General features: G+C 33.5%; 29 protein-coding genes, 6 long non-coding RNA genes, 2 other non-coding genes and 5 pseudogenes across 70 annotated transcripts; 18 read left to right on the top strand and 24 right to left on the bottom strand.

Annotated features, from left to right (window-relative positions):
* Positions 1-608: 608 nt before the first annotated feature.
* Positions 609-1,713, bottom strand: LOC103853741 (protein HAIKU1). The gene is made up of 2 exons (XM_009130648.3): positions 1,577-1,713; positions 609-1,454 (listed from the first exon to the last, which is right to left on the bottom strand). Exon 2 carries the CDS (start codon positions 1,444-1,446, stop codon positions 754-756), a length of 693 nt encoding a protein of 230 aa, XP_009128896.2. The 5' UTR covers positions 1,447-1,454; positions 1,577-1,713; the 3' UTR covers positions 609-753.
* Positions 1,714-9,125: 7,412 nt separating this feature from the next.
* On the bottom strand, positions 9,126-12,702 carry LOC103853740. The gene has a single exon (XM_033285560.1). The coding sequence runs from the start codon at positions 12,201-12,203 to the stop codon at positions 11,796-11,798; it is 408 nt and encodes a 135-aa protein (XP_033141451.1). The 5' UTR covers positions 12,204-12,702; the 3' UTR covers positions 9,126-11,795.
* Positions 12,703-15,422: 2,720 nt separating this feature from the next.
* Positions 15,423-20,564, top strand: LOC103853739 (ubiquitin carboxyl-terminal hydrolase 21). The gene is made up of 9 exons (XM_009130645.3): positions 15,423-17,991; positions 18,071-18,191; positions 18,260-18,370; positions 18,461-18,642; positions 18,732-19,061; positions 19,143-19,265; positions 19,358-19,823; positions 19,933-20,016; positions 20,147-20,564. The coding sequence occupies exons 1-9, from the start codon at positions 17,425-17,427 to the stop codon at positions 20,407-20,409; spliced, it is 2,247 nt and encodes a 748-aa protein (XP_009128893.2). The 5' UTR covers positions 15,423-17,424; the 3' UTR covers positions 20,410-20,564.
* A 10,016-nt stretch (positions 20,565-30,580) lies between these two features.
* On the top strand, positions 30,581-39,371 carry LOC103853858. The gene has a single exon (XM_033285538.1). It carries the CDS (start codon positions 32,496-32,498, stop codon positions 34,212-34,214), a length of 1,719 nt encoding a protein of 572 aa, XP_033141429.1. The 5' UTR covers positions 30,581-32,495; the 3' UTR covers positions 34,215-39,371.
* A 933-nt stretch (positions 39,372-40,304) lies between these two features.
* LOC103853738 lies at positions 40,305-42,866 on the bottom strand. Its single transcript, XM_009130644.3, has 4 exons — positions 41,877-42,866; positions 41,342-41,542; positions 41,064-41,288; positions 40,305-40,874 (listed from the first exon to the last, which is right to left on the bottom strand). The coding sequence occupies exons 1-4, from the start codon at positions 41,937-41,939 to the stop codon at positions 40,674-40,676; spliced, it is 690 nt and encodes a 229-aa protein (XP_009128892.1). The 5' UTR covers positions 41,940-42,866; the 3' UTR covers positions 40,305-40,673.
* A 6,336-nt stretch (positions 42,867-49,202) lies between these two features.
* On the top strand, positions 49,203-55,406 carry LOC103853737 (protein argonaute 6). Of its 7 annotated transcripts, XR_004455543.1 has the most exons (8): positions 51,358-52,148; positions 52,228-52,365; positions 52,466-52,557; positions 52,673-52,738; positions 52,828-52,891; positions 52,991-53,102; positions 53,193-53,266; positions 53,345-55,406. XR_004455543.1 is itself a non-coding variant. In XM_033285561.1 (5 exons), exons 1-5 carry the CDS (start codon positions 52,553-52,555, stop codon positions 53,231-53,233), a joined length of 288 nt encoding a protein of 95 aa, XP_033141452.1. In that variant the 5' UTR covers positions 51,447-52,552; the 3' UTR covers positions 53,234-53,344. The 7 variants fall into 7 exon arrangements, 1 of the variants encoding a protein (XP_033141452.1); XR_004455544.1 differs by having other exon boundaries at positions 49,203-52,152; positions 52,228-52,557; XR_004455542.1 differs by having other exon boundaries at positions 50,878-52,148; positions 52,228-52,557.
* On the bottom strand, positions 54,329-56,410 carry LOC117132069. The gene is made up of 2 exons (XR_004455551.1): positions 55,948-56,410; positions 54,329-55,093 (listed from the first exon to the last, which is right to left on the bottom strand). It is a non-coding gene; the product is annotated as an uncharacterized LOC117132069 (long non-coding RNA).
* Positions 56,411-58,474: 2,064 nt separating this feature from the next.
* LOC117125610 (probable LRR receptor-like serine/threonine-protein kinase At5g10290) lies at positions 58,475-61,490 on the bottom strand. 4 transcript variants are annotated; one of them, XM_033285871.1, is made up of 5 exons: positions 60,272-61,490; positions 60,020-60,091; positions 59,868-59,933; positions 59,725-59,795; positions 58,475-59,477 (listed from the first exon to the last, which is right to left on the bottom strand). In XM_033285871.1, exons 1-5 carry the CDS (start codon positions 60,295-60,297, stop codon positions 59,407-59,409), a joined length of 306 nt encoding a protein of 101 aa, XP_033141762.1. In that variant the 5' UTR covers positions 60,298-61,490; the 3' UTR covers positions 58,475-59,406. The 4 variants fall into 4 exon arrangements, with proteins under 4 accessions (XP_033141762.1, XP_033141759.1, XP_033141761.1 ...); XM_033285869.1 differs by having other exon boundaries at positions 58,626-59,606; positions 60,272-61,479; XM_033285868.1 differs by having other exon boundaries at positions 58,475-59,524; positions 60,020-61,490.
* A 275-nt stretch (positions 61,491-61,765) lies between these two features.
* Positions 61,766-63,937, top strand: LOC103853735. Its single transcript, XM_009130642.3, has 4 exons — positions 61,766-62,484; positions 62,773-62,973; positions 63,071-63,295; positions 63,480-63,937. The coding sequence occupies exons 1-4, from the start codon at positions 62,440-62,442 to the stop codon at positions 63,678-63,680; spliced, it is 672 nt and encodes a 223-aa protein (XP_009128890.1). The 5' UTR covers positions 61,766-62,439; the 3' UTR covers positions 63,681-63,937.
* A 58-nt stretch (positions 63,938-63,995) lies between these two features.
* On the bottom strand, positions 63,996-66,532 carry LOC103853734 (annotated as a pseudogene).
* Positions 66,533-68,290: 1,758 nt separating this feature from the next.
* Positions 68,291-70,388, bottom strand: LOC103853732 (pentatricopeptide repeat-containing protein At5g46680). Its single transcript, XM_009130641.3, has one exon. The coding sequence runs from the start codon at positions 69,900-69,902 to the stop codon at positions 68,505-68,507; it is 1,398 nt and encodes a 465-aa protein (XP_009128889.1). The 5' UTR covers positions 69,903-70,388; the 3' UTR covers positions 68,291-68,504.
* Positions 70,389-76,278: 5,890 nt separating this feature from the next.
* On the bottom strand, positions 76,279-79,153 carry LOC103853730 (AP-2 complex subunit mu). The gene is made up of 13 exons (XM_009130640.3): positions 78,838-79,153; positions 78,592-78,769; positions 78,430-78,520; positions 78,232-78,326; positions 78,031-78,120; positions 77,895-77,943; positions 77,679-77,817; positions 77,482-77,598; positions 77,323-77,413; positions 77,090-77,232; positions 76,886-77,000; positions 76,746-76,790; positions 76,279-76,596 (listed from the first exon to the last, which is right to left on the bottom strand). The coding sequence occupies exons 1-13, from the start codon at positions 78,918-78,920 to the stop codon at positions 76,516-76,518; spliced, it is 1,317 nt and encodes a 438-aa protein (XP_009128888.1). The 5' UTR covers positions 78,921-79,153; the 3' UTR covers positions 76,279-76,515.
* A 62-nt stretch (positions 79,154-79,215) lies between these two features.
* On the top strand, positions 79,216-80,726 carry LOC103853731 (annotated as a pseudogene).
* A 216-nt stretch (positions 80,727-80,942) lies between these two features.
* Positions 80,943-83,992, bottom strand: LOC103853729 (pectinesterase inhibitor 12). Its single transcript, XM_033285119.1, has one exon. It carries the CDS (start codon positions 81,692-81,694, stop codon positions 81,167-81,169), a length of 528 nt encoding a protein of 175 aa, XP_033141010.1. The 5' UTR covers positions 81,695-83,992; the 3' UTR covers positions 80,943-81,166.
* A 520-nt stretch (positions 83,993-84,512) lies between these two features.
* On the top strand, positions 84,513-86,305 carry LOC103853728. The gene is made up of 2 exons (XM_009130638.3): positions 84,513-85,062; positions 85,927-86,305. Exons 1-2 carry the CDS (start codon positions 84,793-84,795, stop codon positions 86,098-86,100), a joined length of 444 nt encoding a protein of 147 aa, XP_009128886.1. The 5' UTR covers positions 84,513-84,792; the 3' UTR covers positions 86,101-86,305.
* A 228-nt stretch (positions 86,306-86,533) lies between these two features.
* On the top strand, positions 86,534-89,463 carry LOC117131772. The gene is made up of 9 exons (XM_033284282.1): positions 86,534-87,217; positions 87,311-87,584; positions 87,680-87,794; positions 87,880-88,004; positions 88,162-88,243; positions 88,327-88,438; positions 88,515-88,672; positions 88,740-88,860; positions 88,928-89,463. Exons 1-9 carry the CDS (start codon positions 86,675-86,677, stop codon positions 89,222-89,224), a joined length of 1,827 nt encoding a protein of 608 aa, XP_033140173.1. The 5' UTR covers positions 86,534-86,674; the 3' UTR covers positions 89,225-89,463.
* A 15,504-nt stretch (positions 89,464-104,967) lies between these two features.
* On the top strand, positions 104,968-109,037 carry LOC103853727 (aluminum-activated malate transporter 13). 2 transcript variants are annotated; one of them, XM_009130637.3, is made up of 6 exons: positions 104,968-105,403; positions 105,881-106,021; positions 106,618-106,890; positions 106,976-107,106; positions 107,975-108,118; positions 108,205-109,037. In XM_009130637.3, the coding sequence occupies exons 1-6, from the start codon at positions 105,130-105,132 to the stop codon at positions 108,862-108,864; spliced, it is 1,623 nt and encodes a 540-aa protein (XP_009128885.1). In that variant the 5' UTR covers positions 104,968-105,129; the 3' UTR covers positions 108,865-109,037. The 2 variants fall into 2 exon arrangements, with proteins under 2 accessions (XP_009128885.1, XP_033140174.1); XM_033284283.1 differs by lacking the exon at positions 104,968-105,403 and adding an exon at positions 105,775-105,796 and having other exon boundaries at positions 108,205-109,035.
* On the bottom strand, positions 107,311-107,459 carry MIR9562 (microRNA MIR9562). The gene has a single exon (NR_128621.1). It is a non-coding gene; the product is annotated as a microRNA MIR9562 (primary transcript).
* A 67-nt stretch (positions 109,038-109,104) lies between the features above and the next one.
* Positions 109,105-109,176, bottom strand: TRNAC-GCA. The gene has a single exon. It is a non-coding gene; the product is annotated as a tRNA-Cys (tRNA).
* A 209-nt stretch (positions 109,177-109,385) lies between these two features.
* Positions 109,386-139,226, bottom strand: LOC103853722 (NAC domain-containing protein 96). Of its 2 annotated transcripts, XR_004455111.1 has the most exons (5): positions 137,596-138,486; positions 137,216-137,502; positions 136,909-137,148; positions 136,521-136,820; positions 109,386-109,521 (listed from the first exon to the last, which is right to left on the bottom strand). XR_004455111.1 is itself a non-coding variant. In XM_009130633.2 (4 exons), the coding sequence occupies exons 1-4, from the start codon at positions 137,768-137,770 to the stop codon at positions 136,620-136,622; spliced, it is 903 nt and encodes a 300-aa protein (XP_009128881.1). In that variant the 5' UTR covers positions 137,771-139,226; the 3' UTR covers positions 132,466-136,619. The 2 variants fall into 2 exon arrangements, 1 of the variants encoding a protein (XP_009128881.1); XM_009130633.2 differs by lacking the exon at positions 109,386-109,521 and having other exon boundaries at positions 132,466-136,820; positions 137,596-139,226.
* LOC103853723 lies at positions 127,876-136,391 on the top strand. The gene is made up of 5 exons (XR_630332.3): positions 127,876-128,455; positions 128,562-128,680; positions 128,987-129,248; positions 129,334-132,250; positions 132,794-136,391. It is a non-coding gene; the product is annotated as an uncharacterized LOC103853723 (long non-coding RNA).
* Positions 139,227-139,747: 521 nt separating the features above from the next.
* Positions 139,748-145,553, top strand: LOC117131773. Its single transcript, XR_004455112.1, has 2 exons — positions 139,748-139,787; positions 139,903-145,553. It is a non-coding gene; the product is annotated as an uncharacterized LOC117131773 (long non-coding RNA).
* Positions 145,554-160,266: 14,713 nt separating this feature from the next.
* On the bottom strand, positions 160,267-168,977 carry LOC117132000. The gene is made up of 3 exons (XM_033285282.1): positions 168,910-168,977; positions 167,890-168,570; positions 160,267-160,752 (listed from the first exon to the last, which is right to left on the bottom strand). Exons 1-3 carry the CDS (start codon positions 168,975-168,977, stop codon positions 160,722-160,724), a joined length of 780 nt encoding a protein of 259 aa, XP_033141173.1. The 3' UTR covers positions 160,267-160,721.
* Positions 160,744-163,748, top strand: LOC117132185 (annotated as a pseudogene).
* On the top strand, positions 164,124-167,245 carry LOC103853719 (transcription factor GTE12). 2 transcript variants are annotated; one of them, XM_009130631.3, is made up of 10 exons: positions 164,124-164,437; positions 164,770-165,533; positions 165,626-165,683; positions 165,768-165,871; positions 165,974-166,034; positions 166,141-166,200; positions 166,278-166,402; positions 166,492-166,558; positions 166,635-166,744; positions 166,845-167,245. In XM_009130631.3, the coding sequence occupies exons 2-10, from the start codon at positions 164,775-164,777 to the stop codon at positions 167,052-167,054; spliced, it is 1,554 nt and encodes a 517-aa protein (XP_009128879.1). In that variant the 5' UTR covers positions 164,124-164,437; positions 164,770-164,774; the 3' UTR covers positions 167,055-167,245. The 2 variants fall into 2 exon arrangements, with proteins under 2 accessions (XP_009128879.1, XP_009128880.1); XM_009130632.2 differs by having other exon boundaries at positions 164,128-164,437; positions 164,773-165,533.
* On the top strand, positions 168,815-172,159 carry LOC117125746. The gene is made up of 5 exons (XM_033285971.1): positions 168,815-169,191; positions 169,336-169,423; positions 169,522-171,175; positions 171,253-171,526; positions 171,629-172,159. The coding sequence occupies exons 3-5, from the start codon at positions 171,011-171,013 to the stop codon at positions 171,760-171,762; spliced, it is 573 nt and encodes a 190-aa protein (XP_033141862.1). The 5' UTR covers positions 168,815-169,191; positions 169,336-169,423; positions 169,522-171,010; the 3' UTR covers positions 171,763-172,159.
* An 885-nt stretch (positions 172,160-173,044) lies between these two features.
* Positions 173,045-177,994, top strand: LOC103853717. Of its 13 annotated transcripts, none has more exons than XM_033285965.1 (14): positions 173,045-173,367; positions 173,445-173,718; positions 173,821-173,947; positions 174,031-174,155; positions 174,252-174,333; positions 174,403-174,520; positions 174,595-174,758; positions 175,761-176,052; positions 176,265-176,421; positions 176,576-176,703; positions 176,889-177,062; positions 177,155-177,235; positions 177,344-177,424; positions 177,530-177,994. In XM_033285965.1, the coding sequence occupies exons 1-8, from the start codon at positions 173,203-173,205 to the stop codon at positions 175,831-175,833; spliced, it is 1,128 nt and encodes a 375-aa protein (XP_033141856.1). In that variant the 5' UTR covers positions 173,045-173,202; the 3' UTR covers positions 175,834-176,052; positions 176,265-176,421; positions 176,576-176,703; positions 176,889-177,062; positions 177,155-177,235; positions 177,344-177,424; positions 177,530-177,994. The 13 variants fall into 13 exon arrangements, with proteins under 13 accessions (XP_033141856.1, XP_033141850.1, XP_033141855.1 ...); XM_033285959.1 differs by having other exon boundaries at positions 177,303-177,424; XM_033285964.1 differs by having other exon boundaries at positions 177,140-177,235; positions 177,303-177,424.
* A 3,010-nt stretch (positions 177,995-181,004) lies between these two features.
* LOC103853715 (accelerated cell death 11) lies at positions 181,005-185,693 on the bottom strand. The gene is made up of 4 exons (XM_009130619.3): positions 183,755-185,693; positions 183,311-183,483; positions 181,478-181,626; positions 181,005-181,259 (listed from the first exon to the last, which is right to left on the bottom strand). Exons 1-4 carry the CDS (start codon positions 183,929-183,931, stop codon positions 181,153-181,155), a joined length of 606 nt encoding a protein of 201 aa, XP_009128867.1. The 5' UTR covers positions 183,932-185,693; the 3' UTR covers positions 181,005-181,152.
* A 6,537-nt stretch (positions 185,694-192,230) lies between these two features.
* LOC103853714 (membrane protein PM19L) lies at positions 192,231-193,670 on the bottom strand. The gene is made up of 4 exons (XM_009130618.3): positions 193,306-193,670; positions 192,851-193,070; positions 192,679-192,724; positions 192,231-192,500 (listed from the first exon to the last, which is right to left on the bottom strand). The coding sequence occupies exons 1-4, from the start codon at positions 193,430-193,432 to the stop codon at positions 192,420-192,422; spliced, it is 474 nt and encodes a 157-aa protein (XP_009128866.1). The 5' UTR covers positions 193,433-193,670; the 3' UTR covers positions 192,231-192,419.
* Positions 193,671-193,800: 130 nt separating this feature from the next.
* LOC103853713 (disease resistance protein RPS6) lies at positions 193,801-198,623 on the bottom strand. 5 transcript variants are annotated; one of them, XM_009130615.3, is made up of 6 exons: positions 197,922-198,434; positions 196,596-197,727; positions 196,208-196,513; positions 195,688-196,095; positions 194,107-195,221; positions 193,801-194,057 (listed from the first exon to the last, which is right to left on the bottom strand). In XM_009130615.3, exons 1-6 carry the CDS (start codon positions 198,377-198,379, stop codon positions 194,033-194,035), a joined length of 3,444 nt encoding a protein of 1,147 aa, XP_009128863.1. In that variant the 5' UTR covers positions 198,380-198,434; the 3' UTR covers positions 193,801-194,032. The 5 variants fall into 5 exon arrangements, 3 of the variants coding, with proteins under 3 accessions (XP_009128863.1, XP_009128864.1, XP_009128865.1); XM_009130616.3 differs by having other exon boundaries at positions 193,825-194,036; positions 197,922-198,623; XM_009130617.3 differs by having other exon boundaries at positions 193,829-194,036; positions 194,121-195,221; positions 197,922-198,623.
* Positions 198,624-198,737: 114 nt separating this feature from the next.
* On the top strand, positions 198,738-205,570 carry LOC117132187. Its single transcript, XR_004455726.1, has 2 exons — positions 198,738-198,823; positions 199,314-205,570. It is a non-coding gene; the product is annotated as an uncharacterized LOC117132187 (long non-coding RNA).
* A 958-nt stretch (positions 205,571-206,528) lies between these two features.
* On the bottom strand, positions 206,529-207,821 carry LOC103853853. The gene is made up of 2 exons (XM_033285281.1): positions 207,221-207,821; positions 206,529-207,082 (listed from the first exon to the last, which is right to left on the bottom strand). Exons 1-2 carry the CDS (start codon positions 207,819-207,821, stop codon positions 206,529-206,531), a joined length of 1,155 nt encoding a protein of 384 aa, XP_033141172.1.
* Positions 207,822-208,287: 466 nt separating this feature from the next.
* LOC103853710 (disease resistance protein RPS6) lies at positions 208,288-217,177 on the bottom strand. The gene is made up of 5 exons (XM_009130611.3): positions 216,711-217,177; positions 215,498-216,629; positions 215,106-215,411; positions 214,572-214,979; positions 208,288-214,178 (listed from the first exon to the last, which is right to left on the bottom strand). Exons 1-5 carry the CDS (start codon positions 217,175-217,177, stop codon positions 212,952-212,954), a joined length of 3,540 nt encoding a protein of 1,179 aa, XP_009128859.1. The 3' UTR covers positions 208,288-212,951.
* On the bottom strand, positions 208,484-210,497 carry LOC117131999 (glutathione S-transferase T3-like). The gene is made up of 4 exons (XM_033285280.1): positions 210,319-210,497; positions 209,161-209,277; positions 208,929-209,115; positions 208,484-208,837 (listed from the first exon to the last, which is right to left on the bottom strand). Exons 1-4 carry the CDS (start codon positions 210,495-210,497, stop codon positions 208,484-208,486), a joined length of 837 nt encoding a protein of 278 aa, XP_033141171.1.
* A 1,781-nt stretch (positions 217,178-218,958) lies between the features above and the next one.
* LOC103853709 lies at positions 218,959-236,229 on the bottom strand (annotated as a pseudogene).
* A 77-nt stretch (positions 236,230-236,306) lies between these two features.
* On the top strand, positions 236,307-238,307 carry LOC103853704. Its single transcript, XR_630326.3, has 3 exons — positions 236,307-236,727; positions 236,837-236,964; positions 237,315-238,307. It is a non-coding gene; the product is annotated as an uncharacterized LOC103853704 (long non-coding RNA).
* Positions 238,308-239,958: 1,651 nt separating this feature from the next.
* LOC103853703 lies at positions 239,959-245,308 on the bottom strand (annotated as a pseudogene).
* An 8,704-nt stretch (positions 245,309-254,012) lies between these two features.
* LOC117132186 lies at positions 254,013-259,593 on the bottom strand. Its single transcript, XR_004455725.1, has 2 exons — positions 254,911-259,593; positions 254,013-254,585 (listed from the first exon to the last, which is right to left on the bottom strand). It is a non-coding gene; the product is annotated as an uncharacterized LOC117132186 (long non-coding RNA).
* A 255-nt stretch (positions 259,594-259,848) lies between these two features.
* On the top strand, positions 259,849-269,147 carry LOC103853852 (deoxycytidine kinase-like). 3 transcript variants are annotated; one of them, XM_033285463.1, is made up of 5 exons: positions 259,849-261,964; positions 262,038-262,815; positions 262,884-263,261; positions 263,350-263,417; positions 263,489-264,540. In XM_033285463.1, exons 2-5 carry the CDS (start codon positions 262,723-262,725, stop codon positions 263,526-263,528), a joined length of 579 nt encoding a protein of 192 aa, XP_033141354.1. In that variant the 5' UTR covers positions 259,849-261,964; positions 262,038-262,722; the 3' UTR covers positions 263,529-264,540. The 3 variants fall into 3 exon arrangements, with proteins under 3 accessions (XP_033141354.1, XP_033141353.1, XP_033141352.1); XM_033285462.1 differs by lacking the exons at positions 259,849-261,964; positions 262,038-262,815 and having other exon boundaries at positions 263,033-263,417; positions 263,489-269,147; XM_033285461.1 differs by lacking the exons at positions 259,849-261,964; positions 262,038-262,815 and having other exon boundaries at positions 263,082-263,261; positions 263,350-269,147.
* A 213-nt stretch (positions 269,148-269,360) lies between these two features.
* Positions 269,361-277,755, bottom strand: LOC103853702. 3 transcript variants are annotated; one of them, XR_004455480.1, is made up of 8 exons: positions 277,514-277,755; positions 272,196-277,351; positions 271,976-272,089; positions 271,178-271,398; positions 271,020-271,081; positions 270,807-270,931; positions 270,648-270,729; positions 270,517-270,550 (listed from the first exon to the last, which is right to left on the bottom strand). XR_004455480.1 is itself a non-coding variant. In XM_033285466.1 (7 exons), exons 1-5 carry the CDS (start codon positions 271,172-271,174, stop codon positions 270,146-270,148), a joined length of 693 nt encoding a protein of 230 aa, XP_033141357.1. In that variant the 5' UTR covers positions 271,175-271,292; the 3' UTR covers positions 269,361-269,688; positions 269,754-269,939; positions 270,013-270,145. The 3 variants fall into 3 exon arrangements, 1 of the variants encoding a protein (XP_033141357.1); XM_033285466.1 differs by lacking the exons at positions 271,976-272,089; positions 272,196-277,351; positions 277,514-277,755 and adding exons at positions 269,361-269,688; positions 269,754-269,939; positions 270,013-270,358 and having other exon boundaries at positions 270,433-270,550; positions 271,020-271,292; XR_004455479.1 differs by having other exon boundaries at positions 271,020-271,398.
* A 1,023-nt stretch (positions 277,756-278,778) lies between these two features.
* LOC103853701 (WRKY transcription factor 8) lies at positions 278,779-285,837 on the top strand. 2 transcript variants are annotated; one of them, XM_033285464.1, is made up of 4 exons: positions 278,779-278,887; positions 279,585-279,877; positions 280,657-280,800; positions 285,024-285,630. In XM_033285464.1, the coding sequence occupies exons 1-4, from the start codon at positions 278,885-278,887 to the stop codon at positions 285,376-285,378; spliced, it is 795 nt and encodes a 264-aa protein (XP_033141355.1). In that variant the 5' UTR covers positions 278,779-278,884; the 3' UTR covers positions 285,379-285,630. The 2 variants fall into 2 exon arrangements, with proteins under 2 accessions (XP_033141355.1, XP_009128857.1); XM_009130609.3 differs by lacking the exon at positions 278,779-278,887 and having other exon boundaries at positions 278,948-279,877; positions 285,024-285,837.
* On the bottom strand, positions 281,580-285,028 carry LOC117132054. The gene is made up of 2 exons (XM_033285465.1): positions 284,003-285,028; positions 281,580-283,479 (listed from the first exon to the last, which is right to left on the bottom strand). Exon 2 carries the CDS (start codon positions 283,475-283,477, stop codon positions 282,779-282,781), a length of 699 nt encoding a protein of 232 aa, XP_033141356.1. The 5' UTR covers positions 283,478-283,479; positions 284,003-285,028; the 3' UTR covers positions 281,580-282,778.
* Positions 285,838-286,156: the final 319 nt, after the last annotated feature.

Raw genomic sequence — 286,156 nt, 5'->3', positions numbered from 1 at the left:
ATTCCGCAAACCGCATGAACCGCTGTTGAATCGTACCGCACTTCAAATCTCTCCGCTTATGTTACCAAATCCGCCGTTACCATTCGGACCCAAAGTGTTTCATGATTTTGAGATATCCATGTTTAATTATTACTCTACATACACTTTAATTTAGGTCGAGAACTCCATTATGAATACTTCTTGAATCAAAAGTGAGAATCAAAGGATGCTTCTTGAATTACTCCGTTAAGGAATATAGGGACAAATCTAATAGGCACTGCAAGTTGCCAACTTGGTTAATTGAAGAAAGTCAGAAAGTGAAAATTGAATTTTATGTGATTGGACAATAATAATGAAAACTGAAAAGATGAAAATTAAAGGGTCCAGACTTTAATGATGGTGAACCAATTAGAAGACTATTTTTCTAGCAACCACGACTTTAGTGATTTAACAGTTTGAAAATCCATTTATAATTAATTATCTTCAATATGTTTTATTTTATTAGTTTTGTTTAATATAAGTTGTTGATATTTAATAATAAAATTCATAACATTCTACTAAACACATTTGTCGCCCCTTTGGTTCAGAACTAGAAGTTCATCAACAATCACAACTTAAATACAGAAACATTTAGGGACAATAATGAAGGCGGATTAAACACGCTGATACATAAAACGAAATGAGGAAATGTCTTCACATAACATGTTAAATTATACTTACAAGTTGCACGTTTTATCCATTAACTATAAGATAATCAATACACTAACTATAAAGCTATTGATTTTTCCATAATGGACTGAGCAACGGGAAGAAAAAGCCCGGTGACGGCGGAGGTAGCGGTTCGTTACCGCCGGCTATAAACCGCGGTGAAAACGCAAAGAAATTGGGTGATAATATCGGAAACGGTGATCTAGGCGGCGGCGACAAAACAAACTGTGACGCTGGAGACTGGAATAACATTGGACTTGGACCGGGTTGATGTGAAGGAAACAAACCGGGTGATGGCTGAACCGGATTTTGGTTTTGTAGCTGAGGTCGGTTTCCAACAGGGCTTGATTCGATTAGGTAACGCATATAAGCGGAGATTGGAGATTCGGCCGGGTTAACCGATAATTGGTTATTACGCTGAACCGTTTCAGCGGCTATTGGATCGGATTGAACCGGAGGTGGAGGTGGATGGTGGTTGACTTGAGTCAAAGGAGCCGGTCTAACTTTGACCAACCTTGAATTTGGAGGTTTTGGTGGGTTTGTTGACTGTGGAGGATTTACTGAAGAAGCTGAACCGAGTCCGGTTAACTGTTGAACAATGGATCTAAAATCGGTTTTGTTGATGTTAAAAAACAAAGCTTGAGGATTCTGTTGTTGATTTTGCTGGTTTGATGAATCTTTACGGATGTTTTTCCCAATCTTATTCACACCAAGATGATGATGCTGATGATGATTATCACTATTTCTCTGGTCATCCATCACTAAGCCTGAAACAAACAAACAAAAACAGATGCAAAGTATTCTTTGGAAGAAATCAGCCAAGACACCACAAAGCAAGCTAAAATCAAACGGTTTTAAACTCTTTTAACGAGAAAGAGAACGAGCTTACACGTTTTCTGATGTTGACCAGAGTAATTAAGACTTGGAAAAAAGAAGAGGAAGAGGAGAAGAACAAAACAAGAAGATGCTTTAAAGATAAAACAAAGGAAAGTATAATTTTGTTGACTCTCTTGCTCTCATCCCTTTATATATTTCTTGTAGAAATTTGAATAGTGGTAGTTTAATTGTGTTGGAAAAAAATATAGTAATAGTTTAACACAAGTTTCTTATTCAATAACCAGCAAGTTGATCAAGTATATACAAGTCAAGGGCTAATGTTAAGATAATAGCAAAGTTGTCTATATATTTATTCATAATTTATTATGAATTTTTTTTATTCTTTTTTTTGGAAAAATGCAAAAATCTATACTATACTAAAAGCCCTATATACTCAATGGTGAGGCTGCCACGTCACCAAAAATAATCAGCCAATGAGAGATAACATTTTTGCCATGTCACTACTGCTTCCGAAGAATAAAGCTCGAAACTGGACTTCCTTTTGGGCTGTCCCTACATTTACGTACGGCTCATATCAAGTCCAATCTTGCCTAGCTCTAACTTTGTCTGAAGCATCCAGAGTTCATCTTCCCGTCTCTTCCACTTCGTCTTCAACCCCGTTACTGCAAGCTCCTATCAATCATTTATGCTCTTTAAATGTCTTCTTTATTGTAAATACCAATTTATCCATTAATCTAAGCATTTACGAGTTCTCCATCACTACTTCTACTCTCTCGCATTAAAGTGGAATTAGCATCCTCCACCGTAGCTCCGCTTATAAATGGGTTCGTTGCCTGCGTTGAACAGCCACACCACTGCGAAATCTCGAAGATCACTCTCTGTCAAGCATCAACTCTATTTATGGCTGATTCGTTCACTCTTCGTCCCGGCCCCATACTATTGGATCGACTTCTATTGATTCCGTATGATGTTATTTATTGCAATTAATCATACCTTTGGTTGTCGACATTTTTTTGGTTGATGAGATTCAGATTTGTGTTTAAATTTTGAAACCAGCATTGAAGAATGCGGCCGGATCTAAATCGAGTGGGAGCTCTTTGGACGATGATGATGAGGATGAGGACGATGACGTCTGTGATTGGGGGTTTGTGGTGAGGAAGAAGAGTGGAGTGGATGAGGTATATCCGACTGGAGGTGAAGGGTCGTCGTGTAGGGAGCTTGCGAGAGTGATTCTGAAGTTGGGAGAGGTGTACGAGAGGATCGAAGGTGCGAAGCAGAGGATGATGGTTGAGTTGGAGAAACAGAGGATGGAAGCTGCTAAGGAGATTGAGTTGCAACGAATGAACATGTTGATGGATATGCAGATGGAGCTTGAAAGATCCAAGCTTGCCAAACGTAGAACTGCTGCTTCAGGTAAAAAAAAACTTAAACTGGATTGGTCTCTGTTTCTACTAAGCAATTGTGAGTATATGGTAAAACTTACATTTATTAATGTACTTATAAAGATTGAAACTTTAAGCTTTTGAGGTTTCAGATTGTTGATTTGGAACCATATCTATGAGCATCTACTCAATCGAGTTACTGAAAACTTGAATTGTGCATTGTTGTTGTTGTTGTACAGTTAAGAAGTTGTAGGATTAAAATTGTGGAGAAGCTATACTGTGGTAGAGCAAGGGAGCAATGGTTGGATCTGAGAGCTCATTTTGAATTGGAGAAACTGTTATTATTCTTACTCACTAGGTTTCATGTTAGAGCAATGCTTTTTTTTTTTCTTCTTCTTATTTTGTTTCCTTCTCTTAAAGCAGGTTGGTGAAAGAAACTCTGGTAGTATCCCACAGACATATCAACGTGTATTTGACACTGTCAAGTGTTAATATATTATGGTTTCTGTATCAATACCTGCGGAGTGCTCTTTGCTCTTTTTGTGTAATCATGTCTCAGAGTTGCCTACAGATTTCAGAGCCATTCATGTTCTTCCATAATTAACATTTGGAACAGATCAAAACACACCAAGCTATTGATAGAGCACAAGTAGTGTATTATTATTGAATTGGAAGGAGTTATAATCTCAGGAGCACTAATGAGACCTTATCTCAGGATCCCATACACATGAGATTTCTCTCAGTTCATCAACCGGCCTTAGTCACCCGAATAAATATCAAGCTAATCGTCTCATTACTTATTGGTATTATACGGTTTCTTTGAACACTCAGACTCCCATTTCTTAAATAAAAATCATGACGACAAATCAGCGATTATAGTGACTAAATGCCAGGTAGAAAAATGGTTTTCAGAAAATTACTACATTTTCATGTGAAGCTTAAGATACCAGAATTGATGAAAGTTAGGACAAAGATTATGTCAAGACATACAAAATCATATATATAAAGATAAATAGAGAATTAATATCAATATATCGACCCTCATAATAATTAAAAGAAAATTAATTTCAAATTTAATGTATATTTTTATTTATAAAATATTGGTATTAACTATAAATAATTTTATACATTTAGAGTATTTCCACCCCTACCTATTTTTTATTATAAATTAGCAAAATAACAAATAAAATTTAAAATTAGATAAAATACATAATAAAGGCCAATACCATAATATAACCTAAAATGTATAAATTTCAAGAATAAACAATGCAATATTAATGAATTACAGTAGTTAAAATGAGATAATTTGAGAACAAATTGTTGCAGAAAGTTTAAAACAAACCAAATAAATATAGAAATAATTGTAACACATCAAAACTAAAAATGAAATTTAAAAAACACAATATCAGCAAAACGAAATACAATGTGAATAGGAAAATTGTCAAATACACCACATTCATAATGCCACTTTTCATATTTACACTAATTATTTTTACCTTCATTTTTAAAAGGAAAAAAAGACATTTATAACCATAGAGTTAACTAATCTAGACTTGGAGTTTATAGTTGACGGATGGGGTAGAGTTTTTGGAGTGTGAATTTTAGGATTCTAATAAATATATAAATAAATACTTAAATAATATAAAAAACTTTTAGAAAATAGTTTCAAAAATCATTTCAGTTTTCAAAAATTCAAAAAAATAAGTTCGAATTTCAAAAGTATAATTTGAAACATAAATTTATTTATTTATTTATTATATATAGAGAAAATAAATGTACAAGAGTCTTTTGACTCTTAATAAAGAACATATTTTTCAAGATGTATCTTTAGTAGTGGTAAACATGAATAATTATATCAAAAAAATGGTAAACATGAAAATTTTCCATGTGAATAACACAAATATCAAAGTCATACAACATAATCACAAAACAAACACATCCTCTTTAACATATTTCAAAACAAACTAATACACTACTATCACTAATCAATTATCATATGAATCAAAAAAAAATTTAAATTCATTAGAAACTAAAACATACGAACCCGGCGCTGAACCCGGCGCGTAGCGCCGGAATGCCACTAGTATTATTAACAAATTTTAGATTTTTGACAGAAATACAATGACGACAAGAAAAAGAGAAAAAAAAAACTAAGCTAATCGAACTAGTCAAAGCAAGGACAAAACAAACAATAATCGGTAAACAGAGGCCTCGACTAAACCACACAGCTGCTCGACATAAAAGGAAGGACCACAATTAAATTGAAAGAGAAAACCCGATAATTTTGACCTCCCTAAGGATCTGCTCTTAAAGATCTGGCCTGACCAAGAATAGCTTGCTGAAGATGACGTTAGCATCTACCAACACGAACAGCCAGCCACGCCCGATGTCAAGCACCCGCCTCAACGAACCAAACATTTATTCGGGAGAGAAAAAAGATTACAAGGCACATGTCAAAATCAATTGAAAACCGATTCCGAGCCCATTGTTTACAAAACCGTCACGACCACACACATAGTAGCTCGTAATACTACCTTTCACCGTAGATTAACCACGAGTCCATCGGAGCCTTGATGGTCACGTCCTTAAAATCAAGCAAGAAATCAGAACCTTGCAAAAGTCTACTCACCGATTTCAGGAAGAGCATAAAAAAAGCAAAGAAGATAAACCCCTATCAAAACCAACCCGAGTGGATTGGTGTCGGAGCTGCGCATAGTCCGCTCCACACACCCCACCAACTGGGAGAGAGTGAGATGTTGACCAGACTACCCCACCAGCCTTCCGGACACGCTCACCCGTCAAGAACCAAAGGATGTTGTTTCAACCTCTAGACAATCTGAAATCCCACTGGTTAAGGAACCGCAAGAGACAATGAAGAAGAGCTCAAAAGCCGCATACTCGCCGGAGGAAGCCGGAGAAGACGAGGGCGGAGAGGACAAATTCATCCACTATGAAGCCCAAAACCGTAATATCTGGAAAATCAACCTCCAAAACGGATCCACGCGACTTCACTGCTGACAAGCTGACCGGAGTGAAGAAAAAATCACCGGTTGAAGTCCGCAAGCTCCTAAACGACGACTCCACTGCAAACACCCGGCCTATAAACCTCACCCTCCTTCCAGATCTAGAGGCCTCAACTGACTTCAAGAACAACCACCTGCGGATCTGAACAGAGGTTTTGCCGTAAAGATTCAGAACTAAGACATATGGGTCCAAAATAACCCGAAAAGCAAAGGAGCAAACAGAAAAAAAAAAGATAAAAGGGAAGAGAGGCTCTGCCCACTAGCGAAGGCGCACGGTGGCAGAGGAGACACACTTACTAGAGAGATGCAAGAGCTAGAGAGAGAACGCAAATAATTGTAGAGTAGGGATTGTAAACATGGTAGGGAATATTCAAAATAAATTGTCACAATTATTATGAAGTTATTATACAATCAGTTAAAAATTCGTAAATTTATTATTATTGCTATTTGACGATAAAATTTATTATTATCTAAAAATACAACATTAATAGCACACATGAATCCTACTATATAAAAGGGGCTAAATCCCTAGTTCCTAAGCCCTGCCACATAGGCAAAAAAATTGTGAGCCAATGAAACTGTCATGTCATCCCAGATTAGGCTTGGAAAAAAAATTAAGTTAACTGTCCAGCCCATTTAAACCATTTCGCAGCCCAATATGTTAATATGATAAGAGACGGTTCGGGCTATACAAAATAAGGTATATTAATATCTCTATATTATAACGCCATAGTTTCCTCTTTCCGTCATATGTTATTTTTTCTGTGGGCCCTACTCATGTAATAAAGCAACGATTAAATACATGTCCCATAAACAAACAATTCATCTCGAAGTTCACTGTGAAGCCCTACTCATTAATGATGCTCTGATGTGAAGTCCAAAATTAACAAAACAATCGGTTAGACATGGTGAGGTCGTATGTATTCTTATCCGACGATTCGACCCTTCAAGTCTCCACTGTTGTTATGTAAAATAATGTTATTCCTCCTGTATCTCTTCATCTCCTTCTCTTTCTCACACCCTTCGTCGGTCTCTCTTAGTCCCAGCAATGAATTTCAGTTTTCATTAATACCATTAACTCCAAAGAGCTCTCCGTCTCCCTTGCTTTACTATTAAAGCTTCATGCCTATCAAACCGATTAACACCCCAAACCCTGCAATCAAGCTTCACAACAAAAGGGACCCTCAACAAAGCTCTGTTTATCTTCGTTCGACTTAGAAACCTCCTTCGAAAATGTCTTCCCCTGAAGCTGATGTTGCCCAATCAGCCGTTCTCCATTCAAACTTTGATGCTCTCCGATTTGGTCGCACTTCCCAGTGGCCGCCTCCTACGCTTTTGGGATTCACGTTACTTAATAAAACGGTGAAGCCAACAGTTACGGGTCGCAATAATGTTAAGCAATGAAGTTCATTCACCACGACCATCATATTTACTCTTCCTCAGTAGAGGTATCGTTTTAGCTTTTCCACTTCGTTGCTCTCATGAATATATATATAGCCAACCTGAAAGCGAAAGCTCAATACTTTTTCTCTGTTCCGATTTCAGAAAGGCCAAGGTGGTGAACTCTAAGGCGTTGATATGCTCCTCCTTGATGCAAAGGTGATAAAAACTCATTATATTCAAATTTCTTGAAAAGCCAAGTTTAGATGATTTTGGTTTTGTATATTGATTTAGAAATTTTGCGTTTATATGATTTTTTTTAGGTTTACTGATTTTGTTTACCTTTGTTGATGTAAGATGATTTAGGCTTTGTTTATTGATTTAGAAATCCAGAGTTTAGGTGGTCTTGATTTTATCTTTGTTTGCTGATGTAATATGATGCAAAGGTAACTTGAATACTTACTTTGTGCTGTTAGAGACGATTAATAGATTTGATATTTGTTGTTTGTTGTAATTTGTGAACAAACCAAGATGCCATGTCATCCGGACTGGGTTTGAGTTAAAAAAAAAACTATTTTCGGAGCCCATTTGACCCATTTCGAAGCCCATTCCCGAGTCATTCTCTCATAAGCATAATCCCGTGTTCTAAACATTCTGTGTTAAATTTTTTAAAACACTCATATCTTAGAAATAGTTTAGAAAATATCTTTATATAAATTTTGTTTCTTGAATAATATTTAATTATAATTTTTTGTATCTTTTTAACTTTTATAATAAAAATATTGTTTTCAGATAGCAATAAAATATATATAAGAATTATCTTATTTTAAATTTTTTTCATAATTTTATTATATTATTTTAGAATGAACTATTTAATATTAATATAACATATAAATTTTATATGATTAAAATAAATTTCGTTTTTAATTATATATAAAATTCATTAAGGGTATTGTTTTAATTAACACATTAGGGAATCAGTTAGAAATTAATAATAAATCAATAACCTATCTAAAGTCTAAAACCTAATAAAATATGACAAATAAGAAAAACTAACTAAATTTTAATATACAATAGAAATTTAATATTACTAAAATAAAATTCATTTTTAGTATATATATAATATTAATTAAGGGTATTTTTTAAATTAATAAATTAGTGACTTAGCTAAAAATAAATAATAAATCAATGATTTAGCTTAAACCTAATAAAAACATGACAAATAAGTAAATTTACTAAAATTATGGATAATATAAAATATGATTGATTCGTTAATACAAAATTAAAATAATAGTTTTGTTAAATAAAACATAAGTTTACAAAAAAAACAATCATTAATAGTGTCGTAGGAATTATGTCTTTCCCATTAGCGAATAAAATTGAAGTAGAGTGTTGGAAGATAGCTCAACGTATAGACGAGATTATGGAGATTGATATGGGGGTTGAGGTAACGGACACAATTGTTCCTCTGCAAAGAAACGCTCCTGCTAGACATCCTGGATAAATGAAAGGGACATATCTGGACTTGACTTTGTGTTAATGGATGGTGACTTTCCAATGCTGTTTGGAGTAAGGGCCGATGTACATGCAGCAAATCACCACTGCAAGCGGAAGCTGAAAGTTTGCTATGAGCAATGCAAGTGATACTGAAGTTTCCGCTTGAAAGTTTGCTATGAGCAATGCAAGTGATACTAAAGTTTGGACACAGAGAGATGGTCTTTCAATCAACTGTGAACAACTGGTTATATTCATTCAAACGGAGGAAGATTGGCATGCGTTGGACTCGAAGCTCGACGAAATACAGTCTGTATCCAAAGAATTTTCTGAACTTTCTATTGCTTATATTCCTAGATCTTTAAAATTCCGTACGAATAGCCTAGCAAAAGGTGTCCGATCACGCGCATCTCGATTAGCTTTTTTAAACCCTTTTGCACCAAGTTGGCTAGCCCCACAAGCTAGCATGAGAGTGCCAAAAAAGAGAATAAAGTTGAAAGTGAAACTAAATATCCCAATGAACAAATATATCAGAAGTCCATATTTATGTGGATGTCTATATGTGACAAACAATTTTTTTTAGACAATTATAGAATATTGTCACGAAATCAATCCTAAAATATATAATTAAAAAAAAACCATTTAAACAAACCATCAAAATTTTCAATATTACACCAAATAAGAATATAAAGACCAACTATATTCTCTTATGGTATAATGTGTTGTGGTAAGATTAAAAAAAAAAACTTACTTTTACAGTAAGGGAAAATTAGATTTTTAATTCCAAATTTACAGTAAAAACATAACATTTTATAAAACTAAACAATTGACATAATAGTACAAAAATATGAAAAAAATCAAAAATACTATATGCGCGTAGCGCGGACAAGGACCTAGTCACTACTATATAAAAGCAACTAATTTCAAGCATTCTTAGGCATGCCACATATGATAAAATATTTAGAACCAATCATTTAGCCATGTCATCATGAATTTTTTAATGAAAAATTGATGGGCCTCGAAAACCTTTACACTAATTCCATGTATCATTCCAGCCAATAGCATATCATATTCCTCCCTCTTCGTTAACCCTAACCTACACAATTCATATACGCTTAAAATAGTTAAGGCAAATCACATTACACCATTAAATAATTCATACGACCGTCTTTCAAAATTTCGACTAGATAGAGACACTTCCTCCACCGTTCAGAGCCATTAACACCTTAATCAGATCAAAAACCCCAACCTGACGACTCTCTTCAACTTCCCCATCTCCATCTATATAACCTTTTGGCCACTTACAAAGCGCAAGTATTCTCCAAACCTATATGAAAATACCCACCGCAACTATGTTTGGACAAACTCCAACTCAACTGCACGAAACCCAGTCGAGGCGTGTTGAAGAAGAGTTAAAGTTTGTATTATTATCAGAGTACGCAAATCTCTTTACATTTGTAAATGAGTTTTTATCAAAATAGTATTTTTGATGGATTTATTTTCTAAATATATGGCCTACCGATTCTTATTAACAGCTAAAAGAAATAAAAAATTCTTAATTGGCTAAAATATTTTTATAAAAATAATTTAATAACTTATTTTCTAACAAGAAAATCTTTCTAGGTAAGATAATTACTTAATGAATATGAGTTGCAAGAAACATATTAAAATTACAATAACTGTACATAAATTGGCTAATAAAAACTTTGTTACAAAAAATTGGCTAATATGAACTAAAAATAAAACTAAGAGTTAAAAAAATATGATAAACAAATTAATGAACACTGATTTGGCAACAGCCCCGAACCATAAAAAAATCTAATAAATCTATTCTACTAAAACAGAATTGATGACTTTAATTCATGTGTGATTTTTTAATTTGGACCATTTTTTAAAAAGTTGTTAAAATTACTTTTTTATGAATATTTAAATTATTTGAATTATTCTAAAACAAAAAATCAAGTAGATATTCATATATTTACTCTGAAATTATATCTGAATAAAATATTTTCATATCTTTTTTTACTATAAAATATATATATTTCATTTTTCATTAAAATAAATATTTTAAATATTTTAAGTAACTTCAAATTTATTTAAAATAAATTTATATTTCATTTTTCACTTAAACAAAACTTTTAAATATTTAGTTAATGTCGTGTTTATTTTAAAATTAAATTAATATTTCATTTTCACTAAAATAAACTTTTAAAATATCTAACTAATTTTGTAATTACAACTTAACACATGTATAGTTTTGTATTAATCTGTGATTTAATTTAATATAATATCTTTAAAAATTGATTTTTCACCAATAAAATTTTTCAATTTAGAATTTTGTATCACATGATTTAAAATATGCTTTCACTAAAAATTTAAAACAAATAAAATAAATTATTGCAGGTGAACTATAAAATTATTGTGTTTTAAAATGTTATATAAACAATTAATAATATTGTAAATATAGTGGAAAATTTAGTAAATTAACAAATTTGAACCATGTAATCCGCGCGTAGCGCGGAAAAAGAATCTAGTTATTTGTAATAAACGTTATACGTAAGGCAAATAGAGATTTATAAATTGTTTCGTAACGACAAAGATTTTTATGTTTGTTCATATATGTCAATTATCAAGTATATTTTTTGTCAATAATGTGGAACATGCAGATTTATATCTGGACTGTGACATACTAGTATCTAACACAATCAGTAACATACATACACATCGTGATCATATGTAATAGATTGAACATACACACACACGCAGTAAAATGGAAAACGATTTTTTATTCAAAAATATATTACAACAAAATAATATAATATTGAAAGAGAACATAAATAATAAACAAACACATGATTTTCATCAAAATAATACTATTTTATATCTCACATATTCTATCATGATTTATATAACCATGAATCTGGATTCAAAACTACATATAACCAGTTTTTATCTTCCATAAAATCTCAGAATCATAATAAATCATTGATGATCATATGTTAGCCTTGCTCTTCTCTTCTATCAACCCTTGATCTCTCAGATTCTCAAAACTCCAATTCCTTCTCATTCCACTACTTCTCACAAGCGTTGGCTGTTCGGTTCTAAGCAGTCCATTGCCAGAGTTAGAACCAACCGGACCACTTAGCCTAATATGAGGAGTCTTTTTCACCTTCTTCATTCTCTGCGCTAAAGACGATCCTGATCTTCCAATTTTCTCAGAGATCCTAGCATTCAAATTACCTGACCAATTTCTCCCACCAACCTGATCAGCACAATAAGTTTTACTTTTACCTAAGACAGGGTTACTTTCGACCGTTGATGGTCCGCGACCAGAGAGATCAAATTCTTTGTTTGAATCGGTTCGTGAAAGAGCTTGACATGATAGGCAATTTAGACTCATAGCTTTTTCTTGATCTCCTTACGTCAATGGAGACCAAAATGAGAGAAAGAGAGATGTGGAAGATGAAAGAGAGTTGGTTTTATTTGGTTAGTACGTAGTTTTTATTTTAGTAAAGACTAACAAAAGACTAATCTAAATTTGGCCAAGAATGTATATTTGTAAATTTGAATTTTCGGTAACGTAAATTGAACATAGTTACATCATCTCACTCACACATTAATTAACAACTTAAATTGTAGTTTTGAGAAAGTTGGTCGTTGGGTTCATTAAAGACAAACTAAGTTAATTTCCGCTCTAACCAACTGGTTATTGTCCTATTAAACTTTTATTTTATTAAATTATAATTTTATTAATTTACCAAACAAGTTTAGGGAAATTATAATATATATATATATATTCCAAAATTAATGTTTATATATTATTAGATACAAAATGAATCTTTTTATAACAAATATTTCTACATTTTTGAGAAGATATCATTTCAAAATTTGTAACTAGGATTTGAAATTTAATCAAATAATAAACATTTACTCAAAAAAATGAATCTAATCTATTAATTTAGAGTCATGTTTTTTTAATCTACTGTATAAAGGTTGTCATTAATTTTTCGACCTATTCTAATTAAGTTTTGTAAATCTAAATATTATATACTCAATTCTATTAATTTGGTTAATTATTTTTTTATTAAACTTGCCAATATGTCGGTTCGCATCAAAATCGTTCCTAAAATTAACCAAATTACAAATATAATAGATATTGTATGCAAAATAATAAGTAGAGGTATTATCAGAATTGCAAGATTATAGGGATAATGTAATTTTTAAAATTCGTTTTGGTGGGCACTAAAATATGTTAAAACTGGTAGGTTTTAATTTGAGTCGCCAACTGGATTTAAATTTTTTTTCCTTTTCGTAAGTTTGCTCTTTGAGATATGCAATGTTGAACATTTAATATTTACTTTTCTGAACTTGTGTACACGTGAGATCAACTATTACAATCAAATGAAACATCAATTAATATTCCACTTGGCTATAAAATCAATCCAATTGAAATACTATGATACGTGATATTATAGTTAAATGATACAAAGAAACATATATTTTATCTTTTTATATTTTCTATATTATAATTACAAGTTTTCAGTTTTATATATTTTCCACATTCAAGAAAACCTAAAGAATTAACTACTTATAGCATCTCCAATAGCAATTTTAAACCTTCAAATATAAAGTTTTATGAACTTCAAAACCTAAAATTATAAGGTTTTCTACAATGAAATCTTAGAGCATCTTCAAAAGACATTCTATAACTTCAATCTTCAAATATGAAATCTTTTACTCTCCAAAAAGAAATTTTAAAACTTCAAATTTGAAGTTTTGAAGAGTGAAACTCTATATTTGAAGTTTCACTATTCAAAACTTCAAATTTGAAGTTTCATATTTTTATTTGCATTTTGGTCCATACAATCAAATATCACCTTTATGATTCATAAATATTTTCTCGTTTACTGTTTTAATATTTAAAAAAATTATATCTCATAAATATTTTAAATTTTGTTTACAGATTTTAAATTTTACACATAAAATTAAATAAAACTTTAAAATAAGATTTAAAATATTTTAAGCTAGATTTAGAAAATAATAATATACAAAAAAACTTAACAAAAATATTTTAAAAAATTACATGAAGATATAAATATTATACAAATTTAAATATTACAACAACACTAATAGTCAGGTAAGTTTGATCTGGAACTATCAAAATTTTCAAATAACTGAAGATGGTTGTTGTTGTTTTTGATTTCTTTTTTGTACAATTCTTTTTTGTTTATATCGGATATATTCACGAGTATTAATATCATCAAAAAGAAATTAGTCTTTTAGCAATATTTTATGTTTCTCTTTTACTTTTTTGTTCCAATCTAATGTATTTACAAGTATCAATATTACCCAATTTCAATAATTTTTAGCTCGTAATCTACAAAGTAAAAATGAGGAGAGCCATTTTTTACTCCGCACTAATAGATCATATATGCATTACGAAAATCATTTTATGAAATAATATGGTATTTTGCTTGAAGTTTAATATTAATTAAGGTATTTTCATTTAAATTTTTATATTTTAATATAATACTTTATTAATTAATATTGTTGTAATATGTTTATATATGTGCTACTTATTTATAAAATTTTATGAATTCAAATTAGTTATGACAAATATAAGGACCATATTATAAAATATAAATAGTTTTGAAGTTGAGTTTGAAGTTTTACTTTTAGAGAATAACACCTTTAAACTATAGAGTTTTAGAAACTTCAAAATGGAGTTCATTTTTGGAGGTACTCTTATATTTGAGGTTTCACTATACAAAATCTTATATTTGAGGTTTCAGATTTTTTCAGTCTCTATACTTATACATCTTTTTAAAAGTCTTGATAACTTTCTTATTTATCATTTTAGTCCATACAGTTTTATATCTTTTATATATTTTTATATGTTCTTATAAATTTAACTTTTACATATAAATTTAAATAAATATATAAATGTCTAAATAAAAAATAAAAGCATAATCTTTTAATAATATTAAACAAATATTATACAAGACAATATTACATCAACAAGTTAATACAAAATACAACAAGGTAAAAATGCATAAATAAAATTCTATAAAAAAAAAATTACAATTATATTTATAATTATACTAATAATCCGATAAACTTGATCCCGAACCTCCAATATCACTAAAATATATCCATAAAAGGTTGGTGCATTCGAAGGTTGTTGTTGTTCTTGAGTTCTTTTCTTTATAATTCTTTCTTGCTCAAATCGGATAAACTCACGAGTAGTGATCACATACATTCTAGGTTTGTTAACAACATTTTATTCTCTTTATTCATTTCCTTTAAGGGATAGTTTTTTTTTTGCTTAGTTTTGCATACGTAACTGAACTATTTCATAATTCTTCTCCCTAGCTAATGCACTTTCTCCCTAGCTAATATTTTTGCTGTATGATTCTAGGTTCATTTGATTGTAATAGTTGATCTCAAATTTCAAATCCTAATTTCCGCGTGTTTCTTCGGTATATGCTTGTGACGACGACGTTGATCTGGCATAGTGCTTTTTACTGTTACTCAATCGACGATCGAGCCTTTGTTGGTATGTTTCCTAGTCAAGAGGATCTACATACGTCTTCCCTGCATCCACATTTTCTATGGTTAACATTATAACACCATAAAGTAAAGTTGCACTGATTGACAAACTGCCCGCTGGTTTCTTTAGGTGGAAGAGGCCATAAATAGGGTAGTTGTAATGGAAAAAGTGCATGATTTCTTCTATGTAGTGTGGATGTCATTCGAAAGGCTTTTTCATTACATTGCAGTATATATGTCTTGTTTGGAGTGGATCTCTGGCAAAGAAGGTGAGTTTGAGTGTTTATAGGTCTGTTGGGTGTCATCTTCAGTTTCACTGTCTGCAACTTGGAAAATATAGCTACACGGTTATGGCTGGGAAAGGGAGGGGTAGTTGTGTAGACATTTTGCTGTTGTAATACAAATATTAACATCTAACTATGTTACATATATTCACATCTAAATCAGAGCGTACCCTGTTGTGTCTTGCTCACCATGTCTCTGAAGTTAATCAAAGTATAGTTAAGTAAATCCCAGTAAAGTAACCTTGAACCATAAGTGAGACTTATATTGTAATGATGCCACAAACCATTGTGTTAGCAACCTATGCGGCCCGGACATTAGTGAGCTTAGTCATGGCTGCATCGAAGGCAACAAAAACAACGGAAGCGTCTCGCATTGCCATTAGCATCTCCATACCATACCTTAATAAGTATCATTGTTTTATTTTCAAAAACTGGTCACTGGTCAGTTAAAATAAACTTAATGTTGATTCAAAAGGATTGGTCAATATACTTTAGAAGACAACCTGACAACACCAACATCATTTGCGTTAAAGAATGTAGTGCATGTGAAGGAGGACTCCACGCTGGATTTTTTCTGGAAGATCTGACACATGAGATGTAACACCAACCATTTCTTGTTTCAGTCTAAACAACTTTGGCATAGCATATGAACTCAATAGTTTGCATTTGAATGAGTTACATGGATTAAATAGACCGGGTATGAGAATGAATGAGAAGGTGTTATTGCGGATAAGCATACTTACGGGTAGGTCAGAACGTAAGCGTTCAACTCTGCAACTGAAACAGTCTCCAGCTTTTTCACACCACTGTATTGTGTACCTGGTGGAGTTACTAGCGTCCTCTTCAGCTGGGAAGTTGCCATTGTTTTCAAGGTTCGTCTATGTATGTTGGATGGAAAAGCGATATGATTTTGTGAAAAACATGGCGTCGGAGATGACTTTTTATAGGTAAGAGGTTGCGAAGAAGCTGAAGAGGACGGTGATGGATAACCAATGAACCATAAACATAATGGGTTTTCGCCTTTACTGAGAATGAATGACAAGGTTAATGATAATTTCTCAAAGCGAGTTGCAAACTTTACAAAGCTCTTAGCTCTGCCGAAGAAGATGGGATTAAGGTTATGGAAATGATCACTTTCAAGAAAGCTTGTTTTCTTTAACTGACCAAAACTGTAACAATTAGAAGAGCAATATTGTTTGTGTAAACCTCACTTTAGAAGTGTATATAAACTGTGGGTTAAGAACATAAATAAATTATATCCCCTGATAAAAAAAGTATCATATCCAATAGGCAATAACGGATGAAAACACTAACAAAACAAACGCTTACGTGTAGATTTATAGTTTCACATGTGATGAGGTGGCATCATGTAATATACTTTGTTCTTCTTTATTAATATAGATATAGATAGATATATATTATGTAATTTTTATTTAAGGAAGGAAAAAATATTTTTCTTAATTTATGATTATAAATCTTCTAACTAAAAATATAGTATCAATAATATATGTCATAGTTCAAAGGTTGTAATGTTTTAGAAATGAGGATTTACCAATGATAAATAATAGTAGTATTTTGTAAAAAAGGAAAATAAAGGTTGACCTTCCCGAAAAAGGCCGAAAGAGTCTTCAATGCGAACCATGCATGCTTAACTCAGAAAAATATATAAATCACAAACGTAGAAAGTAAACAAATCAAAAGAGTATAATTCGAGTTTACAGTAAAAATAATAATCCCTGAAAAAAATGGCGGCATAAATTTCCCTCCAAATTCAAAGCATTTTTCATTATGGACTCAATCCCACCTTCTTCCCTCCAAATCCTTTCCCAAATCCTCCCCCTTTTTGGAATATTCCTCCTAAATTTCGAAACTTTCACCAATTTTTGGAGCCAATTTCAAAAATTTCTCCTTCAATTACCTTCGATTCGATCTCGAGCCCAACGACTTCCCCCAAAACTAAACCCTAGCTTCCTCTTCTACTTCTCCTCCTCCGTTTCCCTCGCTTTCCTCCGACAATTCGATCCGGGTTCGTTGCTAATGGCGTCGAGCGATCCACCGCCGTCTCCTAAAATCGAAAACCCAGTCAAAACCCTAGACGACGAGTCTTCCCCCACAGCGCCAATTCGAGCCCTTGTTACTCACTCGCTAGCCCTCTCCTCGCCAATTCGCCAGATCCAAAACCCAGTTGAATCTTCATCTTCGCCCTCTAATAACGAGTGCAGAGATTCTCAAATCACGCCAGCAGGGAGTTACATGCCTAGTTTTGAGTATCTCAGCGACGACGACGACGATCACAAGATCGAACCTGCAGAGCCCTTCTCGTGGTCGTATCTGAAGAATGAACCCACTGGTGTTGTATGTATCCCTTCTTTATAATCTAATTTTAGTTTCAATTCCCAAAACGGTTAACTCAATTTTAACTGTTTTCTTTCAGGGTGCTGGATTGTATAACTCAGGCAACACTTGTTTCATAGCTTCTGTGTTGCAGTGCTTCACTCATACTGTGCCTCTCCTCGACGCGCTTCGTTATTACAAGTATCAAGATACTTGCAACTGTAAGACTATTGTGTTTATGATTTGGTTTTAGTTAATGTCTTGATTGCTCTTTTTTTTTTGTTTTCAGGTGGGAATGAGAGTTTCTGTGTTCTGAAGTCTCTCAGAGATCATATCGAGCTTGCTCTGAGGTCTTCAGGATATGATCTACAGATCCATCGGTTTCGTGATAACCTTAATTGTAACTTTCTCAACTCCAAATTTGCATATAGCTTTGTGTTTTGAGGTTTCTTTATTTGAACGAACGGTTTTAATCCTGAAACCACTATAGATTTCTCGTCTGACTTCCAGATAAACAACCAAGAAGACGCTCATGAGTTTCTGCAGTCGTTTTTGGATAAGTTAGAGAGATGTTCTTTGGATCTTACTAGTAGAAACACGCCTGGAACTGTTGTCTCTTCTCAAGGTGTTAACATTGTTGACAATGTCTTTGGTGGGCGTCTCGTTAGTAAGGTAACCAAAGTTTAACTCATTAACATACTGATTATCTACTGTTGAAAGCAGAGTTTCATTTATATGTTTTATTGTCTTTTCTTTTCCAGCTTCATTGCTGCAACTGCAACTCCATTTCAGAGATTTTTGAACCGTCTGTAGGATGGAGTCTTGAAATTGACGATGTGGAAGATCTTTCTAGCGCTCTAGAGTCTTTTACTTGCGTTGAAAAACTCGAGGACCAGCTTACGTGTGATGAATGTAAAGAGAAAGTCTCAAAGGAGAAGCAACTTAAGTTCGATAAGTTGCCTCTTGTTGCTACGTTCCATTTGAAGAGGTTTAAGAATGATGGAGTCTATATGGAGAAGATTTTTAAAGATGTCAGGTTCCCTTTGGAGTTGGATATGCTTCCTTACATGAGCAGTAACGAAAATCCTGAAGTATGTGAAACTTAACTGACACCCTGAGATTATCATGTCTTCGTCTTAACATCTGATTGTGTTCTTGTTTTGTTTATTCAGGTTTCAACAAAATACTATCTCTATGCCATGGTGGAGCATCAAGGGAGTGGAGTACATTATGGTCATTACTCATCTTATGTGAGGTCAGCTCCTGGGACATGGCACCATTTTGATGACGCAAAGGTAATATAAGATGATCAGTGATTTCATTTGATTTAGTTCTTTGTAGATTTCTCTAGAGGGGTTTCAATGAATGCAACTTTTACCTTTGGCAGGTCAGGAGAATCAGCGAAGAATGTGTTCTATCAAAGAATGCTTATATGTTGTTTTATGCAAGAGAAGGAACTTCTTGGTTCTCTAGTGCTTTTGAAGAGCTGAAGACATTATATGAAGCTACTCCGATAAGTTTCTCGCCCACTTCAGTGCTTGAGACCACCTGCAGAGAGGAGTGTAATGCCAACAAAGCTTGTAATGGCTCGGTGGGAGTATCGGTTCCGGGTGGAGATTACCGTTGTGACGAGCCACAAGATGAAGTGTTTTATTCAGCAGAGCCTATCAGTTATGACGTATCTTTCGCCTTTGACTCACCACCTAAGGCTGATGAATCTGGGAAACCGTTTGCTGAGACCTTTCACCAAAAAGAGGCTACTATGTATCCAGCTTGCAACAGAGCTACTACCGTTGACGCTTCTGTGCCTGAGATCAAGATTCAAGAAAAAGACCCATCTCCAAAACGAAAAGGTAGCATCTTTTACTATTTTGTGTGTTTAGTAATTCCATCTGTGGAGGATAGGTAAATTACAGTTGAGATGTAGCTCTTATGCTGTGTTTTGTGTGATTCGATGTGCAGCTGCTGAGAGAGCTACCATTGGTGAAGATGCTTATCTGCCTAAGCCCAAGATTCAAAAACCAAACTCTTTTGCAAAACGACAAGGTACTATAGTCTTACTATGTGGTTTTGTTAGCTTTACTCTCATGTAAAATATGTGGAAAAGAGATACTAAGTTAAGATAGGAGAAATATTGAAAGATCATGAGTCTGAGTGTGTGCATTTCTGTAAGCAGGACCATTTCAGATTCAACGAGAGCATTTGCAAAATAAGAAGGAAGAAACTCATGAAACAAAGCCGATTAGAAGCACCGTTGCTGCTGCTTCTGTAGCAGATCTTAAGGAGAAAGAACATGCTATTCAATATCTCAGGAACATGCCTTCGTCTCGCTCTCGAATGCTTGCTGCAGCTATAGGTGTTGAGGTCAAAAAGAAGAATATCTCTAACATCAGAAGATCGAACCTTCACAGGAATCTCTCTGGACGGCCATCAAACTGAAGTTTGGGATAAAAGCTACTCTGTTCATCTTTCTTTATTTGATATGAAGAGTTTTTCTTTAGTTTTGTTTGGGGTTTTCTTGTGTATATCACTTTCATCAAATTTTGTAAAGCTCCAACCAAAATTCTATATAAAGTTTAATGTTTTTTTTCCCAGTTGCAAAATCATTAAAAATATTCAATTATTAGGAAATACAACGTTTAATGATGAAAACACAATGTTTCAAGGCATGTAAATTTGTATACCTTTTTGCCTCCACAAATCATCTTTTATTTCCAGCTTTCTTTTTAGGTTATATCTTCATTTTGTTTCTTCATGGGACATCAAGATCAGAGCTAAACATAATAACAACTATCGAAAACAATCAATCAATTACACTATAGAGAGATCTTCAATTTGGAGCTACATCATTTTTGGAAGTGTAATGACCATTGAATTGTAGAAGATGCAAAAGTTTTAATGTGATCAAGAACAAAGCTAAATATTCCGCATAAAACTTACAACTATGTTGAATCCACCTAGATAAATTATAACAATCTTATTACAAGGTATTCACAGTTGAAATCAAATTTCGACACTCTCATTGTGGGTGGTCTTACGAGCTGGTAACACTTTTTACCGACAGCCGCCGGTTTTCTTAACGGGCTGGTTTGAGTTTGATAACAAGTTCCGTAAACCAGGAATTTTCATATATAAGACTGCATCACCAAAACATCTGCAGCCATATAATTACATTAAACTTGAAAATACAAGCTTCATTCAATTGATATTCATTTAGTTTGCGTACTATTTTATTTTACAGATCTTTGTTACATTGGTTGTTTGGAGGTCATATTAAGGTTTCAAATAATAACAGAAAAAATTGCATCATACTGCAGTTAATAATAACAAAAATTTTAAATCCTTTAGATATAAAACAAAATCATAAAAAAAATTTGAGGATCGATTTGTAAATAAAAAAGATCACTAAAATGAATAATGTTCTCTTAAATTTGAAGGAATACTATTTATAAATTCATTTCCTCTCAAAATGATATGCTATTGGAGAATGTTCATTTTTTCATTTTTTTGATGTTTTCTTTTAAAATAAAGTACTATAGAAAATGGTTTAAAAAAGAATTTCAACTCAAAGTTTCATGATATTTTTCGTTTAGCTTTATCATCGGATACAAAAAAAATCTTATAAGAATATGAAGTATCCAGGGGAAGTTCGAAATACTCTTCAGCCTTTCTAAAAATTATAAAATATAAATATATAAACTTTTCATATAGATATTTATTGGGATTATGTAAAGATTATTAGGTTATGGACATTAAACTCTTAAGAGTGTATGAAAATGTAAACTTTAACATGAGACATTTTGATGAGACGTGACTAATGTATAAAGGATTTGAGTCAATTTAATTACCGTCAATAACCTAATCTATTGAAACAGAGTCCTATTTTTATCTACCTAAAAAAGTTCATTTTAAATTTTGGACTCTTTCAGTTTCCTTACTAGCCTACCTTATATATTGGACTTGTACAAGTTTGTTATCATAGTAACTATATACACGCTAGCTAAATAATATAACCTGTTCACTTTAACTAAACCAACATCTAATATACTAAAACCATCCGAAATCAACTGATATGTTAACAGGTTGACTTAAATTAAACCAAACTCTAATATACTAAAACCATCGGAACTTAGCGATATATTATTTGCTATTATAAAATCAATATAATAACTCTAATTGAACATCATGTTACAATATATTATCGTAACAGGTTCTCTTCAGCTCACTACACATGCAATAGAAAATGTCAAATTATGTGTTATTTGGTTCATCTTTCACCATACAGAACATTCCAATAGGTGAAAAAATAAATTTTAAACCACAATACCACAATATTATCTGCATACAAGCTACTCTCATATAGAGTTTTGATCCTGTTCACCATTTACATTACACTAGGTTAAGACCCGCGCCTTGCGCGGAATGAACATTATATATATAAATTATTTATTTATTATATGTTTATAACATATTTTAATTATAAATATATATTGAATAATTAAAAAGGTCATTATCTACTACTTATATAATTAAATTGGTGCGAATATATAAATAAATTTAATAAATCGAAAAAAATATTTTTTTATTTGATATGATAAATAATTAAATTTAAATGATAGTAACATATATATGGTATATGTTAATGTTAATATTTATTAGATGATGTTTTTTGCTCATATTTTTTTTATCATTTTTATCTGTTATAGCAAAAAATCTAAATTAGTGATAACAAAATTTTCACTTTAGGAATAATGGTTTAAGTAATTTATAATATTTTAAAAAATTAAGTTGTCAATATTTTTTCAAATATTCAAAGTAAATTTCAAAATTACGATATTTATGTATTTTTATATGGCATATAGTTTAATTTAAAATGATACATATATTTATATATATTTTATTTTTGATACTTATTAAATGAGACTTTCAACTTATATTATTTTTCAATTATTTGCATCATGTCATAACAAAAGTTTTAAATCATAGATCACAAAATTTGAATGTAAAACTTTTAATAGTTTTAGTAATTTATACTCGTTTTTAAAAATTCAAAATATAATATATAAATATTTTTTTTAATTTTTATTATATGGTTACTATGATTGTTTAATTTATTCCAATAGCTTAAAATTAAACAAATATAATTATAATACACACTTATTTTTATCAAATCTTTATTATTCAAAACATTAATTGTAATATATACTTTAGCCACATTAGGCAATTCTGTAATCTTATTTAAGGAAATAATGAATCACATTAATAATGTATTTATTGTGGTTTAATAAAAAGCTTATTATATATTTAAATGGACCAACATATTTCTCTAAGGATTCTAAGAATCATTATAGTGATGCCACGTGGCTACAAAAAAATGTTGCAATGCTTCTCAAATAATATATAGGGGATATGTTTAGTTTGAGCTATTAAACCCAAAGATTTAATTAAACATTTCCATTCATATCAATGGTCTAATTCCAATTTTAAAATAGATTACATTAATTATCTATAATAAATCGTAGACTAAAATATTCTAAGCACATCAAGAGGAGATTTTAGCAAATCTAAACTAACGTGTGTTGCAAACAAAATCTTTTATATATTAGTTAAGTCTCATTTAAAAAATTGTAACTTTAAGTTTGTACTTGAATATGCTAATTTTGAAATTTGCATTGAAAGAGTATTGAGACTTTAATATATTAATTTTAAAATTTGCCTAGAACCGATATGAACCATCATCATTTTCTTAAATGGGCATAGAACAATTTTTAATGATTAACTAAATCACTACAAGAAAACATTGGCATACTGAGGGAAAAAATCGTCGGTATATCATCGGAATAACGCTATTACGAGGAAATACCGACAAAAAAAGTCCTCGGAAATATCTCCTCGGAAATTCATATTTCCTCGGAATTCCGTCGGAAATTTCCGACGGAATTCTGAGGAAACTAAATTCCGAGGAAACTCCGAGGACTTCAAGTTCGTCGGAAGATTCCTCGGAATATACCGAGGGACGCCTTCCTCGGAATATTTCGCTGGAATTCCGATGGTCCAGTCCTCGGAAGTTTCGACGAAACATTCCTCGGAATGTGCATCGGGAATTTCCGAGGAACCTGGCCCTCGAAAAATTCCGAGGAACATCTTTCCCTCAGAAAATTCCGAGGAACTTCTGTCCCTCGGAAAATTCCGAGGAACTTCTTTCCCTCGGAAAATTCCGAGGAACTTCCTTCCCTCGGAAAATTCCGAGGAACTTTTGTCCCTCGGAAAATTCCGAGGAACTTCTTTCCCTCGGAATTTCGGAAAAAAATAATTTTTGAAAATTTAAAATTAAAATTAAAATTGAAAATATAGTAGATAATATTCAAAGTTAAATAAAACATTCCGAGTTTTTGGTAAAAAAAAAAAAAAAACTACGGGTCTTGAATGTTCGGGAACACCTCGTTCGGGTACATCCTCCTCATCATCTCCATCATCTGCTCGTTCAGCCTCTTCTGTGTCTCATAGCCCGCCTGTTGAGCTGCCATCTGGGTCTCCAACGCAGATATCCGATCATCCTTGTCCTTCAGCTGAGCCGTAAGAACTTTTGGATCAACATATGGCGGTGGTGCAGAAGAAGGAGCAGCCGACCGAGAGCGACGACCCAAACGACCAAACGTCCCTTCTTCTTTGGAACCGACTGAAATATAAATAACCAAATTTAAATAATATAAATTGATGATAAAATAAAAATCAAGAAATAAAAATCAAGAAATTGAACTTTAAAAAAAAAGAACTTACCGATTCAACGATTTCGTTGATTCGAACCCGGGACAAGTTGGTCGAAGCCGTTGAATCGTCATCATCGGTTTGAAGCTGAGACACTTCGTCATACATCTGAGTTTGGACCAGGTCGACCACGTCCCTCACAAGACCATCATCAATCTGGCCGGTCTTCTTGTTGGTATACGCCCTTTTCATTAGGGCGAGATCATCAACCGGCTCGCCCTCATTTTCTTCCGCCTTGAAAAAACATAAAATAAGCAAACATTAGAAATTTGAAGAAATGCACAAAAAATAAAATTCTGAAACTTAAATAATTGAAGAAAAAGCGGTTGAACTTACCATGCGATCCCCCAGAGTGGCAATAGATTGAGCACCCAAGTTATGCTTGTAGATGCCCTTCCCTTTACGGTCGTTCCTGCGGTTGTTGGAGTTGGTGGAAGAAGTTTCTTTCGTCTCTTCCTTATCCTAATGCGCACACAACTCCTTCCAGACCGTGTCGTTCATCGACTTTGGGACCTTTTAATTTAAAAAATAGTTTAATAAATTAAAAATTGTTAATAAATTAAAAACTACTTTGTTTGCTTCCCACTTCTTCTTCCACTCGTACATCTGTTTCCCATAGTTGTCCATAACTTTATGGACAAAATGGTTATAGATAGAGAGCGTATCATCGGAATTCCAGTTGAATTCTTGCTGAAATAGTTTAAAAATAGTTTTTAAACACAAAAAATATAAATAGTTTAATAATTACAAAAAAAGTTTTAATAAATAAAAATTAGTTTAATAATTAAAAAAATAGTTTTAATAAATCCCAAAAATAGTTTAATAATTACAAAAAATAGTTTTAATAATATTTAAAATGTTTAATAAATATAGAAAATAGTTTAATAATTACAAAAAATAGTTTTAATAAATAAAAAATATAAGTAAAAAATTTGAATACTTACCGCAAACTCACGAAACCACAGATGCTGCTTCTCGAGAGGGAAGTCAGTGAAAGTCGGATGTCCCTTGTCGAGGGCCGAGTACATCATACGGTTGATCCATGTGATGATCCCGTTCCCGGATCGGTTGAACCTAATAAAAAGAACAAATTATTAATAATGAATCAAATTTTAAGGAAAAAAATAAAAGTTTAATTACCATGGTTGACCATGTCCATGTGGATACTCAGTGAGATAGGGAAGATGGTCACGACCGGGCTGTCGAACCAACTCCGCAACACTCATCACTCCCGGAGGACCCGGAGGAGCAGGAGCGGGTGCAGCAGCGGGAGCGGGAGCAGCAGGAGCGGGTAATGGAGAGGGAGATGTATGGTAGGAGCTGTGAGGCGAAACGGAATCCTGAACATGGCTGGACGAACCCCGAGACTGGCTCCCCATACCACCCCGGCTACGACGCTGGCGAGGCCGGATCTGATCATCATTAAACATGTAAATTAAAAAAAAACATATTTAAAAATTAGTTCTAATAATTTTAATAAAAAAAAACAGCTTAAATAAAAAATAGTGAAAAAATAGTTTTGAATCACAAAAATATAAATAGTTTAATAATTAACAAAAAAAGTTTTAATAAATAAAAAATAGTTTAAAAATTAAAAAATAGTTTTAATAAATCCCAAAAACAGTTTAATAATTACAAAAATAGTTTTAAAAATATTTAAAATGTTTAATAATTACAAAAAAATAGTTTTAATAATATTAAAAATGTTTAATAAATATAGAAATTTATATTTTATATTTCTTATTAATTGAAATATTATATATATGATTTTTAATCACAAAAAAAGTTTTATAGATTTTAAAAATGTTTAATAAATATATAAATGATTTTAAAATGCAAAAAATAGATTTTATATACAAAAAACGTTTTCAATATATATATATATAATTACAAATTCGATTTTTATAACCACAAATTAATAAAAACCAAAAAAAAAATCCAAATCAAGTGAAATACATGATCAAACTCGATTTTACACAATCCTACCATTCAACCTAACAAAAATCTATAAATCTCATTCCAAAATCATCAAATCTACTTAAAAACCATACAAATCTACCCTAAGAGAGTGGGATAGGGTTCATACATGATTATGAGGGAGGATTAGGGCAGATTCGCCGGAAATCGCGAGAGAGAAGGGTGGAGTCGCCGGAAATCGCGAGAGGGAGAGAGAGTTCGGCACGGAGAGGAAGAGGGAAATGGGGAAAAGATCTGGTTCGACCTAATAAAATGACGCGTCCGACGGAAACTATCCGTCGGAATTTCGTCGGAAATATTTTACATTTCCGTCGGAATTTCTTCGGAAATCATTAATTCAATTTTCGCGAAATATTTGGCGGCTTGGTTTACCCGGTTAAATGAAAATATTCCGAGGAACCAGGTTTCCTCGGAATACCCTCGGTAATTACCGAGGAAATTCTGAGGAACCAGGGTTTGGGGTTTCAAAACATCGATTTTTTTCGCCTTATTTCATTTCTTATACAATTATAATGCATACCATTGAGGATTCTTCGTATAGATGATCACAAACCTTGATATAACAAACCTGATCGGCCTGAGAAGCAAGAATGAAAGGATCATAATATTGCAGCTTCCGTCTCGAATTTACTGATGTAACACCAAATGCATCTGTTCTCACACCTCGATCTGGAGTGTTGTCGTGCCAATCACAATAGAAAACAGTACAGCGCAATCCAACCATGCCCAAATACTTGATTTCCAAAATCTCATGTATGTGTCCGTAGTATACATCATCTCCTGATGCAGAACAAACGCCAGCATCATAAGTCGTACTCGAACGTCTCCTCTTCTGAGTTGTGAATGCATATCCTCGAGTACAAAATCTCGGATATGACTTCACAACAAAGTTTGGTCCAACGACCATCTCGCATATCCAATCGTCAAATGTTTCACCTCTGGCCAAACCAGCACTCACATAAGTAAACATCCATCCACCAAATTCTCTCTGCTTCATTTCTTCTAGTTCGTCCTCTGTGGCGTATCTATATTCGAACCGCTTTTCTGCCATGAAAATCCTCTCATATTGAAGAACATCTTCGCAGTTGGTGAGTAAATATGTTTGCAAATGACTGCGCTCCCGATCAGTAAGTCGACGGTCCTTTGGTTTTCCGCTAAGTCGTCCAACGTCTGTGAAAATGTCTGGAACCTTCCAATGATATGTTGCCCGTTCGCCTCTATCATCATGCCGAGCAGGTCTTCTGTTTTTGGTCTGAACTTCTGCTGGAAAGTAGTACTCGGCAAAGTTTGAAGTTTCTTCATTGATCATCTGTGCGACTATAGAACCTTCCACCCTACTTAAATTTTTCACCATCTTCTTCAAATGGAACATATACCGCTCATACAGATACATCCATCTATACTGCACAGGACCACCAAGTTCCAATTCTCTTACCAGGTGAATAACAAGATGCTCCATAACATCAAAAAATGAGGGAGGAAATATCTTCTCAAGGTTGCACTGAATCACGGCTATGTTAGTCTTCAAATTTTCAATACCTTCAAGAGTCACTGATCTCGTGCATAAATCGCGGAAGAAACCACTTATCCCTGCAATTGCTTCATGAACATTTCGTGGTAATAGTTCCTTGAAGGCAAACGGAAGGAGGCGCTGCATCATTACATGGCAATCGTGGCTTTTAAAGCCAGTAAACTTTCCTTCCTTTCTGTCGATACAGTTACGCAAATTAGATGCGTAACCGTCTGGAAATTCCACATCGTTTGAAATCCAATCATAGAACGCATCCTTTCCCGCTGCATCAAGTCGGTATATGGGAAAAGGAGCCCTACCATTCTCATCAACATGAAGTTCTGAACGAGCACATATATCGACTAAATCCAGTCTTGACTTCAAATTATCCTTTGTTTTACCTTGAACATTAAGGATCGTGTTCATGAGATTGTCAAAAAAGTTCTTCTCAATATGCATGACATCTAAATTATGCCTTAGTAGATGATCCTCCCAGTATGGCAGATCCCAGAAAATACTTTTTTTGTGCCAGTTATGTAGGTCTCCAACACCATCTACCGGAAAACGCTCATGTCCACCGACGTTTGGCATCCTTTCTGCACCGAAATCTCTAAGTTGTGTCTTCAAATCTTTCTCATGAATTTCTGGAGGAGGACTGTAAAACACCCTCTTGTTCTTCGTAAACAAATTCCTACTTCTACGATATGGATGATCTGGTGGTAGAAATCTCATGTGACAGTCAAACCAACACGTTTTCCTTCCGTGTTTTAGTTGGAAAGCATCAGTGTTATCTTGACAATATGGACATGATAGCCTTCCATGCGTTGTCCATCTAGATAACATACCATATGCTGAAAAATCACTTACTGTCCACATTAGTACTGCCCGCATTTGAAAGTTTTCTTTATACAAAACATCGTATGTTTCAGCACCTTGAGCCCATAGTTGTTGCAACTCATATATTAGTGGCTGAAAATACACATCAAGTGATCTCTTAGGATGCTCTGGTCCGGGAACGAGAATCGAGAGAAACAAAAACTCTCGTCGCAAGCACAAGTTTGGGGGTAGGTTGTATGGTGTAAGAATGACTGGCCATAGAGAATACTGTCTTCCACTCTTGCCAAACGGGCTGAAACCATCAGTACATAATCCAAGGTAGACATTTCTTCTCTCATACGCAAAGTCGGGATACTTTGATTGGAAATGCTTCCACGCTTTTGCATCTGAAGGATGTCTGATCTCACCATCTGTTGAGTGCTCCGCATGCCATCTCATTGGTTGCGCTGTGCGTTCAGACAGATACAACCTCTGCAACCTTTCCGTCAAAGGCAAATACCACATCCTTTTATATGGCACTGGAACTCTTCCACTCGTATCTTTATAACGAGGCTTCCCACAAAATTTGCATGAAACCCGCTGTTCATCCGCCCTCCAATAAATCATGCAGTTGTCTCTGCATACATCTATTACCTGATACGATAAACCAAGACCAGCTACGAGTTTCTGAACCTCGTAGTATGAGCCAGGAGCTACATTATCTTCGGGTAGAATACCTTTTACATAATCAGCAATCGCATCCACACAGTCTTCAGCCAAATTATAATCCGTCTTAATGCCCATCAATCTTGTAGCAGATGATAAAGCTGAATGACCATCTCTGCAACCTTCGTACAATGGTTGCTTTCCAGCATCCAACATATCATAAAATCTCATAGCTTCGGCACTGGGTAAATCTTCCCCTCTAAAATGATCATTTACCATCTGCTCAGTACCTACACCATAATCTACATCCGTTCTAATTAGTTCTTCTAATCTAACCGCTGGCTGAGGTTCGCTAGTACTACCATGTTCATAATCAGTTTCCCCATGATGATGCCAAATTTTGTAACTTCGTGTAAACCCACTCAAATATAGATGAGTCCAAACATCCCACTCTTTAATAACCTTTTTATTTTTACAATTAGAGCAAGGACATCTTAACATACCTGTTTTTGCTTCCGGTTGTCGGTGAACTAACTCCATGAATTTGGTTATACCTCGTTGGTATTCTTCCGTAAGCAATCTCGTGTTCGGATCCAAATGAGGTCGATCGATCCAAGAACGAAAATAATTTGAAGAAGACATGTTTTTTATGAATCAAATTCGTGTGTAAAGAGAGTGAGAGGGAGGATGAAGATATGGAGTGAATGAAGAGGAAGAGGGGTGCTTGTATTTATAGTTGAAATCCTGCCTACAGACCGAGGAAATTCCGACGGAATTCCGATGCCAACGGCTAGTTCGTCGGAATTTCCTCGGAATTTTTAAAATCCCCCAACGGCTCTCCAACGGCTCTCTAACGTCTATAATATTTCCTCGGAATTCATCTGTTTTTTCCGAGGAATACAATTTTCCTCGGTATTCCATAAGAATATTCCGACGGAATGATATTTCCTCGGAATTCCGTCGGTATATTCCGAAGAAATTCTGAGGAAACCAAATTTTGTGTTTCCGAAGATTTCATTTTCCGTCGGAACGTCCGTCAGAATACCGCTGTTTTCTTGTAGTGAATGAACCACATACATATCAAATGTGTTTTGGCTTAAAAATTGTTGCATAACCAAAATCAATATGAACCATCATCATTTTAGTTTATTTTTTTCACAATATAAATATAGGATTGGACAAAAAATCCGAATCCATAAAAATCGAACCAAGGTGGATCCAAAGAATAATACTGAACTTTAACAAAAAATGGTTAGATATATGAATGGATTCAAAATTTTGGTATCTAGAGAACAAGAACCGAACCTGATCCAAACCGTAATATTTTAGGTATCTGAATATATCCTAACAAGATTTATATACTTAAATATATTTATTATTTTTAAATTTAATATCTAAAAGAATATACAAAATATATATGACGTTTTTAAGTTGTCCAAAATACTTGAAAATATATACAAATATTTATAAGTACATGTTTAAAATAACTAAACGACACTTATAATACCTAAAATACTTAAAATATCTATTGATTTCCTAACCAAATATTTAAGCTTAAACCAATTTTTATGTTAAGTTAAAGTATTTTGACATACATTATTCAAATTTATATGTTATATATTATTTTATTTTTAGATTTTGAAAACCTTAAAGTATATATGAACTTTAGTTTTTGAAAAAATGTAAATAGGTTATCCGAAACCAAACCCAAACCAAATCCGCAAAGATCCAAACCAAACCAAACCCTCAAGGATTCGAATCGAGCCAAATGCTACTTATTGTCCACCTCTAATCAAATGTAAAAAAAGTTATTGATAACAAAATGTATATTGTTTATAATATTTAGTTACTATATTTTTTTTTGAAAAATTATTCCGTGCAGAAGGCAGATTATCATCTAGTTAATTCTTAAGTTGGAAAATTTAAAAAGTTGTCATGATACTAAACCTAACTACAAAAAATTTAGTATATCGGTCCGCACTCTTATAGACTGGTCCAAAATGTGGCACGTGATCTCCATCCAAAAATGCTGTTACGCGGAGATTAATGGCTAACACTATTTATTTTAAAATATAATATAAAATTATGTAGAAATTATTAGATTATGGGCCTTAATCTCTAAAGTCTAAAGAGATTATCGTATGATTTATTTTTCTATTATATTCATTGTCAGATCGAGGCCGGCTAAAATAAACAAGGGTAAACATTTTTATAATTATTACTCTCTATATGATTAATAATCATCGTGATAGCTGTTGGCAGATCTGAAAGCTGTCATATTGTTCTCAGATGCAATATGTAGAACTTGCAACATTTTATTTTATGAACTTGCAAATATGGGTTTATCATTCATCTTGAAACGATTTTTTGATGGTTTAAACAATTTTATTTCGTATTTTTACTGTTAAGCTCAAAACTTAATACAATGTTATTTATTTCGAAAACAGTGGATTTTTAGTGTTAAATTGTCGGTAAAGTCAAATTTTACTTTATAACAATGTAACTCGAATGACTATTTAGATTTCTTGTGTACGGTTTTGACTTTGAGTGTTCGATTATTTATTGTACAATCTCGATACAACCTGATAGAAAAAAATCTCGATACAACCATACAGATCATAGTGGAGCTGGATACAGCTAAGCCACTGTATAATTTAGAACATCAATTAGTTTTTTTTTGTTGCTAAGATAGAACATTAATTAGTTGCTTCTTATATTTATCAACTTCATGCAGGAATGTGACTTGAGAGCCTCATAACACATTAATCATAACCAAAGCTGCCAAGAAATGGATGCTAAAAATAATCTAAGCCCTATATGTCGTCTCTCTCATCCGACTAACCCTCACACCCTCTCTTCTCGAACCATTGAAGACAAACCTAAGTCTGTTTGTTTTGTGTGTTGCAGAAAATTGTTTACGTGGAGAGATGATTTTTATTTCTGCTGCACCACCTGTGATGTGGAGTTTCACATAAATTGTTACATGCAACCAAAGAAGCTCATACACCCGTATCATCTTCAACACCCTCTCGTTTTCATAGATAAAAATAATAAAACCCAAACTGATAAATGCTCTTGGTGTGGTTCAAACATCACCAGCTTTTACTATCGTTGTCCCATTTGTAGCTTTTGTCTGGATCTTTCTTGCTCCTCAAACTTCCCCTCTCTTACTATGTCAGATCCTAAAAGCCATCACCATTCTCTCTCTCTTTTTCCACGTCCCCTATTAGTCCCATGTGATGCTTGTGGGTTGATCAATCAATCGGATCCAAGCTACGTTTGTTTTCAGTGCAGTTACATTGTCCATGAATCTTGTATCAACTTACCACGAGTTATTAAGATCACACGTCATCAGCATCGTCTTTCATATACTCCGTTCCTCTCCCATGCAATTTGGTCATGCCGGATATGCCACAAGACTGTTGACAACAAGTATGCTCAGTATTCATGCAACCATGAAGGTTGTTCTTATGTAGCTCACTCGAAATGTGCGACTCATTTAGAAGTGTGGAACGAGAAAGAACTTGAATGGGAGCCTGAAGAACCAGACGATAGTGAAAACGTTGCACCATTCAAGAAGATCGGTGTTGGTTTGATAGAACATTTTTGTCATGAACATCATCTAAGACTAGAGAAGTACAAAGATCATGCGGACAAGACATGTCAGGCGTGTGTTCTTCCTATTGACTCACGTGACTTCTACAATTGTATGCAATGTGATTTTTCTCTCCACGAGGTATGTGCCAACCTTCCTCGAAAATTGGACCATGCTTTGCATAAACATTCGCTTATCTTAGACACGTCTCAAGAAATTTATGATGACGTGATATGTTCAGTTTGTCTTCGAAAGTTCAGTGGTTTCTGGTACAAGTGCATAGAAAACGATTGCGTTTGTATGTTTAGCGGTGTATATCGAATAGATGTTCGATGTATTTCTCTTCCTGATTATTTCACCCATAAAAGTCACAAACATCCCTTATGTTTGCCCATATGTGAGCTCCGTCGCAACAAGGTCAAATGCAACGCTTGTAAGAAAGGTGGTTGGCCATCTCATCTGCATTGTACCACATGCGACTTCGATTTGTGTTATCAATGCGCTACATATCCTAGCGAGGTACGCTACAAACACGATGAGCATCCTCTCACTCTTTGCTATGGTGAAACCGTGGATGCCAAGTATTGGTGTGAGATTTGTGAGAAAGAACTAGATTCAACAAAATGGTTCTACACATGCAACAAATGTTGTGTCACTGTACACCTCGATTGCATGTTTGGGTTCTTTGTTCGTATGAAGCCTGGTTTCACATTCGGTTACAATGGTCTAATGGTGAGAGTTCTTGGAAACACTAGCAGCACTCGGCCTATTTGTGATGGATGTGAGCAGCGTTGCCCGGCTCATGTGTACTACAAAGTCTACTGGCGCAGGTATAAGCTTGCTTCATGTTCTTTAGATTGTCTAAATCAAGTACTTAAAGGAAGGATTGGCAAACAAGAGCTTTTTCCTTAACATGATCAAAGTCTTTGGCGCAGATTTGGATTCCTTTGTTTTACATTTGCCCCCTTTTAGTCTTTCTTTATTTATATTACCAGTTAGTAGAACAATGGTTTTTCATTACGAGTTGTGATTGTAGATCTTGAAATGTTAATATAGATCTTGCAATCTTGTACTCCTCTTCTCTTTTGATGATATTGCTTTTGAAGACTCTTCTCCTTTTTGTTGGACTTTAATTAATTAAAGGAAGCAAAGTTTCAGATAAAACGTTTCGGTTATGAGTCAACATATGTGTTGATTAAAAAGCACCGCTTGGGTTAAAGTATACGTTGATTAAAGGTACCATTTGAGTCATTATATAAAGTGATCAAGTGCAATACGAGAAAGAAAGAGAAGAAGAAAAGAAGAAAGAAGATTGCTGAAAATCAATTGGATTTAATCTTCTTCTTTCCCATAACAAATTTCTGAAAGAAAACTCAAAGTAAAGTTTGGTAGAGTTTCAGTACGGGTGTGTTGTACGGAGATCGGTAGTTGTATCCTCAAGATATATGCCTACGTAACTACACACACCATTGTAGGGGATAAATTCTGTCTTAGGAGATTGATTAGGCAAGCCTCTATCAAACCACAAACGGTTAAGTTGTGAGAAGAAGAAACATAATCATCTCGTAGCTTTTTATAAGGGTTTTTAAAATCAAGTAAGATTTATAAGAGTTTATAAACTCAAACATATTGAGTATATAAAATTAATTTGCATCTGTATTTTAAATAACAATCTAAGACATAAATTTCCTTTGTTCTTTTAAAAGAATCAAGATGGATCAATCTACTGCAATTGTGAAATGTCACATAGAGAAGCCTTTTGTTTTCCGAGGAGTGGATTTCAAAATATGGCAACAAAAGATGTTGTTTTATTTCATGACACTGAATCTGGCACAGTGTTTGACTTCCAAAGGACCAGAGTTACCTGTAGAAGGTGATATTCCTGATGAAATCGTTAAAGCTTCAGAGGCATGGACGCAAAACGAGTTTTTGTGCAATAAATATATATTCTTAACGCTTTGGACGATTCTCTCTACGATGTTTATCATATATTCCAAACTTCAAAACATTTGTGGGAATCATTAGAGAAGAAATACAAGTCTGAAGTTGCAAGCGGTAAGACGTTCATTGTGAGAAAATTCTTAAACTTTAAGCTGAGTGACACTGTTTCTGTGGTGAAACAAGTGGAAGAAATTCTAATAAGTCATTGTTCATGAAAGATATGGGATTGGCTGTTATAATTCTTGAAATTAGAGTTAAACAAGAGTCAGATGGTACATTATTCACTTACTCAATCTCATTATGGGTAAAAGAAAAAACAATTACAATGGCAAGTCAAGACGTATAGACGTGGACATGCATGACAATTGCTTTCCAATGGGGTGATAGCATTGGATTACATTAGATCAAAGAATAACTTGGTTGATACTTTGACCAAAAGCCTATCTAAAACCAAGTTGTTTTCATTTCGAGGGGAATGAGTCTCAAGCCAACATAATGAATCATCACTTGATGGAAACCTAACCTAGCAACATTGGAGATTACATGCTCTAGGTTCAATAGGCAAACTAGTTGGGGAAGACTCAAGACGTTTTACACATTTCTCATTCCTATGAAATAATAATGTGTATCTATTGATGATTAAGGGTTGAATAATTTATTCTTAAAAATGTTAGTATCTTTTGTAGAAGAGAGATAGAATGGACTATCTTTAACTAACGTTACCTATATGGGAGTGGTTTCGGGTCGCACCTATGAGAATTGATATGGCTAAATTCTCTAGAGCTCTCACGAAGTCAGGATATGTTCAGGAGCAAAATGAACACAACTGTATAAACTAGAAATTTGCTGATGAGATATGTGTTTCAATTATTGTCTTGGTTTACTATAAAATGTGGTTAATTTAAGACTGTAGTTCATTACCCACAAAGTAAATCCGATAAGTTGTTACTAGTAAATGTTCAAGTCCAAAAGACACATTTTCTATGCATCTTTGAATTTTGATTTATTTTCTATTCAAATGTAGGGGTATTGTTGAGTTTGAATAGAAAATGTGGGGGTATTGTTGGACTTTACCTAATTAAAGGAAGCAACGTTTCAGACAAAACGTTTCGGTTATGAGTCAACATATGTGTTGATTAAAAGGCACCGCTTGAGTTAACATATGCGTTGGCTGAAGGCACCACTTGAGTCATTATATAAAGTGATCAAGTGCAATACAAGAAAGAAAGAGAAGAAGGAGAAAAGATATAAGATGACTGAGAATAATTTGAGTTAATCTTCTTCTTTCCCATAACAAGTTTCTGAAGGAAAACTCAAAGTAAAGTTTTCTAGGGTTTTGATACGGGTGTGTTGTACGGAGATCGATAGTTGTATCCTCAAGATAGACGCCAACGCCAACGTAACTACACACACCATTGTAGGGGCAAAATTCTGTTTTAGGAGATTGCTTAGGCAAACCTCTATCAAACCACAAACCGTTAAGTTGTGAGAAGAAGAAACATAATTATCTCGTAACTTTTTATAAGGGTTAATAAATCAAGTAAGATTTATAAGAGTTTATAAACTCAAAATATTGAGTACATAAGATTGATTTACATATGTACTTTGGATTAATACTCTTTTAAAAACTCATACGACATTGCTGTCGGAGACTCCTCTAACATTTCTCTTGGTTTCTTATATTCATCACAACTCCAAATGTGAGATCGACCATAGACAAAATGTAGTAGTATAAAGAAATGGAACTTGAAAGCACCCAAAAACTATATGTCATTTTTCTCATCTGTTTATCCTCCCCTAGGGATGTTAAAATGGGGCAACCTAACAGGGTTAGCCCTAACCATGTATCAAATTTTTTAGTCATAACCATTCCTTTTGAGACAAAGCTCAAATATGGTTAAACATAATTAGCTCAGGAGCTTTATAGATTTGAGTTTTTAACTCATTGATTTTGCTTCACACCAATAATATTTAAATAAATATTAATAAATTACGATAATACAAAACCAATTTTTTCACTGAAACAGCAAAATGTTTTTTTCCCCGACAAAACAAGTTTTCCCATCAAAACTGAAAAAATTAAGTTTTTTCTGCTAAAACCATAAAATTGATTTTCTCGCCAGATTCAAGTTTTCTGGTTAAAACGATTTTTTTCACGAGTGTTGAATGAGAGAACTTGAAGGGGATTTCGAAAAACGAGATGATAGTGAAAGTGTTGCGCCAGTATGATCTGATTTTATCAAACATTTTTGTCATGAAAATCACTTGACGCGTGAATTACAAAATGCTGCAGATGTATACAAGCAATGTCACTTGGTAGGAGTATGTGCAGTGCATCACTTAAGCGCGTGATGTCTACTTTGTATACAATGTTATTTTCTCTCCACAAGGGATGTGTTAATCTTCCTTATAAACCTAGATCGTGTTTTGCATAATCACAAACTTGTTCAAGATCTCTCTCCGCTAAACGACTGTGATGACATAAGTTGGTTGAATTGTCTTCAAAAGTTCAGTGGCATCATGTACAAGCGCACATAAAAAGGTTGCTCAAAATGAATATATATCTGCTGGAACTCATTTTTAAGACATAATGTGCCGATATTTTTTCAGGCATCTTTATCGGGCAACTTTATGATAAATTAGAGTTTGTTTGAATGAGAAATGCTTGTTCTATGTTTGTTGTGTGACATACACAAAATGGAAATGGCGAATTGTTGAGTTGTCCGAAGAAGTAGAAACCTTGGGACAATTGTAAAAAGGACTGAACCCAAACTAAACTATGCGCGCGCCAAGCCGAGCTGATATGGACTCTGGCTTAGGTTCAGTTTTGAGTGTGGATTCGGGTATATGGACATCGGTCCAATAATCTTTTTTTTTGGGTTATGTTTAAATATCTGATCAATATTAATTCAAAGTCAAAGATATTCTTATTCAGTTCAAAAATTGATGAGAAATTTTGTAACTCCTTTCTCTCCTTAATATTCAAATTAAATTGAGAAATAAGACTTCACAATATCTTTGACTATATTCTATTCTCTCATTTAAAAAACACAACCAAGAAACAATAATCTCGACATAATCTTCTTTCTTTTTTTTAATTTTCTATATTTTTTTTGTCATGTTCTTTAGCTTATATTATGAGTAACGTGGAATAGTAGATGTGCAATTATATCTTGCGAATCTGAGCATTACAAAACCGTCATACTATACTATGGAGTGTAAATATTAAAAAAAAATGAGAGATTTGTCATCTCTGCATCTTTATCAGTTTATTTTAGTAGTAATTTTGATTTATGTTTTTATTATTATTCCAAATATCATTTGTTGGTATTGTAATAAAGTAAAGTTCCTACAAAATCTACTAGATGTTCTCTGTATTTCTTTTTCTGATTATTTCATCCATAAAGTCATTTAATCCCTTATTTTTTCCATATTGGAACTCCGATTCAAAGCGAACATCTGCAAAGGTTACAAGAATCATTGTTAGGGATCCCACCTACAGTGTGCTACCATGCAAATTCAATTTGTTATTGATGTGCTACATTTTCTTTCTAATCAGGTATGCTGCAAACACGATGAGCATCATTTCTTCCTTTGCTACTGAGAAAACGTGGATATAAAACATTGGTGTGACATATGTGAGAAACAAGTTGATTCAACAAAATGGCTCTACACATGCAACAAAAGTTGTATTACTATCCACGTTGATTACATATTCCATCATTTACATGAAACCCGCTTTCACATTTGATCACATCTATTACAAGGTGAAAGTTCTTTTTGCAACAATAGAAGGACTCGGCATATTTGTGATGGATGTGGCCACAGCGTTATAAGGTATGCCAACGAGAAGAATACGCTGGTTAATTATTCTTTAGACTGTCTAGAAAATTGGTTTATTAAATTGTTAGGAGAATTCGTGAAAGGTTTGTATATATCCTCTATATATTAAAAGAGAAGCATTACAACATATTTTTGTAGCCACATGTCATCACCACAATCATTCTTAGAATCCTAAGAAAACTATGTTGGTCTATATAAATATATAATAAGTTTTTTATTAACCTAACCATAAATTAATCATAAATATTTTTCATTGCTTCCTTAAATAAAAATCACGGAATTACCTAATATGGCTAAAGTATATATGACAATTAATGATTTTGAATAATAAAAATTTGATAAAAATCAGTCTATTCTCTATCATTTTAATTTATTTTAAAATAAATTAAATAACCACATTAACTATATAATAAAAATTTAATTTTTTCGTATATGTTATATTTTAAATTTTAAAAAACAAATATAAATGACTAAAGTTGTTAAAAATCTTACAGTGAAATATTTGTGATCCATGGTTTAAAATTTATGTTATAACAAGATACAAATGATTACAAAATTACATAAATAGAAAGTCTCATTTAATAAATATTATATATATGCATATTAATATTTTTTTAAATAAATTATATACCATATAAAATATATAAGTATTTTAATTTTGAATTTGATTTGAAAATTTTTGATAAACATTTTGAAAAATTATTGACAACTTAATATTTAGATTTTAAGGTTTGCATTGAATGTTTTTAAAATTATAAATTACTAAAACTATTAAACATCCCATAAATGTTTTATTATTATCATTGATTTAAAATTTTTGTTATAAAGAAATACAAACGATCAAAAATAATATGAGTATAAAATATTTTTTAACAGATGTCAATATTAAAAATGTACTATATGTCTATGTTAATATTATTTAAACTTAATTTTATAACATATAAAATAAAAAAATACTGTTTGTCTGGATAAATAAAATTTATTTAAGTGTTTGTATCAATTTAATTATATACATAATAGTTACTAAATTTTATTTATTCAATATATATTTATTATGTTATAATATGTAAAAAAATATATAATCCTTAAAAATAATTTATATATAATATTCATCCCGCGCACGGCGCGAGTCTTAACCTAGTGTCTGGCATTGTCCAAGACTTTACAAAGATATTTATACAAGAGTTTAAGTAATCTAGGATGGAAATATTCTATATATACAAATGTGAAATCTCCATAACATAACTTCGGATTTCTACAATACATAAAAAAAAAAGAGAATGTAAAAGGTATATGTCATTGTTATATAATTCATCAAAGCCAAATTTACACACAAGGACTTTGTGAAAAATCCAACTAGGTAAAAAACCTCAGTATCTTGTCTTAATTCTCACTTTTAACCCCTGTCTATCCTCATTATATACAAGAATATATCATATATTTACAGTTACTAGTTATCAAACAAAGTTAAAACCTTTTATGTTGTGTCTTGTATTGAGCTATTTACCTACTCTTTTGAGGATGTCTAATATATAACCATTAACCTTGAAATGTAACACAACCTCCTTCTTCATTGCCGATCTAACCTCATTGCAGTGGAGATCGGTAAGGTATTCCCTTTCTAGGTCTTTTTCTCAAAGAAGTAGAAGTAGGAAGTACTGTTGTTGATGCGTTTACACTCTGTGGATTTGGAATGTTATTCTCTACTCCTGAAATGTTGCTCGAATTCTCTGATTCCATTACTGTATGCTCCCCTCCCTTCTCAAAGCTTCTAGAAGTTCCTGCTACCTTTTAATTGAATATCCCAAAAACATAGAGAAAATTAACGTTTATAATGTCTCATACTTTTTCTCTGTAAATAAACAGAGGAATTCAACTAATAAATTAGCTATTTTAACCCAACTTAACACCAAAGATTCGTCCTTTTTATCACAAAAAGAAAAACAGAACAAGAAAGATGATTGGGTAATGTTGTACCTTGCAGCCAAGAGAGCAGAAGCAAAAGCAATCGTCAGCAAGGCCACGAGAACAGACATCGCAGGCATTAGTAACTCTAACTCCTCTAACGCGCTCAAGCTGAGGCCTTTCATTCAAAAACACAACCTTTGCGCCGTCGATCACATACGTCTGAACGCTCAAGATATCTAAATGCATCTGAATCTCGTTGACCCTTATAACATTGTGATACGACAATCTCCTTATCTGTAACATTCAATATAAGTTTCTTCCAAATGCAATATATATATATAGCGCACCTGGATGGTACGATGATCCTTGTGATGTTCAAGACAGAGAGGGCAAAAGGAGCCATTAGTGCAGTCCAAACAATACATATTGCATTTGTTTTTAGGTGAGTCTCCATGAGAGTCGCATTGAACAAAGAAGTGTTCTTCTTTCAGTAATGGTTTCAGCCATGGAGGCCATTGATTCTCTTCTTCCTCTGGTCCACCTACACCCTGAGATAAACAAGATCGCTCGTTCATCTAACAGTAACAGAAACACCATTGCTTCCACATATCCTTTATGGAGTTAAAGAGACTCTTGAGTGGCTCCTTCACGTTATTTATACACAAAAACAGAGCATTTTCAGCAGAAACTGAAATTTGAAAATTTTGACAATATGAAAAGAAATTAGAGAAAGACCAAAACTTTTCTTGGTTTCCCGTAGAAACTTCAGTGATCAATAGTAAGAAGCCAAATATTAGAATCGATAATGCATTGCGAGTAGACATTGAAAAACAGAGTGAACAATGGAAAACAGAGTCAAGAATGTCATGATCTTGAACGTACCATGCTTCTTATGCTCTTAGGCTTGATTTCTTGATTTGGGTTCTCGTGGTTTTCGATCGCCATTTTTGAGAATGCAGTAAGTTAAGCGACGTGGCTTTTCAGAGTCAGCCCCAGAACTTTTGTAGGAAATAGGTTAAAGGGTTGTAGAGAGAGAGAATGTGAGAAATAGTGAAAAAGGGTTTAAGAAAGCGAGAGAGATGAGTTTCTTGCAGAGAAGAAGTTGAGAAGAGCAGAGAGAGAGAGTCGTTCTTATCCTCAGTTTCGACTAAACCAACATATATTCCAAGCCTAAGATTGCGTTTGTTATGAAACCGAACCTAGCTCCAAACCTCAAGTCCATACCTAAGAATGCGTTGGGTTCAAGGAAATATCTATTTCTTTTCCTTTATAACATGCATAAAATTATATTTTGTTATTAAAGTTTCTGATTTTTTTTTACAAATATGTTAAATTTAATACACGTGTACAAAGCTTTTATATATATATATTTTTTTGAAAAATTAGATTTTTGGTGTCTTGCGAACCAAATTGTTGGCAATCGTTTGTGTCGTCAGCATGTACACTAAAATTTGATTTTGGAAGAAAAAAATGTTTCTGTGTTTTAGAACGGGACAATTTTGTTTTATTTTTTGGATTATTAATTTTTATTTAATTTTATAACTGCAGTATGTGATTTCTATAATATTATTTCTGAAGTCAAAATTTTATATGTCGCATTCACGTTCACTTTCACATAATTTATTACATTGATACCCTTAAAGAAATCGATAAATGATTTTAATTTTATTATTGATATTATATATATTTTATATGATAAATTGATAATTTACTTAATAAATTAAATAATTAAACAATAAATAAATTAATCAACTGTTTAATTAGTATAATTATTAAGTAAACAAAATAATTATAATATCAATGTTCTCAGCTGTTATTTGATTTCCCTTTTCTATTTATTTTGTTTGTTTGCCTTTTTTTTATAAAATTTAATTAAATTTTGAATTTAATATTTTTTATTTTGAAATCTCATATATAATAAAAAGGAAATAATTAAAAAAACGTTACTATAATGCATAAAAGTGATTTTATAAAAAAATAAAGTTCACAAAAAATATTCTTGATATCAAAAAAATATTTTCCTTTTCTAATTAAATCACATATATAATAAAAGGAAATAATTTTAAAAATTAAAAAATCAGATATTAATATTAAAAAATTAATCTAATAAAAGGAAAGTTCACAAAACGTATTCTTGATATCTTAAATTTTATTTTCCTTTTAAAAATACTCTTAAACAACATAATCAATCTTAAAAGAAAAAAAAAGTATTGCAATGAAATGATTTTTCTCAAATGCAAAATAAAAATTATTTAAACAACATTAGTTAAGATATTATAAAAAAATAAAGTTCACAAAAAATATTCTTGATATCAAAAAAATATTTTCCTTTTCTAATTAAATCACATATATAATAAAAGGAAATAATTTTAAAAATTAAAAAATCAGATATTAATATTAAAAAATTAATCTAATAAAAGGAAAGTTCACAAAACGTATTCTTGATATCTTAAATTTTATTTTCCTTTTAAAAATACTCTTAAACAACATAATCAATCTTAAAAGAAAAAAAAAGTATTGCAATGAAATGATTTTTCTCAAATGCAAAATAAAAATTATTTAAACAACATTAGTTAAGATATTTTATTTATTTGTATGTATATAATGATTTTTGTAAAAAAAAATCAGAAAAATAAAAACAAATGGCCAAATAAAAATGGAAATAAAATTTTACCAATTATCATGATTTTGTCCATCTGTTAAATGATATATGCGTATGAGGTTTTAAGAGATTATTAATTTAGTTTTTTTAATGCAACTATAAACCAATATCATTGGAAAAATTACATGTTTACCACTTTCATGGTAACACTTTTCATTTTTACCACCACTAAAGAGACATTTTCAAAAATGTCTTCTTCACTAAGTGGCAAAAGACTCTTATGACCTTGTTATTTATATATATAATAAATTATTATTTAAATAAAAAAAAATATGTTTTCGAATTATACTTTTTCAAATTCGAACTTCATTATAAATTTGTTTTTATGAAATTTGTTTTTCGAATTTTTTTATTTTTTTTTCAAATTTATTTTTGAAAATGAAAATTATGTTTGAAACTATTTTTTAAAATTTTTTATATTTTTTTAAGTATTTATTTATATATTTATTCGAATCCTAAATTTCACATTCCAAAAATCATACCCCACCCATCAACTCTAAACTCTAAGTCTAGATTAGTTAACCATAAGAGTATTATTGTCTTTTATCCTTCATTAAAAGTGAGGATAAAAATGGTTAGTGTAAAAATGAAAAATGGTACTATGAATGTACTATTTGTGGCAATTTCTCAATATCATTTTAGTTTTTACATTTTAAAACACACACACACACATATATATCATAATTTAACAAAATCTATTTACACATCTAAGTTGAAGTACCAAATTAAATACAACAAAACAAAACTGTTTTGATTTAACCTAACTACAATAAATAAAATTGTGGTTCAATGAAGATATTCACAAAATGAGTAAGTAGACCAGTCTAAATTCTTGTATCTAAAATCAAAAGTCTAACTTAAATGCAACATATTATTATTTATAACAATATTTTATTTATTTTTATACATATAAACTGCAAAATGACTCAAATTTTAAAAATAAATAATAATGTAATATTAATATGATTTTTTTCTTTTCGTAAAGTGCATGAATCATAATATTTATTAATACTAGGATCGGCCCGCCCTACGGGCGGGGCGCTATTTTAAAAATTATGTAAATAGTTAGAATAAATATTCAATATAAATTGTTATATTTTAAAATATACATATTAGTTAAATTCTATATATGTTATTGTATTTGATGACTAAATATACCATGGCGTATTGATAAGTATTTTTTTCATGGTGCCATCACATCATTTTTAGAAATTTTCTGGAGTTGGATGAATCTAAAGAGTATTAATAGCAAGGAAATAGACAAACTTATAATTATAGATTAAGTAAGCATTTATGAGTAAAATTTATTATTAGGTCGGTTAATTATGAGTTGTGTAAACCGGAAATACTAATATTAAAGTATCGTATCTTGACATGTTGGGCAGCTTAAATTTGATATAAACCAGTCAACGATGCACTGGTGGTGAAAGATATGGTTGCACGGCAATTCGTTGAATTCTCTTTACTTACAATATTGTTAATGCATACAGTGCAGAGTTCATCTTCTTTTTAGGTGTGAGTGTGCTAATATATACATCTGAATCAATAATTAACAATATTTTTGGATATTAGATGCAACTCATAAGTTATTATATAATAACAACTTCCATAACCACAGCATAAGTACCCAATTAAGAGTAAAACATAAGCTAAAATAAATAATATATATAAAATTATATTTTAAACCCAATAGAGCATTTGGCTGAAATAAATAATATATAATGATCAAATCTTAGTGATTTTTATGTTTTTTTTCGTACTCAGTATATTATGTGTTGAACTTGAAAAAATGACTATAAATTAATAAGCTGTTAAATTCTCACCGAAATTTTGTGATTGATGTTTAGATATTTATAACATAATACAAAAGAATACAAAAGAGTATGGAAAATAGTTAACAATAAAATATTATTATATTAAACTAAATAACTATTCAAAATTTGATCTAAATAGCTGCATTGTATTTTAATATGAATTGTTAATTAGTAAAACAAACACCCTTTTAAAAATTATATATATATATATATATATATATATATATATATTGTTTCCCATCGAAATATATGAATGACTATTTATTCTTAACAATAAATATTTATAAAAAATATGCAATCTATTTTTTAATATTACTATTATTTTTTTAGTTATAAGTATGCTTGATTAGTTTTTGTTGTATGGATTATATTTTATGAGGTTATGTTATGCACCAGTTGTGTCGACTTATTTGAAATATAATTATTTTATTTGCTGTGTAAATAAGGTAGTAAATACATATTAGGGACTCTGTATTTGAAGCCATTTATTTAACTAATAGGGTCAGTTTTAATAGGATGTTTTTCATCAGAATGGGAAATGTAGAACTGTAAATAAGTTAGAGTCATATGTCGACGGAATTTTAAAATAAAAACGGAGTCAAGAGTTTCAAACTATTATTATTTGTATTTCTGAAAACAATGGCTTCGTTTAAGCTCAGAAGGGTTGAATTTCAGATTGGCTGTTGTTCCTGTGATGAAAGTGGTTTAGTCAATATTTAAAAAAAAAAATCAGATCAGAGATCGTCTTGCTACGGCTGGGGTATTTCCATAATATTTATTTTTAATTCTATCATTTTAATTTATTTTAATATTATGTATATATTAACACTTACTATTAAAATATAAATCATTAGACAATTTTGTTTTTAAAAAAAGATTTTTTTAAGAAATTAAATATTTTTGGTCTATTAGATTTGAATCTTTTACTACTCAAGAAATTAAATATTTTTCACGTGATGAAAAAAATATAAAATGATATAAGCTTAGTTTAATCTGAATACTTTTATCGTATTTATTTAATTTTAATTAAAATAAATTTTATGCACAATCCATTTAAATTTTATTTTGGCTTTAAAACCGTTAAATTTATAATGTTTAAGGATATTATAATATTTATCTTTTATTTTTTTCTTCCTCTTCATCATCCATCTCCGTTGATGTATTTTCTATCTATATACAATTTGTTTGAATAATGTTCATAATCGTATTTACATAATACTGTTATTTTCTTAGAATGGATTGGTGATCAAAATAATTATTAACAAAGTATAACAAATATTGTATTGTGGTTAAAAATCTATATTATAGTTTTCTTTGGATTCCACAAGCTAATACATGATATGTAACTAAAGTTTTTTTCGAAATAGGCTTGCATGATCATTGTACATCATCCATCGATTACAAATGCTTGTTGTTTTTATATTTTACGTGTATTGTCCTCAACCTAGAAGAGAAAAGCTTTATCATACGTTTGATTTTATGCTTACTCAAGTGTGCTCAAGTATGTTAATTAAGTATTACCTAGCTAATAGCTTATAGTCGCACCTTTTGTCTTTTGTTTTTTTTTTTCATAAACCCTCTACTCACATCTCGGTTATCCAACCTCCTACTTTCCATGAAATATGTATATAACATTAACTGTTTACTATAGTGGGAATTCATTCATGCTAAAATGGTTTTGATACGAAGGTCACTTAGTTCGTCTTGTTTCAGTATAATTGTTCTTTCTTTCTTCTACCACAGTTTAAGACATGTAAAGAGACGAACTCATAAAGCTTATATTACCAGAATCTAAAAAATCCATGTATGAAACAAAAAGCAGAAATAATAATAATAATATAATTTCTAATACTATATTAAGAACTTGATTTTCATTAACAAAAGGACATTTAATCAATCATATTATGACACTTACCCATAGTGCCTTTGAAGATTCTTCCTCCAATAGTTTAATGATGGAAAGATTACTTTCGAAGCATGAGAAACTGCATCTTTCTTCGTATTCGTGAATCTAGACAGTCTAATTCCAATTTAAAAAGCAGCTTAGATTTACACAAACAAACAAAAATAAAAAAGGTATAAACAATCTGATGTACATATATTTTCTTACAGACCTTGTAAGGAGATCAGAGATTGAAGTACATGAAACCACTCGAACAATTCTAGAACTTTCTGGATTCTGCTTTGAAACAAATAGAAAAGTCAGAATAACTGAAACAAATACTCAATCTCACCACAGAGCAAAAGCCATACACACATACCTTAATATGCGATAGTAAGCTGTTGAACCAAACAAAGTATAAACTAAAGAAACGATCTGAGCTGCACTCTTGGCAAGTTACTCCCATCAAATCGACACCCACCCAGCATTTATCTGGCTACATCAATATACCAAAATCGAAACTCGTTTTAACAACAAAGTCCACACCTTTCTCTTTTAAATCACTATTTAAGACAGTGTTTGTACCATGTCTGAAGAAACCAGAGCCAACAACCTGCCAACCCAATCATCAACGGCTGAATTCAAAGGCTTAGCTTGAAGCTTCTTCCGGTCAACTGAAGACGATGGAGACTCGGAGTCGCAATTTTGTGGATTGGTGAGGATAACGTTTATAGGAAGAAGACATACTTTTTAGGTGAAGTTTAACCGCCTGGAAAAGAGAAGAGAAGTATTGAATGATGAATCATGAGTGCAGTGGGTCCAATGAGTAAAGAACGATGTTGATAGCGATGAACACTTAATTACATAACGTAACAGAGGCCATGAATCGGGAACGATACGTCATGAAGGAGACCAATACAGTGATTCCAAACAAATATTTGAGACGTACAATCTCGTACAACCTCCATTGGAGTTTGACCTAATCTTAGTTTTAGGGTACAAAGAATCCTAGATCAAGCGGAGAAAACAATGTTGAGAACGTCATACCTATTATTTTTGTTTTATGAGCCCATACGGCTTTCTACAGAGTCCACTTCCAAAGCTAAAGCCCGTATCAATTGCATATGCATTTAAATGAAACGGTAAGTTTCATCCTCATAGACACGTGTTGCGATTATGGAACTCGAATTTGTGACATGGCATCCTAGCTGGACATTCTAGGAGGGATACAAAGCCTTCTTTATATATAAAGATAACTCTGAACTGAGCAACATTAGTATTTGTTTCCTCTCTATCTCACAAAATAACATACAGTAGAGCCTCTATAAATTAATAACGTTAGAACTTTAATTTTTTTTTTAATTTATAGATATATTAATTTACAAAAGTTTCTTTTTTAGTTTTTTTCTATTTTTATTAATAAAATAAGAAAATAATTGATGTTACTCTATATAAATTATTTAAATTTTATAAATTTAAATTTCATATCATTTTATTATCTTATTTGGTGTATATTTTATGTTTCATAGAATCGTTATGTGATTTTCGATATATTTTTACTAAATATTATCAAAATATATAAAATATTAAGAAAAGTAGAAGTATTTTTCATTGTGAATATAAAACCAACAATATAATGTTTAGCTTGTACTTATATAAAATATATATAGAGATAGTTATTAATTTATAATTTTAATGAGACTATGTATTTACATGAAAGTTTTAAAAATATTATTATCTTATTATTTTATCAATTTGTGTCATATTTTACACTGATCCAAGTTGGGACCGACGAAATTTATTAATTTATAGAGATTATTAATTTATTGAGTATTAATTTATAAAAGTTTTACAGTATACCATATTATACATAATTTAAATAATATATTTACAAATCTAAGATAACTGAAATATATGCAACTAAGCCGACCACACACAGCGAAGCCGGCCAGCGCACCAGCTTGCTAAGATGATCGAGAAGACGATTAGGAAACAGGTTCTTTCTACACGCTATTATGAGAAGAAAGGGTTGTTGGGTTTGATGCAGCTATGGTTTAGTACTCGGATTGAACACAATTAAGGTTTATAATAGCAACTTCTTCCATTTAGTTTTCATTTGTACATAACTATTTTTTTTCCATGATGATCAATAAATTTAACATTTCATCAAAAAAAATATATATGCAATTAACAAATTTAAATAATGTCATACCTTATTTGGAACTAAAACATTATGGTACAGTTCAACGGATTGATGTAATCCAATTATGGTTTAATAAAATTCAACATTTAGTAGCATGATAATATTTAAAACAATCTACAATTTTATACATAAATTATCAAATGATTTGAAACTTATAACCAATTGAAAGCAAAATATTAATCAATTATTATGATTTTTATTTTTGAATATTTATATATATGCACGAGCACAGAAAAATCACCTAATAACTATTAATTATGATGATTTTTTTTTTTGGTCTTTGTTATACATTATAACTTGTATAAATGAGAGAGAGTTGTTCTAGTAATTAATAGATAAATTAGAGTCATTCTAAATAATTTTCTCTTAATATATTTTTGAAAGTTAATGGCTCCGACTGTGACATATTGTATTAGAGTTGATTTACAATAAAAGTTACAATCCGATGTAACTTGCAGTAAAAATTATGTGGTAAAAACTGTAGATTTATGTAGTGAGTTCGCAGTAAAAATATGAGTTATTATTTTTTTAAATAACCGACTGGTAACACTTTCGATGTATAAATTGTAGTATTTTTTATTTCACAAAATAACATTTATGGTAGATTTAACAAAATAGACTGAAAATATAAAATATATAATAAAAATTAAAGAAATATACTTCGATATGTATATATATTAGGAAAGGTATTTATATATTTTCATAATTTTGTATATAAAATTTTTAGTTACCAAACATAGTTAACAATTATTTTTTAAAAAAATAATAATTAATTTCAAATAAGAAAATCTATAAAAAAAGGTTTGACTAACTAGTGAATAATTACGTGATTTTTTACAATAGTTTGGTAAGTGAAGGAAAGTAAACGTGAGAAATGATTACCATGCAATTAATATATTAAATTGTTAAAAAATTAAAAGTAACCGTAATACTCCATAGAAAACAAAAAAAACTACCACATCAACTTCTAATACATACAAAATGGCTTGATGTTGATTAATTATTTGATTTACCAATTTTACAAAAGAGATAACTCAAAATCGTACCTCAATGATAACACATGATAACTCAAACACAAACTCAAAAAATAAAAAATTAATCATGATTAGTAACATTTTTGAGTTATAGACATAAATCAAACCTAATTATGATTAGACAGATGCAAAGTTCTGCAAATCCAAACTAAATGAAGCAAAAAAATATTTACCAAAAAAAGAACAAAATATCCTTTCAGTTTTTTTTTGGCAGCAAACGACTTCTATTACTCAAATTTGAAGTGGTCTAGGTAACCAATAGAACAACCAATAAAACATAAATATCTATGAAAAGAAGATGCATTCCTAGCTAACGAATCATCATCTCATTTTGCGTCCTTGGAAAGTAGTTGATCTCGATATCCGAAAAACAGAACCGAAAAATTTGAATGATTTCTAGCTCAGTTGAGAAGTTGGACAAGCTTGTGGTTGTTCTATCATTACAATCAGGTCCTTACAATCTGTCTCAAATCTCTGACAGGTCGAGTATTGTATCATGCTCTCCATTGTCCATTATAGTGCTTTCAGTTCCGAGTGTAACACTGTCTCACGCCTCCTTAAATTCCTTGTACCCATGAGTTAAATTCCTTTCAGTTACAAACAAAGTTTTGGTGGCGCATATAAAAAATATAAAGGCTAAAACGTAAAGAAACTATAATACAAGAACCTAATAACTTTTTAAACAAAAATTAATCTTAAAATATTCTCCTTAGTTTTGTCACTAACCTTTTCCCATTCCAACATGTATAACCTTGCTTATACTTTCTGAAAATATTCTCAGTTTTCTCGTTTCGTAATGCGCAGCAAGTGATTATATAAACGATTATCAACCCGATATGCGCCACAAAACGAAAAATAACAGCTTTTAACCAATCTAGCTTGAGATTTGCAAGCAAACCTGCTTTGCAGGAATCACAACTGTAGCACAAAGTGTTTTGATCATTGCTCCACTGTAGCCAATCTATATCTACACACAAAGCTATGGGACTTATCCAACATTTTGTTGGGAGTTTGCACCAACCCGACTGAAAAATAAACAAATGGTTAGATTTAAATTAAAGTACAATAATAGAACAATACCTTTATCAACTTCTCAAAAAAAAAAGGGCAATTTTCCATAATAGCACTTTTGAAGTTTTTGTCTCCAAAATAGCACCAGAAAGAGAAAGTCACATAAATAACATTCATTAATGGACAAAATGTCTTTAATACCCTTCTTTTAAAATTAATTAAAAAAAAAAAATCAGAACAACCTCTCTCTCACGCCAAGCATGGCGATTCTTCTTCTCGACGCGAGGCGACGGCGGCGACCTCGCTGTTGACATCGTCTGATTCATTCACTCCCCGACGACCTCGCCGTTGACATCGTCGCTCGCGTGCCCAGAAGCCACTACCCGACACTCTCCCTCGTCTCCAAGAGTTTCAGGAATCTCACCGCCTCGTCTAAGCTCTACAAGAGGCGATCTCAGCTAGGCATCACCCAACACCGTGTCTACGCCGTCCTACGCAACCGCAGCACCGGTGATTTCAGTTTCTACATCACCCAACAATGTGTCTCTGTTGGTATTCTTCCTTCGGTATTTAGAATTTGCATATGATGTAGTGTTCTCTTCAACTTCTTTTACTGTCTTAATCTAGCTTGGTGGAATCAATTCTCTGTTGGGAGTAGAGTGCTCTTTCAGCATCCCATTGATTAACAAAATTCCCACCTTAATCATGGGTATGGATGTATCTCATGGGTCTCCAGGTCGTGCAGATGTTCCTTCAGTAGCAGCGGTATTGCTTTATTCTTACTTTGCTTGTCCTTTATTTTCCGTCTGTTTACTTTTCATGTCTCAGCCTATGCTGTAAGGTTGTTGGTTCAAAAAACTGGCAGCTGTGAGAAGTCAGTCACAAAAACTGGAAATGATTGATTCGCTCTTCCAACCAGTTGACGACCCTGTGAACGGAGACAACCGGTATCATGAAGTAAGTGGATGCTATTTAGTCAGCTCGATTTTTTGTTAAATCAGGAAGCAACCAGTTATCACAAGATATTTAGGTGTCTTCTCTTTTGCTCTGACCAAATTTCTGTTTCCAACAGTGAATTGTTTGTGGAATTTTTCAAGACAAGCAACGCACGAAAGCCTAAGCAGATTATCATATTCAGGTACTAGCAGAAAACTGTATCGTTTGTTTTGTTGTTTAACCTCCAGTATCTAAAAAATGTTCTTACACAATCATGGGCGTATTGGTTAGGGATGGAGTAAGTGAATCACAGTTCAACCAAGTCTTGAACATTGTGGTGGATCAGATAATAAAGGTCGTGTTTCAAAGTTCCTTGGCCAGATCTGGCTTCTATCAAATTATGTTTCTAGTGAAAGTATTATATTGAACAGTTTGCTTATTTAACACAATGCAGGCGTATCAACGTCTTGGTGAGACCGACGTGCCAAAGTTCACTGTCATTGTGGCTCAGAAAAGACACCACACCAAATTGTTTCAAGCTAAGGGTCATGAAAATGTTCCTGCAGGTAAAGAGGATACGTTTTATCTTCTGCATCAGTCACACTACGATTCAATTTTTGTATCATAACTCTTTTATCATAAAAAATGTTTGTCAGGAACCGTTGTGGACACCAAGATTGTACACCCGACCAACTAAGATTTTTACATGTGTGCCCATGCAGGAATAATAGTAAGTTTTGACTTCTTTAACCTTAAGAGTTTCACTCCTCACTGCATATGTTTATGTTTCACCTTGCTGATCTCCCAGGGAACTTCAAGACCGGCTCACTATCATGTCTTGCTGGATGAGATTGGTTTCTCTCCCGATGAGTTGCAGAACCTCATCCATTCTCTCTCCTATGTGTAAGTCTCTCTACACCCTAATCCTCGCATTCGCAACTTACAAAAAACTCAATTCTAATCTTCTTTAATCATCGGTCCAGCAACCAGCGGAGCACAACGGCAACCTCAATTGGTAAACACACTTCCTTAATCAAATTCTCTTTTATAATAAAACACAAGCTTCTCAATATTCAATGTGTCCCTTCTGTTTGTTTGTTTACTTGTTCTCAATGGCTCCAGTGCGATACGCTCATTTAGCAGCAGCTCAGTTTGCGCAATTCACAAAGTTTGAAGATGTATCAGAGGAGAAAGTTCCGCAGCTTCCGCGTTTGCAGGAGAGAGTCGAAAGCAACATGTTCTTCTGCTGAGTAAATAAATAAATAAATAAATATTAAGTAGACGTAGTTCTGCTTATTCGCTAGCCTAATGAGCTCTCTTAAGAGGAAGCTTATCGTTTTGCATATACGCAATCATCATCTAGCGTACAGTCTTAGGAGTATGAAGAAGGAAGAGCCCTCGTAGAATTTTTTTTTTAAAAGAGGCTCCTAGGCTTAAATTATTCTTAGCCCACGTTTGCTTGTTTACTAAATTATTCTTAGCCCACGTTTGCTTGTTTACTAAATTACTGTAGCTCCTTGATAAATGTCAAGTGCTAGCTTAACATTTTACCAAAAAATAATGAAAATGTCAAGTGCTAGCTCACCTGAGGACTCACCATGATAATAATTATCTCTTTTAGTATCACGAATCCAGATGTGCCATAACTTACCTGGATCATTAAGGATCATGAAACAAGAATTCCGCAGGAGACAATCCTCAAATTTAAGCTATTTTCACACGGTGAAATGGCTCCAAGAGGCAACCGGAAGTATACTTTTGTTTTCTTTTGTTTTTATCACAACTGACTTTCTTCTATGCATATTCTGAAGTAAATATTTTTTTGTTTATTTATGGGTTGGTGGGTAACCGGAATTCAAATTAACTTACTCGACATCGGTTTCTCGCAAAAAAAAAAAACTTACCATTAAACAAAGAACATTAAAGTAAGATAGCTTGAAACATTTTCAATAATTCTATCAAGAAAGTGTTAAATGTGGTATCATTATAAAACACATATGTTATATAGGATAGCTTTTGGCACATTCAGGCTGGGTTTCCAAAAAAATAAAATGAGTATTTTTTTGCATAAGTATGTTTTCGAAGAGAATCAAAAGCGTGTAAGGAATGTTAGACAATCCTTGTTCAGGATGGTTATCCTAATTTGGAACTTAATCTTCCAGAAAAAAACATAATCAAAATCTATAAGAAAATTCACTGACTATAGAAATCAGCAAAATAGAGTTAGTTGTTTACAAAATAGAGAACACATATAAAACAAATAACATTGAAATAGGATAGCTTGAAGAATTTTCAATAATTCTATCGAGAAAGTATTAAATGTGGTATCATTATAAAACACATATTTTATATAGGATAGCTTTTGGCACTTTCAGGATAGGTTTCCAATAAAAAAAATGAGTGTGTTTTCTTGTATAAGTCTGTTTTCAAAGAGAATCAAAAGCTTGTAAGGAATGTTGGACAATCCTTGTTCAGGATGGCTATCCTAAAATGGAATTAATATTCCAAAAAAAACATAATCAAAATCTATAAGAAAATTCATTGGCTATAAAAATCACTAAAATAGAATTAGTTGTCTACAAAATAGAGAACACGTATCAAACAGAGAATATTAAAATAGGATAGCTTGAAGCATTTTCAATAATTCTATCGAGAAAGTGTTAAATGTGGTATCATTATAAAACACATATGTTATATAGGATATCTTTTGGCACTTTCAGGAGGGGTTTCCAGAAAAATAAAATAAATGTGTTTTCTTGCATAAGTCTGTTTTCTAAGAGAATCAAAAGCGTGTAAGGAATGTTAGACAATCCTTGTTCAGGATGGCTATCCTAATTTGGAACTTAATCTTCCAAAAAAGAAAAACATAATTGTTGGGGTTAAAAACGGTTACGACAAATTTAACATTCAAAACGTCCGAGGAAGAAAATAAGAATTTCTCCGAAGAGTATTTTTCGGAAATAGACTCTTTCTTACGAAAAAGCTTTACGGAAGAAAGAATTGAGATGTCCGACGAAAAGCTCTAAACAAGTCGCTACGCAGCGACCGAGCGATCGTCCCGCTCGGTCGCTACGTAGCGACCGAGCTCGAGCCAAAGCTCGGTCGCTACGTAGCGACTTGTTTAGAGCTTTTCGTCGGACATCTCAATTCTTTCTTCCGTAAAGCTTTTTCGTAAGAAAGAGTCTATTTCCGAAAAATACTCTTCGGAGAAATTCTTATTTTCTTCCTCGGACGTTTTGAATGTTAAATTTGTCGTAACCGTTTTTAACCCCAACAATTATGTTTTTCTTTTTTGGAAGATTAAGTTCCAAATTAGGATAGCCATCCTGAACAAGGATTGTCTAACATTCCTTACACGCTTTTGATTCTCTTACAAAATCTATAAGAAAATTCATTGGCTATAAAAATCACTAAAATAGAATTAGTTGTCTACAAAATAGAGAACACGTATCAAACAGAGAATATTAAAATAGGATAGCTTGAAGCATTTTCAATAATTCTATCGAGAAAGTGTTAAATGTGGTATCATTATAAAACACATATGTTATATAGGATATCTTTTGGCACTTTCAGGAGGGGTTTCCAGAAAAATAAAATAAATGTGTTTATTTTCTAAGAGAATCAAAAGCGTGTAAGGAATGTTAGACAATCCTTGTTCAGGATGGCTATCCTAATTTGGAACTTAATCTTCCAAAAAAGAAAAACATAATTGTTGGGGTTAAAAACGGTTACGACAAATTTAACATTCAAAACGTCCGAGGAAGAAAATAAGAATTTCTCCGAAGAGTATTTTTCGGAAATAGACTCTTTCTTACGAAAAAGCTTTACGGAAGAAAGAATTGAGATGTCCGACGAAAAGCTCTAAACAAGTCGCTACGCAGCGACCGAGCGATCGTCCCGCTCGGTCGCTACGTAGCGACCGAGCTCGAGCCAAAGCTCGGTCGCTACGTAGCGACCGAGCTCGAGCCAAAGCTCGGTCGCTACGTAGCGACCGAGCGAGCGTCCCGCTCGGTCGCTACGTAGCGACCGAGCGACCGGGCTCGAGCCAAAGTTCGGTCGCTGTGTAGCGATTGAACCTATCCGAACATCGATACGATACCAGTCCTTGCGTTCTCGTCAAACCTTCGAATGCTATCTCCCGAAGACCGTAGCGAGCTCAGTCCATGTTTCCCGCTATTCTAATTCATCGATCAAACTTCGCGGATTAGAAACCGCGGAAAACTCGTAGTAAACGTGTCGAGTCGGAAGACGGCCCAAAGGGACCTAAAACACGACTCGAGGCCCATCCTACGATTTTTCCTAACCAAAAGCCCGTGAACCACAGCATGGTTCACGCTTGGCCCACGAAGAAGGATAAATATCAAGTTTCCGCGGATAAATACGGAAGTTTCGAAGATAATTGTGAAGATCGGGAAAAATGGAATATTTCCATTTTTATGCTATGACGGCTTAAGGGCAGAAGAGTAAAAGCGTAAACCGACCTTGGAGCTAGTATATAAGGAGTCCTAGGCGAGGAGCAAGAGAGAGAACTTTTTCAGAGCAAACTTAGCACTTAGAGCAATTTAGGCAATTTTCCGTTTTTGTTATTTCGAGCTGCGACTCAATTAGGTTTAGCCGTCCTAGGGTTGTTAGAACTAGGAATCTCGCCGACAGCTCTCGAGCCCAGGCTTATACCTTGTTGTAACGCTCATACGCAGATTCGGAATAAGATCTACTTTGCTCTCTTTTCGATTTCTTATTTTTATCGTTGTTATTCTCGTGTTCTGATTGCTTGACGTGTGGTAATTAACAGATATCCGGGTCCTCTAGGAAATTAGGGTTTTCCTAGTTTCCTTATTTAAATGGAAATCGACAGTGTGAATTTCGGTTCCCACAATAATCAAAATATATAAGCAAATTCATTGGCTATAGAAATCACCAAAATAGAGTTAGTTATCTACAAAATAGAGAACACATATCAAACAAAGAACATTAAAATAGGATAGCTTTAAGCATTTTCAATAATTGTATCAAGAAAGTGTTAAATGTGGTATAATTATAAAACACATGTTATATAGGATATCTTTTGGCACTTTCAGGCTGGGTTTCCAGAAAAATAAAATGAGTGTTTTTTTGCATAAGTCTGTTTTCGAAGAGAATCAAAAGCGTGTAAGGAATGTTAGACAATCCTTGTTCAGGATGGCTATCCTAATTTAATTTTCAAAAAAAAAAGAAAAACATAATCAAAATCTATAAGAAAATTCATTGGCTATAAAAATCACCAAAATAGAGTTAGTTGTCTACAAAATAGAGAACACATATCAAACAGAGAACATTAAAATAGGATAACTTGAAGCATTTCAATAATTCTATCAAGAAAGTGTTAAATGTGGTATAATTATAAAACACATATGTTATATAGGATATCTTTTGGCACTTTCAGGATGGGTTTCCAAGAAAAATAAAATGAATGTGTTTTCTTGCATAAGTCTGTTTTCGAAGAGAATCAAAAGCGTGTAAGGAATGTTAGACAATCTTTGTTCAGGATGGCTATCCTAATTTGGAACTTAATCTTCCAAAAAAAAACATAATCAAAATCTATAAGAAAATTCACTGACTATAGAAATCAGCAAAATAGAGTTAGTTGTTTACAAAATAGAGAACACATATAAAACAGATAACATTGAAATATGATAGCTTGAAGAATTTTCAATAATTCTATCGAGAAAGTATTAAATGTGGTATCATTATAAAACACATATGTTATATAGGATAGCTTTTGGCACTTTCAGGATGGGTTTCCAAGAAAAATAAGATGAATGTGTTTTCTTGCAAGTCTGTTTTCGAAGAGAATCAAAAGCGTGTAAGGAATGTTAGACAATCTTTGTTCAGGATGACTATTCTAATTTGGAACTTAATCTTCCAAAAAAACATAAACAAAATCTATAAAAATTCATTGGCTATAGAAATCACCAAAATAGAGCTTATTGTCTACAAAATAGAGAACACATATCAAACCAAGAACATAATAGGATAGCTTGAAGCATTTTCAATAATTCTATCAAGAAAGTGTTAAATGTGGTATCATTATAAAACACATATGTTATATAGGATAACTTTTGGCACTTTCGGGATGGGTTTCCAGAAAAATAAAATAAGTGTGTTTTCTTGCATAAGTCTGTTTTCGAAGAGAATCAAAAGCGTGTAAGGAATGTTAGACAATCCTTGTTCAGGATGGCTATCCTAAATTGGAACTTAATCTTCCAAAAAAAACATAATCAAAATCTATAAGAAAATTCATTGGCTATAAAAATCATCAAATATAGTTAGTTGTCTACAAAATAGAGAACATATATCAAACCGAGAACATTAAAATGGGATAGCTTGAAACATTTTCAATAATTCTATCAAGAGATAGTGTCTACATGACCAAAAAGTTGAATCACATACATGAAAAAGAAGATAATCTCAATTACTTTCGAATAGTACTTTACAGGTTAGGGAATTAAAAGTATATAACAAAGACTTAGGATAAAACTTGTCACATCTAATGTTATTTTCTTTATTTACCAACAAAAGTACTTCATCACACAAAGGATTAAATACTGCCGCCATATAATGAGAACATTATTGAGATATAGTTTAAATATGCTTAGAGATCACGTTGATTTTTAGTTAAAGCCACTACCAAATCAAACCATTGAAGTGGGTGAGTTGTTTATGTCTCTTTCTTTTACTGCTTGAAAATGATCGTTGATCCTTTTTCTCTTTCTGAGTGATGATGATTAGTAAGCAAATCTTGACAGCAAATATAGATTAATACTTTGTAAAACTTTTTAAATTCATTCTGGTGCTGATGTTGATGTTCTGAGCAGCACCACTATATAAAGTTCAAACAAACCACAACACAAAACAGACCAAACCAATTTGAGGTGGTACAGCTGCAACATCCACGAACCAACCTGCAACATCCACGAACACGTCACGTTTGTATCCTTTATGTCTATCCCTGCAGAACAAGAACACTAAGATTCCAAAGAGGACGACAGTAACTCCTGCAATAATGCCAGTTTTTGGCTTGCTTGAATCACTTATTCACCATAGACAAGACACCATCAGCAGAATTAAATTAAAAAACTTTAATACTTTTGAATCTGTTGGAAGTAAAGAAGATATGGTTCAAGCAATGGCGCACAGTAATGTAGCTACCTGAACGGGCAACCTCAGATACACAAGGGTGAGGTTGACCAACACCACAATTCAAGTTGTTTCCTGTGAAACTAAAGTTGATAAAACCATATCAGATCACTGCTAAAGAAAAAACAGATTTAACATAAAGTAGTGGAACATACTTGTATTTTGGGATCTGAAATAGAGTTTGAAGAATCTGGCCATTGAGATTATTGGAATCAAAAAGACTGTAAAAACATAGTTTCAAATTGAATAAGAAAGAGGAGCTTCCAAAAAAAGAAGGGGATCACAGACAGAGAGAGCAGTAACTTACAGATTTATCAGGTTCAGAAGACCAGTGAGTGACACAGGGATAGTCCCGTTAAGTTTGTTCCTACTCAAAGTCCTGCTTGGCCAAATACAACAGCGAATAAAGACGCATGCTAAAATCTGAGAGAGCCATAACTCTGAGAGAGCCATTAGAAATACATGCTGGTATGCAAACTTTCTATTGGAAAACTGGAATTAGCATCACACAAAAGTTTGCACTGCAATGCATAATATATTAGAAACCTTTCTGATGTACCTTGGAAGAGGATAAGTTTCCAGCATTATAAGAAAATGGTGTTCCTTCCTTAAGAAGTTGCATCCCTGCTGATGATGGTGACCAAAACTCTGAATTGTTCACAGACAGAGATCCCCATGGCAGTCGAGCTCGCATATATGACCTAGCCATGTCCAGAGGCGTGGACAATAGCTTAGAAACAAAGAGAGATATGCATTTGAGTTTGTTGAGCATCTTTGAGACCTTCAGCAGCGAAAGAGACTTGATCGAGATTGAATGTCTGATTATAAAGCATGTCGCGTAGTCCTTCATACCTGATAAGAAAGTAATGTAATTGATCAACAATAGCTAATGAACAGAGCTAGCTGTAAACCTAATGAATCCCTTACATTTTCTTCTGCTTCAGAAGCCTCATAGCACGAGCTTTGAGAGCTTGTTGAACAGGACCAGATCGTGTCTTTTGAATCTGCTCTCTGTATTTGCAGAGCTCAACATCAAGTTTTTAATCTTATCATCCACTGATTCTCCTCTTTTATTTATCTGTCAAACATTTACAAAAACCACAATCATCTGATCGGTGATCGAACACACGATTTATACCTAGAGAATAAATATCTCAGTGATTCGGATTCATAATTCTCTACACAGGACATTGCAAAACGATTTGGAGATGAGGGAAACGAGAGAGAGGACGAACCCGATCGGAGGCATGGCTTCTAGATACATCACCACAAAGCTAATATCTGCAATCTAAAGTCTGAGTCATGTAACTTAACACCAGCATCCATAGCTCGGGGACAAAACGACGAACCTGATGACAGCCACAACGGATCTGATGACGACGGATGTACTGACCTGAAGACGGTAGATCTGATGACGACGGAAAGAAACACGGCGGAGCAATGGTATTCTGTCGTAGGTGAAGGACGAGGAAGATGAACACGACGGGATTGTTTCCGACGATTAGATTTTCGATTTTTTTTTAATTAATCAAAGGAGAGGGCATAATGGTAAATGATCCCATTTAATGAAATTTATTTTTGTGATTTTGGATCTTGAGTGCTAGTTTGGGAACAAAAACTTGATTTGGTGCTATCTAAGGCATTTTCTCAAAAAAAAATCATAGGGCAATTGTCAATAATAGCACATTTGGAAGTTTATGTCTCAAAAATAGCACTAGAAGGAGAAAGTCACAAAAATGACATTCATTAAAGGGTAAAATATCCTTAATACCCTTGGTTTAAAATTAAATAAGCAAACAAAAATAAATAAAAATAAGAAAAATGAAAAAAATGAAAAAAAGAAATTTTTTTTTTATAGTTTTAGATTATATGTTTTCAGATTCGAAATTTTTTTAAAAAAACATTTCAAATTTTTTTTTCAAATTTTTTTTTTTTTTTTTTCAAATTTTCTTTTTATAATTTAAAAATACTTTTTGAAACTGTTTTTAAAATTTTTATTTTTTATTTTAGAATTTATTTTTTATAAAATTTTAAACCCTAATTCCAAAATCCCACCCCTTAACTCTAAACCCTAAGGTTTGGATTAATTAACCCAAGGGGTATAAGTGTATATTACCTCTTTAATGAAACCTATTTTTGTGACTTTTAGCCTTGAGTGCTACTTTGGGAACAAAAACTTGGTTTAGTGCTATTCTAGTCTTTTTCTCAAAATCATAACTTTGAATTAGTATTATACTCTAACAACCAATAAATGTGATGACTATATAACAAATACATTAAATATATATTTTTTGGAAAATCTAAAAAGGAATAAAATTAGACTAGATTCTTTTTTTTTTGTTCAAGGAAAAACAGTAAATAATAAGACCAAGAAACTTTGACCAAAAGAATAAGACCAACAAACTAGAGAGAGATAGTTTAATAATAATGAAATGAAAATTCCAAGAAAAGGCCAATGAGAAGGTTGACCCAACGTATCTTAGCCTCGGACTTAAGGTTGGTAAATAGGTTCGGGTTTTAAACTAAGGCAATTTTAGGCTCTGGATTTAGGTTCGGTAAGTCGACATTGGGAGGATTAGAAGTTCGAACGACTCTCCTCGTTTCTCTTCGCTTTCAAAGAACCCCATCTCTCTCGCTTTCTTCCTCACATTCTCTCTCTACAATCCTTTTAACCTATTTCTACAAAAGTGACTCTGAAAAGCCAGATCCTTTACTGCATTCTCGAAAATGGCGATCGAAAACCACGAGAACCCAAATCGCAGAAGAAGCATGGTACGTTCAATATCATTACATTCTTGACTCTGTTTTCCATTGTCCACTCTGTTTTTCAATGTCTACTCGCAATGCATTATCGATTCTAAGATTTGGGTTGTTGCTATTGAACTGAAATTTCCACTGGAAACAAGAAAAGTTTTAGTCTTTCCAACATTACTTTCCAGATTTTCAAATTCCAGTTTCTACTGAAAATGCTCTGTTTTGTGTATAAAAGAACGTCAATGCTCTGTTTTGATATGTGGAAGGTGTTTCTGTTAGATTAACGAGTGATCTTGTTTATCTCAGGGAGGTGGTGGACCAGAGGAAGAAGAGAACCAGTGGCCTCCATGGCTGAAACCATTACTGAAAGAAAACTTCTTTGCTCAATGCAACTTTCATGGACACTCACCTAAAAACGAATGCAACATGTATTGTTTGGACTGCACTAATGGCGGCTCCCTTTGCCCTCTCTGTCTTGAACACCACAAAGATCATCGTACCATCCAGGTGCGTCGCGTTTCAAGGAGGATCCAGACGTTCTCATATATAGATTGCATTTGGAAGAAACTTGATTTTTGAATGTTACTGCTCTTGATTTGGGCAGATAAGGAGATTGTCCTATCACGATGTGATAAGGGTCAACGAGATTCAGATGCATTTAGATATCTTGAGCGTTCAGACGTATGTGAACAACAGCGCAAAGGTTGTGTTTTTGAATGAAAGGCCTCAGCTTGAGCGCGTTAGAGGAGTTAGAGTTACTAATGCCTGCGATGTCTGTTCTCGTGGCCTTGCTGACGATTGCTTTTGCTTCTGCTCTCTTGGCTGCAAGGTACAACATTACCCAATCATCTTTCTTGTTCTGTTTTTCTTTTTGTGATAAAAAGGACGAATCTTTGGTGTTAAGTTGGGTTAAAATTGCTAATTTATTAGTTGAATTCCTCTGTTTTCGTGATTTCTTGTTTATTAACAGAGAAAAGTGTGAGACTTTTGATTTGGGTCTTCTTTATTAATAGGTAGCAGGAGCTTCTAGAAGCTTTGAGAAGGGAGTGAAGCATACTCTAACGGAATTAGAGAGTTCAAACAACAGTTCAGGAGTAGAGGATAGCATTCCAAGTCTCCAGAGTTTAATCACATCAACACCACAACGTCCTACTTCTACTTCTTTGAGAAAAAGACCAAGAAAGGGTATCCCTCACCGATCTCTACTGCAATGAGTTTAGATCGCAAAGAAGCAGGAGGTTGTGTTACATTCCAAGGCTTCTTATTCTATATTAGACATCCTGAAAAGAGATAGTAGCTCAATACAAGACACAACATAAATGGTTTTAACATTGGTCTTACTCCAAAGGAGGGCCTTTGGTTTGTAGTCATCTAATTAGTAAGTGTATATATTCTTGTATATTCTCAATGTGATGATGCAAATGAGGCTAGACAAGGAGTAATACAAGACACAACATAAAAGGTTCTCACATTCCCATTTCATTTTATCAGACTCAAATATAATAATAATAATATTAACAAATGCGAAATTTTGCAAACCCAAACCAAAGATATTTACAAAAGATTCTTCCAGTTACACAAAATGTTCTGGTAGTGCATATATATAAAATTAAAAAAAGACTACATGGGTCAAAACGTAAAGACACTAAATTAGGACACAACAGTTTTGCAACTTAATTTCCCATCCGTATCAGAGTATCATGTATAACCCTGCTTATACTTTCTGAAAATATCCTCACTTCTCGAGTTTCGTAATGCACAGCAACCGATTATATAAATGATTATCAACCCGATAAGCGCCACAAGGAGAAAAATATCTGCTTTTAACCAATCTATCTTGAGATTTGCGAGCAAACCAGCTTTGCAGGAATTACAACCGTAGCACAGAGTGTTTTGATCATTGCTCCATTGTAGACAATCCATATCTACATATGCAATGATATAGGACTTATCCAGTATGTAGCGTTCACGAACGTGTAGCCACATTTTGTTGGAGGCTTGCAGCAACCAGACTGAAAAATAAACAAACGGTTAGATTTAAATAAAACTAAAATGTGAGAAAAAGTTATTCGGAGTGTCTTTTTTGCCGGTCCTGAACATAAATAAATGAATTATTAGTTTTGAACACTAAATATTTTAAGAGTTTGTATAAATAGATATAAACTTCCAAATTGCTTTAATATTTTCTATTTTTTTTTTTGTAAATTGTCTTTGGCATTTTAATCAACACATCATACAGAAATTAATTTTAATTATTTTTCTAGTTTTTGTTAGGACAAGCATGTAAGAGCATGTTAAATGGCAGTTGGAAATAGCGTTAATACTTCTTTCGAAAGTGAATTAGAAGCTATATTAATGGCAATGCAACATGCTTGGAGTAGGGGTTATTCAAAAGTCTGTATTGAATCAGATAATAAAAAAGCTGTGGATATAATCAAGAAAAAATGACTAGGATAGCACTAAAAATATTTTTGTCACAAATATAGCCTCTAAAAATAAAAATGACCAAAATAGCACTTAATGTTTTATCAAAAGATATAAATATGCACTTATACTCCAATGGTAAATTAATTTAAAAATTAAGGTTTAGAGTTAAGGGGTGGGGTTTAGGATTTAGGGTTAAGGGTTTAGAGTTTAGGGTTTAGGGTTTAGAGTTTAGGTTTTATGGTTTAGAGTTGGGGAGTGGAGTTTTGGGGATAAAATTTCAAATTTTGAAAAATAAAAAAATTTAAATTTTTCAAAAGATAAAATACTATTTTGGTCATTTTAGTTTTTGAGGACTATTTTTGTGACATAAACTTAGAAATGTGCTATTTTGGAGATTTGCCCTATAATCAATGGACTAACTCTCCATTTTAATGCTTATAATTGGAAACGGGAGATTCAGTGGTGGAAACAACAGTTTCATGATCTGCAAGTCCAATGGATTGAAAGAGAAGACAACAAAGTGGCTGACAAATTGGCGAAGTATCAGATTGAAGACAATGTTTCTTTCAAATTTCATTACTATGTTCCTAGATTCATAACTACTGAAATTCATAATGACTATGTAAGTTCAACATAAGCTTAATAAAGTTAGTGTTTAAAAACAATGGAAGTCTCTAAAATACACTTACTTGAATGGGACTAAGATAAGCATTGAAGAAATCTTGAGCCAAAGTGAACCTCTGGTTTAAGTCAGGACAAATACTAGTAGTACTCAGACAACTTCGAATCCTTTCCCATTTATAAGATCTGTGAACTCGTCGACGTAAGAAACCAGAAAAATCTTCAAGACTATACTCAAGATAAGCTCTGCTTGGTTGTGGACGACCAGAGCCTCTGAGGGTAACCATGTAAATAAATCCGACAAGAACACCTAAAAGTACGATGAGAGCAAGCATGGCAATTAAGTAAACAACGAGGAGCCAAGTGATCCTCCAGAACCCTCCTATGAGACCAGCGAGACCCACAAGAAGTATCAAGATTCCTAGTATTATTACTGGCCATTGAAGAAGCATGAAGCAGGAGTTTACTGTTCCGGTGGTGAGCCAGATTCCGGCGCCGATGATCGGAATTGAGAAGAGGACGGCGATGAAGTTTATGCAACCGATTATATTGTTTCTCAAAGGCATGTTTTGTTTGTTTGTTTGTTTGGTTTGAGAAACAGATACAGGATGAACGTAATAACTTAGAGTACGAGAGCTCAAATAAATAGCACAACGACACAAGAGCAAGAGAGAGGTGAATAGTGTGTTATGTACAATGTTTTTGTTAGTTTTAGAGGATGATAATAACTCGGAGGTGAAATGTATTGTATATCAATGGGATAACGTAACTATTTGAAAAGAAGATGGAATCATTTTCCTTACATTAGCTATTCTGACTTTATCTTTTTTTTTTTTTGGTGTAAAGAAATCACCACCTATTTATTACATGTTTGTATATAATCATCAGAATTAGTATATATTTTCAAAAAATTAAAATCTTATATATGAGATTTTAGTAAAGCCATATATATATGATCTTTCCTTTAGTGTTTTAAGTAGATGACAAATCTTATTTAATATTTCTTATCTTACTGATATTTAAGGTGAGTAACATATGATCTTTCCTTTAGTGTTTTAAGCAAAATTATGAAATAAGTTATTTTAAATAACAACGTTTCCTTTGAAAACATATCTACATTTTTCATCAAGTCTTGCTCAGCCTACTGATCATGTTTGTGCTTTTAGAAAATGATAGATCTTTTGCCAGAATTTGGTGCAAGACTGATGATATTGATTCTTGAGTGTCTTTACAATAATTAATTAACTTTTTCTTACAGTTTGTATAAGATGTTTGATAAAAGTTGTTAGTGATATTAATTATAAACACGCCATTTAAACATAAAATCACAAAATTAGAAGTATAATAAAAAACGTAACAAGAAATATATAAATACAATTGCTAATTTTCTAATAACAATGAAAATCTCCAAATAAGCAAATATCATATATTTTTCTGAATGCAATGCACTTACTGAAAAATTGACGTTTCTTTACTAACAGAAAAATAGAAGCATCTATATTAATTAGTATTTTTGTATGGATGCATCCTTGAGTGGATACATCTGCACTTGCTTGAATTTGGAAAAGTACATTTTATACTTCACGAAAATGCGTAAGCAATATCTATTTTTGGTGTTACATTACAATATTAATTCATTGTTCTCTTATCAAACCATTTACAACGGATGTTTTGGATAAATTGTTGAACTCATACAATAAAGATATTGAAATATATAAAAACAACTTGGATATAGTTAAATTCTAAGAAAAACACAGTTAAATTTGTTTAATCTTTTTTTCGAACAACTAAATTTGTTTAATCTATTGTCAATAATCTATTGTCAATTTTTTTTTGTTTAATCTGCTGAATAAAAAAGTTGGGACCAACAACGTCATATGGCAAACTCTAAAACGACAAAAAGCTGACCCACGAATATGTTAATTTCCATTGAGTAATTTGATGTATACATTAGTTATTAAAATCTTTAAAATTGATTAAAAATATTAGTTAATTTAATTATTCAAGATTAATTATTTTATAATAAAAGTAAACTTATATTTTTAGTTTCAAAATTTATTATTTATATTTTGTAAGTAGATGTTTATTCTATTTTATTTAGACATAAACAAATTTTTATAATCAATAATTGTCATTAATATGCAATTACAAAATATATGTAAAAAATATGAAATAAAAATAGAATAGTGAAATGTTGAATTTTATTAAAAATATTGTAGACTATAAAATTGAATGTGTATTAAGCTATTAGATGCAAAAATTATAAAAGATGATATAGAATGTTAAAAGTTCATTAAAAAAAACTGAAAACAAAATATATTGTACACAGACTATAATCTAGATATTAGATTTTGAATCATGCTTTCTAAACATGGATTTATTTTTAAGATTAAATATATTTTTTTAATAAATTCTGTATAAGATAGTGGTTAGGTTTGACAACATTTATCCGGAACCGCGAACCGAATCGTGCTAAACTGAAAAACTGAAACCCAAAATTGAACTAAATTTCATAAATAACCGAGTAGATCGTATGTCTTTGGAACCAAATTTAAAAGTGAAGATTTCTGATCTCTGTGGAATTAAATACTGGGGAATATATTCCACCAAAATAAGCTATAAGAGATTTGTTTCTCAGAAGTGAACTGATCTCAAGTCATTATATATGTTGCTGAACCTGCGTAGAGTTTATGAACTGTTCATAGCTAGAATCTTGTACAGAAGCTATCTGTTTCAATCAAACCAATCCTAAGCTAATACATCTCTCCAGCCAAAATCCACCCAAAAGTTATATTTACAAGAGAGAAAAAACAAGAATCTTTACGTAAGGACGACACAAGAAACTGTTTTACATACTTTTCACCACATGTTGATATGAAAAGACTAATTAATCAGACGTTTACACTATAACTTGAGATGTCGGAAGATAGGACTCCATTGATGCAGACGAAAGAAACTTTCCTCTAATCTCTATAGTACCTATCAGTGTCCTAAGGATCCGCTATTGCATTGCTCTTTATAGCAGCTTTGATTTTGTGATGCGTCTTCCTTGCTGCCTGGTAAGATACCGTCATCCGTAACCCCGACAACACAGCTCGTCTAGCCGACGACGGAATCTTCATTCCTTTATTGTAACACAACAATAACAGCTTCGAAGCGCACACAAGCCGCCCATCTTTGCATAGATTATGCACAACAGAAGTGTAAGTATACTCATCTCTAATCTCCATCGACGAAAACAACCTCATCGCACGGTCTACATGACCCGCTTTGCACAACCCATCAATCAAACAGTTACAGGTGACAACACTCGGCTGCATCCCCATCTCTCCCAAACAAGCCAAATGCTTCTCAGCTCCTCCCGTATGTCCAATGCTCAACAAACCATTGACTATAATCGTATGCGTGTAGTCATCAGGCTTCAATCCTTTACTCTCAATCTCCTCCAGTAAATCATCCACTGCATCCAAGTCCCCGTCTTTAAAATACAGATTCAACAACGTGTTGTACGAAACAATATCTCCACTCCGTCTACCGCTTCTCACCAGCTCATGCATACATTGATACGCCTCCTCTGCTCTCCCTGTCTTAATCAAAGCACTAACAACTGCACAACTCGCGTACCCGTCAAAGGTATACCCTTCCTTCTTCATCTTCAAGAAAAGCTTAAGCCCTTTCTCAATCATCTTCGTCTTAAAGTACATTTTAAGCATCGTCGTGTACGTAACAGCATTAGGAGTGTACCCCGCTCTCTCAAGCTCCCTCAGCATCCAATTCGCGGAGCTAACTCTTCTTGATTTACAAAGACCGTTGATGAGAATGTTGTAAGTCATGAGCTCGGGTTTAACCCGGCTCTTTACATGCTTAAACAGCTCAATAGCATTATCTATGTGACCGCTCTTGCAAAGCGCGTCGAGAAGAATGTTGTAAGTGTCAACACCAGGAGACAGCCCAGCGTCATGAACATTTTCGTTCAGAATCCGAAACGCGTCTCCGTGTCTCCCGACCCTGAAGTAGAGAGAGATGAGAGTGTTGTAACTCAACATGTCTGGAGATAAACCTGAGCGAAGCATTTCGTCGAACAGTTGGTGGGCGCGTGTTATCAAGAGCTGTTTCGCAGCTCCGGAGATGAGTGAGTTGTATGTAGAGACGTCTGGTTTGATTCCGGCTTCTCTCATACGATGTGTTACGGCGTAAGCTTCGTCGATGCCGACGAAACGAGAGTAGCCGTTGATTAAGGAGTTGTAAGTGACGACGTTGGGGAGGACACCTAGTCTGATTCCGTCTATGAGTAATGATTCTGCTTTCTGCAAGTTTCGAGATTTGCAGAGGGAATCGATGCAGATGTTTAGTAGCTTCGTGGAGGTTTTCATTAATCCATGAACCATTTTTGTCCATGAGTGGTGGGAAAAGGTACGGTTTTAAAGTGGTTTTGTAAGTATGGAAACGTGAGGATCACGGGTTTTGATAGATATGGAAAAAGAAAATCAAGATTTCAGAATTAACGAAAACATAAAGAATTCAAAAGAGATTACAAATGTAAAATGGTTCTTAAATAATAATGGAGATTATCTTCTTTTTTTTTCTCTTTTATAAGAAATATCATTTATCTATTTTACTTTATATTTAAAAGAATCCATTAGAACTATGGCTGGATCTGAAATTATGGGACTTAAAACATTTCTTTAAGAACTTTTATAAGAATTTTTCTTTTTATGATTTGGGAGCTTATGCCATATAAACAAATCTCTAAAAATTTTGGAGACTATTATAGTTATATATGTATACCGGTTAAGTGTAATCCGGGTAGTTGGTTTAGTTTCCTTTAGCTTAAACCAGCTATATATAAGCTTGATTGTAGAGTGTAACAAATTAACAAGATCAATAATATCATTCTTTTTACAAATTCAATCGAGCTCTTCTCGTCATCATCTTCCTTGTGATTGAGCTATCAAAACATCTAATATGGTATCAAAGCCACTCTGATTCGTGTTCTTCCGCTTCATTTCATTCTTCGATTAGCTCAAATCACCTCCTTTTCTTCGATCATGAGCGTTCTTTTTCATCCGTTGATGATCAACGTTTTTGTGATTCTTGTTCGTCAAATCATCGCGATCTTTCGTTTCGGAGTACTTCTCATCTCTCTGCTTCGTTTGTGAATCGATTGATTCATCACCCGATCTGGATTGCAGTTTTCTTGAAGTTGTTATGGATCCTCTTGCTTCCGAAGCTCCGTCGTCTGGAACTCACTTACCGTCGCTTACAGATCCCAACTCCAATCCTCTCTTCGTTCATCATGCTGATCACGCTGGGATTTCCCTTGTCTCTGAGAAGCTTACTGGTATAGGGAACTTCAATAGCTGGCGTAGATCTATGCTCATGGCCTTAGGTGCTAGGAATAAAGCTGTGTTTGTTACTGGTGTGTTTCCGGAATTAGATGTTAATCATCCTGATTATGGTTCTTGGTCGCGCTGTAACAACATTGTGAGCACTTGGATTGTGAACTCTGTTGATAAATCCATTGTGAAGAGTATCATGTATTTGGAGACGGCTAAACAGATGTGGCAGGATCTTCATGATCAGTTCAAGCAGAGTGATGGACCAAGGACTGCTGATATCAAGCAACAGATCTACTCTGAAGTTCAAGGTTCTAACACAGTGAGTGTGTTTACACTCGTCTTAAGCAACTATGGGAAGAGCTTAAGAATCATGAAGCTCCCTATACGTGTTGCTGCGGTCAGTTAGATTGTGCGAGCCATAAGCAGCTGGTTTTGAGAGATGAGCAGGATCGTATTCTCAAGTTTCTCATGGGATTGAATGAGACCTTCACGGCTATTCGAGGACAGATACTGATGATGGAACCTAAGCCGGCTATCTCGAGGGTTTTTAACCTGATTTCTCAAGAAGAACGTCAAAGGTCTATGAAATCTGCAAGCAACATGACCTTCCAGACTTCTCTTGGAGATTCATCTCAGGAACCAGTAGTTGCTGCATACTCTGGAGGATACAATAAGCAAAGGAATCGTCCTATTTGCTCTCATTGTGGACTTGCTGGTCATACAGTGAATCGTTGCTACAAACTTCACGGGTATCCTCAAGGTTACAAGATTCCCAACACGGCGTCTAAGTCACAAGACATGTCTTCTAACAAGTCTAGTTCTCAGCAACAACAGTGGTCTAAGGGCTCTACCGTAGCAAATCTTACACATGAATCTGGAGGTATTACTATGCATGATCATCAGGGTACTCACTTGGGGACAGTCACATTGGATCAAGTTCAGAAACTTCTAAGTGTTCTCAACACCAACTCTGGTGGTTCGGAGAACAACAACTCTCAGATTGTGGGTAGTGTACTTAAACTCTCTGATGGATCAGTCTCGACTTTTAAACCTCAACCTCACATAGTTCCTTTGATCACTGATGATGCATTTTCTTCAGGTAAACCTTTCACGCATACACATTTTATTTCTGCGGGAATTAAAAACAGCCTTACTTTCAAGTCTTATTCTTGGGTGATAGATACTGGTGCTAGTTGTCATGTTTACTCTGACTTGACTGTTTTCTCTACTACTTCTGTGATATCTGATACAAATGTTGTTTTGCCTGATGGATCGCGTATTCATGTGACTATCTCTGGTACTATTGTGATTTCGCCACATTTAACACTTACAAACGTGCTTTGCATTCCGCATTTCAAATTTAACCTTTTGAGCATTAGTGCTTTAACAAAAAACACTACAATATCGGTTTTGTTTTCATCTCAGTCTTGTTATATACTTCCTTATAATCCAATTTATTTTCTTCAGGAGCATATTCCGGATTACGTGATTGGGAAGGGTAACCTCCACAATAATCTCTATATCATGGACTCTCATGCTCCTGATTCACCTTCTATTGCTCAAGTGCATCATACCTTTCACGTTTCCTCTGAAGTTTGGCATCAAAGATTAGGACATCCATCTCCACAGAAGATTCATATTCTTTCCAAAAATTTAGACATTTCCAAAGACAATATAGTTCATGATCATTTGTGTAAAATTTGTCCCCTTGCAAAACAGAAACGCTTGTCTTTTTCTTCTTCGAATAATATGTCTTCTTCTCCATTTGATTTGCTTCATCTTGATATTTGGGGTCCATTTCATGTACAAACTGTTGATGGTTATAAATATTTTTTGACAATTGTGGATGATTGCACTAGAGCTACTTGGATTTACCTTCTTAAAAATAAAAGTTCAGTAACTACAATCTTTCTGGATTTTCTTACTCATATTGAAACATAGTATAATGCTTCTGTTAAATCCATTCGAACTGATAATGCTCCTGAGCTCTCTTTTACATCATTACTTCTGTCAAAAGGAATTGTTCACTATTTTTCTTGTGCTTATACTCCTCAACAGAATTCTGTTGTAGAGAGAAAGCATCAGCACATTTTAAATGTTGCTAGATCTCTTCTTTTTCAATCAAATGTGCTTATTGAGTATTGGGGTGATTGCATTCAAACTGCTGTTTACCTCATCAATCGTACTCCCACTCCTCTTTTACAAAACAAAACTCCTTTTGAACTTCTTACTGCTAAACGACCAAGTTATAAACATTTAAAAGTTTTTGGTTGTTTGTGCTTTACTTCGACTCTTTTGAAAGATCGAAACAAGTTTTCTCCTCGTGCTTCTCCATGCGCCTTTCTTGGTTATCCTCAGGGATATAAAGGATATAAAGTACTTAATCTTGATACAAATACCATTTCGATTTCACGAAATGTAATCTTTCATGAGACATGCTTTCCTTTTTCTGAGCGTCTTGATAAAGATTTGAATGATGAAATTTTTGGTCAACACGTTTTGCCTATGCCTGTTCCTGATTCTCCATTTCCTGCATTTTTTGATTTAGGACAACATGCTTCACCCGATTTAACTTCATTCAATGAATCAGATTTTGTTCATGTGTCTTCTTCATCTACTGATCATCTTGTTCCTATTCCTTGCTCTAGATCTAAACGTCAAATCAAAACCCCTGCTTATCTTGATCAATATCATTGCTATCTGTTGAACAAAACTGAATTTCCTGATCATACTACACACTACTTCATATCCCATATCTGCATTTCTTTCATATGATCATATTAATGCTGAACATCGTAATTTTCTCATTAACATCACTACTATCACTGCTCCTAAAACTTTTAAAGAGGCTATCCTTCGTGATGAGTTTAAGTCGTCCATGAAATCTGAAATGAACTCTCTAGAGGAGACTGGAACTTGGTCCATCTGTGAACTGCCTTCCGGTAAACACCCTGTTGGTTGTAAGTGGATCAATACCTACAAGTTCAATCCTGATGGTACGGTGGAACGTCCGAAGTCTCGCCTCGTTGCAAAGGGGTATACTCAGTTAGAAGGCTTATATTACTTGGATACCTTCTCGCCTGTTGCAAAGCTGGGTACTATGCGTCTCTTACTAGCTTTGGTTGCTGCTAAGAAGTGGACTACATCTCAACTTGATGTGAGTAATGCTTTTCTCAATGGTGACTTAGATGAGGAAATATATATGACCATTCCTCAAGGATACACTGAGTTGACTGGTCGCTCCTATCCCCCAACTCAGTTTGTCGTCTTCATAAGTCGCTCTACGGTCTCAAACAGGCTTCTAGACAGTGGAACCAGAAGCTCTCACAGGTCATTACTTCTGAAGGATTCAAGCAAGCTCCTTCAGATCACTCTCTCTTTGTTCGAAGCTCTGGTTCAACGTTTGTAGCAGCACTCATCTATGTAGATGATATCTTGATTGTCGGCAATGACAATTTTGTGATTGAATCATTCAAGAAGGCTTTGCAGAGTGCATTCAAGCTTCGTGATCTTGGCCCTGCTAAGTATTTTTTGGGTTTTGAGATCGCCCGCAATGAGACTGGGATCTCTATTAACCAGCGGAAGTATAATCTAGAGTTACTCCAAGACGCTGGTTACCTTGGCTGCAAACCTTGCAGTTCCCATGGAACCGAACCTGAAACTTTCTGATTCTCCAACGTCTGGTGATCTTCTCTCAGATACAGGAAGATTGTTGGCAAGCTTCTTTATCTCACTCACACTCGACCAGATATCACATATGTCGTACATAAACTCAGTCAGTTTATGTCCGCACCTCGCACTGATCATTTGAAAGCAGCACAACGCGTCTTACGCTACTTGAAAAATGATCCTACACAAGGTTTATTTTACTCTGCTTTGTCCAAAGTTTCACTGACTGCGTTTTGTGATGCTGATTGGGGTGCTTGCATAGACTCAAGAAGGTCAACTACAGGCTATTGTGTCTTCTTAGGTGACTCTCTGATATCTTGGAGAGCAAAGAAACAACAGACAGTTTCACGTAGCAGCTCGGAGGCAGAGTATAGATCTATGGCAGACACGACGTGTGAACTTATCTGGATAGATTCTCTACTCCGTGATCTTCATTGTCCCCATGCAGGTCCAGCAAAGCTATTCTGTGATAACCAGTCTGCGCTCCACATTGCTTCCAACCCTGTCTACCACGAGAGGACAAAGCATATTGAGATTGACTGTCATGTGGTTCGGGAGAAACTACAGAGTGGTTTCCTCAAGACTATGCACGTGAAGTCAGAACACCAATTGGCTGACATCCTCACGAAGGCTGTCCAACCTGCTGTGTTCAAACACTTACTACTCAAGATGGGAATTCATCATCTCTTTGTTCCATCTTGAGGGGAGGGTATTAGAGTTATATATGTATACTGGTTAAGTGTAATCCGTGTAGTTGGTTTAGTTTCCTTTAGCTTAAACCAGCTATATATAAGCTTGATTGTAGAGTGTAACAAATTAACAAGATCAATAATATCATTCTTTTTACAAATTCAATCGAGCTCTTCTCGTCATCATCTTCCTTGTGATTGAGCTATCAAAACATCTAATAGAGACCAAGACAAATGTTTCAACCGCATGTGTTTTGATCCGTCCTTGGTTATAGTATAAGTAGTCAAATCCATTATGTTGTAAACATAATAGCTATAGAAAAGTGACATTAATTATTTATTTGAATAGAAAATGGCTCTTGTCGGAGATTTGAATTACCTAATTTAATAATTAGTATCAATCGTTACCTCTTATTTTTAAAATGATTATAAGTTGTAACACAAATAAATGTGTAAATCGAAACAAATGTCGACAACAGCTACGAGACTATAAATTTGATAATAGTTAGAGTGCAGCTGCGGTCGTCTCTATTGTCTCGTGGTCTGAGCTTCTTGTGAGTGTTATCACGAGGCCAGAGTTCGATTAGAGCCGACAGCAGTTGATGATGACGATGATGATGACCAAGAAGCCTTCTTTAAGATTTGAGGTACTCTAAAGTACCTTGTCTTTTTACTCGCACTGCGTGTTGAGAAGAAACCGGTTAGCCTTTATATTACGAATTTAAAATTTATATAAAACTGTATAAATAAGAAAAACGCCAAGAACATTTTATACGAGTTTGATATACTACTTAGAGCATCTCCATTGAAACACAAATTTTTTTTTTATATTTCACTCTATTATAGAATAATTTTATTATATAGTGAATCATTGGAACAAATTCAACTTTATAATAGAATTATTTTAGAGTGAATTGTTTGAAAATTGGTTAACAATTTTTATGATAATTAAATATACTCTTATATGGTTAAAAAAGCACGTAAAACGCCCATCTATCGCTGTCTAAAATAATGATAAAAATAAAAAACCAACTGTTTCGCAAAGACTAACGTTCGATGACACCAAATTAATCAAAACTATAACTCGAAGATAACCCACAAACAAATAAATGAAAACAAATCCAATACCAAGACATAAGAAATCATATTAACACAAGAATATCTCTTAACGGAAAAAAAAAGACAAACGTAAACGAAATATAAAATATATTCAACTTTTTGTTTCTTGTTCTGCATAAGGAACAAAAGCTAGAAGCCATGAGCCTTAAGACTGATGTCACTGAACCTGAACTGTGATCTTAAGTTCAGCATCTGATCTCATACGATCCCGCTTTGGTTATGTATCTAACCCACTCAACCGTGTTGTAACCGCTCTTCTCCCACACCTACAAAACAATCCAGAGTTACTGGTCAAATACACGGAAAGAGTGAAGTTTTAAGAGCTAACCATTACAGTGATCATTATTCAGACCAGAAGCAAATACAAATAACATGACATTTTTGGTCTTCAAAAGGCATAGAAATTAAAGCGTACCTTGAGGAAACGAACTCGCAAACCAGATGCTGTGAACATTGGCACCTGAAATTAAAACGAAGCTGAGACGGTTAACTGACAAACACCTTAAGCAATCTGGTTCTATTTAACAGTGCCAACAAGAGAAGAAGAAGATTGACCTGAAACTCCATTTGGATTGGTGGCCTTGTCCAAGATTTCTTTTCTCCCATTGTTGAGATCAACTCAATCTCTGCACTTAGTGTCGATTCAGTTTGTCCTGGAAATTTTCTTATCCTGAATAGTGAAGAGAGAAGGCAAACTATTGATAAAACACCAACCAATCGAGTTAAAGGATGGTTCTTAGGAGTGTATAGAAAGCTCACTTCCAAACCAAGCAATCGATTGATGGATTGTACTTAGCGCGACCAGTTGTCACTTGGAAGTTAGTCTTTGCTGTTTGTTTTGGCACTGGAATTTTAACTACGACTCCGAGGGCAAACATTTTAGCGCCGAACACACTTTTGACCTGAAAATACAAAACACAAGAGAAGATTGTAAGAAAGCAAATATCAAGCTGCGTTTGTCTTCTTAATGTTTTTGAAGTAAAGCTACTTACCTTGACATTTACTTCCATGCGTGTACGACCAAGTTCTTTGATTGTTGGTAATACGCGGAAAGGCAGGTTCACACCCTCTGTTATTCGATACCTGAGACATCGTTAAGTTAATGACAGAAGTTTAGAACAATATGCGATAGTGAACATTCCAGTACTTACTTCATAAGTTCAAATTCACCATCCGGTGGTACAAAGCTAACGGTCTTCTCGGAGTTGAATCTTGTCAGGTTCACACACTGGTGAAATGTGACATCATCAAGCTCAATGGTTTTACCACTGCACAACAAGAGTGAGCCAGGTGAGGAGAAAGAAAAATCGGTGTAGCTAGTGTGAGTCACTGCTTTAACAAAACTTACCTCTTAGCTGGACGAGATTTCATTTCAGATTCCTTCTCAAGACCAAGCTTATCATTCAACCCCAACTTCAAATCGGGCATTCCCGAAAGGAAACATTTCATCAAAACTTTCCCCGTTACATCACACCGAAGAACATTGCCTAACAGTTGCCAAAAAAAAACAGTCATACAGAAGAGAATCAGGAAGAAATAAACCTTCAAAAATGCAATTATTTACCTTTAGAGGACATCAGAAGGTTTACACTTTCCACAATATCCAGAAACACCTGCATCAGTGAGAATGCATAATATCAGCACTCTCGCAGAACCTAGCAACTGACATACAGAGTCAAAAAAAGAAAATCAATTCTTACCTCATTCTTTTTATAAGAAAGGCCCTCTCTCCTCCAACCAACAGCACCGGTAACTTGTAACGTTGCATTTGGCACAGGTTTGTCCTTGGGCTGCAAAGACAAGAGGCTTACTAATGAAAACATATGAAGTAAACAAAAAAAAAAAGAAACAGAAAAACACTGCTTCACTTGCACACGCATATGCATAGGATATGCCTTTACCTTGGATGAAAATGGTGAGCGTACACCTTCCTGAGTGATATAAAGCTTCAAAATTTCAGGAGAGAGATTTTGTGGATAACCAAAGTCCATAATCTCTGCAAAATCCATACAAAAATGGTTATAGCCACAAAACATAACAGTAGTTACTAGTTAAAGAAAGCAAATTTGATCATGACACTATCATGCTTACTTACTTACCGTCTAACAATTCATAAATGAGAACAAAGTTATTCTTAATAGCGTCTTCGTCAAAAGCTCCACCAAAGTACGATTTGAACAAAGCAACAGCCTAAACGCGATATCAAAAGCAGTCAACAATCTTTAATCTCTTGAACACAGACTAGAATCAATTTTTTTTACCTCAACAACGAATTTGAATCCACAAGCTACATTAGCGTTGCTACTAACAACAATCACAATGTAGACATTACTAATTCGCATGTAGACGAAGGAGCAGCCACCAATCTGACGCACGGGACAGTTCCCTAGCTCCTTGGTTTGCATTATATGCGTTCTAAATGCATCCACCATGTTTCCCCTAACGATCAAATCAAATTCAGAGAACAGCTCGAAGATTCGTCGAAATCAAAGGAGAAGCTCGCTTACCCGACGTCGTCTCGGTAAGTGCGATTGATGAGTACATCGCCACGGAGATTTAGAAAGTAGATGGCGGAAGCTGCCACCGGCATCTTCGATCCGAGTGATTCTTATGCACGGATCGAAGAGAAGAGCTGGTCCCCGGAGATTTTGAGGTTGAATTCGACGAGATCTCGCTAACGGAAGGAATCAGAAATGAGGAGGAAGACGACGACGACGACGAACAGGTGAGGAGAATACGAAAGTGTTCGACTATTTTAATGGGCCTGTAGAATATAAATGGGCCTGTTCTTATTCGATTCTGTTCCGTTACATCTTTAATCACTTCCTCATAGACTCTTTGTCGTTATGTGAAACTAAAGAGAGAGAGAGAGAGAGGGAGAGTAGAAAAAATGAGAGGTCATGACTGTTTTACCATAGATAAAAACTTTTACACAAAGGGTAAGCGACATAAGCAAGCCAAGACCCAGACGAGATCACAGAGAGAGAGAAGAAGAAGAAGAAGAAGAAGAAGAGGAGGAGATGGCTGAGGCAAGATTACTTGACATGTCTCGAGTTCCATTCATCCCAGGTCTCTCTCTCTTTCTCTTCCATTAACTCTCCCTTACCTTTACTTGGTGCAAACACACAATAAAGTTTTCTCCTTTAATTATGAGTTTTCTGTTTATGTTATAACCGAACACAGGGAGGCAGGGCCGGGCCTGGATACAAGCCCATCAAACATTTGCTTGAGGGCCGATCGGTATAAAAGAAGTTTGGGGGCCAATTCTCATAAAGATTAGGTAGCAGAGATGGTTAAAGATGCTATTATATGAGTTTCACTTGTTGGGTGTCCTGGGTTCGAGTCATGGGTATAGCAGATCTGGTTCAAATTTTTTTTTCTTGCTTCTAGCCTGCCAAATGTCAGGCATACACGCGACCAACAACCTGTACCAGAGATACGGTCCAAAGGGTTTCATGGAGATCAAGATCCTCCAAAACGACAACCTTTACGTCCGCGTCGACTTGCCCGGTGTTCCAGACGACGGTGTCCGCCACAGAGTCGACTCCGTGAGGCAAAAGGTTGTCTTTTTCTCCGGTGAAGAGACTCTCAGCGACGGAGACGACAAGAAAAACGCCCGTGAGTAAGCTGGAACCGCCGGTTTAGCTAGGGTGTGACTGCTGCGAGATAACAGGGGTGGATGCGAAGATGAAAGATGGAGTGTTGAGGATGATTGTGTCAAGGGTCAAAGTCAAAGACCATGACAACAAGTGTACTCACTTTCTTCCTCCCAACACAGGTTCGAAGCCACTCAAATAAAGATCACACCTTTTTTTTTGCATTATCCATTAAATGCTTATATAGTTTGTTTATAGGTAAATCTGGAAGTTACAATACGGATGAACCTTTGTTTAAGATGTTTAAAGCGGCTGAGGACCATCCATTTGTGGTGAAAGGTTGTAAGCGTTCAACCAGTAGGAGACGAAGAGGTGATGGAGGAGGTTCTTGCGTTTCATTCGACTTGCCAGGTGTTTGTAGTGATGATATATTGGTGCTTCCTAATGAGAATGAAGTCAAGTTCTATGGTGAGAACAAGGAGGTCTATGAGCACGATGATAGTTGCCGTATCTTCATGGGAGCCATCACCCGTTCTAGCGTTTGTGCTCCTGGAGTTCCACTTTTGAGCCACGACATCGCTTGGGATGCTGAGTTTGGTGTTCTCACGGTGCGTGTTTCACCTCCTGGCAGCAACAACACCAACAGAGAGTAGTAGTCGCGGTCTCATCCCTCTACTTGTCATGTCTTGTTTTATTTTGGGAGAACTGTTGGTTGGCTACTGATGAAGTCTTTTGTGTTTTAAGTTTGGACAATTATGAGTGACTGTGTCTTGTTTTGGTGTTTGTTATCGAATGACTTACTTGGTGTCCACGTATCACTCCACTTGACATAGTTCAACACGAGAAGAAGTTCACACTATTCTTCAACTCATTGTATAGTTAACCACAAGGCTAACACACTTATATTCCTCCCTGGAAAACGCATGTAAAAGACTTTCAGAATAAATGTCCAATTATACACAAATAGGATTAGAATTCAAACCTATAAAATGTGTGCGAAGCTATTTTAGTTATACTATTGAAATAATAGTAACCTTAAGGTCTTTGGATAAGTCATGATTTGTTGAGTTTGCTCATTAAATTTTTTTTTTTTTACAGATATTATTTTTACTGTTTTTTTTTTTTTAAGTTTCAAATAGTAGCAAAAATTTCCAGTGAAATAATGTTCTTCTGCTCTTAAATTTATTATTAGGTAAATAAAAATCCATATTACATAATACAAGAACTTATGGTAATTTCATCAGAGCATATTTGTAAAAGCTAAAGGAATCAAAATCTTCTGAAACAAAATATTGTTCTCGTTTGTAACGGGAGATTTCGCGTGCTTCTCTTTGAAACCATCCTCACAAGTGTTCGGTTCATCCAAAGCAGCACTCAGATGCACATTAGCACTTCTGTAATCATCGGATTTAACGTTCATCAAAGATTCTTTTAAAGAATCATTAGCATCGTCATAAAGTTCTACGCAAGTGCGTAACGCGGGTTCAGTACCCGGTTGATACTTTTTGCTCTTGAGAATAATCTCAACTATCCCTTTCACGTTAATTATTTTGGACGCAGCGTTATTCGTTGACGCTAGGACTAATCCTGATAGACTAGTTGCAGTTTTGCTTTGCGGATCTTGTTCAAGTGATTGGACGCAAAAATCATATTTGAGATTAGGATCTTTTGCTGCAGCTGTTTTGCAAGAATCTCGAATCAAAGTTTGCGCGGCTGCGAAACAGTTTAAGAGGAGAAAAAACATTACAACTGAAACGAAGAACTTCATGTTTTTGTTTTCTTTGTAAGAGATGAAAAGAGATGAATATGATGTTAACTTTGTGATTCAAGAGGCTGTTATATATATATATATATATATATATATCTATTTGACGTAAGGGGTATATATTCTCCTTTCTTATATGTCAATGTTTCCTGTTTTCTTGTGTGTTATAAACTTATCATAAAAGGAATGTTTCAGTTTTAGTAAAAAGATACTTCCATATTAAGAACTCGATTTACATTTTTAAAAAATCATAATATATAACAAGTAACGGTACGTAGCTTTCATATATACACGTCAGATTTAGTCTAACTCTTAGCTTTCCAAACATGACACAAGTGATCTGTGAAAATAGAAAGATTGGGTTCAAAAAGATACTAAATATTTAACAACTGAAAAGGAAAGCCTCTAGGAATTTCAAAAAGCATTTTTCGTTCCATTTTCTGAGGCTCAAATATTAGTCTTGTCCAGTCCAATTTATGAAAACTCACGTCACGTCCAGCTTGACAGAATGACAGATTCATATACTACAAGAAAACATGGGAAATTGTTTTACCGAATTTTCAACGAAAAAATATTCGTTGATTTCTAATATAATATAATAGTTTGCTATTCATCAATATTTCGTCAAAAATATTAAAGAAATTTTTGACGGACAATTTTTCATTTGAAATCATTGACAAAATACTGAAAATTCAAAAGGAATTTTAAACGATTTAGGATATAAATTTGAAATGTTTTTTTTAGAATTTATAAATTATTTTGATTTTTTTAAAACGTTTTCAACTTATAAAATGTTTAAAGATTTTTTGAAAATTTATAAAACGCTTTTCATATAACTAACTTATTAAAAACGTTTTTCAAAATTTAATTCTTATCATATTTTTTATATAAATGACTTAAAATATTTTTTTTAATGAAAATGACTTTAAAATATTATTACATAATATTATAAGTTTCGTTTGTTAAAAAGTAGTTAACTAGTTTAATATTATATTAAAATAAATTTTATTTTTAAAAATAATTTAGGAAATTTCTGATGAAAATATTTGTTGGTATTTCAAATGTAAAATGAAAAGTTCTAACTTCAAACTAAGGGCAAGCTGGAACTTTTATTTTGCAAAAAGAACTTGAAACTTTGTCCAATTCCAAATGCTCTCAAGAATGATAAGTTATGATCGAAAGTGTATAGTTTTTTTTTTACATTTGAAGAAAGAACAAAATATTCCTGATATTATTTATTATATATATTGATGTTAAATTAAGTAATATTTTTTTTATAAAAATAATCTTAAATAGAACTAAATATATTTTTAATTAAAATGGCATATAAAAAGAGATCAGCAAAAATAAATTTAAAATATTTTTATTTTAATTTAAATTTGGGGTTATTGATAAAAATTTAGAGTTTAGAACTTAGGGTATGACTGGTTTCCCTGCTACCAACCGCAAAATCTCCGCTACCACCTGCAAACGCAGCTTTTGCGGTTGGTATTGGTTGTTGGTGCTTTGCAACAATCACTCAAACCGCTTTAAACCGCTCTAAACTTCATAAATTCAAAAGTTGGTTTCAGCTAGCGTTTGCGGTTGTGGACGGTTGCAGGAGGATAATATATTTTTAAGCAATATAAATACAAAAATAAAAATATTCAATAAAAATTTTAATTGGAATTATAAAAATACTAAAATATATCTATTATATTTTAATTAATATGATAAAATTTTAAAATAAAAATATTATCTATAATTTTAAAACCATAATTTTTAATATAATTTTTATATTTATTATAATATTATGATTTTTGATATTTTTATAATTATATAAAATGTAAATATTGTTATTTATTATTTAACCGCCGATGCATTTGGTAGTTTACCAGTCATAAGTATTCCGCAAACGCACCAAGTTTTAATTGCAGAATCAGACGTACAAATCTCTTAAAACTACAATCACCTGCATCCGCAAACTCCCGCAACCGCTGCGTTTGAACCAGACAGATCCTTAGTGGATGAGCTTAGAGTTAGAATTGAGGATGTAGGATAATTTAATTTTTATTGGTCAATAGATAGTAATAGTATTTTAGAGATTTATGTCTCAATAATAGCACCTTTTGAAGTTTTGTCTCAAAAATAGCACTAGAAGGAGAAAGTCACAAAAATAACATTCATTAAAGGGTAAAATATCTCTAATACCCTTGGTTTAAAATTAAATAAACAAACAAAAATAAATATAAATAAATAAAATAAAAATAAAAAAAATAAAAAAAAAAAAGAAATTTTTTTATAGTTTCAGATTATATTTTTCAGATTCAAAAGTTTTATATTTTTTTTTTGAATTTTTTTTTTCGAATTTTTTTTTTTAATTTTCTTTTTATAATTTAAAAATACTTTTTGAAACTTTTTTTAAAATTTTTATTTTTATTTTTTATAAAATTTTAAACCCTAATTCCAAAACCCCACCCCCTTAACTCTAAACCCTAAGGTTTGGATTAATTAATCCAAGGGGTATAAGTGTATTTTTACCTCTTTAATGAAACTTATTTTTGTGACTTTGAGCCTTGAGTGCTACTTTGGGAACAAAAACTTGGTTTGGTGCTATCCTAGTCTTTTTCTCTTTTATAAACTATTATTAGATAAAAACTAAAAAATAGTATTTATGAGATTTGTCTTTTTTCACAATATAAATTATTTTAGGTATAAAAATAAATAATAGAATTAGTATTATTAGATATATAAAATACATTTAATTTAATTAATAATATAACTGTAAAGTATAATTAAGTTATACAATATCTAATAAATATAAAAATTGTATTAAAATATGGGAAAACAATATTATATTTTAAAGCGATCTTACTCGATCTCTCTTTGATCCCAAAGTTTTCATTCCTTTTAATTATATTTGTTGCAGAATATTAAAACCAGTGATTTCTGGGGTTTGATAGGATTAAGACACGATCGCAGAGAAAGTAGAATCAATCGTGGAAGGGAAGGGATATTCGAAACCCTAATTTCGATCGTATCCCCATCTTCTACGAAAGCATCGATCGACTTTTTTCTGATTCAGTGAGAGTTTGAAATCAAAGTTTGATTTTTTCGACCTGATGGGTTTCTTAAAGAAGTTAACGGGGATTTTCGGGTTCGGGCACAACGATGGTGGGCACGGAGCTGCTGCGAGAGACGAAGATGGTGAAGGGGATAACACTGGATCAGTCTCTGAGGACGGAGATAAACGCCGGGAGGGTAATCAGGCAAGGTTCCGTGAAACCGGACTTCCAAGGAGGGGTTTTGGAGTTCCGGTTCAAGTAGCCGTCGAACGGTCTAGTCCTGGTCCTATTCTTCAGCCTTGTGCTGCTTCTGACGGTGGAGTTCAGGTTTGTCTTTCTTTCATGGTTGTGATTTTAACTGTGTAGAAGTCTAGGGACTGAAGAAATTAATGAGAATTTGAGGGTTGCTAGTTTTGATTCTGATCTTGTAATGTGGCTACAGTGTTGTACTTGTCTTGTTGCAGGATCGTTAAATCCATTTGTTTGGTTCCGATCATCCTATGTTAGTTGGTAAAATTGGTCTTGTGAGTTTGTTTAAGTTGTTTTTGTGTCTTCATTCATTTTCTAAGCTTAGCATTGATGAACAGTTGAATTTAGAATCTTTGTTCTAAGCTTAACATTAATGAATATCGAATCTTTGTTCTACTCAGTCCTTTCTTTGTTTTTGGTTGTGATATGTTCTCGTTTCAACGTAGTTTATGTTCTTCTTGTGATTGGCTTTACATTCTGCACGGTTTCCGCTTTAGTTAGGTGTCTGCATTATAGTTAGTTCATTGCTATCTTAAATTCTCTGTTCATTCATCTCTATATATCAAATTAAAGAGTGGCAGTGAAGTTTATGACAGGACACGATATATGTTTTAGCTTGATTAGTTGCGGTTAAAGCAAAAAGTTTTTGTTTCACTCTGTCTGCTACAGAACCTGTAATTTAGAAATGATGATGGATCTCATGTCTTAACGGTTTCGTATTCATCATGAGTCACGAGGCTGCTATAGAGTTTGAATCTTAATTGGTTCTGTTGTTGGGGAAAGACAATAATCCAGTCTTTAAGAAGCTAGTGGGGTTGATTCATCCCCAAGACTATTCGATTGTCCAAACGCATTGATATGTTTTTTTTAATCAAGTTTTTGTTGATGGCAATAAACTAACATCCCAGCATAGTTATTGACTCGACTTAGTTTTACCATTAGGGACTACGATGGTACTCAATGCGGCTAAGGATTGATGAAGATGGAGATGTTGCAGATGAGTTCTTGGAAGATGATAACTGTAAGACTTTGCCCAGAAAATGCAAAACAAAAGCTGCAAAAGTGAGAGGTTTAGTGATATCTTCTGATGGGAAACTTCAGCCATTAATGCATTGAGCAGTGAACACCAAGGATAAATATTTACTGATTAGTGTGTGATTGAATCAAAGAAAGGTTAGAATCTGGTTTTCATTTAGCCATTCAATCTCGATGTAAAATCGGTTAGATTCTGGTTGTTGATACTTGAGAACTTGAAATGTTTTGTAACTGTGAATTTTGTTTTGAAAATAGACAAGTGAATCTGTTTGGGGTTGTGTGAAAACGTGTGAGCAATTGTTGGAGGTGTGTAGCACGACAAGTTGTATACAGAACCTCTTATCATACAATAACTAAAAGGGGAATACTCTGATCAGAGAGGCCCTCCACGTAGGATCATAAAATCGTCCAATAGGACATGCTCTTTTCTCCACGTCAGACACGGCAATTGCTTGGGCTGGTATTGGGCTGATTTTTTCATTCTGTCAAAATATAAAAAAACATCTGAATCAAGAGCCCAGATTAGAGAGAATCTGAGAATGACGACATCTTATTGCTTCGCTCTTGGCCGACGAATCTCTTCGACATTTCATCTCTTCGCCCTTTCCTCTTCTTCAACGGATCGATCAATCGTCACCGTTATCATGCATGTTTAATGAATCCTCTGCAAATCTCATTAATGGTTTCGTTTCGTCTATCTCTTTCTGAGATTCTATATATCCTTCCTATTTTCCCCATTTTTTTACACACAAACATCTCTCAGACCATGAATTCCAACAGACAAACCCCTGTTTCCGGCGATCTTACCGCGAAGAAACCGAACGGAAAAGATGTTGTCTCCTCCGCCGAGCCTGTTAGACGAGTCGGCAAAACTGGAGTTTCTCTCTCTAAAGCTGATTCCGGTGATGCAAAGTCCAAGAAACCAAACGGCAAGGCTGTTTTCTCCTCCGCCGATCCGGTCAATCAAGTCGGTCCAACCGGAGTCTCCCTCGCTACAGCTGTCTCCGGCGCTCCAAAGTCTAAGAAACCAAACGGCAAGGCCGTTGTCTCCTCCTCCGATGAGATGATGTTCTTCAGAGATGTCAAGTTTGGACCACAAGAAGGTCAGATAACGTTTCGTCTGATACATTTTTGGGAGGCTCGGAACGCACACACGAAGGTTCTTTTGGGTCTTGAGATGCTTCTGATTGACGGACAGGTTTATTCCGACCTTTTATGATTTTGTATCGGTTTTGCTTGGACGATAAAACACTCACATTCGTTTCTTTTGTGTTTTTTTTGTTATCGTCAGGGTACTGTGATCCAAGGGTTCATCCCACCAAGCAGGATTAAGATCTATTTGCCACAGATGGTCGCTGGTTCCATCTACAGGCTTATCAACTTCTATGGATCTAAAAGCAAAACTGTGTACCGAGTTGCTGAGCCAGACGTGGTCATTGCTTTCTCATGGAATTCTATACTCACCGTTTGCGGGAACGGTCCTGTTCAGTTTCCTGTGGATCGGTTCCGTTTTTATGGTTATGAAGATTTTGAAGCGGCCTGTGACCTCAAGGGGGATCTTCATGGTAAGCTTTAACCGAATTTTATGTCTCAATCTTAGTTGCTTAGGCTTAGGATTGATAGTATATAGAGTAATAAGTACTATTTAATCTTATTGCAGATTTTCTCGGTCACATTAAACTGGTGAATGAGCTTCCCTTGAGTGACAGTCTTGTGCTTGATGAGGTCGAGATAGTTTCTTCAAAGCGAATTCTGGTTCATGTTCAGACGCAAGAGTGAGATCTTCTTAGTGTTTATGATCTATACATATATATATATATGTGTGTTTTTTGTTTATAACATGAGTTTGTTTTGGTGCAGTGGTCCTGTTATGAAACTATACGTATGGGACAAAGCCGCAACAGAGTTCTGTGAGAAGTTTAAAGCGCTTGGAAAGCCTCCAACTGTTATTCTGGTGACTACGCTGAATCCAAAACGTGTTGGAGGTTAGAATTACCTGGATTTGGTTATGTTTTGTAGATGTTAGTAGGCTGTATGTGGAACATGATTTAGTCACAGTATGTGTTAGATAAGACAGTTTTTATAGCTTGAATGTTTGATTAAATTATTATTGTTTGGTAAGGAACTTTGCTTATATTGCAGGTGCTTTAACTCTGTCGTCTCTATCATCCTCGCGTGTGTTTTTTGATATGGATGTTGAAGCAACCAGGGAATATCTGGCTTGGTACGTGTTTATTTGTTGATTTGGAACGTTTACTTGAATCTATCGAAAGTCTTACTTTTTCTTTTTCTTAAACATTTTCTCAGGTATGAATCGAACATGGATGTTGCTAATAGAGTTAATGCTGAAATTGTTACCAAGGCTGAGACAGCTACTATAGGGGATCTACTCTCATACATGAAGCAGCAAGAGGCAAAGGTATAATATATCATGTTTTTACCCATACGTTGCGTTGGTTACAGTTATTCATGATCTTCCTTGGTGCAATTCACAGGTTGCTTGGTTCGAGTGTTCAGCCACTATTGATGATGTTGTGAGTGGTTCGGCGTGGTATTATATTGCTTGTGGTGGGTGCAAGACTAAAGCAACTAAAGGGCCTACTACACTTATGTGTAAGAAGTGCGGAAAGACTGAGATTGACGGTGCTGCAGAGTAAGATTTATACTTATTTTTGGTCAGATAAGCTTTCAGCATCCTTATTAATGTTCGTATGTCACAGGTATCTCACGAAGCTCTCTGTCTATGACAAAAATGATCACGCAAGCTTTGTGCTTCTCGGTGATGCTGGGTTTGAATTGACTGGAAAGAAAGCTTCGGCATTGGTCGAGAGTTACTTTGAGGTAATTACAAACATGACTATCCTCAGTTTTTGTGTTGTGTTCTTACAAGTGTTTACATTTGTATTAGGCCAACGAAAGCGTTGGAGATGATCATGTAGTCCCGGTGCCACAAGCTCTGATTGATACTATTGGACAGACCCGCACCTTCGTTATCAAGATTTCACAACACAATCTGGATGGCAAGACCCAAGCTTTGACTGTCACCAAGGTTCTCTCTCCTGAAGTTCCAGCACCTGAAAGCATCATAGAGGAAAACGTGGATGAGGTACCTGTTGAAGAAAGGGGTGAATCTGCAGATGAGACTGTGAAAAGGATCTCTGATGAGATTGAGTCGGGAGAGACCAAGCGTGCCAGATGTGGCTAATGGATTTTTAGTGCTGTTTTTCTTTATCTTAATAAAGGCTGTGCTTTGTTTCTTTCTTCTTTTGGACTTTGTTATTGCAGCATTTGAACCTTGGTGTTTTTAAAGACTATGCTTTGTTTTCTTCTTTTTTTGCTTATTGCTTATGTTGTGTTGCTTTGTTTCATAGTTTCACGTTGATATGATATTTTCCGTGTTGCTAAAACTTTTGTTTTTTTATACTTATAATGTATTGTGATGGACTTCTCAGTCTCATCTGACGCCTGGAACAGACCATGAGAATATAGTCAGAATAGAAAACTTATAAGAAGAGAGCATAATCTGGTATGGTTATGTTAACAGAATTTCTGATATGGTTGTGTCATAGGAAGCTAAGCGTCCTAAGTGTTGCTGATAGGTTCTATTAGATTTGTTGAAAACAGTTCATATAGTCCTCTCGGCATCTGATTGACTTTGATGATATGTGTTTTAGTTATATATCAGAAGAATTGTTAAAATATGTAACCTTAGCTATTTTGACCCATTTTAAAGTGCATGTAGCATCTCTTATTAAACACACGTCCACTACAAGAAAGCTATGTTTATGTCCTTTTGCTGATATTTTTGACCAAAGAACTAAAGATACAAATATATTGCAGCGTCTTACATATAGAAAAGTATAATAATTATTTTTGCTAAGTATATTGCTATAATTATTACTCTTGCTGTCCTTTTGCTGATATTTTTATTCACACTAAAAATTTTTTAGTGAAATATATTATTTATATAATTATAATTATATTTTTTATTTACATAATAGTTTGTAAAGACATATTTAGTGTAAATAATATCCTAATTTTATAAAATACTAAAATAAATTGGGTCGGTTTCAACTTTCACAAATAAAAAGTATTATCTGTAAAATTATAAAATAATATATCAAGAATATTCTTTTTCAGGAGAGAAAATAGAAAAATACATAGGAGACAAATCCATCTCTATTATGAAATTCTTCTTTCATTGTCTAAGACATGGCCGATGTAAATGATTGATGTTGAGATTTCAGCTTTTTTGATTCTTAATATTCTAATGTTTCAATATAATTTGAATATTCCCTTTGCTTTATAATATAATGGTTTAAAAGTATTTTTTGTTTCACTAAATAAATTATTTTTATATTTTAGTGTAACTTTATATTTATTGGACATTGTGCGGGTCTGTATGTAATCACAAATATAGAATCAATTGACAACAACTTAATTATGTCCAGCATATGACAACAAATAAGAGTTTATATACCTTCTAATATTATAATATCTCTCTATATTAGTGGTTAAATCAGTTTTCTTTAGCACAAATACTCACCTCATTCTTAGATTTTAAGCGTTTCAATGCAAACACAAATAAAAATGAGACATTATATTTGGATATATTTAAATAAATAATTTTAAATATATTATATTCTTGATAATTTTAAAATTACTTAAAAAGATACTAAATTATTAAAAAATAATATACAAATAAAACTAAAGGAATATTTTGTAGCGTCAAAATAATAAATGAATAAAAAATATATTATGTTAATAAAATAGATTTTAGATTTTAAAGACTTCTAATTCATGTAATATTACAAAACTCTAAAAAAATTTATTACAATTAATATTTTACCATTCGATATATCAAAATAATATTCTAGATCGATATTCAATTGTCAGTTTTCAACTATTACACATAAAAAATTATTATTAAGTACGCTTTTTTTTGAAAAAGAGGTTTTATATTCTAAGTAGGTTATTGGAGTACTTTTTCTTTTCGTGATATTATTCGAGATGATTCCGATCTTTTAAACTGAAAATAATTTATGTACTATACATAATTATATTTTTTTACATAACTCTTTTAATGTCGGATTTGATTCTTCATATTTTATTTTTTAATTGTATTACATATAATAGAAATACTTACTTCAAACTAAAAATATTAAAAAAAAGTAAAAATTAGTTATATATAATTTAATATACAAAAATTCATATACAAAGAAAAATGATAAATATATAAATTTAAATATATTATCCGCGCGTAGCGCGGAAAAAGGATCTAGTTTAGCTAAAAGATTATGTTCTTAATGTTGATAAGAAGTTTGAGAAACAAATATAATTGAGCTTCTGATTAGTTGATCGTAATTGGTCATTAATAATTGTATCTAACCAGTGCAGTATAAGAGCGTATAAGAGCATCTTCAAAAAGACTTTATTTTAGAGTTAATCAGTGCAGTATAAGAGCATCTCTAAAAAAACTCTAATTATAGAGTTTTGCAAACTCTATATTTGAAGTTTTAAGGTGTTTTTTTTTCAAAAGCAAAACTTCAAATTTAACTTCAAAATTATTTGTAATTTACACTATGCTCTTTATATTTATCATAATTAATATAAGGGGGTGTTAGTGGGACTTAGATTTCTATAGAGTTTGTTGATTTTAAAAGTTGAGAGATTTGTTAAATTTAGAAAGAGATGTAGAGAATTTTGTCTATTGTGAAAATCTATGAAAATAGAGTAATGTAATGATTCTAAGAATTCAAAGTAAACATGTAGTATTCTCAAAATCTAAATTTGTGAGTTAAAATGATAAGAATTCAACTCCCAATAACACTTACTTTAGTAGATTTGTAGAATCATTAAAATTTTAACTTTTTGAATAACAAATGACTTTGTATAGAATTATAGAATCATCAAACCAATAACAATAGATTTTAATGAGAATATGAGAATCTATAAACCAATAACACTAAACTTAGAAATTCTAAGACTCATTATAAATCTCATCCCCACTAACACCCCCTAAATCCATACAACTTTTGTAGATAACTAGCACATATATAAAGTATTATAGTATTATTAATTAATAAATATAAATAGAAATACATTATTAAATATTAAACTACAAGAAAAATACTACATTATTACATGAAATTCTTTTATTAATGCTCCATTTTTGGTTATACAAAACTTGTTTGGACAATATTTTAGAAGTTATGGAGAAAATTTACTAGACTATTAGTATTGATGTAATATTTAAATTTGTCTAATAATTATGTCTTCATGTATATATCTTCTTAAAAAATTATTAAGTTTCTTTTGTAATATTCTTGTTGTCTAATTCTACTTGCAAAAATATAACCTTTGGCACCTGCCTGTAATTAACAAAATAAGAATCAAGCTTGATTTAAAATGGATAGCAATTGAAACAGGACAACACTACAAATTAGGAACATCTAAGAACTTGACCAACAGCTTTAAGCATGCCACAAAACCATTACCTCGACATGTGTAAGCCTTCTGTTTTCACTGATCTGGCCATAATTCAGGTTTCTGGTACCTGTACGACGGCCTTGCCAAGGCAGATTGCATAGAGAAATCGAAGGTGGAGAGGTAAATATATCAAATGGAAGCATGTCAAACGCTATACTGCTCGACCTAAATCTGGACTTGCGAAACCTTTCGTACTAACTCTAAATCTATGCATAACAAGAGATACCTGAAAAAGCTATAGATATATGTAGTTGGTTCGTAATTTTATCAACCATATTTTAATTGTAAGGTTAAGAACATATTAATTACGACCTCTAATAGAATTAGTTCAGTTTCAGAAACAGAGACTGGAAGAAGATTTTAACGAAAGGTGAAGAGTTGCAAGGAAGAAGGGATATTGCGTGAGCGGAACCAGCCCGAGCTTGTACATAACGTCGTTTCGGACTCCCAATGCTGACATAACCGCATCCCAAATCACCATCTCCGTAGTATTGAAATGCTGATCACCGTCAAACATGTGGCCACTGCTACCTTCGGTCTCTTTACTGCTGATCGCGTAATCACACATTCCTGGATTTAATATTCACTTGAGATCATACGTCATCAGACCCATCCTAAGATGATCTGGCTGGCCTGTGGTGGCACCGCTTCGATTAACCACCACCTGGAACGTCATAACAGGTAGTGCGGCAACGATAATATCGAGGTTAAACGGAAGACAAATATTTATTTGGAGTGGCGATGATAATATCGAAGTTAGAAGGAAGATGAAGGTTAAGAGTTGCGATGATTTTCTACGGCTTTGAAGCGAGATCAAGATGTGTTTAAATGGAAGTTATGTTTGTGTCTCTTCCGTTTGTGTTTTAGAAAGCTTAAAGAAAGATATTTCATTTTCGTAGGTCTATTTACAAAATCAAAAGGTTGCTGACGTGGACACTCTAATTGGAGAGAAAATTGTACTATTATTATAAAGACTAGATTTTATACTCGCGCTACGCGCGAGTCTGCTTTGATAATTTAATTTATTTTTGCAATATTTTTTAAGAAAAGGATAAATTTTGTTAAAAATTACTTTTATTAATATTATTAAAATATTATTTGATCTTTTCTCATTTACATTATTTTATAAATTTTTTCTTTTTAAACTTAGCTATTTATTTGTTTGTATTATAAAAATAAAATTACTGTTACTAAAGTATTTATAGTTTCTTATAAGTACATTTTTAGTATTATATAGATTTCTCAGTACATATACACTACTATACTATGCTATACACTACTATGAATATTTTATTAATAATTAGTTTTATTTTGAAATAATATTAAGATAATAAAATAGAAATAGTTTTATATACATTTTTCTATGAAATTTTATTCAAAGTGTGCTTTATTATTTTTCATTGTTAAGTTTTTATACAATTTTACCCTTTAAATAAATAATATTTAGATATCAGTTTGTTTGTATATGTAAATGTATAAATGTATTTATAAACATGTGTATATTGTTTCTTAATAAAAAATTTAAAAGCGTTATATAAATTGTTCGATGCTTATTAACTAATACGACACTGTTATAAATATTTTAGTATAATTTTTTATGTATTTCTATTTGAATGACATAAAAGATTAATCCTTATGCACTCACTATATCTAACTTTTTTGTATTTCCTACTTGATCTAGTTACAATATAAATTAGTGGTGGGATTATGATGTTTTAGTGGTTCACAAAAGTTTTCTCCGATTGAGAAGTTACTTTTATTGGAAAAGAGTTACCATGTACTTCGATTTATTATTAGTGACCTAAGTTTTTAAAAATCTTGTAGATTATAAAATTATTTAGGTATGTTTCATAAAAACATGTTTGGTTAGTTAAATGAATATTTGGATTATGATTTTTTTTTAACAATTGTCTCAAAATTTATTAAAATCTAATTGTTGATGAGTAAATAACTATGTTAATTTATTTAATTGATAAAAGGCAATTCAAAATAATATAAATAAACTGTTTAATTAACAATGTGTGTATTGATTGTGGTTAATCTTACCACATTTTATTTTTAATAGAACTTTGTAAGCTTATTATAAGCCAAAAATGAATTGGCCCGGTAAGAAAGAAACAAAAATCGACCAATGTTTGTAAGAACCTTTTATAATATATTATAAAATTAGATGATTTTGTAGCCAACACCAATATATAAAAATACTAAAATTTTATTTTTTACTAATTTGATAAGGTTAACTATTTTAATATTAATTATATATTTTTTTTTATGTATATGATATTTTATGTTTTGACATATATATCAAGTTATTTAATTTTAGTAAGTATTTTAGAAATATTAATATTTATAAAAATATTAACTATGATACTGATTTGGAATATTTTTTCGTATTTTTAATTATATATGAATATTTTTAATAGTATACAGCCCTTACCGCAATAATGGTTGTGGACATAATTTAGTTTTTTTCTTGTTAAACTCTGTTTATGTTATGTTTTCAAGAATTAAGTATAAATACCAATCTAATTTTTAAGATAATTAATCAAAAATTATCACATACATGATTATTCGAACATTATTTAAACTTTATTTCTTTTCAAAAAATTTAATTTTGTTCGATAAAATTTTATATTTAATTTTCAAAAATTTAGTTTTAAAATCAAGTTAATTATTTCTAGTAAAAATATTTTTTTAACTTATATAATTTTATTTTGAGAGAAATAAATATCTGAAATTTTATATTTAAAAATATCAATTAACATTTTGATATGGCGTATTATTAGTAATATTTTTAAATTCTATGTGAACACTTTAAATAACATATATCCTCAATTTTAAAATCATATGTGCTTTAGATTCATATTTTCTTTATTATTTAAAATTCTTTTATTTTTTAATATTATATTTTGTATGTAAAATTTATGTTATTCTTCCAAATATTTAGTTTATATATCAATATGATTATTTTAATGATTTGGATTTTTCTATATTTTACATTTATTTCCTTTTTATTTTGAAAGAAACAATTTTTGAAAGTACTATAAGTAATATATTTAAAATGGTGATTAATATATTTTTATTGGTGCTTCAAGATAATATATGGACATTCTCAATAACTTAAGGCATCAAATTATATATAGTATATGTTATTTATGAATATTTTCAATAGCATATATTCTAAATTTTAAAAATGAAGTGTTATAGATTTAAATAGTTATAATTGTTTGAAATCTTGCATTGAAAATTGATTATTATTACTTTTATGTTAATTTAGAAAATTACGTTAAATTATAAATAATGTTAATTTAAACTTATATATCTTATTATATAAAGTTTGGTTCTTCAAAGTTGTTAATTAACATGATCGCGACACATGTCAATTATATATTTAGGATTGTAACATGTGTTAATTTATCTCATAATTAAAAATATATATAATAAGATATTAACAAAAACGAATTCTATTAAAAAGTAATTATAAATATTATTTAATAGTAATTTTCCTTTTTTAAAATCCTAATCAAAAGATAATTGCAAAAGATTATTTGATAACAATATTTTTTCTAATAGTGTGACATATGTTTAAATATATAATGATTTAAAATATACATAATAAGATAATAAAAACGAAGTTTGAAAAAACTACATTTATATTTCACATCTATATTTAGGTTTAAGCTTCCACATATTATTTCTACAAAACACAATAGTATTTACATGAAAAGTATTACCTGAGATTTTCTTTTAATTTCTTGATGCAACATAATTTTTAATTTTGATGTTGTTGTCGTACATGAGTATGTGTGAATATGATGGATATGTGTTTGTATGTATAAGATAAAATAAATAATTAAACATAATTTTTTGTATTAAAATTAAAATAGTTTTATAAAAATCTAAAAGAAAAACTAATTATAAAATAAATAATTTCTTTTTAAAAGTATAAATAGAATAAAAATAATCTTACTTTATTTATAATTAACTAACTTTACTTTCAATAAGTTTGTGTTAAAAAAATAAAAACCAAAATTTACTTCAAATATTTCACGTGATATGATTGTGACAAGTGTGAATTAAAAAAATAGATTGTGAATGTGTAAATAAAAAACTTCTTCTTTTCCTAAATTTCTACAAAAAAGAGATTTCTAAAAACAAATTTATTTTCTAATCTTAACCAATTAAGATTTTTTTTTCCATTTAAAAAACCAAATCCTGTCCAGAGAGAATGTAAATTTTTATTTAATAGTATTTTTTACTTAAAAAATTAATGATAAATATGATAGTAACAATTATTTAATTAACAAGAAAAATTGTAAAAATATTAGTGATATTGAAAACAACGAATTTTGAAAATGCAACTTTTAAAATAGATAATATTAACTAGAAATAATTGTTTGATAGAAATTTTATTTTTATAAATCCTAGGCAAAATATAATTGTAAAAGATTATGTAATATAACTTCCTTTTTTTAAATCCTTAAAAACTAGAAAATAATTTTTGATAGTTGTTTCCTTTTTTATAAAAAAATCATAAGCAAAAGAAATTTGTATCATATTTTTAAGTCATAACCAGAAGAGAATTGTAAACATTTATTTGATAATATTTTTAAGAGAGTATTTGGTGATGAACATGATACTAAAAATTAGTAATTAACAAAAGAAGTGTAAAACTAGGGTATTTATACGAATAATAATTTTAAAATTATTATCAATAACTAAAATAACCATTTCATAGCAATTTTTTTTCTGAATTCTAAAGAGATAATTGTAATAGGTTATATGACAGTAACTTTTATTTTCCAAAATCTTAAACAAAATTGTAAAAGTGTATTTATTATAATTTTTTTTATTTTTAATTGTAAATAAAAAGGAGATTTATAAGATATAATGTTTTTCTATTTTAAAAAATCCTAACAAAATAAAATTTTAAAGACTTGTTTAATAAAATATTAAATTTTAGTACATAAGAACATGTATAATGTTGCCATTGACTCGATTGGTGTATTTGACTTTCATATTTTTTTTACTTTTGATTCAATTTCTTATTTCGGGTTGTGTTCTGTTTAAACGTTTAGGTATGATATTTTCTCTAATCCTAAATACAAAGTTTTTAACAATTAGTCTACCCAAAATGATTATAAAATACAAATATTAACTTGAACTTATGTGTGAAAACGATTTTTATTATAATATAAATCTCAAACAACATATGTAAAAACAATCATAAAACTATAATAAAGTGGTTTATTATTTTATGGTTTTTCTTAAATTAAAACATCAAACAAAATCCGTTGCAATGCAACGGGCTCATATCTTGTATTATATGTTACTCAAGAATATTTTCAATAGCATATAACCTACACTTTTAAAATTAATGGTTTAAATTTATGTAGTTATACTTATTTGGAATTCTTGCATTTTTAAATTAATTAGTATTTTTTTTATTTAGTTTTATATTAATTTTCGAAAATATATTATACATTATGTTAACTTATATATACTGTTTTTAGTTTTGTAAGTTTTCCTTTTTTTGATAATGATTTATATTTTATTTTAAATAAACAGTTTTTGGTAATTTTGACACTTAAAAAATGACAATTCTCTCAAATAGTCATTTTTATGTTTTTGTCACAAAAATAGTTGTCAAGGAAAAAAATGACCAAAATAGCCCATTTTCTTTTGAAATTTTAAATTTTTATTTTAATTTTTTAAAATTTGAAACTCCATTCCCAAAACCCTACCCCTTAACTCTAAACTCTAGGTCTAAATTAGTTAACTCTAGGGTTTAAATGTAAAAATGGCTATCTTAGAGAATTTCTCTTTAAAAAAATAACAAATTTCAAATAATGATTTGTCATAGTATCATTGGAAATTTTAAATTCTACGTGAACGCCTTCAATCATTTATAGCATTAGCTTTTATATAGTATAGATTTATATTTTATCAACTTTTTTTTTGTCACTGTATTTTATCAACTTACATGGACATAGGCATGCAGTGTAATGACCACCTCTCCCATGCTCCCATAGTGATTGCTAATCGCATAGAGCATGTAACAATAAGTCTTATGACATTCGTGTAGGAGATGTAGCTTGACAATTCAAGATCATCTATCTGGAAGTCCACATAGGCTTCCAGCTTGTTCTACATAAACCGACCATAACAATAACTATTTGTAATCACGCTGATAGTTTATATAGTAGATTATATATTGTAAATGTTTTAAAATATTTTTATATTTTAACTATTTTAAAATTAACATATTTTGTAAATATTACTTTTTCTTTTGATTTTCTATAATACTATAAGAGTTACCATTTTTAAGTAAGTTGTAAAATGTTAATATTTATTTTGAAGACTAATTTCGTTTTTTTTAGAAATATTAACTTTAAAAAATTAAAATCTGATTTGTCATAATACGATTGGTGGTTTTAAATCCTACGTGGACGCCCTTGATGGCTTATAGCCTCAACTTTTATATAGTATAGATTTAGAACTAGATTTTTGTTGTTTACAATCGAGTTTTCACATTAAGAGTTAAAGCGGTTAAAATCATTGTTACCCTAAATGAATATTTAGATTAAGTTTATTTAATATAATTATTTTAAAATAATATAATAATAACATAGATATCTATATTAGTATATATTAATTTTGTTTTTTTTCTTTACTGACAATAATCTAGCTCAGTTTCTTACATAGATTTTATCGTTAAATTTATTTATGATTGTAATTTTGGCTAATGAGTAAGACGCAAGAAGAAGAGGTATTAGATGACAATAAAAAGGAAAACAATATGACCAAAGAGTTGAAGGTAAATATGTAATCATCTAATCGTTTGATCAACTTTAGGTCATTTCTTTCTTAAGTTATGTTTTGTTAGTAGGTATAGTTCATTTATTCTGTTTTTTTTTACATATTCATTGCACAAAAATGAATTTTCTTTATTGACAAATGACAATCATCTCACTCAGCTTCTTGTCTTCATAGGTTTTATTATTTTAGGTTATAGTAAAATTTATTTATGACTATAATTTTTGGGTAATAAGTAAGATGGAGCAAGAAGAGGTATTAAAAGACAATAAAAAGGAGAAGGATACGACCAATAAGATGAAGGTAACTATCTAATCGTTTGATCAACTTTCTGTCCTCTCTTTCTTAAGTTATGTTTGTTATTAGGAAAAATTAAAGAACAAGGAAGAAAAAGATGTTGAATTCTATTGAAATCATGATGCTGGTTATGACCATTATATAGTTGATTATTAATTAACATAATAATATTTGGTTGGTTTTGACTTTTGACATGTTCTTCGTAGTTATCTTTTATCAGATAATAATAAATTACGGTATATCAAATATTATTTAACCTTAATAAATAATGAATTTTTTTAATGTAATTACTCATAAATTAAAAACACATACAATCGATTTGGTAATTATCATTATAAAAAAATAGTTTATATTGTGTGATCTAAAATTATTTAATCATATTTTTTTAAAGCTAGATAAATCATTATATGTATATACATATATACACATTTTTGTATATAATTTTATGCATGTATGAGTGTTTCAAATTTATTTTACGTAATAAAGATAATTCTTTTATACTAAATTTTTGTCATATATAAAAAATTTGATATTTAATTTATTACTTAATATTTCAAATTCATGAGTGTTTTTAATTTTAGTTTACATACTAAATATTTGTGTTATGATAAAAAACTTTGTATACAAAAATATGTGTTATTTAATTTATTAGTAAATATTTTAAACGTATTAACAATATTTTAATGGTGTTTGAACTGACAATGTATCAGTTTATAAAATATTTTAAAATTATTATGTCTGCACGTGGAGACAAAACACCTAATAAATTTGTATATAGATTATTATATAACTAAAAATGAATTTTATATTAATAATATTAAACTTACTGATATATAGGATAATTAATTATAATTTAATATAAACAATTATCAAAAATATATTATAAAATTAAGATAATTCTTAGATATACTGTGTTATTATCTGAAAATAATTATTTGTATTACAAATTTAAAAAATTAAGATATAAAACATTTTATAATTAAAAATTAATCAAGCAAAAACATTTGTATAAATATATGTTCTAAAATATTTTTAATATGTGAATATTTTTAATAATAATTTATTATGTTGGTTTTAAACTAATAAAATATAAATTAATAAATAATAAAGATATGTCCGCATGTGCATGCAAAATACCTAGTAGATACAATAATGATGTGGGCGCAACATCTAATATCATTAACCAATAACACCCAAAGAACCAATACAAGATGCAAATAATATATTTAGTCTTTTGAAAGTTTTTAATATATAGCTACATCAATAAAAATCTATAGCTACAGCAGAAAAATGTACAGCAAATATTTTTTTAAAAAAACCACAACTTCTACCAATCAAATCCTAAAGAAAGCCTTTTTTTTTTTGAAGTTTTTGGTACACTTAGCATCTTACGTTTGACTAGAATGTGAAGGTTCTTGATTAGGGCAAGTAGCGTATTTAGAATTCTGCTAAAGGCTGAGACTCATCCTTCATTTCAAACCTCAATCCGATGCCTATGGATTCTAGTCCCATAACCTTTCAATTGAAAGAAATATTTCTGTTTTACTATTGTTCTCTTACAAAAATTAATTGGATTTCTTACTTTTCTGTCTATATAAATGAGACTAAGAAAAAATTGTGTTTAGATTGTCTATACAAGTCAGACATTCTACTTAAAGCTTAAATAAAAATAAATTGTAAAAAATGTCATTTTTTAATATATTTGCAAGACTAGTTTCTTAATACAATAATAAATATATGAATAATGGAAAATCAAAATTTAAAATTATTGATCGAGACAAAAGAATCGAATCACCAATACGTTAAGAATTTTGAATATCCAGTATGTGTCCACCTCAACTTCGAACTGATTATCTTAAAGACTCTTTTCATTTAGGAGTGTACTATTTAGGTGGAGACCATCATCATTCATAAAAACACTATCACGGTCTCTCATGTATATAAAAGTAATATGAATTTATGTTGTAACTAAATTTTAACATTAAGAATAGTTCAAAAGAATATGTCAAAGCAACTTTACATTCTATTTTGAGTTTTTCTCACAAAAAATATATCTTTCTAATTTTTCACATTTTTCTCATTCTATTTATTGTATTTGTATGTTTATATTATTTTTTAATGTTGATGACAAAAAAATATATTGTATTTGTCTTATTTTTTAATTAAAAAATAAATTCATCAAGATCGAATTCGAATCTAATTTGATTAGTTGATTATTTTCGGAATTGTACAAGAAGCGAAAATAATAAAAACTTTTTTCATTTTTCTTTTGCCTTGTGAAATTCCTGTTTTTGGTAAGTCGTGGCTATTGGACTTTGTTAGTTTTTAAAAAATTTCTTGAAATACTATAAGTTTAGTATGGTTTAACCTTTATATTTATGATTTAGTGATTATTGTCTAAAATTTAGTATTACGGGGTGTAATTGAGTTTATAAACTTTATTAATGATTAAACATTTATAAATAATTAAAGAGAGCTAGTTTAGTTTTTTCATCACAAATTTAAAGAATTTATGAAAATAATCTCACCCATTAAAAATAAATCAAAAAGTAATATCAAATTTATGGTAAAATTAGAATTCTAAAAAAAACCATCGGAATTTGCAAAACTAAAACAACTAGACATCTTTTTTTTTTTGAGAAAGGGTTTACTCAACTAGATATCTTTTGGTCCACTCAAATGATTTGTGTGCCAATTTAAGGTATAAACACTTCATATTAAAAGAATTCACGTATATTACGCAGCATTGTAGCGAGAATAAAATATCAGAAATCTATAAGCTTTTGATCCAACTAATGAAAAAGATGTAACATTTTGGTGGTTTCTTAGATATTTATAGCAAGTTGCTGCTTCACATTTGCCCATCTTACATGATTTCAATTTGGAACGACAAATTATATAGCATGTTACTTGGTCCCCCTTTTGTGTAAGTGAATCAATGATTCCAACACTTGATTGTTTCAAAATTTACTTATAGTGGACAACTGGTTCTGTGATATAGTTGCAAGATTTACAAGTATCTATTCTTTAAAGGTAAATCTTTTAAATGGTATATTCTCAACAGTTGAGATTATTTGTATTAAAATGATAAATTTACTGTTAGTCAAATATGAATTAATTTTTTTTTAATCATGTGTTATTGAATTTGTAGTTTGATGAACTAGTCATTTTTAGAATGTTTGAGTAAGAGCTTTTAGATACAAAAAGAGAATCCAAATCTCATAGTTTTACATAGATTTTAAAAAGGTTTCACAAAAAGCTTAATAAATTCTCATTTAATCTAAAAGCATCTAACAACTTATTAAAAATTAAATTCATTCACATTTAAACTAAATACAACCCTAATTTCCATTATTTTATTGAAACTTCGCTTCAACTATTATGAACTTCACCAATAACAATAGAATAGCAGAATACTCAGATGATTGAATATCAAAATATCATATTTAGAAGTTGGTTTCTGCATAAACATTAGGGCAATTCTCTCCAATAACATTTTTGAGTTTTTGTCACAAAAATAGTCTCCAAGAAAAAAATGATCAAAATAGTCCCTTTCTATTTTGAAAATTTATTTTTTTTAATTTGAAACTCTATACATTTTTACCTTTTAATAAAAAAAATTTGGTCATTTTTTTTATTGAGGCTATTTTTATAATAAAAACTTAAAAATAGCTATCCTATAGAATTTCTCTAAACATTATTAAAAAACTAAAATATTTGACTTTTCTAAATATATTTTTAATCATTTCGTATAGGAAACGTGAAAACATAGAATTTGATCAATATCTTTATATGAAATGTTATGATTTTACAACAAGATGGATTAAAAATCACATGTTGTTCAGTTATTAAAAAAAAAAAAAAAAAACAATCACATGTTGAATACTGTTCTCAGACTAATCTACGTGGTAGAGTTCATTTAAAAAATAAAATATCTACGTGGTAGAGAAAGAAAGCATCAGTATTGGCCATACATTTTGCGACAAATTGACGTCCACTAAAATTACTTTCCTTGTCGACTGCTTAGTCATCAATTAAACACCGATTCAATCCAAAAGGAAATTGAGAACTTGACTAATGAAGGCACCGTCGAGATCTTATTAGGATCAAGTTAGTTAATGTACTGCGATCTTTTTTACATCTATATATTGATTAAACAGTATAGTAATTTTGTTAAGTATAAAATTTTTATACTCCTACTATTATAACACGAAGGTGTTTTCACACCAAAAAATAATTACACGAAGGTTTTGGATTTAGCTGAAATTATTTACAGGTCTGTGTAGAAATATATAGATCAAAAGACAGATTCCTTCAAGACAAAAAAAAAGAGACACATATGAAAACCTAGGGCTGGACATTTTATTCGTTAAATTTGATTCGATTCGTTATGCGTTTCGATTTGATCCGAAATTTCTGGATATCCGTAAACTTTCGAAGCAAAGCAAATACTAAAAATCAATATCCGTTAAAATCAAAACAAATCACAAATATTAAAATTTTGGGAAGCGGATATTCGATCAATATATAAATAAATGTATATCTTGATTATATTTAAAAACTTTAATATATAAAATTATATAATTATTATTCTAACATATGATTTGATAAAGTCTATTCACTATTACTTATATAAAAGTATTACATAAAAGGAAGATAACACATTTATGACAATTATAATTTTTTTCGTAAGTTTTATGTTATTATAATTGTTAACTAAGTTCAAAAAATTACAAAATATGTAGATTCACTACTTCTTTTAATTTTTATCATATATATCATGCAAAAAATATTTTACAAAACAAATTTGTATCAAAATTGTAAGATTATTTGTATTAATCAAAACATATGACATATTCGTAAGTATTCGTAAATATCCGCATATATCTATTTATTTTCCGGATATCCGTTTTTCCGAATATCCGTATTTTTCCGAAACAAAGCAAATAAAAAAATTAGATATCCGTGACGTACGAAGCAAATCACAAATACCTTCAAAAACCCGGATATCCGATCCGTGCCCAGGCGTATGAAAACCTATGGACGATATAAAAATAAGGGTGTAAACAGTAAAAATGAATTGAATGAATGGAATAAGAAATTTAAATAAATGATATATGGACGAGGAAAGAAGATATTGTTTCATTCCTTTTTGTAGTATAGTAGGCAAATTCCATAATTTATTCTTTAGTGGAATTGGTGGATTTAAAATGTGCATAGCTAGGTAGTGTATTTCAATTTCCTGCTCATGTGTATATAAGGAAATGGTCTACGTATTTTTGTGAAAACTATACCGATATTTTGAAAAATAAGACATTAATTATCATCTAAATAAAAAAAGTAATGGGATGACTCTCTCCTACTTCACCTACTATTTAACATACACAGAGATGCAGCTAGAGTACAACAAAACCAAAAGCTTCGCATTGAAATAGTTTTCACGAGGGTATATAAAAAGATTGTATATCTTTCAGTTAACAACAAACTATAGACGATCAAAGAAAAGAAATGTGGAACAAAAGCATGGAAATTACTATGGAAGATGAAGGTTCTAGAAGGACGAGGAAGAAGATAGAACATCCCAAGAAGATGAAGAATATTCTAAAGAGTCTATGGAATGTCGGAAAAGAAGATACGAGGAGACTGAAACATGCTTTGAAAGTAGGAGTTTCATTAACACTTGTGTCCTTGTTGTATCTCATGGAACCTTTCTTCAAAGGTATCGGCAAAAATGCAATTTGGGCAGTCATGACTGTCGTTGTCGTTCTCGAGTTCTCTGCCGGTAATTATATCATCAATTATTTACATTTTGTTTGTTTGTGATCTTATCTCAATATTTCTCTAAAAACAAACTTTAAGTGCTACAAATTTCTTGAGTTTGATTGATAACCTCGTGCTAAATTGGTAAAATATACATTTATAACTACCAAGCACAAAATTGTGAGAATTGAGAAATATCACAAAGTATTTTATACAGTTTTCTATTTCATTATCTTTTCTGTTAAAAAAATCTTACTGACTTGTGTTTCAATAGGATCTGTTATATCTACAATTTAGTTATGATTCAAATTGTAGCACGTTTTATGATTAATGGGAAGAACAGAAAAAAAAAACATTTTCTGATTGATTTTTTTTTCCTCAATCGATTTTTGGCGGATTTTTTAATTGATGTTAGGTAATTCAATTTATAGTTGTTTACATATTGCAAAATATCTGGCCATGGTAACTTGTAATATTAGCTAGCTATATATAATTGCAGGTGCGACATTACGCAAGGGATTAAATAGAGGAATAGGGACACTAATAGCAGGATCTCTAGCATATCTTATTGAGTTTGTTGCTGTTAATTCGGGTAAAATTTTCGGAGGCATCTTCATTGGCGCTGCTGTATTCATCATCGGTACGTATTCTGTTATACACTTCCCCTGGTCATACATTTATACTTTGTTAAACCATTTATGCATATATAAAACATATATAGTTAGCTTGTGATATATTAAAGTTTCTAAAAACGTTGGAACAAAATTCTAACCAAAGGTGGTGGTTTAGGGGTAGCAACCCTGAGTCCAATTTCTTTGGAGAAGAAGGTATTTTTTTAATACATCTAAAAGCTGAATTTAAAATATCGGAAGCGATTATGATATTCTAAATTCCCATGATTAAATAAAATGAAATGAAAATTTAGAATTCGATCCACCTGCTGCGCGAAACTAAGTCACAATTATCCTGGTCACCCAACACGGATATGGACCCATGCTTTAGGGCCCATTTGAATACCCGGAGAGAGTGTTTATCCGTGGGCTGCACCTCCCCTTGGGGATTAGTCTGAGCCTCTCCATGGGCCTGGAATACCTCCAGGTTAATAAAAAAAAAAAAAAAAAATGGTAGACGTTAATTAGATGGCCGACATCTTATGTCTAACTTTTGACAATGCATTAAAATACCATAATTTAAAGATATATATATAATCAAATTTTATATTCCTATGTGTAACAGGATCAACGATAACGTATATGAGATTTGTTCCATACGTAAAGAAAAACTACGATTACGGTATGCTGGTATTTCTTTTGACGTTTAATCTTATCACAGTATCGAGTTACAGAATCGATACTGTGATTAAAATCGCACACCAGAGATTATTAACCATTGCTATGGGTATTGGCATTTGCCTTTTCATGAGCCTTTTGGTTTTTCCAATATGGTCTGGCGATGACCTTCACATGTCCACCGTTACTAAGTTCCAAGGCCTCTCACGCTCTATTGAAGGTACATATCTCTTAAATAAATAAATAAACTAAATATGCAACCTAATCATAGTTATACATATTTGTGATTTTTATCCTATACATAGCCTGTGTAAAGAAGTATTTCGAGGAGAAGGAGAGAGACAAAGAAGATTCAGATTCTGAATCTGATGATGATGACGTAATCTACAAAGGATATAAGACTGTTTTGGATTCTAAATCCTCTGATGAAGCACTAGTAAGTCATCTTAAATCAAAATCTTTATTTGAAATCCGACTAAATTCTTGATTGACATCGCTTAACATTTATTTGTTAACATTAATTTATAATTTATTTACAGAAAATCTAAAAGACTATACATATATTAAAAGAAAAAAATACATATTAAAAAGGAGAATTGAACTCTCATCACAATTAGAATCTAAGAGTATCTCTAATCCACTGCAAAATCTACTGCAAAATAGAGTGAATTATGCAGTTGTGAATAAACATAAAAACATTACTGCATATATAGTAATGAATTTTTTGTTTGTTCACAATTGCATAGTCCACTCCATTTTACAGTGGAATTGGAAATGTTTTAAGACACTAACTTATAATGGTCTTGTAGGTGGATATTTCGCCTTGTAATTTGAAAGGTTGGAGTTCAAGTCCTCTCTTTTTGTTTTAAACTCTTAACCGTTACAAAAAACTTACATACAAAATACCGAAGATAACACTATATATTAAAATAAGTTAAAAATAAATTAAAATCTAAAAGCATTTTGAAAACTATAGGAAAGGTTCTCAAGTTTTGAAATATTCTCTTACTTTTTAATTATTATTTTTACTATACTAATTTTGAAATGTTTATTTAGTACTACTAATGTAAATGTTTTATAACACAAAATTGTGATGATGATCTAGTAGTTGAATGATTCGCTTGTAAGTTAAGGGGTTACAGTTCTGAGTTCTCTCATACTTTGGGATTAGTATAGGCTTTGATATGTAATAAACGGTTATTAAAAAGTGTTTAAACTCTAAAACATTTTGCTGGCGAACCTTCCACTATTAAGAGAATATTGAACATATTGACATGTGTACGTACATACACTCATATATATAGGCGATGTATGCAAGTTGGGAGCCGAGACATACACTGCGTTGTAATAAATTTCCATCTCAACAATACACCAAAATTGGATCTGTTCTTCGCAAGTTTGGTCACACTGTTGTTGCTCTTCACGGATGCTTACAAACGGAGATTCAGGTAAAATTAAACTTAACGTTCTATTTCAACATAAAAATTACATAACGTATAGTCTTATATAACCATAATTTATGTTTATTTTAAAGACTCCTAGGTCTATTCGTACTCTCTTCAAAGATCCTTGTGTTAGACTAGCCGGAGAAATCTGCAAAGTTTTATCGGAACTCTCTGAAAGCATTCTAAACAAACGTCACTGCTCGCCGGAGATTCTCTCCGACAATCTAGAAGTAGCGTTAAAAGATCTCAACGCAGCAATAAAGTCACAACCTAAGCTCTTCTTGGGGTCTAACCTTCACAGTGACATCACCAACAAACACCTAAACCGCAATGTTTCATATTACAACGACAGTAATAACGTCGACGGCAATGTTTTGAGTCAGACAACGCCACAAAACGTCACCGTATCGCAAGCTCGGTTTAACAGCACTGTTTCGCTCTCTAGTTTTATGGGTCAGACGTCACACCGGAAGTCGGTGAATAAACCGGGACCGGTTGGAGAGAAGAGGAGATTTAGAAAACAGTTGAGTAAAGCCGCGGTTATGAAAAGTTTGGAGTTTTCGGAGGCGTTACCGTTTGCTGCCTTTGCGTCTCTTCTTGTGGAGATGGTGGCAAGGCTTGGTACTGTGATTGATGAGGTGGAGGAGCTGGGAAGCATCTCCTGCTTCAAGGAGTATGATAAGATTGTTGATCGGACGGATGTGGAAGTGCGAATTGAGAAACCGGTGGATCTAGTGGTTGGAGATTGAACCGACCGGTAAAGTTCGGCTTGGTTTGTACAATTTTCTATGTGACTCGATTCTCTTTTTGTGATGAATAATGGATATTGATTTCGTGTTTCTTATTTTTCTCGGCATTTTGTAACACGAGTTTGTAATTTCTGAGGCTTTACTTATACAAAAAAAGACATGTTTGCCTTTTTCTTTTGTTATTTATGGCAAGTCGTAACTCAGGTCTTAACAAAAGAACTGAGAAGAGTAAAAAGTAATAGGGCCCAACCGGGTTCGAACCGGTGACCTATTGATCTGCAGTCAATTGCTCAACCACTGAGCTATGGACCCAAGTTGTTGGTCATTTATTTTAATAAATACATATTATCATACAAATCACATTTTCAATTGTTAAAATCACATTACGTAGCTAAATTAATTTCCATATAGGTATATGGTCCCATCATTTATTTTATGCAAAATCATTGTTATCAACTTACCACTTCCATAAAGTTTGTTTTTTTTTTTTTTCATAAAGTTTGTTTTAAAGGTTAGTGACGTCAAGAAAAAGGTTCTTTATTTAGTGTGGTCCAGTAAATCATTATAGAAGAAATCAGAGAACGTTACAACTATTGAAACTAAAATAAAAAACCAAAGAGAACAAAACACAGCATCAAATACTTTACGTAGCGATATCTTATACAATAAAGTAGGGTATACTCTCTCCTCCTTCTTCCACGTCCTTAAGGAGGATGGGGCTTTTGTTGCCACGTGTCGCAACATAAGAGCAGTTCTGATTTCCAAGTAATGCGGTTTTTCTAATGACACACATATTCAAAATGGACTTTTGTTATAATTTCATTTTGAGCCCAATCTTTTAGCCCACTCCACTGAACAGCCCACATGGAATTAGGTTTCTCCTTCCTTCCTTCTTCCTCTTGCGGCTGCGACCTCCCCCGAAGAAATTCTACAGAAATTTAACGCTCCCTTTGATCTCCGTAACGTCTCACCAATCCGTTAATCCGTTCTTTACTCTGAGTTTTTCCTTGATTAATCCACTCCTCCACTTGAAGCCTTCGATCTACCTTTTCATTTTCCACTGTAACCGCCTGAAGCTCAGCTATAAATATTGGACCTTCCTAGCATGCACAATTCAACTCAAATAAGATCCAGAAACATACTTTTTCCTAGCAACCGATTCCGATGGCGACTTCATACACTCTCCTTGCCGAGTTCAATAACAACTTCGACTTCTTCCACGCTTCTTGCCGACTTGGATGAGAAGGTAACTCCGATGAACTCCATCTTCTCTTTATTGTATAAGATAAGATAAGAGATTTATGCATTGATTATGACTGAATGTTTACAGTCTGATTATTTGGCATTGTGAAACAGTCAACGCTTTTCCTAGGGACCGTGAATACCAACCGACTCCGAAGCCTCTATGAATATGGCTTCTTTGCAGCTTCATTTCTTTGAATTTAAGGCTGGACGGTGTAGACAGTGGGTTGAGCCGTTGACGCAAGGCTTATACGTTTCTGGAAAGCACACAAGGTTAACAAAAGTGGAGAGTTCATGGGTGTAGATATGCTTTTGGTCGATGGTAAGGTAATCTTACTGATATCACTTTGTATACTTTTACATATCGATTTTGTACTTCTGGATATTTTCTCTCCTTCAGTTACTTCATAGTAGACGTTGAGGCTTCTATTAACGTTGACCGGCTCACCACCTTCAGATAACTGCTCGACGAAGGAGCTCTTTATAATCTGAGTTTGTTCGATGTAACACGGAGCAGCCAAACTTTTTCTTCACTGACGCACATGTTGTTACAGATTCACTGATCAAACCCGTTTACTTTGAGATTACGGAAGCCAGTTCCCCTATCCCCACAGAGATCTACAGGTTCGGTAATTATGACCATCTAATGGCACTTGCTAATACCAACACGGTTAGGATTGTTTAAGTAGGGCTGTCTAAGAAACACTGCTATTATGAATATCTAAAACCGCAACAAACTATTATTGACCCATTTGTTTATGTCCAGATATCCTAGGAGAAGTGAAAGGATTCCTTTGCACTGCAAGGTTGAGGAAACTGATAATAGACGTCCTGAAGTGTTAACGTAAACTGAAAAGAGGATTCTTATCATTCACCTGCGCAGCATGCAATGATGAGAACGCCATTGGAGTTGTAAGGTAATAAATTTTGAATACACTATCGACCATTATTCTAACCGCTAACTAGGAGAGCCTTTTCCATGTTACCTATCTCATTGTTATTGTCTACTTGTCTCTGTAATTATTCATAATGAACTTTTTCATGGTGTATTAACTACAGAGGGTCCACCACTCCATGAGGATGGGCGCGCCGGAAAAAGGCCTGTAATGCTTAATTTCCCACCTTTGAGAGTTGCCAAATGGAAGTCCACTCTGCTGCTACTTGGTATTGTCTTTTCTAAAGTTTGAATAAATTGTATAGGGTTTTACATCTTATTTTACGAAAACTATTGCCTTGACAGTTTTAAATAATATTTGCCTTTCATGCAGCTCATTATCTGTTGTTGTTGTAAAGTAACCTTGGTTATCTCACCGGTTATATGGTTCCCCGCAGGAGCACTGCAAACATCATGATTTGAACCTAAAAACTTATATTTTAATCAGAACTCACAGTATTTTAAGGTTTGGAATCTGTGTTAAGGTTGCTGGTAGTGGGCCTGTGAGCTGATTGTTCTGTAAGCTCATAATGTGTCCACAAGTTGGAACATCAAGAAAAATGTACGAAAAGACAAAACTGGAATGTGAAACACAAAATTTTATGAGTCTAACAAATACAAAGTGTCCAGCTGCATGAGTTTAGAGACTGAGAAGGGTATGTTTCCATATAACAGATTATCAAAGGAATGCCTAACAATGGATCGGAGCATATATATCTCATATATAAAAACATTAAAGATATGTTTTATAAGTAAGACTTACAGATAAACAAGAGAAGCACAGTTCTAATCTCATATGAAATTTGACTGTTTAAAATCATCTCAGCAAGTAGATATACGAAAGCCAAAGTCGACACACTAACTTGACCAATGACAAGGACAGTCACAGTTATAAACATCATGGTTCTTACAGCATTATTACATTTACCTGTCATGTTTCTCATCTTGATCACCGCCGATTTTTTATTCAAGAAGAAAATAAGAATTACGTAGGAATAGGATTAAATCACACATGAAACTGAATAAAGTCACTTCTACCTACATTCTTTGATGTAACAAGTGGATACGTTATAATTGTTATTATACTTACAATTCTACATGTTTGAGGCTGAAGCGATTGTTAAAAATAGTGGCATGTAATTTGAGAATGTCTCAAGGCTTATAAAGAAATATTACGATAAACTCGGGTACTTTTAGAATATTAAATTTTTTATTATTAGAACCATTACATTTACACATATTTTCCTTTTTAAAGTTATATATTCTGGATAAGCTATCCTGGGAAAATAGTCAATTCAGTTTCGAAAAATGCTAAACCATGATTAAAAAATCCACTTACTGGATTCAAAATATTTTGACAAATTATTTAACCGTCCACAAAGAAGCTCCTAACAGATTACAAAGAATTTATTATCTTCATTCAAACACGATAATCACAAAACAACACACATGTATTTACATGTTTTCCTTTTAGAGCATCAATTTTACTTTATGTTTTAAATTCACTTATATTTACTTTAGTGCAAAATCAGCTATATATATTATTTTTATTGAATTGATTAGTAAAAACCATTTATGATATTTTTCTTTGACCTAAGAAACTTCAAAACATAGCAATACATTATTATAACTAACCATTTTCAAATGGATTAAACAAACAATTTTGAACTTATTAGAAAATAGAACATATGAATCCGGCACGTAGCGCCGGAATATCACTAGTCTTTATATATAAAGTAGAGTTTAAATCTCTCCTAGGGTGTCCACCTAGGATTCCAGCTCACTAATTCAAGTTTTGTGCTGTTAACACGTGTCCCTCTCCTAAATGCGCAGCGTTTCATTAATACGTAATACTGGTGAGTTGGGCTTATTTTATTATACATACATTTTGATTATGTGGACTAAACTAATACAAACTTGGCCCGTTAGCTGCTTTCCCTGCTAAAGCTGTACCGCCATTAGGGTTCATCGTTCTCTGCAAATATGCTAGATCTACCATCTACGGAGTAATGGAAGTCTCATAGAGACGAATCTTGAGTGGTAGTCAGTGCGTCTGTGTCTGTTGGCATCTTTTTGTATTTGATTCTTCTCAACACAGACGTTACGAGATCATTGATTCAATATCATTAAGGAGTTCTTTACTCTTTCAGCCCACTACAACCACGATCACACATTCAATGTCTTTCTATCCTCTTCCAAGCGGTGGATCTCCACCTATAAATATGTAAGTTCTCATCCATTGAGAATCATCTTCAGAATTCCAATAGCATTGAATATTTATTTCGTTGTTCTTCCACCGTCCTTGCCGCTGCTCAGATTCTTCCAGAAACGTGAGTTTATGGGAGTTGACATGATCCTCCTCGAAGCTGAGGTATTATGTTCTTGAACTTCATGAACTGCTAAATTTTAAACTATTTCTGGCTTTTAAACTAATAAAATATCCAATACTCTGTGTTAAGATCCTTATTCAAACTCTTTTGAACGATAAATCTTGAACCCATTTGTTTATTATGCTTTCTTTACACATGTGTTGCAGTCAAGTGAATGTCAACCGTCTTGCTCCACCAGCATGATGATGGACAAAGGGTGTTGTTACACCTGTTGCTCCATGTGGATCGAAGCTTCAACCGACTGTCTCAGCCTTTACTTGCGTGACCTGCAACAACACTAATGTTGTTGGTGTCCTCTGGTATGTAGAACCCTAAACACTTTGTTTTCTTAGCTTTAGATACCTTTTAAATTAGTTAATTTGATTAATTATTCTTTTGTTTTTGATATAATGAATGATTTAATATTTTTAAAATTATAGATTATGAAAGGTACTCACAGCAATGTGTATAAGGTGAAGATTTATTTACTAAGAAAATGGTAGCTTCAAAGAAAGTTAGATTTGATTATTTGGAAGCATAAAGTGTTAAGTTCATGGCGAGAGAAAATTTTGTGCTGCAGGGCCTGAATCATCATAAAGTTATTAGCTCTCTACATCGTTTTCAGTCTATGGAGCATGATCTCCCTGGCCTTCCTGCAACTCAAGGTATTAGCTTTGATCTTTTTCAAGTCTAAGTGTTCTGTTTTGCGTTTCAATTCTTGCTGGTGAGTGATGAATATATTGTTTTATAGAAGATAAGATGATTAATTACATGAAAAGTTAATGTACAAGTCTTCATCTGCAGTGTAAATATGCTTCCACATAAAAGTGGTAATTGTGATATAACGATGTGATGTTTCATTTTTCTGATTTTTGATTCACTTTGGCCTATCTTCTATGTTTTATTTTATTCTCGAGGCAGCTCTTTTTTTTTTGTTACAGATGGTTATTTTTTCGTCTGCTTAGCTTTGTATAGTATACTATTACGAATATGACCATCTGCCACTCATTGAATTTGTTGCCGATGTATGTTTAATGCATCTTTCATGCCGCTTATATCCGTAGTATGAAATAATTCTAATACATTGGGTTTGATCAGACGGGCAATGATGACGATGGAGATGATATGCCTGGAATGAACTCAGTCTCTGCTAAGGTGGACGTTGGTGGTAGTGCTCTTGAGGGAGCACCGACTACATTAGCAGGTCCAAGTGATCTCGACACTAAGAAGCCTCCAACTCGAGCATCTTTGAAGATGGCCGAGAAAGCACGCATGGCATATGTATTTCCTATTTGCATAATGCTAATGCATCAATGTTGCTTAACGAGTTTTTTTTCTTTCGTTCTATCCCTTTGGGTTTGCTATGTTTTGTTCAAATGATGTTTAAAAATATTTCTAAGATTAAATAAATTGATGTATTTATCACATGTTTAATCATATTACGGTTCCATTTAGAAATGCATCACTTAAACATGTAGATATCTTCTCTTTCAAAAAGCTATTAAATATATTTTAGACATCATTTATGATATTATTATACTATTTATATAGTATTTTAAAATTATGTTAAACAATTGAGCTTGGAGCTAGACTAATTTATTATCATGAAAAATGAATTAATGTATTTTTTTTTAAACTTGAAACTTCATGAATTAAATATAGTAATATTTTATTTAAACTTTAATTTTCTTTTATTATGTCAAAGTGAAATAAAATAATAACAAGATATATATTATTACATTTTTTATTTTTTTTTCTAATTATGTTTCTCTGAAAAATAAAGAATAAAAAAGTTTACTGTCACTTTAATTCAAACCAAAAATGATTATTCAAAATTCTATGCATTATTTATTTGTTTATAATAGCGTTTTATCTATTATGTTTTTTTTTAAATCACAACATTAATATAAGTTTATATAAAATAGTATTTATTATAATTTTCCGCCCGTAAGGCGGGCCGGCCCTAGGACGACACGTCACTAATTCGTGCAACATGAACTTGACACGTGTCTCAACTTTGAAACGCATCGTTTCATTAAATCGGTTATCAATTTGTTTATGGGTCGCTACGGGCCTGTACAAAAGTTTATCTAAACCCAATTCTGATCTACTTAAAATGGTCTCCTCTCATAGACTCTCCGTAGCCGCACAAAATTCTCTAACCCTAAGTTCTTTGATCTCTTCATCTTCTTGGCAAAAATAATCTCAAAACGTTAAGCGTCTGTCTGGATCGAATCGTCATCTTCAACAGACTCATAAACAAATTTAGTGCATCCCCTTTACTTCCTTTCTCAGATTCTTCAACTATTACTCCACTGTCAAGGTTACTTCCTTTCTCAGATTCTTCAACTATTACTCCACTGTCGAGGTTAACCTGCTTAGGTTCTGAGAAGCTGGAAACATGAAGCTTGGTAGCAAGCTTATGGGATATACTCCTCAGCGATGCAGAGGTAATTCCGGCTTTATGTTAAGTTTATAGATCGTAACCTTGTACTCACACCACTCTTTGGATCACTCAACGTTTACTGAATAATACCTTTCGATTACTTTCCCCAATCCAAGTACAAGATGAAATACACGTAAGAAGATAACGACGACGATGATCACATACGATCACCTGAAGGACACATACGTCACTTCTTACGTCATACTCAACATGAAAAACCCATGACTCTTATTCTTGTTATTTATAGATAAGTATCACTAAAGAAGCGTGACTCACAAAGCCTCTCCGTCCCTCCTAGGCTTTGCTCGACTGCTCTTCTTCCGATGACTCTTCAAACCCTCTCTTCCCTTCCGAAGCTTTACTCTCCTTTTCTTCTTCCAACAAATCTTCTTCACTCTTGAGCCCCACGGCACTGAACTGTTTCCCACGCTTACGGAAATACACCTGCTGTAACGTATCAATACCCCGCCCAACGAAACGCAGCTTGTCCTCAAGCTGAAAATCTGGATACTGACGCTGAATCTCCCACCCCAGATTCCAAGTAGACTCGTGATCCGGAAGACCTGTCCACTGAATCAAAACCTCTAGACACCCAGATGGCGTGTAACGTGTGTCGAGTACAGCTGCAGGTCGAACTATCAACTCTCCTGTGGACGCGAAGGACTGCGGCAAGGGAGTGACCTGCGGAGGTGTACCAATCACGGCCTTGAGCTGAGAGATATGGAAAACAGGGTGGATTTTAGACTCTGCCGGTAGCTTCAGGCGATAAGCCACCTTCCCAATCCGCTCAAGCACTTCAAATGGACCATAGAATTTTGCGGCCAGTTTCTGACACAGCCGCTTAGCCACAGAAGACTGACGATACGGCCGCAGCTTAAGGAAGACCAAATCACCAACCTCAAAGGCAAGATCACGGCGATGCTGATCAGCGGACTTCTTCATCGACGACTGGGCCTTGAGCAAGAACGTCTTCAACTGATCCAGCATCAAGTCACGTTCCTTCAAGCTCTGCTCAAGTTCAAAGTTACGTGTAGATCCAACTTCAAAACGAACCAAGGTAGGAGGGGCACGTCCATACACTACCTCAAATGGAGTAGTCTGAATGGCTGTATGGAAACAAGTGTTGTACCAGTATTCCGCCCAACTCAAGTACTGAAACCAAGTCTTAGGGTGTGTGGACGCAAAACAACGTAAGTAAGTTTCGAGACAGCGGTTGAGCACCTCTGTTTGGCCGTCGGTTTGGGGATGGAAGGCGGTACTGTACTTCAGGGAAGTGCCCGCAAGCTTAAAACATTCTTTCCAGAAGGAACTTAAGAAAACCTTATCACGGTCGGAGACAATGGAGTCAGGAAACCCGTGTAGCTTAACCACCTCAGACGTGAATTTCGCGGCCACATCAACTGCCGTGTAAGGATGCTTCAAGCCAAAAAAATGAGCGTACTTACTGAGACGGTCAACCACCACAAAGATCACGCTAACTCCCCGTGAGGACGGCAGTCCATCAATAAAATCCATACTAATGTCTTGCCACACTTTAGAAGGGATGGGAAGCGGCTGGAGTAGACCCGCAGGTGACAATGTTGACGTTTTGTGCGTCTGACAAATGCCACAACTCGCAACGTACTGCTGAATCTGCAAACGCATTCCCGACCAATAAAATGTACGCTGAATGCGCTTGAGGGTTTTAAAAACGCCAGAGTGACCTCCCATCAAACTGTCATGGTTCTCCCGAAGTATCAACGGAATGAAAACAGAGGTTGCCGGAATAACCAGGCTCCCTTTGAACCATAACTTGTGATCAACCTCAGAGTACCCTTGCTTCACAGGGTCTCCGGCTCGCAATTGTTGCAATATGCCCTGAATGTGTGCGTCCTGCTCAATCTCTGCATAGATGTCTTGCAGTTGCACAACAGACGGAATCATAAGTGCGAACAATGTAGAGCTGGCCTCCGGAACAGAATCCTGCATCTGTCGCGAAAGACCGTCGGCTGCTTTATTTTCGATACCAGGCTTGTAGATAATATCAAACTGGAATCCCATCAAACGGGTCAACCAGCGCTGGTATTCCATCGAGATCTCACGCTGTTCAAGTAAAAATTTCAGGCTGCGTTGATCAGTATGGACCACAAAACGCCTACCGGTGAGGTAGTGTTTCCATTTAAGAACCGCAAACACGATGGCCATGAGCTCGCGTTCGTAAATGGGTTTCAGTTGTTCCCGAGGTGTCAGGCTGTGGCTGAAATAAGCAATAGGACGTTGGTTCTGCATAAGCACAGCTCCTAAGCCAAAACCAGAGGCATCTGTTTCCACAATGAAAACTTGAGAGAAATCCGGTAAGGCGAGGACTGGTGTTGTGGACATCGCATGCTTCAAGGCATCAAACGCGCGTTGGGCTTCAGGTGACCAACTGAACTGGTCCTTCCGTAGAAGCGACGTCAATGGCCGAGCGATGATGCCATAGTTCTTAACATAGCTGCGATAGTAGCCCGTTAACCCGAGGAAACCCCGCAATTCCTTAATAACCCGTGGAGTCGGCCACTGTCGCATAGCTGCCGTTTTAGACGGGTCAGTAGAAACCCCTTGTTCAGAAATGATGTGACCGAGGTAATCAATTTGACGCTGACCAAATGAGCATTTCTTCTTGTTCGCATACAAGGAATGTTGGCGTAACAGAAGAAGTACGGCAGCCAAATGTTCTTGATGCTGTTCCAGTGACGAGCTGTAGACCAAGATGTCGTCAAAGAAGACCAGGACGAACTTCCGTAAATGAGGACGAAATATCTCATTCATCAAGGACTGAAACGTTGCCGGAGCGTTAGTCAAGCCAAAAGGCATAACTAGAAATTCGTAATGGCCTTCATGAGTCCGGAAAGCAGTCTTAGGAACGTCTTCCTCACGCATCCGGATCTGATGGTACCCAGAACGCAAATCAATCTTGGAAAACACGCAAGCCCCGTGGAGTTCATCCAAGAGTTGATCTATCATCGGAATAGGGTACTTATCCGGAATTGTAGCTCTGTTCACAGCCCGATAATCAACACAGAAACGCCACGTCTTATCCTTCTTGCGAACCAACAGCACCGGGCTTGAGAAAGGGCTTTTGCTTGGCCGTATGATACCACTGTCAAGCATCTCAGTCACCATGGTTTCCATTGCTTCTTTGCTTGCGTGCGGGTAACGGTACGGTCGAACTGATATCGCTGACACCCCAGGTTGTAAATGGATGGCGTGCTCGCGGTTTCTGATAGGCGGTAAACCCACTGGAACCTCAAACACATCTGCAAAATCAGCCAGTACACGTTGAAACTCCGGAGCAGTAACTGTATCTGTCGCTTCGGCAGTTCCCAAGTCCAAAACATCCTCAAATTCAGAAACCATGAGAGCCTGATGCGTAACTGTCGCGCAGTGTAAAGAAGAGTCTCCACGCAAGGTTACCAGCTTGCCCTGATGTTTAAAAGACCACTCTTGCAGCTCCCAATCGACCTCACACTTCCCCAAAGTCCTCAACCATTGAATTCCCAACACAACATCCACCTTACCCAACTCCAAAGACACAAAATCACTGGTGAAGTAAATGTCCTGAAGTGAGAAAGTAACCGCCTGACAAACCCCCATAGACTCCACTGTCACCCCTGTGCCTAAGAGCACCTGGAAGCGACGATCATTGGACACAGATAACTTCGCTGCTTGAACCACTCTAGGAGCCACAAAGTTGTGGGTGGCTCCACTATCTATCAGCACCACAACGCTCGTATTACCCATGACGCCCATCAACTTTGTTGTAGTAGGAGTGTCGATACCGAGAAAAGCATTCAAAGAAAGCTCCATGCGTTCTGTATCAGCACCTAACCCCCACTCTTGTTCCCTGCACAACGTGCCTTCCTCCAATATTTCTACCTCATAGCCATTGATCACCGTTAAGACGTGTAGTTCTTTCTTCGGACAGACATGAGTCTTCGAATAAGGACCCCGACACTTGAAACAGATGTTATCACGGCGCATAGCATCCAGTTCAGACGATGTATACTTTAGACGAGGCCGGAAAGAACCACCAGTAGTCTGACCAGCAGAATGACCACCCTTAAAACCAGACTGAGACGCAGAACTGAACCCCTGAGCAGCCTGATTTGTAGACCCACGAGATGATCCTCCTTTACTCTGAACTGCCATGCTAACTGATGTGCAGAAAGCACTCCCTTCCATACCAATCACAGCCGCAATATGCTCGGTAAGGCCCTTAGGTTCCTTCATCTTAATAACTTCTTGCATTTCCGGTTTCAAGCCATTGAAGAAGACATGAACCAGGTTCTGCTCATCGACTCCAGTAACAATCGAACGAAGCTCCTCAAACTCATTCACATACTCAGCAATCGTGCCCGTCTGACGAATAGAGAACAAGCGTTTGCCCGGTTCATCCTCAATCCGCTGACGGAAACGAGAAACCAACCTCCGCTTAAACTGATGCCAATCAGTAAACGGATCATGCTCCATCTCCCCGTTAAACCAGTTCAACACAGGACCTGCAAGGCTCAACGAAACCATTTGTAACCTCTCCAACCCATGAAACTGCCCAATCCGAAAATAGCGCTCCACCTGAGCAATCCAACCAAAAGGATTTTCCCCAGAAAACACAGGCATCTCGAGCTTCTTCAGCAAGCCCTCACGAGTCTCAAATACCGACGGCGGAACACCGAACCCCGATGGGTGTAACTCCGGCGCCGATCGAGAAGACGAAAACATCGCCGGGCCCGGAGAATCACTAGGCGACGCCACCGCTTTGCCTTGCGCCTTATCGGTGAGCTGGTTATTCTCCATACGCGTGAGGATCATCGTAAGTTGATCGAAACGACGATCCATCGCGTCAAAACGGGCATCGGACGTCGCAAGACGCTTATCGATCGCACCAAAACGAGTCAACGTCTCCTCGGCGTTCTTCGCCAAACGTTCCCACTCCGTACGGATGAACGCAAGCTCTTGATCGCCCATCGGAACGTTGTACGCATCTGTGAAAGGACTGGAATCCGCCATGGATGACACAGCGAGCTTTCGATCGAGTCACAAACGCACCAATTTGTTAAGTTTATAGATCGTAACCTTGTACTCACACCACTCTTTGGATCACTCAACGTTTACTGAATAATACCTTTCGATTACTTTCCCCAATCCAAGTACAAGATGAAATACACGTAAGAAGATAACGACGACGATGATCACATACGATCACCTGAAGGACACATACGTCACTTCTTACGTCATACTCAACATGAAAAACCCATGACTCTTATTCTTGTTATTTATAGATAAGTATCACTAAAGAAGCGTGACTCACAAAGCCTCTCCGTCCCTCCTAGGCTTTGCTCGACTGCTCTTCTTCCGATGACTCTTCAAACCCTCTCTTCCCTTCCGAAGCTTTACTCTCCTTTTCTTCTTCCAACAAATCTTCTTCACTCTTGAGCCCCACGGCACTGAACTGTTTCCCACGCTTACGGAAATACACCTGCTGTAACGTATCACTTTAAAACTCATAATGATCAAACTTTTTTAAAAAAGCTTTAGTTTGTGTAAGATAGTTTTGATTTTGGGATTCCTGTCATTTGTCATTGACAGAATCAAAAAGGTGTACACTAAACACGGGTTTGTTAATCCTATGATTGTACTTGCTATGTCTCAGGCTACAAAAACAGATTCCAGAATTTTATTAGGTATTTTCCTGAAATGGGAGACGGGATTGAAGAAATAGAATCAGAAGGTGTTCCCGAAGAGTTTTAAGGAGCCAAAGTCATTGGATCCAGAAGGTAACTATCAACACTTAAGCTACATAACTAACTTAATGGATAGATGTTACACTCCATTTGGTAATATTATAGCTAATTCTTCTTTCATCTCTTATTCTTCTGCAGCTTCCCTTGCCCTTGGTACCAAAAGGTACCCCTCTTGCTTGCGCTTAGTCCTAGAATTATCTCCGAAATTGCTCGCTTTAAGCCTGACATCATTCACGCTTCTTCTCCTGGGATTGTGGTAACAATAAAAAAAGAGCCTCTCAGAAATAACATTAGCTATGCAGTGAAGTTGAGAATTCACCATTATTTTAATTTTTTTTTCAGGTTTTTGGTGCTTTGGCAATAGCAAAAATGCTATCTATACCAATAGTAATGTCTTATCACATACACGTCCCTGTGTAAGCTGTAGTTGAAAAGCGTGGGAAGAACCCTATTTGTTTGGTTTTGGCTCCGACAAGAGAGCTTGCTGGTTATGTTGAAAAGTAATTCAGAGAAGCTCTATCTCTCGGTGATGCACTGAACAGAAGAGTGAGAACGGTCTGGATACATCAACAGCAGGTGCATATACATGTCAGTGGAACGCCGTTTCTGAAATCTGTTCTTTGTCAAAGTGAAGCACAGACAATCGTTACTAATGTTAATCCTAAACTGGTTGCAGGTATATAGCCATGTCCAATAATTGGTAAATATGTTCCTGTCTATATCACCATTGGTGACGAAGAAAAATTGAAGCATCAACACCACTGCAAAGGAAGCAGATGCAGCAGAAGCCGAAGCAAAAGCAGCTATAGCTTACACTGATGAAGCTTCAAAGACACTGAGAGGACGAAACATCTGCAAAATGGTAAACACAATCTCCTTATATCACACAACACACAATAAAGAACATATTTTTCCTTGTAGTATTGAAAATTTGATATAATAGATGGTTTATAAGGTGACAGAGGAGGAAGAAGAATGTGTTGCAGGAGAAGAGAGAGAGAGAAGCCTAGAAGTAGTATATGCTGATGATTTTCTACTTGGAAACTCTTTTTAGTTGTAACCAGTAATCTCAGATGCTAAAACTCTTCATATATGTAACAAATTATCCTTTAGCTAGAGAACTTTTAGCAGATTAAAAATGTGTTAGATATTGTGAAATTGGAAAGATATGTGGGCAAGTTATACTGTTATAGCAGGTAAAAATATTTGTTTTATAGTCTGAGAAAGAAATCGGTGGAGCCATTAATAAATCGTGACCATTTCTCTTCCTCAAAGTTTTCAAATGTTCTATTATTTATTTCTTGCGTGAAACATTTTCACACCAAAAGCTATTTTCACTATAACGTAACCCAAGGGGGTGAATCGTACCAAAGAATATTTTTTCATATCAAATAAGTTTTTTCTAAAAAATATTCGAAAAAGATATTTTCTCTGTATCTCAAAAAAATCAATATTGATGCATTAATTTGTAATTTCGAAAATGACAATTTCTTTTTTTTTTTAATTTACAATTTACCAATAAACAATGTATTGAAATTGTAAAAATCTATTTTTTTGAAATAAATATATTTTTTTTAAAAAAACGTTGATCTTTTTGTAACTGAAAAATCAATATCTAAACAGTAAAAAATAAAAACAAAATGTGTAATTTTTTTTAAAAAAATTATATCATGAATTCGAAAGTCCTCAATAAAAAATACTAATATGAAAAATATATTACATAATATGAAAAAACTAATATAATGTAATTTGACAAAAAATAATAAAAGTAAAATAAAATAAACATATAAAAATACTTACACCGTTAAAATGAAAAATCTTATAAAGCATCTCAACTATCCTATTATTAAATTTAGTTTTTCCAATCACATTTGGAGCTCCATATGATAATATCAAACAATTTCAACCGTAAAGATGTAAAAACAAAGAAATGATACAACGATTTACACGTAATTTATAATCATATTTTTAAAAGTATAAAAATATTAAATAAAAACTGTTGTTAGATTGCAATATATTTTTTTATGTTTATAGTTTAAAAAATTATTTAGTAAAATAGTAGTTTTTAATAGAAGTCTTAGTGTATTTAACTCATACAACATTTTGAAAAGTTGTTTAATTTAATTTTTATGAAATTTGTTAAATGAATAAGATTTATAATTTTATTTTTACTTTAAATAATGAGTATTTATATTAGCTTTAACTATTACAACTGTAATATATCATAAACATTAAATAACAATAAAAAATTAATAAACAAATATATATAAATAGTATATATAACAAACTGAAATATGTAATCCGCGAGTAGCGCGGACCGATCCTAGGATAAAAGAATAGGTGACAATTGTAATGTACAGTGATGAAGCTACAAGGTAACCAGCAAGTTTTAAGCGGAACGAGAAATAGGTAGCTCGAGTAGAAAAGGGAGACGATTGCTCAAGCCATGCTTATGTGACTACTTCTAACAATCATTCACTGGATGAAACAAGAGCACAAAGTTGTAGTGATAGTCTATCAATGTCTGCTTTTAGTTACTCATCCACCATTTTTCTTAACTTATGTAAAAACGAGCAAAAGAAAAAAAGTAGAATATTTAATAAAGTATAAATCAATTGTGAATTTAACAATTATTTTCATCAAAATTAAATAAGGATGATAAAAACAATTAGATCATAATTATTCTCTATGTCAGATAAATGCATATTTTGTTTTACAAAATATTTACATAGATACATTTCATTTCATTTTTAAAACAAAGATCCACAAGTTGGATAGAATTAATATATTTACATATCTGTGATAAATATTTTATTTTCAAAAATGCTGAGACCGTTAAACAAGAAAATGCTACTATATTTACATAAATATACTTAATTTTATTTTTCAAAACAAAGACGCACAAATTGTATTTAATGTGTTCAAATGATTCAGTATATCTATGGATTATATCGTACTACTTTATTTACACAGCAAGTAAAATAAATGTATTTCAAATGAATCAACACAACTGGTGCGTGACATAACTTATAAAATATAATCCATAAAACATTAACTAACCAAACATACTTATAAATGAAAAAATTAAAAGTAATGTTAAAAAAAAAAATACATTGTACATCCATAATATTGTTAAGTAGAAATAGTAATTCATATATTCTGATGGAAGCAATATATATATTGATAAAAAAAAATTAAGAAGGTGGTTGTTGTAGTAGTTAACAATTGATATTAAATATACAGTGAAGCTATTAAATAAAATTTTGAATAATTATTTAGTTTAATATGGTATATATTTAGCTGTAAACTATTTTCCGTACATTTTTGTAATCATTTGTATTTTGTTATAAATATCTAAACATCATTCACTAAATTTTAGTGAGAATTTAACAGCTTATTAGTTTGTAATTATTTTTCAAGTCAAAACAACATATACTAAAAAAAACAAGATAAAAACCCCTAAGATTTTTCCTACAATTTATTCTTACATCTCAATCAAAACTTACAAGATATTACTAAATATTAGATGCACCACATAAGTTATTATATGATAATAACTTCCCCAACGACGGCATAATTACCTACTTAAGAGTAAAATATAAGCAAAAATATATAATATATATAAATTTTAAGTTTAAACCCGACAAAGCATTTGACTGTTTGTCACTATCAGTGCATCGTTGATTGGTTTATTTCAAATTTAATCTGCCGAGCATGTTTGAGATATAATACATTATTATTATTTCCGGTTTACCTGACTAACAATTAACCGATCTAATAATAAATTTTACTCATATATTTACTTAATCTATAATTGCAAGTTCGTTTCTTTCCTCACGAGATTCTATAAATTCATCCAACTCCAGAAAATTACCAAAAATGATGTGATGGTACCATGAAAAAATAAATAAATAAAAACTACTTATCAAGACAATATGGTATATTTAGTTTTCAAATATAATAACATGTACAAAATTTAACTAATATGTATATTTTAAGATATAACGATTTATATCAAATATTTACTGTAACTATTTACATTATTTTCAAATTATCATCCCGCCCATAGGGCGGGCCGACCCTAGTCTTTATATATCCCTTATATATTAATTGAGGAACATTTGAAAAGATGTAACCTCAATTTTGTATTAATTAAAAGAGGTCCCAATGCATAGGTGGCACTCAATTAGATAGTCAATTACATTCAATTGAAAAATAAGTAGGTCCACATTAGATTTTTATATGTTGTTAGATACATAAGTTGGTCAAACTATATGATATAATGATATGATATGATATTTTCTTTCCTTAAATAAAATCTACGGAATTACCATAAATGACTAATATATATATGACAATTAATGATTTTAATAATAAAGATTTGATAACAATTTATATCTCTTCCATCATTTTTTGTTTAATTTTATATTATTAAAATAAATTAAACAATCAAATTAGCTATAAAAATAAAATTTAGATTTTTTCGTATATGTTATATTTTGAATTTTTAAAAACGACAATAAATGTCTAAAACTATTAAAATTATTATGTTAAAAATTAATGATCAAAGGTTTAACATTTTTATTATAAGAAGATACACATGATTTTAAAACCATATGAGTAAAAGATATCATTTAATAATAAAATAAATATATATATATAGATTAAACACTATATACCATAAGATTACATAAATATTTTAATATTAAAACTTTCAATGAATTTTCAAGAACATTTATAAATTATAAACTTATTAAAGATTTCAGATTGAAAATTTTGTTATCGATGATTTAAATATTTTGTTATAAAACGATATGAATGATCATAGAACCGTATGATTATAAATTCTTATTTAATAAATAACTATACAAAATATACTATTCTTAGAAAAATAGGTTGGTCCATCTTAACTTATATTACACTTTTTATTAAACTAACTATCGAATTGATAAATAACGTACCAAAACATGTTTTGCACTTTTCTTAAATAAAAGCTACGAAATTACCTACTATGATTAACGTATATGTGAAAATTAATTATTATGAATAATAAATATTTGATAACAATTTTTGTATCTTAGTTTTTTTTTTTTTTTATATTATTAAAAGATATTTAAAAATCACATTAAATATATAATAAAAACATTTATATTTTTTCTTATATGTTATATTTTGAATTTTTCAAAACGTCTATAAATTATTAAAATTTGAAGATCCCCACTCTGAAAATTTTGTGATCAATAGATTATTTTTTAGTCATAATAAGTTACAAATGATCATAAAATTTTATTAATATGAACTTCTATTTAATATTATAAGAAGATAGACATGATTTTAAAACCATATGAGTAAAAAATATCATTTAATAATAAAACATATATATATATATATAGATTATACTATATACCATAAGATTACATAAATATTTTAATATTAAAACTTTCAATGAATTTTCAAAAACATTTATAAATTATAAACTTATTAAAGATTTCACATTGAAAATTTTGTTATTGATGATTTAAATATTCAGTTATAAAATGATATGAATATCATAGAACTGTATGATTATAAATTCTCATTTAATAAATGACTATATAAAATATACTACTATTCTTAGAAAAATAGGTTGGTTCATTTTAACTTACATTATATTTTTTATTAAACTAACTATCGAATTGATAAATAATCTACCAAATTTTTTTTGCACTTTCCTTAATTAGAAGCTACAAAATTACCTAATATGATTAACGTTTATATGAAAATTAATTATTATGAATAATAAATATTTGATAACAATTTTGGTATTTTAGTTTTTTTTTAATTTTATATTATTGAAAGATATTAAAAAATCACATTAAATATATAATAAAAACATTTATATTTTTTCTTATATGTTATATTTTGAATTTTTTAAAACGTCTATATATTATTAGAAATTTGAATATTCCCACTCTGAAAATTTTGTGATCAATAGATTTTTTTTATTATAATAAGTTACAAAATATCATAAAATATAACGCATATGAATTTTTATTTAATAAATATTCAAACTAAATAATATATATATATATATATATATATATATATATATATATATATATATATATATATATATATATATATATATATATATAAATACTAATGATTTAAAGCAACAAGATTGGCTGATCAATTTAGTCGTCCAGTTGAAATCTTTCAAAAGTATGTGAAAGACTAAAGTCAAAGTAAATATGGATTTAGAATAGTAGTTATATTTTACTAACTGAAATACCGAAAAAAACCGAACCGAACCGAAACCAACCTGATATCCGGATTGAACACCCCTAATCCAAATGAAGCCAAACTATTGTTTTATTCTCCAAAATATAATAAAAATAATAACTTAATCCCGCGCAAGGCGCGGGTCTTATCCTAGTAAAGTACTGTTTTACTCACTCCTGAAGCTGCCACATCAGATTCCAGCTCAGAAAGTCGTTGAATCTGGAGTCGACACGTGTCCAAGAGAATGAAACTCACCGTATCATTTAACTTTGAGTTACGTAGGTTATTTTTGATATGGGCCTTAAATTTGGTTGATTCAACCAGCCCAGCAAATAGTTTCTATAATTTAAACGCTGCTGCAAACGTCGTTTTGTGTATTAGGGTTTCCACTTGATGTCATCTCCTCCCTTCGATATCACGACATAACCAGAGGTCTGAGAGATTGTTTCAGCTTCTTACTAACAATCTCTAACAGTTACATATACCCCATCTTAAAGTCCTTCTTAAATTATCACTCACGATCTACCTTGAATGCGAGCATCTTCATGCAAGGCGGTGGAACTTCGATTATAAAAAGGTAAGCTTTTCTGATGTGACAACCATCTTTCGATTACCTCTGAACAAGCCAATAAACTTATATCCAGAAATTGGGTAACGCACTGATCTTTCTTTGTGATAAGAAGATCAGACAAGGCTCCTCCACCGTTCTCAAGTCCGGTTGCTCCGTTTCTGGGAAGCTAGGAACGTCCGTCGTCGCGGTGGCGAAGTCATGGGAGTGGATATAGTTCTACAGGATTCTCAGGTTACTTTTAAAACTCTGATTCAGTTCATATTTTTTTAAAAAAATCTGATTCTTAGAATCCCTAATAACAATTTTCCTGTTTAGATCTTTGTCTGATATATTTCAAGTAAGACTATTTATAACAGTTTGTTGATTTTTCTATAATTTTGTTTTTTTCTTGATTATGTTATTGAACATTTCCTTTGTGTTGAATCATTTTACCGAGTTCTCTAGATCATTTATTTGTTTGTTCATTGTATCGTTTAACCAAATTTTCCAGAATATTAATTTGTTTGTTGATTGTTTTATCTAAATCAAATGTTTCAGGCCACCATGATGCCGGTCACCGTGAATGTCAACCGGCTTGCTGCTCACAGGCCTAATCTGAAGGCGGGTTCAATTTATTCCCTAACCGGTTTTGATCTGACCCGATGTAATCAGAATTACGGTCTGTTGGACACCTCTATGTTGATCCGTTTCAGTAACCAAACCTCTTTCGATGATGTCCCCGAACCGTCTATTCTGATAGGAGTTTAATCTAATCACATCGAGATGCTTGGCCATGCCAACACAAACACTCAGATTCCAGGTAATGATACTCTTATTTGTTCATTTGTCTAGACGGAATATATAGAAGCCATTTTGATTCCTGTTGGTGGAATGTCACACGCTAGACTTGACGTTGTTTGGGATCCACTCAACGAAGTAGGACTGGAGAAGCTCTGGCTTGTGGTAGTGACTATGAGATCAATGTTGGATTCAGTGAAAACGAACAAAGAAAAAGCTAACAAGAAGAAGAAGGACAAGAAAGAAGAGAGTTTGATGAACTATATAGTTAACCTGTTAGATAGAAGATGTTTATACCTCAGCTGTTGGAATGATGTTTGAGTCATGTGTTCTGGGAAGATGCTTTCTCTTTAAGTCTCTTGCATTTATTTTGGTGACATCGACAATACTTATAATATCCAGAAACTTCTCAGTATGTCATGAGCTATATTACATTTTCATTCTGTTATTTTCTTCTTCTTTTTTTCTGTATGATTTAGTGATTAATGGTGGGAACTATGTGTTCTATCATTGCAGTTTTTTACATCTGCTAGCCATATTTATCTTATGAGAGTTGGTAAATTTAGATATTAACAATTACTGGCAGATATACACCGAGTAGTCACAATTTTATGCCATGTGCACTCTCCTTTGTATGATTCATATAATTCACCATTGGTCTAGACAGAAACATATTTGTTCTTCTGCTATGGGAGAATGATACTTCATGTGGCTCTGTAAGCCCTAAGGAATTGCTTTCTTATGTTTCACTTTTCTCTAAAGAGTCCCAGTTAAGGCTTCTCTGATCCAATTCCAATACAAACTCTCGGTTGCCACAATGTGTGCGGTGATTGTGTTTTTGAGATTAAGTGATTTCTATTATTTACTTAGCTATCAGATTTTCAAAGCTATTGTTCACAAAATAGTTTCTTTTTTTGTTATATCAATTTCCAAAAATAAAGGCTACAGCTAAATATGTCTTCTCAAAGTAACACATATAGGAAAGAGACTATCCAAATACAATTATGAAGCTTCTAACTTTTTTTTTTTAACACCGAAGGATTTCATTGATTATAAACTTAGAAAAGATTTACAAGTTGTGATCATATGCTAGCAAGTTATAAAAACTTCTAGAAACTAAGCCAACAGGAATAACATTCCTTTGGAGTTATAGGCCGGCAGATGCGAACTGAATCTCCGGAGACAAGAGAGATATAAACTAAACCAAAAGATCAAGTACACACAATACATGAATCTAGATCAAATGAGCAAAAACACCCATGCAAGAGGAAGGACCAAAGGAAGACGGATAAGATAGAACACATCCACAGTCGAACTTAATTTGGGTAGAACCGCACCTCATTATATTGCTTTGAAGATTACTTCACAAGCCACCGAGGATGAAGCAGTACATAACCCAAGAAGATGATGAGCACAGCTTTTAACAATCAACTTCCACGACCGGATGTAAAGAGCCAAATCCGTCCAAGATAATCACATTTGAGATCCCTTGCGTAGAGGCAACAAGATACAAAGATTAAACCATAATCATACCGTTTCAAGCGAGATCGGGGAGATGCAACCTTCAATCTATGGTAGAACCTCTACAATAAGTGAAACATGAAAAGCACAGCCAGATCGGGGAGAAGGGAGAACAACGAGAGGATCTAACGGATCCTTGAAACGCAGAAGTCGAAACAAGGCCAAAAGACCATCTGAAGAAACCCGAAGAGAAGAGGAAACGCCATAACAGAGGAACAACATCATGATATAAGCACGCCACCGACTGATCCATCACCGACATGCCTCGAACCTCAAAAGAATCTGGAATTCAAGATCTAGATCCAACTATTGGAGACTTAAAACCTTAAGAAAACATGCAAGCAAAGAGAATGGAAGACAAGACCGGACCGACGGTGGCTGAGGAAGCACACACCGTCGGCCGGTAACACGCAAACAGATCGGAAAACGAGAAAGCTTAGAGAGAAGGGAGAGCAAATGACTTTAGAGAGAGGTTTTTGATCTGATTAATCTCATGTATGCAGCTTCTAACTTAATTTGACACAAATAAATCAATCTCGATTTGTTTTTGGAAATAAAAAGATTATGAAAAATGTAATTGATCAAAAATTATCTAAACAATTACTCAAAACAGTTAGAAGGTATATGCCTTTTTTAAATATTTTAGTTTTTAAGATAATAAATTCTAAAAATATTAATAAAATATTAATAAAATAAGTAATAAGAGTTTCTGACAGAAATAACTGAAATACAGTGATATATTTGGTTTAAAACAAACTAAAAATTTGTAAGTAATTTATTATAATTTTATCAAAATTTAAGTTATGTTTATATTGTTTTTTATTCGCTTACCCGCCCTATCCTTGTCTTATCTTATATATATAAAGTAGAGTTATGCTCTACACACAGCCTTCCACATCATCAGGAAGCATGGGGCTTCTTCTGCCACGTGGCACTCCCAAACACCAATCGATCTGCATTTTATTTATGGCTTTTTCTTGGACTGGGCTTTTGTTATAACTTGTGGATGGGGTTTTTAAAACAAAATGGCAAGCCCAGCCAGGAATCTGAACTGAATCCACCACTTCATCTTCATCGTTTGCATCGGAGACGTTTCTCAACCTTCTGTTTCTCTAAAGTAACCTCGGGTTACGACCATTTTTTCTCATTAAAATCCGTCTTCACTCCTTCAATCGAAAGAGCTATCGTTCTAACTCACTTTTGTTTATCAAAATATAGAAACACATCCTCTGATTCTATTCTCCACGCATCATACACGACAAATACAGCACGGCGAAAGAGGCATACTTATTGGGTTAGAACTACTCTCATGGACAAGAAGGTATGGACCCGTAACTCTGATGAGATTATTTGATTCCCTCAGATTCTAAACGCCTTACTATTGTTTCAGCTAATTCACCATAGCCATCACTTAATTCTTCAGTGATGTATCTCCAAGCTTGGTACGGAGCTGTGAACCAGTGAATCCATTTCAGTTAAACAACAGTCTCTGAAGTCAAGCAGGTATGAGTAGAGCTGGGAATTTTAATTAATGCCCGCGGGCCCCGCCCCATTTGACCCGCTGCGGGGCGGGTGCGGGTCGAAGAATTTGAAAATTTGCAATGGCGGGTGCGGGTGCGGGTCAAGATTATTTTAAGCGGGGCGGGTGCGGGTCAGTCGAATTTGAGTCGCGGGTACTCGTTAACCCGCAAATTTAAGAAAAAAAGATTTTTTTTTTAAAAAAAATGTTTTTTTTTATAAAAAATATATTAAATCTCGTAAATATTTATATAATTTTAATTATTAATATATTATTTTAATATAATTTTTTTAAAATAATATTTTTTAACTATATAATAATTATTTTTAATTAAAATAATTATTTTTAATATAATTAATATTACCCGCGGGTTAAGCGGGTTACCCGCGGGTTTTTGCGGGGCGGGTGCGGGTAGAAATTTTTTTGTTTGTGAGTTATGCGGGTCAATTTTTTGAATCAAAAAAATGATTCAACCCGCAGCGGGGCGGGGCGGGTCGGGGCGGGTTGACCCGCAAACCCAACACTAGGTATGAGCCTGTCGCTGCTTCTACTCACTAGCGGCTCGAATCATGGTATGTATATCCATTCTGTTACTCCTCCTCTCCTTATATCTGAACCGTCTATTTCTGCAATCTTTGTTTCTTTCTTATTTTGCTTTGTGGGTTATTTTTCCGATGATCTGATATCTGAAAAGTTCTTTCTGTTTTATTTGGTCGAACCTGGTAATATAACTTCTTTCTGTTTAATTGTAATTGATCAAAATTGTTTAGTTAAGAACATAGGATGCTCAACTTTGTGTTTGAAACTGTAACGTTTCTGAGAATATTGTAATGTAAAAGTTGAAAGATTGCATTTTTAGGGTTCCTTGATAAGAATAAAAGCCTTAAAATGGTTAATGATCCCATAATGTTTAGTTAAGCGTTGTGTTAGAGACTGTAAAGTGGCTAACGTTTGTCACTAGGTGTCTACAAGATTGCTTGATCCTTTTCTTGCTCACTTGAAGACATCACAAGATTAAGTTGCTAAAGGTGGCTGCGCAATTGTTCTCAAGCCCGATATAAGATTTTATATCAATATAAGATTGTTTTTAAATGATACTTTTTTAACACACTGATTAAAATTGAGACTCTTTTCTTCTTTGTTATCTTTAGGTTTCGATTTGTGAGCAATCCGGATGTCCTAGAACGTGTTTACACTTTACAAACTGAGATAATGCATATCAAGGAAAAATTGGTATATAGAACAATTGTGTAGCGGCTGTAAATGTTGTCAGTAAGCTTTTATTTTTGTATGTACATTGTTTAGTGAATTGACAGTTTAAACGTTCTATTGTATCAGTCAGGTGGATGATGATCAACAACCAAAAAGTTCAGAGAGTACATAAGGTGTTTTCTTGGTGCCAAAACTTTTAGATGTCAGTCACTAAGATGTTGTTTGCCTCTTGGCCCTTGATCATACAATTTAACCGGTGCAGTCTGGGCTTTTCCAAAGCCAGATGTTTGTTTACAAATCAAGTCTCTTTCTTTCTTTCATCACCCTCTCTCTCTCTCTCTCTTCATAGCTTGATCAATAAAAAGGAAAATGAAGTTGCAAGTGTTGTAAATACATTTCTGGTGGTATATTCAAGGTACTTATTCATCTTGACCATGACCAATTATTCATTTCTCAGTGCATTGCTCTGTCTTCCAGATCCGAGAAGTTCTTATCCTTTTATTTTTTTCAGTCTTTGATCTTTGCCTAAATCTACTAATTAGAAATTGTGTGTGAAATTGTGCTTCTTTCTCTGTTTATTGTCTATTCACATGCCTGTTTGTGTGTGAAGATAAGATCTATATCATTCTTTGATATTGAGAAACATGCAACCGCAAATTCCAGGTGGTCTAGAGCTTGTACAAGAGCATTAGGGTTGGTAAAGGTTTGTCAAGGATGGAAAGGCACAACATCTTGCTTTACAACACCCACTTGAGGCAGTAAGTTATAGAGAGACTAATCTCAGCTTCAGTTTCCTTTTAATTCGACTTTTTGGATTGAGCCTAATCTGATCTTGGATTATGCACTTTGTTGCAACATATTGACCCTAGACATTGGTATGGACACAACCTGCATTCTTACTACAAGTTGCTCCACTGTCAGAGTAGAGACCCGTACTTCTACTGGTAATTACTTCTCACTGACTCCTTTTTCCCATTTATGTAAAAAGGTTTGAGCTGAATCTTGAAAAATAAACTTAGATGTACGTTTGCTCGAAGTGTTACAGGTTTGATAAATTGGCAAGGAGTAAGAAGTAATAATGTCGATAACTTAGAAACTTATTTTCTTTTTGTTGTCATGTTTATGCTGTGTGTATATGTAAAGGAAAGCTTAAGAGGGTGTTGTGGAAGACGGAAAATTGTTCTACAAGAACAGTGGAGAAATGCTTCAAACTTCTACTATGGACAATAATGATTCCAAATGGATCATGGTGCTCAGATGTTATACGTTGGGAAGAAGGGTACTTTCAACATTCAAGGTTTTTAGCTGGAGAAGCTACTGTTTCTGCATGGGGATTTGTTGTTGAGAATGGTGTTCTTAGGGCTGTTTGGCCATGGTCCGTGCTTGATTGCAACTTTTTAAATTTTAGTATAGTAGATTTTATAATTAAAAAAAAACAGTTTTCAGTGTGTTGTGAGTATTGTTAAGAGCTAATAATAAATTCGTGAAAAGTTTGTCTTAAAAAAGCTTCAGAAAATAAATGAGATATTTAGAAAAGTACATTATTCTTATTTGGTTTCAGGTATGGGTTCGTCGTACATAGCTGCCAAAAATACTGTTGATGCTAAGGGTTGGTCTAAAAAGGGCATCGGTCATCAAACTAAGCAACATGAACTCATATATATTTTAAGACCCTCTTTAGATTCTTTAAAACCGTAAATAAGAAATCCATTGTCAGTTAAAAATGGCAAATCAGTGATTTTGAAGGCGAACACAACGTTTGAATCAATTGTGATAAACAAATTAGTTTTACACGAAACCAAATATGAAAGATAGAAGACCATTTAGATTATAGTCACAATTTATTTAAGTATGTATTCATCTTCCCTTTGCCTCACATTCCATCTATATATTTGGATGTTAAAAAACCAACAAATTTTGGGTTTTGATCATGAATTATATTCTTATGATTATAATATATATACATAAATCTATTATAATAATTAGGTTTAACATAATAAAATTAACCACAATTATATTATACTGATAAAATTATTTTTACTTATTTTCTTTCCTACAAGGTTAAAAAATATTAAATGATAAAATAAGTCTGTGTATATATTTATCTAATAAATGAAGTAACATTTGTTAAATAATAAGATAAATATGTGTATATATTTATCGAATATACGTAGTAAATATTATCATTATCTAAATTTTATCTTTTAATGTTTTTTTTAGTTATTACAAAAATATATTTATGAAATTTTTTTCTTCTCATGGATCTCACATTAAAAGTTAAACTGGTTAAAATTATTATTACTCTTAATAGTGATTAAGTTTATCAGTATAGTAACTACAAATGTATTATAGTAACAAAATTATCATCACTATATTTCTTTCAAAAAAGATTAAAACTTATAAGATATAATATAAAAATGTGTATATATATTTATCGAGTAAAGCAAAAAAAACATTATCATTATTTCAATTCGTTCTTCTTTTAAGTTATCATAAAATTTAGTTTTTAATTTTATCTTTTAAATATGTATAAATAAAAATTAATTTAATTCAAAAATTAATATTTTAAATTATACTCAACCACCGCAAAGAACTCAACCATCTTCGCCAATCTACAGATGAAAACTATGACAACAACACATTTTTCTTATGGTATTTTAATATTGTGCATAAGCAATTTAGAGGGAAAATAATAGTTGGATAACTTATCCTGAAAAAATAGTCAATTCCGGTCCAATCAATGTTGGACCATGATTAATAATTCAATTACTGGATTAGAATCATTTTGAAGACAGCGTATGTAACCAATACGTCTACAACGAAGCTCCTAACAAATTGCCACATCGACATTCAAAGCATGCGAGGGTTGTTGCTATTTTAAGAGGATGAACGGATTTACTATCTTCCTTCGAACAAGAAAATCACAAAACAAACACATGCATTTAAATTTATATCTTTTGGATCATCAACCTTATTTATGTTTTGAGTTGAACTATATTTATTTTGGTGCAACTATCAGTTATACCACTAGTAGCGCCGGATACATTAATAAAACAAATCCTATAGACCAATGCTACAAGTGGGATGACTCGAACCATAAAAGCCGTTTAGTCTTAGAAGAGACTTCAAACGAGACTCCGATTAGGAGAGCTCTGAGTAACCGAATAAACCGGTTTGATCGTATCCACAATTTGTCCAATAACCGGTTTGCATAGATTCATCCATGTTCTGATCTACATCGGTATGCAATATACTCGCTGGAAAATTTACTTCTTGACCGATAACCGGAAAATCAAAGTCTTGAAAGTACTCAGATGCAAAATTTTGAATTTGAGGATAGTCCTACAAGAACATAATCAAACCAGTATTAGATAAACAATACCTTGTTCCGGTTTAGTTATTGGTCAAACTAGAATTGTATAATACATACTTTTGAAGAATCAAGAATGAAATCAGGTGAAATCCAAATGTTGGAAGAGTCTATTTCAGTAGAAACCGGATTGACAAATGAGTGAAACGGCATCGTTCCATCCCGACTAGGTGAAGTCACTCGACTAGAATATCCAGAACTTTCTCCTGATCCAAGTGTTTGTTCACTTAGGTTTCTTCGGATTTTCGAATTAGTCTTGATCTCATTCTTCTTAGACACACGGCATAACACATAAGCTCCCTGTAATTTATCACACTTAGAAACAAATAAAGCATTATAGAATGTGATGAATATGTAAAGTTCTTACCTTGTAAGTTTGTGAACCTTGTGATGAACTCTCATCATCGCATAGTCGATATTCATGCATGAGCCAAGTGGTTCTATCGCCTAACAGGGCACGACCTTTGTAGAAAACTAGGGTTTTTCTATAGCCGACTGTAGAAGATGAACGACTAGTAATTTTCCGGTCTTTTCCGGTTGCTTTCCAATAACCGGCCTTTGTTCCTCGGTTTGTACGAAAACCATTAGGATATTTTTTGTCCCTTGAACAGAAGAAGAACCATTCCATGTCCCGATTCGGAAGAAAAGACTTGTCTAAATGTTACAAAATACTATCATTTTTTTGTTTAAAAATTCGAAAAGTAATAAAAAGGTTGAGAATAATGTTGAATTGAAGGCAATTAATACCTGGTAACTCCCAAGGATCAAATTTATAAAGATCAATAACGGGAATGACTTCAAGCTCGATCTCAAGACCTTCGACTTTTCTTTTTAGGTAATAGTCGATGAGTTCTTCATCTGTAGGATGAAACCGGAAGCCTGGGGGTAAACATGAACTTCCCATTTGCAATATCTCTGACATTAAGTGACTTGATACACAAGAAACTGCGAAATCTTGACCCACAAGAAGAGTATTTAGAATTCAGATTATGTTTTAAGACACGATAACGAAGTTACAACGGTTGGTATTTGGAAAATCCAGAAATAAAAACTTTTCTCGACGCACGTTTTGTTGTTAAGAAAAAATTGCAAATCAAGTCGATTGCATTCTATGTGTGACAAGAACATTGTCTGAACAAAAAAAGGGAAGAGACTATTTTATGACAGAAACAATTAACCAAAAATCCTCCAAAGACTTCAAATTAAGATAGGAGTTTCGACTTTCGAAAGAAATGAATGATGGTGTGAAAACTTCAAAAGTGATTTGTGAATGATTAAGAGAGTGATTGAGATATTAGAAGGTTGGTAGAGTGTTGAATGGTCATGAAGTGCTGAATATTTATAGAACAGAGTTGGTAGCAGTCTGAATAATAAATAAATTTTTAATTGGGATTATAAATGAGTTACTTTTTTTTTGAAACACATAAATGAGTTACTATAGTTCGGCTTTTGTTTTTTACAAAACCGAAGACCGATAAAGTGACTAAGACATAACTTGTCTGAAGTGTTCTACAGGAAAAAAAAACACAAAGTAAATGTAACCACACAGACTCGAAAGGTTATGAACTTGTTCACACATAGATACATGCAACTAACAACTCATTCATATTGGCTTTTCAGTTTTTCTGTTCATACTTATATTGGCTTATATGTCTTTCACTTTGATTATCTTCTTGATATGTCAAAGTTTTTTTTCTTCTAGGCGTATCTCTATAACTTCAGCAATACGATTAAAATTGTCGTCAAATTAGTTTTTCTTTGTTTAAAATGAATAATTTTGTTATCCATTTTAAACCAGCCAATGCTATCTATTTATAATGTGTCCAACTTTTATCTTTAAATAATATTGAGTTTTAAAAATACTGCTCCACGTCACAATGCGTAGGACAAAACAACTTTTAAAGTGTAAATAATCACTTTTACGTCATACGACTAAAAAGAAGAAGAAAGTGACAATGAAAACTACATTTGGGTCGGAACAAACAAGTGGAGCCCCGCCTGCTCTAATCTGACCAAAAACATATTTTCAGTTTCTATTAATGTATAGGTTCGGTTCTTACTGAGGTGAATTTATAAGAAAAACTATATTTCCAGAATAAATAAGCTATTTATATATTATTTTATCGGATTAAATTTCACAAATACAAGTAAAATGTTCATATGGCTTACTGATCGTAGGGTCGATAAAACCGTAAAGTTAGACATGTAAAAATTGCTTATAGTTATATATAATGTTGAAGATGTATTCTAATGTGTTAAAAAAAGAAGTATTCAAAATGTTTGTGTGTGGTATAATCTTGGCATAAATAAGCAGAAATATAGAAAACGTATGAATATATAAAATCATAGCATTCGGAAAATGGATGCCTAGATAGATACGATTATCATTGGTCAATTATGGCAATGTTCTGACCAAGACGCAATGGGTTGTTTGTTGGGGAATTGCATCCTACATCAATCAAACAAATTATAATTCATCCACTAACTAAAAACCCTGTTTTTTCAATATACACTATACACATTATAGATTATTGCTATATTACCCTTGCAACCAACCGGTGAAACCTACTAACAAAAATAATTAAAAAATATATAAAAAACTTTTAGCCACATCTTCTAATCCATCACCACCACCTCCATGTCTGTACTCCACCATCTCATTCCACTGTTTCTCTTTCTTCTTCAGATTATCAAAACAATCATACATTTTCTTCTGTCACATAATTCTTCTCTTTCAATACTTCACCAAAAGAATAATCAATTGTTCTAAGGAAGACGGTGAGCACACACAACAACTCTTTCATTTTTTTTCTTTTTTTAAAATCAATTGATTCTCACAATCATGCTTTTATTTTCATACTCTGTTTTTTTTGTTTTCTTTTCTGTTTTTGTTTTTAAGATCCAGTGGTGAAGAACAGACTGCAATGAAAGCGTAGACGGTAAGCACACACAAAATCTTTTTCTTTTTTTCTCCTTTTTTTCTTAAATTAATTGATTCTCACAATCTTGATTTTGTTTACATACTCTGTTTTTGTTTCTGATTTTGTTTTACAGATCTAGTGGTGAAGAACAACGACGGCGAATCAGTTAAAGCATCATCGTGTCGGGAAAAAGAGAGGAGATGAAGATGATCTCTATATGGTGGTGAACGAAATGAATGTGTATCAGCCTGTCTAAAAAAAGAAGAATTGAAGAAGATGAATTCGCCGTCTATACTATATTTCGTGAAATGAATAGTATAGTATATATTTTTAAGTATAGCTACTTATGTACGGTTACCATACTATTTGAGACATATTTCTATACTACTCCTTAAAAATGTAATAATATATCATGTTTTTAAATTTGATAGGTCTCTTCTTTGTCAATTTGTGTGATTGATTGTAATATGAAATTCATTTTTCGAGTGTTGGACAAATTTGATTATTTGGAACATTCGTTAAGTATACTACTTAGACTATATGGAATATAAGATATGCAATATGCTAACCAAGTAAATGTGATTTCAAGTGTTAAATATTGGAAAACAATGTATATATTGTATTTGGGTTTATAGGTTCCTGCCTAGGGTTTAGATTTACTAAGTAAAGGTTTGGGTATAGTAAACCATATTATATACATTCTATTTGGGTTTATACTTCCTTGATTAGGGTTTAGCTTAATCTATTTATTTAGGTTTAGGGTATATTTGGATTAGGGTTTAGTGATTAGAATGTAAGGTTTAGTATTTAGAAGGTGAGAGGGTATGGTTGGGATGAACATTAACTTCTTTCATGCAATCATAGATATTTTATAGTTTCACCAATATGTACTATGTTATTTATTTTGTTCCATTCTATTTGGGTTTTGTGTTTATATTTGGGTTTAGGGTTTATATTTGAGTTAGGGTTTAGTGATTAGAGTTTAGGGTTTAGATTTACTAAGTAAATGTTTGGGTATAGTAAACCATATTATATATATTCTATTTGGGTTTATATTTTCTTGATTAGGGTTTAGCTTAATCTATTTATTTCAAGTAAATGTGCTTTCAAGTGTTTAATATTGGAAAATAATTTATAGATTGTATTTGGGTTTATAGGTTCATGCCTAGGGTTTAGATTTACTAAGTAAAGGTTTCGGTATAGTAAACCATATTATATACATTCTATTTGGGTTTATACTTCCTTGATTAGGGTTTAGCTTAATCTATTTATTTAGGTTTAGGGTTTAGGTTATATTTGGATTAGGGTTTAGTGCCTATAATTTAGGGTTTAGTATTTAGAAGGTGAGGAGGTATGGTTGGGATGATCATTAACTTCTTTCATGCAATCATCGATATTTTATAGTTTCACTTATATGTACCATGTTATTTATTTTGTTCCATTCTATTTGGGTTTTGTGTTTATATTTGGGTTTAGGATTTATATTTGAGTTAGGGTTTACTAATTAGAGTTTAGATTTTAGTGATATGAACCCGTCAGTGTCGTAGTGTCAGTCTATTCTATTCAATAATTGAATAATAAAACATTCATATAACCTTGCTACTAAACTCCTCTGAATTATTGAACGAGAACTAAGTTTAGTTCCTCGTATACTCTAAAAGTACTATACTATATCCACCGTGTAGTATAGTATTATGAACCTGGATAATGTCATTATTTGAAAACGGGGAAAACTGTTTATATCTCGGATGTGGGTTGACATTTCCAGGTTAGAGTTTAGTGTTATCATCTGGGTGGGGGTTTCAATAACTCACCCTCGTTGCTCCTTTACTTGTATTAGTGATATGAACTCATCCATGTCGTAGTGTCAGTCTATTCTATCCAATAATATGGTAATTAAACATCCATATAACCTTACTACTAAAGTTTACTTCACAGTACACTGTAAACGTACTATACTATATCCATTATATAGTATAGTGGTATGAACCTGGGTACATTTGATATTTGAAAACGTGAGAAACTGTTTATATGTTGAATGTAGGTTGACATATCCAGATTAGGTTAGAGATATTCAATTTTTTAAGGAATAGTACGTAATATATTGTAACTTTACCATATTACATCATCTACACATTTGTCAACATTTATTCTTTAATGGAGAACAACATCATTATATTTACACAAATGAATGGACTACATTATTTATCAAACTATTGTTTTTCTATTATCCTCTATATATTTACTGAAACAATAAAACATATGTGGTTTGTATGTGTATGATGTGACCTTATTTAATTTGGCTTATGTGGTTTGTATGTGTGTGATGTGGCCTCATTATTAGCCATATTTAATTTAAGTGATGTGGTATTACCTTCTTCCTTTCACCTGCTACTTGTTCGAGAGAAGGTTATAACCGGATCAAAAGAGGTATAATTGTTACTTACTTAATTATGTCAAAATCATAAGCATGCACTTTATTTCACTTATGATTTAGGTTATTCAGCAAATAAGCCCTTGTTTGTTTTGGCTATATTTACTAGTTATTCGAAATTGTAAATATATATTGTATACTTAATTGATTTGTATCGCTATTTTGGCCCTTTTTGGTTGAATTCAGTTTTGAATTGAGCAACCTAGTGTAAATAAAGCACAAAAGCTCGTACACCACAGATTGGGCTGCAAGTCTGGCATCACCTTACTAAAGGGATTCTACAAAGCTCATACACCACAGATTGGGCTGCAGTTGTTGTTCTGATCTCTGATATGACACGATGGCAAGGCCTGAGATATGCGTTTCAAGCCACCATGTATGCGGTCTGGAGAGAGCGCAATAAACGTAGACATGGTGAGCAGGGTTTACCACACCAAGTCCTGATCAAACTCACGGACAAAGTAATCTGGAACAAGCTCAGCTTAGTGCAGTCTAAAGGCGTAAAGGGCAGGGCCGGGTCTGAGAAATATTGGCCCACAAGCAAAAAAATATTTTTGACCCTTTGTTTCTAAAAAGTAGTGATAATATTATAAGATGCGGTTGCGGAAAATCGAACACGGATCCATCTATAATTTCGTTAGGCCCCAAGCCAATAGAGCTACATGTTCTTTATGAAAAATAATTGGTCCTAAAACGCCTATATTTTCGTCGGGCCCCAAACACAAGCTTGATGGGCTTCTATTCAGACCCGGTCCGGCCTTGGTAAAGGGGTTAGAAACTATCTTGTAATACTGGTTCGGAACTAGATTGTAAATATTCTTCATGGGGTTATGTAGGTTTGAAGCTATAGAAATGTTAAAGGAGTAGGAGTAGAATCTATTGTTCCTAGCAAAGACACACATGTACAAATGCTTTTTTGATGAATAATAAATTTAACATTCATTCAAAAAAAAAACACACAAAAGAATGACTTCAGTTGACGGTAACTGAAGTTTTGTTATATTCTATACAATGTACCTTTTCACTTTGACAGAGTGGGAATATCCCCTCATTTACATACGTTTACTTTAACCCATGGTAACGTTTCAAGGGAACAGTGGAACACTACCGAAACAGTAAAAATATATCAACAAAGAAACCCAAAAATGACAAATAATGCGTCAAGTTGTAAGAAAATAATCAAAAAGGTTTGTTGATACGAAGAACTGATCTGGTAGTGACCACCCCTTCAGGCCTTCACGGATACCTAATCAACAAGATTAATTTGTAACTAATAGTAAAGTTTTACGCGTGAGTTCAATATCTGTCTAGTGTAGGCAATGAAATAATGTATCTAAAAAGTAAAAAATAAAAAGTTACTACATAGTTGTTTCAAAAAAAAAAAAAAAAAAAAAAGTTACTACATAGCTTTGTAGTTTAACTTAAACTCTAGAATATGTGAGTTTTATTTTGGATTAGTGATAAGGGTTTCCGGAGGTAGAAACATGTTATATGTTAAATTGTATGTCGTAGTGTATAATGTGAATATAGCTTATCGATATACGAACTCACTTAACACTGGTAAGATTATCATTCTTTTTAACGAATGTAATAGATAAAAGTTTGTAGTATAATTGGTCTATTCTAGTACCAAAACATGTAATTCAGACTATAAACTAATAATGTGCGTGACAGTTCGTAGGATGAAAAAAGGAAAAACATATAAATAAGTTAAAAGTTCGTTTTCTCTAACTAATTATATTTCTCTTTTGTAGAAATGCATTTGAACAACTATATTATATATGATACCTAGTTTAGGTTTAAAGATTACCGAAAGTTGCTAATCATAGTGAGACAATTAACAATTTGTTCAAAAAAAAAAAGTGAGACAGTTAACAAATTCAGACAAATTGGTATTTTAATATGCTTTATGATAAAATCAGTTGCAAAAAAAAATGCTTTAAGATGGTAGAAAAAGAAACATCAAATGCGTCTTATCAAAGACACCATTCCAACAAGTAGCTATTCCTAGACCTCTAGTGTCATAGCTTATGAAATATACGAACTTGAACGTAAGAAATTGTCTTAAGGTATAGGCAGAATCTCTCAAATTTGACATGAATTTATTATTATTGTTAATTTTATTAAATACTTTTATTTTTTTCAATTTTGAGGTATTCATAATTAAATATTAATATATATATGTCAATTTTCTCAAATAGATCTTTAAATTTTTGTCACAAAAATAGCACTTAAAAAATAAAATGACCAAAATAGTACTTTTTTGTTTTGAAAATTTTAATTTTAATTTTTTATTTTTTAAAATTTGAAACTCTATTCCAAAACTTCACCCCTTAACTCTAAACTCTAAGGGCAACATTATCGGTGATGGGGGTAGAGTTCTTACGCGTGAGCCCCACCATCTTTTCCCAAAGCCTGTGCCAAAATGTCCTTAATTAACATACGTTTGCACTGCGTTTGTTAGACTGTTTGCGGGCTCCACTGAAGCGTGGCGGCCCGCAACTGGTTTATCTTTTTTTTTTTTTTTTTTTTTTAAAAATCAGAAAAAGGAAAAGAAAAAAAAAACTTAAGAATCCCAAAAACCTTTTCCACCGAAAATGTTACTCTAAGTCAGATTAGTTAACTCTTGGGTATAAATACATATTTACCTTTTAATAAAATTTATTTTGGTCATTTTCTTTTTTGAGATTTATTTTTGTAAAAAATAAACTAAAAAAGCTATTTAATGGAATTTTTTATATATATATTACATATACATGTGTTTTGAGAATCCATCATTGGGGTTGCCCTATAAATTTGGGATTAAGGAAGGAGAGGGTGAAATTGGTGACAAAGATCATCTTATACTTCAATCACACTTTTTCTCTTCTTCTTTTTGCTTTCGGCTCCCTTCTTTTATGCCTTTTCTTTTTTTTGGTAAAAACCCTTTTTTTATGTTCCTACTTTTTTTTTTTTTTGCCTCTTTAAGTTTCTTAACCAACTATAAACGTTTTAAGTGATGGAGATTTATTTAGATGTATCAAATAGGACACAAAAACTATAAAGTGTAATAAGTTTACAACATTTTTATATAGAGATGGTATAATTGATTTCCCATATTAGTGGAGAGTGTAAGACCCGATCCTGGATTCCTCAATCCAACCAGACCGCGGCCTCACCAAACAATGCAACCAATTCCATCTTTCATATTCAAGTTCAAGTGTTAAATAATTCTAAGTCTTTTTCAGAGTTTTGAGGTTCCAACATTCACACTTAAACAATCAAGCATCAACTAATGAAAATAGATACTTCATAGATATTAACCAAGGTTCATACATCATTCATCATCCTAAATAATAGAATACATACTAGAATCGCATAAGTTCACAAGTTGCACAATAGGCTACAATAATCACACAATTTTCAGAATCAACCCAATCACCACACATCTTCCCATGGCCGCGGTCCTCATGGTGCTTTTCCCTTACCACGGTCCATTTCTGGTCCTGGATCCAACACAAACAACCACACAATCACAAGGTTAGATTACAAAACAAGAATCAAATCACATTGCATGGTCGGATCCAATCTAGTCAAGAACAATCATCAAAAATGTCAAATCTGACCCCTTTAAAAAGAGATCCAAATACCAAATAAAATTCATGATAATTCATGATAATTCAGAAGAAAAATATTCCCATAAACAGATTCAAAAGAATCGGCTCAGATCATAGTGATCTCGGCCATGAACAGCCCACACCAGAACAAGGGACTTTCATGGGAATTTGATCAGGCCAAGGCCTTAGGATCAATGAATCCTTTCCTGTAACAACATAAAACATTCCATAGCACAACATATAAGAAGAAACAGAGTAGAAGAAGTCAGAGTAAGGAGTAGCCAATCGATCCAAACCGGCCAGGCTCACACGGCCATCATCCGCGGCCTTGTCCGGTTACTCTTGGCCACACCTCTCACCTTAGGAGTTCGGTCTCCAGGGGCGACTTCCTTCTCTTTCTCCTTTGCCTTCTCCTTGTCTTTCTGTCTCAAATCCATCCTCTTGATCACACGCCCAAACACACCAGGAACACTCAAGAACAATTTCTTGGATCAAATCGGCCGATCCAAAGTTTCTGTCTCTCTTTGTCTCTTGAATTTTCTCTGTGTTTCTCTCTGTGTGGAATGAGTAAAAACCGACCAGAATGATCAGAAATGAGAGAGAGAAGACGATTTAAACTGTCCCCAACCGCCTGGGCGAACAGTTACCAAAATCCCTTCCTTTCTTCCCAAAACCATCCCATAACCGTCCCATAACCGCCCCTTGGCGGTTTCTCCCCTTTTCTTCCTTTGGCAAATCGATCACTGAGCCTCAGCTCACACTCTGGGAGCTTGCCCGCTCCCTATCCCAAGCCTAAGACCCATTTGGTCGAACCGTCCTGCACCCGGACCATCGGCTCGCCCAGTAACCGTCCCGGACTCGCCCACACTGATCCGAACCAGAACGCACCGTTCACTGGATTGAGCTGACCCCCAGCTGTTCCCAGCTGATTGAGCTAGCCCACCAGCTCCTGTGAGCTGAACAGATCATGGTGAACTGATTACCAGCTGAACCGAGCTGATTGAACTCAAACCAACACTCGTCCAGCTGCCTAAACACTCACCCAGCCCCTTTACCCTTATTTCCATCGTATCCTGGTTAAGTCTCAGCTGACTGATGCCCTTAACCTTCATTCAGGGCCATGATACGCTTGTCTCAAGGTCTAATGACCTGACTGGTGCGTCTCCCCGCACCATGGCCCGTCCGGCCGATCCTATCTAGGATCGAGGACATGACAAGTCTCCCCCACTAACTTGGGATTCGTCCTCGAATCCATGTTAAGTGTTTCATCAGGAAGAAATTGTCTGTACCACTCCGGATACATTGTTTTCATCTTTGCTTATGTTTCCCAAGTGATGAGGTCTTTACCATTGTAATCCCACACCACTTTGATCATGGGAACTGTCTTCTTTCTCATAGATTTCTCTGACCGATCCACAATCCGAACCGGCAAGGTTTCCAAAGTCAGGTCCTTACCAAGGTCAGCAGGAACCTCAGGCAAGACAATGTCTTGTTCAGACAAGCATTTCCGGAGTTGGGATACATGGAACACATTGTGGTATGCATCCATTGCCGATGGCAAGTCCAACTTGTATGCCACTGCACCCACTCTCTCTATGATCCTGAATGGACCCAAGTACCTAGGGTCCAGTTTCTTTCGTCCAGAAATCCTGGTCCTACCCTTAAAGGTAATCATCTTGAGATACACCAGGTCATTGACCTCAAACTCAAGATGTTTCCTACGCTTGTCCGCATAGCTCTTTTGGCGGTCCTGCGTCTCTTTCATCTTCTCTTTGACCATCCTGATCTTCTTAGTGGTCTGTTCTACAATCTCAGGTCCCAACATGCTACGCTCTCCCACTTGGGTCCAGCATAGGGGTGTCCTGCACGGCCTACCATACAAAGCCTCATATAGCGACATACCAATGCTTGTATGGAAGCTGTTATTATAAGCAAACTCCACTAAAGGTAAGTGTTTTTCCCAAGACTCTCCCCAGTCTAACACACATGCCCTTAGCATATCCTCTAAGGTTTGGATTGTCCTTTCAGACTGCCCATCCGTTTGAGGATGATAATATGTGCTCATATTCACTCTGGTTCCCAAGGCCTTTTGGAAAGCCTGCCAGAAATAAGATGTAAATCTTGGATCCCTGTCCGAGACAATGCTTGCTGGAACACCATGCAACCTTACTATCTCGTCTAGGTACACTTGCACTATCCTGTCGATCCCATCCCCTTTCTTGATGGGTAGGAAATGAGCCGACTTGGTCAGCCGATCAACCACAACCCATACCGCATCTTTCTTATTCCTGGTCGTGGGAAATCCAGTCACAAAATCCATTGTGATGTGATCCCATTTCCATTCTGGTATGGGTAGGTTCTGAAGTAGACCACTGGGAACCTGATGTTCTGCCTTCACCAGTTGACAAGTGGGACACTTAGCCACCCACTCTGCAACATCAGATTTCATCCTCACCCAATGGTAGTACCTTTTCAGATCCCTATACATTTTGTTCAGTCCAGGATGAATTGAAAACTTGGACTTATGAGCCTGTCTCATAATCCCTTCTTTGAGTTCCTTATCATTAGGAACACTGACCCTACCATTGACCAAGATGGTACCATTGTCAGTTGTCTGGTACTCAGTCTTGTCATTGGCGGCTACCTTCTTTAGATTTTCATCCAGGCCCTGAGCTTGCCTGATCCTGGTCAGGAGATCGGCCTGGTTCACCGCCTCCAACCCCAATGGCTCATCTGAACCAACCAAGGTATTGAGGTTCAAGGACCTGATCATCCCTTCCAGTTCATCCGCCTCCCTCTCAGATGACACTTCAGCCCTTCTGTGGCTCAAGGCATCAGCCACTAGGTTAGCTTTCCCAGGATGATAAGCTATGTCCAGATCATAATCTGCAACAAATTCCATCCATCTCCTCTGCCTTAAGTTTAACTCAGGCTGAGTGAATATGTACTTCAAACTCTTATGGTCTGTGAGTATTTGCACCCTGGCACCCTAAAGATATGATCTCCATATCTTTAATGCAAATACTATTGCAGCCATCTCCAAATCATGGGTTGGATAGTTACCCTCATGCTTCCTTAACTGCCGGGAAGCATAGGCTATCACCTTCCCATGTTGTGTCAAAACACAACCAAGACCAGTTATGGATGCATCCGTATACAACACATAAGGCTGATCAGCCTCAGGCAACACCAGGACAGGTGCATTAGTCAACATGTTCTTGAGTGCTGCAAAACTTTTCGCACACTCCTCAGACCATGTGAACCTCACGTCCTTGCCTGTCAGCTTAGTCATAGGTTGAGCTATGCTCGAGAACCCCTTGACATATTTCCGGTAATAACCAGCCAACCCTAAGAAGCTCCTCACTTCCGTAGCATTCTTTGGCTGTGGCCATTCCTGGATACATTTGATCTTATCTTGATCCACTGAGACTCCTTTATCAGACACCACATGCCCAAGGAATCCAATGCTCTTCTGCCAGAAGCTACACTTGCTTAGCTTAGCAAAGAGCTTCTGTTCTCTCAGGCGGCCCAACACCGCCCTAAGGTGTCTTTCATGGTCCTCCTTTGTCTTGGAATACACGAGTATATCATCAATGAAGATGATCACAAACTCGTCCAAGTATTCCCTGAAGATGCCGTTCATCATCTTCATGAATGCAGCAGGTGCATTGGTCAGTCCGAACGGCATGACCACAAACTCATAGTGACCATACCTAGTTCGGAATGCTGTCTTCCTCACATCACCTGGTGCAATGGGGATCTGATGATACCCAGAGGCCAAGTCAATCTTGGAGAACCACTTGGCTCCACGGAGTTGGTCCAACAATTCATCAATCCTGGGTAAAGGGTACTTGTTCTTCACAGTCACCCTGTTCAAACCCCTATAATCAATGCACAACCTAAAGCTACCATCCTTTTTCTTAACGAATAGGACTGGTGCTCCCCAAGGTGATACACTAGGGCGTATGAACCCCTTCTCAAGCAACTCCTCAAGTTGCTTCTTCAGCTCTGCCATCTCAGCTGGTGCCATTCTATATGGACTTTTTGATAACGGGGCCGTTCCAGGTTCCAATTCAATGATGAATGGGTCAGCCCTATCAGGGGGAATGCCCTGTAGTGCCCCAAACACATCCTGAAATTCTCGAACCAACGGTATACCCTCTGGGTCACAGGCCCCTACAACCTCATCAGTGTAAATGGTAGCCAAAAAGGCCTCACAACCATTTCCAAGCATCCGTTCTACTTGGACTGCTGAAACCACCAAACTACAAGAGGTTGGCTTGATTCCTTGGTACTTGATCGGGGGTCCAAACTCATTCTCAAGTTGCACCCTTCCCCGGTGACAATCTAGAGTTGCCCGATACTTTCCCAACCAGTCCATGCCCAAGATCACTTCATGATGCTTGAGGGGGACAACAATCAGATCTATAGGCATCAGCCTATCCAAGATCACCACAGGGATGTCCTTAACCAGACCGAGTGAGTTCATAACTTGCCCTCCGGCCGCACTCACTCGTTCAGGACCATCCCATGTTCCATACTGGAACAAACCTTTTCCTATCATACTTGGACTCACAAAACTATGTGTAGCTCCAGTATCAAATAGTGTGTGTGTTTCCACACCACCAATACTTAAGGTCCCTACACAAGACCCATCAAAGTATATCTATCCATCCTAGATTCCATACCATGCAATTCTACTGGAATTGTAAAAGTAGTAGTCTAGAGTGTTACCATTGATAGCTTGGAAAGGCCGAGCCCCATCCACATCCTTGGATAGCTCATACACACGAGGTGTGGAGGTCTGGCCTCGTCCCTGAACTGGCCTGCTAGCCTCCCCACGTCCCTTACTTTGGTTGCCTTGCAACTTAGGGCAGTCCCTGCGGTAGTGGCCCTTCTGGCCGCAGTGGTGACAGGTCCTGGACTCACCCAACGGACTTGGACAATCCTTGGCTGAGTGATCCATCTTACCACATCGAGTGCAGGCACCCATGGCCTTCCAGCACTCTCCACCGTGGTATCGTCCACACTTAGGGCACTCTGACCTACCACTTGAGGTTTTACCCTCCTCGGTCGAGTCCCTCTTCCTCTTCTTGTCACCACTCTGACCCGAGGATACCACCACACTCTTCAGCTTCTGCTTACCCTCCTCGGTGAGGTTGGTCTCCAGCAAGGCCATCCTCTCAACCAACTCAGAAACCGTGTGGAACTTACAAACAGAACAGTAGGTTCGAAGTTCCACCCTTAGGCCTCGGATGAACCTTCGGACTTGAACCTTCTCATCCTCCAGTTCTCTTCCCACATACCTTCTGAGTCGGTTGAACTCTTCTTCATACTCACGAACAGTCCTCCGTCCCTGAGTCAAGTCCAGGAACTTGGACTCCAAACGATCCCACGCCTCAGCAGGAAAGTACTTATGGTTGAACTCAACCTCAAAGTCAGCAAAATGCTCAATGGTGCCATTGGTACGCTTGTCCAAAGCTAACCACCAGTTATGTGCATCTCCCTCCAGGAAGTGTACTGCTATGTCCTTCTGGTAGTCCTCAGGACAACGTGTGGACTTGAAGTTCCGAACCAACCTGGTTCTCCACTCGTCCGCCTCCATAGGATCAACACTTCCAGCAAAGTGTTTGGTTCCCAACTTGGAGATATGCTCCAGCACCTTCAGGTAGTCCATACCATGCACTGGCCTGACCGGTGGGTCTATCTCAATCACCTCGGCCACACGGCCAGCACCAACATCAGTCACTCCAGCAGCAACCCGAACCGGGAGATTAGCCTGTCCTACGGACGAGTTCACCAATGGTGTGAACGCCTGTGTCAAGGAGGCTATCTGAGCTCCCATGACCTGCATAGCTTCCACCAAGCCCCTTATGGTCGGCTCAATGACCTCCTCAGCACCAGTGACCCGAACATTGTTTGCATCAACATTCTGGCCACTCCCAGCACCAACGTTGGATGACCCAGTATCTTCTCCATGGACTTGCTCTTGTTGCTCGTCCACATTAGTTTCATTAACCTCAGTAGGAAGAGTTGGACCCACTGGGAGTCCGGTGGCATTATCCACCTGCTCCACCAGAGCCGGTAGCACTGTGGTTGGAATGGTTCCAGCTGGTAACACTCCGTTCTGTTCAGCACCATCCTGCCCCACTGCTCCAGACGCCCCAGTCGCCTCCTTTCCTTTCCGAGATTTATACCTTCTTGTTCCCTTAGGAGTTACAAACACAAACAAAAGTTTAGTCCACAACTGAACACACAAACCTCAATCACTCCTAAGTTAATCAGTAGAAAAGATTACTTAGAACCCAACTATCTCACCATGAGTCCAAACGACCAAGTGTGAGGTGAACCAATAACCCAACAAATCCTAGAATCAAGAATGCTCTGATACCAACTTGTAAGACCCGATCCTGGATTCCTCAATCCAACCAGACCGCGGCCTCACCAAACAATGCAACCAATTCCATCTTTCATATTCAAGTTCAAGTGTTAAATAATTCTAAGTCTTTTTCAGAGTTTTGAGGTTCCAACATTCACACTTAAACAATCAAGCATCAACTAATGAAAATAGATACTTCATAGATATTAACCAAGGTTCATACATCATTCATCATCCTAAATAATAGAATACATACTAGAATCGCATAAGTTCACAAGTTGCACAATAGGCTACAATAATCACACAATTTTCAGAATCAACCCAATCACCACACATCTTCCCATGGCCGCGGTCCTCATGGTGCTTTTCCCTTACCACGGTCCATTTCTGGTCCTGGATCCAACACAAACAACCACACAATCACAAGGTTAGATTACAAAACAAGAATCAAATCACATTGCATGGTCGGATCCAATCTAGTCAAGAACAATCATCAAAAATGTCAAATCTGACCCCTTTAAAAAGAGATCCAAATACCAAATAAAATTCATGATAATTCATGATAATTCAGAAGAAAAATATTCCCATAAACAGATTCAAAAGAATCGGCTCAGATCATAGTGATCTCGGCCATGAACAGCCCACACAAGAACAAGGGACTTTCATGGGAATTTGATCAGGCCAAGGCCTTAGGATCAATGAATCCTTTCCTGTAACAACATAAAACATTCCATAGCACAACATATAAGAAGAAACAGAGTAGAAGAAGTCAGAGTAAGGAGTAGCCAATCGATCCAAACCGGCCAGGCTCACACGGCCATCATCCGCGGCCTTGTCCGGTTACTCTTGGCCACACCTCTCACCTTAGGAGTTCGGTCTCCAGGGGTGACTTCCTTCTCTTTCTCCTTTGCCTTCTCCTTGTCTTTCTGTCTCAAATCCATCCTCTTGATCACACGCCCAAACACACCAGGAACACTCAAGAACAATTTCTTGGATCAAATCGGCCGATCCAAAGTTTCTGTCTCTCTTTCTCTCTTGAATTTTCTCTGTGTTTCTCTCTGTGTGGAATGAGTAAAAACCGACCAGAATGATCAGAAATGAGAGAGAGAAGACGATTTAAACTGTCCCCAACCGCCTGGGCGAACAGTTACCAAAATCCCTTCCTTTCTTCCCAAAACCGTCCCATAACCGTCCCATAACCGCCCCTTGGCGGTTTCTCCCCTTTTCTTCCTTTGGCAAATCGATCACTGAGCCTCAGCTCACACTCTGGGAGCTTGCCCGCTCCCTATCCCAAGCCTAAGACCCATTTGGTCGAACCGTCCTGCACCCGGACCATCGGCTCGCCCAGTAACCGTCCCGGACTCGCCCACACTGATCCGAACCAGAACGCACCGTTCACTGGATTGAGCTGACCCCCATCTGTTCCCAGCTGATTGAGCTAGCCCACCAGCTCCTGTGAGCTGAACAGATCATGGTGAACTGATTACCAGCTGAACCGAGCTGATTGAACTCAAACCAACACTCGTCCAGCTGCCTAAACACTCACCCAGCCCCTTTACCCTTATTTCCATCGTATCCTGGTTAAGTCTCAGCTGACTGATGCCCTTAACCTTCATTCAGGGCCATGATACGCTTGTCTCAAGGTCTAATGACCTGACTGGTGCGTCTCCCCGCACCATGGCCCGTCCGGCCGATCCTATCTAGGATCGGGGACATGACAGAGAGGATGTAACTTATTCGTGGTTTTAGCATGAGATTCAGCTGAAAATTAGTTGTTTCATGTAGTTACAGTTTTTTGGAAAAGATAGTCATATTATGTGAAATTCAATTAGTGAATTTTATGCCAACAGTGCGGTTCTCTTTTATTTGACTATACACTTTGGTAGGATTTGTTTTGTAGCTGTTTAAAATGGTAATTTGGGTAAAATAATAATTATTAAATTTGAACATAGCAAAGGCGACACAACGCTAAAGCCAGAACTACATTTGTATACATGAGCTCAGCTAAGCTAAAATCTAAACTACTTTAGAATGACTTCTATACTACAATGATCTAAGAAGCAAAATATAAAAGAAGCTAGCCGGCTAGCCCAGTTGTGGCTCATGATATGTCACATAGTAATTTGTTGACAAAAAAACAACGTAATTTTTGTCCAAAAAACCAACGTTTCCGAAAAATTATAGATAGCAAAAATATAGAAGTATATTAGGTAAGTGGATAAGGCACTGTGCATTTTCAGTAATACTGAAAGTGTCATTGGTCGTATAAAAAAGAAATACAATTGGAAAATTAAAGAAACTGAAGAGACGGTTGCACAGAGAGAGAGAGTGATAATAATGCAAAGAATCGGAATGTTCAAAAACTTTTTCTCTTGACTGCAAAAGCCCAAAGAGGTTTGATATAAATTTGTTCCCTAATATATCGTCTCGTTTTGAACCAACATCTCATTTCTTAGTTCTATCTCAAAATCTCTTTTACCAATCCGTAATGGTCGCTTCAAGATTAGTCGATTTTCCAGAAGACATAGTAGATGAAACATAAGTCGATTTACCTCAGATGATGTTAGCGGATGGAGAGGAACCAGTGGGCGTTAGGGTTCTGACTTACCAGTCTTCCCGATCAATCAACACCATCCTTAATGCTCTGAACGAAGATGAGATCCGGTATCTCAGAGAGTCATCTTTCGGTATACTCGTAGAGATAGCGGAGAAGCCTGGTTTTTCTGGTAGATTTGCTAGATATCTACTATCGCAACAACTTTAGGTGGAAAAAACATGAAGCTTGGTTTCGGTTCGCCGAAAAACCTATTAGGTTTTTCTTTGCGTTAGTTCGCCATCATCACTGGACTTCCTTGCGGTGAACTCCCGAAGAATCGTCGTAATATATTTAACAATCGTAATCTAATCCAATATCCTATATTTGTAACCGGTTAATTCTGTCTCGTTAATGCAATTTCAGGTTTCGGACGCCCTTTGTCACGAAGAAAAATCTTCCCTACCAAGGGGTGGCCGGCTGGGTGAAAACAACCATCAACTCACTCCACTAGCAAGTGAAGATATTGAAGTAAGGATTCAATAATGTAGATATGCACACTACTTTCAAATATCCAGTTACTAATATTAAAATCCGGAGAAAAAATGTAATCCTACAATCATTACAACATAGTCACAAATATATGCTTTCCTCTACCTCTTGGCTTCGTTAATATGGTAAATCTAACATCCAAGTTTTGTTATTTGACAGGGTACGGACGCAGCTGAACAGGAAACCATGGTCCTATGGCATCGAGCACTCCCCACCTTACGTTCAGAACAGCGACCAACATTTTCTAAAATATCTTGCTTTGAATCCCATTTCGGACAAACAATTAGTAAAATATCTTACAATTTTTTTCTTTTCAATTATTAAAGCTATATCCGGTTTCAAGCTCTTATATCATCAATTACCATCAATCTATCCGGTTTCAAAACGTAGTTTGCGTTTCCATACAGTATCAATACAACTTAATTTTTTTGGCATCAGCCCCGATAGCAGGTAACACTTACGTAATGAAGAAGTTTTAGTTCGAGGACAGAATTGACTACTCATCGCATAAATGACATGGTTCGCCAATTATTTTTAAAAAATGCACACTTCTGCAATTACCGCCTACAATTTGTATATTAAGCTAAATAGGCCATTTAATTATTAAAAGGTTTTCTCCAAACTATGAACTACGCCATTTTTGTTTGAGAATATTGTACTAAAATCAATATATTTATTTATTCCACTTCCTACTTATATTTTATTATTGCAAGTTTGTACAAAATGTTCTGTTAAATACATGTATTGATCATAAAAGAGAATGTGAAAGTCAAATCTAATCCCTTTATATATATATATATATATATATATATATATATATATGTGGTATTAGAAAGTATGTATATGCTATTATACTAGAATGATTTGCATATGCAGATGAATATAACAAGGCAAACCGTGTTGAAGATGAATACGACGACAAAGTTCACTTTATGAAGATGTGTTTTTTTTTAATATATCTTTGATTCGGTTAGTAACAAGAATTGAAGGTTGATCGGTCAAAGGCTAACTTTGGAAACATTCATTTTCTTATTTATTTTAATTTGCATTGTAAAATTTGTTTTTTTTTTTTTCAAACGTCCAAATCGGCAAGTTCTAACAACGTGTAAACTACACCAGGAAATAGAGAAAATTTTGCATAGTGCCAGGGTTCGGCCGGGGAGGGGGAACGAGTACGCCTAGGAAACATCCCCAACAAATGTAAGATAAATCCGTGACGGCATGACTTAATGGAGAGGGGTTTGGTCGGTGACCGGCGACGTCTCGGAAACGTTTCAAGACAAAGGAGACGTATACGTTTGCATTTAATTTTTTTTTATTCTAATAACTCTGAAAAGAAAAAAATTGTTTATCATAATATCTTCCATTCCTATCTTAGTGTCTTTCTCTTTGATTTTCACCAATATCTCACATACGCATGTTTCTTCTTCTTGTCTCTTTCTGTTTTTTATGTTTTCAATTTTTTACGTTTGAATTATATTTCATATACAACTTTTAGATTTTTTTTCTTCTCTATGTGTTTCTGTATACGAATATGTGATTTCATGAGTTTCTGATGATAAACAACATACATGCTTTTTCTCTGCATTCCTCTTGTGTCTTCTCATCTTTAATAATATTTTGTTCTGTGGTTTATTTTGTTGTTAATGTATGTTTAGTTTTGAATATTATCATTTGTTTAATTGTTTATTTTAATATTGGTGGTATAAATAGTAGATTTTTAGCTTATCATGTTGATTTATAACTGTTTTTAAAACTATTGAATCATATGTGATATATTCTAATGTTTTGATTTATATGTATTATTACATTATATATAGCCGTTTCTATGATGTACATGTATCTACAAATTTTAAGTTCGAAGTTTCATGTCCGCGCTCCTGTCCCTGCTCCCGTTCCAGTTTCCGGTCCCCGTCCTGTTCTTGGTGCAGCTTAGATCTTAGGGCTTTTGCTCAGAAGTTCAATAGTATTGGTTTCAACGAAAAGTCTGAGTTTGTAAGGTGAACCCGTGACGGCATGACTTAACGGAGAGGGGTTTGGTCAGAGACCGAAGATGTCTCGGAAACGTTTCAAGACAGATGAGACGTATCCGCTTGCTTTTAATTTTTTTTATTCTAATAATTCTGAAAATAAATAATTTCTTTATCAGTAGTATCTTCCACTCTTACCTTAATGTCTTTCTCTTTGACTCTCAACCATATCTCACATACGCATGTTTCTTCTTCTTGTCTCTTTCTGATTTTTATGTTTTCAGTTGTTTACGTTTGAATTATATTTCATATACAACTTTCAGATTTTTTCGTTCTCTATGTATTTTTGTATACTAATATGTGATTTCATGTATTTCTGATGATAAACAACATACATACATTTTCTCTGCTTTTTTTATTGGTCTTCACATCTTTAATGATGTTTTATTTTGGGGTTTGTTTTGTTGTTAACGTATGTTTAGTTTTAAATATTATCGTTTTTTAATTGTTTATTTTAGTATTGGTGGTATAACTAGTAGATGTTTAGCTTATCATGTTGATTTCTAATTGTTTTTTAAACTATTGAATCATATGTGAGAGATTCTAATATTTTGATTTATATGTATTCTTACTTTATATATAGCCGTTTCTATGTCATACCCGTATCTACAAATGTTAAGTTTGACGTTTCATGTCCCCGCTCCCGTCCCACTTTCTGGTCCCCGTCTTGTTCTTGGTGCAGCTTAGATCTTAGGGCTTTTGCTCAGAAGCTCAATAGTACTGGTTTCAACGAAAAGTCTGAGTTTATAAGGTGAACCCGTGACGGCATGACTTAACGGAGAGGGGTTTGGTCAGAGACCGGAGACGTCTCGGAAACGTTTCAAGACAAAGGAGACGTATCCGTTTGATTTTAAACTTTTTTATTCTAATAATTCTGAAAATAATTTTTTTTATTATCAATGGTATCTTCCACTCCTAACTTAATGTCTTTCTCTTTGACTCTCAACCATATCTCACATACGCATGTTTCTTCTTTTTGTCTCTTTCTGATTTTTATGTTTTTAGTTGTTTACATTTGAATTAAATTTCATACAACTTTCAATTTTTTTATGTGTTTCTGTATACGAATATGTGATTTCAGGTGTTTATGATGATAAACAACATATATGCCTTTTCTCGGCTTTCTTCTTGTGTCTTCTCATCTTTAATGATGTTTTGTTTTTTTTGCTTTGTGGTTTGCTTTGGTGTTAATGTATGTTTAGTTTTGAATATTATCGTTTGTTTAACTATTTATTTTAATATTGGTGGTATAACCAGTAGATCTTTAGCTTAACATGTTGCTTTCTAACTGTTTTTAAAACTTTTGAATCATATGTGAGAGATTCTAATATTTTGATTTATATGTATTCTTACATTATATATATAGCTGTTTCTATGCCGTACCCGTATCTACAAATTTTAAGTTTGATGTTTCATGTCCCCGCTCCTGTCCCCTCTCCTACCTTAATGTCTTTCTCTTTGACTCTCAACCATATCTCACATGCACATGTTTTTTCTTCTTGTCTCTTTCTGATTTTTATGTTTTCAGTTGTTTACGTTTGAATTATATTTCATATACAACTTTCAGATTTTTTTTCTCTATGGGTTTATGTATACGAATATGTGATTTCATATGTTTCTAATGATAAACAACATACATGCCTTTTCTCTGCTTTTTTCTCGTGTCTTCTCATCTTTAATGGTGTTTTGATTTGTTTTGTGGTTTGTTTTGTTGTTAACATATGTTTAGTTTTGAATATTATTGTTTGTTTAATTGTTAATTTTAACATTGGTGGTATAACTAGTGTAAATTTTGATAAGTAGTGTTTTAACATTTTTATTTTAGTGTATTTGAAAATATTATAGTTATATTCTTTCTATTTTTATAAAATTTAAAAGTTATATAAGATATTATTTAATTTAGTTTTTTTAATTCTTTTAATCTCTTTTGGTATGAATTTTTAATAAAATTTCTGTAATTCATTTGATTAATTATGTGATATATACTTATTTCATAAAAATATTATTATAAAATTCTTTGATTTTAATTTATTAACTCTAACATTTTATTTGTTTAGTATAAAATTAGTTTTTAAAGAATTATTTTATATATTTTTCATAAACAAAATTCCATTGATTTAAATTTCGTAAACCTTTCATATTAGATTCTTATTATTTTATTATTTTTATTTTTAAAAGTATATAATTTATAGTTATATACACAAGATTATGTTTGGTTTAAGTTGATATCAAATATGTTTTAAACAAATAAAATGTTAGACTTAATAAATTGACAGCAAATCAGTTTCATATTTAAAAATTATCAAAGAAGTATATATCACACAATTAGTCAGACGAATTACTAAATGTTTAGTAAAAATTCTTAACAAAACAGATTAAAATAATTAATGTTGGGGTCGAAAATGGTTACGACGAAGTTAACATCCAAATCTCTGCAAATTACAAGTATGAGTATCTTTCCGCGACAAATTGTGCTTGGTCAAAAGAATGTCGCGACTTATGTTCTCGAGATTAAACCTTGTTCAAATCCCGTTTGGATCAAACACAAGCTGTCCCAAGGTAACGGAAACGTATCTAAACCAGCCACGTATAGGTTCGAATATGACGATCGGAACACGGACAAACCAAGCTCAGTCACTACGCAACTACCGCACATGCAAACTGCCCGGTCAATGCGAAGCGACCAAGCTCGAACCGAGCTCGGTCGCTACGTAGCGACCAAGCTCTTCCAAAACGACGATACAACACAAATCCATGCATTCTCGTCTACCCTTCGATGCTGTCTCCCGAAGACCGTAGCGAACCCATTTCATGTTTTCTGCCATTCGAAGTCATCAATAAAACTTTACGATAAAAACCGCGGAAAGTTTGTTTTTATCGAAAGAAGACGTAATAAACGCTTCAAGTCGAAAGACGGCCCAAAGGGACCTAAGACATGACTCGAAGCCCACCTTACGATTTCTTAACCAGCAGTCCGTAAACTGTGGGACGGTTTATGCTTGGTTCGCAAGGAAACATCAATGTCAAGTTTCCGCGAATAAATACGAAATTTTTTAGATAATTACGAAGATCGAGAAAAATGGAATATCTCCATTTTTAGGCTATGACGCCTTAAGGGCAGAAGGGGAAAGGCGTAAACCGACCTAGGAGCGAGTATATAAGGCGTCCAAGGCGAGAGGCATGGGAAGAGAACTTTTTCACAGAAAACTCAGCACTTAGAGCAGTTTAGGAAATTTTCCGTTTTTTGTTGTTTGAGCTGCGACTAAATTAGGTTAAGCCGTCTTAGGGTTGCTAGAACTAGGAATCTCGCCGACAGCTCTCGAGCCCAGGCTTATAACTTGTTGTAACGCAGATTCGTAATAAGACCTACTTTGCTCTCTTTTTACGATCTTATATACTTTGTCGTTGTTATTTCGTGTTCTGATTGCTTAGCGTGTGGTATTAACAGATATCCGGGACCTCTGAGAAATTAGGGCTCTCATACTTTCCTTATTTAAACGAAAATCTACAGTGCAAATTTCGGTTCCCACAATTGAATAAAAAACAAAACAAATTAATAATAGAATTATAAATTTTTAAAAGCCAGTTAAATAAAAATGTTAAAACACTAAAATTAAAATGTTAACACATTACATACAAAAAGTTCATAACAAAACAGATTAATATAAATAAAAATAATACAATTATATAGTTTTAAAGTACACTAAAATAAAAATGTTAAAACACTACTTATCAAAAGATGTTAAAACATATAGATTTTGTAAATAGATTTTGTTAAAAATATTCTTACGCTTTTAAAATGTGGGTCAAAATCTAATTTTAGTTAAATATAGTCGGGTCGGTCATATTTTAATAGTTAAAACAAGATATTTAAACGATCTCTAACATCCACATCAGTTTTTGGATGAATAAATTAAACTCGTGATGTTAACTACATAACATCATAAAGTTAAAGGATTTTGTCATGTATATCAAGTACTTCGTGTGGTTAGGTATACATTAGTTTAGTTTGCATGGTTAACCATGTGATGACCAATACTTCATGTAGCTAGCAATCATTTTTCCTTCATATAGTCGTTTTTATGCCGTACCCGTATCTACAAATTTTTAGTTTGACGTTTCCTGTCCCTGCTCTCGTCCCAGTTTCCGGTCTCCGTCCTTGTCTTGGTGCAATTTAGATCTTAGGGATTTTGCTCAGAAGCTCAATAATATTGGTTTCAACGAAAAGTCTGAGTTTGTAAGGTGAACCCGTGACGGCATGACTTAACGGAGAGAGGTTTGGCCAGAGACCTGAGACGTCTAAAAAACGTGTCAATAAAAAGGAAATGTATCCGTTTGCTTTTAATTTTTTTTTATTCTAATAATTCTGAAAATAAATAAGTTATTTATCAATAGTATCTTCCACGCATACCTTAGTGTCTTTCTCTTCGACTCTCAACCATATATCACATGCGCATGTTTTTTCTTCTTGTCTCTTTCTGGTCTTTATGTTTTCAGTTGCTTACGTTTGAATTATGATTCATATACAACTTTCAGATTTTTTCTCTCTATGTGTTTCTGTATTCGAATATGTGATTTCATGTGTTTCTGATAATAAACAACATATATGTCTTTTCTATGCTTTATTCTTGTGTCTTTTCATCTTTAATGGTGTTTTGTTTTGTGTTTTGTTTTGTGTGGTTAATGTATGTTTAGTTTTGAATATTATCGTTTGTTTAATTGTTTATTTTAATATTGGTGGTATAACTAGTAGATGTTTAGCTTATCATGTTGTTTTTAAACTGTTTTTAAAACTGTTGAATCATATATGAGAGATTCTAATATTTTGATTTATACGTATTCTTATATTATATATAGCCGTTTCTATCCCGTACCCGTATCTACAAATTTTAAGTTTGAAGTTTCCTATTCCTGCTCCTGTCCCCGCTCCCGTCCTAGTTTCCGGTCCCCGTCCTGGTCTTGGTGCAACTTAGATCTTAGGGCTTTTGCTCATAAGCTCAATAATACTAATTTCAACGAAAAATCTGAGTTTTTGTATACTCTCGATGACATTCCTCATCCACCAAATAAGGATAACACATTCCTAGTGCTTAACCGTTTTTGAACTTTTGATCCATAAAGTTTTATGACAATGGTAAAACACTCATACGTTCTTCGATTGGTCAAAACCAAGAATGCGAAATGATCTTTTATAATGTCACGATGAAATCTCTAATATTTAAGAGACAGTTTTAGCTTATTGAGGAGACGACACGTGAGAAATGTGAATGATGTTGGTGAGCTTGATAACATCACTTATTCAACTATCACCACTTGTTAAAAAGGTGCAATCTTTACCACAAAGCGATTGAATGGTTCGAGAGGATGTATAAAAAAGGTTTGATGCCTGCAGATGGGGTTGGAGATCTGATGATATAGTGTTCTCTGTGTTGGGGAATATGTTTGGTGAGCTGGGATTATGTGTGTTTTGAAAGAGATGAGAGATATAGTTCTGAATCCTAATGTGGTTGTGTATTGTATAATAATTTGCTGGAACTTGGAAGCTATGGGAAGAGCTGGGAAACGGGGTTTAGGGTAAGAGTTTGTTTCCTGAGATGGTTGGGTCGGGTTTAACTCCAAATGAGAAGACATTTGACCGCTCCATTGAAGGTTTATGGAAAAACAATGTGGGCTAAAGGTACTCTTTAGTTGTGAGAAGATTTCATTTTGTACAACACATTGTTGAATATATGTGTTGTTATTGGTGCGGAGGAAGAAGTATAAAGGTTGTTTGATGATATAAAGAAGTCTGGGTAGTGTAAACATGATAGTATTAGTTACACAGTTATGTTAAATATATACGGGAGTGGTGGAAAAGTAGAAAATATGTAATTGTTTAGATGTTAGAAGTTGGGGTTCAAGTTAATGTGATAAGATGCACTTGTTTGGTTCAATGCTTAGGAAAAACTAAAAGGAGAGATGATTTGGTTTATGTGTCCATTCAAAGAAGAATTAAACCTGATGATAGGTGTGAGTGTGTTATTTAGATTACAGCCTTGTTATGTGAGAGTAATGAAGATGCTGAAAAGGTTATGAATTGTTTAGTGCGAACTAATTGGAACTGAATTTAATTTAGTTTTATTAGTTGATATAAACATTAATTACGATATTTTATTATCTTGATAAAGACAACAAATTTCCTTTTAAAATATAATGTACGTCTAACATTTTATAATTTAAAATTTGAATCTATATCGATTACTATAATTTTTTTCCTGAACTTAGCTTAATATAATCTTTTATTGGTTAGTTTTTTTTTGTAATAAAAAATAGGGCAATTGTCAATAATAGCACATTTTGAGTTTTTGTCTCAAAAATGGCACTAAATGGAGAAATTCACAAAATAACAAACAAAAATAAATAAAAACAAATAAAATAAAAAATAAAAAATGAAAAAAAAAGAATTTTTTTATAGTTTCAGATTCGAAATTTTTTATAATTTTTTTTTGAAATATTTTTTTTTTGAATTTTCTTTTTCAAATTTTCTTTTTATAATTCAAAAATACTTTTTGAAACTGTTTTTTATAATTTTATTTTTAATTTTTTACTATTTATTTTATAAAATTTTAAACCCTAATTCCAAAACCTCACCTCTTAACTCTAAACCCTAAAGTTTGAATTAATTAACCCAAGGGGTATAAGTGTATATTTATCTCTTTAATGAAACATATTTTTGTGACTTTAAACCTTGAATGCTAGTTTGAGAACAAAACTTGGTTTGGTGCTATCCTAGTCTTTTCCTCTAAAAAATACAGAACTGGAAAGAATATTTTCATAATGTAGACTGAACATCATTTATTAATTATTACAAAAAGGAAATTTTCTCCTCTGGAGGTTACTTTTTAAATGCGAGATAATAACAATTATTTTGTGGTGTGTTCAATGTGTTGTGTTGTGTTATTTTGACGTGGTTTAATCGATTAATTAAAGGTTAACCTTTTTCTTTTGCGCACAAAGGGTTAACAATGCACGTTTATTTAATCCACCCTATAAAAGCCTCACTTGGAAAGAAAAGAAAAGGTTAATGTTCGTCATCACTCTGCTTTACGCCGACTGCACTCTCTCATAATCGCTCCTTCCTTCGTTCGATCAATTCTTTCCCCAGGTAAGAGCTCTCTCTCTCTCTCTCTCTCTCTCTAATCATTGCTCTTCTCGGATTCGTCATTAAATTTCGTTTCGAAGCGTAATGTTTCCATCTCAATCGTATCGATTTCGATAAACCCTAATTAGTCGGAGTTTGCTTGTGTATCCAATTGTTGAATCGAGTTGATCGTCTTGACGTAAAAACCCTAATTTTCGAGTTTTGTGCAGCCGCACTTATAAACCCTAATCGCTCTTTTCAGAATCGTTCTTTGCTTGGGTATCTAATCGTTGAATCGAATTTGAATTTGAATCGATTCTGAAACTGGTTTTGATTTTATGTGTATTCGAATCAAGAAGCAATGGTTGGAATAACCAAACTGAGGATAAAGTTTGGCCCTGAAGGCTCCGTCAAAGCTTTCCAAACGTTTAACAACTGCACTAACGCTAAGAGCACTGAGAATAAACCCATCGGTAAAGAAGAAGAAGAAGATGTTCAGTCAAGGAAGCGTGGACCTGAGGAGCTAGAGGAGGTTCAGGCTCACAAGAAGCAGAAGCTGAACCGTGTTTTGTCTAGTCAGTGTCTTAACCTCTTGAAATCTTTGAGAGGCCACGAGTTTGGGTGGCTGTTTGGCGAGCCTGTGGATCCTGTTAAGCTCAACATTCCTGATTACTTCTCTGTGATATCGAAGCCCATGGATCTTGGCACTATCAGTTCCAAGCTTTTGAAGAATGTTTACAGCAGTGCGGATGAGTTTGCGGCCGATGTCAGGTTGACTTTTGACAATGCGTTGAGGTATAATCCTCCGGAGAATTTTGTTCATGATGTGGCGAAGGAGCTTCTGGAGATTTTTGAGGCGAGATGGGAATCGCTTAGGAAGAAAAAGGTTTCGGATTTACACGGGGAGAAAGTTACAGAAGGTTCTAGAAGGCAGCCGGTTGAAGTGGGTTGGGTTAGACAGAGCAGCCCTGAAACGTCAGCATCCTCTGGGAGGTTCTCTGCGGAATTGCCAAAACGGGCGAAAGAGATGTCTCAAAAGGTTCCTCCTTTGTTAAAATCTGTGACAAAGCTGAGCAAAAAGGATACTCCTGTTGTCACACAGACGACTTTAGCAACCAAGGTATGGTATATGATCAGAATGATAGACTTGTTACTGTGATTATGGGTAATTTTTTTGGATTGAAACGATTGACATATGTTTGATATTTTCAGTTGAGGATTAAGAAATTCGAGCAGGGTCTTGGTTCGACTGTGGAAAACCCAAGCAAAGGTATTTACGTGTGGAAATTTTACTTTTTTTAATAAGTGGGTTCTCAACAGTCGTATTGTATAACTGTATATGCATATTATGCAGGTTCAACCCCAACTTCATCCTGCAGATGTAGTTCATGTGGTAGGATAACTTGCATATGCCTCAAGTCCTGTAACTCATCTGGAAGTGAAGTTTCTACACTGACGGTATAAGCAGATTATTGCTTTATCTTTGATGGATTTGAGTTTCCTCTTGTTCTTTTCATTGGCAAAAGGAATTCAGATTTCTGATACTCTTGTGGGAAACAGGATAATCTGGTAAAGGACAATTCATGTTCACAGGCGAGCGAGTCAGATCCTCATTCCAATGGTGAGGAATCTTAAGCTCTTTCTTTCACCTTTCTTTTTTCATTTAAACGCCTCTTGATTCTATTTCTGTTATAACATTGTATATACTTGTTTTGTTTCTTTTTTAGGGTCTATAAGCTCAAAGAATGATTGTGTCAGTTCTCAGCTTGATACACCTTTGGATAATGGCAAGTTATCATTCCTCTCTTATGGTCTATGGGATTCCTATAGTATGGTTTCTTAGGATCTCTCTCTGATTCTACAGAGTTGAAAAAGCCATTACCTCCTATGCCTCCGTTGCCACCTGAGAAGGCTATTCGTGCTGCAATACTCAAGTGTCAGTTTGCAGAGACCATCCTGAAAGCTAAACACAGAAAAGTCCTTGACAAGGTATCATCATTACTTTCTTGATTCCAACTACAAAGAAAGAGAGACTTTCACAGCTTTTGTTTCACTAAAAATTGCTGTGTTGTTCTCAGAGTAACAAATCTGATCTAATTAGAATACAGATAGAAAAGGAACAGATGGAGAAAACTCAACGTGAAGGTACATGTTCTAATGAAAGTAAGAAACTCTCAAACTTTTCGGTTTTCTCGCCTGTTGACGTTTAAAATATTTGCAGAGAAAGCTAGAATTGAAGCAGAGATAGCAGCCGCTAAGCTTGCTACAAGAATGAGAGCAGAAGCCGAGTTGAAAGAGAAACGTGAGAGAGAACGGCTTAAGCTAGAAAAGGTATTTGTCAGAATTTTAGAAACTCCTTTTCACAGTTTCTTGAAAAACCATTTTAGCGGATGGAAGAAACCAAGATTCTAATTTCTATAAATGTTTACAGATGGTCAAAGAAGTTGACTTAGAAGAGAATAACGCCTCGAAGTTTAACGAGAATATGATTAATCTCTGTGGTAGCTGTGATCCGACAAGAACTTGGTTACCTGAGTTGGGTCTGTTTTTAAGAAACGATGATGATGATTCGGATGAGGACGACTCGGAGGTTTTTGATGCTATGAGAATCGACGATCTTGAGGAGGGAGAGATCTTGTAATTTCTCCAATAGAAACCTCTTTTGGTTGTAATTTTTGACCAGAACAAAGGTTATATTATAATGACCTGAACTTTCTTAATATATGAAAACTAGATGTTGGTTGCTCGTAGATATATGAGATTTTTTCTTGTATTTTTCACAATCTTTATGTAAAAGATTGCTAGTAGATATATGAGATATTTTCTTGTATTTTTCACAATCTCTACTAATAAAATAGAGCTTTTGAGGTTCCATAGGGCGTTCACATCAGCGAAAAAAACAGCTTCTTTTTGATGACACGTGGCAAATTAAAACCCAAAAGTAAAAAAAACAAATTTACGCAGATTCGTCTTCTTCTTCTTCGAAATTTAGAGAAAAGTAAAAAAAAAAAAATGTACGCAGATCTTCTTCGAAATTTAGAGAGACATCAGAGTATAGAGTCATAGTTAAATAGATTCTTCTTCTTTTTCATTTTCATCGGTGACCTGATTGAGAGAAACATCGGAATATAGATTCTTTTTCTTCTTGTTCTTCGCAATTTCAAAACCCTAGAGTGGAAACATTTCAACACATTTCAATAGAGCGTTGCGATCATTCAGTATTTTATGTAATGTCAACATGTTTTTGGTTTATTTCTTACAAAATAATTGTAAGAAATTTTCCAGATATGTAAATATCTAGGTAACTCGCTGACGGCCCCTGCGGCCAAAGCCTTTGTATTCTCTTGTAATGATCGCAACGCTCTTACGCGGACTCGAAATAAGATCTACTGTTTTCTCTAAACTCGTTTGTTATCTTTTCATGATTTCCGCATATATTCGATCACTTGTCGTTGGCTCTCGCAGAGATCCGGGACCTCTGGGAAATTAGGGTTTTCCTAGTTTCCTTATTTAAACGGAAATCGACAGTGCGAATTTCGGTTCCCACAGCAGCCGCTTCGCGTCGCTTAAAAAACCAAGTGGTCATCGTCAATCTGATAGTTTCAAGGAGAGAGATAATGGGCAACTCACGAGGCATCTTCAACATAGAATTGAGAGACTCTGCAATGTTGGTAGTCATGATATTATACCTGTTCGCAGGCGCATAGCTTCGTGCCCACTTCCTAAAATCAGACTCTTCCAGATACTTAGCCAATTCAGGACATTTATCCTTTATGTCCTTGAAGATTAACCAGAACTCGTGACACGTATAGGCATCAGCAGCGCTTTCCACCAGAGGTAGCAACCCAGTCTTCGCATATGTAGGAGTGATGTTGCGGAGCAGATGGATCCTGCAAATTCCATGGTGAGATAAGGGATATACATCCTCTAACGCTGAAGAAATGGAGTTAGCCCTGTCTGATACAAAAACAAGATCCGAAGCGTCCGGGATCTTCTGGCTCAAACCTCTAAAGAACCATTTCCAAGAGGCGCCGTTTTCTGCGTCAACCACTGCAAAGGCGAGAGGATATAGATGATAATTCCCATCTTGAGCACAAGCTGCCAATAAAGTCCCATTGAATTTTCCCTTCAGAAATGTACCATCTACTACAATAACTCTAGAAGAAGAATCTATTTAACTATGACTCTATACTCTGATGTCTCTCTAAATTTCGAAGAAGATCTGCGTACATTTTTTTTTTTTTACTTTTCTCTAAATTTCGAAGAAGAAGAAGACGAATCTGCGTAAATTTGTTTTTTTTACTTTTGGGTTTTAATTTGCCACGTGTCATCAAAAAGAAGCTGTTTTTTTCGCTGATGTGAACGCCCTATGGAACCTCAAAAGCTCTATTTTATTAGTAGAGATTCTTCTTCTTTTTCATTTTCATCGGTGACCTGATTGAGAGAAACATCGGAATATAGATTCTTTTTCTTCTTGTTCTTCGCAATTTCAAAACCCTCTATGTCCGCCGAGGAAGACGCCACCGTTACGGAGCCACTGGATCTGATTCGATTGAGCGTACATTCACGCCTGAAGATCCTCAAGAACAAAAAATGAAATTCAGATTAAACAGCTGAGGCGAGAGTTAGCTCAATTGCTCGAAGCTGGGAACAGCTTTACAAATGGTGAATTCACGCCTGAAGATCCTGAAGAACAAAAAGGAGATTCAGATTAAACAGCTGAGGCAAGAGTTAGCTCAATTGCTCGAAGCTGGGAACAACCCTAAGATATAATTCGGGTAAGAACAACTTCAATCTTTGTTTCAATCATGTTGTGTATTGATCACATTGTCAATGTATCCACACTACTTTTGGTTTCACTCATGTTTTTTGTTGATGAGATGTGAATGTGGTTTTGTTATGTTTCTCTTTCTATCTCTCAGGTGGAAGAGAAGACAGTGGCTACCTATGAACTCATTGGCATCTACTGCGAACTCATTGTTGTTCTTTAGGTGTTATTGGTTCTCAAAAGTAAGCACAAGTTTGCTCCTTTTTGGTGAACATTATTATAAAGTCTTTGTTTTTTGTTCTGTGTATAATGTGCTAATCGTTGTGATCAATACTTACAGAAACTGCCCCATTGATCTAAAATGAGCGGTTGCGAGCGTCTTATTCAACTTCCCAGAGGTTATCATATGTCCCTGAGCTCTCAGAAATCGTTAAACAATTCAAGACCAAGCACGGGAAGGATTTTCCTACGTCTGCTATTGAGCTTCGTCCAGATTCTGGTGTGAGCCGCCTGGTAAGTGGTTGCATCCTGTTCCTGGTGTTGATTTTGTCCTAAAAACTCAGGATTAACCATATAATATTTGATCATGTTTGATATTTATGAATATATAATATATGATAAATATTATATATATGTATTTTAAATATCAAACATAATATTTGAAATAATTTATTTTACACATAAACATCAAACATTTATCTTAAAATGTAAAAAACGATAAGAGAAAAAGACCAAAATAGCACTAAATCAAGTTTTTGTTCCCAAACTAGCACTCAAGGTCAAAAGTCGCAAAAATAGCACTTAAGGGGTGGGGTTTAGGGTTTAGAATTTAGGGTTTAGGGTTTAGAGTTTAGGTTTTAGGGTTTAGAGTTGAGAATTGAGGTTTTGGAGATAAGATTTCAAATTTTGAAAAATAAAAAAATTTAAATTTTTCAAAAGATAAAATGCTATTTTGGTCATTTTAGTTTTTGAGTGCTATTTATGTGATATAAACTTAGAAATGTGCTATTTTGGAGATTTGCCCAAACGATAATGAGTAATATACAATATAAGAAATTTATATATGTAATATAAGTTAAAATAAATAATTAGTAAATATTCAATTTATAAAATGGAAATACTACATTAAAACAATTATCTTAAAATGTAAAAAAACGACAATAAGTAATATACAATATAAGAAATGTATATATACAATAATATAAAAAAACAACAATAAGTAATATACAATGGGTCCGATTGGTAATGGCCGTAGCTTTAAATATTTTGTTGTAGAAAAAAATCTGTAAACTTTTTGATGTGGCTTTAGATTTTATTGTTGTAGAATTTTATTGAAGCACTAAAAAATTGCTTTGGATATTTGGCTCTGCAGAGCATTTGTACAGCTGTAGGTTATTTTAAGAGCTGTGGTTTCAAAAAAAAATTTAAAGCTTGATTGCTCTGAATTTGGTGCTGTAGAAATAAATAGGGTTGTGGACATCACCTACAGCAACTACCAATCACCCCCAATATAAGAAATGTATATATACAATATAAGAGAAAATAATAAGTAAATATACATTTTAGAAAATATAAATTCTACATTAAACATCTATCTTAAAATGAAAAAAATAAATAAAAGGTAATATACAATATAATAAATGGAAATATACAATATAAGAAAAAAAGAGCAAATATACAATTTTAAAAAATGGAAATACTACATCAAACAGTAAAAGGAAAATGTATAAATTTACATCAAGCACGTCTCTATAAAACCCATTGTATCAACACCATCAACCTCACACCCATCAAAGAAGACTCCAAAGAAATCCAGCAAAGAAAAGACAATGGCTCCTCCCACAACCCTCGCTGTCCCAACAACGTTTGACGACCTCGAAGGAGATTTCTGTAACAAGGAAGTTTTTGTCAGGCTGATTCATTGCTGGGAAGCCCGAAACTTCAAAAAGGCGAACATACTCATGGGAGTTGAGTTGCTCCTCATAGACTCAAAGGTATTCTCTCAACTTAAACTACCATACTTTTATTGTTAACATTCATTACTAACTCTTGCGTAATGAAACCACCACAGTCAACAACCATTCACGGGTTTATCTCCACACACTTCCTTCCCCGCTTCAAAGAGGACCTGAAACCCAACACAATTTACAAGCTCAACGGGTTCAGCATCAGACTTTCCAAATCAGTTTACAGAGTCTCACCACATAAGCACGGGATCAGCTTCAACAACAAGACAACCTTCACTCCTGTTCATGAAGTGGACTACCAGATTGATTCTCAGCACTTTCGTATACGAGATCTCCAAGCGTTCACCGACATTGTCGATAAACACACAGATCTTCTCGGTGAACACTTTTTTCTCTCTAAACATTATAAATCTTTAACTCTAATGATTTATTTAGACCAGATTGATTCTCAGCACTTTAACATTTTTAACTCCCTGACAGATATCATTGGCTTTTTGCGAGTCATCAATGGGGACAACTTAGACACTCAGACACCCATGGCTACTGCCCCAGCACCTGCTGGTGAAAGATCAAAGGATATGGTCTTCTTGCATGTGCAACTTGAAGTAGTTTGATGAAGCTTTAATAAAATGGAAAGAGTACATTAAATATTAAACATCTATCTTAAAATGTAAAATATAGATATTAAGTAAATAGAAAGTATAAGAAAAAGAAATACACAACTTAAAAACAATGAAAAAAATATATTAAGATTTAAACATCTATATATTGATAAAAATTTTCTAAAAGCATATTCATATATCAACGAAAAGTCTCGTTATGCTAATTTCTTGCATCTCCTTCCAATAGTTTCTTTCAACCTAAAATACAAAACCTTTCTCTCATACCACCATCATATGATAAATATTATATATATGTATTTTAAATATCAAACATAATATTTGAAATAATTTATTTTACACATAAACATCAAACATTTATCTTAAAATGTAAAAAACGATAAGAGAAAAAGACCAAAATAGCACTAAATCAAGTTTTTGTTCCGAAACTAGCACTCAAGGTCAAAAGTCGCAAAAATAGCACTTAAGGGGTGGGGTTTAGGGTTTAGAATTTAGAGTTTAGGGTTTAGAGTTTAGGTTTTAAGGTTTTTTGGAGATAAGATTTCAAATTTTGAGATTTTTTTGATTTTAGTTTTTGAGTGCTATTTTCTGTGATATAAACTTAGAAATGTTCTATTTTGGAGATTTGCCCAAACGATAATGAGTAATATACAATATAAGAAATTTATATATGTAATATAAGTTAAAATAAATAATTAGTAAATATTCAATTTATAAAATGGAAATACTACATTAAACAATTATCTTAAAATGTAAAAAAACGACAATAAGTAATATACAATATAAGAAATGTATATATACAATAATATAAAAAAACAACAATAAGTAATATACAATGGGTCCGATTGGTAATGGCCGTAGCTTTAAATATTTTGTTGTAGAAAAAAATCTGTAAACTTTTTGATGTGGCTTTAGATTTTATTGTTGTAGAATTTTATTGAAGCACTAAAAAAATTGCTTTGGATATTTGGCTCTGCAGAGCATTTGTACAGCTGTAGGTTATTTTAAGAGCTGTGGTTTCAAAAAAAAATTTAAAGCTTGATTGCTCTGAATTGGTGCTGTAGAAATAAATAGGGTTGTGGACAGCACCTACAGCAACTACCAATCACCCCCAATATAAGAAATGTATATATACAATATAAGAGAAAATAATAAGTAAATATACATTTTAGAAAATATAAATTCTACATTAAACATCTATCTTAAAATGAAAAAAATAAATAAAAGGTAATATACAATATAATAAATGGAAATATACAATATAAGAAAAAAAGAGCAAATATACAATTTTAAAAATGGAAATACTACATCAAACAGTAAAAGGAAAATGTATAAATTTACATCAAGCACGTCTCTATAAAACCCATTGTATCAACACCATCAACCTCACACCCATCAAAGAAGACTCCAAAGAAATCCAGCAAAGAAAAGACAATGGCTCCTCCCACAACCCTCGCTGTCCCAACAACGTTTGACGACCTCGAAGGAGATTTCTGTAACAAGGAAGTTTTTGTCAGGCTGATTCATTGCTGGGAAGCCCGAAACTTCAAAAAGGCGAACATACTCATGGGAGTTGAGTTGCTCCTCATAGACTCAAAGGTATTCTCTAAACTTAAACTACCATACTTTTATTGTTAACATTCATTACTAACTCTTGCGTAATGAAACCACCACAGTCAACAACCATTCAGGGGTTTATCTCCACACACTTCCTTCCCCGCTTCAAAGAGGACCTGAAACCCAACACAATTTACAAGCTCAACGGGTTCAGCATCAGACTTTCCAAATCAGTTTACAGAGTCTCACCACATAAGCACGGGATCAGCTTCAACAACAAGACAACCTTCACTCCTGTTCATGAAGTGGACTACCAGATTGATTCTCAGCACTTTCGTATACGAGATCTCCAAGCGTTCACCGACATTGTCGATAAACACACAGATCTTCTCGGTGAACACTTTTTTCTCTCTAAACATTATAAATCTTTAACTCTAATGATTTATTTAGACCAGATTGATTCTCAGCACTTTAACATTTTTAACTCCCTGACAGATATCATTGGCTTTTTGCGAGTCATCAATGGGGACAACTTAGACACTCAGACACCCATGGCTACTGCCCCAGCACCTGCTGGTGAAAGATCAAAGGATATGGTCTTCTTGCATGTGCAACTTGAAGAGTAAGACCAAACTAATACCAAACGTATTTATTTAAGCGTCTAATAGATTTGGTGTTAAATACCTTGCTATTTTTAATTAACAGCGGCGAGACAGCTCGTGTTTATCTGTGGGACAAAATTGCTGCTGTTTTCCGAAGTAGATGGAATGATAGCAAGACAAAACCGTCAGTAATCTTGCTCACCACTCTCAATTCAAAAACACTTGGAGGTTTGTCCATTTTCCTCTTTTTGTTTCATAAAGACATATATTAATTAAATTTCGTGTGTGTATCACTATCAATATCAATTACTGTCCACTTCTCAGGTGTTGTTACCCTAAGCTCCACAGCCTCCACACGCCTCTTCTTTGACTCGGACATCATTGATACAGAAAAATTATTATCAAGGTAGTTGTGAATCAACCCCTCTCTTATTGCAAAGCTATCATGTCTCATATTCAAACATGTTCGACCTAGGTTTGAAGCTGATGGAAAAATCCCACCAACTGTCAACAGCTCTTCCGCTGCAGTTACTAAAGTGGAGACAGTGACATTGAAAGAAATTCACAAATTCTTAGAAAATGAGTCACCACAGGTCTGGCCTTGCTCGCAAACCTTTAAATTTTTTCTTTATTAATTCTTAGTATTTACACCCATCTAAACATTCAGGTCGCTAACTTCATTTGCACTGCAACAATAACGGATGTCATGGAAGAATATGGTTGGTACTTCATCTCCTGCACCGCCTGCAAGTCTCAACTTGAAAGGTCAGAAACAACTTTCATTTGCCCTAACTTCAAGTGCAAGAAACCAAACACTGTCGGGCTCATCAGGTCAGTTTCATTTAAAAACAAAAACAGAGAACATATGCTAACGCACATAAAATTTAATAAATAAGATAATATCAAATATTTATGTGGATTATACATTTAATTATCATAATATTTTCCAAACTTTTTATTATTAGTTATATAAATATTGTAAAACTATTTATTAAAATTATTATGACTATTGATTATTAATTATGCTTATCGTACGTTTACATTAATTAATCATTTACCATAACAAACTAAAAATATTTTAAAATATAATAGATAAGTTTAAAAATATAACAGATAAGTAAAGCTACTAACTAAAAACAATTAAAACATAATAATAAGTAAAATTACTAAGTAAAATTATTTAAAATTTTTATAAATAAAAAAAACCCTAAAACTATGGAGAAAGTGACACATAAGTTAAATCACTTCATAAATAAAACTACTAATAAATAAAAAAATTAAAACATAATAACAAGTAAGATTACTAAGTAAAATTATTTGAAATATTTAAAATTTTAAATTATTTATAATTTTGACAAATAAACGAAAACACCTAAAATTATGAAGAAGCTAAAACATAAGCCAAATCACTTCATAAATAATAGTATAGATAGATATATATGTATCATAACCTAAATATAAATAATTTAACAAGTTAAATTATAAAAAGATAAAAATCCCGGGCTACGTTAACCCCTAGTCTTTATGTAAAAAGTTTGCTAGACAAGAAACCTGACTTTGTCATGTCTTTTCTTGAGTAACTTCAGAGAGATGAAATTATTGTAAATGCAATTTCATGGATGAAGAACACACATGATCAATGACTTGATATTTTATTCTTTTTGTACTTTGTATTAACGTATATTTCATACTGCACTAAACAAAATTTATAAAGCTATCTATCTATAATAATAAACGAGACTTCTCTCCCTTCTCGTGCTGCTACTTTAGCATTGAGCATGGGGCAAAATATTGTTTAGTGGGCTTGATGTTTAAAACCGTTTAATGTAATAGGCTCAACTCTTTTATAAACATGTGCATATGTCAGAGACTCAGAGTCCTAGAACAAAGCCGCGGATGTCGATGATTTTTGTCCGAATGTCTTCTCTTTGTGAAACGCTCACGGTCCAGCTTCTCATCCTCATTGATGCTTCTGAGAAACGTCTGCAGTTATGGCATTCATTCAGTCTTGAGTTGCTATGTCTCTTTAGTTCATGTTCAATGCATCGATCTCATCGTCTTTTATAAGATACAATCTTTCTAGACTCCCTCTTGCTACCGTCAAGTCTCCTCTTCGAGATGCCAGGTTTGTACGCTTCATGGAGATTTTCTTTTGATCTTCTCTAGAGATTTATAGGTAAATTTTCTCATTGGGTCATTTGATTTAAATGAATAGATGAAAAAAAAAAGAATCTTTAGAATTCTATATTCTGGGTATAGAAAAGGAATTTGTTATTTGAACTCTCTTTGTGTATATTTATTAAAAAAAGTCAGTTTTTTTTTGTCTGATGTACACAGTCAGTGGATCGAGAACTACGAGTTTATCTTTTGGGCACTCATATCCTATGGGAAGATGTATTTTCCGCAGATATCTCTATTGAAAAGAGCCTCACGTCAATAGAACATCTATGACATTCTCGCGGATCATTGAATCCTGTCACAACCTCCCTCTTGCGTAAGTATCTGTCTATCACTCTATCAGTTATTTATAATCATATATTTTCAACTTTTATCATTTGCTCATGATCATATATTATTGTTTGGCATGAGAAACTATGCGTATGAGTTGTTTAATATATTGTCGCTAATAGCTTCGTCTTCTGAAACAGTTGCAGATTTTGACCTCACTGCAACTCTTCATCATAAAAAAAGATTACCGCAAGCATGAAGTCCGATATCTAATCGTGCAACAACAATTGAAGAATAAGTTTCATTTACTACAAGAAACAGTCCTTAGGTGACTCGATCTCTTTCCTTCTCTCATTGCTGCCAACATGTTTCCTTCTCTTGAAATGACTTCTTCACCTAGACTAAAAGAGTTCTCAACATCAGTGCCTTATTTGACTAAATATCTACGTCTTTACTTAATGATCTAGAGCAGGTTTGGACAAACATAAAATTTAGTCGTTCACTTTGTCTTAGGTGATTTGGCAAGGAAGAGTCTAAGACTCACGGTTCAGAGATGGAGAGCTAAGAAACAGAGGATGCACCATTGACACCAGAAGATAATCATTCACTTCTTTTAGCTTCAGGTTTCTCCCGGTTTACTCCACCGGAGCTTTTACTCTCGATGTTATGTAGCTTCTTGACGCGAAGGTACGTTCTACTTATTAGTTAATTTCAACATTTGGTCTGACCTCTTGCTTTATGTGAGTGACATTTTATTTGAGTAGTCTATTGTTTCTCAGATGATGGTGATTCAGTCATCAGTAAACGTACACCGGCTTAACAAGTAATGGAACTAGCCAACACGAACACTCATTTACGAGGTCAGATTTAAATCCAAAATCTAATAAGTTTGATAATCCTTATTTGATTTCTCACTTACTAGCTTAGGCTTAGCGTGGATATTTTTCCAATATATATTGTTGGGAAAGTAAGGGGCATTAGGACTACTTACAATGAAGCGACTAAAAGTACACAACGTAACGTATGATGATCACCCTTAGCATAGAAAGGTATAAGCTAATAACGTACGCATTTATTTTATTTTTAAGTAATGCTTACGGGGGAAGGTTTCAAAATCTCTACATGTCTTAAAGATTTCTTTGCTGTCTTCTTAGGCACTCAAATATATGCCCAAGTGTTTTTGACGGAATGGCTAAGCTCCTTGATGAAAACCTGCTGCTTACCGGTGATGTACTTGAGATCACTCCTGTGAAAAATGGTGACTGTGTGGGAAATGATGATGTTGAAGGTGGAGAAAGTGAGGCCACAGCTTCAAGTCACACCTCTGTTGAAGGAAGGGAGACAAGCGAGGAGGCAACTGTGAAGGAAAATGGGTAGTCCGGCAAGTAGGTACAGTGTGAGTAACATCCAAAGCACAAGGGGAGATCAAGTTACAGGACAGGAGTGCGTTTAAGTTGCATTAGTTTCTAAATTACATCTCCAACCGTATGAAATCTGAGTACTTCCAAGCTTATAGCTATTTTGTTTTGCTTTTTTTTTTTTTTTCAAAATGTTAACCTCCACAGTCCTTTTGGACTAAGCAAATATTAAGATCCTGATCCTCAACCCTTTTCCAATTACTAACAAAGCTCAATCAAATATTAAGCATTAAGTAAAATATGGATTAATGCGAAGCATGACAATTTACATGCTACTTATAAACTACATTACGAGTACCAGAAAGGCACATGACATCCTGCTTGAATAATTTAACACTCACTTCATCGCTATGCACAAAAAGAATCTCCACATACAGCTGGTTGATAAATACTCTACTCCTCTAACAAAATTATTCCATCACTCTTATATATTCTTACATAATTAAAAGAAAAATTGTTCGCCGGTGTTTTGTTCAAGTAACTATATACAAACAAAAACTGCATGCATGTTATTGCTCATAAACACATCCTCTAATAATTGCGCCAGACGTTACAAATGATTAGAACAGGTTAACCCATTGGATAAAAAGGTTTCAAAATAACAACAGAGGCTTGAAAATATGCTGAACACCTACTCTCTCACAACTAAATGATTGAAGCTCCTGAGCGTTAAAATTTACACAAATACTTGGCTCTCTACTTCTGCTGCATAGGAACTCCTCTAATCATTACCTAATGGTAAAGAAGAAACCTCGACAAAGTGATGTCAGGAAAACAGTGCCTTATGCTGGACTCAATGCTCGAGCTTTGAGAGGATCTCTAGCTACCATCAATCCCCAACCGTCCCAAGGTGAGCTATCTTGCTAAGCAAGCAACTTAGATCATAACTAAAATTTCCCACCCTAACAAATATCACAACACATGTGTTGATGGAAGACAGCCATGGTTAAACACGCCGGTTACATCCCACAAACTCTCAGGCAACTCAGTAGCTACCCAACGAGAATTCCATAACTACGCAAATATACAGAATCACTCTCACATAACCAAGTTTCACAAAGAGATATCGACAAGTACCTTGCTAAACTGTAAATACCAAATCATATACGAAGTTAAATAAAACATTTCTCTCCATCACACCATGTTAAACCTATTAACTGAAAACATCATCACCGCAAGAAAAACACAAACAAACTCACATATTGCTTCACTATGGAACAAACAACCAAGCTCCACCATAATATACAATATCAGGTAAAAAAATGAAACAACAACACACACAATGGTCATAGACAACAATTAAACTACTTCAGAACAAACATTTAAATATTCACATTTTCAAGTGTCCAATAAAATTATAAAAAAATTAGAATAATTTTACTATAAACTCACCCGCCCGTAGGGCGGACCAACCCCTAGTATTACATAAATTTTATGTGTCGTGTATTTTCCTTTCCGAATTTTATAGTAATGCATATTCTATACTGAACTAAAAAATATTCAAAAATACTTCTTTAACTCTCAAAATCGTGCTTATATATTTATTAACCGTCAAAGTTGTTGCTCATCTGTTAGTTCATTAACTATCAAAATTGTGCTTATATATATTGACCGTCAAGGTGTTAATCATCCGTTAATTTATCAAAATGACGTTATTTGGATAAATTCTGTAAAATTAAAAATTAGTTTTTTGGGAGGCTTAAACTCTCACAATGGTGGACAAGTAAGAACATATTAACTCCAAGATCAAAGTAATTTTCTTGTATAAATTGTAAATATAAATTTATATATAAGTTTTAGTTTAATCAAATAAATGTTATCATATTTTTTTGGTTTTAGTTTTATCAAATAAATCTATAATTGCTTCTGTTTTTAAATTTAACTTTAAATCTTGTTTTATAAATTTAAATTAATTATTATAATTTAATATTTACTTATAGTATTGCTAAATATTAAAATATATTGTAAAATTTTGAATTTTGTGTTTTTATGTATATAAAGTTACATTTAAAAAGACAATTAAATTTTCAAAAAGATATTGAAAATTTTAATAGCACTAGTAAAGTACTAATTTAAATTAACAGCACTTTAAATATAAGCACGATCTTGAGAGTTTGAGAGTACTAATTTAAATTTTACTGTCAATATATATATATAGAAGCAAGATTTTGAGAATTCATGTAATATTTATCAAAAACAAGGTCGTTGTTTATAAATTAATGGTTGATTAGCAACTTTGACGGTCAATATATATAAGCATGATCTTGAGAGTGCATGTAGTATTTTTTAAACTTTTGTTTAGTTTAATATGGAATATGCAGTATTACAAAGTTCAAGAGGGAAAAAGTACGATGCGTAAATTCATGTAATATTTTTGGATTTTTGTTTAATTTAGTATGAAATGTGCATTATTAAAAATTCGGGAATACAAAGACGCGATGCAAAAAATTCATGTTGAAATAAAATTCTTTTTCAAACTTCTGTATAGATAATTAATCTAGGGAAAAAAAATGTTTGTTTTTCAGGTAACCAATTTTTTTTCGTATGTGAGCAAGTGCATCACTATTTGACCGGTCACACAAGTGACTCACACGTAAATTTATAAGAATTATTACCTATTTTAATATATGACTTTCTTCAAAAAACTAAGATCCTGTATATTATAGGATCGAAGCATTTTAAAATTTAATATTTACCACACTTACTATAATATTAAATACATAAATTACAATGTTACATTTCAATTATATACCAATTTCAGTATACGGACACAAAACCTAGAATGATCCAAACCATATAAATACCTATTTTAAGCCATTTGTGTAAGAAATATTTAATGTTCATTTCAGTCTTTTAGCAATTTTTAAACTATAGAGACTTCATTTTCTTTTCTTTACCATATACAAACTCTAAGCATTCCACGTTGTGGAGTTCATAATAAAATATAACGCATTCTTGCTACTTAAGCCGTTCGGTGACAGTCAAAAACTGAAATCGTTGTACGGTGAAGGATTAGAAGTTTGACATTTGATTAAGATCCCGTACACTTGTCAAAAAAAAAAAAAGACCCCGTACACTTATAATAGTTTAAAACCACACCAAAGCGGTTCTTGTAATAGTTCAGCTTTTGGATCCCACAAATACTTATACATATATAATATATAATATATATATATATATATATATAATATATTTAAAGAGCTCCAATGGGAAGAACTTTCATCGAAAGTGGTCTAATGTTATTAATAATAGTAACTTACATTGATTGACAAATATAGAAGATAGAGTATAAAGGAGTGATCACGAAGGGATACCATGGTGTATAAATTTGGCCTAGGCCATGTAAGATTACAGAATCTTCACCAATCAATACCAAGGTTCTTGGAGAGGAAGAGGTTGTCAAGATAATTGGTTACTGATGCTGATGCAGTAACATAGCTTTGAGCATGGATCTTAAACGTTTCCTCTGTAAAGATTCAGAATGATATGAAAGAATGTATAGTTAGACTTATCAAAAAAAAATGTGCGCAGTCAGTACCATCATTGTGATTTTTCTTAGCCTTAGGGATGCATTAAACCACCAGATTATCTTACTTGAATAGCTCTCATGGATTAGTTTGGGTTCAGTTCATATATTATTCCAGTAACCAAAATATATAAACGTTCAAAAAGCTCATTACTTACCAGTTTCATTGAACATTCCAGATAGCAGCGTCTTGGGAAGAAGAGACCCTATTCCTGTAGCAACAGCCTGCTGAATAGCCCAGCCATGGTGCGGAGCAAACACTTGATTGTAAGCCGTGAATGTTGCATCTCTTAAGGAGTGATCAGATCTACGAATCAGTTTTAAGAACACATCAAATCTTGTGATCTTGAAAGATAAAAGACAATGATAACAAAAAATGTGTACTCAGATGAGCTAGCATGGCATTCTCAGAAAAGCAACTACATAATGTGTTAATTTATATGGTTCATGGGGTTAATTTTCTTATAAAACCCCTACATTTATTTGTCCTTTAACTTTTATTTATAATAATATTTAAATAAATATCTACAATCGGACATGATTGTTCTTTATATAGTCACTAACTAATTTTATTTATTGTTGCTTCAAATCCCCTATATATTATTTGAGAAGCATTGCAACATTTTTTTGTAGCCACATGTCATCACTAGAATGATTCTTAGAATCTTTAGAGAAATAGGTTAGTCCATCTAAATATATAATAAGCTTTTTATTAAACCACAATAAATACATTATTAATGTACTTCATTATTTCCTTAAATAAGATTACAGAATTGCCTAATGTGGCTAAAGTATATATGATAATTAATGATTTTGAATAATAAAGATTTGATAAAAATAAGTGTGTATTATAATTATATTTGTTTAATTTCAAACTATTAAAATAAATTAAACAATCATAGTAACCATATAATAAAAACTAAAAAAATTATTTATATATTATATTTTGAATTTTAAAAAATGAGTATAAATTACTAAACTGTTAAAAATTTCACATTCAAATTTTGTGATCTATGATTTAAAACTTTTGTTATGACATGATACAAATAATTAAAAAATAATATAAATTGAAAGTCTCATTTAATAAGTATGAAAAATAAAAGATATGTAAATATATGTATCATTTTAAATTAAACTATATGCTATATAAAAATACATAAATATCTTAATTTTGAAATTTACTTTGAACATTTTTTTGATAAAAAATTTGAAAAAATATTGACAACTTAATTTTTTAAATATTATAAATTATTTAAACCATTAATTCCACATTGAAAATTTTGTTATCACTAATTTAGACTTTTTGCTATAACAGATACAAATGATAAAAAAAAATATGAGCAAAAAGCATCATCTAATAAATATTAATATTAAAATATACTATATATGTTACTATCATTTAAATTTAATTATATATCATATCAAATAGAAAAAATATTTTTTCGATTTATAAAATTTATTTATATGTTCGCACCAATTTAATTATATAAGTAGTAGATAATGATTTTTTTATTCAATATATATTTATTATTTCATAATATGTTATAAACATATATTTATTATTTCATAATATGTTATAAATATATAATATATAAAATAATTTATATATATAATGTTCATTCCGCGCAAGGCGCAGATCTTAACCTAGTCTATTTATTAAACCAAACTTTTTTTTTAAAAGCGGCATAGATGGATGTCTTTTTTTTTTTTTTGAAACTCTAGATGGATGTTATCCAAACTCAATTTTGACATAAAGTAAAACGGCATCCCTTTTATTGTTGACCTGATCTCCAGGACCATCGGCGCTCCCATCCTATATTACTAACCCTTTCGCAAAAAATAAAAGGAATGAAAACTACAAAATAAAATGTACTTCTAGAAGATTCTGCACATAATAAAAATAAAAAATACTCAAAAAAATTGCAATGGCATATGAAAGGTGACAGGGCATTTCATTAAATATGTTGTGAAATGTCTTCAAGAACACTTACTCAGTGTCTAATAGCACTTCGCACATAACTCTCATCATTTCAAGACTACGCTTAATCCGCAAAAGGTTTCTTGTATGACTACCAACTTTCCTTACGCAGTTTGCCTCTATATCTCTGTCAACCATTAGCTCTAATGTCGGTGTTAAGTTTGACGCCTCGGCAAGATCGTTCACCTAAGAAAGGGTTGTATTTTAGCATATTCAATATTTTTCATTAAGTCTAAAACTTAAGATAGTTTTCGTAGGTTGTATTTTAGCATCTGCAGCTTGAATATTTAAACAGGAGCTTGTTTTCAAAATTCTTATTCATTAACTGTTATTTATACCCCACACAAATCAGGTTGTCTATTTAAAATTTAAATCATACAAAACTTTTTTTTTGGGTCAAAGAACCATATATAACCATGTTTTAAATTCTTTTCATAATCAAGGCGAGGAGACATACCTTGGTAACATAGTCTATCTCTGCAAACCTTGGAAACATTCCTGTTTTGAGGACTTTAAATACGACGAAAAAGCGAGAGCAAGCATCAGAGAAGTTCTTAACAGGCACGTCCAAACCAGGCGTATTCACAATGACAGCTAGTTCCTTGAACGCATCCACAATTCCTTTCGACGCCATTGCCGATTTCTATTTTTTGCTCCCTATTTTCAGTGTATATGATCTTGTGAATGATTTTTTTCTTTCTTTTTTTTTTTCTGAGGGAGAAACGTTGGGGTTCTTAAGATGAGTCATTTGGAAACTTGTCCCGCTTGCCAACAAAACACAAATTTCGTATTTTACATCTTTGTTACTAAATTCAAAATTGTATAGTGCGAATAAATGTCAAGGAAAACGGATGAACAAAATAAGTAGAACCCACTTCAACATGCATTCACACTATATACACAAAGTAATTCTTTTTTTTTATTATAAATTAATAAGATTAAGACTATTATATTTTATTAATTTTTCTCGTTGTAAGTTTAGCAAAATATTTCTCGTTTATATTTATATATTTTGAAGTATAGTTTTATATAAATATATGAAAAAATATTTTAAAGTATATATAATGGAATTCTTTTACATATATGTTTTTTTATGTTTTCTTATTCTTTTACTTGGTGTATATAAAATATGTACCTTAAATACAAATGCATTTTTAGGTTTAAAATGATAAAGAGCACATGTGTTTCTATAATTCTAACATCCAGTCAATTCAATCTTCTATATAAAAACATTTCAGTTACCCTTTGGTATATATGTATATGTATATATCTTTATGTATACACATGTTTCTATACGTATATACCAATCATAAAAATAAATTTATAGATAAAACCAAAATGTATATGTATATTTTATATTATTGACGAAATTTTTTATTACAATGTTCTAGAAAGCTAACTTTTTTTGGAAACATCGTGCTTTAATGGTTAATGTTTAAAAGTTTTTATACCAGTTATAAGTTTTGATTTCCAGAGGATATAACTTCTTACATATTATAGGATGCAAAATAGGATGATGGGGAGCTGCATTAGAAAAGCATTGTTCGTGAAATTTTTCTTCTTTATTGCACATGTTACAAATATTTAATCAGTATATGCATTTATAGATGATGTATTTTGATCAGTATTAAAAAGAAAAGAACAGAAGGATAACACTTCCAAAAAAGTTTGTAAAAGCTTTTAGTGCATCAAAATTCTTTTAGTTACAAGAATTCTTTGATGCCAAAGAAAAAAAAATTACAAGAATGCTTTGTAATGCTATTTTTTTGGCTAAGAATGGAAATATCATTTTAAGAAATAAAGGATGAGAATCATAAATAGTGATTATCTACTAATAATAGCAATCTCAATAATTCAAAAGGTTGTGAATTTCATTTATGTTGAAAGGTTGTGTCTTTTCAACTATTAAAAGTTGTGTCTTTTTTATTTTAAAATAACTATTTATATTGAAAGAATGTGACTATTTATATTGAAAAGTTGTGACTCTTCGTATAAGTATTAGTATTACAAAAAGACACAACATTTAATTCAAAAGATGTGACTCTTCAAACAAATTTTTGAAAATCTATAAATCGTCCAATGTTCATGCCTTCTCAAAGCATAATTTTCATTAATCAAATAAAATGGTGAAGAAAAGAACAATTAATAATAGCAAACCCAAACAATGTTGAAAAATGGTGTGTTTTATAGGTATTTTATTTTTTGTTAAAAGTTGTGTCATTATATATTAAGATATGTCATGTCATTATTTGTTTCAAGAGGACGGGTATACACATAAAAGGAGAGATGGCGAGAGAAAACATCGAGACTGCGGTGGTGGTGAAAGCAGACAAGGGAAAAATTCAGAGAGAGAGAGACGCTTGTTTGTTTCCATAATAAAAGATTTCCACTGTACGTGATGGAGAAAATCTGTAGGACCCTTGATGTCGTCTCATGGTTTGGTGCGGTTGTTACGCTGCGGGGAGTTAAACCCATTTTGAAACTCATTTTTCAGGAAGTTATTTATTTTCTATGGAGAGAGAGGAATACCCGACATCACTCCTCTGTTCTAAAACCGGCCTCCTTGGTCTTGATCAAGATACTGCTTCTAAGAGTCTGACTTTTCCTAATGTGAATCCACTCCCCGTTAAATTCAAAATCGGTAGAAAAGAATTCATCGAAATAAAACATCAACATCATTATTATTTTAGAATCAATTTTTTATTTTTTTTATTTTATTTAGAATCAATTTCGTTTACCCCAGGACTCATACATCACTAGCTTTAGACATTCATATTCAAAACCGAAGGATTTAAAAAAAAAAACATTTAATGCAAGAATTGATTGCTCGCTTGATTCAAAAATGGGAATCACAAACTTGAAGGAGATGAAGCATTTCACTGAGCCAAGAACTTTTGCTTGTCGATGAAAATGTAGGCTTTATAATAAATATTTTAAATTTTGATTCTGTTTATTCATCTATTTAAATTTTTATCATTTTTAGGAGATTTGATAAAAGGTACTATTGATCATCCGCTAATACAATATACACTTTCAAAGAAGCATATATCTACCATATTAGTAACTTTGACATAAAAACAATTAATGATCTAACTGTGACCGAGAGAGAAGATTAGTTTACTGTCCCAAGTGAGCGAGAAGATTAGTTTACGGCTTTTCGAGAATGACGACCAACTGGATCAGACGCTAATGAATGGAATCTCCCAAGAGAATATGAAAAACAACCTTATGCAGGAAGCCCTGGAAGAAAGGTGGCCAAAGTATATTCCTCTTTGCTGCTGTTCTTGGTTATAGATGGGTATCAAAACCTACAATAGTTGCTGGTGTAAGTGTTCAAGTGGATTGTTCGTTGGCCAAAAAATAAAACGCAATTCACTCCATCTCATCCCACGCATTCCTAACCATTCAAAAAGATATTGGATTACAGAGACATTCAGATAGCGTCAATTGGATTGATTTATGTTCCTGGAAAAAGCGGTGAAAAGAAAATTAAAAGTGGCAGAAATCAAACAAGATATCAAACATACATCAAACACGTGCAAGAGAAAGATTGATTTATGTTCCTGGACATCAAACAAGACATCAAGACATTGATTTATGTTCCTGGACAAATACGTATTTCAAAAAAAAAGGAGGAAGATTAACACAAGTTAAAAGTGGCAGAAATTAATTCCTAAGAATTGTATCTTTTCATCAAAAACTGAAATTAATTTTGTTTTTCCAACATGCAACTATTGGAATTTTGTTTTAAAATAGTTATAATATTTTAATAAGTGTCTTTTTAAAATTATTAGGTCTAAGAGTCATGTCTTCTCATTATAAAAGTTGTGTCTCTTCAGGAAAATAATTGAGATTAATTTATTTTCCAGTATGCAATTATAGGAAAGTAAAAATAAAAAGTAGTTACAAATATATCAAGAAGTGTCTTTCTACTTTTTTCGAAATGCAACTACTGAAATTTTCTTTAAAACTATGTATAATATTTTAATAAGTGTCTTTATTAGTTTTGAGAGTCATGGATTCTAATTATAAGAGTGTGTCTTTTCATAAAAAAAAATTATGTTTTTCCAACATGCAACTATTAAAAAAGTTTTTCAAAGTAGGTAAATCTCAATCAATAAGTGTCTTTATACAATTCTTAGTGTTAAGAGTTGTGTCTTCTCATTATAAAAGACAAATTAATTTTCAATTTGCTGTTAAAATATCTCAATAAGTGTCTCTTTTATAATTATGTGTCTTTTCATATGCAATAGAATGTCTTTTGTAATGTTTTGTCTATTCATAATATATTGTAAATGTACTATTTTATAGTAACTAAATATTCTTGAATTAAAAAAAAAGTTAAAAGTAGTCTGTTTTCATATTTAAATGTGCTTTTTTCATCTTAAAAGTTGCTTTGATGTAAAAGAAGTTAGCAAAATATATAAGTATGTATTTTTCATCTTAATATCATGTCTTTTTATTTTAATAATTATATTAGTTAAAGTTTTTTAAATGTCTAAAATATATGAGGATGATTTTTTTAACCGTTTACGTGAATCATTGCAATTATTTGGTGGAACAGTTACAACTGATTAAATAAAAAATTGCAACTGTTGATCATATAATTTTTAGTAATGAACCATTGCAATTTTTCGTGATTAACCACTGCAACTGTTTGTGATTGTAATTTTTGGTAATAAATCATTGCAACTTTTGGTATTAACTAACCATTGCAATTTTTCATCTTCTATATAAAAAGTTTTGGACGTTAACAAATTAAAAACCAGAAAATCACAAAAATCACAAATAAACTAGAAAATAGAGAGATTCATTGTTAATGATCATTAAAGATCTTTGAAAACACATATAAACATGAACTCTTTTTGTTATGCTTATATCTTAACCTAAACATGTAAATTTTGTTTGAAAAACCGATAACATTCTAGAGTATTTTTATCTCAATATTACTTCGACTGCATAAGAAAGGATATGATGATTATACTTTATGATTCCTGTGATGAAATCAAGCCATGACATTAATTTCGACTTTTTCTAATTCAACCCTAACATTTTATTTTATTTTTAAAAAAAGAAAGATAGCAGTCGTGATCCATGTTTGATTTGGTTTGATGTTGAATCAATTCACCGACTGACTCTTGGTACTCACAACTTTTATTTGTGACTTTTCACATCGCAACCATCACAAAAGTCAACCGCTTGCATATCATTTAATTTCTCAGAACTATTTTTGCATGCACACATTAGTATCAAGGATTGGTGACTTTTCATACTAACAACTTAGGAACCGTTAGTTTCAAAAAAAAAGAAACTTAGGAACCGTCAACTTAAACGCAGAATCTATAATATTCTATCTCACACATGCACATGTCACTAAAACTCTTGAATATACAAAGCATATTATTCGTGCATGAATCTATTCAGAACATTCAAGCGTGTGTTCGTAGTGTATTGCAAGAAACATTTCTAATTTCCAGAACCTTTACGCAACAACGGTTATGGTGTGCCTAACAGACCATGCGCATATACATGATTATGAACACACGTTTGATCCATGTAACATACATTTACCAAAAACTACAATCGTTTCCTTTTAGTTACTGTGAATTAGACAAATTTAGATGGCATACAAATGAGAAGCGACCAGTAAATATAAGTCAACAGACTTTTGCTACGGTATCCAATTTCCGTGATATTTTTTCTCAGAAAAAGAGCAGATAATTATATATATAATATATAAATAGTTGACATATAATTATTAATTTTTTAAAAGAGTACAAACTAGTAATTCTAGTATGGTCTTTTAATAGGAAAATTTATTTAAATGTCATGAAAATATAATTGAAATTTGTTCACAAAATGGAACTAAAGATCATGTAACAATTGTAAGAAGAAACCTTAAAAGATGGAGACACACTTGTATGCAATATTTATTCTAATATAAATATAACCGGAACATAAAGTTTTATATAAATATATTTAATACTATGAAAAATATATTTTATATATCAATATTAAATTTGATTATTTATTAGGTGTCAAGAAGAGTTGATTGTTGGTTTATATACAAAGTCTTTTATAATGTTTAATAACGATGTTTCAAATATTCTAAATAAATCACTAACCGAATTAGTCGAACTTGTAAGTTATTATGAATACATAAAATGATAATTCTATTTATAAAAATATTTATGATATTAAATAAATAATATACACGAAAAATAATATACATTAACGATGATGCCAAAAACAATATATTAATGTCATTTTGAGTGAAAATCTTGTTGGTCAAGAATTTTTTATGCTGTAAAAATTAATTCATGTGACTTTAGTTATAATTTTGTTGGTATAACAATCATTAAAATAAAAAAAATGTTACTAATAAAATTGTTGACAAATATTATTAGTTGAACAATATATAATATATGTATTTATGTGTTTTTTTAATTTAAAATATTTTTATTGATAATTTTTGGTTATTTTCTCATTTTACTTAATATTATTCATTTTAAGAGTCTATGGAAAGTCAGGATATATTTTTTTTTCTCTTTTGTGGCGTATAAACTTCTTTAAAGCAATAAGAAGATGTTTTATATAAAAATATAAATTATGCAAAGTAGCATATATTTTTTAATTAATGCGTTCAACATAATAACTTAGAACATGCATAGAACCTTCAATGTGTGTGTTTTTTTACCAACTGGTTATAACTTTTAAGTTATGGGGTATTTTTCACGTAACAATTGAACAGTTTATGAATATTTCTTAAAGAGTTTATTAAATAGTTTTTTTTCTTATGAAGACATGCATCCTATAATATACTAAAAAATGTTTTTGAAGTGTAACCTTCCAAAAATATTTTTATTTTTAGGGTTTAATTAATATTTCAGATAAAAACGAATTTGCTTACATAAATGTATTTTTAATTTTTGCTTGAATAAATTTAAGTATGTTTAGACTCTTTTTTAATTAGTTTCAAATGATTAGTTGTTTTTGAAAATTTTAAATAACTTAGTTAAATGGATAATAAAACATATATATCATTTGGTATTGACATATTTGTAATTTTACGGCAGCCAAACCTATAAACAAAATATAGATTTTTAGTACTATAAATAAAGTAATAAAGTTTCATGAAACTAGGTTTGTAACACATCTATTTTCTCTACTCATAAAATATAATATATTTATTTTATAAAATGAGTTCCCGTGCGAAATCGCACGGGTTCCTTGCTTAGTTAAATAAATGAGAGACCTCAAAAATTGGGCACATGGCAAAAAAGGTAAAGAAATGCTAGGAAACCCCAAAGGATACTTCATCCGTTCAGCTTGGTAGCAAACATGAGAAGACAAAACCGATATAAACTTGAATTACGTGGGAGATCAAGCCGATACTGGCACGTGTTTTGAAAATGAAAATTACATGAACAAAAAGCTAAGGTTAACCTAATTGACTGTCTTAGATTCTTCGTACTTTCCATAGCCTAGAAGTTGGTAGAGTTATTTATCAATAATGGTAGATTAATTGTATTTGTAATTGATGGTAAATTTACTTGGTGATTTTGTAATGATTTTTTTTTTGCCAAAATAAATGATGTATTTATTTAAAATTTACTTGGTTTTCTTATATTAATTGATGTATATAAAATATGTTTCATAGATTTTAGATATAATTTTACTAAATCTCATCAAATATATTAAATTTTAAGAAAATATAAATATGACCCCATTGTAAATATAAAAATATGGGATATAATAGTTTATTTGTATTTATAGAAAATGTACATACATATAAGTTATTAATTTACAATTTTAATGGGACCAAATTATTTAAGAACTTCTAAAAAATTATATCTTATCGATTTGTGTCATTTCGAACCTACTCAACTTGAGATCGGATAAATTTATTAATTTATGGTGTTTATTAATTTATGGAGTATTAATTTGTAGAGTTACTATTGTAGTTTGACAAAAATAATCGGTAAAGATGCTATTCGAAAACTAATTACTTTGTTTGTGGGTCTATGCCTTTAGGGCACATATCGCATCAAGAAGACTTGTAGTGTACCTTAATAAGAAGTTTCCGGTATTCATATCATCCAATGACTATGAGTCCAAATTTGTACCCATTTCAAACCTCTTTTTTTCTTACCTCCTTTCATCTTTCTTATTGATGCGTATATCTCTTCACAAAAATTGTCAGGTTACATTTGCAACGGATTGTTCTCAATTGGTGAAGATGGTTTTGGAACCAGAGGAGTGGCCAGCTTTTGCAAGTTATTTGGAAGACATCAAGACCATGAAAGAGTTTTTCACCCGATCAGAGCTTATCTATGTACCACGGACGCAAAACTCAAAGGCGGATAGTCTAACACGCAGTGCTAGGAAGCAACCGTCTTTTGTCGTTCACATGGATGCAGATCACCCGGTTTGGTTTACATAGTCAATGTGAGTCTGTATAGTTGACGACAAAAAAAAAAAAAATCTCTTCACAAAAATTAAAACGTAAGTACGCATATTAAAAGTCCGCGATACGCTATTACACACGGATGTCTGAATTTCAACGCGGACTCTTCGATTCAATATTCAGAAATTCGAGAAGAAAGAGATGCGGATCCCTTGTGTTCTTGACTTCTTAATATTTGTTGTCGGCAAAGTGTCACTGTCAGACGGTCAAATTATATTGGTTTGGCACAAATCCTATCAAATAGTGTTGTATTTTTAAGGAGACCTTGGATTGATAACAGCCATGAGGAGAGGAAAGAGCTTATGAGAGGTCAACCATATGTATCTTCGTGGGCATAGCAAATGGGAACAAGAGGATCCGAACTATGTTTTCTAAGCGTTTTATGGAATACTCCATTGACATATTCTAATATTATCTTTTCATTATTTTTTAAATTATTTAATTATTTTTAAAAAAAATTATATACGTGATTATGGAATGCATTTATTCAAACCATGCACAAAATCTCTTGTAATCAAACAAACACACAAGATAAATCCAATCAAATAATCCAAACCACACAAATACACAATCTTCGAATAAGCAAATTGGATAATAATTTATAAATTACAAAACAAAGAAATAAAAAGAAAGGAAATCCGTTTTAGTTCTTCGATTAGTTTCGAACTCCGTATATAGCAGCGATATAGAGAAGTTGTGTCGCCGAAAGTATTATTAGAAATGCCTCCATTGTCCTCTGCCGAAATAAAAAATAACTGAATCATTTTTTGCTCACTAATTGAGTTATTTAAATAAATGCTTTTAGTCATTCACATTTAAACTACTCTTCTTCTGAAAAATATATGTAAATAACCACCATACATGTTTATTCCATAGACCTTTGCAATAGTGTAACATAATAGAAGTTTACTTACCAAACGAGCATTTCTCATCCCAAGTTCAATTTCCTTGCATCCAAATCTGCACAAGTACATTCAAGAAACAAACGACTTTAATATATGTAAATGAATATTATGTCTAATAAAAATTATTGAATATTATGTGTATGTAAAATACTCAAAAGTGTATTTTTAATTAATCTCTAACCCCATCGCTAAAACTGTAAGCGACCAAGCAATAGTGGCGGCAGAGACAGCTGCCGGAAGACTCGCTGTAGTCCATGACTGGAGATGACTGAAACCGGAGATAACAGAGGCTGCTCCAGCAACTCCGGCTATTAAAGCAAACATCACAAAGAACCCAGTGGCGGCATTGCCCATCGGAAAATATATTGGCGAGAAATGAGCGGGAAGGCTGAAATCCGCACCTTTAATTTTTGAAAGAAAACAACAACTTAAGATGATTAATTCAAACTATTATTAATTTTTTAATGAGAATGTTTTAAATTTATTTCCAAACTACCATATTATTTCATCTTGATTTTTTTTCAGATTTGTGATGTTGTACAGTTAGTGACAGAAAATCGTAAAGTTATTTTGAGAAAAATGATTGATTAATTATGAAATTACAAGCTTTTCTATTACATAAAGAAAATTATATACCAATAGGAAAACCATGGCTGATAGCTTTGTTCATGGACCATGCTCCAATTCCAAGAACAATGGCGTACATACAGAAATTCAGGAGTAAAAGCAAAGAGGCCACTGGTTTCATCTGCTGTTCAGCCATTTTTTCTTGTCACCCTAGACAAGAAAAATCCAGAGCTATGTATTTTTTTTTGAAAAGATATATTTTAGGTTAAAATCTTCACAATTTTGGATGTGTAATGATTTAAGACCTTAGGTTTATATAGGTTTGATTAGACGGTGCCTTTCTTGGTTAAGGCTGTTTGGTTTTTCTGGATTCGTAAAGGCAATTAAATTCTTGTTCTAGCAGGCTGTAAAGTTGCGTTGCTGTTCTTCTTACAAAGAATCTATGTTTTGCTTCATCCACAGGACATAATTAAATAATTTGAAAAGTAACTAAATAAAAAACCTTTGAAACTCAAAAAGATTCTTTGGTTCATTTAGTTTCTTTCGCAATTTTCTTGTTTTATGTAGCTTTTAGTCTTTCCTGTATTATACATGCACATAAATATTCAGTTCATTATAAATACAAGTATTATAACACATCAACATTCATTATCCATTTAATAGACTTTAAGAAAAGAATAAGAAACGTGTATGATAAGTACCAATATGCAAAAATAACGTAAGTAAGAAGTTAACAAAGGAAATCATCAATGAGGGTACCGTGAAGAGCAAGCCAATAGGATGTGCTATTCCGTATTTATCTGCAGAAATAATCCAGTGGTCTATATTATATAAAAGATTTGTGATACATAGAGTATTGTATTCACTTACTTCTGAATGCTTCCCCGAATTCGCTTTCTGCTTCTCTTCGTCTCTATATCGCTATATCCACATTCTTCAGTCTCATGACATCCATCATCAGCCATATCTTCTTCATCTACTTCAATAGGAGAAGCCAAAGAGGGAGTATTGTCATCTGAGAGTCTTATACCACATCCTTTTAGTTTGAGTCGAATACTAGAAAGGCGAAACTCTATCTCAACTTGATTGCAATCTTGGTTTAGAGGGAAATGACAGTCAAATATAATCAGATGATTATATTTCTGATGTAAGGAGAAGTGTCTTGGATTATCAGGCTCAAAGTAGTTCCCGTGCTGGTCTCTAAACCGACAGTGTACCTGAATGTCTATAAAGAACAGCAGATGGCTAACCGTTTCTTCGGAAACCACAACACAAGCCTTGAAGTCCAAGAATGATTGTTGACTAAGAGTTGAACGATGTAAAGGGATTGTAAGGGAGCTTGCGGTAGACCGGTGAGTAAAATATGGAGGCACTTCTACACCTGGTAAGATCAGATATTCGGAAGCTGATTGTTGAATGAAGGCTTCTTGATTCAAATTGAAGCAGTTGGTGAAAATAACTAATGACAAGGTGGTGCCAGCATCATTGGTGTCTTTTTCTTCCTCTGGCCATCTAACTTCAGTCAATTTCTCACAGTCTGAGAAGTAAACCTCAAGATTACTAAGTTTGAAAACCTTTGGTGAGATGGATTGTAGCTGCTTGCATTCCCACATCTCCATAGATTCAAGGCTAGAGAAGTTTCCGATGCACGGAGGAACTTCTTCAATGGCTGTTTGGTTTAGAAAGAGAGTTGAGATATTGCTTGAGATATCTGGGAAGCTTCTCAACTGAGAGCATCCATTAAGATTGAGGCGATAGAGAGATTTTAAGTTGATGCCAGTTGGGAGAGTCTCTAGACTTGAGCATCCTATCATTTCCAAAGTCGTGAGTTTGTTGAGATTTTGAATCGATGAAAGAGTTAGCTCCACCAAACTAGAACAACCATTGAGATCAAGTTTCTCGAGTTTAGTCATCATTGACAGATCTGGGATTTCTTTCAAGTTTTCACATCTTGAAAACACCATTTTCTTGAGGCTTGTAAGAGGCTGAACAAAACAGTACCAAACACTATTTAGATATTTTTAAACTTGGGTAAACATCATGTGAATCATTTCTTTCCCTAACTATTAGACATTTATTTTTTTGTTTGTCAACAACATATAAATGCCTACAACATGCATTCTACCAAGTTTGAACCTCTATTGTGGCACAACAATATTACTAGCACAAACCAATAGGCTACATGTGCCAGTCTACTACAAACATTTCTAAAGACCTAGTCAATAACTTAATTAGGGGATTTAAGATATACACTTTTGTTGTTCAAAAAAAAAAAGATATACACTTTTGTAGTCTTTTTTTTCATAGAAAATGTGTTATATTCGGTGAAAAGATTTACGAAAATCTTCCGATATGGTACTTTGCATGTTTTCAAAAACTTACTTTAAAATTTTAAATATAATAATTTCAATCGTTTGTAATTAACCAGTTTTAGAAAAAACAATGTCATACCTGAACTCCTTCCCAAAATCTCTCACTCTTGATTTGCTCCATGTGAAGTTCAACGAGAGACTCTAAAGGCAATTTAAAGGGGTATTTTACGATAGCTGTTTGGCTTAGATTGAGCTTTGAAATGTTACTTGAGATCAAAGGAAAACTTTGCAGCCGTGAACATCCACTGAGATCAAGGGAACTTAGAGACTGGAGGTCGATTCCGGTGGGAAAGGTGTCCAGATTTACACATCCTTGCATGTTCAACTCTGTCAATTTATTGAGATTCCGAATAGAGGAAGGAAGCTCCACCAAACTTGAACAACCATGAAGATTCAATGTCTCAAGATTGGTAGCTGTTGAAAGATCCGGAATTTCTTTCAGATTTTCAGACTTGGACAAATCCATATCTTTAAGGCATGTAAGTGGCTGAACAAAAAATAGACAAAATAAAAATTAACTACTCACCAAGTGAAAGGTCTCTTTTTATGAGGAAACCCATTTTTAGTAATAAGCAGTTTGAAAATATATTGGAACTTACCTCAACTCCTTCCCATAGCTTCACGAGGTTGGCGTTAGGCATTATGAGTTCAACAAGATATTCAGGACAGAAACTAGAAGGCATGTATACCATTGGACATCCCGGCCAACTCAATAACTTGAGTTTGTCCGGAAAATTATCGAATCTTTCGGGTAGTAACCATCTAACTTCTTTCTTCCTCTCCAATGACTTCTTATAGAATTTCAGAAAACGAAGATTAGTCATCTCGTCGAATGCATTCTCATGTATCCTCACCATACTAATCTCATCTAAATTCATGGATATACCTATAACCATTTCACTCCCCTGAAACAAATAAACAAGAATCGTTATATTGGAGGAATGACAATTTCCAATATTCTTATGGAAAGAGAAAGAAAAATCTTACTTTGGAACTTCCAAGTACATTGCAAACATCCTTCGAATCCATCAGAAACTCTCGTTTTCCAGGCTTGTTAGACTGTGTACGAACAACTTCTTTACCTATCTCTTGTACCAAACTATGCATCTCTACAATATTTGTATTATTCCACGATGGTTTTACACTAATAAGGGACTTATCAACTAGGTTTGTAAGACCTATATTAACATTCAACCCACTATCTGCAAACATCAGTTTGATTCTATTAATTTCCATACCATTGAAGAAACATGCGATGTGACGAAATATTGCTTTATCTTCTTCGCTGTCTAACGCATCATAACTAACTCTTAGCCCTTTTACAATATCTCTGTTTGGACCTTTTCCAAGCCTCGATAACATATCTGTCCAATACTCCTTGTTCCTCCTTTTCACAGCCTTTCCTAGAATCTGAAGAGCTAAAGGAAGACCACCAGAACACATGGTTATTTTAGAAGCAAGATCCACAAAACCATCAGGTGGATAGTTTTGCACAAATGCTGATCGGCAGAACATCTCAAGCGCTTGCTTTTCTGATGGAAAACCAACCGTGTAAATATGACCAATCCCATGTGCCTCAAGAAGATGTTTATCTTTTGTAACCACAATGATTCTACTCCCATTTCCAAACCAATCATCTCCACCAGCCAAGGCCTCTACCACCACTTGATCATCCAAATCATCAATAACAATAAGAACTTTTCTGTGCATAAGCCTATCTCTCGCAGCCCCTAGATGATCTATTTTTATGTGCACATAGCCTAAAATTTCAGACAAGAACTTTCCTTGCAAACTCAACTTCATGTTGTAATCATCAGAGTTAGCTCTCCTATAATCTTCCAGATTCTTAGATATGAACGCACTATCAATGAAAATTCTACCTTGGAATTGATGTGAAAGCCGATCAAATAGAGCTCTTGCAATGGTAGTCTTGCCAATTCCCGAAGGACCCCATATCCCAACCATCCTCACTTCCTCAGATTCTACATTCAACAATACACTCATCTTTGCAATATGATCGTTGATGCCGACAAACTCATCAAAATCCCTTGATGGAGTTAAATTAAGTTTAACCAAAATATCACCTACGATCGCTTCAATCATTTTTGCTTCATTATCCCTGACATGGAGAAAATATTATATTACAAACCATGAAATAACATGTAACAATTAGTGTATTAGTGTAACAAGTTGTATAAATCTTTTTTTTCTTTGAGTATCATATTTTTTTTAATTCATATAATAAAGTACCACTATAATTTTAAACTTTTTTTATAAAAAAAAAAAAAAAAATCATGATTAATAAAGTTATACCAGTTTCGAGAATGATGTCCTTCTAGATTTGCTACATCGGTTAAAGCTTGCCGCCACAGCTGTATCTTGCTCTCTGTTCTGTTCTTGCAAGTCTTGTCAAAAGCTTCACCAAACTCACCCAACTGTTTTCTAATATCAGAAGGATCCAACCCGTAGAAAACGGGTATCACAATCTGCTCTAGCTCCTGTTTGCATTTCACAATCTCCAGCAACTCGTCTAGGCACCATTTGGAAGAAGCATAGTTTTTCGAGAACATGACAACCGCAATCCTTGAACTCCGAATTGCCTGTAGAAGCTCTGGTTCGATCGCTTGGCTTCTTTCTATCTTACTGTCTTTGAAAGCAGTGATCAATCTGAGATCCAGCTCCTTAAGAAAGTGACTGAGGAATGTTTTGCGGACATCTAGTCCCCTGAAGCTAGGGAAGACGTCAAACACCCAATTGCGTGAAGAAGACATAACGAAACACAATTCGTAGGGAAGCAACGCTCTGAATAATAATGCAGATTCCGAGGAGAATCTAAAGGCTTACCATCTTCGTAGCTGTAATGAAAGCCTAATCACACATCAGCTAACAGAAACAGAGAGTGAAAAATTTCATGAATGTCTCTTTGGGTTCTCTTTTTTTGTTTGTTCCTCTTTATAGGAAAATGGTTTGGCTAACAAAGAACACTCAAATCTGAAATAAGTTATTTTCCTCGAATTTTACCAAAGATAAGGTGATAGATAGATTTAGAAAAAGACAAAGGGGCATTTCGGTTTCTCTTATTACCATGAAAGACAAAAAGAATTCGTTGTCTTAACAAGTCCCACCTTCTTTATCGTCATCGTCAACTCTGAATGTTGTCACATACTCACATGAGCATGAAAGCGAGTGATTACAACGAGTCAACAAAGGAGGAGGTACGTATGTCAGATTCACATATACATTTATGTGTAATGCATTTATTCTCATTGATTGTGGTAGAATAATCTTTGTCTTTGCATTTACATGAGAAGAAAAAAATCATAAACGTCTTTTTTTTTTTTTCTAATTACAAATGTGCTGGAGAAACACATTGCAAGATTATTATTTTTAAGGTAAAAAGTTATTCACCATCTTCAATTTTTTCTAGAATATTTGATCAATACATTATTTCGTACTAACGATGATTTGAATCAGTGATTAAAATCATGGATTAACTAACAGAAATGTGAGAAGTCACAAGTTAAATCTCATTGACAGTTTACCCTCCAAATAGTTTTATTACATGGTTAATTACAAATCTAGAACCTTGTAATTATTCTAAAAAAGAAAATTCTTTCGTACACGTTTAGTCCTACAATTCAGAACATATAATATTTAAGGAATATAATATTCAACGTTATAAGCGACATTGGCTTTTGGTTGCAGAATTCGAACTCATTTGTCCACCGTAGTGATCAGTCACCCACCGGCACAGTACTGCACCAGCAGAGCCGTCCCTGCCATAAAGTCAGTGAGACAAGAGCTTTAGTCCACAACTTTTCTTACAGTTTTTTGAGGCCACATTTTTGAAATATGATTATGTTCAAGTGGTTAAAAAACTATTTTCACTTTTTGTCTGAGTTGGAGTTTGCACCTTCAATGGTTTATGTTGGCTTATAATGTTTCCTTTTTCTTTTTTATGCTTGTTCCTCTTTTAGTTTGAATCATTTATTTGTTATCTATGTGTTTCTATTTTTTTCTATGTTACTTAGTATTACAAATAATGATAGTTCAAACAAACTAGTGGTTTCTATTTTATTAACATATCTACTAATTATCTGATATTAAGATGACATAAGTACATAATAACTAATCTACTATATCATTTTATATTTCAAATAGAAAATATAATATATCGTAAATACGCCCAAAGCGGCCGCCTATACAGTCACTATACGCTATGCGCCCTTGCAACGTAGCGAAATCATCAAATACGGCTTATAATGCGGTTTGTTAGAAAATGGATGTATACACGGCGAATAGTGCGCACAAACGGTGCCCTCTATACGTTTACATTTTTTTTTGCTCTGAACATGTTTGTTTTGTTTAAATATTATAATAGTTCAAGTCTATTTGTTGGTATGTAGTCTCATTAGGAGTGTTCAATGCTTTAATAGTCATTGCTAAGTGAACTTTTTATAGTTTATTTATAGTGTGAATTATAATAGTTGCTAAATACGATCAGTTATTTTTTTACTACACATTTATTTTTCCAAAAACTGCAAAAAATCATTCAAGAGATTTTGGTATGGCTGGATCATCTGCAAATTCAATTATGAACCAAGCAGGATCTTTCAAAAATTTTAGTATTGAAAACCTTATATTCTTTTAGTATTAATATTATTTTTATGTTCACATTAATCATCAATAAATTATATATATATACATGGATATATATTATATCTGTTTAGGTCCGTTTAGGCGTCCGCATATACAGCTAGGAGAACGTATAACACTGATATCTATTTATATTGTATAAATATATGATATTGTATATAAATATATTTCAGGCCACCAAATTTACGGGGATGACACTGTGCACCAGCGTACCACAATTTGAAATTTAGGGCCGTATATATGATCGCTATTGTGCAGCGGGAAAAATTATTGAGAAAAATTAGGGTTTGTATCATATCGTGACGCAAGTAATCTATTTTTAATCAGTTAATAACAGATCTGTAAAAAAAAATTTTGCTTAAAACAGATCTGTAAACTTGTGAACTCATGAAGAGATGATCAGGATCCCGAGGGAGCGTATACACAGCTTGCTTGTCTACAAGAACGATCAAAGAAAAAGGATGAGTTTAAAAAGCCTTTAATTTGTCAAAAGAAGAGAGAGGAGGACTAGTCAAGGAATCAGAGAGGCGCCGCATGACACGAGTTTAGAAATCGAAAGATTGATTAGCCAAAACATAACCAGTAGGATGCACTCATCAGGTTGGACAGAGGTTGTTCCTTAAGTTTCACAACAGATTCTTGTGCTTGTTTACCATCTTATGAACAATTTTCTTAAATCCTTAATTAGTTTTTTGTTAGATCGTTGATTACACTACCATTTGGACAACGTTAATTATCTCTTCCATGTTTAGATCTTTCTTTGAAGCAGAGGACTATATATATTGCAATGACTAAAGACCAGTTAATTAGCAAAGTTTGTTGTTTGTCGTTAATTTACAAGAATCCCTTTATATACTTTGTAGTTGACGTTAAGTAAAGACAAGAAATGATTCAGAGTTACACGCAGGAGGAATGTTATTTTGTGGTGATGGGAATGTACTGCCCTTTTCATGATACTAATAGGAAAGTCATGGACCAAGTGATCCTAATAGCGATGTGATTCACAATTTTTGATTCATAATGACTCAATATCCCTTTTAATAGTGATGCCCACTTATACCATCTTAATATATTGTTAAAATTACGAGTTTTTACGGGGATACTGTTGATTTCAAACTTTTGATATCTCTAGATACATTTAGCAATTCATTTTAGAAAACAGTTCGAGGAGTACCCTCACGGCCTCACCTCATAAACATACCTTTGATATCACGCTTTAAAGATGATTTATTTGAGATTTTCTCGGACATAACCAAAGCGGTTCATGAAATGATCCAGCTTTTGGAGGCCGTAATGTCATTACATGCATAGATTGATAAAAGAGAGAAACTTTAAAGAGTGATAATACTTGCAAAATAACCAGGGCCCATGCGAGTTTTCAGAGTCTTCACCAATCGATACCAAGGTTCTTGGAGAGGAAGAGTTTGTCGAGATATGCAATTACTGGTGTCGATGCAGTAACATAGCTTTGCAGATGTACATTAATCGTTTCCTCTGGAAACATTTCATAAAGAGTAAAACAATCGTCAGAGAATTTGTATCTTTCGAAAATATATTGAAGAAACAAGTAGGCTTTTGTTCTACTATAGATAATAGATATAGCACGTAAACTTTGTAAATGAAATCAAACTGCCTCAATTACCAACATAACACAGAGAATATACAATATCATGTTGTACTTCATCACTTGCATCTCAAAATAATTTGAAAAATCGACAGTCGTTATAGAGTGGTTCATATCCTGTATATACATATTATTTGAGGTATTTCGTATTTTTATCAACAACATGCATTTACTAATTTGTGAGTAGGTTCTATCTGGATGGTAACACACTAACAGTCATATAGTAAAACCACTACATATGCTACATTACTGAGTAAAATGCTTCGTGACACATACTTATGTTAGTTTAAGTCCCTAGTTTCAATGGACTTTCATCACAGTGACTTCCATGTTTGTTTTCGATGTCAGATAATCCTAGCGCGACTTCTAGTTCTAGAGATAATACAGATTTTCGTTCAAAAAAAAAATCGTTCAAAAAAAAAAAAGAGAATACATATTTTAGTCTAGTCTAATAAATTATATTTTTGAATCAACCGAAGATCATGTTAACTAGAATTGACTTTCATTATAAAACCATTTGATTATAATAATAGTATAACTACCATGTCTCATTTGATTTCCGAGATGTGATTCCATTAATTAGGAAAAAAAATCATGTACTCACCAGCTTCACCGAGCAGGAGTAGCACCAAAGACTTCGAGGGGAGAGAGTTCAGCCCAGTAGCACAAGCTTTCTGAATATTATACTGATGGTGAGGAAAAAGCACTTGATTGTAAGCCTTAGTCGCTGCATCCTTTAGAGAGTCATCACCTCTGTGAATCATATAATATTCGAAAACGATTTAACCCCCAATAAAATTACAACAAGCCATGGACAAACTGATACAAGTAATTAAAACTCGGGTATCTTGTATGGCTATATATATATATATATATGTGTGTGTGTGTATATGAATATATCTGTTTGGTTGTGTTAACATTTTGTGAGAGAGCCTAATAAAAGAAGACTTACTCAGTAGCCAATAACTCTTCGCAAAGAACCTTGATCATTTCAAGACCCTGCTTTACCTTCAAAAGGTTTCTTGTATGGCTACCATATTTCTTTACACAGCCTGCCTCAATGTCTTTGTCAATCATTTCCTCTAATGTCGATATTGAACGCGAAGCCGCGGCAAGATCATTGAGCTGGAAAAATAAGTTTGTTTCTCAACGCTTCATATATAAACAAAAACTCATTTATAAATCTTCATAATTTTTCTTTTTTTGCTAAATCTTCATGATTGTTTGTTACATGGATTATATATCTGTTTCTAAATTTATTGGAAGTTACATGGTACCCGGTAGGCCTGAAACTTTTATCCGAGATCCGGATTTTATCCGAAATTTGAGTCGAATCCGGATTCGATCCGAGATTTGAGCCGAATCGGATCCGGATAGTAAAATGTTGGATCCGTCAAAGCCGGATCCGGATATCTTGATTTTTTAGTCTAGATATCTGGATTCTTAAGTTTTATTAATAACTGTTTCAAAAATAGTAATATCTATATATAAAAACTAACTTTGTTTAATATATTTTCATTTTTATAATAGTATATGTAAATTTTATGTAAATTTTGTAATATTATACATAGAAATAATTAAAAATATTATATATTTTTTATTTTAAAATTATTTTTAATATTTTATATATATATTAATATTATTTTTATTTATTTTAAGAATCCAAATCCGGATCCGGATATCCGCCGGATATTACAATTTCTAGAAAGATAATCGACACCCGGATATCCGAGAACCTCAGATCTGGATAAGGATAGTAAAATTATGGATCCGCCGGATAAAGATCCGAATCCGGATACCTTAAAATTGTCCGGATACCCGATCCGTCCCAGGCCTAGTAACCGGGGGTATTATTTTTTCCCCATGATAGTTGACTAAAATTATCAAAATACTCACTTAAACTAAACATGGGTTACAAGAATTTGGTTACATGCCCCATACAAATTACAATCTTGCGTACGCCCCTGATGGTACCTGGTCAGAGTTACATGGTATATAATCTTCTAATCCCTCTAAAAACACTCAAAATATCGAGAAAGTAAAAGAGAGGATAGTCTATGTACCAAATCTCTTATCAAAAATCAAGTCCATGGTCATTAGAAAAATACTGTACTTATTTATAACCATGTACTAAAATATATTGTTGATGAGCACGGACCAGTATCCTAGAGTTTTGGAATGTTTATCTTTAGACAAGGACAGTGGATCCGTAAACCATCCGGTTCTATTTCCTGGATCCAAATAACCTATAGTGATCTAGGAGGTGTTTGGTTGGAATTTAACTTACAATTTGTACTATAAGTTTAGTGCGTATAATTTTTTTTATTGTTATAGATGTATATGCTGTAACTGTAAAAAACTTAATGAAAAATAAAGATAGTAGACATATATTCTTACAGAAATATATTTTTCCTACAGCATAAAATATTACTTTAGGAAATAGAGATTTACAACTATTTTTTTGTTGTTGTTGTATTTTTAGAAATTGACTTAAAGCATGATTAATCATTTAAAATGTTGTAAATAAAAACTAAAGTTAAAAAATAATTTATATAGTCTAACCAATCACCCCGTTGATCTCGAATAACCATTCCAATCCGCAAACAATAGCTAAAAATAATTATTTTTAATATTAAAATAAAAGAAAATATCCTATCATTATTTAAAAAAAAAACTCAAACTGATTTTAACATTTTTGGGACATATTTAGTTTAAAATTCTAAAACACTCCCTAGATTTCTAATAACCAAGTATATTTGGATCCTCAAAAATATCTAAAATTATTTAAATTAACGATGTATAATATTAAAATAAAAATATTATCAAATCATTATTTGAAAAAATCATAACTGATTTAACCATTGTGGGACATAATTAGTTTGGACATTCTAAAAACTCTATTTAAAAAAAATAACTATTTTATCTAGATATCATATATTTTTTCGTCAGAAAGAGAAAAAATCTGATAGAGTAGAAGTGTGATAGTGCAAGGATAATGTGAAATTCCTAGAATTCCAGCTAATCAAGAACAAATTAGTTTAATGGTTAATACCTTAGGATTAATTAATAGAAAATTTTGAAGTTAAATGATCTGGTCTGAGTTTCATTCTAAGAAGATGTATGAACTTATAGATCCAGAATCTTCTAATCACTATAATAAAATTATCAATATGCCCAAAAGGAAAGGAAAGAAGATAATATCTGTACCAAAGCCCTTATCAAAAATCAAATTCATGGTGTTTGAAAGAACAACGTTCTTATTTATAACTATGTACTAAAATATAGTGGTGACTGGTGAGCATAGACCAGAATCCTGGAATTTCAGAATGTTTATCTCTAGATATGGACCTTCAGATCCGTAAACTAACCATCCGTTTTTATTTTCCTGGATCCAAAAACAAATAACGTGATCTAGATCTCTGATAACCTGGTATATTCAGAATTCACAAATAATAGCTAGTAATTTAAATAATTTAATATTAAAAATACCGAATCATAAAGATAATATTATTAGAAATTTTTTTTAACTAATTTTAACATTTTGGGACATAAGTAGTATGGACATTGTAAAACCCCTATTTAAAAAGAAATTTACTATTTCATTTAGATCCTATATAATTTGTCCAAAACTGAGTAGGAAAACTAAACCAACTAAACGTCAAAAAAAAAAAAAAAAACTAAACCAGCTAATACACAAATGAGCTCAGACACCGTTATATATGGGTTTGAATTTTTATGCAAAAATGATAGAATTTGATGCAGTCAATACAGATGAAAATAAGGGTTAGTTTTCATAATCATTTAACTGTACTCAGCAACCACAGAATAGTAAAAATACCTTGCCAACGTAGTCCATCTTTGCAAACTTGAAGGACGTATCAAGAATACCAAAGAGTCCCGAGAAGAGAGAGCATGCGTCAGAGAACTGCTTCACAGTCACCTGCGGTTTCCGTGAATTCACCGTGGCAGCCAGTCCCTTGAATGCGTCGGCAACAGTTTCCATATTTCCTCTTTTTCCGATTTCGTTTGAATAATGATATGTTCGAATGAAGAGATAATGATTGCATATTATAGTAAAATGACACCCCTCTCATGGTCGATAAAGTCAAGATTCTCTTTTTTCTAGTTTATTAAACATATTAGTATTTAATCCCATGTTTTTAGTTGTTAAGTTATCTAGTTTTTTTCAATTTTGTCTCCGTTGAATATTTGCTTTCAATATAGTTTTCTTACGCGTTTGTTTTAAACCAAGAAAGGAGTTGGTTCATAGGCTTTTGACTTTTCTGTCAGAAAACCAGTACACATTATTAAGAGCATCATTAACCAAAGCACCCCAAATGGGGTGCTTAATCACTTTTTTATTATTAAATAGGATTTAAGCATTTCATTAGGAAACTTGTATATTTTAATCCTCCAATGCAAGGTGCTTATTATGGGGTGCTTAATCATTTTTTTATTATTAAAAAATTAAACATTGTTTTTTTGGATAAAATTTATATATTACACAAATAAATATTAAAAGATAACATTTGAAACATAAATTTAAAAAAACATTAAAATAAAAATTAGTACAATAAACGAGATTAATTTAAAAAAAACATGTGAATTCATTGGTTGTCATCATCACCTCCATATTTACGTCATACATGTTCAACCAAATCACCTTTCAGTTGTTCATGCTTTTGTCGATCACGAATTCTAGTTCGAACACCCATCATATTGGCGATATTTGTAGGGATATCTGTAGAGTACGTGAGATCGACATGCGAATTTCCAGTATCATCTCCTTGTTGGAACCCGGAAACATCAAATTGAGTGTTTCCATCTCGTTCGTTTTCCACAATCATATTATGGAGTATGATACAAGCCCTCATAATCTTACCAATTTTGACTTTATCCCAAAAAAGTGCTGGATTTTTAATGATGGCAAACCGAGCTTGCAAGACTCCAAAAGCACGCTCTACATCTTTTCGGACAGCTTCTTGGTATTGCGCAAATAACACTGCTTTCGGACTTTGTGGTAGTGAAATAGATTGGATAAAAGTTGCCCATTTCGGATAGATACCATCGGTGAGATAGTAAGCCAAGTGATACTCTCTTCCATTGACAGAGTAAGTCACTTGGGGAGCTTGGCCATTTATTATATCGTCAAAAACAGGAGAGCGATCAAGAACATTAATATCATTTAAGGTACCTGGAGGTCCAAAAAACGCATGCCATATCCAGAGATCATATGAAGCAACCGCCTCTAATACGATTGTTGGTTTGCCCGAACCACAAGAATATTGCCCTTTCCAAGCGGTGGGACAATTCTTCCACTCCCAATGCATACAATCGATGCTTCCTATCATCCCGGGAAATCCACGATACTCTCCAACATCAAGTAGACGTTGAAGATCAGCCGGTGTTGGTTTTCGTAGGTATTCATCTCCGAACAAATAAAGTATTCCCTCCACAAAATTCTCGACACATGACCGAGTTGTCGTTTCACCGAGCCGGAGGTATTCGTCGACCGCATCCGCCGCAGTACCATATGCCAAAACACGGATAGCTGCTGTACACTTTTGGAGTGCCGAGAGACCAAGCCTTCCAAGACCATCTCTCTTTTGGCGAAAGAAGTCAACTTCGTTCGAGAGTCGATCAACAATGTGCGTGAACAATGACTTGTTCATTCTAAAACGTCGTCGGAAATAAGTTGCAGGATACGTTGGCGTTTCACTGAAATAATCATTCCATAAACGTACATTGCCTTCTTCACGATTTCTTTCGATATAAGCTCGTTTTTTCCTTTTTTTCCTTCGTTCTTCTTGATCAATTTGAATGGTCAAATTCTGAAAAGTTTGATCAAATTGCTGATCAAAGAATTCATCAAATGCATCATCAAATGCATCATCAAATGATTCGTCTAAAAGGTCGTGAGAAGAAGACGCCATGTAGAAATTGTGAAATTGTGAAAAGGATAGAACAAGATTGTGAAATTGTGAAAAGGATAGAACAAGAGATTAAAATGGTGAAATTAAAATTTGTGAGAAAGTTGATGTTAGAAAGCGAGAGAGAAGATGAGACTCTTGGTATTTTTTGAACACTTTGGTGGTGTTAGAAAGCGAGAGATAAGATGAGTATGGGTGTTGTTTCTGCATACAAGTCGAGGGACAATTATATATAGAAAGCATCGACATTAAGACATACAAAAAAGTGATCAAGTCCGTGACACAACTACTACAAGTCTGTGACACTACACTACAAATTCCGTGACATAACTAGTACAATTATATAGAAAGATACAACATAACAACATGAGACTTGGTCTGTGAGTACACATGATACTTCGTCCGTGACTACACATGAAACTTGATCCGTGAAGGAGACCTGAAACAAAGTACAAGAACAACATTTATATTAGACCAAGAACAGCAACATATATATTAAACCAAGAACAGCAACATAGAACAGCAAGATAGAACTTAAAACATAGAACAGCAACATAGAAATTAAAACATACAGAAACCCTAGAACAGCAACATATAACTTAACCAACAAGCAACTCATTAGATATCAGTAACCGAGACTTAAACTAATCCAGACTTTGAACTAATCATGGCCTCAACTCAGTTATGAGTTGCTCCTTCAAAGTTTCTTCAGAAGCCGCAAGTGGTCCTTCTCTAGCAAGGAGAGTGTTGAGAAGCTTGATTTTTCCCAGTTTTTCTTTCAAAACCAAGTCTTCCTTTTTGATGGTCCACATTGTCTGAAACTGGGACAGACCTTTTCCAGCATTGGCTTCAGGACATTTGCTGCCTTTTCCAGAACCGGCCTTTGCTGCCTTGACTCCCGGGGGTCGATTTGTAGCTTCATCATCATCACCAGCATTGGCTTCATCATCATCCCCACCATCACACTTCCTCTTTCTGTAGCTTCCATCTTTTTTGGCTGTTGACAGCTCACACCATTTCTGGTCATTACGCAACTCTTTCCAAGCATGCTCAAGAATGAATTTTTTTTTTATAGTTGGTAAAGAAGATTTCGTGTGCTAGCTTCAGAACATCATTATCATTTTGTCCACTGGTTTTCTGTCTGGTTGCTGCTTCATATGCACCGCAAAACTTGCAGACGACGTCATTGATCTTCTGCCAACGATTCTTACAGTGAGACGCCTCTCTTTTTTCACAGCCAGCAAGCTTAGGACTAGCATTGTAGTATGCAGCAATTCTTTTCCAGAACGCAAGCGACCTTTGCTCATTCCCAATTACCGCATCTTTGCTCGTGTTTAACTACGAGCTGATGAGAACAACATCGTCTGTTGGCGTCCAGGTTCTTCTTACTTTGCCACTGCCTCCAGTGTCTTCAGCAAATAAGGGGACTTGCGATGAAGAGGGTGAAACACTTTGTTGACTGTTAAGTAAATCAACAAAGTTTGGAGAATCACTAAATGGATTAAAATCCATTTGATAAGTCAAAAAGGAGTTGGAAGAGAACCAAAGCGTTTTAAGAAGGAAGAGAGAACCAACAGATAGGAATCTGTTGAACTTGGAAGAGCAACCAAGCGTTTTAAGAGGGAAGAGATAAACACTCAAAACAAATTCTGAGTTGACACATATCTAACTTCTATTAATTACCCTTTCACAACCATAATCTACTATAAAGACAGTAATTTATTAACAACAATTTATTTCACACATATCTAACTTCTATCTAACTTCCATCAATTCTTTTTCACACGCAAAGCAGAGTAATTTATTAACTCAACCACACGATATCCTTTTTTTCATTTCAAAAGATCAAATAGACCATCACTTCTATTTATTCACTACAATTTATTACCAACATTTATGCCAACAGACCTAAACATTAACTATTGTTCTCAACCTAAAGCTTTCAATGAAGACAGACTAAAGGATGAAGACATTTACCTATATTTTTGAAGGAAACACACTCCTCTGCTTCGGCGATCTCTCCTCTTATACCTTGATCCGTGCAGCTCAACATACAAACACACAGAAGGAAAACAAAACTGAGTAACAGAGGATCGAATCAAATACATGACACACGATTCAATTCAGGCAAAAATCTATATCATTTAATTGGACTCTTAATCAATTCAATTCAGACAATAAGCTAAATCATGACACTCAATCAGAGCAGAAGCTAAATTATATCATTTCAGATCAGAGTTCATTTCATTTTACCTGAATCCACAACATATCAATTGAAGCTAAATTATACTATTTGAACCTAAGTAACAGATCACATTGTCTTGCAATTTTACCTGTATTGCGGACAAGATTCATGATCGTATTTGACGAACGTTCATTGCTTCCTCACTCCATCTGAAACAACTAATTTAGTTAGACAAATCATGATGCACAAACAAACACAACTAATCAAAAAACCAGAGAAGGATTCATACATGCAAAGAAAAATTCTTAGCTTTACCTTTCCTTTTGAATTTCGGAGACAGAGGCGAAGTCTTTCTTCATCGATGTGAGCCGTCGAGGAGAGCTTATCTTCGACGAGAGATTAGGAGAACAGATGACGGATGCGTTGACGAGAACGTCGCAGATCAGAGTCGCCGAGAGATTGCTAGGAGAGAGAGAGACACGAGGAGGACTCATCTTCCACTGATTCGGTGGAGTAGATATAATCTTCGAGGAGAGATGAGGAGGAGAGATCACAGAGGCGTTGAGGAGATCGAGAGAGAGAGAGTCGCCGAGAGATTGCTAGGAGAGCGAGCAACACGAGGAGGCTTCATCTTCGACTGATTCAGTCGACGAGAGATTAACTTGGAGGAGAGGCGAGGAGGAGAGATCACGGAGGCATCGCTTTCGCGAGAGAGAAGAGGAGATAGACGCGGAGTCGTCTAGAATGAGAGAGGGAGAGAGAAAGAGACGCGGAGAGCTAAACACATGTCCCACAAGACGCGCTGCTTGTGAGTCTAAATTAAGCTCCGCGTCTTCACATATTACATCATTTCCTTTTTTTTTAATTATTAAAAACATTAAGCAACCCTCTAAGCATCTGCGTTAATGATGCTCTAAGGCATTAGTTCATCATGCCAACTCATGCTTCAGTTAAAAAAAAAACTAATCTAATTTTCTCCAAATCATTCGATTTCTAACTGATAAATGTTTTAGAATTTTTTCCAAAAATAAGTTTTAGAAAATGCTTTCAAAACTAAATGAGTAAATGTTTAAAATTTTGAAGTGTAGTTTTTGCGCTTTTTCAAAATTCAACTCTATAAAACAAATTCACCTCTATAACTTTTCTTATTTAAATATTAAATTCAGTTTTATATATATATATATATATATATATATATATATATATATATAAACTAGAGGATTCATAACCAGTATTTTCTAAAATCTGTCAATATCTCAAAATATTAATTTTCATCTTAAGGTAAAGGAATTATATGAATTTTGGGTCGACAGCTTTTATAATTTGTGGTCAAGGGTCGATAGCTTAACATAGAGACTACTTTACTTCTCTCCAACCCGTGTATCAGCTTTATAATTTGACTGCAGATGTCACCGATCTCTCTTATTTCCCACTGGTCAAATGTACGTGGGATGAAAAATACTCCTGAGCAGGTGGGGGAGCAGGTTGGGTTTCTTTTGGGTTTCCCACTAACTTGTATATATCTTTCAACTTATTTGTCTTTATTGTTTTCAATGGATGTTGATGCATGCAATTTTAAGCTATATAACCGTCTATCGTTAACAATAACATGCCACGTCTTCTTAATACTTACCACTATTGATAGATTAGGTTTTAACCCAATTATCTAATTAAATCCACGTCGAATAGCAAACAAGTTATTAGCTAAAGCCATAAAATAAATTTTATTTGTTTGATTTTCAGTTTCTTAATTCAAATACATCAAGAAATTCCGTAATGAGAATTTAACCCAACTAAGAGACTACTCGCTCATGATCAATGAATAACAACAAAATCCAACGACAGAAAACATAATAAAATGGTATTAAATGAGAAAGAGATAAGAAAAACTTCTCCAATATAGTAGAAAGAAATATCCTTCCAAAAGTCTACAAAATGACTGAAGTGTTACAAATCTCTCACAATCTCTCAGTATGCTCTCTAGCTGTCAAGAACAATAACTAGTTGAAAGATACAAAATAAACTCGGGTTTTTAGGTTCTTAGGTCTTCAAATTTATTTGCAAATATGGAAAGTTGCTCAATTGTGTCACCGATTGATCGATCTCTTATATATGGATTGATCGATCCTTGACATAACTCGATCAATCCCCTATTAAAAGGATCGGTCAATGGCCTGTCAAACTGACGGCAGTTGAATTACGATCGATCTTTGACACTGATCGATGGATCCGTTCATGTTTCTAGCTCAGTTCGATCTTGTTCTTCCTTTTTTCTCCAAATTCATTTCCAAATGCGTTTTTCGGTAAGCTAACCTGTAACCTGTAATAGGTATAGAAGAACAACAAAAAGCGCTGAAAAGACCAAATACCTTAAAAATCCAATCATTCTTTGTCAAAAACCGAGTTTAAAACTGATAAAAACACAACACATCAACTATGTAAAGACAGAGTTTGATTCTTCACAAAGGGAGCATGTTTGTCAACGTGGAGCTAACAACCAACTGACGCAAAATTGCTGAATTTGAAAGTGCGCGTACTGTTTTATCGATGCCAGAGACACCAAGATCAACTTTTTGAAGAGTCAAGTTGGCAGCTCACAGACCATATTGCATAAATGAAAGTTAACGCGGAAGAACTGGATTTTAATCCACTTTCAAAACAATACATTTCTTAGCTTATTGTTCTGGAAAAATAAAATGTGTGAAAGAAGCAACGGTAATCGTTGTTAATAGATTCATAACTTGAAGAAATTTATTCATAGAAGTTTATAGAGGATATATTGATGATGGTACCTCACGGTGCAAGTTAAAGGGTTCTTGAGCTGCCCTAAAGAGTAATATCATGCAATACCTTTTTTCATTTTTTTCTGAATAAATTAAACTTTGATATATATGTATGAAAAACGTTACAGTAGCCAATAGGTACTAACAAGAAGATGGTACATGCAGTCATTGGCATTTTAAACCACATCCTATTAGTCTGAGCCCTGTACTAACAAGACTAAACTCTATCTCAACTTGTTCGCAATTCGATTCACCGCTGTCTTGGTTTTGACCGAAAGGACAGTCAAATATAATCAGATGATCATACTCTTGAGGTAAGGAGAAATCTATTGACTCTGTTGACCCAGAGTAGTTCCCGTGGCTGTCTTTAAACCGGCAATGTACCTCAATGTCTATAAAGCAAAGATTATGGTTGGCGGTTTCTGTTCCTTCAGAAATCGCATCGACATCAGAAACCACGACGCAAGCCTTGAAGTTGAAGGCTGGTTGTTGAGAAAGAGAAGAATGATGTAGAGGGATGTTAAAGATGCTCCCAGCAGATCTGTGTGTAAAGTAAGGGGGCACTTCAACACCTGGTAAGATCAGATACTTGGAAGCTGATTGTTGAATGAAGTTTTCTTGATTCAAATTTATGCAGTTGGTGAAACTTATCAATGACAACTTAGTGCAAGTATTACTGGTGTCTCCTGCTTCCTCCTGCGGACAGTCTAGCAAGCTAACTTCAGCCAAATGCTCGCAGTCCGAGAAGAAAATCTCGCCAAGGTTTTCAAGCTTGAAGATGTTTGGTGAGATGCATCTTAGCTGTCTGCATTCCCACATTTCCAGGGCTTCAAGGCTAGAGAAGTTATCGATCCAAGGAGGGACTTCTTCAATGGCTGTTTGGTTAAGATAAAGAGTGGAGATATTGCTTGAGATATCTGGAAAACTTTTCAGCAGTGGACATCCACTGAGATTGAGGCGATAGAGAGATTTTAGGTTGATGCCAGTTGGAAGAGTCGCTAGATTTTTGCATTTCCACATTTCCAAGGATTCAAGTTTGGAGAAGTTTTCGATCCATGGAGGAACTTCTTCTATCGCTGTTTGGTTTAGATTGAGGGTTGAGATGTTATCTGAGATATCAGGGAAACTCTTCAACCGCGAGCATTCATTGAGGTTGAGGCGGTAGAGAGATTTCAAGTTGATGCCAGTTGGGAGAGTCTCTAGACTTGAGCATCCTGTCATTTCCAAGGTGGTTAGTTTATTAAGATTCTGAATTGATGAACAAGTTAGCTCCACCAAACTAGAGCAACCATTGAGATTTAGTGTCTCTAGACTTGTTGCCAGTGAAAGATCTGGGATTTCTTTCAGGTTTTGTGATCCGGACAACATTATCTTTGTGAGGCTTGTAAGAGGCTGAACAAACAAAACAAAAGAATTAAGACAACAAAAAATGATAGTAATAAAGATCTGGAATTAAGTCCTAACAAATATGTCCGTCCTCCGTATCACAAAGGTGGATTTTTCATTTGTAAATCGATAAATATTTAATAAAATTAATAGGTCTCTTAAAATAACTATTTATAATTATTAAATACTAAAACAATTTATAGAAACACACAAAAGGCTATTTTTGAAATAAATTTTCCAAAATATTTATCTTTGTGAAGCAGAGATAATAGCTTATATGCATGGTGAGTTTATACTGTTTATATATAAGCTTTTGAGTCTTTTATAGATATAAACTTGAACATATTTTGATACATTGTAATTTCTTGTAATTAAGAAGTTTCAGTAATTATGTCATACCTGAACTCCCTCCCATAACCTTCGACTCATGCTGTGCTCCATGCGAAGTTCAACAAGATTCTCAAGACGCAATTTAGAAGGGAAACTTTCAAAAGCTGTCTTGTTGGCAATGATGGATTCGATTTTACTCGAAATATCTGGGAAAACCTTCAACTGTGAGCAACCAGTGAGAACGAGGCGAACTAGAGATTTCAGGTTGGCTCCATTTGGAAGTGTCTCCAGATTTGTGCATCCAGACATGTTCAAATCCGTCAGTTTATTAAGACTTTGAATGGAAGAAGGAAGCTCCACCAAGCTTGAACAACCGTGAAGATTCAATGTCTCAAGATTGGTCGCCGTTGAAAGATCTGGAATCTTTTTCAGGCTTTTAGATCCTGACAAATCCATATCCTTCAGGTATGTAAGCTCCTGCACCAAAATAGACAAAGAAATAAACTGGACCGTGCAAGTAGTAATATCATACTTATTCCATGTCAATGTATTGGAATGCTATAATTCTAATCAACCACGTTCTAATAATTAATGGACACTAACCTCAACTTCTTTCCATAGCTTTTTAAGCTTGCTGTTAGGCATATTGAGTTCAACCAAATATTCAGGACAAAAATTAGAAGGCATGCATTCCATAGGATATCCTGGCCAACTTAGTAACTTGAGTTCATCCGGAAAATCATTGAGTGTTTTGGGTGATTGCCATCTAACTTCTTTCTTCGGTTGCAATGACCTTTTATAGAATTTTAGAAAACGGAGATTACTCATCCTTTTAAAAGCCTTTTCATGTATCTTCACCTTATCAATTTCATCTAGGTCCATTGATATACCTATAAGCTTTTCAGTACCCTGAAAAATACAAGAATCATTCTCTTAAGAAAGGCAAAAAATTAATCTCATTCACACTAGGCAGAGATTGAAAGAGAAAAACTTACGGTGCGATCTTTAAGAATATTGCAAACATCCTTTGAATCCATTAGAAATTCTCGTTCTCCAGGCTTGTCAGATTGTCCACGAACAATTTCTTTACCCATTTCTTGTACTAAACAGTGCATCTCCACGATGTTCGTATTATTCCAAGATGGTACCACACGTATGAGGGACTTATCAACTAAAACTTCAAGACCCATGTCAACATTCAACTCACTATCTGCAAGCATCAACTTGATGTAACTGACTTCATCACCGTTAAAAAGACACGCGACGTGACGAAACAATGCTTGATATTCTTTTCTTTCTAATGCTTTGTAGCTGAAGCTTAGTGCTTCCTCAATTTTCCCGTGTAGACCTTTCCGAAGAGCTGGCAACATATTTACCCAATGCGTTTTGTCCCTTTCCCGTAAGGACGAACCTATAATGTTAAGTCCCAACGGAAGACAACCTACACGCATTGCAACTTCAGACGCAACCTCCATGAACCCATCAGGCGGAGAATCTTGTCTGAAAGCAGATCGACATAACATCTGAAGAGCTATTTCTTTAGATGGGGTTTCAACCTTGTAAACACATGTAATCCCATGGGCCCTTAGTATCTGCATATCTTTTGTAATTGCAATTATCCTACTCCCAGGACCAAACCATTCATCTCCACCCGCCAACGCATCTAACACAACTTGATCATCCAAATCATCGAAAAAAATAAGTACTTTTTGGCGCTTTAGCTTCTCTCTCACGGCATTTAAGGTATCTACTTTTACCCCTTCCTTATCTAATATCTTGGAAAGGAAGTTTTCTTGCAAGTGCAGCTTCATGTTAATATCATCTGAGTTACCTTTGCGATAATATTCCTTACTCTTGGATATGAAACGCATGTCGATGAAAACTTTACCATGGAAGTGACGAGAGAGTCGAGCTTCTAGTGCTCTTGCAATAATACTCTTGCCAATTCCGGAAGGACCCCATATCCCAATCATCTTCACTTCCTTGGATTCCAAGCACAAGAGTGAACTCATCTTTTCCATATGCTCTTCAATCCCAACAAAGTCCTCAAAATCCTTAGACTGAGTTAAATTCAATTTACCCAAAACATCATTGGCTATTACTTCAATCATTGTTGCTTCGTTTTCCCTAACAATATGAAAAAATATCAATACAAAAACAAGAAATGAACAGTAAAAATGTCAAGTATGAACCAAGATAAAGTCATACCAGTTTTGAGAATGATATCCGACAAGATTTGCCACATCGGTCAAAGCTTTCTTCCATAGTTTTATCTCGTCATCTGTTCTTCTCAGGCAAGTCTTCTTAAAGACCTCTCCAAACTCTTTAGTCTGATGTCTGACATGACAAGGATCCACATCATAAAAAACCGGTATAACTATTTGACTTAACTCTTGCTGGCATTTCACTATCTCCAACAACTCGTTAAGGCACCAGCTAGAAGAAACGTAGTTTTGGGAGAAGATGACGATCGCAATCCTTGATTTTTTAATGGCTTGCTTAAGGACGGGATCAAGTGATTCACTTGTCTCGATCTTCTTGTCTTTGAAAGCACTGATGAGTTTTCGATCCAACTCCTTGAGAAAATGGCTGAGGAATGACTTACGGACATCTTCTCCTCTGAAGCTCGGGAAGACGTCGTATACCAAATCACAAGACGATGAAGAAGAAGACATGAAGAGAAACAAAATAAAATAACCTGACAAAGATTGCAACGATCTAATATAAATAATAATGCGGAACTTTTTTGGTGAAACTGATCACTCCTCTCGTATGTTTTGTCTGAAAGTTCGTTAGTCAACAAGATTGAAAGTTGATATAAAAGTTCTTTTCTTTTATTTTCTGAAAGTGAGTATACTTCATACGATGAATCTAAGATGTCAGGAAACAAAGACAACCCAGAGAGATGCAGGGAAAGCGACAACGCCTCTGTGTTTTTCTTTCTCATTAATCAATTAAGTTTTCTTAAATCCTTTATTAAAACTTAACCATAGTTAACTAACTATTTAACAGAGTTATTAATTTGCAAGATAATAATGGAGTACAGGTCTACAACAGTAGGCTATGGCATCCCATGTAACATAGTTTTAAATAAAACTTTTTCTGCTGACAAAAAAATAAAATAAAAATTTTCAGCAATAACTTCAAGTTGAAATGGATAAATTTACAATTAGCATATATATGTATGATCTTGATTGTTAAATAGAAACAATTATATATTTAAATGTATTGCCTAACTAATAAAATTGTTAAATAGAAAAACAGAGGACGAGATACACCTATGGCGGAAAGCTTAATTAATAGAAACGTATTGCCTGATTAATAAAATTAAGCGAAACTATTGTATATTTGAATTTTTCTTAAATTTTATCAGACATGTTGAAATAAAGTTCAGGCGTTTAAAAGATATGTACTTTCTAAAAAAAAAATGTTTTGTATTTATTTATATTAAAACATATGAAAATCTGATAATGAATCATTTCCACAATTTTAGATCAGTAGTAATTTAGTAAATACAATTACATTTAAAAAAAGTATAATTTATTATTAATTTATGTAGAATATATTGAAAATGTATAATAAATATTTTTTTATAAACAAATGACTTTACAAAACATTTTTTTTCGAAAAAATATTAAACTTTTTGATTTCTGACAATTGGAAATGGTCATTATAATGCGTTAGTAACTTTTAACGAGTTACTATTGCTAGAAAGAAATATCATTGAGCAATCATAGGACACTGTTCATGTACTATATTTATATGTCGACAATTTTATACCGTCGGCCACGTGTCATCACTAAGCCCAGTTCCAATAGATTAATGATGATATATAGGACATGCTGCATACATAGCCACCCGCCCAGCCCACCAACCAGTCTTGAAATAAATTTGGGAAATTGGGAGACGTAACTATAAGACAAGGCAAAATTAAGCATGTAACCATAACATCTAAGAGGCTATGATATTTATACAATATATACTATTTTGTCCTTCTTCACTTTCACTTTCTTTTTTAATTAATTTTATAAGTTTAAAAATAACTAATTCGGAATTTTTATATATCTATAAAAAATATAGATTTTTTTTTGTATATGAAATGTTTTGAATTTTGTAAAACTAATATATATTTATAAAATTGAATATTTACAGTTATACTAAGATTATGTTCTATTCTATTTTGAAATACTCCCTCTGTTTTTAAATGTAGGTAGTTTTAGCAAAAAGAGTTTGTTTCACAATATAAATAGTTTACATATTTCAATGCACCTTTTTCATTTATTAGATATTGTGTGACCAATAAAATAATATTAAGCTTTTTATAATTGGTTGAATTAATTGATTAAATGATATATTTTTTTAGATAACAACTTTCTAAATATTTGTGCTTTTAAGTAAAACTACTTATAATTAAAAACAGAGGGAGTATAGAATATAATTATAATTATACAATATCATTTTCTTTCATTTTCCTGTCTTCTCTTTTCTATTTGTCTCCTTATGTCCTTTCCTCTCCGCTTGCCTTGTTACCTCTTTCTCTATAATGTTAAAATAATATATTATTGTATTATATTCTATTTACGAAACATGGAATAGAATTATGATTATTATATTTTTTCTTTTGCTCTCTCTCCCTCCTCCCCCATTCTCCCCTTCTATTTCTCCCTCCCTCCCTCCCTCTATCTCTCTCTCTCGTATATAGTTTTTCACGTACCATACTATATGGTCATCAAATATAGAATAACATTTTTTTTCTAATTTGTATTATACCAATCAAATATGCTTTTCATATGCTATAACATACATTTAAGCATCTATTTTATAACAATTATGTTTTTTCATATTAGACATTGTGTTTACTTTACTAAATATTACAAATAAATAATACACAGAAACTAAATTCTTTTTTATAATTATATATTTTTTTCAAATGATCTATTCTATATTGACATTATAAATAGAATAGTATCTAACTGTTATGTGACATACAAACGCTCACGCGCTACGGAGGAGTCTAACGTCTATTTATGTGATAAGTAGACACACTTCCCAAACTATGTATATATTCTTAATTCTTTTTTTAATATGGTTATACCACAAATTCTCCCAATAAATAAACCGTCTTGTGGAAGGGATTTATGCAGTTTATAGTAATTAAATGATCCAAGTTTTAATAGTGGAAGGATGCTTCACCAAATTTTATATATCCCATACAATTGACCTCTCCAAAAGTGGGGGACAGCACATCATGCATGGCCATTAGATGTGTAGAAAAAATTCTCGAGCCATACGCAGAGGCATAAAGAACTCTTCTTCACTCCCTGTTGGCTGAAAGAATCTCTTCAGATTCATGCAATTTGTCATGCTTAAACAACATTAGTTTGTTGAGATGCAAAACAAGGAAGCTCCATCATCAAAAAATGGATTAAACGGCTAGAACAAAAACAAATTAACGGCGTTAGGACACATATAATTTTGTGGACGTATATTAACTAGTTTTTCTCTAGTTAATTGAAACGTATACACACGCTGATGTTTTTTTGCCAAAAATGTTTTAAAGTTTGTAAAGAGCATCAATAACTTCTAGCAGATTTACCAATTATAAAAGGAAAGAAGGTTGAGAAAACCTACATGCACTCCTTCCCACAACGTTTTGCTCTTACCACAAGATTCGTTAGAAACATGTTGGATGGGAATCCCTCTCCGAATCCATCGGAAATCTTGATTCTAGAATCGCACTTAAAATCGCCACCTCAGTCAAAACGCTGAGCACCTTAAACACAACTTGGTTGTTTGATGATGTGAGTTTTGTTTGGGTTTTGGTTGAGGTTAGACGCCCTTCAGAGACACGAGACAGATATACATAAGAGATGGAGAGAAGAGAGACGAGAGGAAGAGTCGACGGCCAGATCTCTATCGCTTCTTCTTTCTCTCCATGACACAGACGTAAGTCCCTTTTTATCACCAAACCTGATCTTACTTATGGATATTCTCTGAATTCTTTTCTCTGGTATGAAAGTTGCTTACTTTTTTGGTTGATTTCGCCTTGTTTCTTGAGCTCTATTCAATCTGAAAGCTGTTAGAAACTTATCTTTTATCTTTATTGGCATACTGTTTTGTGTTGTCTGAAGAGGGCTGTGTTGGTTCAGGCACTGCAAGGACGAGACATCATAGCTCGTGGAAAGAAAGGAACTGGAAAGACTTTAGCTTTCAGTATCCATATCATCAAACACCTCACTGAACAAGCTGGAGACTACTCTGCTTTCAGGTTCTTTTGTTGTAAACTTTTCAGCTCCCTTTGTTCTTTTGTTGTTAACTTTTCATGTTCTTTTGTTGTTAGGTGACCAGATGCTTGCTGTTGTGAGGAGGCTGTGGAGTCGATTCTTGAGAATCTCCCACAGAAGAGACAAAACTTGTTTTTTTTCAAAAACTATGCCTACTTTGATGAAGAAGTTGGCGAGGAAGTACCTTCTATTCTATGGTACTGTCTTTTGCTCCTTTGTTTGTCTAACATGATTTTATTAATGACTGTTCCTTGTACATTTCTGTTTGCGGGTACATTTTTGTTTTGTGTTGTCTGAAGTGGAGTGGCGCTTTTGTATGTTGATAGTCAGAATTGCAGTGCAATATGCTAATCCTTTGAATTTAAAACCATTGCAGGTGTTCTGGGATTTTTCTATTTACTTGGAGGTAGTTGCTATCCTTCCCAGTTGGTTCTGCTATAGAGAAGTGGGAACGAAGACAATTTGACTAGACAATATGTTCTCTTTCTTGGATACGTAATTTTTTCTCCAGAGTTATGTGTTTGCTTGCTTGATCTACTAGAATTAATGGGTTCACATTTTGGAACCCAGTGTTGATATAGCATGACAACTACCGGCAATAATGTTATTTGTAATATCATATATTGAGTTTGTTTAGAATTGTTCTCTCTCTTCTTAACATACTACTAGGTGATAACCGGGTGAATTTTTATAATAATGTTTGCTCATTAATCGGCTTTAACATTTGCAACACTACAATCTTTATCGATTTTAAAATGACGAATACAAATGTTGGTATCTTAAATATATCATCGTTGTTGATGAAGAGTTAATGTATTACAATTCATTTTAATTATTTTTAAGACTTCATATGTATAAAAATAAATTAAGTTTTGCGGTTGACACAAATCACCAAAACCAAATAAGCAACATCGATTGTATAATCACGAAAGAGGATTAGGTTTTATACTCTTGATTTGTTTACTATTGACTCTCCATAAGTGATTTAATTTTCTAACTCTGTAAAGTTGTGCTTTCGTTCTCGTCTCTGTTCTATTGATATGAATTTAGTTTCTTTTTAACTTCTTCTATGAATTTGGTGAATTACATAAGTGTCAATTTAAAAAGATGGACATCAGTAAAAATTAGTTCTACTCCATATACATATCTAAGAATTAATTCTATAACAACAAAACAAATTATTTATTTTATTAGCCTATTCTTTTGAAATTTAGTTACTTAAAATATACATATAAAAATATATATAATACTTTACCATTCTATTATATGTAAACTATGTATAAACTAAGAACTATTTGATTTATTAAATGATATTACACACCATTTAAAGAAAAGTGAGAATAACTCTCAAGGTTCCAAAAATAATACTCAAAGCTTCTTTTATTATAATGGAGATTCCAACTTATTTATAGGAAAACAAAACTTGCAAACAAAACTAGAAATTTATTATTCTAGGAAATCACCAAAGCAATGCATGGAGGAGAGAAAATGTTCTTGAAACAAGCATTCCTTGCATGCAAGAGAGAAAATCTTTCCATGCAATTTAATTTCTGAGTTTCGTCACTTTTTTTGGACAGCAAAAGAACCACTTGATTTTGATTTTTTTTGGGCTTGTGACTTGATAACAATGGACTTGACATGTTAGCTAACATCATGGGTCAATTTCTGAATGTCTTTCATGTCCATAACTTCACATATGAGCCCAAGATCACATCAACTGATCTTTGTACTTGGTGAAGACGGGCCCAAAATGTTACGTCTCAGGAAATGCGCAACAGTCTCATCTCAGAAGCTACATGCCAGGGCGCATGGCACCTTCCTCCCGCGAGATCTCCTGCAGCTGAGACTCTTTAAATAGTCTTGACAACAGTTTCTCCTCCGTCGCCTCATAAGGTCCTGATCAGTACTTATGGCGCAAGGCAGATGGAAGCTTTGGCCCTCTCTTTTCCTCTAAGATTACTTGGGAACACATAAGACACAAATCACCTTCAGTCTTCTGGTTGAAGGTTGTCTGGTTCAAGGAAAACATACCTCGCAATGCATTTGTTACTCAATGTACCGGCTGATTGTGTTCTATGCTCTTTCGGTGTCGAAACACATCACCATCTCTTCTTTGAATGTGATTTCTTTTGCAGCATATGGAAGCACTTTGCATAGCAAATCCTCACTGCAACACCCTCGGATCTGCACTCATCAGCAGCTTTAATTAATCAGTGTCACCTTGACTGAACAAGAGGCCCTGTGATCAAGCTAATTCTTCAGCCAGCCATCTACCTTTGGCGGGAAAGAAATGCCAGGATCTTCACCTCAACAACTACATCAGTTGTAGGTCTCAGTCGTGCGTTGGACCATCTTATCCGTGATCGCCTCATCTCTTTCCCAACTTCAGATCGCTCGCCCTCGATGCTGCAGTTCAATTTCTCGTGTACTTAATCTCCCTGAGGTCTGTCCGCGCTTGAGTTTGGTTGTACTTGTTCCTTCTTTTCTTTAATTTCTTTTCAAATAAGTTGTACAAAACATTTATAAATCTCGAAAATGGTATAAATTTAACATTTTACCCAAAAAAAAAAGTTGTAAAAGTGAGTGCCTGTTTTTCTTACAAAGAAACCATATTCGCTTCATTCACAGGCATAATCAAATATTTTGAAATAGTAGTAAAGATTTTCTCTTGACGTTTGTTTCTTTATCATACATAAATATAAATGTATTGTTCATGAGTGTAACTATAATATGCAAGATCGATTACAAGGGATACAGAAACGTGTAAGCTATTAAGCTATTAGAATCAATTAACAATTGTTGTACCTTTGCGAAGCAAATCAATAGGATCTTTGGTTGTCTCCAAACTCGTCTTCACTAAGTGCAGTATCATAGTCTTCATTATCAGTATTGTGTCCGCAATCTTCTTCATCATCTGCCGTCTCATAGCCTATATCATCACTGTCGCCTCCCCACTCTTCTTTACTAAGTGCAGTGGCATAGCCTTCATCATCATCAAATTTGCTTTCATCGATTTCTTTCCAAGTTACCAGAAATGGAGTAGGGTCATCCGAGAGTGGCATACAGCATTCTTTTAGTCTGAGTCGGTTACTATTATGACGAAACTCTATCTCAACTTGATCCCACTCTTGGTTTAGAGGGAAGTGACAGTCAAACATAATCAGGTGATTAATTTTCTGATCCAAGGAGAAACAGCTTGGTTCAGCCGGCTCAAAGTAGTTCCCGTGGCTATCTATGAAACGATAATGTACATGGATGTCTATAAAGCAAAGCTGATGATGGCTAGCGGTTACTTCAGAAAGCAAGATACAAGCCTTGAAGTCCAAAGGTGATTGTTGAGAGAGAGGCGAATGATGTCGAGAGACGGTAAGGAAGCTACCAGTAGAGAGGTTAGTAACACATGGAGACACTTTGACACCTGGTAATATGAGATGCATGGAAGCTGATTGTTGAGCGAATGCGTCGACTTGATTCAGTCTGAAGCAGTTGGTGAACATGATCAACATGGTGAGAGGATTGTTGATGCCTTTTGCTTCTTTTGTCCCTTCAAATTCTGCCAACTGCTCACAGTCTGAGAAGGAAACCACGTCAATATTATCAAGTTGGAAAATTCTTGGTGATATGTATTTTAGCTGGTTGCATTTCCACATCTCCATGGAGACTAGGTGAGACAGGTATTTGATCCACCAAGGAACCTCTTCGATCCCTGTATGACTTAGATAGAGCTTTGAGATGTTGGTTGAGACATCAGGAAAGGTTTGAAGCCGTGAGCATCTAGTTAGATAGTATAAGTCGAGAGATTTTAAGTTGATGCCTTCCGGAAGAGTCTCCGGATCCATGCAATATATAATCCTCAACTTCTTCAAATTATTAGGAATCTGGAATGAAGAAATAGTCTCCACCAAAATTGGTATATGCGAGAGTTCCAGAGACGTCAAAAAAGTTGACAGCATGATCCTGACGGGTGTACGCGGCTGAACAAAATATTAAAAGAAAAAAACAAAAAACAAAACAGAGAAGAAAAACGACCTCAGTTGAATATTTTAGGTAATATAGAATCATTTCTAGTTTATCCTGAAAAGGAATTAAATATGCTTACGACGCTCATTTGCTTCCTGCGTCTTCGATTCATATTCAGCCTACTGTAAATTTTTCCCACGGGATTCCATCTTCTACTCGGGGCTCTTCTTCCTCTTAGCGCTCTGGCTCCATACCTATCACTTTTTAAATATGGACCGTCCTCAGGGAGTCGTATACCACATCCTATAATTTGGAATTCATAGTACTCCGTGAAAAACTCTAACTCCACGTAATCGTAACTAAGTTGCGTTAGTGGAGCATTGTCTTCATTTAGAGGGAATCGATGGAAGTAACACTCAAAAATAACCAGATGAGTATTAAACTTAGCTGTCGTGATGGTCAATGGCCAGTTATCCGAATAGATGTAGTTCCCAAGTCTGTCTATGAACCAACAATGTACCTGGATTTCGAATGGAATATATGTGGAAGTTGTTGATGCAACCACTGCGCAAGCCTTGAATTTGAAGAACTGTTGGGAAAGAGAGGTGTAAAGTAGAGGGACGCTGAGAGTGGTTCCAGTATTACGGTGCGTGAAAAATGGAGGCACTTTATCACCTAAAAACATCAAGGACTTGAAGAACCATGGTTGTTGCCGAAGGATAGCTTCTTCATCCAATTCGTTGCATTTGCTCAGCTTGAGCTGGATTTTTGGGACATAATTATCTGGAAGAAGAGCAGAAGTCTCGTTGGAGACCCGAAACTTCGAGTGGATATTCTTTGTTTCCATTGCCAGCAGACATGGACTTTCAATCCAGCTAGCTGCAGTCAACGACCCGCAGTATGAAAAGTCAACCACCTCTAGATGTTCCAATTTATAAATGTTTAAGGAAACATATTTTAACTCGTTGCATTCACTCATGTGTAGGTAGGTGAGGTGATCAAAGTTCTCGATCCACCCAGGAACTTCTTCAATAGCAGTTTGTTCTAGAAAGAGAGCCAAGACATTGGTTGAGATATTTGGAAAGCTCTTCAACCGTGAGCATCCAGTAAGATGGAGGATCTTGAGAAATTCAAGGTTTATTTCGGCAGGAAGAGTCTCCAGATTTGTGCACTCAATAATGTGCAACACCTCCAGTTTATAGAGATTCTGAATTGAGGAAGGAAGCTCCAACAAACTTGGGATATCCGAGAGATACAGTATTTCCAAAGTGGGAGGCAGCATGGTCATGAGGGGTGTAAGCGGCTGTACCAAAAAATAAAAAATAGAGATGTTGAATGATTTTCATTGCCACTATTATTCACATAAGAAAATAGATAGTATTCTAAGAATCATAAGTACTACAGACATACGTTGTCATAATGTTTAAGAAACTCAACTTAGCGGCAGTAACTTCTTATTAAATATGAGATTAAAGACATACCTGCATTCCTTTCCATAGTTGAACACTCATCATGTCATACATGAAAAGATTAACGAGATTATCAAAATGCAAATTTGTGGGAATTCCTTCGATCGCTGTTTGGCTTATATTCAAAAATGAGATGTTGGTTGAGATAGCAGGGAAACTCTTCAACCGTGAGCATCCACTAAGATCAAGGTGATCTAGAGATTCAAGATTGACACCTTTTGGAAGAATCTCTAGGTTTTCGCAAAACTGCATGTTCAACTCCTCCAGATTATTGAGATACTGGATAGTGGAGGGAAGCTCCACCAAACTCGAGCAGTTGTTGAGACGAAGTATCTGAAGATTAGTGGCCTTAGAAAGATTTGGAATTTCCATAAGATTTCTGGATCCCCCCAAGTCCATAATCTTGAGTCCTTTAAGTTCCTGAAGTATAAGTAAGATACTCATTAGTTTAGATGGTCATCACTTGAGAAAATAAAAGATGCATTTCTTAGACTAAAAGCTTACACAAACTCCTTTCCACAACTTCTCAAGTTTGCTCCTCTGCATTTGGAGCTTAACGAGGTTTTCTGGGCGGAAGTTGGAAGGCATGTAACTTATTGGGTATCTGTCCCAGCACAATAATCTGAGTTTGGGGGAAAAATTGTTGAAGCCTTCTGGTAAATGCAATCTCTCTTCTTCCTCCATCATTCTTTTCTTCGTGTAAATGTTTAGAAAAACGAGATTATGCAAACTTTCAAAGGCTTTCTCGTGTACATTCAACTCATCAATCTCATTGGTATCGAGTGATATACCTAAAATCTTCTTCGTACCCTGAAATTATAATATCAGTAGAAAAGAGACCAAACCCATTAGCTTAACAGAGAGACACACAACTCATCTTTATCAGATGAAAAGTTTTATATTTAAGTGAGTAATATGGGAATCGTACGGGTAAACTTACAATGGTGTTACTAAGCACATAGCAAATCTCTTTTGAATCCACAAGGAATTCTCGTTCTCCAGGATCATTGGACTCTTCACGGACAATTTCCTTACCCATCTCTTGTAGCAAACAGTGCATCTCTACATTACCCGATCTTACCTGTATCAGGGACTTATCGATGAGGTTGACTAGCCCGATATTGATATCGAAGTCACTATTTGCTAGGAGCTCTTTGATGTCATTGATATGTGCACCGTTGAAAAAGCATGCAATATGACGAAATATTGCTTTATCTTTTCTGTTATTTAACCCATCGTAGCTGACTCTCATTGTTTTCCCAATTCGTCCATCCAAGCCACTTCGGAGCCTCAATAACATATCAATACAGTCCTCTTTATTCCTACCTTGTAAATGGGAACCTAAAACTTTAAGACCCAGAGGAAGATTACCGGCAAGCAGTGCAACTTCAGAAGCAAGTTCCATCAAACCATCAGGTGGAGAATCTTTACAGAAAGCATATCGACATAACATCTTAAGAGAAAGGTCTTTAGATGGGAGAACAACCTCGTAAATACAATCAACCTTGCGTGCCCTTAAGAGATGCTTATCTTTTGTGACCATGATGATTCTGCTCCTACGTCCAAACCTATGATTTTGACCAACCAAGGCATCTAGCACCATTGGATCATCCAAATCATCAATAATGATAAGAACTTTTCGGTTTTTTAGCCTCTCTTCCAGTGCACCCACATGCTCTTTCTTAGTGTCCTTTTCGCCCAAAATCTCGGATAGAAATTCTTTCCGTAAATGTGACTTCAGGTTGTAGTCGTCCGCATTTGCACTAGGATACAAGTTCTTACTCTTAGATACGAAAGCCATGTCTATAAAGATGCTTCGTTGAAACCTTGAAGAAAATCGGTTCAGCAGAGCTCTTGCGATGGTAGTCTTACCAATTCCAGAGGAACCCCATATACCAAGCATCCTGACTTCCTCAGACTCCAAACGTAACAATGTACTTATCTCTGCGATATGATCTTCAATGCCAACAAGATCCTCAAACTCCTTCGACGTAGTTGAAAGTAGTTTACGGGAAACATCATTGGTGATGTCTTCAATCATTGTAGCGTCGCTTTCCCTGTCGAGAAGAAAGATCAATGAAAAAACATTAAACAGTTAGTATCAAAGCTTTTCTTCATTCACGCGCATAAATAGAAAGTTGTCCACTTTAAATAGTAACCGGTGCTGTGTGCGGAATAAAATAGTTTATTAAATTATTTATTGTATATTGTACTAAAACATTTGTTCTATAGCTTTTTCTCGAGATGGACATTCATTCTCCCTTCAGGTTTTCGGATTTCGGATTTTAGTTAGAAATTTAAATCGTATTTGGATATTTAAAATATTTGTTTTGGATTTGGTTGAATCATTGCGGGTTTGGATTCGATTTCAGATATCCATTTTAATTATGTATTTAATCCTCAATATCCATAAATAAAATAATATAAGCATAATTTTTTTGAATAATGTAAGACTAAATATTTAAATTTACATAAACATTAGCTCAATTTAAATATTTGGATGGAGAACAAATAAATATTTTCAGTATTTTGAACATTTTCTGTTATTTTTAGATATTTAGTTTTGTCAATGTTGATAATTTTTAGATATTTTAATATATTTTAATATCTAATAGATATGATTTTAAAATAATTAACATATTAATTATATAATTGTGATTTAGATATTTTTGATATCTAAAATATTTTAATTTGGATCAGATTCGGATTTGATTTGGATATTAATCTTTTAGATCCATATGACTACTTAATCAATTTAAATTTTTGTTTAGTATTAATTTCAAATCTACTTCGGTTCGGTTCTTCGGATCCTATATTTTATCCAAACTTACTTTCTTCTAATAATATAAAGTAAAATAAAATAAATGTAAAACAAATATTCTGAGCTTATTTAACATACATACTTATTGGACCATATTTTAATAATACCAATAAAAATGGTTGGGCGTCATTTAGTATTGTTGAGCATGTTTCAAATCTGAAATAGTTTATAACCAATAACATGTATTTTCTTATAAAACAATCTTGGAAAATATAATAAAAACACAATATAATCAAGTGAAAAGTGTTAGAGTTCGGTGGAAAATAATGTGATCCCTTCAGTCGGCACCTGAATTATGTTTTTCAATCGAGTTAATGAACCTTGTTTTTTATTTTAAAGCTTTTCTGATTTTTGATTTTTTCTAAGAATCTGATTATGTTTCTAATTCTTGGTGTGATATGAAAACTCTGTAAAGAAAAAAAATATTTGGCTAAACTAAAGATCCGACTTTGTGCGTGGTGTTTTTTTACCTCAATTTCCTTAATTCCTAATCAGTCATAACTATTTATTGCATTTGTTTATAGAAACCCCAACCTGACTAAGTTCGGTAATATACGAAACTTTCAACTTCTAAAAACATTCTCATTCCAGCATTTTAGTTGATGCGAATCTTAATGATTTAAAAAAAAATCTTTTAAAATGATATTATTCAGTAGTTGTACATAGAGAATTTAAGTTCACTAATAAAAATGTTAAAAACGCAGGAACTAAAATAAACTGATATATTAAAAAATTTAGTCTAAACACATTAAATTGTTTGCGGTGAAGTTAAAAAATTTTGTGTGTGAACGCATTAATTGTTTAATGATTGTGAGGCCAACATGTCAACATACTCAAATTGAAATCGACGTGGGACTGCCACGTGTTCAATGTAGTGTGAAAACATTAAATAATAATGCTTCTCTTTTAATATATATGGGATGTTACCAAAAGTGCATTATACGTTTATGTTTGCTTTATTCTTAATGCTTATTGAGAAGTTGGCTATATCACAAATTGACCCAAACGAATAGCTACTAGTTTTTCTCGAGGAACTTGTTTTCATAACGTTTAAAAATTCAACCTAGCAAGAGTGATATAAGATTAAGTAAATACCTGCATTCCTTCCCACAGTTTAGTAGTCGTAATTGTTTCCATGAAAAGACAAGCGAGCTTCTTTATATGCAACTTATGTGGGATGTCTTCAATTGCTGTATCGCTTAGATCGAGCCATGTGATATTGGTTGAGATATCAGGAAAACTCTTCAACCGTGAGCATCCACTAAGATCAAGGCGATCTAGAGATTCAAGATTGACACCTTGTGGAAGAATCTCTAGGTTTTCGCAGAACTGCATGTTCAACTCCTCCAGATTATTGAGATACTGGATAGTGGAAGGAAGCTCCACCAAACTCGAGCAATTGTTGAGATGAAGTATCTCGAGATTAATAGCCTTAGAAAGATCTGGGATTTCTTGAAGATTTTTAGATCCCTCCAAATCCATAATCTTGAGTCCTTCAAGTGGCTGGAGTATTAATAAGTTAGTCATCCATTTACAGAATTCTCACATACAACTATACTAAATTAAAGTTTTGACTGGAATAGCAGATGAAAAATCAATAGCAATAAGTCGTAGAAGATGTATGTTCTTATTAAACTACTAGGTGATTTTTTCCGTGCTCATGCACGGATATAAATATTTATAAATAAAGTAAATATATTAAAAAACATGATTGTTTATTTACATTTAATTTTAAATAAATTTATAATTTGTATACATAATTTGTATTAATAATATTATATTATTTTAATTAGGCATATGATTTTAGATATATTTTATCTAGTTGGTTTTGTTGTTTTACAGTCAATTTAGTTATCATTTAGGTATATTGGATTGGCTCTATTTCTCCGAATTCAACTAATATTTTCTATTTTAAATATATTAAAATTATGATTAATTTTCTTATTTGCATTTACGTTGGTTATTGTCTTAGATATGTAAATATATTTGAGAAATGTATAGCTTAAGATATATTGTGCTTATAATAAAAGAAAAAATAAACTAAAGTGTATGATTCTAAATTATATAAATTAATATAACGATAATATTATACAGTCCCATTCATATATATATAAATTTTACATAACAACTAAATTACAACAGTTGGTTAATATTTTATTTTCATTTGTTAATATATTTTGAGTCATCCTATAATTTACATTTATACAATAAATTATTATTATAAAATGTTATATTCTTAGTGTAGTTAAATCTATGATTTAGATGTAAATTGAATTAGTTAAGTGAGTTACATATATTCTTTACAATTAAAATTGAAGTAAATTATTTTTATTATAATTAAGTAAAATCAAAATAATTTTATTTATCGTTTAAATGTGCATATATTTTCCTAATATTTTTCAAAATATATGTTGATTTAAAAAAAACTTTTGAAAATAAAACGATGATCTATAGAAAGTTACATATATAAGTAACTAATACATTTTTGGAAGCTCATGAACATATATTAATATTTACAATAATTGAAATATTTTATAAATTCTAAATAATTAAATGGTAAACTATATTAAACTATTGCATTTTAATAGTAAAAATGTTTCCTTTTTAAACAAAATTAGCTTTTTCATAAAAATATGGTTTTTAATAAAAACGAAAATAAAAATAAAATATATTTATAGATATTGTATTTTATATGAAATTCCTTTTTGATAAAAATTTAGTTATAAAAGGAATGTATTAAAATATTAATAACGTCAGTAATAATTTGGCTATTTACATTGATACTTTTTAATGAATTGAGTTTATAAAATTGTCATTGCTAATATTTTATTTATTTCATTAATGCATTCCTTTAAATAACCAAATTATTATCAAAAAGCAATTTCATATAAAAGGCAATATCTATAAATAAATTATAGAGATCCTAATAATACAAAGCAGTAATTTATAATAATATATTTTCTCAATTTTCAATTAATACCGATTATTTCTTTCTTTCGTGCCAATTTATTAAAAATTGCCTTTAAATTCCATTATCAGTAACCAACGTTATTTAGTAAGTTAATATGAAAATAAATAAAAAATATTATGCTAAAAGAGAACAAAAAAACAAGGTTGTTGTCCCTTTAGTATAAAAATAACATAAAGTTGTCTCAATAGTATAATTTTTCTCATAATCCCAAAACTAACCCTATATTTAATCAAATTAAACACAATTTAAAAGTTAATTTGAATTTTAAAAAAAAAAGTTAATGGAAAAAAGGTAAAAAACAGTTGAAAGGCAATCGAAAAAAAAAAGAGGTATAGATATGCATCATAGAGAACAAGAGTTTGTGAGAAGAATCAAAAGAAAAACTATGGAAAAACCATAGATTGATGAAGAAGAGAAGGAATAATCGTTTTTTTTTTAATTTTTTTAAGTAAAATCGACCATAACACGTTTTAGAAAGTTAAAATATTTCTAAGAGATTTTTAGAATATTTTCTTAACTGAAATTTCATTAATTTTCGCAAAAAATCAAGTATTCTTATCCGTAGAAGGCGACTTCTAAAAGTTTAGAAGAATGATAAAAATTCTGAATACACTTTCTACTTTGAGTAGACGTAAGATTACATTGTAGAAAACACATTCCTCGAAATTTAGAATACTTTATAAAAGTAGAAGATGCATTCGGAAGGAAAGTGGATACTTTTACGATTAGTAGAATGTGCATTCCTCTTTTTTAGAAATTTAGTAAATAGTAAAATGAACGTTCTAAAAGAAGTAGATGAACGTGTTTATTTTAGAAATCGTTTTCTACTATACCATTTTTCATAGAAGACGCATTCTACTTTTAGTAGAACGTATTTTAAAAATCTTATTTACCAAGTTTTTGAGCAAAAGAAAATTACCAGCTTGTGTATATGGATGTTTTATTAATTGTTTATATTTTTAATAATTTTTTTGATTCATAAAATTATTTATTTCATTAGTTTTCAGAAATACAAAGGGTAAAAAAGAGAAAAACTAGACAAAATTAGTTTTATACTAAAGGGACAACAACCTGATTTTTGTTCTCTTTTGGCAATTTTCTCAAAAAATTGCAAGGATTCCATTCCTAATCTTATTAAAACTTTGATTGCTAGAGCTTTTTATAAAACAATAAAATATGTAATAGAAACAATACGATGAAGATGTTTGTATTTTACAAATTGATTAGTAAAACAGTAAATGATTCATATATAAATTATCATAAAATTATTATATGATTTATTTATTTCTAAATAATATAGATATATTTATATTTCTCTCTATAAAAATATATTAATTTACATTTTAATTGATTTTTTAAATGTGAAATTATTATTTTCAAAGTTTAAAATTATTCTAACTGAAAATTTATTTTAAAAATATTTAATTATTTTTGGACATTAAAGTGATTTTTTGAGATTATAAATGTAAATATTCTTCCAGAAACTATATATGAGAGCATTGAACAAAGAACATTTTGAAAATATTAGTATTTTTAAATTAGTTTTGTAAATGCCTTTCTAATAACTGTTTATAGGATGATAAAAAGAATAATTATTTTGCTAATGCTTTGCTATCAACGCTTAAGACTTTACATAAAACTTACTTGAACTCCTTCCCAAAGCTTCTGAAGTTTGCTCCCCAACATTTGGAGCTTAACAAGGTTTGAAGGACAAAATTTAGAAGGCATACATCTCAAAGGACAATTATCCCACCTCAGTAGTCTTAGCCGATGGGGGAAATAATCAAATTCTTTAGGTATGTGCCACCTTACTTCTTTCTTGTGGTTAGTGTAAAAAATTAGAAAACTCAAATTACACAGTCCTTTGAAGGCGCTCTCATGTATAGTTCATCAATCTCATCCATATCCAATGATATACCTAAAAGCTTTGTAGTAGCCTGAATTATAATTAAAAAAACACACGTTAATTTACCAAATGCCTATAATTCATCATTTATCAAATGACATGCTTTTAGATGAAAAGATCCCAAAAACTTACAATGTTGTCTTCAAGCACATGGCATATATCTGTCGAGTCCACAAGGAATTCTCGCTTTTCAGGCTCATTAGACTGTGCAAGCACAATATCCTTTCCCAATTCTTGTAGCGAGCAGTGCATCTCAATAGTATCTTCTCTTACATGTACGAGAGACTTATCAACCAGATTATTAAGCCCGATTTCAACGCCCAAATCACTATCTTCTAGCAGCCACAGGATGTCACGAACTTTTTCGAAGTTAAGAAGACATGCAATGTAACGAAAAATCAATTTCTCTTTTTCGTTATGTAACAACACATCATAGGGGAACTTAAGTGCTCTATTTATCCATTCGGACCATTCCTCTTTGTCCCTACCCCGTAAGCACCAACCCAAAAAATTAAGACTAAAAGGAGTATGGTTAGTTACCACTTCGAAAGCAAGCTCTCTAAAACATTCAGGTGGATAGTCTTGCCGAAATGTGGATCGACAGAATATCTTATGAGCTTGCTCTTCAGAAGGGAGAGACACCTCATAAATTTGATCAATCCCATGTGCCATTAAAAGACTTTTATCGTGTGTAACCACAATGATTCGACTCCCATTTCCAAACCATTGAGTTTGAAACGCCAAGGCATCTAACACCAACTGATCATCCAGACCATCAATAACGATAAGCACTTTCTGGTGCTTTTTGCCTAAAATTTCAGACAAAAATGATTTTTGCAAACGCGACTTTACCTTATAGTCATCCGGGTTGGATCTACTATAATTTTCCATGCTCTTAGATACAAACCTCCTGTCTATGAAATTGCTACTTTGGAAATGTGAAGAGTTTAGGCGAAATATAGATCTTGCAATCGTAGTCTTGCCGATTCCATAGCGGCCCCAGATCCCAACCGTCCTTACTTCCTCTGAGTCCAAATTCAACAATAAATTCATCTCTTTGATATGATCTTCGATGCCAACAAAGTACTCCCAATCAATCCTGTGATGGACTTAGTTTAAGCAGAACATGTATGGCGATTTCTTTTACCATTTTGGCATCATTATCCCTAATACACAAGAGAAAAGAAAATTCAATTCACAATCCCTAAAAACTTGATTATTGGGGATTCTTAGGGTATGATTGTTAGGGGAATATAAAAAAAGTTTGTTAACTTTTAACTAAAAAAAAGTTAAGAGTCGGCTCTTAAATAAGATATTAGCGGCTCTTAAATATCTTATTTAAGAGCCGATTCGTTGATTTTTTAGTTAGATTTTTTAGTAAAAAGTTAAGAGTTGGGTTCTTATATTCAGCTAAGAATCTCCACACTAAAAACCCCCAATAATCATGCTTAACAAGTAGGAATAGTAAAAAATTAAGAAGGTTTTACCAATGATATCCGAGTATATTAGCAACATCTGTCAACGCTTGCTTCCACTGATTTTTCACTTCCTCTGTTTGGTTATGGCAAGCCTTTTTAAATGCCTCTCCAAAGTCGCCCGACTGTTTCTTAAGATGAGAAGGATCCAAGCCATAGAACACTGGTATCACCAGTTGGCCCAAATCTCTCTTGCATTGCATAATTTCCAGCAACTCATTGAGGCACCAGCTTGAAGAAGCAAAGGTATTGGAGAGGACCACCACTACAACCCTGGAATCTCTTATGGCCTGGACAAGCTCGGTGGCGATCAACTCGCATCTTTCCTTCTCGTTGTCTTTAAAAGCATTGATCCGTTTTCGTTCCAGCTCTTCAAGAAAGTGGTTATGGAAGTTTTTTCGAACATCCTCCCCACTGAAGCTCGTGAAAACATCGTATGACCAGTTGGGAGAAGATGAGGTAGAGGAAGAAGCCATAATTAAAGAGAGGAGGATACAAATCTCAAGAAGACCAATTGAGGAGAAATGAGTGCTCACTGTCGTCGTTATGAATGAAATCTTAGCATTTGCAAGAAAATTGCTAACTAGCAACTACTTCACCGTTGTTTCTTCTGATGCAACTTGATTGACGTTTCACGTTTGTTGACTTAATCACGGCCACACTGAAATCAACTCACCACATGTCTTATCTTTACATTAATATCTGATTTTTATTTTCAACTTCATTTTTTGGCCGGTTTCATAAGTCTTCAACATCCAATTTCACAATTGTTTCACTGACCTTTGAAAGCCAACTGGATGTTTCCTATTTGTTGACTTAATCACGGCCAAACAAATCACAGCAATGTTTATAGCCTCTTATCTATATATATAAAAGAAGCATTGTATCTCTTCTGGGCATGCCAGCCCGGATGCCACGTCGGAAATAGAAGCTCTCTCGCGCTGCCACGTCGGATCCGCACCATTTCACTTAAGCGTTGCTCTGTCCGAACGGGCTTCACGTGGGCTTCGTCACGCGCTAATCAAATGTTTTCTGTCGCGAGGCCCGTCCGCATACGTCTTCTACGGGGAACCCTAAACAGATGCTCCCTTCCTGTTCTTCGTTCGTCGCCTATCGCCGCAGCGGCTGTCTAGAACCTGTAACGGTTTTGCTTTCAATCACCTTAAATCGTCTTTAATTCACCAATAATGGAGTTTCAAGAGGATGTAGTCTTGAAGAATCTATGTAAGAAGCTTCGTTTGCGTCTTTACGCATTCCTTTCTAATCCTTTGAAACGTTAATGGTTATTTATTCATGGTTGTCTAATCTCTGCAAGTTGGTCTCTCAGCACCTATAAAAGGTAAGCCATCTTTCCTTGAACATCATCCTCTCAATCCGTGATAACACCAAAGTTAATTTATTATGTGAGTGGCTAACTCATCAATCCTCTGCTTTAATGGATTCTCTAGCTGCGACACAAGAAGTTACGATGAACGGAGTCCTCATCGGTTTGAATCAGCCCTAGGGACGACAGAGTCGCGGAGATCTTCGATTCCGTACCTCTCATTCCTCCTCTCGAGATCTCTCGCTCATCATGGTCACTCTCTCTTCTTCTTCTTATGATTTTAATAGGCTTTGAAATTGAACTTTGATATTGGATTACGGATTGTGGAGTTTTTGTTTGTCTACGAAATGAAATTGTATTCTTGACCTTCTGAATATTGCTTGATTGTCTGTAAATCTTATTGTTTTGTCTATTCTAACATAAAAAAAATTAGGTCTTGGATTGTTTTGGTTTAACCACAAGCGCAACATTTTTACTAGATCTTTTTGAGAGAAATTTAGTGTTTGCATCCATATGTGTTTTTGATGCCAAAAAGATAATTTTTGTTTACTTATGTGTTTTTTATGCCAAAATATAGTTTTCTGTCGTTTGTCTGTGTTTAGTTAGAGGAGCATTACGTGGCTATGTGAGGAGATGGAGTTGAGATGAGGATGCTAGCTCTTACAGCTTTGGATGTTCTACGGTTCGTCAGATTTTTACAATTGATACAGGTTTTTGTGTTTTGAGTGAACTTTTGACGCTGAGGATATGCAAGAGTTCAATGTCTAGCATGCAGGACAACAGATGACTAATTGCAATAAGCTGGCTAGACTTGATGGAGTTCCATACCGTGATTTCACTGGATAGGTCTTTGGTTTTTTTTTTTTTGGAAAAGAAAAAAAATGTAGTTTGCATTTTAGGGGTTAACATGTTAAACTCAAGCATCTTTCTTAGTTGTTGTTTGTCTTGCGCTGTTGGCAGGAGAGGATTTGACTATTCTCTATGGGTTCGAATGTAAGGATAATGTTTGAGACCAACACACAAAACCCACCGGGTCATATAAACGAACAGTGTCACTTACCAAATAACCAAAAATTTAGCAAAACACCCTTACAAAGCTGCAGCGCAACATAGCGTCCCAATAAAAGCCACCCTCAAGAACTGCATACTAACCTCCCTGCAACCCATGTTAGTCAGGATAGTTGTTTGCTTGAACTCTGACCTCACAGCACCTTCTGTTTTTTTTTATCAGCACCTACAACAACTAAAACAATGGAATCAGAAGCAGAGCTTGAAGGTCATTTGTTTGAATCATCAACCTTAAACTGTTGCTATTAAACCAATATAAACCCGGTAAGGACTACATTATTACTTTTAAAAAATTAGGAATCACCCAACAATTATGTTGTCAACGCTTAGAACACATTTATATTAAAAGGAACAGTCAAATTCCTTAAAAAAAAGTAATAATTTCAGTCCACTATGGAAACCATGGTATACTTCTTATTGAACCAAATGACGTGTCGAAGTGTCGAACCCGGACATGGAACCATGACCATGGGTAACAAAAACTCAAAATACATGTGTTAATAACGAAGCCATTACACAATCCACACGTCACATATCAAACATACAATAGTACAAGCTTCTGTTGGGGCTTTTAGAATAGCGCAAAGAAACAAAAAAAAAAAGATTTTGAACAACCTAGCCATAACAAAGTACCGCTTGCAATCGTTTTTAAATTGTGCTTTAAGGTTTTAAGCAACAAATGCCACTGACCGACAAATAAACAACAGACCTGGGAAACTGTGAGCTTACCACGTCTCTCAATTTTCTCAACACCAGTTTCAAGATCATAGAAAATATAGACCATAAATAATTTAAACTTTTTTATTCTTTAAAAAGATGCATTTGTAAAATAAACAAAAGAGTTTTTTTGGTTGAATAAATTTAAAATTCAATTCATGAAAAGGAAAAATTTCTCAACACCTCATAAACCGTGCAATATGAATAACACAGTGTGTTGACCCCGCACGTTGCAGCCCACGACCGCAGTCAGAAGTGCCGAAAATCCTACACTCCACTGATTTAGGTGGAGATATTATGGTGCGTAGACTGCCAACTACAAGTTTGATTATGGAATATGTGACATGCTCCGATCTCCGAACGACGACAATGGCTGCATGTGACTTAGATTCCATCTGAAATAACAAATAGAAGTTCCACATGTAGGCTTATGTCAAAGCTTATGATCTCCTTATTTCTCACACAAATGAGGAACTACAACAATGAGGCTGTAAAAATGGCGGACGTCCCGGCTACATTCTAAATACATGGATCATTAAACATCATTTTAGAGAATGTAACCACCAAACTTCACAGTTCATGTTACTGCCACAAAGAAATCTTTAAAGACGTCCGGATGACCGAGGTTAGAGCTACACATTTACTTTATACATTTTTATATACACGAGTCTGTTTGCAGTGAATAATTGTCGTAATTTTCATTGCATATTTGATATTGGGACGACTCATTTCTCTCAGTGAACGGAGAGACACAGCGTAAGCGTCGAAGTGGACAAGTTCTTCTGCTATCCCGATCTTATTTTTAAAATTTTAATAACAGTTTAATATCAGGACATACAGTCATTTAGTTGGTGACCTTATTACACTTACTCAAAACATCGTCTACGGATCCTCGCATCGTATCGTTTATATAGTCTATCCTCTGATTTGTGTTTATGTGCTTCACATATTTTTTAAATGAAAATACTCAAATAACACTAATATATAGGTTTATAAAATATATATGTTTACATACACGCATAAATATAGTAGCAATTTTTCCAGCACAGAAAACCAATCTGCACACATATAATATAGATAGATACATATATAATTAAACAATTCATTCCAACGAAACAATTAAAATTAAATTATTTCATACGGAGAAGAAAAAAAAACATAGTATCCGTTCCTTTGTCATTACCATTAAAACACTATTTAATTTGTACAACTGAAGCAATAGTTGCTATTATTGTCCAGACATCCATAATCCTAAATTTAGTATATCTACCAACTACTTAACAACGTATAACAAAACTCGGATAAACCATCAAACTCCCATGCATTCCTCCCTCCAACAGCAAAAAAAAACCATGAGACATATGAACAACCAAGGTTTAATATATTAATACTTTAGTTTCAAGATCATTTTATAATCCACAACCCGCCCGTAGGGCGGGCCGATCCTAGTTAGTAAGGAGATAAAGTTCCAAACTTTCTGATATTTTTACATTATTTTGTCCTTTTGAAGCATTATTAAGTTACAAACACAACATCATAAACAGAGATCTAAATACAGAGTTTTATAAACGTTGATATTTTCAACAGTGAAAGTGAAAGAGAGCCTTGTCTTCAGTCCAAAGATGAGCTGCTGAGTTCGGATATTTCCCAGTTTTTTTTTTTAATTATAAGCAACTCCATAAGGATGCGGGCTTAAGTAGTAGAAGGTAGAAAGAGAGACCTTGTTGATATCTACACCACCACTGAACCCAGCTTCTAAAAGGAAGAAAGAGAGACCTTGTTGATGCGGGAAAACATGATTTTACAGTTTTGGCGGGAATACAATTTTACAGTTTTATCGAAAAAACTTGATATTACTGTTTTAGATAGAATACGATGTTTTATGATTTTGGCGAAAAATGTGATTTTCCAGTTTGGTAAGAATTTTTTTATTATTTGAAAAAAAAAATACAATTTTCTTGGCGAGTTTATTGTTTAAGCGAGAAAACACGATTTTATAGTTTTGGCGGAAACAGGGTTTTCCAGTTTTAGTGAGAAAACTTAATTTTTTTATTTAGGCGAAAACTCGATTTTATGGAAAATGTAATTTTGTGATTATAGCAAAAAAAATACGATTTTACGATTTTGATAAAAAAACGTGGTTTTGACGAAAAATTCTATTTTGTAGTTTTGGCAAGACAAAGTGAAATTATATTTTTTTCTCAATTTCTTAGACCTATACATTTTATCTATTTGGGCTGCACAATTTTAAGATGGTCCAGCCCAGTTTTACTCATGGACGCAATTGGATTTCGCCCGTTTCAGCAGATTTAGTCTAATCTTAGATAATTTAGACATGGGCTGTCCTTTGTGACAAAAAAAAAAAGACATGGGCTGTCCGTTTGAACATCATGTCCGTTTGACATTCCTAGTTGAAACGCCTCTTTGGTTTAGTGGAAGAAGCCATTAAAATAATTCATAATTAGATGCTCTGCTTTACAACCAAAGATTCAAAGTTTGTTCACGACATCTGCAGAAAAGAAAAGAAAGACGCTCGGTATTAGAAATTACGAGGCATAAATATTACTATGTTGAATTCATGTATAATGATTTACCCGCATTCTTTTACTGCTTCTTTCGGTCACTTCATCATTGCTTCCACATCCTTCACCTTCTCCGACCTGATAAAGCGTATTGCCTCCATCGGTTTCGAAAACATGTGGTAGAGTGTTTGGATTACCAAGTTGGTTCTCCGCTAGTGAACAGAGTCGTATACCCCATTCTTTCAATTCGTACTCAGAGGGAAAATCAAGCTGCAAATCTACATGGGTGTAGTTCATTTCAGCTAGGATATCACTGCCTATGCTTAGATGGATATCACAGTCCAATATTAACCGATGACTACCCTTCACAAATGGCTTGATCGAATAATACTCTGTTTCACCCCAGAAGTCTTGTGCCTGTTGACCAAAGGAATCAAAGCTGTTCCAAAATCTGCCTTTGAAGCGGAAATTAGCTACGTAGTTGTCAAAAAGCACAAGGCAAGCCCTGAATCTGAGGAATGGCTGCGAGAGAGAGCTGGGAAGTAGATGGACGGTTAAAGAGGAGGAGGTTCCAGTAGTACGGTGAGTGAAATATGAAGGTACTTCTTCTCCTGAAAACCACAGTTGACAACCCAAATATGTTCTCTGTTGAAACAGAGCTTCTTTATCCAAATTTAAGCAGTTTGAAAAGTCAACTTCCTCAAGTCTTGTAAGTTTAAAAAAGTTAAGGTTGACATATTCTAACTTGTTGCACCCTTTCATCCATATGACTTTGATGTTGGTTGAGATATCAGGAAAATCCCTCAACCGTGAGCATCCACTGAGATCTAAGACATAGAGAGATGGAAGGTTGATTCTGGTGGGAAGAGTCTCCAGATTTATGCATCCATTCAAGTACAGGACTCTAAGCCAGGATAATTTCTCAATCCACCTAGGAACCTCTTCAATCCCAGTTTCGCTTAGATAGAGTCTTCCGATGTTGGTAGAGATATCGGGAAAAGTCCTCAACCTTGAGCATCCACTAAGATTTAGTTCCCACAGAGATTGGAGGTTGATTCCAGTGGGAAGAGTCTCAAGATTTATGCAGTTCTTAATTTCCAAATGCATCAGTTGATGGAGATTCTGAAATGAAGATGGAAGCCCCACCAAGCTTGGGATTTCCGAGAGATACAACTGATTCAAAGAGGGAGACAGCATCGTGGTGAGGAGAGTAAGCGGCTGAACCAATTACAAAAAAAAAAAATCATATTAATTAGTTACAAAAAAACCTTAATTAGTCATATAGGGTTTGTACTTTGTCAAATTAATTTAAACGATATTGACATATATAATATTTTTTTAATATGGTCATCTATTAAATAAGGCTTCATACTTATATGTTTTGTGATCATTTGTATCTTTTTAAACTATTGATAAAAAAAACTGAGACTTTAAATAGTTTTAATATTTTATAATTATTTTTAAAAATTCAAGACAAATTGAGAATCAAAAATTAAGTTATCAATATTTATTCAATGTAAATTTCGAAATCAAAAGATATGTATATTTACATGGTACGTAACAACAGTTTTAGTCATTTATTATTATTTAAAAAAATATATAACATATACAGAAAAATCTAAATTTTTATTATATTATTAATGTAATTATTTAATTTATTGTCAAAGTTTAGGGAGAAAATGTCAAGTTTGGAACTACATACCTGCACCCTTTCCCACAGTTTCTCACTCTTTATGTTTTTCATGCTTAAATAAGAGAGATTCTCGAGACGAAAATTCTCCAGCTGCAAAACTGAAGGGATTTCTTCGATGGATGTTTCGTCTATACTGAGATGTGAGATGTTGACTGAGAATAGGGGAATAGTCCTCAGCATTGAGCATCCATAGAGATTTAGCACTTCGAGAGATTTGAGGCTAATGCCTATTGGAATAGTTTCCAGATTCCGACAGTTCTTCAAGTTTATTGTCGTCAGTTTGTTGGGATGTGGAATAGAGGAAGGAAGCTTCACCAAACTATAGCAATTCCGAAGTTTAAGTGTCTCTAGATTGGTGGCCTTTGAAAGATCTGGCATTTCTATCAAGTTCTGAGATCCGGACAGATCCATCTCCTTGAGACATGGAAGCGTCTGTAGTCAACAAAAGAAGGAACAAAACACATGAGCTCAGTAGAACATGATTGTCATCCAAAAAGTAAAATATAGATTATAATCTCACTACTGATAACATAACAAACTATTATCAAAACTTACCAAAATCCCTTCCCAGAGCTTCTCGAGCTTGCTATCCTCCATTATGAGCTCGACGAGGTTTTCAGGACGAAACTTAGAAGGCATATATCTCATTGGAAATTCATCCCAATGCAATAATTTAAGTTTAGGAGGCAAATAGTCAAAGTTTCCGTGTAGCTGCAATTTACCTTCTCTGTACAATCTCAGTCTCGAGTAAAGTTTGAGGAAACGGAGATTGCGCATCCTTGTGAAAGCACTCTTATGCACATAAAACTCATCTATCTCATCAATATCCAACGCTATACCTATAACCTTTTGAGTACCCTGAAAATTGCAAAATATCAACAAGAAATATTAATTTTTTTAACAAATGCTAACTATTTGTTTTCCTCTAAAATAAATGAAAAGATTACGAATATATGAAAAAACTTACAATGCCTTCACTGAGTACATCAGAAATATCTTGTGAATCCATCAGAAATTCCTGGTTTTCAGGCTTCTCAAGGCGAACATCTTTTTTACCCATCTCATGTAGCAAACGGTGCATATCCACATGACCCTTTCTTAAATGAATGAGAGACCTATCAGCTAGGTTTTTCAGCCCAACATTAACATTCAAGCCACTATCTGCGAGCAACAACTTCAGGTTTGTGACTTTTGCACCATTGAAAAGGCATGCGACATGGCGAAATATAGCTTTATCTTCGATGCTTAATCCATCATAGCTGATTCTCAATGTTTTCTCAATTTTCCCATCTATACCATTCTGAAGCCTTGGCAACAAATCTATCCAGTACTCCATATCCCTTCCTCGTAGAGATGAACCCAAAACAGTAAGACCTAAAGGAAGACTACCAACAAGTCTTGTAATTTCAACAACAAGCTCGTCGAAACCTTCAGGTGGAGACTTTTTCCTGAAAGCAGATTGACATAACATCTCTATAGCAATGTGTTCAGATGGGAGACAGACCTCGTAAATGTGTTCAATCCCATGTGCCCTTAAAAAATGCTTATCGTTTGTTACCACAATGATTCTGCTCCCACTTCCAAACCATTGAATTTGACCAATCAAGGCATCTAGCACAACTTGATCCCTGACATCATCAATGAAAATAAGAACTTTCTTGTTCTTCAGCCTCTCCTCAACCGCACTCAAATGATTTATCTTTATGTCTCCGTTCCCTAGGATTTCAGATAGGAATTTTTTTTTGCAAATGCAACTTCATATTGTAGTCGTCCGGATTAGCTCTGTTGAAAATTTCCATACTCTTAGATACGAAAGCCATGTCTATGAAAATGCTACCTTGAAAGTGTCGAGAAAGTCGGTTGAATAAAACTCTTGCAATAGTAGTCTTTCCAATCCCGGAAGAACCCCATAAACCAACCATCCTCACTTCCTCTGCTTCCAACTGCAACAACATACTCAATTTTGCAATATGATCTTCGATGCCGACAAAGTCCTCAGAATCCTTTGCTGGAGTTAAAAGTAGTTTCTCTATAACATCATTGACAATTTTTTCAACCATGTCTGCTTCGTTACCCCTAACAATAAAAAAATATAATGTCAAACACAAGTAACAACGTTGATTCAAGAATCAAGATATATAAGAAGAAGAGAAAAAGAATGGTTCATAAAATCGTACCATATGACAGAATGATATCCAAGGATATTAGCTACATCGGTCAAAGCTTCACTCCATCTTATCTTCACTTCCTCTGTTTCGTCATGGCATGTCTTTTCAAAGATTTTACCAAATTCACCGGTTTGTTTCCTCACATGGGAAGGATCTAAACGGTAGAAAACAGGTATCACCATTTGACCACACTCTTCCCTGCACTTTACTATCTCCAGCAACTCATTAAGACACCAGCTTGAAGATGCGTAGTTTTTGGAGAAGATAACCACCGCGATCCTCGAATCTTTAATGGCCTGTTTAAGCTCGGGTCCGATGGAGTGGCTTTTCTCGATCTCACTGTCTTTGAAAGCAATGATCAGTTTCCGGTTAAGCTCCTTACGAAAGTGGCTGAGGAAAGTAACACGAACGTCTGCCCCACTGAAGCTTGGGAAAACAATCGATACACCCGAGAGACGAGAGAGAGGAAGACAAGAGCTAGAGGAAGAGAGAGAGCTGAGAGAAGAGAGAGAGGAGAGAGAGAGAGAGAGAGAGAGAGAGAGAGAGAGAGAGAGATGAGAGAGAGAGAGAGAGAGAGAGAGAGAGAGAGAGAGAGAGAGAGAGAGAGAGAGATTTGATGATGATGAATGAATGTTTTAAGACTTTATAAGTAGTATAACTTAGCAGAAGTTTCCTATCTGTTGACTCTAGTCAAAAAAAAAAATTGGTGGAAGATTCCTATTTGTTGACTGAGTGCACGTTCACACACATATATTTCTCTTATCTTTACATTATTATCTCTCTACTTTTTTCAGTATAATATTTAGAGAATATTTATCGACCGTCAATGCTTAGACTTTTCAATGTAATTGTTTTGTTCTCCTTTTTTGTGTACTTCTGCTAGTGCTCCAAGACTTTCTGGCTGTATTTACTTAACAAAATCTTATTAAGATGTATGCAACTAATGTATATTCTTGCTATACTCACGAGTTTGCTGAAGAGAGGTTTCTAAAGGCTACTGAAGAATTTTCTTTTATAACTGTACAGTGGTTTTACAACCTTTACTGAAGAATTTTGATTCCACTACCCAGAAACTGAAGACTGAATATTATTTCCATTATTGATTCCACTAAAGTGTTCTAAAGACTAAAGACAAGTTTCTATAAAACTGTGCCCCTAAACAGAAACTTTTTTTATAGATTATATTATACAAGTCGTAAAGTTTTCTAACTTTTAACAAGGTTACTTTCATGGGAAAACAGAGAGGTTGCAATTAGTTTTAAGCTGATTCTTTAAAAACTCACTCGGGACAACATCAAGGCTCAACAAAGTAACAAACCTTGTATCAATCACAAAGCACACATATGTGAAGTGAAACACGTGCCCGGCTTAAAAATTATGTGGACCTTGTGCAATATTTTCTTACCTATGTTAGTGAATGACTTTAAAATTTGGACCCTTAATGTAAAATAATTTCAAAATAAAGACCCTAAATAGTAAACAAATATTAATGAAAATATGAAGACCCTGTGCTCTTGCACCTCTAGCACTACCCCAAAGCTGACACTATTACTTGAGTGAGTGTGCATGTTATAACTCTTATCATGAAACACAGACGACAGAAACAAGTTTTGGATTGGGTAACAAATTGTGAATTCAGCTTTCAGTATGAAGACTACATGGCTTTGGTTCAAACCATCAAAATGTTAGAGAGGAAGGAAATAAGATACTAGAAGCAAAAGAAGGTTGTTAGGCACACAAAAAATGACAAAGTGAAAACGAATTTAACATACTTACTCGCCATTTTCGTAAGGCCTATAATATATAGTTAAGGTTCGTTACCTCGTTGAATGATATCTGCACATAAGGCATGTTAAATTAAGAAATTTTTTAATGAGGATCACAAATTATATACCATGAACTTGAACGTATCATCGCATCTATTTTAGTAGAAGTACATTTAGAAAATGTTTGAAAACATAAATAACAATAAAAAAAAGAAATATAATATTGTTTGAAAACATAGATAACAATATTAAAAAAAAATAAGTAGTGAGATTATTTTATTAAAAAAAAACTAGAAGTCTATTATATTATTCAAAAAGTATATATTTGGACTAGCATTAAAATATACGAAAATAGTCCAATCTAATTAACTAAAAACATCATTTGTCTAAAATAATCATAAAACAAAATTTAAAATTTATATACATATTTCAAATCAAAATATTAATTTAAAGTTAATTTATATCAAAAATTGATTAAAAATATCCATATATTCAAAAATATTTACTAAAATATTTTCCAATTGCAATTATTTAAAACATGTTTTAAATATATATAATAAAAATAAAAATATGATCGTACGTATAAAATACTATTAATTATATGAAAATTAATAGTATTTAAATTTTTTAAAATATAATAATATGATATATTTATATGATCGTACATATAAAATAGGGAAATACTCTAGGATATCTCTAAAAACGTTTTTCTCACAAATATAGACTCTAATGATCAAAATCACTAAAATGTTTCAATAAAGAGGTAAATATACACATATACCCCTAGGGTTAACTAATCCAAACATTAGGGTTTAGAGTCAATGGGTGGGGATTTGAGATTGAGATTTAAAATTTTATAAAACAAAAAATAAATATTAAAAATTTGAAAAAAGTTTCAAAAAGTATTTTCGAATTACAAAAACAGAATTAGAAAAAAAAATTTAAAAAACAATAAAATAAAATAAAAATTTATAAAAAAGTTGGAATTTGAAAACATATATTCTTAAACTATAAAAAAATTTATTTATTTTTTAGTTTTTTTATATATATATATCTAGAGTATTAGGGTCATTTTACCTATTAAATGAAAAAAATTAGTCATTTTTCTCCTTGGGATCTTTTTTTGTGATCAAAACTTGAAAATGGTTTATTTAATAGAATTGCCCTATAAAATACTATTAGGAGTTTTTGCAAATATGACTAAAAATTTGAAGTCAAATACAAAATTAACCCATGTTTTTTTTGGGAACTTTGACTTGTCTCTTTCACCCCCAAAGTTCAGATTATTCACGAAAATGCCATCACTTTTTTAAATTTTTCTTCTTTTCAAAAATGCATATTTTACTATATCACTCTCATCTTCCTCAAGTATTCACAATATTACCATTGCCATCAATACACCAACCACCATGAACAACCAATTTCAACCTCTTAATGCACCTAAGAATCGATTTACACTCTTTCTTTCTCAATTCTTGTGAACTAAAAACAACATCTCTTTCACTTTCTCTCCATATTCATCCAAAAAAAACTCAAGATTTTGATTCTAAAATTTTTATGGTTCATAGAGCCATTGAAGCTTACGATTCTTGGTGAGTCACTTTTGTTAGAGATTATGGGTGCCTGGAGAAGATTTATGTGTGCTAAACAAGTTATCTCACTGGTTGAAACTATGAAATCAGTTTTTTTTTCCCAGATCTGTTTGTCCAGACGACTTAAATAGAAATCTTCTGGTCAATGCAGAGGTTATTTTTGCAATTGACTTTTAAAAGTGTTTTTATAGACGACTTACATAGAAGTCGTCCATCTTTGTTTGTTAAAAAAAAATTCGAGACGACTTACGCGGGTTAGTTTTGCATTTGAGCGTATTGTGTCACAAATTTGATTTTTCTTGGACGACTTACACGTAAGTCGTCGAGTAGAAAATTAAAAAAATCAATATTTTGTTGTACCTGGACAGCTTACATGGAAGTCGTCTCAGGTTAGTTTTGCAATTGAAAAATAAAACAAAAAAAAAATATTTTTTTTAGACAACTCACACGGAAGTCGACCGTCCGACAACTTACATGGAAGTCGACCGTCCGACAACTTACATGGAAGTCGTCCAAGATAAGAAAGGTTTGACCAGAATCTCAGAATAAAATCATGGACGACTTCAATGGAAGCCGTCTAAGATAATTCGTTAAGGAAAAGTCAAATTTCTGACACAATCCGGTTAAATGCAAAAATAACCCGTTTTCCCTAGACGACTTACATGTAAGTTGTCTCGGATTTTTTTTTAACAAACAAAGATGGACGACTTCCATGTAAGTCATCTAGGTTAAAAATCATTTGCAAAACTAACCTAAATGGATGACTTCCTTGAAGTCTGCCAGACGACCTCCATGGAAGTCGTCTGCGTTAATGTTTAATAAACTTTCATTTTCTCTAAAAATATAAAGAATTTTTAACATTTTCTTGTTAATTCATGTATATTAATCAATATTTTAGCTGGTGAATGAAATTTATAACTTAATTTGTGATATTTATGAGGTTACCAACATTCATATTTATTAAAGTTTCTTGCTGATCCGAGAAGACTTCTGTGGAAGTCTTCTACGCTAGTTTTTGAATAACTTGTATTTTTAAGAGTATTAAGTAACTTCAAGATATGTAAAACTCATATTTTCAAAATATGTTTTCTACCTTAGTTTTACTGAATTTGACTAAGTTTTTCAACACAAACTTGTAAAAATTGTGATATGTTTTGACTAGTTACTATTGTTTGTATCCATCTCTTAAGTATGCACCAATGATGATTATTGTTATGAGTGGATAAAATATTTTTTTCTTAAAATGTTGTATCAATGACTTAAGTATCATTATTATTATATGCATCAATGATTTTTTTTTGCTATGAGTGAGTAGAATGGTTAAAATGATTCTTAATATGTTGTATCAATGACTTAAGTATCATTATTATTATATGCATCAATGATGATTTTTGCTAGAAAACTTCCCAAAAGACTTCTAATGAAAATGTTATATCTTTGAACTTATGTAATGGTTTATCTTTTGTGAATTTGACTAAGTGTTCTTGAGAATTTTTTTTCCCTTAGTTGTAATAAATTTGATTAATTTTTTTTGTTATTCTGCTTTGATATTGAAGTTGTACCAATAACTTCAATTATGTCAAGTAATTTTGGCAAGACAATATTGTGGAATATGAACATATTAACCAATTTTTTTTTTTTTTTTTTGAATTGAATGTTAAATTTAATTCAAAAAGAAAAGACCTTGTTACAACTATGTGTGACCATTTCTTAGTTTTTCTATACAAGTGTAGATAAAAACCAAAAGAAACTAAAAGCTTTTCCCTTCCACTCATCAAACCTCCTCATCCCTTATCAATCTTCTCCTCTACCTAGCTCTCACTCCTACTAGGCAGCCAGCTCTCACTCCTACTGGATGTCCCACTCCTCATCGCATATCAACCTTCTAAAATCTACCTAGCTCTCACTCCTACTAGGTAGCCAGCTCTCACTCCTACTGGATGTCTAGCTCTCACTCCTACTAGACCTTCTCAATCAGACTTGTAAAAATGAAGATCAATCGCTCCATTACATCAAGTGCTTTAAACAATACTCCCCACTTCTCATACCTTCTCAAATCCCTAATTAAGATTTGTCTCGCACCGAACCAAATGGCCATTCCTCCTTCACTCCCCTATCCCTCTTCTCCTAATCATTGTGAACATGTTCCTCATGTTTTTGTCTAGTCTCTGACTGTAGAGTTGAGAGGCAGAACAAAAACTTCACCATGCCTCCTTCTGTTTCGCTCTCTCCAAATCATATGTATAGTTGACTGAAACATATACATCGTGATGAACATTTTAATCTTGCTCCAGTTAGAAGTCCTTTGTAATTAGACTCATTAGTCTTTCCCAGTTCACACACAGTGTATTGATCTTCTAGCCGACCTTTCAATAAGCGCTTCCCAAACTTGCATAGAATAAGTGCACTCTCAAAGAACAGATGGCTTAGGGTCCTCCACGGCTCCTGACATAGAACACATGATGCGTCCATACTTAGCCATGTTTCCTTTGTAGAGAATGTCTTCTTATACTTTCCCTTTTCATTCTTCCACAATGAAAGATCTTCCTCCTGCACCCAGTTCTCTTTAAATCTCTGTATCTCCAACTCAATTCTGTTAAAAATTCAACTCGGTGGTGCTTCCTTCTGTGGTTCCGACTATCCTCTACTTTCGCATGAATTGGAATACCAATGTCAAAACAGCTACCTTCCCTTACCATATCCTTCAGACATCCCAAGGGGGTCCACTTCTCATGCCAGAACGATGTGTTTCTACCATTATGCACCTCACTCTGTAGAATGTTTTGCTTCTCTCGACAGTGAAGAATCTTTCTCCACATCCACGAACCACTTTGTGTATTATCTTTGATCGTCCAGATCGAGCCTTTCCTGATTAGATAAAGCTTAATCCAGCTAACCCAAAGTGAACTGGCCGAAAGGATCCTCCAAATTAATTTAAGACAACACACCTGATTCACTTCTTTGAGTGGTCGTAGACCTAAGCCACCTTCTTGTTTCGTCTTACAGACTTCCTCCCACGATATCTTTGCTTTCCTTCCATTCATCTCTGGCCCAGACCACAAAAAAGCTGAACATAATCTCTCTATCTCCTTAAGACAACCACTTGGGAGTTTAAACGCTGCCATCCAGAAATTTGAGAGGCTTCGTATGACAGAGTTTATGAGCTGCAATCTTCCAGCAAAAGAAAGAAATCTTCCTGTCCAAGACCACATCTTTTTCTTGATTTTTTCTACCAATGGAAGAAAATCCGTAACCGTCATATTCTTAGTTAGCAGGGGTAGGCCAAGGTAGCGGACTGGTAACTTTCCTGTATCAAAAGGGAACTGCCTTAAGATCTCCTCTTCTCTCTGATTTACTCCGGCCATGAATATAACAGATTTCTCCATACTGATCTTCAGCCCACTCATCTTGTCAAACTCTTCAAAGACCTTAAGTATCCCTTCTATCGAGTTTCTTGTTCCATCCGCAAACATCATCAGATCATCCGCAAAACATAAATGAGTAAGCACGATGTTTTTACACCTCGGGTGATAACCAATTTTCCCTTCCGCAGCTGCCTTATCCAACAACTTCGACAATACATTCATACATATCACAAATAGTAAGGGATAGAGAGCAACCTTGTCTTAAACCTCTCCTACTCTGGAAATAACCTGCAAGCTCCCCGTTTACTTGCACTGAGAACGAAGCTGAAGTTATACACAGCGAGATCCAGCTTATAAATGTTTCCGGTAATCCTAGAGCTGTCAGCGTGTTGATCAAAAACGGCCATTGCACGGAGTCAAATGCCTTGGATATATCAATCTGCATTGCGCATCTAGGTGAGATATCATCCTTATGATAGTCTTTGACTAATTCCGTAGCTAGCAAGACATTCTCCATTAGCAAACGCTCTTTAATGAATGCAGACTGATTAAGAGTTATACACTTAGGCAGGACACTCTTCAATCTATTTGCAATGATCTTAGAGATTACCTATATATAGCACATTGCAGCATGAAATTGGCCTGTAGTCTTTCATCATCTTTGCTTTCTTCTTTCTTAGGAATGAGTGCCAAAATTGTAGAATTCAAACCCTTCGGTAGAAATCCCTTGACAAAGAAAGATTGAATTGCCATGATTACATCTCCTCCAATAACTGCCCAAGCCTCCTTGAAAAATTCTATTGTGAACCCATCTGGTCCTGGGGACTTGCTTCCTGGCATCTTAAATAAACTTCCTTTATTTCTGCCCCTGGACTTCTCTAACCAGCTTGGAACAGTCCTCTTCACTACACTGAAACCCCAGAAGCTCTGTTAGGCTATTTGTTGTAGCTCCCTCAAACTCCACTGGTTGCAATCTCATAAACTCGGCGAAAAAATTCACAGCTTCTTCTTGAATCTCTTCTTCTGTATTGGCTATTGATCCATCAACACGTAGAATTTCATGAATAGCATTCCTTACTTCCCGAATTTTTGCTGCACTATGGAAGAACTTGTTATTCCCATCCCCAACATCCAGCCAATGAACCTGGATCTTTGTTTAAGAAGTTCTTCTTCAAGTTCTGCTAATCTGTGCCATCTAATCATCGCTTCACTTTCAGCCCTTATCCTAGCTGCAGTTGGATTCTCCATTGTCTCTTTCTGTTTTACGCATAATTCCTGATATGCTTCTCTAGTTTTCTTTGGAATCTCACCCAATTTGACTTTACTTAGCTCTCTCAAAGGCTGTTTCAAAGCCTTAAGTCTCTTTGTAAGACGATACATAGCAGAAGTTGATTGATACAGAGCTTCATACTCCCTCCATTGATTCTCCATAAGCTCCTTAACTCTGGCATCTTAGCAATGCATTGGTAAACTTGAAAGGCCTCCGTTTCCTACTATCTTCCCTCTTTAGTTGGATTCGACATCTCAGGTGATCAGAACATCCTCCCGGCTCAAAAACACAGTATGCACCCGTCCTGTTCAACCATTCCTCATTCACAAGAACCCTATCCAATTTCTTGCAAATCAACCCCTCTTCTCTCTTGTTACACCAAGTGTATCTCGGCCCTTGATAGCCCATGTCAGTTAGCCTACAATGATTTACTATGTCTTGGAAATCCCTCATACCTAGTGGTATTCTTGGCGAGTCCCCAAACCCTGAGTGCTCCTCTCCCTCCAAAATTTCATTATAGTCTCCCATCAGCATCCATTTTTTGTTCTTAAACATAGGTGCTTCATAATGTCGTCTCAAATCATCCCATAAATCCTCCTTTCCTCACACTGTTGGAAGCATAAATGAATGAACAGAGAAACTCTCATTTTCCCCTGGCAGCAAAATCGAGCATGTTATGATTTGTGCACCTTTGTAGACAGGTCACCCTCACTTCTGGTCTCCACAACACCCAAATCCTTCCCAATCTGTTATACTCATAATTTCCATGAATTCCATTCCTTAAACCCTTCATCCAATATCTTCGCCGCTTTACACTCCCTCACCCTTGTTTCAATAAGACAACCAAACAGAATCGATTTCTCTCTTAACCAGTTTCTCACTACCCCCTGCTTAGTTGTTTTATTAAAACCCCTTATATTCCAAAAGAACCCCGCCATTTAGTGGTTTTTCCTAGAACCCCTTCTCATATCTTTGATATGATCTGAAGTTTCAGAAATTACCACTTTATGGTTAGTCTTCGATTGCCTAGGCAGAATCTGCCTTCCTCTGCCTTTCTTATTTGCTTCCACACTCTCCTCTGCTCTACTTTGATAAATATCTTCTACTTCTTCTTCCTTATCCATTTCCTCCATTTCTTCTGTTTGTTCCTCATCTATCTCCTCTCCTTTTTCATTCGTATTTCTCAAAGCTGCAAACCTAGAAGGTGTTGCAATAGTCACCTGGCCATACATCAGGCTTTGTGATATTGGACTTCTTCCAACCTTTTCTCCCGCTACCTTTTCCCATCCAGTTATTTCTCCCTCTTCTATTTGGTTATCCTTTTAACCAATTTTTTTATTAATATCTCTTCAAATTTACAAAAAAAAAAAATCACAACTAAAGGAGTACACATGCAAATCACAAAACATACCAGAAACAAAACTATTATAGATCATTCATCTACAAAGACAAGCTTGGACTCCACTTGATATGGAAGAAAACTTCCAGGAAGTCTCCAGAAGTCTTCTAGCACATTATATTTTAGAAGACTTTGGAAGACTTATAGGAAGTCTTCTCGAAAATCTTCTTAAATATAATGTGCTAGAAGACTTCCAAGAAGTCTTCCATAAGACTTCCGAGAAGTCTAGACTTTCGAAAAGTCTTCTAGCGCATTATATTTTAGAAGACTTCCGAGAAGACTTCTTATAAATCTTTCAAAGTCTGCTCCACATCTGAAAAACATGCATTTTAAAAAAAATTGTTCAAATGGCTTAAAAACAAAAAAAAAATGAGTGGGAGATTATATAGATCTACTTTTATAGAACATACAAAGTATATATCCAAGTGGAAGATGAGAACCATCTGGTTAAAAACGTGCAACAAAAAGATAGATTAGTGAAAAAGACATGAGACAAAAATGAAAAATTCATATAAAGTTTGGTGTTTTCAAGTCAAAGAGATTAGAATGGGTTTGGAGAGTTTTAGTTTGGGAAAAATGTAAGAACTTTATACAACATGAAGTTACCAAATGAAGAAAAATCAGACATAAAAACTTACCAAAACGCTCAGATCTGTTATGAAATGGAGACATGTGAGAAGACCCCGTCAGAAGACTTTCAGGTAAGTCGTCCTGGAAGTCTTCTAGCCCATTATATTTTAAACGACTAACAGGTAAGTCGTCCCAGAAGTTTTCCAGATCTGAAAAACATGTATATCCAAATCCAAATCTGAAAAACCTGCATATCCAAAAACGTTCAAATGGTTTTAAAACAGAAAAAATGAGTGGAAGATTAGATATATCTACCTTTATAGAACACACAAAAATTACATATCTAAAATTAATAGATCTACCTTTAAATTAATGGAAGATGAGAATCATGTGATGAAAATCCGGTAAAACAAGATAAACTAGTAATAAAGACATGAGACAAAAACATAAATTGATATAAAGTTTGGTGTTTATAAGTTCAAAGAGAGAGGTTGGAGAGTATTAGAATGGGGAACATACCATTTTTGTTGCAGCCATTTGAGAGGAAGAGAGAGACTGTGTAAATTTTTATTTATATATGTTGACAAGAATTCCAATAAGGTTAAATATTATCGATTCAGAAGACTTTCAAGTAATTCTTCTAATAGAAGACTTACTTGTAAGTCGCCTAGAAGATTTCAATATTTTTAGTGGGAAACTAAAATATTTTTAGCGGTAAACAAAAATATTTTTAGTGTGAGTTTGAAGACTTTCAAAGAAGATTTATAATCGCTAGACGACTTACTTGTTAGTCGTCAAGACCCTAAACATAATCCCTAAACTAAATTAACTAACTAAACACTTCATAAAATCAAATTAAACTTAAAATATATTTACTATACACAGAAATAAACACATATAGGTAAAATTTTAATTTTTCAAAAAAATATTTAAGCTTTCCAAAATCTAACCCTAAGAATACATACAATACTACAACATATGTTGTCAAACCCTAAACCAAAGAATATCACGATTAACTACTTTCACTTATCTATGCTGAAAACTATTCAATTTTTTTATATCTTAATTTATATTACTTAAAATTGTTTATAATTACATGATTTTAATTTTCATTTGTCAAAATATTTTTTTTAAAATTTAAAAATTATTTTTAAGATCAACTACACCAAAAGACTTCCGTGGAAGTGGAAGTCGTCTAGACGACTTACAGTATATAAGAAGACTCAGACGACTTTCCAGGGCTATATTTATAAAAATGAGTTCTGTTTTTTTGTTTGGTCACAAGGGGTTGGCTGTAATTTCACAAGGCTTTTAGGTTAGTTTTGCATTTGATTCAAGTTTGAGTATAGTTTTGTATTTAGAATCATGTTTTGAGTCATATTTGGCAAATCCCCCATACTATTAATTATATGATTACTAATACAATTAGTTATATGATGACACATGTATGATATACTATATAATAGTGACACGAAAAATAAATAGCAACATATTTTTGAAACAAAATATGAAATATTATATAATACTTATAAAAAAGATATTTACTATAAAATAATAATATAACACTGTCTACTTAAAACAAATATATACTTATATAAAAGATAAAGTAAACATTCGTGTGGGTGCATGGGTCAAAATCTAGTAAGACTTAAGATTCAAGCTCAACTTCTGCATCATTTGAATGGTTTAATATGTAATTGTATCTGAAAACAATCCAAACTAAGGGTTTGGGTATTCCAGTCCAAGCAAGATTCTCAAGCTTAATCAACAGTATAGGATAAGATCAGAGAGAAAGAGATGAACGCAGCTGGTGTTTAACTTCATAATGATTTCACGCTGTTAACTCATTTGTACACACATCCATTATCTCAGCTTAGCCAACTGTACATTTTGTAACAAACTGCAAGATCTAGGCTCTATCTTGGCAGAGAAGTACCAGCAATAGAATAGGATTTAAGCCTATAACTAGGTCTTCTATTTCATAAGGTTCTAAACAATCGAGCAAGCAAGGAGAACTTACTCCTCACTGCACTGAACGAGCTCACTGCACTCGGATTGAGAAAAAGAGAAGGAAGAAAGTATGGTAATCAAACCAGACTCCTTTTTACCATAAAGAATAGTAATCATATTTCATTCCTTGTTACCAAATCTCTTGCCAATGATAGGCCGAACATCATCAGCAACAGCCAAAGTCTCCAAGAAAGGAACTATAGTAATCAAACCATCATCAGTTGGATGATCATATGAATAGTAACATGTCAGGTATGAACGGAGATAAAGTCTTACCAGTTTTAAGAATGATATCCAGCAAGATGAAGATGCAAGTGGAGCTTGTAGATGTCAATAGTCTTTCGTGACTAACTAGACGACGAAGTCACTGATGCTGGATGCATTAGTCGTTACTACATAAGGCATGCGGAGTGGTGGGTTACCATGTGGATGCAAGATATGCTGAGATGGAGAAGGATAAACTGAGGGTTTATGTCTTGACGTAGTCGTTGACGTAGTTGCTGAGGCAGTGTGTGTCAGAGAGTGAACCAGGAGGCATGCAGAGTGGTAGAGACCATGTGGATGCAAGATGCTGAGCTGGCGTGGGATAAACTTGAGGAGCAAGTTTATACCATAGAGAAAAAGGCAAGAAATAAACTTGGGGAGCAAGTTTATGCCTTGAAGAATAAGTTCATTTCAAGAAAACGAAAGTATACTTATTGATATGGAAGTTGTCCATATTCATGTTCCTTGGAGACTATGGTTTCAGGAACGTGGAGATCACTATAAAAAAAACTATGGAGTCGTCTGTATTCCATAAGACACTGGCTATTATTATAGAGGAAGGGTGAAAATCTCTTAGGCGTGTTCTTGGGTCTTGCGGAAGCAGTTGCTGAAATACTGACGAGAAAGAGACAAGTTTGGGTAGATTAGGAATCTTTCAGTAGCAGCTGTTAGGGTGTTAACAGGCTGTGTAAAGCTGATAAACAAGTCTTGTAATAAATTGTTTAGGCGATTTCTAATAAAGCATAGTTGGTTGCTTGTATCTATTTTGTCTCCTTGATTTATCTTCTGCATTACCCATATTCTGATAAACTAGCCTCGAATCTCTAATGGCTAGTTTAAGCTTGGGATCCAGTGATCGGCTTCTCTCGATCTCGTCGTCTTTCAAAGCAATGATCAGTTTCCGGTCAAGCTCCTTTAGAAAGTGGCTGAGGAAATTAACACGGACGTCTTCCCCACTGAAGCTAGGGAAAACATCGTACACACAAGTGCGAGAAGAGGAAGAAGAAGAAGAAGAAGATAATGAGAGAGCCATAGAGACTGGGAGAGAGAGAGGAGCAAGATAATTTGAATGAAAAGAAGGAATTGGTGATTGATCTTCTGAAGAATGTTAAGAGCATATAACTTGGGAGATTGGAGTGTAGCACAACTTGACGGAAGTTTCCTATTTGTTGTCTTAGTTACGTCCACACACATATGTTTCTCTTCATCTTTTCTACATTATTGTATCTGTACTGTTTTCAGTATTAACATTTATTGGCTGCAAGTCTTGGACTTTTCAATGTAATTGTTTTTTCTTCTTTTTTGTGTTCTTCTACTAGTGCTCCAAGACTTTCAGTCGGGACAACATTAAGGATCAACATACATACTAATGAACCTTGTATCAATCGCAAACCACACAAATTTGAGGAAAAAACCCTCAGAAATTGATTAACAACCTTACTGAAATTGAGATACACATTGATAATCATCTGTGAGTGTGTCTGCTATAAGTCTTACTATCATCTACATGAATATAAACAAGCTTTGGATTGGGTAACAGATTATGAAACAGCTTCCAGTATGAAGATTACATGGCTTTGGTTCAAACAACCAAAAGGTTAAGAGAGGAAGGAAATAAGAAACCAGAAGCAAAAGAAGGTTGTTTAAGCAAAACAAAATGACTAGTAAAAAACGGATTTTAACATACTTACTCGACATTTCCTTATAAGCGTATAATAAAGTCAAGGTTCGTATACTTCGTTAGATGAAGTACCTGCCGGCAGTTGTCAATTATAGCCACTTTGGCTAATTCAAGACCCAGAACAGTTAAATTCTTCGTGTAAATTCCTTCGGAAAGAATGCATGAGTCACGATAAAAAACGCTGCGATATGAACTTTCCATTTGGGTCCAATATATCTAGAAGTTGTGATGCATAGATGATGTGGCTCGCAGTGAAGACAACGACATGAAACAATTCTACCACCCTCTCTAAGAACTTGTAAAGGTGTGGCCTTTGTTTCACGTAGACCGCGTTCTCTTGCGTGTTGAAAAAGACTCTGAAGGAAAAATCTGCACCATTGCAAGAGTCGAATGGACCAAAGTTTCTAAATTTGAAACAAAAATATATTTAGTTGTGTAGTGTTCTTCTACCTTTGATGATTTCATTTAAAAGTATGCAATTGATTTATTGCTAGGTTTCTTGCGAGTGATCTATCTATCTATATATCTATATATCTATCTATCTATCTATCTAGACTCTAGATTATATTTACGAGTGATTTTGCTACATGTCATTTCTACAATCAATTTCACAAAACAAATATGACATGGCTACTAAAATTGATGACATGTCTTATAGCTTAATATGACATGGACAATTGCATTTAATTTTAATTTATATTTTTGGTAAACTTTTAAAATATGACAATAACTCATATATTACATTTAATGTCAATTTATATTTTTGGAATTTTTTAGAATATGGGAATAACTCATAAATCATCATTAAAATAAATATATTCAAATATGGCATTATAAATTTCGAAATATAATATAATTATATATTTTTTAAATTATACAATTTTATTACTAAAATTTTCAAAAATGTATACAATTTTTTTAGAAAAGTACAAAAATTTAATCGTAAAATCATTATTTTCTTATATATCTACAAATCTCATAAATATTGTTTAATTTTAATTTTTGGTAATTATGCAACGTTTACAAATATAATTAATATATTTAATTAAAATAAATAGATAGAAAAATCATCTAAGATTATAATTTCAAACTAGATTTTGACCCGCGCTTGAAAGCGCGGATTTGGTTTTGTTTTGCTTTCATAATTATGAAATTTAGTGTTTGAATCATATAATCTTGAAGATTATTTCACTAATGAAATTTAGTGTTTGAATCATATAATCTTACACCCAAATCTTGTATAAAGCTTCTATGTAGTGTAGTGTCTTACATGTAACGTGTTTTGTAGTTGATGGTATTATGTGAGGGAAATGAATATTTCGTTAACGTAACAGTTATAATAGATTGTGCTTTGGTTTTGGTTCATGTAATGTATTTTGTTTGGGTAGGATGGTTTAGCAATCGGTTTTAATGGTTATGTATAAATAATAATGCATACAGTTCGCATGGTTAGAGTAATAATCGGGGTCTATAGGGTAAAAAAGGTTATCAATTATTGTTATAATATACATGGTAAGTCCAAAATTTTTTTAAAGTAATAGGTCCAAACAACTTTCATAGGTAGATTTTTTCAAAATCCTTCCCTTTTAATAGTATTGATATATACATGCATATTCTTAAATATAATTTTTATGTTTAATTAAATCAAATTTATGTTAAAATATTGATACAAAAATAAAATTTACAATATTAACCAAATTTTATTTTAAAATATAATTTATATTTATCTGTTGAAAAATATTTAATTTTTTTTATTGCACATGGTGCAGGAAGACACCTAGTCTATCTATATAAAAGATAGTTTATTCCCTTTCCATACGGACGAAACTCAGCGTTTCATTAAAACACATATAATGGGCTTTCTTTGTTTATTGTGTGATAGGCTCTGAATTTTGGGCTTTCTTTGTTTATTGCGTGATGGGCTCTGAATTTTGATCCCTGTGATGGCCCTCTAACCCTAATTGCTTGATCAGATATTTGCAGATGTCTCTTGCTTCCTGAGACGGCAACGGTTGACGTCTGAGCTTCCTTTCCTTGACTGAAATGGCCTGAGTTATGTAATTTTGTGTTTAATCCTATTAAGTCCATCGCCCACTACGATGTCTTCAATGCGTCATTCTTATCTCCGAGGCTGTGAATACTTCTCATTCCGAACTCATCCTCTCTTCGTATCTCTTACAAAATATCAGTTCAGGGTAGGTCTGGGCGTTCGAGTACCCGTTCGGGTTCGGATCGGGTATTTCAGATTTCGGTTCCATTTTGTAACACTTCCTAGGTCCCATTCTAATAAATTTACAAGTACGGATCGGATTCGGATATAACACTTCGGTTTCGGATCGGTTCGGATATATCCAAAGTAACCATATATCATTCGGATTCGGGTTATATCGGATCGGTTCGGGTATATTCAAAGTAAAATCTAAAATTTAAAAGTAAAACATAAGAAATATATCCTTCTTTGTATATAATGGAGTATTTAAGGTGTTTATTTAAATTTTCAATACTTATTGTTAGATATCATATCCAAATAAATATGAAATTGAATATTTGAAGTACATATTTATGTTTCAAATATTTATATTATATATTAATTTGGACATTCGGATAGGTTTCTTCGGATACTTTTTCGGGTTTTCGGGTTACCCATTCGGGTTCGGATATATTTTGTAACACCCTATAAGATCCAATGAGGTATTTTTTACATTTCGGATCGGATACGGATCGGGTGTTTCGGTTTTTCGGTTTTCGGATTTTATACCCAGCCCTAGTTCAGGGTGTTATGGCAAAAGCATTGAGAAAAGAAGATGCTATCATGCTGTTATGGTTGGAATACTTGCTGACAAAGAGGTAAGAGTTGGTATCAGAGAGATTCACTTCTTCCCTTCTCTGGAACAAGTACCTACGAACTGATTTTGTTTTACTGCGCTTGAATATTTAGTACTGTCTATTAACTTCTATCTTTGGCTTTAATCTTATGTATTATTGGTTTTCTTATAGAGGATCAACTTGCTATTGCCAAATAGACTCCACATAGGCTCGGTTTGGGGTAAAACATGATCCATCACCATCAGCTTCTCTACTTGGTAATCACTAAGACAAAAGCCTAGCTGATGTTCCCGTTGAACAGTTGATTGAGAAAGCTGATGCCTTTGCTGCTGTCTTCCCAGGTTGGTTAAGAAGAGTTTTTTTTATTCATAAACATGCTCTCTCTGGACAGAAATGTTTTGGTTTATGTTTCAGCTAGAGCAGAAGTACGAGATTGTGAAGAAGTTGCAAGAACTGAAGCATATATGTAGGATGACTGGTGATGGATGCTCCTGCTTTGAAGAGAGCCAATATTGGTATCACTGTTGCTGCTGCTACAGATGCTGCATGAGGCGCTTCTGATATTGTTCTCACTAAGCCTTGACTGTATCTTTTCCCAAAGAATGATGAGCTATACAGTCAGATCTCTCTTTTAAGCTATAGTTTTCACTGTATCTTCTCTCTTCTCCAATCCCACTTTGTTTCCCATTTTGTTTTCAAACAGATTTATGCAGTCTCAATCACCATTTGTATAGTGGAAAGTGATCAACCTTGCATGAACATCAAATCTTCCTGTTTACTTTCTCTTTGTACCTCTTCTATAGTTTGGGTTCATGCTCATTGCTTTAATATGGATAGTGAGTTCTTTTCATTTTAAAACTTCCTCCAAGTTACTTTTGGATTATATCTGGTCCGTTGTATCTTTGGTTTCCTGTGCTAACTAATGGCTTCTCCTGAGAGAAACTGGAATTCTGGATTTGTGCATTTTTAAATGTTAGGTATTTAGGCGTCGTTGTGTAATCCATTGACTTAAGTTTTGAGATTTTTAAGATCACCATCTCTCAATTAGGATGTGTTCTACTCTGAGCCTCAGAGGTATGCTTACACTTTCCTGAACTACATGTTCGTCACGAGGCTGATGCAGGAGAAAGAGTTTACTTCTGGGGTTAAGCCTCTTAGGTTGATGGAAAGGAGTGTCTTCAGTGACAGAATGGTAATAATTCGACAAAATGCGTTTCTTTTTTTAGATTATGTTGTGAAGTTAATGTGTTGTGTGTTTAGGTGTTTGTGAGAGCGGTTCATGAAGCCAAGTGGATGAACGAGATGGAGATAAGCATATACGACTGTTGGTTTGATGATGTAGTCTCCGCTTTACCTGGAGTTGTACCTGATGGGTTTATATACTTGAGGGCAATTCCTGACACTTGCCACAAGCGGATGATGCTTAGGAAACGAGCGGAAGAAGGTGGAGTGTCGCTGAAGTATCTGCAGGATCTGCACGAGAAGCATGAGAGCTGGCTCCTACCGATTGACAGTGGAAACCATGGGGTGCTCTTTGTTAGTAAACCGTCTTTGCAGATGGATAACTCTCTCCATCCTGATATCAAGGACCGTGTCTTTTACTTGGAAATGAATCATATGCATTCTAGCATCCAGAAGGTAAAAGTTATCTCATTTTGTTTGTGTGCTAAATGTCTAAAGATAAGAGTTTGCTTATAGACTGGTTAATAATTGGGTTTTGTAACAGGTCCCTGCTTTGTTTTTGGACTGTGAACCAAATATTGACTTCAGCAGAGATATTGAAGCAAAGAGACAGTAAGTTCTTACTAATATTAATGTCATCATAACTTGAGTTACTGATATGTTCTTGATTGGTATTGTTGAAGGTACACACGTAAAGTTGCTGAGTTCTTTGAGTTTGTTTAGAAGAACCAAGAAACGTCGCAAGAGCAGTCACCCTTGCTGATGCCTCCTCATAATGGAGGTCTCTGGATGGGACCAGAAGGGAAGCATGTCCCGGGTTTAGAACTCCAGTCTCTGGGTTTCAGGAAGGCCGTCTGCGTGAGACTGTCCCCCACTGTTTTGTTTGCTCTGAAGGAGCATTGTCAGGGTTATCATCGAATGTCAATACGTATGGTCGGCTTTATGTTTGGTTTGTTTAAGGAAACTTCTCACTACGGCTTTTATACTCTCTCTTAGTTTAGTTATTAACCCTTTTGTGTAGAGAAAGATTTGATGATGTCTGGATAATTTTTATTCTTAATGTGTTTTGTTTCTTGAAATCTCTTATGGTCTGGAGTTTCATTTGTCTCTATATTAGTCCCTATCACAGCCAAACAAATATACATCAAAGGAGTATTTAAAGAAAAAGCGAAATGTGCTTGGTCGTACAAACACTGCATTTTCGTCCTATCCAGGTAAGAGGTCCGAGGTGGATCATGGTGTTACAGCTGCTTCGTCTTTGTAATCTCTTAGCGCAAGAAGCTTGAAACCCCTTAAGTGACATCACATGCCCTTTAACAATGTATGAAGCACACTTCGGCACGTTTGTTACTAATTTTTATAACAAAACACAAAGAGTTAGAGAAAGAGGCCTTTGAGCTATGGAAACGGGTAATCATCTCCTTGAAATGAGATTTTGTTATCCGTTTTACCTCTCATGGGATGAAATTGATCGGAATTCTTTAGTTTGTAGAGAAGAAACGTGTGTCTGCAATATGTGTTTACATATATATTTGAATAGGATGGTAACTTAAAAAAAATATATAGTTAGATATAAGTAAGACTGGCTTGAGAGTTGTCGGTTTAAAACAAACAACTAAAAACCGGATGATCCACATATATATTTTTGGGTAGTTTGAAGGTCAGATTATCTATATATATATCCATATATAGCAAGTTGATCAAAAAAAAAAAAACTCATATATAGCACATAAAACATTCAAGGCAGAACTTAACAAATAGCGTGCAAGTAAGGAATAGAAAGCGCTTCACGCGCCCCCAGTACACGATCTCAGAGGTGAAACCCTAAAAGAAAACCGCAGCTCCGTTCCTCGACGACTTCACCGGCGTAGCCTTTGCCGGAGGGTCCCCACTGCTGACGTCCTCTCTCTCTCCTCCTCTCTTTCAAACTACCATGGAATCTATGAATGAAATCTCGTCGTCAACTCCGCCGAACTCCAAAGACAAGATGATGGAGCTTCCACCGTCGACTTCAGGAGCTTCTTTGGGATCGTCTCTGGCTCTTGATTGCGCCAGTGGTCCGAAGTCACTGCATCTCCAAGGAAGCGAAGCTGGGGCCTCTCTTCCCTGTGCTGACTCTGCTGGTCTCCAACACTCCATCGTCTCAGCTTCCTTTTACCACCCCTTCTCTGCCTGGCCTTAACTCCCATGTCTCCTACCCACCTCCACCGTCTCAGGTTGTCGTTAACTCTGCTCCTTCGTCTCAGTTTTCAACAGAAGAAGCAAGAGACACACAAGTTCCTCCGTCAAACACTGATTCTGGATCTGTTTCTATCCAAGCTGAGACTACTACTCAATTTGTGCCTTTTTTAGGTTCATGGGCTAAACCGCTCATTTTCAAACCTGTTGCTACTCCTCCTGACCCAACTACGCCAAGAGAATATGACTCTGTGGGAAATCAGCTGGCTTCTCTTTGGCCATCTCTTAATAATGAGATCTTGAACAAGAAACAAAAAAGCAAGTATCCTACCAGAACTTAAAGCAGATGGAACACTCCGATTCCCTTGGGCTGCAAGATCAAGTCCTCAGTCTCGCAATCTGTTCCGGACCGCTTCACCTATGTACAGATTTGATGGTACACCAGAGGTATCCATCCCTTCTAAAGTTCTTAAATTAGGACATGAGAACAAGGATGAGTATATCATAGGCAAGTTCCATAGGTGTTCTTTACCTCCGGGTGGACTTGTTCATGCTGTAGCTAATAAGATTTGGGGAAGAAGCTGTAAGAACTCTTGCAAAAAGCTGAGTGAGTCATCCTATATGTTTCATATCCCTCACCAACCTACTCGCCAATGGGTTATTCAAAGAGGAGTTTGGCATATTGATGATTGTTTGCTTTTTGTGTTGCCTTGGACTCCGGAGGGATCCTTTCAAATACCAAAAGTTTCAACTCTTCCGGTATGGGTCACTTTGAAATACATCTCTGATTGCTGCTATTCTAGACTAGGAATTAGTCATGTTGCCTCGGGTCTTGGAGAGCTTATCTTGACACATAAACCTCGTTTGGATCCTACAAACATGGGTGAAGCTAAAGTGCTAGTTGAGATGGAGTTGGATAGAGTTTTTCCAAAGCTTATAGCTCTTGATGATAAGCAAGGTAGTATTTATCTGGTTAAAGTTGAATACACATGGATCCCTTCCACTTATGAGAGATGTGGCAGCTTAGGTCATAAAGCGAAGAGGTGTCTTATGTCTTTTGTACCTCCAGAAAATTCAGATATCTCAGTGGACGTGACTGCTGACATAGCAATTGTTGATATTGATCACATCTTGCAGCAACAAAATGATGAAACAGTTACAGGAAGTCTCCCTACAACTTCTGCTATGCCTCATGTTGACTCTCAACCGGAGTTGAACATAAACATTCAGGATGTTCCACGCTTGCACTCGGACTTGATAGCGGATTCTCAGGAACCATATGTTTCTACACATGCCCCTATGGAATGCCAAGATATTCAAGTCTCAAAGATCACCACTAGTTCCTCTACCCCACAGGTTCAAGAGGATATAACCAAATAGCATCGCCAACTTTAGCCAAGATTTTATCGCCATTAGTAGATATTGAATCTACTCCCATTTCAGCATCTATTATGGAGACTTCTCCATCCAACATTATCAACAAGGAGGTCCAAAAAACTTTGATTGTTGATCTTTTACACACATCGGCTCAAGCAAGTGGATTTGAGAGTCCTTCTCGGTTCACTGCGTTAGGTGATGTGGAAGAGGCCCCAGATGAACCAATGAGCTCGCTCGGTTTGACACGGGGTTTGAGGGAGATTAGACCTCCTATAAAGTTCCAAGATTTGGAAAATAAAACTGCATGAGGGAGAGGTAAGTGCGGTTGTCGCGGCCGTGGTAACACTCGCTAGTAGCTCTTTTTCATTTCTTTTTTGGTTTTGACTCTCTCGTTCCTTGAATGTTTCATAGGTTTGAGATGTTATTCGTCATGAATTGTATTCATGCAAATTTTTTCTCACTAAAAAGTCTACAGCCTTATCATGTAAACGTTTTTATTTTAATTGAAAGCCCTTTGTCAAAAAAAAAAAAAAGAATGTTTAGTTTGGCTATCTTTTAAATCTGCCATGCACTATATGTGAAGAAACTTTTAGATTAAAGAATCCGGATCAATTATAAATCAATCACTTAGCTGAATAATGTTAAGTCAATGTATTAATATGGTTCTATTAGAAATTGTATTTAATCCAACTATACTCTTCTGAGGTTTTCCACGACGGTTTACACCAGTTTATACGTTTGTTATTGAACTGTCAAATCATATATATATATATATATATATATATATATATATATATATACTAGTAGTTTTCCTGCGCTATATGCAGAAACTAGGATAGGCCCGCCCTACGGGCGGGGTATACTTTATTTGTGATTTCAATTTTTATTTTTTGTTTGATTTGGTGGTTAGTGTTTTAAGTTTGAATTTGCAAGAGATGTGTATAATAGTATTTATTTTTTTTTTGTTTTGGTGGTTGTGTTTTAGTGTTTTAGGCGAATATGACATTTTAAGTGATGAAGGATATTATATCTATTTTAGTTAATGTTTGATGTTTGCTTATTTTTGTATTTTTATTTGTTCTCAAATATATTTTAATTACATAATACTATTTTAGTTATTATCTTTCTCTTTTTATTAAATTTCTTTATAATGTAAACACATTTTACATTATCTTCGCATATGTCTAAATTTTTCTTTATTTTTTCATTATTCTTATTAGAGATTATAAAGTTGTATTAGCATGATACGATTTTAATGATTGAAATGGTATACATTTATTAAATGTTTGTTCAATTTTTTTATACATAGTAAGTATTATTCGAGTTTTTATTGTTGTTTTTAGGTTCAATAATCAAAATATTGATTAATTTTTATTTTGTTTATATTGAATGTACCTGTATTTTTAATAAAATTTTATTATTCAGTTTCAGTGTATTATTATTGATTGTATGAAAAATAGACTTTAGAAGTTTCAGTCGAAGAATAAAAACTGACTTATTTTGTTTTGGTTGGTATACTGAGATCGGACTGTGATGATCGTGTATCTAACCATGTGAGGAAAAATGATTAGGTCCGTACACCAACCTCTGTACCAGTCATGATCTCAGCTTCAAGAACCATGTTAGCATGACCATCATTCTCGTACCATTGCACATAGACCTTGCGTCTGGTTAAGGTTGTAAAAATTCAAAATATAATATATAGTTTTTGGTCTAAATATATATAATATATTTTGAAAAAGCATACACAACATAAAATATTGTTATGTACTCTTATCTGTTGAAAATTTGTCTTATAATAATTAAAAATATTTTCATAAATAAATACATTTATAATAATAAAGTTACATATCTAGCAGAACTTTTATTTTAGTTCTACGTTACTATCAAATAATTAGTCGACAAAAACAAATACTGAACCAAATTGCAGCTAAACCAAAAAAGTAACTTATCTTTATGTATACGCAAAAACCTATCTTCAAACTATCTTCTCCCTTCTCTTCCTTACCTATGATTCCTTCTCTTCTCTCATCTGCTTTGATCTGTGTTTTTTTTAAGTCATACAGCCATCACTGCCAAGCCGTGACCACACCAGCTCCTTGCCATTCAGTCTCTGCCCTCACCATGACTCTACCACCATTTATCAACCGTGCTATAACAACCTTCATTAGACTCACCATGAAAACTTTGGCATTGACTCAATTTTGTTGCTTTCTATAACTTCTAAAGTACCATTTGATGTGGGACTCGTCATCTCCTACATTAAAAAGATGACAGATACCATATTTTTCTTATTCTTACATGGGATAGCTGAGCAGCATCATGAGGCTGAAGATGGAGAAGTAGCTGCAACAACAAAAAAGAGTATCTTTTAAGCATCCATATTTTTTGCTTTGGTGTAAAACAAAGAGAAGTCTCATGTCGACCTGTTTCTTAATGAATGGAGGAAGATATCCAAATATCCTCCAGCATATGACCAAGGTAAGAGTTGAGCAGAAATTTTGGAAGCAACTACACCTTGCAGAAGGAGCCCAAGAACTTCTTGCATCACAAAAGGTCAGATTAGAGATGACTCATGAGATATAATATTAAAAAGGAACATATGTTTACAATATCAATCTCGGTTCGGTGATCAACCAAGTGATTGATGTTAACATTTCTGCCAAAATAATTAGATCTTTTATAAATATAGCTAAAGCCATAAGATAGCACATAACTTAAAATCGAATAATACGAAGTAGAAGGGAACTTCGTAATGGATACTTGTTACAAAGAAACAACTCAAATGTCAATAAAGAGAAAATAAACAATATATATTGTCAGGAGCGCTTGTACTTTATGAACTCAGTAACGCAAAGAAACCACCGCCAAAACAATGATCTATTTGTTTGATTTTTTTTAGGAACATGCTAATCACCATGAAGGTAATAAGTGGACAAATATACTAAATTCACATAATGAAAACGAATAAGCAAATAAAAATATTATATTGTAAGTTGATGTTATGTAATGCTAGCTGGATTATTCCCAAAGAAAATAAACAATATCATTTTTGCAAAATAATTCGATTTTTAATAATTGTAGATAAAATTATAAGCTATCACAAAACATGAAATAATAAATACGGAAATACCAAATGCATACTTGTCCATAAGAGAAAAAAAACTTTATTATTATTGAGAAGGGATATCTGCCTTCCCACTTATGCCTTCCGTGCCTTCTTAGACTTAGCAGATGGTCCTGCGGACTTGCTACATCCACCACCCTCCATCTTACGTCTCACCAAGCTAGCACCGTTGTTGTCATCTCCATTGTCATCGTCACCACCCTATCGAATGAAAACGTTAAATTTATACAAAGCAGAAACGGTAGTGGAGAATATAAGAGTATTACATCTTCAACGAACTCAGGCTGTGGCGCACGTTCACCCTCGCCGAGAATGCGTGAGATGGTAAAGCTTTGATGATTTGCTGTGAAATTGTATGGGCCCACCTTCACCTGAAACGTGTATGACTTTCCTTCCATGTCTCGAACAAACGGAGGAGCATCAGTTTCTTCGGGGTTGACATCATCACCAGCCTGCATTTACAATGGTACGATTCATTGAGTAGATATTCAACTGACAAATAAAGCACAATATAACATAACGTACCAAGAGGTTGGCAGCTTCATGGGCCCTCATGTTATGGAGCTTCGCAATAACTCCATCAAAGGCAACAAACAAACCCTCACCAGTCTCGTCTGCGATTGACATCTCGACACGGTATCTAGTGCATATAAAATTTTCAAATCACACAGTTAGTTAAACGTAGATGATTAAGCTGCTTAGGGTCAGTACATACCGAAAAACCAACTGCACTGGTGGTGTTGCAAGACAGACACGTGAGAGATGAGACAGACCGTTGGAGTTTCTTGAAACATTTTGAACAGGAAACATAGCACCACCCCTTGTCCAATTTGACTCCAGTCACCTTTCCGGCACAAATGAAATCAATTTCCTGCATTGTTATAAAGTCGGATTAGGAATGATAAATCACATTTGATAAAGGACATGACAATCATGCTAACGAACCTGAGACGTAGCAGTGACGACAAAATCATTGAGCTCAGATATACTCAGCTTCTCCACCTTAGCATAACTCTTTAGCAGCGGAGCTACTGGCGGGAGCCCAGTGTCTTGCTCAACCAACCTGTTTACGAAGATAACAATGTCCTTAGGCACTCCCATGCACAGTTCGGAAATACTATAATCAGGATGTTTAAAAGCAATGACACGCAAAATGATACCTGTAAAACAATTGTTCCCCTGCATCTGTTTGCTTGTCGAAATAGATGTGTGTGCCGGATGTGGCGTTCAAAAACAGACGCCCTGCATTATAAGTCGAGTATGAATGATATCGACATCATTTCAGGGCTAGACATGTTTGTATCACACTGGTTGCTTACCTCCCACAATCTTCGGGTTCACACTGGTTGCAACGACAACCCTTGGATCCACTCCCATCTGCTCCAGCTGATTATGAATCTTAACAGCCTGAGCGTCAAAGAGGCTCATAGTCACAGATGTGTCACTGCATCATTGGAAGGCAGAACAGTAAGATGAACGTATTTAGGAAATACAAAACAACTGTGAAGATACTGAAGCTCATAAAAACTTACTTCTCCATCCTAATGGTCGCCATGACACGATTATTGTCCTGAGGAGGGTCAGTGACCGTACTCTTGACAGCAGTAATCTCACCAATAAGATTTGTGAGCAAAAGACTATCAGATATCCTTATATATGTAATCAGAAGAGATAATAAGAGGAGCATTACCCGGTAATTGATTGTTGGAGTTAGCAAGACCAAGCATCTCACTGTAGTTACGGAACAGGAATGATTCAAGAGGTATCGGAACGGCTGGTTCGGCGACCTTCTTGAAAGAGGTGGAGTCGGTAAACCGGATTAGTAGAGAAGAGTCTGACAGGCGATAATTCTGGTTACAACGTGTGACTTCAAAATCGGTTAACATTAACGGTAGCCGGCATCATGGTTGACTGAAAATGAAACAAAACACAACTATGATTAACAAAAAACGGTGAGCAGAACGAAAGCGCCACAGAATCGATTTAACATATAAATATCTATCAAATCTGACGCGAGGACATCTAACAAATGTCATATAATTATCTAACAAATCTTATACAATTATCAATAAAAGCCGACGTGAAGAAACTGACAAACCTCATATAATTATCTAACAAATATTACATCTATAAATCTAACAAATGTAAACTCAAGGCACTGGAGTTGTGAACCGAGTAATTAAATATTTAAATCATAATCAGCGAAAACTAAAAATTATTATCCAACAAATCTTATAAAATTATCAATAAAAGCCGACGTGAAGAAACTGACAAACCTCATATAATTATCTAGCAAATCTTACATCAATAAATCTAACAAATGTAAACTCAAGGCAGTGAAGTTGTGAAACGATTAATTAAATATTTAGATCATAATCAGCAAGAACTAAAAATTTGATCGCCGTGCTTTTAATATGGATTCGAGAGGGCGGGTACGTGTACAGATTCTATCGGAAAAACAAAACCAATGGCAGATCTAAAACATAACCTGAGAGTCGAGCAAGAGCATGTCGACGCCCATGAGTTCTCCACCACGGCAGACGTTTCTAGCCTCCCAGAAGCGAAGCAAGCGCACTTCGACGGTGGAGGAGGAGCCACCAGACTGGAGATCGGAGAGGAGAACCAAAACGTTAGCCATAGCACTGGCTTTTTTTTTCAGAAGAATTTAGAACGAAAGTGATGTAGTATCTGAGAAGAACAGAAGATACCTTCTTATAGTCGTCTCAAACGCATCGGACATCAAATATCGCATTGCATCCAGATCGTGGTTGATAGATTAATGGAGGGATTAAAGACACTCGTTCAGTTTATGAGGTCTTGCGATGGAGGAGATGGAAGGTCAGCTGCGCAAGGAGAGAAACGATTCAATCTGGAGACGAAACAAAACAACCACCGTAAACCTAATTCAAAACATTGTGTATCGTACAATCTTGTATTGCATGGGCTAAATAGCAAGGCCCAACAAAACAACGCGTCATATAAAGCACGGACTAAATAACGCGCTGCGTTTAAATGCTTGGACACGTGGCGAATAGTACTGAATCTATTTGTTGCGCTGGCAGCCTAAAAAGAGAGTTGCCTTCTTCTTTATGTTATAAGATATAAGATAATAATTTTAAATATAATACATTTTTTTAATTTCAAAAAAAAATTTCTACTTGAACATTATTAGTTTAATATTTAAATTTTAATGGTTTAAAAATCATAGACATATTTTGTGTAGTCTTATTTCTTTTGATTTGATTTAACTATTTTAGTTAGATTTTGTTTAAATTTCAATAAAGTTAATATTACATTATTATAAAAAAAAAATTTGTAAGTAAATATTATATTTAATGAGTATTTATATATATATATATATATATAGTATCATCGAATTTTAATAAATTTGAGATTTTTTTAGTTAAAATATGCTAAACTTGGAAATCAATTTGTTAATTAACCTAATAAACAAATAAATTTAAATAAACTTTTAATCATTTAGTTATCATTTTTTTAGTAGTATTACTCATAGATGTATTTAGGGTTTATGCTAATTTAAATTTAATCAAAATATTTATATATGACAAAAAAAATATCATCAAAATTTATATAGTTTGGGTCCATGCTCATTGGTTTAATACGGATAGTGAGTTTCTTTCTTTTTTAAAACTTCCTCCAAGTGCTTCAAATATTAACTGCCCGACATGAATAATCATATGACTATCTCAAAGAACAAAGTCCTGCCTTATCATACACCAGATATTGCCTTCAGTGTTATTTTTTATAATTTTGATTAGGTTAGCTTTACCTTCTTCGCATTCAATATAACATTCTACTTTTAATAAGAAATGCAGCTCCAAATAATCACTCATTCCACTCCAATAACATGTCAAAAAACTATGATATCAACATAAAAATTACTCACAACCCAATTTTTCCGAACCCAAATATCACAAACCACCTGAATATGGGATCAAATTTTTGTTAAAGAAAACAACATGAAAACAATTTGAAGCCTTCTCAGCATATTAACGCCACAACTTTTTAATATAGAAACAACTATTTAGTTTTAAATATATTTTATCACATATTATTTCTCTGTACTTTTATTTTAAAACACATTATCTCTCCATATTTATAATTTTCTGAAATACAAAAATCATTATTATACACTTCTCTGCAAATGCAAACCTAAAATACAAACCCAAAATCATACCAAAAATAATAACATATATCACAAGTAAAGAGTATTCCAACCGTAGGCCGACCTTAGTTTCATATATAAATGTCATAAGAAACATCATCTATCATGTAACTTTGCCTACACAGCAGCCTCTCACTTTTAAATGAACCAAATATTTTTAACCCCCAAATATAATAAATAATAATAAAACCGTTCAGACAACGATAGTGAAAGAAAAGTCCTACTCACCAACAAAAAATCTTTAAGAAGTTTGGTGCATCCGTACATATTCCACAAATTTAGTCGTGAATATCAACTGCGAACATGTAAATCTGTGTAAGCTTCGCTTTATTTTGTCTCCTATCAAAATAGAGGTTGAGTGGTATTTGGTAAGTTACAGGCTGATAATATGAGAGAAAATGCACCCTTTTTTTTTGAGAAAATGAAAATGTACTATAACTTCAAACTAAACATATATATATCTAGTTTCTTATAAAAGCTTCAAGCATATATATGCATTCAAACCTCTTGGATATGAAGATGCGACCGATCATACACAAATAAGGTTTATACATTTGACTACTTTCTGTCAATCTTTATAAAGCCCTTTTTCAAACAAAAAAACCTCGGATAAAAGAAATAGTAAAATGAAAACATTTTTGATGTGTTAGAGATAGAACGTAAAATCAAAAACGTAAGTAGCATTAATTATTGACTTTTAGGTCCACCGATAATCATGACTTAATAGTCACTAATTGCAATATTTGGGATCATCATCGAGAATTTATCAAAGATTGCTACAATTCTAGTTATGTACAATCATTTATTTATATTGTGTTATAAAAATTAGGTACATACAGTATCTAAAAACGTGTTTCATCATTTTCACTTTTTTCAGAAACATCTAAACTATGATTTTGTAAAATGATGTAACCAAGTCTTTATACTATACGGATCCTGCTGCAGTTCGTAATTTGAATTGAAGATCGAGATGCAGAGCAGTACGGGTTGATTATTCACGTATACTTTAGTTTTTTTTTGGTAAAACGTATAATCTTAGTTTAAAGAGTTTTCCATATTTGAATTTCTGAAGAGTTGATTACAAAAGAATCACCTATTTAAAAAAAAAAAAATAGAAGTGAAAACACATAAGCGTATTAGAACCATGATCAAGTGAGCAGTTCCTTAAGATATTGAATAGTTTTATTTATGTATAAACATTGACTATACAAATGGAAACTGTAAAGTCAAATATAAACTCACTTATCATTGTCTTTTTCTGTTAGGAATCATGTCCCTCTCTCCTTATTTTATTTATTTTTACTTTTAACATATCCTTTTGTTAAATTCTTAAAATAAATATTTTCCAACATTTCTCCTCTTTTACAATCTATAATATATACTCCCTCCATTTTTAATATAAATCGTTTTAGAAAAATTTTTATGTTCCAAATTATATGTCATTTTCGATTTTTTATGTAAAATTTATTAATATTTAATATTATATAATAATATACCTTCTATTTTATTTTTGGTTGATTTGTGGTTAGGTAAATAATTAATGATGTATAAAATATAAAAAATAATAATTTTTTAATCTAGGTGCATAATTTTAAGAGTAATTGCACTCTCTATACAAACATAACAGCTATATTTGCCAAAATGGAATTTTCACTGTTCAATTTTTATAATACCACTGCTGCCCCTGTCCCCTATGCACAAAGCCTATTAATTTATTTTTCCATTTTTTAGTATTTTCATTTTTCAATTGTTTTATCATTTGTTTTCTCTCTCTCAAAACAGATCGAAGAGAGAAGCCAGTGATGTTAAATGGAAATCTGAGTTCGAGGAGTTTCAACTTTCAAGTGCTGAGTCATTATCGCATGAAGATGTCTCCGTAACATCTCTTCTTCCACTTACACTCTAAGCGAATGGTCCTGTGAAATCACCGTCGCGAAAACTAGCTAACAGAATCTGAACCGGTCGAGGATTGAAGACGAAACCATATCGGTGATAGCCAAGCGCCGTCGTCTACGGCGGGATTGAACGGAAGAGAGATAGATCTCAGGGTATGGTCTTTATCCCGGGTGATGATTTATGTGGGAGAATCGATAAATTTAGGGAAAAGTGTTGCAGTTAGAGATCGTAATTTTACTTTAGATTTACCAGATGTCGTTTTGCTTATATGCTTCATCCCTCTTTTCATGTTTATTTTCAACTATTTTTAGCCTGGATACCTTATCATGAGCTTACTTATTTTTAGGAATTACTCGATGTGTGAAGATTTTGTTTTGTTGCAGAATAGTGAACCATATATTGATGGGGCTGGTACTGAACCTGACCATGTGATTAGAACAACAGTTCGTGGTTGGATTATTATAGAAAATATATGCAAAAAGTATGGAATCTCCAAGAAATTCACTTTTATGTGTTCGAATTTAATGTAAAATTTGGTGTGTTTAGAGTTTAATGATGAAATTTTGTAAAATAACAAGTTTTTTGTAGTGATGTAATTATGTGAAATAACCGGTTGATAAATTTCACTTGTATTTTTGCGATAATGATAACCGGCTATTCTCCGAAATGTACAACTAACAATAATAATATCCGGATACTTAATATGCATTATTTAGCTTATTGGATATGATACTAATTTTTGGGTCTAAATCTATAATAACAACCGACTATTGATTGAAAAATTCAACTAACAATAACAATGACCGGATAATTATATATGTTAGTCCACCACTAATTTAAATAACCAACAACCATTCAAAATAATTGGAAAACTGGTTTGTTAGCTGAACAAATTAAAACATAACCATTCTATTTACATCCAACAATCTATACTTCAGACATTTTATATAAATCGGTTAGTCACTGGTTCAATCATACATAGCTATATTTTAAATATTATTCATTTACTAATTAACATAACTATCATCAACTGCAATAGCTGGTAGTTTTAACTCAAAACATTAGTTAATATGCAAAATATACGGATAAATTGGAATATAACCATGCTAATTTATAAAAATATAAAAATTACATTTTAACCGTACTAATTTACGTATTAACTATATGATTTAATATTTATTAGCCGGCTAAAATAAAGTCAAAATAAAATCAAAGAAAATAAGTACAAAAACATATATTTGTTAGCCAGCTAAATTAGTTTAAGTTTAAGTTTAATTTAGCCAGCTAAATTAGTTTAAGTTTAATAGCTTGAAACATATTTGTTGCCGTCTAAACTAATTTAATAAACTATAAACATATTTGTTAGCCGGCTAAACTAATTTAACACTAATATTTTTGACAGCTATATGATTGTAAGATATTCACAAAAACACAACTAAGGAAAAATACCAAATAAAAATACAGGAAGAGAGCTACGCTAATAGAAAAGTATGTCAAGTACATAGCGACTTTCTCTTCTTGACATGTCACCAAACAACACCATAAGCCTGCAACAGAAGCTATGAAAGTAAACCCAGAAAGAAGCTAGCTAACATTGTACTCTACAGACTGAATCTTCAATAAGATACAACAACTGATTAAAATATTCACTTTTGAAAGAAACATTTGATACCATACGTATCTAGCTATCTCATTTCCTCCATTAAACCCTCTCTGAGCATTCTGATTTTTTTTCTGAACAAGACCACCGCGTTGACTACCACTGGCATAGTATCCGTAATCCTGTGTGTAATAAATCACACCATTAGGTTCAAAAGTTGAATAAGTAAACACACAAAACGTGGCTGATCAATCAAAACACCAGATCGAGACTGTCCTAAGAGATCTAGAAACCTCATGGACTAATACATCGTATTACAAAATGTAGAAAGTTCAAAACTTTACATTGGGGGATGGCTGAAAGTGTGGGAGTCTGGGAGACCAGTGGATGAGAGCCATCTGCCATGGGAGGAAGACATGTCAAGAAGATTATCGGAGAGCTGTTTCTGGTGGTGCGCCGCCGCTGCGCTAGATCTCTATTTTCCGTTCATTGTCGTTCAACCATGAATCACAGCTTTTATCTCTTAGCATGAATCAGAGCCACAAATGAATCTTCTAATTGGATGTCTGTTAACCTGTTAATCAAAGCTTGCTTTTTTATTTCTATGTCGTCTCCTTCTCTCTCTCCATTGATGAAATTGATTTTAAAAAAAAAAAAATCGTTGTTTCTCTTTCTTTCAGAAATTCATAGGGCTAAATATGTCATTTTAACCTTTTTCTCTCTCCTATTTTCACTGTTTTTCCATTCTTGCAAATTACTTAATCTTTTCTTATTTTCTATGCAAATCGCTCATTTTAAAATGACTTATATTAATAATCGGATGGTTATTGGTTAATGAAAAGTTTGTTGTTGAGCCAAAAAAAAATAAAATAAAAAATAATCGGATGGAGTATTATTTTGTTTTCAAAAGCATTAAATCTATAATAAATTTGACCATATTTCTTCTTCTTCTTTTTTGTCAACCCATATTTCTTCTTTTATTCTTATTTTAATGTTCATTTTACATGCGCGAGGAACGTTCTAATGTGAACTGAAAAGAGATTTGTGCAGCGTGATGACGTTGGTAACCCGTCAGCATTTCAGTATTACTTTCTTTTCCAATAATTTTGAAATTAATTTTGTTACATATTTTGTCGTATTTAATATTTAACGTGTGTTAAAATTTGTTGTATTTCTAAAATAAGTTTGACCTCAGTTATAAATCGGAATTCATTTCACTTTTATTTTTCATCAGAAAGCTAATATTAATTTCACAAAATAACGTCTGATATTGATGTTTATTAAGGTCGAGGGAACAATATGCAATAGTCCACCACGTGCCAGGTCATGTGTCGGTTACGGTCAAATGCCGGTGCCACTATCTAACACGTCACATCCTAATAACCTCACAGTATCCGCCTCTGTTATCTTTATTGTTTTGAACTTTTGACTGGCTCTTCCTTCTTCACACAACGATGACCGGAGACTGACTGTTCCCGGTTACCTGTTTAACCATTAGTCATCGGCTTCCTCCACAAGACTGTTCCCGGTTACCTGTTTAACCATTAGTCATCGGCTTCCTCCACAAGACTGTTCCCACCTTCTGGTCTCTTACTTTAATGCCCCCAAAAGAAAAGTGGCATACCAAAAGAACCCCAATTGTACCTCATGCTGATCAAACGTGGGGGCATGCATTGTATAGATAAGAGTCGCAAGGACTTTAAAGAAGTTCAGTTATGGTAAAAATTTCTTTCATAACTCATCATTTTATGTTTATGATGTTCATTTAAGCAACACAGCCAAGTAATGTTTCCTTACTAGACGCCACTTTTGTAACTCTCCATTTGGGAAGTAAAATGCTTTTGGCCAACTCAACTTTATATATATATATATATATATATATATATATATATATATATATATATATATATTTCGATTTACTTATACTTAAAAAAAAGTCATTCAAATCCGAAACCTTTTAGTCATTCACACCCTAGAACCATTTCATTCAACCTTTTGATTTTTATAAAGTTTTGTTTATAAAAGTCAGATTCTAAAATGCCATTTTTACTGTAAGACATATTAAATAATATATATTTTCAAACGGCATAAATACGAGAAGACCCAAAAGTCTTAACACCGAAACGTAGACCGACTAAAAAATCATAAACGCAAAAAGTTCGTTTTCTTTTCTTTCTTTCATCTTCTTCAAGCTCTTCTCTTGTTCTTCGTTTTCTCTTCAATTTTTTGGGTTTTGAATCTTTATTTTTCATCATGTCTAATGAAACCAAAGATCTTAACAACTATCACTATACTTCATCGTATAATCATTACAACAACATCAACAACCAAAATATTTTGAATCTCCCTTACGTTTCTGGTCCATCCACTTATAATGCAAACATGATCTCATCACAAATCGGCTACGATCTACAGTTGAGTCCTCAAGGAGTTTACGAATCGGGTTTCGAGCTCTCGCCATCTTCCACCGAGTTTTTTAATCCTTCGTTTGATCAACAAAATGATTTTCACAATGCGTTCAATTATAACACTAGTAACAAGAGTCAAGAAGTTGTTGGTAGCGGTGGTGCAATCATCGAGAGTGAAACTAGGATTTCTGCATCTCCTTCGAGTGAGGCCGATCATCATCACGATGAAGATTCCGGCAAGAGCCTGGGGGAAAGAGAAGCTGACGATGGAGGAAAATATGATCAACGTGCTCAGAAAGTGTAAGTTTCATAAGTGTTTATGGTATATTGGTATAGTGAAACTTTTATATATTTGAATAAGATAGAAATGATCACATGAATCGTGCTCGAACTTTTATTTTAGTTTTATTAAAAGATTTTTTCTCTAATCAAATACCAAAACCTTAATTATTTGAATATGTAAAATGCATTTCTCGTTTTTTTGTATTTTCAGGGCCAGTCTAAAATCAATTTCTAGAAAATGACTTATTTACTTAATCAAAACAGATAAAGATTTTTCAGTAGGAAACTATATAGAGGATTAAAATATCATAAAATGACACCTTTTAGAATATCGTAGGGATTTTTTATGGAACTAAATATGCTTGTGAAAAGGTAATTTAACGTTAAATATGTTTAGCTAGAATGCTAATTATATATTTGAACGAACGGCAAAAAAAGTATTTCAATCACAAAAGCCAGTACATGTTTCTGTAATACATGGTTTAATATAATATATACATGTGTGTATGTATATATGACATTCTGATTGTAAAATTGTTTATTCATTATTGCTGAAAAATCCACCCCTTAAATAAAACAGAATGACGAATCCCATTTTGATAGAATATCCACCTAAACTTATTTTATTACATACAAACACGGCCACAAATATATATAGATGTCCTACAAATCATGTGTTGCTTAGCATTATTAACTATATAGTTCAAAGTCAATTGTATGGTACGGTATCATTAATTACAAAACGGTCCATCATAACTAAGCATTCATTTAATTGATCAGTAATATATATGGTTCAGAGTTAAAACAAAGAAGAAAGAGGAGAAGAAGCAAAGAGAGCCACGAGTTTCGTTCGTGACCAAGACCGAAGTTGAACATCTCGAAGACGGCTATCGTTGGAGGAAGTACGGCCAAAAAGCAGTCAAAAACAGTCCTTATCCGAGGTAATTTAACCGGCTATTATTCTTCATTATATCTTGAAGAAATAAATAAGTACAATACCCTACAATAAATTAATGAAATGTTGAGCATATGTAGCTTTTAGTTTTGCCTTTGCCTTTCAAGGTCTTTAAATCATGGGAAATTTGCCAATATGGAACTAAATCTCTAAAGTATTGTCCCCTTAGAACTAAATTAACTTTTCACACATTTGGACAGTGACTACCCTTTTTGTATATAAAAATTCATAAGATTTTTTTTACAAAGGAAAAAAATATGGAAAAATAGTTAACTTAATATAGATAAGCATGTACATGTGAGAAAAATATTTTTGACATCAAATGATGTTTACATAATAATTTGAAAAATTGGCTAAATGTGCTAGTTAACCATATCTGCCATCTACGGCGGTTTAGAATACGTAATCTGAAAGAAACACAATGTTCTAAGGCATGTAGGCTGCATATTATAACGGAAACGTATACAACTAGTAAGGCAGAATATGAAGTTCACGATTTCCTCTATGCTCTATATTTCTGATAGATTTAAAACACTAAACAATGTCATCTCATCAACCGCGCTAGAAAATAAAATCTAAATCCTTCCTTATTATAAACCACGCAAGAAAATACAATCTACAACATGTCTTTGTATCTACTATAGTAGTATATAACATCCTATTTATTATTCTATTTTCTAAATTGGTAGAATGCAAGTTCTATAACGGTTAGTAAACTAAATCCGGAAATCTTGGTAAAAACGGTTATGAAATATTCTCTAAATCTTTTAAATATTTTGTTTTCCTTTTTTAATTGTTATTTTTCCTAAATTGTGGTCTTCTTCATCGTTGTCTCACGATTTCTTTTTTTTTTTCTTCTTCTCTAATTTTTTCCTATCTAAACTATGGATTCACAAGAAGAGGTTGAATGGTGTGACAAAGAGAAGACCAATGGAAATGATGTGCGATTTTCTTTGGTGGATTTTGTGAAGGAGGGTCAACATTTTATTTCGAAAACGCTTTTGAAGGCAGCATTCGAAATATGTGCAATGAAACATAATTTCGACTATAAGCTTGTCAAGTCGGATAAAAAAATGTGGTACATTCGTTGCGCAGATGATGATTGCAGCTGGCGTGTTCGTGCAGAGGGGTTATCTGGTTCATCTTATTTTATCATCAAAAAGTATGTACCTCATCATTCATGTGCTGCATCCAAAAGGAAGGGTTCTGTTCGGACAGCTTCAGCAAAAACAATTGGTACTCTGGTTATGCATATGTATGAAACTGCTAAAGAAGGGCCGAGATCTAATGATATAGTCCAGTATATGCGTTCAGAACATGGACTTGAGATATCCTATTCTTTGGCATGGGATGCACGTGAGTATGCAATCAACAAAGTGAAAGGCCTTCCAGAGGAAGGCTATGAAAAAATTCCCAAATACTTGCACATGATGAGGGAAGCTAATCCAGGGTCACACACGTCTTATGAAAGGGATTCTGAAGGGCGATTCAGATTCCTCTTCATCTCCTTTGGTCAGAGTCTTCGCGGTTTCTATGTTGCAATTCGGAAAGTTATTGTTGTGGATGGGACGTTCTTGAAGAGCAAATACAAAGGGGTATTACTGGTTGCTACTGCATTATATGGAAACTCTAATTTATATCCTATTGCATTTGGAGTTGTCGACTCAGAGAATGACCTTGCGTGGAACTGGTTTATGAGACAACTTAATGCGGTCATTGCTGACGAGCATAGTTTAGCTTTTGTGTCTGATAGGAATTCCTCGATTGCTAAAGCTATTGCTAACGTGTACCCGCAAGCTCATCACGGAATTTGCATTCACCACTTGCTGAATAATGTCGTAACATATTTTAGTGGGAAAGGTGTGGCTGGTTTGGTTGCAAAGGCTTCTAAAGCTTATCGAGCTGCTGATTTTCGTAAGATGTTCACTGCTATTTACTCTATTAGTCCTGAAATTGGAAATTATCTAATAGAAGCCGATGTGAGGAAGTGGGCTCGTTGTATTCTTGAGGGATATACACTTTCCAATCCTGAGTATTGATGCAATCAGCTCATCATAAGCGCGAAGACCCCAAGGATACATCCTCAATTTCTCAAAATCCATCACCAAGCGGATGTATTCTTGACGGATATACACTTTCCAATCCTTAGCCATGAGGAATGATTGTATAATGGACAGATACACTAACCTCACTCTGTCCACATACGACCACTCGTTACACACCTTAAGGAGCTCATCCCTTATAGTATATAAGTTGATCTTCGCATTGGTCTTCAGCGCATTAGCCCAGAACCCCTTATCATTCTTCCAGTTAATGAAGTCTACGTCGGGTTCCTCTTTGTACTTCAATCCAGTCACAGCATAAAATTCTTGCATAGAAAACCTAAGAGGCCTCTTCGCAAAAATAAACCACAGCTCGTGAAGCTTGGAAACCCTGAGCTGCTTGCACATGAAGCTGTGAATAATCTTCCCTGAGTAGATGAGGTTGTTCTCTATGATCGCCAGAAGAGGCCCGAAGACAGGGTCTTTCAAAACTTCCTCATACTCATCTTTCAGAGCCACCTTTACCGCCTTCAGAAGCGTCCTTCTACATGTGTTGTTAATCTTATCCATTTGCGTCTCAGCACCTTCTTGAAGAATGCGTTTAGGAAACTGGTGAGCCATTCCTAAAAAACATGGATTCCATAAGTTAACAGCGAACCAAATATAACCATCTTACATTTAACTAGTTTTTTACAATTCAAAACTACTTAGAAACACAAATCAAAACAAAATATAATCAACTAGCAAATGTGTTTTCCTCTAAAATAAAACAGAGTCAAAGCTACGCACCAAATGAATAACAAAAGACTACACACTATCGACAAATTCAATTCAAATAACAAACTCGATCCCAAAACAAGTATGTAAAATCGATGTCTAAAGCATGTCAAAGTCATTAGCTTTTTCAAGTCTATTATGAATTCTAAACCTTAGTAAAGCTGATACCAAACAAACTAGAACTCAAAATCACCTCAACAACAAGCCAATCTCACACCCCACTCAACCACATTCCGCCTCTGAAAACCATAAACTTGTTTCGATTTGTGTTTTAAACTAACTCTCTATCTAGTACAATTTGTAGTACATGCAAATAAACATAAAGAACAAAAAAAAAGCAAAATCGTAAAGGGGATTTCAAAGCCTAACCTTCAAATTGTCAGAACCGAGATGAAGGAAGAGCAAAAGAAAACAACTGTGAAACTAATCGTCCTTAATCGGGGACGAGAAGCTACTCGCGAGCTTGAGCAGCTTCGATGGTCGGCGGCGGCGGAGATAAGAACGACAATCTAACCGGTGGCACTAACAGAGGAAATACGCAAGAAGGAGGAGGGAGAAGCGATGTGTCTCCTCGTTGAAGCTCTCCGACGAACCAAGAATCTCAGAGGCGGAAGGTGTCGCCGGCGAGAAAGAAATCGTCTCTCGATTGGGAAAGAGAGTCGGAGAGAACGAGATCGAGAGTTGGGAAAAAATTGCCCTATTTTTATTTAATTAAGTATTTCCTTTTTAATTCATATAGTTTTTAAAATTTTATTAACTATATTATAAAGAAAAGGACAAAATAGTAGATTCACAAAGTATTAGTTCTAAGGGGACAAGAATTAATTCTATACGGACAAGGTTAGAGAATTTAATTCTAAGGGGACAATACTTTAGAGATTTAGTTCCATATTGGCAAATTTCCCTTAAATCATTAGTTTCTACTCGTTTTCAACTTTTGTACGATATTCTTAATAAAAACAAGGAAATTGATGTTTTCATAATCTTTCTTTTTATTTAGAAATCTAAACCAACTTAACCATAATGTTTTTCTTATTTACATCCATACAAGGTCTAAGATTTCATTGTATGTTGTATTTTATGTTAATTAATTGTGAATTTTATATTTCTTGGGTTTTTTTCTGATTGTTCACATTCAAATTATCAAATTATATTTCTTAAATATCACTTCCATTGGCATCATCAAAATTTCAATTTTTGATATTATATTAAAAATATATTGATAAAGATGCTTTGGTCAAATCATTTTAGGCAATTTTGCCTGCAGTGCATCGTTTCTTTAGTGATTGGATTTCAAAAAGTCAAACTTGTTTTTATTAGTATTAATTTCATTTTCTAACCGACATTATAAATCAAATGCTAAAACTATATATGTCGATAACGAGAACAGGAGTTACTACAGATGCACGACGCAAAAGTGCAACGTGAAGAAGAGAGTTGAAAGATCGTACCAAGATCCAACTGTCGTAATCACAACATATGAAAGTCAACACAACCACCCGATCCCGACCAGTCGCCGTTCCGCATTGTTCTCTGGACCCGCCACGTCTAATTATAACTCTCCAGTTTCTGATTTCATCATCAATACTCCAAGAAGCTTCTCAAATGATGATCTCCTCCGAGTGCCATACGCTGCTGTGAATGTAAACGCTAATTATCAGCAACAACAAAACCAAGAGTTTCAGAATGACTATGAGCTTTTGAAGGATATGTTTCCTTCAGTTTTCTTCAAGCAAGAACCTTAAAGATATAGTTGTACCATTATATAGAAGCAATATGGAATGCATGATAAGTGATGGTGTTATGTAACTTTGCATGCATATATGTATACTTTTGAGACCATAGGATATAATTAATGTTTAATTGTTAGTCATGGATATGGAGTCTCTTTAGAGCTATTAAAATAAACTTCTTTGAATCCTCTATATATTAAAAGAGAAGCAGTATAACATCTGAAGCAGTCATGTGTCATCACCACAGTGAGTTTTAGAATCCTTGGAAAAATAAATTGATCAATCTTAATATATAATAAACTTTTTATTAAACGAATCATAAATTCATTATTAATAGTTTTCATTCATTCATTAAATAAAAATTACGGAATTGCCTAATGTGCTAAAATATATATAAAAATTAATGTTTTTGAATAATAAAGATTTGATCAAATTTAGTGTATTCTCTTTCATATTTGTTATAGTTTAAATAAGAAAATAAATTAAACAACTACATAAACCATATAATAAAAAAGTAGATTTTTATGTGTATGTTATATTTTATTTAAAAAAACAACTATAAATTACTAAAACTATTAAAAGTCGTACATTCAAATTTTTGTGATCCATGGTTAAAATTTTTGTTATGTGAGGTACAAATGATTACAAAATCATATAAGTAAGAAGTCTCATTTAAAAAATATTAAGTGTAAAAAATATATATATATATATTAATATCGTTTAAATTAAACTATATACCATATAAAATACATAAATTTTTTAGTTTTAAAATTTTCTTTGGACAAAAAAT

Source organism: Brassica rapa, chromosome A02 (assembly GCF_000309985.2).
Source record: "Brassica rapa cultivar Chiifu-401-42 chromosome A02, CAAS_Brap_v3.01, whole genome shotgun sequence".
In the NCBI taxonomy this organism is placed as follows: domain Eukaryota; kingdom Viridiplantae; phylum Streptophyta; class Magnoliopsida; order Brassicales; family Brassicaceae; genus Brassica; species Brassica rapa.
Note: the sequence above shows the minus strand (reverse complement) of the source record. Positions and strands in the feature narration are given on the sequence as shown.

Coding starts and splice junctions, on each gene's coding strand:
- LOC103853741 (XM_009130648.3), bottom strand. CDS start 1,446: ATGGATGACCAGAGAAATAGTGATAATCATCATCAGCATCATCATCTT.
- LOC117125610 (XM_033285868.1), bottom strand. CDS start 60,165: ATGGCTCTCTCAGAGTTATGGCTCTCTCAGATTTTAGCATGCGTCTTT. Junction 59,934..60,019: donor CTTCTGAACCTGATAAATCT/GTAAGTTACTGC, acceptor ATGTTTTTACAG/TCTTTTTGATTCCAATAATC. Junction 59,525..59,724: donor ATCTGAGGTTGCCCGTTCAG/GTAGCTACATTA, acceptor CTTGTTCTGCAG/GGATAGACATAAAGGATACA.
- LOC117125746 (XM_033285971.1), top strand. CDS start 171,011: ATGGCTCCTCCCACAACCCTCGCTGTCCCAACAACGTTTGACGACCTC. Junction 171,176..171,252: donor TGCTCCTCATAGACTCAAAG/GTATTCTCTCAA, acceptor AAACCACCACAG/TCAACAACCATTCACGGGTT. Junction 171,527..171,628: donor TAAACACACAGATCTTCTCG/GTGAACACTTTT, acceptor ACTCCCTGACAG/ATATCATTGGCTTTTTGCGA.
- LOC103853710 (XM_009130611.3), bottom strand. CDS start 217,177: ATGTCTTCTTCTTCATCGTCTTGTGATTTGGTATACGACGTCTTCCCG. Junction 215,412..215,497: donor ATATTCTTAAAGATCGCACC/GTAAGTTTTTCT, acceptor TGTATTTTTCAG/GGTACTGAAAAGCTTATAGG. Junction 214,179..214,571: donor GGTTATGGGAGGGAGTTCAG/GTATGACATAAT, acceptor TTGTTTGTTCAG/CCTCTTACAAGCCTCACAAA.
- LOC103853714 (XM_009130618.3), bottom strand. CDS start 193,432: ATGGCTGAACAGCAGATGAAACCAGTGGCCTCTTTGCTTTTACTCCTG. Junction 193,071..193,305: donor CAGCCATGGTTTTCCTATTG/GTATATAATTTT, acceptor CAAAAATTAAAG/GTGCGGATTTCAGCCTTCCC. Junction 192,501..192,678: donor GGATGAGAAATGCTCGTTTG/GTAAGTAAACTT, acceptor TTATTTCGGCAG/AGGACAATGGAGGCATTTCT.
- LOC103853853 (XM_033285281.1), bottom strand. CDS start 207,821: ATGGCGTCTTCTTCTCACGACCTTTTAGACGAATCATTTGATGATGCA. Junction 207,083..207,220: donor GATGATAGGAAGCATCGATT/GTATGCATTGGG, acceptor TTGGACCTCCAG/GTACCTTAAATGATATTAAT.
- LOC103853740 (XM_033285560.1), bottom strand. CDS start 12,203: ATGAGTCTAAATTGCCTATCATGTCAAGCTCTTTCACGAACCGATTCA.
- LOC103853737 (XM_033285561.1), top strand. Junction 52,739..52,827: donor AAGCAGATTATCATATTCAG/GTACTAGCAGAA, acceptor CGTATTGGTTAG/GGATGGAGTAAGTGAATCAC. Junction 53,103..53,192: donor TCATGAAAATGTTCCTGCAG/GTAAAGAGGATA, acceptor AATGTTTGTCAG/GAACCGTTGTGGACACCAAG.
- LOC103853732 (XM_009130641.3), bottom strand. CDS start 69,902: ATGGTTCATGGATTAATGAAAACCTCCACGAAGCTACTAAACATCTGC.
- LOC103853852 (XM_033285462.1), top strand. CDS start 265,404: ATGTACAGATTTGATGGTACACCAGAGGTATCCATCCCTTCTAAAGTT.
- LOC103853702 (XM_033285466.1), bottom strand. CDS start 271,174: ATGCTCCTCTTATTATCTCTTCTGATTACATATATAAGGATATCTGAT. Junction 270,730..270,806: donor GAACCCGAAGATTGTGGGAG/GTAAGCAACCAG, acceptor CTTATAATGCAG/GGCGTCTGTTTTTGAACGCC. Junction 270,359..270,432: donor TCGTCACTGCTACGTCTCAG/GTTCGTTAGCAT, acceptor ATAACAATGCAG/GAAATTGATTTCATTTGTGC.
- LOC103853738 (XM_009130644.3), bottom strand. CDS start 41,939: ATGGCGATCGAAAACCACGAGAACCCAAATCAAGAAATCAAGCCTAAG. Junction 41,289..41,341: donor AGGATCATCGTACCATCCAG/GTGCGCTATATA, acceptor TGAATGTTACAG/ATAAGGAGATTGTCGTATCA. Junction 40,875..41,063: donor TCTGCTCTCTTGGCTGCAAG/GTACAACATTAC, acceptor TTCAATTAAAAG/GTAGCAGGAACTTCTAGAAG.
- LOC103853713 (XM_009130615.3), bottom strand. CDS start 198,379: ATGTCTTCTTCACGCAATTGGGTGTTTGACGTCTTCCCTAGCTTCAGG. Junction 196,514..196,595: donor ATGTACTTGGAAGTTCCAAA/GTAAGATTTTTC, acceptor TATTTGTTTCAG/GGGAGTGAAATGGTTATAGG. Junction 195,222..195,687: donor GATTTTGGGAAGGAGTTCAG/GTATGACATTGT, acceptor TGTTTTGTTCAG/CCTCTTACAAGCCTCAAGAA.
- LOC103853735 (XM_009130642.3), top strand. CDS start 62,440: ATGGCGATCGAAAACCACGAGAACCCAAATCGCAGAAGAAGCATG. Junction 62,485..62,772: donor CAAATCGCAGAAGAAGCATG/GTACGTTCAATA, acceptor TGTTTATCTCAG/GGAGGTGGTGGACCAGAGGA. Junction 62,974..63,070: donor AAGATCATCGTACCATCCAG/GTGCGTCGCGTT, acceptor TGATTTGGGCAG/ATAAGGAGATTGTCCTATCA.
- LOC103853717 (XM_033285963.1), top strand. CDS start 173,203: ATGGCTCCTCCCACAACCCTCGCTGTCCCAACAACGTTTGACGACCTC. Junction 174,334..174,402: donor ACAGAAAAATTATTATCAAG/GTAGTTGTGAAT, acceptor TGTTCGACCTAG/GTTTGAAGCTGATGGAAAAA. Junction 174,759..175,760: donor AACACTGTCGGGCTCATCAG/GTCAGTTTCATT, acceptor TTAATGTAATAG/GCTCAACTCTTTTATAAACA.
- LOC103853727 (XM_009130637.3), top strand. CDS start 105,130: ATGTGGAACAAAAGCATGGAAATTACTATGGAAGATGAAGGTTCTAGA. Junction 106,022..106,617: donor CGCTGCTGTATTCATCATCG/GTACGTATTCTG, acceptor TATGTGTAACAG/GATCAACGATAACGTATATG. Junction 107,107..107,974: donor AATCCTCTGATGAAGCACTA/GTAAGTCATCTT, acceptor TCATATATATAG/GCGATGTATGCAAGTTGGGA.
- LOC103853715 (XM_009130619.3), bottom strand. CDS start 183,931: ATGGCGTCGAAAGGAATTGTGGATGCGTTCAAGGAACTAGCTGTCATT. Junction 183,484..183,754: donor AGATAGACTATGTTACCAAG/GTATGTCTCCTC, acceptor ACCCTTTCTTAG/GTGAACGATCTTGCCGAGGC. Junction 181,260..181,477: donor TGGAATGTTCAATGAAACTG/GTAAGTAATGAG, acceptor GAATCTTTACAG/AGGAAACGTTTAAGATCCAT.
- LOC103853701 (XM_009130609.3), top strand. CDS start 279,423: ATGTCTAATGAAACCAAAGATCTTAACAACTATCACTATACTTCATCG. Junction 279,878..280,656: donor GATCAACGTGCTCAGAAAGT/GTAAGTTTCATA, acceptor TATATGGTTCAG/AGTTAAAACAAAGAAGAAAG. Junction 280,801..285,023: donor AAAAACAGTCCTTATCCGAG/GTAATTTAACCG, acceptor TAACGAGAACAG/GAGTTACTACAGATGCACGA.
- LOC103853719 (XM_009130631.3), top strand. CDS start 164,775: ATGGTTGGAATAACCAAACTGAGGATAAAGTTTGGCCCTGAAGGCTCC. Junction 165,684..165,767: donor TGTGGAAAACCCAAGCAAAG/GTATTTACGTGT, acceptor CATATTATGCAG/GTTCAACCCCAACTTCATCC. Junction 166,035..166,140: donor GTCAGATCCTCATTCCAATG/GTGAGGAATCTT, acceptor TTTCTTTTTTAG/GGTCTATAAGCTCAAAGAAT.
- LOC103853858 (XM_033285538.1), top strand. CDS start 32,496: ATGGATGCTAAAAATAATCTAAGCCCTATATGTCGTCTCTCTCATCCG.
- LOC117131772 (XM_033284282.1), top strand. CDS start 86,675: ATGAATCCTCTGCAAATCTCATTAATGGTTTCGTTTCGTCTATCTCTT. Junction 88,005..88,161: donor GAATCCAAAACGTGTTGGAG/GTTAGAATTACC, acceptor CTTATATTGCAG/GTGCTTTAACTCTGTCGTCT. Junction 88,673..88,739: donor GAGATTGACGGTGCTGCAGA/GTAAGATTTATA, acceptor CGTATGTCACAG/GTATCTCACGAAGCTCTCTG.
- LOC103853722 (XM_009130633.2), bottom strand. CDS start 137,770: ATGTCAGAGATATTGCAAATGGGAAGTTCATGTTTACCCCCAGGCTTC. Junction 137,149..137,215: donor AAGGTTCACAAACTTACAAG/GTAAGAACTTTA, acceptor GATAAATTACAG/GGAGCTTATGTGTTATGCCG. Junction 136,821..136,908: donor TCATTCTTGATTCTTCAAAA/GTATGTATTATA, acceptor ATGTTCTTGTAG/GACTATCCTCAAATTCAAAA.
- LOC103853730 (XM_009130640.3), bottom strand. CDS start 78,920: ATGCCGGTGGCAGCTTCCGCCATCTACTTTCTAAATCTCCGTGGCGAT. Junction 77,944..78,030: donor TTTCTTATAAAAAGAATGAG/GTAAGAATTGAT, acceptor TCACTGATGCAG/GTGTTTCTGGATATTGTGGA. Junction 77,818..77,894: donor CCTTCTGATGTCCTCTAAAG/GTAAATAATTGC, acceptor GGCAACTGTTAG/GCAATGTTCTTCGGTGTGAT.
- LOC103853728 (XM_009130638.3), top strand. CDS start 84,793: ATGGGTTTCTTAAAGAAGTTAACGGGGATTTTCGGGTTCGGGCACAAC. Junction 85,063..85,926: donor CTTCTGACGGTGGAGTTCAG/GTTTGTCTTTCT, acceptor TTTTACCATTAG/GGACTACGATGGTACTCAAT.
- LOC103853729 (XM_033285119.1), bottom strand. CDS start 81,694: ATGAAGTTCTTCGTTTCAGTTGTAATGTTTTTTCTCCTCTTAAACTGT.
- LOC117132054 (XM_033285465.1), bottom strand. CDS start 283,477: ATGGCTCACCAGTTTCCTAAACGCATTCTTCAAGAAGGTGCTGAGACG.
- LOC117132000 (XM_033285282.1), bottom strand. CDS start 168,977: ATGTACGCTCAATCGAATCAGATCCAGTGGCTCCGTAACGGTGGCGTC. Junction 168,571..168,909: donor TTCCTCGGCGGACATAGAGG/GTTTTGAAATTG, acceptor TTCTTCTTCTAG/AGTTATTGTAGTAGATGGTA. Junction 160,753..167,889: donor AAAACCCTAATTTCCCAGAG/GTCCCGGATCTC, acceptor AATTTCTCAGAG/GTCCCGGATATCTGTTAATA.
- LOC117131999 (XM_033285280.1), bottom strand. CDS start 210,497: ATGAGTCCTCCTCGTGTCTCTCTCTCTCCTAGCAATCTCTCGGCGACT. Junction 209,278..210,318: donor TCCGAAATTCAAAAGGAAAG/GTAAAGCTAAGA, acceptor TTTACTTAACAG/TCAACAAAGTGTTTCACCCT. Junction 208,838..208,928: donor GTGGACAAAATGATAATGAT/GTTCTGAAGCTA, acceptor CGTAATGACCAG/AAATGGTGTGAGCTGTCAAC.
- LOC103853739 (XM_009130645.3), top strand. CDS start 17,425: ATGGACTCAATCCCACCTTCTTCCCTCCAAATCCTTTCCCAAATCCTC. Junction 18,192..18,259: donor GTATCAAGATACTTGCAACT/GTAAGACTATTG, acceptor TTTTGTTTTCAG/GTGGGAATGAGAGTTTCTGT. Junction 19,266..19,357: donor ACCATTTTGATGACGCAAAG/GTAATATAAGAT, acceptor TACCTTTGGCAG/GTCAGGAGAATCAGCGAAGA.